General features: G+C 54.9%; 13 protein-coding genes and 1 long non-coding RNA gene across 38 annotated transcripts; 7 read left to right on the top strand and 7 right to left on the bottom strand.

Moving 5' to 3' along the window:
- Positions 1-5,272: 5,272 nt before the first annotated feature.
- On the bottom strand, positions 5,273-17,632 carry ZNF473 (zinc finger protein 473). The gene is made up of 5 exons (XM_047790148.1): positions 17,488-17,632; positions 13,608-13,769; positions 10,319-10,445; positions 10,045-10,134; positions 5,273-8,956 (listed from the first exon to the last, which is right to left on the bottom strand). Exons 2-5 carry the CDS (start codon positions 13,647-13,649, stop codon positions 6,477-6,479), a joined length of 2,739 nt encoding a protein of 912 aa, XP_047646104.1. The 5' UTR covers positions 13,650-13,769; positions 17,488-17,632; the 3' UTR covers positions 5,273-6,476.
- Positions 17,633-17,742: 110 nt separating this feature from the next.
- VRK3 (VRK serine/threonine kinase 3) lies at positions 17,743-54,818 on the top strand. Of its 5 annotated transcripts, none has more exons than XM_047790150.1 (15): positions 18,122-18,221; positions 19,150-19,210; positions 21,497-21,633; positions 27,263-27,412; positions 29,415-29,651; positions 35,764-35,828; positions 37,336-37,402; positions 38,531-38,615; positions 38,890-38,995; positions 40,041-40,133; positions 42,475-42,607; positions 43,623-43,743; positions 50,985-51,043; positions 53,218-53,366; positions 54,456-54,818. In XM_047790150.1, exons 3-15 carry the CDS (start codon positions 21,498-21,500, stop codon positions 54,474-54,476), a joined length of 1,422 nt encoding a protein of 473 aa, XP_047646106.1. In that variant the 5' UTR covers positions 18,122-18,221; positions 19,150-19,210; position 21,497; the 3' UTR covers positions 54,477-54,818. The 5 variants fall into 5 exon arrangements, with proteins under 5 accessions (XP_047646108.1, XP_047646106.1, XP_047646107.1 ...); XM_047790149.1 differs by having other exon boundaries at positions 18,149-18,303; XM_047790152.1 differs by lacking the exons at positions 18,122-18,221; positions 19,150-19,210 and adding an exon at positions 17,743-17,877.
- Positions 54,819-59,215: 4,397 nt separating this feature from the next.
- SIGLEC11 (sialic acid binding Ig like lectin 11) lies at positions 59,216-64,680 on the bottom strand. Of its 3 annotated transcripts, XM_047792666.1 has the most exons (9): positions 64,538-64,680; positions 64,072-64,455; positions 63,649-63,921; positions 63,408-63,455; positions 62,168-62,425; positions 61,788-62,072; positions 61,289-61,385; positions 60,918-60,981; positions 59,216-59,626 (listed from the first exon to the last, which is right to left on the bottom strand). In XM_047792666.1, exons 1-9 carry the CDS (start codon positions 64,590-64,592, stop codon positions 59,435-59,437), a joined length of 1,656 nt encoding a protein of 551 aa, XP_047648622.1. In that variant the 5' UTR covers positions 64,593-64,680; the 3' UTR covers positions 59,216-59,434. The 3 variants fall into 3 exon arrangements, with proteins under 3 accessions (XP_047648622.1, XP_047648621.1, XP_047648623.1); XM_047792665.1 differs by lacking the exon at positions 60,918-60,981; XM_047792667.1 differs by lacking the exons at positions 60,918-60,981; positions 61,289-61,385.
- A 13,166-nt stretch (positions 64,681-77,846) lies between these two features.
- On the bottom strand, positions 77,847-82,189 carry ATF5 (activating transcription factor 5). The gene is made up of 3 exons (XM_047790145.1): positions 81,936-82,189; positions 80,287-80,583; positions 77,847-79,044 (listed from the first exon to the last, which is right to left on the bottom strand). The coding sequence occupies exons 2-3, from the start codon at positions 80,462-80,464 to the stop codon at positions 78,383-78,385; spliced, it is 840 nt and encodes a 279-aa protein (XP_047646101.1). The 5' UTR covers positions 80,465-80,583; positions 81,936-82,189; the 3' UTR covers positions 77,847-78,382.
- NUP62 (nucleoporin 62) lies at positions 81,887-106,891 on the top strand. The gene is made up of 3 exons (XM_047790147.1): positions 81,887-82,010; positions 104,189-104,889; positions 104,933-106,891. The coding sequence occupies exons 2-3, from the start codon at positions 104,253-104,255 to the stop codon at positions 105,844-105,846; spliced, it is 1,551 nt and encodes a 516-aa protein (XP_047646103.1). The 5' UTR covers positions 81,887-82,010; positions 104,189-104,252; the 3' UTR covers positions 105,847-106,891.
- On the top strand, positions 81,960-121,143 carry IL4I1 (interleukin 4 induced 1). Of its 4 annotated transcripts, none has more exons than XM_047790144.1 (8): positions 81,960-82,010; positions 111,474-111,620; positions 115,660-115,898; positions 116,807-116,919; positions 117,509-117,710; positions 119,387-119,455; positions 119,792-119,928; positions 120,206-121,143. In XM_047790144.1, exons 2-8 carry the CDS (start codon positions 111,584-111,586, stop codon positions 121,125-121,127), a joined length of 1,719 nt encoding a protein of 572 aa, XP_047646100.1. In that variant the 5' UTR covers positions 81,960-82,010; positions 111,474-111,583; the 3' UTR covers positions 121,128-121,143. The 4 variants fall into 4 exon arrangements, with proteins under 4 accessions (XP_047646100.1, XP_047646097.1, XP_047646098.1 ...); XM_047790141.1 differs by lacking the exon at positions 81,960-82,010 and adding an exon at positions 107,815-108,086; XM_047790142.1 differs by lacking the exons at positions 81,960-82,010; positions 111,474-111,620 and adding exons at positions 115,154-115,235; positions 115,542-115,572.
- A 256-nt stretch (positions 121,144-121,399) lies between these two features.
- On the bottom strand, positions 121,400-136,054 carry TBC1D17 (TBC1 domain family member 17). The gene is made up of 17 exons (XM_047790128.1): positions 135,875-136,054; positions 135,332-135,430; positions 135,031-135,105; positions 129,485-129,608; positions 128,677-128,884; positions 127,627-127,738; positions 127,372-127,530; positions 126,937-127,065; positions 126,744-126,847; positions 125,772-125,866; positions 125,213-125,329; positions 125,023-125,123; positions 124,842-124,941; positions 123,101-123,198; positions 122,820-122,936; positions 122,204-122,290; positions 121,400-122,118 (listed from the first exon to the last, which is right to left on the bottom strand). Exons 1-17 carry the CDS (start codon positions 135,893-135,895, stop codon positions 121,915-121,917), a joined length of 1,950 nt encoding a protein of 649 aa, XP_047646084.1. The 5' UTR covers positions 135,896-136,054; the 3' UTR covers positions 121,400-121,914.
- Positions 128,811-132,599, top strand: LOC125132625 (uncharacterized). Its single transcript, XR_007136285.1, has 3 exons — positions 128,811-129,433; positions 131,835-131,962; positions 132,162-132,599. It is a non-coding gene; the product is annotated as an uncharacterized LOC125132625 (long non-coding RNA).
- A 494-nt stretch (positions 136,055-136,548) lies between the features above and the next one.
- Positions 136,549-145,285, top strand: AKT1S1 (AKT1 substrate 1). 3 transcript variants are annotated; one of them, XM_047790137.1, is made up of 5 exons: positions 136,549-137,002; positions 140,680-141,065; positions 142,308-142,385; positions 142,468-142,637; positions 144,223-145,285. In XM_047790137.1, the coding sequence occupies exons 1-5, from the start codon at positions 136,950-136,952 to the stop codon at positions 144,364-144,366; spliced, it is 831 nt and encodes a 276-aa protein (XP_047646093.1). In that variant the 5' UTR covers positions 136,549-136,949; the 3' UTR covers positions 144,367-145,285. The 3 variants fall into 3 exon arrangements, with proteins under 3 accessions (XP_047646093.1, XP_047646094.1, XP_047646095.1); XM_047790138.1 differs by lacking the exon at positions 136,549-137,002 and adding an exon at positions 137,025-137,859; XM_047790139.1 differs by lacking the exon at positions 136,549-137,002 and adding an exon at positions 140,266-140,294.
- A 792-nt stretch (positions 145,286-146,077) lies between these two features.
- On the top strand, positions 146,078-156,840 carry PNKP (polynucleotide kinase 3'-phosphatase). 6 transcript variants are annotated; one of them, XR_007136282.1, is made up of 17 exons: positions 146,080-146,185; positions 146,465-146,628; positions 147,235-147,281; positions 147,869-148,174; positions 149,271-149,350; positions 149,430-149,487; positions 149,572-149,679; positions 150,016-150,087; positions 151,016-151,064; positions 151,155-151,225; positions 151,297-151,389; positions 151,474-151,570; positions 151,657-151,718; positions 151,883-151,992; positions 152,085-152,172; positions 152,393-153,024; positions 153,712-156,840. XR_007136282.1 is itself a non-coding variant. In XM_047790130.1 (17 exons), the coding sequence occupies exons 2-17, from the start codon at positions 146,478-146,480 to the stop codon at positions 152,508-152,510; spliced, it is 1,572 nt and encodes a 523-aa protein (XP_047646086.1). In that variant the 5' UTR covers positions 146,080-146,185; positions 146,465-146,477; the 3' UTR covers positions 152,511-152,556. The 6 variants fall into 6 exon arrangements, 5 of the variants coding, with proteins under 5 accessions (XP_047646087.1, XP_047646086.1, XP_047646085.1 ...); XM_047790130.1 differs by lacking the exon at positions 153,712-156,840 and adding an exon at positions 152,260-152,321 and having other exon boundaries at positions 152,393-152,556; XM_047790134.1 differs by lacking the exon at positions 153,712-156,840 and adding an exon at positions 152,260-152,321 and having other exon boundaries at positions 146,120-146,211; positions 152,393-152,556.
- Positions 153,131-161,352, bottom strand: PTOV1 (PTOV1 extended AT-hook containing adaptor protein). Of its 4 annotated transcripts, none has more exons than XR_007136284.1 (13): positions 161,004-161,352; positions 158,304-158,441; positions 158,085-158,167; positions 157,956-158,013; positions 157,766-157,873; positions 156,306-156,461; positions 155,865-155,951; positions 155,707-155,780; positions 155,573-155,630; positions 155,211-155,315; positions 153,685-153,882; positions 153,534-153,605; positions 153,131-153,262 (listed from the first exon to the last, which is right to left on the bottom strand). XR_007136284.1 is itself a non-coding variant. In XM_047790135.1 (12 exons), exons 1-12 carry the CDS (start codon positions 161,172-161,174, stop codon positions 153,594-153,596), a joined length of 1,248 nt encoding a protein of 415 aa, XP_047646091.1. In that variant the 5' UTR covers positions 161,175-161,350; the 3' UTR covers positions 153,164-153,593. The 4 variants fall into 4 exon arrangements, 2 of the variants coding, with proteins under 2 accessions (XP_047646091.1, XP_047646092.1); XR_007136283.1 differs by lacking the exon at positions 161,004-161,352 and adding an exon at positions 158,607-159,274; XM_047790135.1 differs by having other exon boundaries at positions 153,164-153,605; positions 161,004-161,350.
- Positions 161,353-173,839: 12,487 nt separating this feature from the next.
- Positions 173,840-192,983, bottom strand: MED25 (mediator complex subunit 25). Of its 3 annotated transcripts, none has more exons than XM_047790123.1 (18): positions 192,778-192,983; positions 192,639-192,684; positions 192,154-192,278; positions 185,040-185,138; positions 184,514-184,634; positions 184,125-184,287; positions 183,906-184,036; positions 183,623-183,710; positions 183,355-183,542; positions 182,582-182,710; positions 181,842-181,927; positions 181,713-181,770; positions 181,519-181,626; positions 179,230-179,418; positions 178,461-178,532; positions 178,130-178,348; positions 177,709-177,889; positions 173,840-175,552 (listed from the first exon to the last, which is right to left on the bottom strand). In XM_047790123.1, exons 1-18 carry the CDS (start codon positions 192,909-192,911, stop codon positions 175,308-175,310), a joined length of 2,382 nt encoding a protein of 793 aa, XP_047646079.1. In that variant the 5' UTR covers positions 192,912-192,983; the 3' UTR covers positions 173,840-175,307. The 3 variants fall into 3 exon arrangements, with proteins under 3 accessions (XP_047646079.1, XP_047646080.1, XP_047646081.1); XM_047790124.1 differs by lacking the exon at positions 173,840-175,552 and adding an exon at positions 177,131-177,262; XM_047790125.1 differs by lacking the exons at positions 173,840-175,552; positions 177,709-177,889; positions 178,130-178,348; positions 178,461-178,532 and having other exon boundaries at positions 179,293-179,418; positions 180,948-181,626.
- Positions 192,984-197,354: 4,371 nt separating this feature from the next.
- Positions 197,355-203,218, top strand: FUZ (fuzzy planar cell polarity protein). Of its 3 annotated transcripts, none has more exons than XM_047790122.1 (11): positions 197,355-197,454; positions 198,063-198,184; positions 198,714-198,798; positions 199,057-199,125; positions 199,354-199,458; positions 200,730-200,927; positions 201,075-201,170; positions 201,491-201,597; positions 201,678-201,742; positions 201,820-201,894; positions 202,746-202,997. In XM_047790122.1, exons 2-11 carry the CDS (start codon positions 198,102-198,104, stop codon positions 202,967-202,969), a joined length of 1,107 nt encoding a protein of 368 aa, XP_047646078.1. In that variant the 5' UTR covers positions 197,355-197,454; positions 198,063-198,101; the 3' UTR covers positions 202,970-202,997. The 3 variants fall into 3 exon arrangements, with proteins under 3 accessions (XP_047646078.1, XP_047646076.1, XP_047646077.1); XM_047790120.1 differs by lacking the exon at positions 197,355-197,454 and adding an exon at positions 197,463-197,804 and having other exon boundaries at positions 202,746-203,218; XM_047790121.1 differs by lacking the exons at positions 197,355-197,454; positions 201,820-201,894 and adding an exon at positions 197,463-197,804.
- Positions 203,000-240,693, bottom strand: AP2A1 (adaptor related protein complex 2 subunit alpha 1). Of its 2 annotated transcripts, XM_047790117.1 has the most exons (24): positions 240,491-240,693; positions 225,142-225,210; positions 224,876-225,018; positions 224,521-224,714; positions 215,813-215,942; positions 215,281-215,382; positions 213,633-213,741; positions 210,363-210,513; positions 209,895-210,063; positions 209,603-209,740; positions 209,331-209,513; positions 208,041-208,138; positions 207,643-207,874; positions 207,348-207,515; positions 207,094-207,257; positions 206,696-206,761; positions 206,290-206,346; positions 206,102-206,184; positions 205,910-205,999; positions 204,496-204,619; positions 204,283-204,399; positions 204,111-204,180; positions 203,767-203,901; positions 203,000-203,432 (listed from the first exon to the last, which is right to left on the bottom strand). In XM_047790117.1, exons 1-24 carry the CDS (start codon positions 240,555-240,557, stop codon positions 203,355-203,357), a joined length of 2,937 nt encoding a protein of 978 aa, XP_047646073.1. In that variant the 5' UTR covers positions 240,558-240,693; the 3' UTR covers positions 203,000-203,354. The 2 variants fall into 2 exon arrangements, with proteins under 2 accessions (XP_047646073.1, XP_047646074.1); XM_047790118.1 differs by lacking the exon at positions 206,696-206,761.
- Between the last annotated feature and the right edge of the window lie 3,100 nt (positions 240,694-243,793).

Genomic DNA, 243,793 nt, shown 5'->3' with positions numbered 1-243,793 from the left:
ACTGAGCGAGCCCAGGGATCGAACCCACAACCTCATGGTTCCTAGTCGATTTTCATTTCCACTGCGCCATGACAGGAACTCCCCGTTAGAACATTTTCATCACCCTGAAAAGAAACCCCTTAGCCAGCACCCTTCAATCCTCCCCTCCCCCATCCCCTGGCAACCACCAGTCTTCCTGATGGTTGTAGGAAGCCACCTACATTTAAATGGAACCATACAATAGGTAGCCTTTTATGTCTGATCTTTTTGCTTAGCATAATGTTTTCAAGGTTCTTTCATCTATCAGTACTGGATTCTTTTTTTATTGCAAAGTAGTACTCCATTGTATGGGTTCTATATTTTGTTTATCTATTTATTGTTGATAGACATTCGATGTTTACCCTTGGGGGCTATTATAAATGATAGTGATATGAACAGTCACGGACACGTTTTGATGTGGACATGGGCCTTCATTTCTCTTGGGAAATACCTGGGGGTGTAATCTCTGGCTCATAGGGTGACTCTAGGTTTAACTTTTTGGGGAACTGCCAAACTTTTCCAAAGTAGCTGCACCATGTTACAAATCCACCAGCAGGGCATGAATTCCAGTTTCTCTACATTTTAACCAACATTTGTCTTGGTGATTATAACCATCCCAGTGGGTAGCATCTCACTGGTTCGAATTGACATTTCCCTCATGACTCATGATGTTGAACATCTTTTCATGGGCTTGTTGGCCATTTGTATGTCTTCTTCAAAGAAGTTGTAGTCAGATCCTTTGCATGTTGTTAAGTGGGTCATCTGCCTTGTTTTTTATTGAGCTGTAAGCGTTTTTGGCATAGGCCAGCTACAGGGGTTCTATCAGGTATATGATTTGCAGCATTTTTTTTCTCATTCTTTGTGTTGTCTTTTCACTTTCTCCATGGTGTCCTTTGAAGCACAGAGGTTTTTAATTTCAATGAATAACAATTTATTTTTTTCTAGTGCTTTGGTATTATATCTAAGAATACTTAAGTTTAAGGTTATAAAAATGTAGGTATCTCTGTGGCACAGCTGGTTAGCACATTTGGTTGTTAAGTGAAAGGTTAGTGGTTCAGGCCCACCCAGGGACATGTCTTTCCTGGAGTTCCCACTATGGAACAACGGGGTCAGCTGTATCTCTGCAGCACTGGGACCCAGGGTCATTCCCTGGCCCAACACAGTGGGATCAGGATCCAGCAATGCTGCAGCTGTAGCCTAGGTTGCAACTGCAGCTCATATCTGATTCCTGGCCCAGGAACTCTGTATGCCACTGGGGGGACAAAAAAGGTATATCTACACTTCCTTCTAAGAGTTTTATAGTTTTAACTCTTATATTTAGATATATATTCGATCCATTTTTTCAGCTTTTCTATTATGATAAAATACACAGAATGTAAAATTTACCATCCTGTTTTTAAGTGTACAGTTCAGTGATTCAAAAGAAGTTTCCATTGTGGCCCATCAGATTACAAACCCAACTACTATCTATGAGGACGTAGGTTTGATCCCTGGCTTTGCTCAATGGGTTAAGGATCCAGCATTGCAGTGAGCTGTGGTGCAGGTCGCAGATGCAGCTCAGATTGGGCAATGCTGTGGCTATGGTGTAGGCCAGCTACAGCTCTGATTTGATCCCTATCCCGGGAACTTCCATATACCTTGGGGGTGGCCCTATTAATAAAAAAAAAAAATTCATAGTGTTGTGTGGCCATCACCACCAAACATCCACATGTAGCTCTTTTCATTTTATAAAACTGAAACTCTATACTAATAAACTAATTCCTCATGCCCCTTTTCCCCAGCTTCTGGCAACCACTGTTCTGCTTTCTGTCTCTATGAATTTGACTACTCTAGGGACCTCATATAAGTGAAATCATACTGCATTTGTCCTTTTCTAATTGACTTCTTTCTTTTTAAAATTTTTTTTGTCTTTATAGGGCCCAACCCATGGCATACGGAGGTTCCCAGGCTAGGGGTTGAATTGGAGCTGTAGCCAGTGGCCTCTGCCACAGCCACAGCAATACCAGATCCAAGCCATATCTGCAACCTACACCACAGCTCGTGGCAACGTCGGATCCTTAACCCACTGAGCAAGACCAGGGGTTGAACCTGTGTTCTCATGGATATTAGTTAGATTGTTTCTGCTGAGCCATGATAGGAACTCCACTAACTGGGTTATTTCAATTAGTATTAATGTTTTTAAGGTTCATCCATGTTGTAGTATGTGTCAGAACTTCCTTTTCAAGGCTGAATAATATTCCATTGGATGGATAGACTACATTTTACTTATCTGTTCATCTGTTGATGGACACTTGGAGTATTTTCCCTTTTTGATTATTAATAATCATGCTGTAGTGAACATTTGTATATGCTTTTTTTTTTTTTGTCTTTTTAGGGCCACACCCACAGCATATGGAGGTTCATCAGGCTAGGGGTCTAATCGGAGCTATTGCTGCCAGGCTATGCCACAGCCATAGCAATGCCAGATCCAAGCCTTGTCTGCAACCTACACCACAGCTCACGGCAACACCAGATCCTTAACCCACTGAGCAAGGCCAAGGATCAAACCTGCAACCTCATGGTTCCTAGTCGGATTCATTTCCCGTGCCAAGACGGGAACTCCCATATATGCCTTTTTGTGTGGACATGTGTGTAGTCGTTTCTCTTGGGTAGACACCTAGGAGTGGAATTGCTGATTCAGATGGTAATTCTTTAACTTTTTGAGGAATTGCAAGACTGTTCAGTACTTCATTCCTTTTATATTTTTTTCTTCTACCTTTAGATGGAAGTGGCAGATTAGAAGGGTAGATGAAGGGATGGCTGAGCGTGATCCTTGCTCTGAGGCTTCAATTCAGGTTCCCAACCCTTGATCCCCTAGGAAGGGCTGATAATATTGCTGTATTGAACCATTAGGGAGAGAAATTCAGAAAACCTACATGTGAATATAAATTTCTGTCCATCCCAGTTGCCCCAGTGACATCATAAGTGACTTCTTAATGATTTATCTGCCTGAGGTGAAACTTGTGGCTTTTGCCCTCCACAAAGCTTCGACATCACCTTGCTCACCAAGCCACCCATGGCAGAGCCAGAAATGGTAGCATGGTGGGAAGTGTGGGACTGGAATTTTGAATCTCAGCCTTTTGTTTGGTGTTTGGAAGTTAAGACCCTGTGCCTCTCTGAGCCTTAGAATTCCTCAGCCCTCCACTTGGGATCACAGTATCTCCTCTGGACGTGAGGATGCTCCAAGAAAGTGCTCCATCTCTCCCATGAGCTTTCAGAGTGTGACTGTCACAATGTTCGGATAGTTTTCACTTAGGGGGGCTCCACCTGTGGGGGGGCACTCTGTTAACCACTTGGGTCTAGAGTGAGATCAGTGACCTCAACTGTAATGCCTTCCAGCCACTAGCCATGAGGTCTCAATTGTGTAGTTCTGATAATGACACCAAAGCTTATAAGGAATTGGTCTGAAAACCTCAATGTCTCCCTCACTTGGTTTATAACATGCTTTTCCGACTGAGGGATGAAGCAATGAATTAAAGCAGTTTATCAGCCAGGAATTCTTTGGCTGTGATGAATAGGAAGCCTGCCTCCACTTGGCTTAAACAACACAAGAGAGTTACTGGCTTGGGAAACCACAAAGTCCAAAGTCAAAAAGGTGTTCAGGTAAGGTTTGACCTAGGAGCTCAACAGCGTCACCAGCGACCTAGTTTTGTCCTATCTGCTCACTTTGCCTCCTAAAATGTTGATTCATCTAAGGCTGACTCCCTATATTAGCTGCTTAGAGCTGCTGTAATAGAGTACCACAAACTTGGTGGCTTAAAACAACAGAAATTGACTCTCACAGTTCTGGGAAGACAGTAGTTCAAAATCAAGGTGTCAGCAGGGCCATGCTCCCTCCAGAGGCTCTAGGGGTATCTGTCCTTGCATATTCCAGCTTCTGGTGGCTCCTGATGTTTTTTGTCAGCTTGTGGCTGCATTAGTCAAATCTCTGCCTCCATCTTCACATTCCCTCCAGAGGCTCTAGGGGTATCTGTCCTTGCATATTCCAGCTTCTGGTGGCTCCTGATGTTTTTGTCAGCTTGTGGCTGCATTAGTCAAATCTCTGCCTCCATCTTCACATGGCCTTTTTCTCTGTGTCTCTCTAGGTCCTTTCCTCTTCTTGTAAGAACATCAGTAGTTAGATTCAGAGCCCACCCTACTCCCAATATGACCTCACCTCAATCCTTAACTGATTATTTCCACAGCTGCAGCAACACCAGATACTTTAATCCATTGTGGGGCTGGGGATTGAGCCCACACTTTTGCAGCAACCCAAGTTACTACAGTTGGATTCTTAACCCACTGTACCAGAGCAGGAACTCTGGTACAATTTTATCAGAATTGTATCTGTCTTAGATATCCTCATGCCACTTCCTTGGTTTTTGCAGAGGGGCCACCTTCCATCTTCCTAAGATGCCACTTCCTGTACCAACATTCTCCTAACCTATTTCTTTCCATCCACACCCTTTAAAACTTTCAGTGACTGTGACTGAATTACCAAAATCACTTGCCTTGAATGGAAGTTTGCTCTAAGAGTAGATGCACTGAAAACTACCCTTTGCACATTTTTAACAGATAGCATTGCCCACCCAAAGTGCAGGGGTTTGGAGTCCTTGGGAGACGGAAAGTGTTAAAGCCATTTTCCATTGGGCTGACCAGAAAGGTCATGAGACCTGAAGAGTCCACTGGCAGGATGCAAGGCCTTAGCTGAGTGTTCCTCAACCTCAACCTCAAATTGATATACCACCATCAATTTTTTTTTTTTTTTTTTGCTATAGATGTGTGCCACTCATTTTCCTTTCAATCGGTTTTTAATTTATTTTTAAAGAGGACTTGCTACAACTATCATGGGTAAGAAACTGTTATCTCTCGTCAGTAAAAGGAAAAAGGGGGAGAGGGGAAGTAAAATACCAGGAGAACAAAACAATATTAAATTCTGGCTACAACTCTTGCCTGGGCCTGAAGCCTACTGTGGCTTTGTAACTGAAGAGGGATAAACACAGTGTCCATGCTTCCTCCCTAATTAAGTAGGATTGCACAAGAATGGAAGAGTGCTGTTTGATAATGTACTGAGAGCTAGCTGAAACTGAGTCACCACTGGTGGTCCACATGAGATGGTTTTCACCATTAACAGCCCTCACCTCCCTCCCAGACTTTGAGCACTTGGCAGGTAGTGACTGCACATGCCCAGCCTCTGGCCAGATGCATAGCACTGAGCTAAGAAAAGCAACCCACAAAAGACTCAAGTGCACTTTAATCAGAGAACCAATGCACAGACATGAAAGGCATTTCTACACTGGTCCACAGAACAAGGTCATTAGTTTTAAAAAAAATACAAAATGACAAGGTCATTAGTTACACAGATTGTGCGTGCGCACGTGTACACACACACACACAGAGTGGCTGCCAACCTTCCACAGGGCCTCTGACCTCTATGGTATCAAAACTCTTGGACACACTTATCAATTTGAGTTCCCACCCCTTCAATACCTATCAGTGCTGTTGCCTAGATGGAGATCCTAAGGGGGAAGCCACTTGAAAGTCAATACATTCCTCATTGTGGTGTGAATGGTCAGCCACTAAGTTCCCACTTTCAACAACAGAACCAAAACGCACAACTCCAGGTGCAAGGTTTGAAGATCCTAAGAGCACAAAACATATACACCTAAACTTTAGCACCAAAAATATGAAAGATATTGTCAGAGTCTAATCTCTTTGTACAATTTTACCTCAACAAACACGTGACTGGGTTACGTAGTGGGTAGGACACAAAAGGAACCAAGGTTATTTGGAAGGGAACCTTTAAAAGTTAAAGCCACACATAATACTAGTAATAACATTAACTGCAATTATATAGAGGGAGATGCTTAATTGTCTCTTCATTTTAATGTAAAAGTGTATTTGTTATATCTGATGTATATTAGTAGCTCACACATGGTGAGTACTTAGTATGTGCTGTGCATATAGTTCTAAGTGCTTTGCATCTCCTTATCCTCACAACAGCCTTTTGAGGTAGGTAACTCTTAAGGTGCCCATCTTACAGATGAGGACACTGAGACCCTGACAGGGTCCATGACTCTCCCAGGTCACTTAAGGGGCAAATAACAGAGCTGGGATTTAACTCAGCAGACTGGCTCCAGTCTACCTTTGAATTCTGATGCTCCACAGCTTCTCAATGTTTGTGTTTTCCTTGTTTTAATCAAAATCATCAAATGTTCCAATATTTATTAATAAAGATTTTGACTACTTATGGAGGGGTATGCTTACACTGGGATGGTTTCAACTTAAGGCTTCAGAGTAACATTCTCAGTTATCTGGGATGCTGCTGCCACCCAGAAGCCATGGGAGGCTTGCTACTTGCTACTTTTGAGTGTGTGAACTCACTGATGTTGGTTGAGGCATGAGCAGCAGCAGAAGGCTTTCTGACAGTGTGGACAATGTTAGGCTTTCTCCTGCATGTGAATTCTCTGGTGCTGACTGAGATTGCCACTAAGGCCAAAGGCTTTCCCACACACATCACAAACATAAGGCTTCTCCCCCGTGTGAGTTCTCTCGTGCTGTGTCAGATTTGCTTTCTGGGCAAAAGCTTTCCCACATTCGGTACACACATAGGGCTTCTCCCCAGTGTGGATCCTCTGATGTTTAGAAAGGCATGAGCTCTGGCGGAAGGCTTTCCCACATTCCTGACAAACATAAGGCTTTTCTCCGGTATGAATTCTTTGGTGTCGGATGAGTGGTGCACCCCGGCTGAAGGTTTGCCCACAGTAGCCACATTCATAGGGCTTCTCACCTGTGTGAACTCTTTGATGCTTAGAAAGGCATGAGCTCTGGCTGAAGGCTTTCCCGCATTCCTGACAAATGTAAGGCTTTTCTCCTGTGTGCACTCTCTGGTGTTGGACAAGCTGAGCACCCAGGCTGAAGGTTTTCCCACAATCACCACATTTGTAGGGTTTCTCAATTGTGCGAACTCTCTGATGCTGGGAAAGGCACGAGCTCTGCTGGAACATTTCCCCACATTCGTGATGCTCAAAGGACTTCTTTCCAGCCTGAGTTCCCTGATGCTGAATAAGGTAGTTACTGTGGGCAGAGACTTCATCACACATGTAATGTTTAAAGGGCTTCTCTGCAGGGTGGGTTAACTGATGTTCTAAGAGGTATGCACTTTGGTATAAGGTCTTACTACATTCGTTAAATTTAAAGAGTTGCTCACTCTTGTGGGTGGACTGATGTTTGGTGAGGGAGGTGCTGTGAATGAAGGCCTTCCTGCAGTCTCCACACTCATATGGCTTCACCCCAGTGTGGATCTTCTGGTGGTGAATGAGCTGGTTACTTTGGCCAAAGGCTTTCCCACACTGGTCACACTCAAAGGGCTTCACCCTGGTGTGAATCCTCTTGTGCTGAGTCAGGTATTTGCTGCAGCTGAAGGTTTTCTCACATTCGTCACACTTAAAGCACTTCTTGCTGACATTTGGATGCTCTGTCTGCTCTGGGTTCTCATCCAAGATCTTCCTACTTTTATCAAGTCCTTGTTTTTCTCTGATGTGTACACTCTGGTGGCAAGTTAGGGTTGAGTGGCAAATGAAGCGCTCACCACACTGCTGACATTCATAGGGGGCTTCCACCATGTGGATTTTCTGGTGCTGATTAAGGTATTCATTATGGCTGAAGGTCTCCTTGCAGTCGGCGCAGGTGTAGGGCTTTTCTGTGGTGTGAATGGACAGGTGTCGAATCAGGTGGGAGAGCCGGCTGAAACTCTTGACACATTTGTGACATTTGTGGGGCTTGTAGCCTGTGTGAATCCTCCGGTGTTCATTAAGGTGAGTGTTTCGGTAAAAGGCTTTCCCACACTCATTGCACTTATAAGGCTTCTCTCCACTGTGAACACTTCGGTGGATCTTTAGGGTCAGGATATGGCTGAAGGGTTTCCCACACTCATCACACTTATAAGGCTTTTCTCTGGTGTGAACAGACTGGTGTTTGAGGAGCAAAGAGTTTTGCCTGAAGGCCTTCCCGCACTCCTGACATTCAAATATCCTTTTTGGAGCATGGATTTTCTGATGTTGGAGGAGATATTTATTAAAGTTGAAGGTCGCCTTGCATTTGGCACATTCATAGCGTTTCCGAGTGTGGGTCTTCTGATGCCGGGTGAGGTGAAATGTTTGACTGAAACCCTTGCCACATTCTTTACATTTGTAGGATTTGCCACCTGGGTGGGTTTTCTGATGCTCAACAGGCTGTGAGTTGTGACCTGATGGATGGTCACTGTCTTGACTCTTACATGGTTTTTCTTTGGTGTGAATTTTCTGATGCCACAGGAGTTGTGTATTCTGACTGAAAGTTTCCCCGCACTTGTTACACACAACACAGGATTTGTAGTCTGTGTGAGTCACTGGTTGCACAAAAAGACAAGTGCTCTGGCTGAAATCATTCTCATACTCTTGGTGCACAGTGGGTTCCTCCCTAGTGTGAATAACCCAGTGCTGGATCAGATGGTAACTCTGGCTGAAGCTCTTCCCACACTCACTACATTTATATGGTTTCTCCCCTCCCTGGATGGTATCCTGTTGGCTCTGTTCTGAGAAGCAGCCAAAGTCATTCCCACATTCCTGAGAGTTTGCTGGTGTTAGGCTCTTTTCAGGAAGATCACAAGTCACAGAATCTGCCCCTAGAAAAAGGAGGGACTCAGGACCAAGTTTGGGGCTTATATATTCTTTGGGGCTTTCCTTGCTGGTAACAATATCAGAACTCAGAAGACTTTCTGGATCTCCTAGCAAACTGTCTAACCAGCTCTGGCCTATGCAGGCTTCTCCCAAATGGGAGTTCCAGAGGCCATCCTTGGAAAATGTCTCCAAAATCTCCTGGGAGAGTCCTTCTGCCAAGAGGTCCTGGGGCAGAGGAGAGGTCTTGGTCTCAGCTGTGTCTGAAAGAGAGGGAAAGTGCAAATGTCTCCTGTGCCCCCACCCCTGGTGGGGGGAGGAGGGAGAGAGGAGAGGCAGGCTGAGAACAGGCAAGAGGGAGAACAGATGATGGGTCCTGAGTCAGGCCTGTCTGGCAAGGAGATGGAGGAGACAGGGCCAGGGTGGTTACGTGCTCAGCGGGAGGCTACAGAAGGCCCAGGTTTAGGAGCTCATGAGACGTGAGCCGAGAACAGAGCTGCATGCTGTCAGGGGGTGGCAGGTGGCAGGAGTGTAACAGGCTGAGACTGAACCAGGCAGCTACCACTCCATGGCCCCTGGTTTGGGGGCCCTTTTTCTTCACATTAATGGTCTATCAATGAGAAAAGGCTGTCTCGGGAGTTCCCACTGTGGCACGGCAGAAACAAATCCGACCAGTATCCATGAAGATTCGGGTTTGATGCCTGACCCTGCTCAGTGGGCATTGCTGTGAGCTGTGGTGTAGGCTGGCAGCTGTAGCTCCAATTTGACCCCTAACTTGGGAACTTCCATATGCCACGAAAAGAAAAGGCCTTCTCTGATCCCTTGGGCCAGGGCCCTGCCCCTGCTTTCTCCTCCTGCAGTTGTCTCGACCAGCATTAACACCTTGGGAATCCTCACTGCCTAACCTTATGTCCTAGAAGAAACTGTGGCCTGGGAGAGAGCAGTCTGGATGCTCTTGGAAGCTTTGAAGCCTGGGCTTGAGTTACTAATGGGTGGGGCATCTGCTGGGCCCTGTGGACCAGGAAGGAGGGCTGGGCCTGCAGGAAGTGGGGTGAAACAGACCAAGGGGTCCATGGTGCTGAGGGCAGACAGGAAGGTGGCAAGACCAATGCAGGAAATGGAAGGCCAACCTCTGCTAAGCCTGGAAGAACACAGAGGAGACAGAGAAAGGGCACCAGGACTGCTAACACAGAGGGAGATGCAGGATGAGGGTTCCGGACTTGAAGCCAGCACATGGCAAGTGAAGCCCAGAAGCAGGGGGCCAAGATGACTGGAGGGCCCACAAAAGGACCACACCCCATGACCTTCCACCCTCCCACTGGGTGCTGGTGGGTCCTCGCTACCCACTCACCAGGGGCTGTTGACTCTGGGCTCCCTTTTGCCAGGGCCTCCAGCTCTTTCCCACCATTTGGACGGGAAGTCACGTTGGGTCTGGGGGGGTCTGCAGGGAAAGAAGAGCACTGTCACCAACTAGATAACGTCAGTGAGGCAGGGCATCCAGCTGCTTAGCAGGGAACTTCTGGCTTCCCTGACTAGTCAGCACTTCATCCAGCACACAGCTCCCAAGGGCCGGCTGCTGGGCTTGGTGACTCCAGGGACCCTGCAGGGCCCAGGTGGACACTCACTGAGCAGAAAGAGGCTCTGGTAGTTGTCCAGCGCTGTGTCCCAGAACAGGTTGCTCTGGTCCAGCCTCAGCTGCTCCCAGTCCCCCAAGGTGAAGTCCATGGCTACGTCCTGGAGGGTCGCAAACTCCTAGAATGCAACATACTGTCAGTGACTGTGGGGCTGGGGTCAGGGAGGGGCTCGCTCGGCACCCTTACCCACCACATGCCAGACTTTGGCAAAAAAAGTGCCTTGTGAGAAACTTCAGATGTGAGAAGCTGGGTCTCCCCTATTTTCCAGGCAAGGACAAGGAGTCTTGAAGGTGAGACATGATGTCCCTTCAAGGTCACGCAGGCAGGTCTGCCTGATCTGAACACCCATTTACTTGGCTTTTGCTTTTTCAGTGTTTGTTGATGATTTTGTTTGTACTACGGAATCTTCCAATACAAGTGAATACACTTGTCTCCTTTGTTCATTAAGCCTCTTTTTTTTTTTTTTTTTTTTTGCTGAGACATTTCAAAGTTATTCCCAGGAAGCATCTGATTTTACTGTGAACACTTTAGCATTCGCAGTATAAGTTCTAGGAGTTCCCCGGTGGTTTGGTAGTTGGGACTCGGCACTTGTACCACTGTGGCCTGGGTTCAGTCTCTAGTCTGGAATTTAAGATCCTACTTCAAGCCACTGCATGCCTTGGCAAAAAAAAAAACCCTCAAAAACAAAAAACAAAAACCAGCATAGGAGTTCCCGTCATAGCACAGCAGAAACGAATCTGACTAGGAGCCATGAGGTTGCGGGTTGGATCCATGGCCTCACTCAGTGGGTTAAGAATCTGGTGTTGCCATGAGCTGTGGTGTAGGTCACCGATGCAGCTCGGATCCTGCATCACTGTGGCTGTGGTGTAGGCTGGCAGCTACAGCTCCGGTTAGACCCCTAGCCTGAGAATCTCCATATGCCACGGGTGTGGCCCTAAAAAGGCAAAAGACAAAAAAAAAAAAAAAAAAAGGAACCAGTATAACTCCTTCCTATCACCGACTACATGGACCATATTCAAAGTCTGGATTCAGATTTGTCTGACACCTCAGTGGTGGACTTTTTTTCTCCACCACCCCTTTTTTGGCCTGCCCATGGCATGCAGAAGTCCCTGGGCCAGGGATCAATCCCAGGCCAAAGCAGTGATGCCAGATCCTTAACCTGCTGAGCCACCAGGGAACTCCATCTTTTTTTTTTTTTAATTGTAGGAAAATATGCATAACATAAAATTTCCCGTGGTAACTGTTTTGAAGTGTACGGCTCAGTGGTGTAGCCATCAGCACTGGCCATCTCTTGTCATCTTGCACAACTGAAACTCTGTCCCCACTAAAGGCTAATCCCATACTTCCCCTCCCCAGCCCCTGGCATCCACCCTCTGCTTTCTGGCCCTATGATTCTGACTCTTCCAGGTTCACTGATACATTTTCACAGTTGATCTATGTGAATCCGCATCCAAAGAGGCCCACACCCTGCACTGGGCTGCCATGGCTCTGAAGGTTTTGAATCCAGAGCTGCCGCACCCCTCTGCCCTCTTTATTCTTCTGCACTCCAGATTTAAGGGCCCATGTTCCACTTGTGGCAAACCGTTTCCTCCCCATGCCACTTGGTTGCTCCTCTGCCTCCTGCATTTCTGGGGAACTGGTCAGTGAACAGTGGTCTTATTAGATTCAGCACAAACTTGGAGGGGGGCAAAAGCCCTCAAGAGGGTGTCAAAAAAAAAAAAGAGAGAGAATGGGAGCCAATATGAAGTGGGGCTGATAAGCTGGGTCCTGACCATACGGGTTGACCCAGAAGATCCAGCCAGCCCCACCTCTGGCCTCTTTGGTTCTGCGCTCTATATGGTCTCTTGACCTTAAACCAGTTTTCTGTCATTTGTTTTTTTTTGTCTTTTTGTCTTTTTTTTGTTGTTGTTGTTGTTGCTGCTATTTCTTGGGCCGCTCCTGCGGCATATGGAGGTTCCCAGGCTAGGGGTTGAATCCGAGCTGTAGCCACCGGCCTATGCCAGAGCAACAGCAACGCGGGATCCGAGCCAAGTCTGCAACCTACACCACAGCTCACGGCAACGCCGGATCGTTAACCCACTGAGCAAGGGCAGGGACCGAACCCGCAACCTCATGGTTCCTAGTCGGATTCGTTAACCACTGCGCCACGACGGGAACTCCAGTTTTCTGTCATTTGTGGTTGAAACAGTTGCTGTCTATATCCTGCTGAAAGGGATGAGCCAAAGAGGTTTTTTTTAGCAGGAGCCAGATCAGAGGACACCAGGGAGCTTCCTTTCCTTGACTCCTCAACTCTGCTGGACAGGACCCCTGGAAATAGTGGTGGAGGGTATGGCCTTGATCTGTGGGGCACTGGGGAGCCCCAGAGAGTTTTATAAAGGAGAGCGAGAAGGTCAGAGCATTCATTTATTCAACAACCACTTCTCCTGTGTGCCAGACCCCTTTAAGGATGCTGGAGGCTTGGCATCTGGTCCTTCGCCTGGGGGGAAGCTCATGGTCTGATGGACAGACACCAGGGAGGCCCACAGTGAGTATGAGGAGACAGGGCTGTGACCAGGGAGGTATCCAGAGCTGTGTGGCCAGGGGAGGGAGTGAGGATGTTGCAGTGGAGTCCAGGAAAGCTTCCTGGAGTGGAGGATATTCAAGTTGGATTAGTATGAATAAGCAAATATCTGGCACACAGAGGAAAGTTTTCATTCATTCATTTAACAAACACCTTGAGGCTTCCTGTGTGCCAGGCCTATGCTGGTCCCTGGGGACCCAGAGATGAATCCCAATCAGTACCCATCCCCAAGGAGTACCTAGTCTGGAGGGGTGCACAGATATGGGCGGGGTGGGTCTGTGCTACAGGGGAGGTGGCAGAGGTGATGGGCAAGACCAGAACGGGGAAGAGCTGACACTGCCAGGAAGAGTCAGGGGGTGAGCTGGGTCTGGAAGGCTGTGTAAGACAGAGGGGTCAGAGATGATGGGCAGAGCCTTCTAGCAGAGGGAGGAGCCTGAGCAAAGGCAGGAAGCGGGAAAGCACAGGTCACAGGCCTAGAAAGGAGTGTTGGTTGTGTAGGGAGGATACAGTGGAGGGAGGCAGGACCCAGATCATGCAGGAGGGCGCTGAGAAACCTGGATTGCATCCTGTAAGCAGTGAGGATTCCTGGAAGGGTACCGAGCAGGAGAGCTTTAGGAAGATGGATGGGAGTTATCATAAGACAGTGAGCCGGAATGAAGGCAGGCCAGCTGTGCAGCCTCTGGGAATGACCCATTAGGACAGGAAGGACCCTCGACTCACCTCAGTCATAGCTGGCTGAGGCCTTGCAGCCAGAGTCCTCATTTAAGCTCCTCCTCTTTCCCCATCGCAATCCTGGTTGGCAGGGCTGCGGAAAGAACGCAGGAGCTGGGAGAAAGGGCCCCTTCCTCCTAGGGCTGACTCTCTGGCCATGCTGGATGAGCCCTAAAATGTCCAGAAGTGGGAGGATGAGTTAGAACACGAATCTCCCTGTAGAAATCACAACAACAAATTTATTGAAACTCCGCCAGCCCAGCTCATTGCTACTGTGCTTCAGAGCTTAGAAAGCAACTTCACACCTGTTCTTAGCACTTATCACAGTCAGGAAGTACATGCCTGGGAGATGTGGAGATTAAGATCGATCATTTGGAGTTCCTGTCGTGGCTCAGTGGTTAACGAATCCCACTGGGAATCATGAGGTTGCTCAGTGGGTTAAGGATCCAGCATTGCCGTGAGCTGTGGTGTAGGTCACAGATGCAGCTCAGATCCCGAGTTGTCGTGGCTCTGGTGTAGGCCGGCAGCTACAGCTCTGATTAGACCCCTAGCCTGGGAACCTCCATATGCCGTGGGAGCAGCCCCAGAAAAGGCAAAAGGCAAAAAAAGGGGGGGGGGGAATCGATCACCTTGATGGAACCTTCTGTTTTGCTCACTGCCATGTCTCAGCACAGCACAGTGTCTGGCACACAGTAGGTTCTTTTAAAGTATGTGTTGACAACACAAGTCTCTCTAACTGAACCATTGGGACGTTGCTTCTGGGATTTCTGGTGATCATCTCTAAGACCTGAGTCCAGGGGAGCCTCCAAAACTCTTGCTATTTCTGCAACAGCATGATTTCATCAGCCTTTTTTAAATTAAAAAAAAAAAAATTTAATGAGTTTTTGTGTGGGTGTGTGTGTCTTTTTAGGGCCGCACCTGCGGCATAGGGAAGTTCCCAGGCTAGGGGTCTAATCAGAGCTGTGCTGCCTATGCCATAGCTAATTCCAGATCCATAACCCACTGAGTGAGGCCAGGGATCAAACCTACATCCTCAATGGAGACTAGCTGGGTTCTTAACCTACTGGGCCATAACAGGAGCTCCTATTTTACTTCATTAAAAAAAAATTATGGTCACTGACCACTGAATTATTTTCATGACCCATAATATATAAAATACCATACCAATGGTGTGGCTTCTGTGTATTTCCTAAGTGGCATATATCCACGGAGTGTGGGAACATTCTAAATCACCAAGCAGCAATGACACAGGTCCGTAATTCTTCAGTCTCTGGGGTCAGATATGCTTTGAATTCACAAATCTTCAGATTTTAAAAAGGTGATCCAGAGTTCCAATCGCAGGTCGGTGGGTTAAGTGGCATTGAGGATGCGGGCTGGATCCCTGGCCTCGCTCAGTAGGTTGAGGATCCGGTGTTGCTGTGGCTGTGGCATAGGCCAGCAGCTGCAGCTCCGATTTGACCCCCTAGCTTGGGAACTTCCATATGCTGCAGGTGTGGCTATAAAAAGATAAATAAATTAATTAAAAGGTGATCCATTATATTACATATAAGGTGTATTTCCATTAAAATGCCAGTGCAGTAGAGCAGGGAAAGCATTTCAAAATTGAACACTTCAGTATTTCTAGAGTGAAGGTATAAATATTCACTCTACCCAGAATAATTAAAAGTAATAAATCATAGCACTTCTCGTCAGGGTGGGGCACCAAAGTTATGGGAAAAAAATGTTTGTGAGTTCTTGCTGTGACAGCATATCTGGAGCATTGGGACATAGGTTCGATCCGGGGCCCAGCACAGTGGCTTAAGGATCCAGTGTTGCCGCAGCTGCAGCTTAGGTTGAAACTGCAACTCGGATCTGATCCCTGGCCGGGGAATTCCACATGCCTCTGGGTGGCCAAAACAACAACAACAACAAAGATTTTCTTCACAACAGAGGTTAAGCCTTCACTTGAGAGTATAATTCTTTTTTTTTTTTTTTTGTCCTACACCACAGCTCACGGCAATGCTGGATCCTTAACCCACTGAGCCACAACGGGAACTCCAATGATTCTTAAAAAAGTTTTTCTTAAAAAAATTATTTTATTAAAGTATAGTTGATTTACAATATTGTGTTAATTTCTCCTGTACAGCAGTGATTCAGTTATACATATTCTTTTTTTTTTGTCTTTTGTCTTTTTTTTGTTGTTGTTGTTGTTGCTATTTCTTGGGCCGTTCCCGCGGCATATGGAGGTTCCCAGGCTAGGGGTTGAATCGGAGCTGTAGCCACCTGCCTACGCCAGAGCCACAGCAACGCGGGATCCGAGCCGCGTCTGCAACCTACACCACAGCTCACGGCAACGCCGGATCGTTAACCCACTGAGCAAGGGCAGGGACCGAACCCGCAACCTCATGGTTCCTAGTCGGATTCGTTAACCACTGCGCCACGACGGGAACTCCCACATTCTTTTTCATATTCTTATTATGGTTTATCTTAAGATATTAAATATAATATCTTAATATAATGTAGTTCTCTGGGCTATAGAGTAGGACCTTGTTTATCCATTTTATATTTAGTAAAATGCTAACCCTAAGCTCTCAATCTACCCCTCCCCCCCCCACCTCCAGCCCCCTTGGCAACCACAAGCCTGTTCTCTATCTGATCCACAGATGTTTTTTCTGACCCTGAGCTGGCAGAGAATGTTTTGACAGAAAATCCTTTTCATCCCAAACTTGAAAGCTGGGAAATTTCACCTAAAAATTCCATTTCCGTCTTCTGAAAAGTCCTAAGACTTGGCCACACTGGGTCTGCATTCCCACCAAGCTAGTTTGTTGGAGGCCATTTAGAGCTGCCCCCCTTGTCTGGGGTGAGCCCCGCAGGCTCCCCACTGCCCTCACCCAGTCCTCTTCTCGCCTTTATCTTATCTGCCTGACCCTCAGAGACATCTGAGTTTGAGCACTGTACATAGTTTCCAAAGCACGTTCTGTCCACACTCTCAGCCCTGGGAGGGAAGAAACTGGAGCTGTTGTGAAGCTCAAGGTCAACCAGCCTGTGGTAGTAACTTGAGCCAAATAAGTGGGGAACTGGAAAGCCTTAAGCCCTGGAGTCAAGGAATCTTGCCTCTTCTTTATGTGGGACTATGGCCAGATCATTGGGCTTCAGTTTCTACAGGTACAAAATAAGGCAGATAACAACAAATCCACAATCGCTTTATCTGCAATTCTAAAAACAAAAGGCTCAGAAAACCGGAATTTTATTCATAAATTGACAGCAAAACCGAGCTCAAACTGCTACAGGCTATGTGTAGTCTTTAATCCCCTTCACTGTGAATCTTCACGCCTTTTCTGGCAGAAATGTACGATTTTTAAGAACTGCCCCAGATCTCGCTGCGGTGTAATTATGTAGCTGAATTATGAAATATGCATCCTATTGACTTTATAAAGTCTAAAAAATTCTGATTCCCCAGATGATCCTAACGCCAAGAGAATCCAATAAGACCGGGGAGCCCCTGCGGAGGTTACAGAATAAAATGCGAGAACGGCGGGGTGCCTGGCGTACAGAAAGCGCTCAAATAAATGGTAAACACCCTGACACCCTAAAGAACTCCCATTCATTCATTCCTCAAGATCCTGCCCAGCTCTGCCAAGGACTTCAGGCAACTCAGTTCCTCCTTCAGCCTCAACCAAAATATAAAATAGCATCGCTCCTCTCAAGGCTGCGGGTGAGGACCAGAAATTACTTTAGCAAGAGTCTGGCCCATTACAAGCTCTGAACAAGACTCCACCTAGATACCCACCCCGGAAGGCGACGCGCCCAGTGCCGATCACGCCCCAAGATCATTCCGTTACCCCTTAGGAAGGACCGAGCCCACAAGCCTCCAGAGTCCTCAGCGATCCCAGCCCCGGCGTCTCCTCACCTCGAGACTGGTCTGCCGAGTTGGCACACGCGCCTTCTTGCAGCCACTTCCGTTGCGGAGAGAATATCAGAACTCCAGCCGGGAGCCTCCGCGAGCCAACGCCAAGACTCCGTTTCCCAGAGGGCTGTGCGAACGTCTCTTATCTTCTCATCTGCCCTAGCGTCTTCGTCGTTGGAGGGCCCGCTGAGCACGCTGGGAAATAAATAGAAAGAATTGGCACCAAGTGTTATCTGGGCATTGTAGTCCAGCTTTTGAAGGACATTCTAATCAAGTTATCCTGCCTTTTGGAGAAGACTGGGAGGTTTTTCCATTTCTGAAGGCGACAACTAGAGGGTTGCCATGGAAACACGTTGAGGAAGAACCTGAATTCCTGAGGGAACACGCGAGAAGGTAAGGGTGGTGTTGAGGCGGAAGAAATGAGACTTTGACCTCTGATTGGTGGAGATATGCCTCGTATTCCATCCCTCCTTACGATTGGCTCCACAGGGCACATGCGCTGTAGAATCACGACGCATTCCACGGAAGGTGGGACGGGGTTGGGCGATGAGGGAATAATCCCTCCCCCACTTTTGAGTCAGAGGGCTGACCTGCCGCGAAGGTGCCTGGGAAATGGAGTAACCGCGGGCAGTCCGGCGGCCAGGTTGGACTGCGCGGGCGCAGTCCTCCCTCGGGCGAGAGGATGCGCGCGCAGCACCTTCCGCCTGGGCGGAAGTTTCTCCGGGGCAACTGAGAAGGTCGGTCCTGGTTCCTCTGGAAGATTCGAGGGTCAGGCTGCAAATATCTGGCCCCCCCCCACTAGGCTCACCAAATTCAGAGGTGAGGGGAAACGAGGCGAACCAGGGCAGGTCTCCAGACTCCCTAGCCACAATTCGGTCGTCAGCACGACCCTTTATGGGAGGCGGGTTCCGCAGGAGCCGGGGGTCGGGGTTTGGGGTGAAAGAGACTTCTGGGCGTCGGGATCACGGCTGGTTTCTGCTGTCTCAATCTTAGTTGGGCTCTTGGTGGTGGGCGTGGCTAGTGGAGAGTTTGTCAGAGGCCCCGCCTTAGTACTACGTCATCCCTAGGTTCTGTAGGGGGCGGGTCGAGACGTATTAGCTCTCCTGACAGAAGGTGGAGTCTTGCCTTAAGCTCCTCTACTGTTTTTGGTCTCAGAACTTTCCAGGAGAGACAAAGTACTTGACACATAGCAGATGTTCAGTAAATATTTGCAGAATAAATAAAGTAAATGGATGAATAAATGCTAAAGGTTGACTTGAATGTTGGAGCCTTGGTTTTAAGTCCTGAACTAACAACATGATCTTGGTCTGCTGATTTCAAGACTCTGAGATTCCCTTCTTTCTTCCATCTATATTTTTTGAGAGTTTATCTCCATCCGATTTACTTTTTTTTTTTCCATCTGACTTATTAAACACTTACTTATTTGTTTAGTAAACTTGTCTTCCCCCACTGGAATGTGAATGTGGGTCAGGAGCCTTGTTTCCTTTGCTACTGTATCCGCAGCAAGTTGGCACATCTTAGGAGTCCAGTGAGTACTTATTGAATGAATGAATGACCTTAGCACAGGCTGGCTACATAGCCAAAGCTCAGTGAATGTTAACTAGTATCTTTTATCTACATGTGCAGTGACCCTGAGTCAGCCTCTGTACCTTTTTTCACTTACAGGACACTGTTTAAATGGAGTTTCCAGCCCAGTGAATCTGAGGGCCATCTGTGACCCATAAAGGTACCATCCCCTCAGGCACATGCCCCTTAAAGCCAGTTCCCCTCCAATAGCCTGCTCCTCCTCCATCTCCTGTATGTTGCTGCTCTCAGACTTCACTCCCAAGAGGAAGGTTATGGACATGGCAGTGGTCCAGGCACTTGCTCATCCCTGGAGGCCATCTTTATCCAGCGGCACTCGGTAGCTGGGGAAATTCCACTGAAAGTAATACCACCACTGGGAGTTCCTGTCATGGCTCAGCAGAAACAAATCTGACTAGCATTCATGAGGATGCAGGTTCGATCCCTGGCCTCGCTCAGTGGGTTAAGGATCTGGCATTGCCCTGAGCTGTGGTGTAGGCCAGGGGCTACAGCTCCAATTCAGTCCCTAACCTGGAACCCTCCATATGCCGTGGGTGAACCCTAAAGAGATTTAAAACAAAAAAACAAAAACCACCACAGAAGTTCCCACTGTGACACAATGGGTTAAGGATCTGGCATTGCTACAGCTGGGGCGTAGGTTGCAGCTCAGATTTGATCCCTAGCCCAGGAGCTTCCATAGACTGCAGGTGTGGCCAAAACAAGCAAACAAAAAAGCCACAAATTTTCAGATTTTATTTACACAAGTACCATGCTGCTGTAACAAAGACCCCCAAATCTCAGTAACTTAACCCAAACACGAGGGTTAATACAAAGTTTGGAACAACTCTCCAGGGTAGCTATCCTCTAAACAATTTTGATCTCGTGGCTCCAGCATCAACACGGGCTTCAGGATTATTGTGGCAGTGGTGACTCTTCTAGCTTAAAAATGTTCACCAGGATTTCCCGTCATGGCTCAGTGGAAATGAATCTGACTAGTATCCATGAGGACATGGGTTTAATCCCTCCACTGATGGAGATCAGTGGGTTAAGGATCCGGTATTGCTGTGAGCTATGGTGTAGGTTGCAGACTCAGCTCGGATCTGGTATTGCTGTGGCTGTGGTGTAGGCTGGCACCTTTAACTCTGACGTGACCCCTAACCTGGGAACTCACATATGCCACAAGTGCGGCCCTTTGAAAAGCTGAAGGTGGGCATTTAAGTGTTATTAGCAGGAGAAAAAATTGTTAAGTTACATGACCAATCAGAATCTCAGCCTCTTAGAGGCTAAAGGATACTTGGCATAGTTTTGTAATTAGATGTCTTACCCAACTTGTGTAGCATGACAGAGGTGCAGTTTTATGCCTCAGTGTGGTTTCTGCTCTTCTGTAGGCCAAGGGGAAGAGGAAGCTTTTTCTCCTCTGGTTGAGATTTCTTTCACAAGCTATTTGGACGGCCTTTGTGTTTCAAGGGCAAGCAGTGGAATTCCACTAGTCAGCACCAAGAGGAAATAGAGAGCCCTAAGAAGCTCAGAATTTAGGATTTTGGAAAGAGAGAGAAGATGAATAGAAATATTAACAAATGGAAGATGATAGGTGGAATACAGGGTATCGTAGAGAAATAACAACCACTAACAGAAAAGATTTTCTGGAGTTCTCTGGTGACTGAGCGGTTAAGGACCCAACGTTGTCACTGCTGTGGGGCAGGTTCAGTCCCTGGCCCGGGAACTTCCATATACTGTGGGCACAGCCCAAGAGGGAAGAAGAAAAAAAGAAAAGGCTTCCTATGGACCAGGCCCTGTTCTTAGCAGCTGATAGAAATGTATTCCATTTCAGAGTTCCCATCATGGCTCGATGGAAAGAACCTGACCGATACCCATGAGGACGCAGGTTCGATTCCTGGCCTCGCTCATTGGGTTAAGGATCCAGCATTGCCATGAGCTGTGGTGTAGGTGGCAGACGCGGCTCAATCTGGTGTTGCTATGGCTGTGGTATAGGCCGGCAGGTACAGCTCCAATTTGACCCCTAGCCGGGGAACTTCCTTATGCTGCGGATGTGGCCCTAAAAAGATTTAAAAAAAAAGAAGAAACGAGCATCACATTTCTGGTCACAGACCCTCGATGCTTCTGTCATGGGAGCAGTTCTCCTGCGGACGTTCTGTCCGCCTCACAGCATTCCTGTATCTTGTGTGAGGTCTGCAGTTTCCCTCCACGTTTGCTCGGCCTCGACCTGCCCTGGGCCTTTAGGGAGAGACCGGTGGCTCGAAGCTGGCTACAGCGGGTGGCAACTCGGAAGCGGCCCCTTTCTGCGAGTGTGCACATTCCAGAATGAGAACTGTTTTTCCTTTTGCAGTCTTGTCACCACGGGAAGCTCAGATGATGACTCATCGGCAGTGGGTTGAGATTTGCTCTCAGCTTCCCGTTCCCTCCCCCCTCCCCTGCTTCTGTTTTCCAGCATGATCTTCTGTCCAGACTGTGGCAAAGGCATTGAGGCGGCATTCAAATTCTGCCCCTACTGCGGCAAGCCTTTGCCTACACTGGAGCATGAGGACGCCCAGACCTTTGTCAGACCGTTCCTGTCATCCTTCCGAGGTAAAACCCATGGCTTTGAGCGTCTCCCCACAGGAGGGGTGATGTGTGTGTGTTGGGGTGGGGGTCAGGGGGACAGACACCCTGGTGGCCTGCTTGACCTTGTGTAGACATTGAGAAGCTCAGCGCTCAGGCTCACTCTGTACTGTTTCTTGGCATCTTCTCGGACACGTGGCCCCAGCGGTGACATCTCATACATTTGTTATTATTTTTTTCTTTTGTCTTTTTGTCTTTTCCAGGGCCGCACCCGTGGCATCTGGAGGTTCCCAGGCTAGAGGTCGAATCGGAGCTGTAGCTGCCAGTCTACACCACAGCCACAGCAACAAGGGATCCAAGCTGCATCTGTGACCTACACCACTCCTCCCCTGAGGTCTCCGTCCCTACGTGTCAGACCGCCTGCTTGACGTCTGTTGGATGGATGTCTTGTGTGTGTCTCCCCGTGCCCAGGACCAACCTCCTGGTGATGACTGCTCCCGGCCCTCCCACCACCTGCCCCTTCCGGGGACCTCTCTGTCGTGCTAAACGGCAACTCACTGTCTGGTTTCTCAGACCAGACCGTGCAGTCATCCTCAAGGCCTCTTCTCTCCCACCCCGCATCTTCACCCTCCAGCAGATCTTGTCAGCTCTCCCTTTAAAAGTCAATGCCGGAGTTCCCATCGTGGCTCAGTGGTTAAGGAATCCGACTAGGAACCATGAGGTTGCAGGTTTGGTCCCTGGCCTCGCTCAGTGGGTTAAGGATCCGGCGTTGCCATGAGCTGGGGTGTAGGTTGCAGACACAGCTTGGATCCTGTGTTGCTGTGGTTCTGGTGTAGGCTAGCGTCTACAGCTCTAATTAGACCCCTAGCCTGGGAACCTCCATATGCCGCAGATGGGGCCCCAGAAAAGACAAAAAAATTAAAAAGTCAATGCCAAGGTGTTTCCTGGTGGCCTAGTGGATAAGAATCCAGCGGTTGTCAGTGCTATAGCTCGGGTCACCGTGGCGGCCTGGGTTTGACCCCTCGCCCGGGAACCTCGCACACCACGGACGTGACCAAAAAAAAACAATCAGTGCCGAATCAGACCACTTCCTGCCACCACCCTGATCCATCCCACCCTCACCTCTCAGCAATATTGTGGTAGAAGCCATCGTGCCCTGGTCTCCCCATGTTTTCTCTCTCCCCTAGGGTTCTCTTCAAGTAGCAGCCCTTCAGACCCCGATAAAACAAAGTCAGATCCTTTAGGAGTTTGCCTGTGGCATAGCACGTTAAGGATCTGGCATTGTCACTGCAGCAGCTTGGGTCACTGCTATGGCTCGGGTTAGATCCCTGGCCTAGGAACGTCTGCAAGCCGAGGACATGGCCAAAAAAAAAAAAAAAAAAAAAACAGTCAGACCCTGTCATGCACCTGCTCACCACCCCCCCAAGTGAGGCCTGATGTGATCAGGTCCCTGTTTCCTGTCAGCTCATCTCCTAACCTGGAGCCAAGGGTTGCACTCGGGCTGGGTGGTTCCTGCCTCATCGGGGGCATGACCCGCTCGCTCACTTCCGTCGGGTCTTTATTCAGTTGCTGCCTGCCCAGAGAGGCTTCCCTGCCACCTCTAATTAAATTACATCCTCTGTGTGACACTCCCTGTCCCCTGCCCCTCTGTCCTACCTTTTGTATTTGTATTAACTGTATTAAGCATGGTGTTTTACTCGTGTATGTTGCCGCTCCTCTTTAAGCTCCCTAAGGATGGGATTTATCATAAATTCATCGTAAGCTGTGTCGATTGTGGTTTGTAACCTGCTGTTGGCACAGCACCCAGAACTGAATTGGGTGCTGAGAAGCCTCACTGATCCATTGACTGAATGAATGAAATGGCAGCAGTAGGTCCTCACCAGTGGCAAGCGTGAGCATGGGTTTTACACTGCTGAATCCTAGTGGATTTACTTGTCTGAAAGCCACAGAAGGAAATTGGCTTACATGGTAGGAAGTCCGGAAATACTGATTTTATCATTGGGGTTGTGTTTGGCTACAGGAAAGAGAAAATACTACTTCAAGAGTTTAAACAAATGAATGAGTTTATTTTTATCAACAGAAAGTCTGGAGGGAACAGTCTGCTGTAGGGATGGTGTCCCCATGATGCCACAAAGGACCCAATTTCCTCCTGTCTTTCTCCTCATCCTTAGTATATAGGGTATTTTTATTTTTTTTATTTTTTTTTACTTTTTGTCTTTTTGCCATTTCTTGGGCCGTTCCCGCAGTTAGTATATGGTTTTTGTTCCCATGTTTGTTGCCTCAAGATGGCTTCTCCATCGCCAGCATTGCATCTGCATTCCAGGCAGTACCTACAGTGTTTGCCTTAGTGTGATTTCAGAACCTGAGTTTTTTCTTTTTTTTTTTCTCTTTCTTTCTAGGGCTACACCTGCAGCATATGGAAGTACCCAGGCTAGGGGTCCAATCAGCTGCCGCTGCTGCCTATACCGACAGCTCACAGCCACCCCGGCTCCTTAACCCACTGAGCAAGGCCAAGGATCCAGCCCGCATCCTCATGGGTACTGGTTGGATTCACAACCACTGAGCCACAATGGGAACCCCTCAGAGCCTGAGTGCTTAACCCCAGCTTTCCCTGATGCCAGTCCAGGGCCTTCAGTATTCATTCACCTAGTTATCAGGCAATAGAGACTGCCTGTTGTGTACTTAGGTGCTGTATTTATCCCCAGGGATGTAGTAGCAGGTGAGATGAGCCTGGTTTCTGGTCCCTCAGATTTGGAGGCTGATGGGCCAAACAGACATTGAATAAGGAATGATTAGTCAAGACCACAGCACACACATAAGGGAGTTGTGTTTCTGGGAGGACCAGGGAAGGCCTTCCTAGGAGGCTAACATTTGAGCCAAGACCTAGGGATGCTCAGAATTAGATAAGAGTGGGAGCAAGGTGAGAGGCTCAGAACGGGAATTCCAGGCATCAGCGTGTGGTTTGGAGGAAGGCCGAGAGGCGGGAGGAGCCGTACACATTGGAGAAATAAAGGACAGCTGTCCTGGGGCCAGACAGGTGGGGCCTTGTAGACTGTGGTGAGGACCTTAGTAATGGAAACATGGAGGCATGGAAACCAGTTAGGCCATTCTAGGAATCAGGGGCCAAACATGCTGGCTGTGGTACTCTCAACTATAAGAAGACTTCGGTCCCCCCCCCCTTTTTTTTTTAGGGCCATACCCACAGCATGTAGAGGTTCCCAGGCTAGGGGTCACATTGGAGCTACAGCTGCCAGCCTACATCACAGCCACAGCCACGCAAGATCCAAGCCTCGCCTGCAACCGACACCACAGCTCACAGCAATGCCGGATCCTTAACCCACTGAGCGAAGCCAGGGATTGAACCCGCGACCTCATGGTTCCTAGTCAGATTCATTTCCTCTGCGCCACAACAGGAACTCCTGTTTTCCTTTTCTAATATTTCATTGTCAGTATACCGAAATGCAGCCGATTTCTGAATGTTAATCTCGTGTCCTGCTACTTTGTTGAAAGAAGACGTCTGTTTTTAGTAATGTGGAAGACTAGATGTTGGGGGGGGAAGCCCCTGTGGTTCAGCACACCACAAATGCTGGATAAAACATAAAGAATATTGTTTTTAAAATCATAGGGCCGAGTGTAGGAAGGTAAGGCAATTCCATGGATGTGAGAAACAATAAGAAAACACAGACCCACCAGACTGAGCAAACGCTGTATGTGGTGTTTGTCCTGGACTGTGTGCTGGTCATTGGTGGCCTTGAACCTCGGTTTTAACGGGGTATAGGAGACAAAGCTTAGGGCCTGAGCAGTGCAGGAGGTCAGATTGGAAACCTTCTCTAAAATCTGAAGTTCCAGAGTTCCCATTGTGGCTCAGTGGATAATGAATCTGACTAGGAACCATGAAGTTTCGGGTTCCATCCCAGGCCTCACTCAGTGGGTTAGGGACCAAGCGTTGCTGTGAGCTGTGGTGTAGGTCATCAATGCGGTTCAGATCCTGAGTTGCCATGGCTGTGGCATAGACTGGCAGCTACAGCTCCGATTAGACCCCTAATCTGGGAACCTCCATGTGCCACAGGTGCAGCCCTAGAAAGACAAAAGACAAAAAAATAAAATCTAGAGTTCCCTGGTGGCTGAGCGAGGTAAGAATCTGGCATTGTCACAGCTGTAGCTGGGGTTGCTGCTGTGGCACATGTTTGATATCTAGCCCAGGAACTTCTGTGTGGCACAGCCAAAAAAAGTAAATTAATTAAATACAAGCTGTAATTCTTCAGTGGATAAACTAAAACAAAAATTGCTGCACAGAGAAAATGGGTAGAGACATTTGTCTGTCTCAACCTTGATTGTGGGTGAAAAAAGGAATAGCTTATGTGAGAATTCCTAACCATGAATTCACATCCTCACCAGTCTGGGGCTAGGATTCATACTGATCTGTGTGGCCCTGAAAAAAAACCCAAACATAAAAGTTAGTGTAAAGTGATGAGGTGCTGGTGCCCCTGCCCAAGAGAGAGATCTCTTCATGGGGGGCATCCCTTAAAGACAGATCTAAGAAGGAGTTCCCATTGTGGCTCAGTGGTAACAAACCTAAGTAGTATCCATGAGGATTCAGGTTCAATCCCTGGCCCCATTCAGTGTTTTAAGGACCTGGAGTTACAGCGAGCTGCAGTGTAGGTCACAGGTGCAGCTCAGATTCTGTGTTGCTATGGCTGTGGCATAGGCCAGCAGCTGCAGCTCTGATTCGACCCCTAGCCTAGGAACTTCCGTGTACCATGGGTACGGCCCTAAAAAGATCTAAGAATTCCAACAGACACATGAGCTCCCAGCCAATTAACAAAGACACCAAGAAACAGGCCACTGTCAAGAGAAACAACAAACTGTAGGATCAGACCTATAATGACAGGAGATTTTGGAATTAACACTTGACTGTGTACATAGAGATAAATTTAAATATATTGAAGGAACAAAAGTTAGAATTGATGAGGCAGATTTTAAAAGCAAGCAAATAAATATATGATGATTAAAAAAAATGTGTCATGGCAGTCAGAAACTCAGATGGTTTAAACTGCAGACTAGACATAGCTGAAGGGAGAATAGTGAACTGGAAGATAGATACGAAGAAATTACCTAGAGGAGAGCACACAAAGTGCTAGAGGATACAAAAGAAAGGCTAAGACACATGAAGGAAAGACTAACAAAAAAAATAGTTTGCCTAGATATTTAGGCAATAGAAGAAGCGCGACTTGGCTGTGAGGCTCAAAGGGTAGAGAGTGGTTGAATATGACCTCAGGGCTTTGGGTTGAATGGTTCCTGGAAAGGATGTTTTTGCATTCTCTATTTTGCATAACTCCATTTTGTCTTCTTTTTTTTTTTTTTCTTTTTTTTCTTTGGTCTTTCTAGGGCCACACCCATGGCATATGGAGGTTCCCAGATTAGGGGTCAAATTGGAGCTGTAGCCTCCAGCCTACACCACAGCCACAGCAACGCAGGATCTGCACTGCATCTGCAACCTGCACCACAGCTCACGGCAGCACCAGATCCTCAACCCACTGAGTGAGGCCAGGGATTGAACCCGCATTCTCATGGATGCTAGTCGGGTTTGTTACCCTCCGATCCACAAATGAGAATTCCCATGACTCCGTTTTGCATTCACTCTTCCTTTCTCTAGGCTCAAGGAGAAAGAGGAGCAGCAGTTCTGAAATCTCTTCCAAGAAAGTGAAATGGTCCAGCTGTGGTCCCTCTCCCACATCCTCCCTCCCCTCGGATGGTGACAGTTCTGGATCTGAAGATACCTTGAGTACCTGTGGGAAACCCAGAGGTGAGAGTTATGCACAGTCTGGCCTGACTCTAGACCGGGGGAAGGAGGGTCATCTGACAGTGTGGAGACACCATTCCGCTGCTCATGCATCACCTACCCCTGCCTGGTCCCTCCTCCCAGCATCCTCTGCCACCTCTCCATCTCTACATGGCCAGAGCTGACCGCACCCCTCCCTGCCCAGAGCTTCCTACTGTCCTACTAGCCACGTCACCCCACTGTCCAGGCTCTTCAGCCTGACCTCTGAGACTCCGCACGGTCCAGTTCCTCCTTTGGCTCTCACCATAGCCCTGCACACAGAAAATTCACTTTTGGGAGTTCCCATTGTGGGACAGCAGAAACGAATCTGACCAGGCACCACGAGGTTGCAGGTTTGATCTCTGGCCTCGCTCAGCGGATCAAGGATCTAGCGTTGCTGTGAGCTGTGGTCTAGGTCGCAGATGCGGCTCTGATCTGGCATTGCTGTGGCTGTGGTGGAGGCCGACAGCTGTAGCTCCGATTTGACCCCTATCCTGGGAACCTCCGTATGCCACGGTGCAGCCCTAAAAAGCAAAAGCAAAAAAAAAAAAAATATATTCACTTTTGGGAGTTTCTATTGTGGTTCATCGAACTAAGAACCCAGCTAGTATTTGTGAGGACGTGGGTTCGATCCCAGGCCTTGTTCAGTGGGTTAAGGATCCAGTGTTGCCATGCACTGTGGTGTAGGTCATAGGCCTGGCTCAGATCTGGCATTACTGTGGCTGTGGTGTAGGCCGGCTGCTGCAGCTCCGATTCGACCCCTAGCCTGGGAACTTGTGTATCCGGCAGGTGCGGCCCTGAAAAAGAAAAGAAAAAAAATTCACTTTCTTATTTTTGGCCACACCCACAGCATGCAGAAGTTCCTGGGCCAGGGATTGAATCCGTGCCACAGCAGCGATCCAGGCTGCTGCAATGACAATGCCAGATGCTCAACTCGTTGCACCACAAGGGACTCCCAGAAGTACTTTGGAAATACTTTTCAGGGTTTGCAGTTTCTGGTCTTGGCTGTCTGTTCCCTCAGCCCAGAGACTGACCTCCCGTCTTCCCAACACTCAGGGTCAGGTCTCAGGGAAGCCTTTCCTGAGCACCATGGCTGAGGTCAAGGCCACCTCTTCTCCCTCCAGAGCCTCTCTTTGTCCGCTTCAGGTGCCCGCAGGGCCAGTGCTGCCCTGGTTCGAGCACCTGTCTCCTCTAGGCTCCGTGTCCCTTTCTGTCTCACCTCCTGGACCGAGAGTCCCTCGTGGACTAGGACCAGGTGGACTTAGCTGTGTATGCCCCATGCCAGCCAGTGAGCAGGGCAGGCGTGAGGATCATGTGCCCGTCTCTTTCCCATTGGGGGACCCCAGCCCTCGGGGTCCCCTCTTTGTCCCTTGTTATCCTCTGAGCCCCACTACCTCTTGCCATTCTGTGCCTGGGGTGGCAGACAGTGGGTGCGAGCAATGGAGCCGGTGGTGTTTTTTCCCTATTTCCTCATCCCAATTCTCTTGCTCGTTAAGGAGCCCCTCGAGGACAGGACCTCAGTCTAACAATTGTCCAGTCCTTCTTCATACTCAGCACAAGGCCCTGTCCTCTTTTAGGACGTTTTGGATTGAATGTCGGGAATGTCTTCTTTTTCCTCCCTGGCAAACTTCTACACGTCCAACAAGACCCAGCTCAAATGTCCCCTCCTTCACAAAGCCTCCCCTGTCTTCTGCAGGCACAGTCAGTCTATTTCTCATATCCCTCCGTGCCTCCCTGTCTCAGACTCAGTTCTGACCGGCTGTGTCCACATCAGACTCCCCCACCAAATGAGAGGGAAGGGTCCAGGTCCGACTTGTGTCTGGGTCCCCAGCTGTGACAACGGGACCTGATCCATGAACGGTCCCGGGGAGCATTTGCTGAATGAACAGATGAGTGGTTGAACAGCATGATGAGTGGTCCCCGGGTACCTGTCCAAGTTCCGTCTCCCGGATGCCGCCTTTTCTTTATTCTGACCACCCTGCTGCAGGTTCCTGGAGCAAACCCCCAACCCCCCATGGCAGCCCTCAGACGACCAGGCAGAGCCCTCAAGCGACCAGGCAGAGCCCCCAGGCGACCAGGCAGAGCCCTCAGTCCCTGAAGCGGAGCCAGGTGACCACCTCACTCAAGGCGTTGCCCGTGGGGACGGTGCTGACAGACAAGAACGGGCAGAACTGGCAGCTGCGGTGCCTGCAGACCAGGAGCAGCCAGGGCATCCTCTATGAAGGTACGCTCTGTCCATAGCAGGGTGGTGCTGGGCTGGGCCAGGCTGTCTTAGAACCAGGGCAGCGGGAGGGACCCCCCCCTTTCTGATTTTGGTTTTTTCATGTGTTTTTTGGCTTATTTTAATTTTTGAATGAAGTAGCATTGATTTGCAAGGTTGGGTTAATTTCTGCTATGCAGCAAGGTGTTTCAGTTATGCGCGTGCATATCTTCTTTTAATATTCTTGTTCAAGACAAAAAAAAAAATAGAATTTCCATCGTGGCTCAGTGGTTAACGAATTCAACTAGGAACCATGAGGTTGGGGGTTCGATCCCTGGCCATGCTCAGTGGGTTAAGGATCCGGCTTTGCTGTGAGCTGTGGTGTAGGTCAGGTCGCAGACGTGGCTCGGATCCCACATTGCTGTGGCTCTGGTGTAGGCCGGTGGCTACAGCTCCGATTCGACCCCTAGCCTGGGAACCTCCGTATGCCAAGGGAGCGGCCCTAGAAAAGGCAAAAAGACAAAACAAAAAACAAGAAAATTCTTGTCCGTTGTGGTTTGCCGTAGGATATTGAATCTAGTGCCCTGTCTCTGCGGGGGGACCTTGCTGTTTATCCGTTCTCTCTCTCTGATGGCTCACATCTGCTACCTGCCCCCACTCCACCTCTCCCCCAACCCCCTCCCCGCCTTGGCACCCACAAGTCTGTTCTCTGTGTCCATGAATCTGTTTCCACAAGCGAGGGAGGGAGGCGGGGAAGGAGAAGGAAGGGGAGAAGGAACAAGGAGAGAAGGGGAGCTTGAGGATGCAGGTTCCGTCCCTGGCCCGGCACAGAGGGTTAAGCATCTGGCATTGCCACAGCTCTGGTGTGTGTCGTAGCTGCAGCTTCGATTCAGTTCCAGGCCTGGGAACTTCCATGTGCCGTGGGTGTGGCCCTAAGAAAGAAAGACAGTACACGTTCGTTCTCTCTGAGTTGTGGAGGTCACAAGTCGGACGTTAGTCTCATGGGGCTGACGCTAAGGTGCCAGCAGAGCTGGTCCTTCCGGCGGCTCCGCAGGAGAATCTTTCTCCTTGCTGTTCAGCTCCTGGAGGCCGCCTGCTTTCCTTGGCTCAGGGCCCCCGTCTCCATCCTCAACCCACATGACCCCGGGCTGCTTTCGTCATCACATCGCCTCTCCTCTTCTGTGGCCAGATGTCCCCCTGCCTCTCTTTATAAGCCCTTGCGATTACACCAGGGCCCCCTGACTCATCCAGGACAGTCCCCACATCTCAGGACCCTTTATTTAGTCGAACCTGCAGGGAGACCTGCCATTGGTTCTCTCCACCTGCAGCCTTAGCATCACCCGGCGTGCCTCTCCCATCGGCAGCCCTGGGCCTCCCCCTGGTCCTCTGTTTCAGCTCCTCTGGGAGAATGGTCACCTCTCTTTTTGAGGGGCCTCCCAAGGGACCCTAGAGCTCTTCTTTTTTTTTGTTTTTACCACACACACAACATGAAGAAGTTCCTATGCCAGAGACTGAACCTGCACCACAGTTGTGACCTGTGCCACAGCTGTGGCAATGCCAGATCCTTAACCTGCTGCACCACAAAGGCACTTCCTAGAGCTCGTTTTTAAGCATGCCGTTTACCCTCTTAGACACCAGGCCCGGGTTTCTCAGCCTCGGCACCACTGGCCTTCATCGCGGCGGCCGCCTGGGCGCCATAGGGTTGTTTAGCCACATCCCTGGCATTTACCCACTAGATGCCAGGAGCACCCTTCTCCTCTCCCGATCAGAACTGTCTCCAGGAGTAACCGTCATGGCTCAGTAGGTCGAGAACCCGACTAGTATCCATGAGGACACGGGTTCGATCCCTGGCCTTGCTCAGTGGGTTTTAAGGATTCGGCATTGCCGTGAGCCATGGTATCAGTCGCAGATGCAGCCCTAAAAAGGGAAGGAAAAAAAACTGTTTCCAGACATTGCCAGATGTCCAGGTTTGAGCCACTGGTTTCGGCCCTCCCATAAAACGCCCCCCAGGGATGGACTGACCCTGTTGGCTGGTAACTGTCAGGTGGAATCACTGGTCTTTTATTAAGCACCATTCAGCTGTGCCTGCAATAAGAGGTTGGGCTAGAGACGCCGGAGGCCGGAAACCCGCGCAGGAAGCGGCAGGATCCAGGCGTTGCTGGTGGTAAGCCGAGCATGGGGTGCCTGGAGTCCCTAGCCAGGCTTGGGGAGGTGGGAACCCACAGCTAGACCGAGTGGGCTGGTCCCCTGCCTCTGCCGGCAAGAGAGGTCGTGCCTTTGAGCCGCAGTTTCCTGCAAAGGGGAGTGTAATGATAGCGACCTCGCAGGGCCGTGGTGAGAGAGTGAGTGATACAGCACACAGGAAGCCAGCAGGCGCTGTGTAGATGCTTCTGTTGTTAATCTGGTTATGATGGACCCCCAAGCCGCATTCTCGCTGTTCGGTGTCACCTGACTTGCTGATCGGAGGCTGCCACCCGCCTGCCCACTACTCCCTTGTCTGCATGTGGCGCGTGTAGGGACTTCCTACGTACAAGCAGGGATCTCCCAGGCAGCAGGGTCTGGAGCCCTAGCTAGGATTGCAGCCTAGCTCTGCAAGGGACTCTGGGAGTGGCCAAGCCCACTGCCTTCGTGGGCCTGCATTGGCCTCTCTCTGTAATGGGAACTGCCCAGCCAGCTCCCCGGCTGGCTGGTGGCAGGAGGGCCAGTTAGAGGCATGGAGAGGAGCTCTCTCATGGCGCAGCCGGTGAAGGATCTGGTGTTGTCAGCGTTCCCTTTGTGGCTCAGCGGGAGCAAACCCCACTAGTATCCCCCAGGACTTGGGTTCGATCCGTGGCATTGTTCAGTGGGTTAAGGATACGGTGTTGCCATGAGCTGTGGTGTAGGTCACAGACTCGGCTCGGATCTGACATTGCTGTGGCTGTGCTATAGGCCATTAGCTACAGCTCGATTCGACCTCTAGCCTGGGAACCTCCATATGTTCCAAGTGTTGCCCTGAAAACCAAAGGGCAGTTCCCGTCGTGGCACAGTGGAAACAAATCCAACTGGGAACCACGAGGTTGCAGGTTTGATCCCTGGTCTCACTCACTGTGTTGAGGATCCCGTGTTGCTGTGAGCTGTGGTGTGGCTCGTGGACACGGATCAGATCTGGTGTGGCTGTGGCTGTGGCTTAGGCTAGTGGCAGCAGATCCGATTAGACCCCTGGGAACCTCCATGTGCTGTGGGTGCTGTCTGAGAAAAGACCAAAAAAAAAAAAGGATCTGGTGTTGTCACTGCGGCAGCTCAGGCCACTTCTCTGGTACAGGTTCAATGCTTGGCCTGGGATCTAGGAGAAAAAGCCCTTCATACTCTGCTGAGCAGGGCAGGAAAAGCATGTTTAAACTGCCAGCTGAGTGTCGAACGTGCAGGCGTTACCCTCCGATGATGTGACCACTGAGTGACCCGTTGAGGGGCTGCTTGTCCTCAGACCTCCAGGTGACTCTGAGACAGGTCCTTTTGGGCCCGAGGCGGGCCACGGCCATTTCCTGGGTGCCTCTCAAGGGTCACCACCCCCCCTGGCCCCCTCCCCACAGATGGGAAGGAGCCCTCTTTCTCCTGAGACCCTGGCCTCAAGTTTCCCTCCTCCAGGCTGGGCTCAGGTCACTCCCGGCCTTCAATCCGTCAGCCTTGGTTCCCGCCCTGCCCCAGCTGGAGTTTTCGAAGGCAAGGGTGGCTCTAGGGGAGTTCCCATTGTGGCCCAATGGTTAACGAATCCATGAGGTTGCGGGTTCGATCCCTGGCCTTGCTCAGTGGGTTAAGGATCCGGTGTTGCCGTGAGCTGTGGTGTAGGTCACAGATGAGGCTCGGATCCCGAGTTGCTGTGGCTGTGGCGTAGGCTGCCGGCTACAGCTCCGATTAGACCCGTAGCCTAGGAACCTCCACATGCCGAGGGAGCGGTCCAAGAAATGGCAAAAAGACAAAAAAAAAAAAAAGGATGGCTCTAGGTAACTTTGTCACCCCCCTGCCCCTTACCTCGTGTCTTGGACAGCATAGCCTGGAGAATAAGGGAGGAGGGTGGGAAAGGAGAGGAGGGGGAGGCCGCAGAGCACCCGCTGGGACGGATGACGGTGCTTGAGCTCCCGAGCTCTGGAATGGGATGGACCTGGCCAGGGCCTCTTTGCCACCTACCAGCCGTGGGCCTTCAGCTAGTCGTGGTGTTTGACAAGCTGCCACACTTTGGGGGCTCCCGAGCGCCCGGTGCGGTGCTCCTGTGAAAGATGAAGCTGGTTATAATCTGGGCTCGGCGGGTACCATTGTTATTCCTCCCAGGCCCCTGAATCCCTGCATGCACTCGGGGGAGCTTCTGCTCCCACTCGACTGACATGGAGCAGAGGAGGCCCAGAGAGGGTTAGCACCTCCTACCACGTCACACAGACTTGACAAATGGCCTGGGCTTGAACCCGGATCTCCCTGGCACAAAGTCTCCCATGTCACCTGGAGCTAACACCAGCCACAGCAATAACAGGCCGGAAGGAAAGGAAGTGGCTGCGGCAGAGAAAGAAAGAGAGTGGGGGTGCTGCCCAGGAAGAGCCCCGGCTGGCTCCATGCGGCTCAGGGGGCAGAAGTGGTCCACGCGTATTGCTTAGGTTAGGCCTCCCTGCCCGGCCTTTGTAAACCCCTCCATCAGCCTTTGGATGTGGGCCACTCTGGGACGTAAAGCTGAGCGGCTCCCTGCGGGGCTGAGGGCTGCTGCGGGGGCCCCTCCGCAGGCGGGGTGGGGCTGGGGCAACAGGTCCTCCTGGGGCGGGGGGGATTTGCAGCCCTCGCATGGGGCATGCACGTTCATTGTTCAGAGACACGGGTGCTGAGTAATATCAAAGGAACCAAGAAGGAACTTCGAGGCCAGAAAACCAAGCAGGCAGCTCCGCCAATGGCAGCGTTTATTGTGGGTAACTTGGATTTGGGCAGGACGAGTGGGCAGCGATTGGAAGCACTTGCAGCCGCGGTCTGAGCTGCCAGAGCGGGTGCAGTGGAGTGAAAAGGGGCCAGAGCTAGAGCGAGACGCCCCTGGGAGAGAAGCTCGGCCGCGCCAGCAGGAACCAAGGCGTTTTCCTCCCCCCGGGGAGGCCAGTGACCATTATTCTTCCTGCGCCGTTAGCCACTTGGCATCAGCAAAAGGTCGTCTTCCAGTTTTCACACCAGATCGAGGCAGGGGGGAAAGTTGAGAGGGAACTTAGCTGGCTTGGGCGCATTCCTCACGAGTAGGCTAAAGCTCAGAAAGGGGAGAGCAGTGCCTCTGAGACAGGGCTCCCAAGATGGAGCCAGTGTGGTTGAGCCACCACCCAGATATGCAGACGAACACGCACAGCTGCTGTGTCAGGGACCCCTGGACACCCCCAGGCCCCAGCATATAGTCTTCCTCATGCCCTGATTCATTAACAGCAGAAGGACTCAGCACAGTTGGTCCAGGGGTGGGGGGCCCAGCACCAGCTTCCAAGAGTCCTCTCCCCATGGAGTCGCATAGCACACGTAAGGAGGTGTGACAGCACATGTGAAATGTCTACCAGGGACGTTCATAAGAGACTCAGAACCCAGGGTTTTTACTGGGGGCTGGTCACATGGGCACTTTCTGCCTGGGACCCACCAAAATTCTGGAATCCTGGGAGTTGCCTTGTGGCCCAGCAGGCTAAGGATCCAGCTTCGTCACCGCCTGCTGTGGCTGGAGTTCCATCCCTGGCCAGGGAACTTTGACATGCTGCGGGTGCAGCCAAAAAAAAAAAATCTAGTCTCAGAAGGAAAGCAGGTGTTCAGCATGATAGTTTGGGCACAGGGGAGCCCCTTTTCTTGATGAGGGGATGCTAGACCCTTCCCAGCTGATCTGCAGGCACGAGGCAAGGTTCAGCCTGGCAAGCAGGCCTTTCCAAGGAGAGCAGTCTCAGGCCTGCCACATTGGTAATTACCCTCTGCATAGCTGGATAGTAAGAGCGGGAGAAAGAGGAAACAAGCAGCTGTCGGAAAATCGAAAGGAGCGGGTCTTGAAAGCCGAGCATGTACCTGACCCTGCGGAAATCAGCTAAACCACACGTGCTGTTCGTTACCCTGAGGACAAGGACGCTCCCCTTGCCCAGGTTATAACCTCACTCGTTTTGTCCATCCACAGCCGAGCCCGACTCCACCGTTGCCTGCGTGTCAAGTTCCCAGAAACAAAGATTCTCGATTAAACTAGTGAGTGGCCCCCGGGGCAGCGCTAAGGGGAGGACCTGGGACTTAAAGCAAACGTGCCGTTGACCTCCAGGCCCCTGGCCTGCAAGAAGCGGTGAGACCTTGGGCAGGACATGTCTCCCCCTGGGCCTCGGGTTCTTCTGCATGGGCCCCTCGAGCTGCAGTCAGGTCCACCCCTGAGCCCTGTGATCTGGGCAGGTGCCCAAACACCAGGACAGCTGAGTTGAGCACCCGCCCACTCGGCCCTAGATGGAGGCTGTGAAGGGATCAGAACCAGTGCTCTGGAGCCAGCCTCGCAGTTGAGCCACAGCACCTGCTTGCTGAGCGCCTGGTCCGTGCCCAGCCCTGGGCTAAGAAACTCTGACCTGCGGGGGGCGGGTTACTGTGCTCCGCATTTAACAGATGAAGATATGAGGAGTCACTTGCCCAGGGGCACCCGGCGTGCAAGCTGCTTTGTTCACTGCTCTGTGTCCAATGCCCAGAGCAATACTAGGCGCATCATCGGTGCCTCTTAGAAAGAATGAGTGAATGAATGGCAGAGCTGGGATTTGAACCCAGCTGTCTTTGACTCTATGCCCTTAAGAATCCAGTTGTACTAGTTGTGTTTAATTAAAATATTTTGTCTGTCTGCTAGGAAAGAATGGCCCAACATTAACAGTGGTTTAGGAGTTCCCATCGTGGCTCAGCGGAAACAAATCTGACTAGTATCCATGAGGACGCAGGTTCACTCCCTGGCTTCGCTCAGTGGGTTAAGGATCTGGTATTGCTGTGACCTGTGGTGTAGGTCGCAGATGCAGCTCAGGTGTGGGGATGCTGTGACTGTGGTGTAGGCCAATTCAACCCCTAGCCTGGGAATCTCCATATACCACACAGGTGCGGCCCTAAATAGACCCCCCCCAAAAAAAAGTTTTAAGCAAAATAGTATTTTATTGCTCTTTTACTTAAAAACCTGGGGCAGTGATCCAGGGTGGATGTGGTGGTTCCATAAATAGGGCTCACTTTCTTCTTGATGCTCCCGGGTCTTCAACCTATAACCTCCATTTCATGGGCTGAGATGGCTGCTCCAGCTCCTACTATCTCATCTGCATTCCATCCAGCTGGAACAGAAGAGGGAGGGAAGAGCTGCCCCAGCCCTTCAAGAGCATAAGCTGGAGATTGCCCATATCTCTTCTGTTCACATCTCCATTGGCCAGAACTTGGTCATGTGGTCATTCCTCACTGCACAGGAGACTGGGAAATGTAGTTTTTAGCCGAAGGCCACATATCTAGGGAAAACTTGTGGATCCTACCCTAAGAGGAAGAGAAGGGACCTGGGAGTAACTCAAAAGGCTCTGACTGATATGTGTTCATGTGCAGAACGCTAGGGAGTTTGGCTCTGATGTGGGACTTGCTGAGGAACCTGGGTTGTCGCTGGCATCACCCTGGGGTGATCCATGGCCAGTGATGACTAGGAGGCCTTGCCTAAGAGGTTCCCGTGTGACAGCCTTTTCCTCCCCTCTCCCCCATTTAGGATGCCAAGGATGGGCGCTTGTTCAACGAGCAGCACTTCTTCCAGCGGGCTGCCAAGCCTTTGCAAGGTACCCTTCAGGGAAGCCACAAGTGAGGGAGAGTTGGGGCCACCCGCTTAGTCGAAACAACTGGTCTCTCCCTGAAGAGGAAGAAAGAGTGGGGATCCAGTTAAAGACTCAGATTTGCTCCCCTCACCCCTCAGGCCGCAGAGAACAGACAGTGATGTTGGGCTGAGGCTGGCATGTACCAGCTCTTCAGAACTGAGTGTTATATTAAGTTTTCAGAAATAACCACAAGCCAGTTGGTAAACATAGCCATTATTAAGTATGAATTGCAGTTCCCGTTGTGGCTCAGGGGGTTAAGAACCCAGCATAGTAACTGTGAGGATGCAGGTTCGATCCCTGGACCCACTCAGTGGGTTAAGGATCTGGTGTTGCCAAATGCTGCGGTGTAGGTCGGATCCGACCGTGGCTGTGGCTGTGGCCGGCAGCTGCAGCTCGGATTCAACCCTAGCCTGGGAACTTCCATATGCCATAGGCGTGGCCCTAAAAAGAAGGGGGGGGGGGAATTATATCAACTTAGCAATCAAATAAGTTATATTAAGGAAAGAGTAATAAATACTCAAAGCTCGTCACTTCTAATTATCTGTCTGCATTTTCTGTGCTCTTGAGATTATTTTCATTGTATTTGTGTGGTGAAAATACCATCTGCCAGCATGCTCTCGCATCTCTTCCCAACACGACACCATGCTGGCAGCTTGAAGTTGGCCACGGGAAGGATTTACACCACAGAAACTGGCAAACACTACAGATCAGGGCTATTTTTCCGCAGACAGCCAGTTGTTCCGCTTTTATCAGTACACTGCTGGGTGGGTACCATCCAGCTGAGACCCCGGAGGGTGGGCGGATGAAGGCTGGTGACACCGCGACCAGTGCAGACACTTCCTGAGCCCGTTAGCTATGTGCGGGAATTCAGAAGTCCCGAGTCTTTCTTACCCCTTGCGTTTACTCCAGTTTTTCTTCCTTGTTCGCACCCCAGTCATCACCTTCGCCCACAGAGGTGATGTTTCTGATCACAAGACTCAGGGTCTGGTCTGGGCTTGGGTACCCTCTGCTTGCCGTCTGAGAACGGGCTGCTGTCCATTGTGGGTGTGGGGCCAGGTGGGCTCTAACCTCTCAGGCCTTCGCCTCCCGCAGTGAACAAGTGGAAGAAGCTGCGCTCGACCCCCCAGCTGGCCATCCCCTCCTGCGTCGGTTTTGGTGTTCACCAGAACAGGTACAGGTGAGTCGCCTCGCTCGCTGCCCCCCTCACTGGCCCCTTCCTTTCTCTCCTTGTCATGGGACCAGGCGTGGCGGGGCCCCTGGAGCCAGTGGCCAGTGAGTGGCATCCTTCCTTCCCCAGCTTTGAGCCAGGCTGATCCCCCGCCCGTCGGAACCCTTCATCTCATCGGGCCCTGCAACCGTGTAGCCCCCAGCCGCTGTCCCTCCTTGGTGGCCTGTGTTCTGTGCCCTCCCTGGTCACCTCTCCCACCTCCTGGGACGCTCCTGTCTTCCAGGTTCTTGGTGTTCCCCATCCTGGGGAGGAGCCTGCAGTCGATCCTGGATGACTACCCGAAGCCCGTCATGCCCGTGAGGGCTGTGTTCCAGATGGCCTGCCGCCTGGTAGGTACCTGAGCCGTGCGCGCTCCCATCCCTGGGGGGTGGGGGGCTCCGGGTCCTCGATTCCCAGTCTGTTTCTTGATGGACACGTTCCGCCTGCACCTCCCTCCGCGGGGTCTTGGGCCCAGGCACCTGACTGACGCAGCTCACCTTGGGGCCATTGGAGCCAGAGCGATGAGATTGCCAAGAGGGAGCGTGTTCAGGACACTGTGGCAGCTGGGGGAAGGGGCCCGGCCTAACCTGAGGGGTTCAGTTGCATCCTGGGGGAGGGGGGTCATTTCTACGCTGAGTGGGAAGGAGCAAGGTATTGGGTAGAATGAGAGTGGAGGTGCATGAGGAGCACGTTCCAGGCCTGGAATGCAGCTTGAGCAAAGCCCTGTGTGGGAGCGAGCACGAGGCTTTCCTCCCCTCCTTCCTTCAGCCTTTCATTAAACATTTTCCAGGTCCCTGCTGTGTGTCTCACTGTCCCTGGGAGTACAGTAAGGGGCAGCACAGACATGGTTTCTCTGTCTAGGGGAAAAGGATGATATAAAATCACAGTTGCCGAGTTCCTGTTGTGGCTCAGTGGTAATGAGCCCGACCAGAATCCCTACAGATGCGGGTTTGATCCCTGGCCTCTCTCAGTGGGTTAAAGATCTGGCACTGCCGTGAGCTGTGATGTAGGTCGCAGTTGCGGCTCAGATCCCGTGTTGCTGTTGCTGTGGTGTAGACCAGCAGCTATAGCTCTGATTCGACCCCTAGCCTGGGCACGTGCCACACATGTGGCCCTAAAATAGCAAAAAAAAAAAAAAAAAAAAAAAAAGCAATGAAAAACCAAATACCAGCTTTAATGCTGAAGTTAAGTGGAATTAGGAGACATGCTTAGGTGCGCTTCCAGTGAGCTTCCAAATGCTTCACTCAGAATTAGGGTTGAACCCTCACCCGCCTCCATCACAAGCAGCACCACATGATCCCAGGGCCAACACTGGGCTTCCTTCGCCGGGCTCTACATCAGAGCCTCTTTGTGTTGGACATGCTGCTCATGGAGATGCTTTCTTGCCTCCCCCAGCTGGATGCCCTGGAGTTCCTCCACGAAAATGAGTATACGCATGGAAATGTGACAGCTGAGAATATCTTTGTGAACCCAGAGGACCTGCGCCAGGTAACAGCCAGGCCCTCCCCCACCTGGGGGCTCTGGGAGCTCGGAGCGCCCCTGTCTCAAAGCCACCGTTTATTTTACAGTGCTTATTGCCCACAAAGAATCGCTGTCCATCATGCATAAAGAGCTCCTTTGAGGAAATAAGAAGAGATAAGCAACGTAGTCGAAAAATGGGCAAAGGATAGAAAAAGCAATGCTTAGAAAGGGAAATCCGCCGGTTAGTTAAATACATGAAGGAGTTCCCACTGTGGCTCAGCTGTAACGAACCCAACTAGGATCCATGAGGATGCAGGGTCAATCCTTGGCCTCACTCAGTAGGTTAAGGATCTGGCGTTGCCGTGAGCTATGTGTGGTGTAGGTTGCAGATGCGCCTCTGATCCCAAGTTGCTGTGGCTATGATGTAGGCCAGCGGCTACAGCTCCAATCAGACCCCTAGCCTGGGAACCTCCATATGCTGCAGGTGCGGCCCTAAAAAGAAAAAAAAAAAAAAATTGTATGAAAAGATGCTCAACCTCCCTAATGATCATAGAAAAATTTTAAATGTGCTATTCGGGACTTCCTGTGTGGCTCACAACAAAATGCACCATTTTTATCCCTTGGGTAAACAAAATTAGAAAAATAATTTCTATTGCTGATAAGGATATAAGGAAATAGGAGCTCTGTATATACTTTTGGCAACCTCTTTGGAGGGTAATTTGAAGGTATGAGCCAAAATGTTAACTGTGTGTAGTTTTTGATGTACTAGTTCCTCTTTTAGGTATGTGTATAAAGTATGTATTATACATTAAATATATGCTCCCAGGAGAGTGCTGATTGAACCCTGTTTTGTAGTAAACCTAGTTAGTCTTTCAGTTGCAAATGACAGAAACCCAATTTAAGGTGCCTTAAGAAAAAAAGGTTCAGGGGAATTCCCCCATCATGACGCAGCGGAAACGAATCCAACTAGGAACCATTAGGGGGAAGGTTCAAATCCCTGCCCTTGCTCAGTGGGTTAAGGATCCAGCGTTGCCATGAGCTGTGTGGTAGGTCACAGATGTGGCTCAGATCCTGCGTTGCTGTGGCTGTGGCATAGGCCGGCGGCTGTAGCTCCAACGATTGGACCCCTAGCCTGGGAACCTCCATATGCTGCAAGGGTGGCCCTAAAAAGCAAACAATAAATAAATAAATAAATAAAGTAGGAGTTCCTGTCGTGGTACAGTGGTTAATGAATCCGACTAGGAACCATGAGGTTGCGGGTTCCATCCCTGGCCTTGCTCAGTGGGTTAAGGATCCAGTGTTGCCATGAGCTGTGGTGTAGGTTGCAGATGTGGCTCGGATCCTGCGTTGCTGTGGCTTTGGTGTAGGCCTGTGGCTACAGCTCTGATTAGACCCCTAGCCTGGGAACCTCCATATGCCGCGGGAGTGGCCCTGGAAAAGGCAAAAAGACCTAAATAAATAAATAAAATAAAATAAAACGCCAACATGCCCTGGCCTGGAAACTTCTACATGCCATGGATGCGGCCCAAAAAGCCAACAAAAAGTCTGTGTGGGCTAACCTTGTGTATCTGGCAGATGAGCACTTTGCTTTTTGTTTTAAACTCAGTTAAGCCTTCTAACAACCCTAAAATGTGGGGACTGTCCTTATCTTCGTTTTACAAATGGAGAAATCAAAGCCCGGACAAGTTTCATAATTTGCCCAAGGTTATACCGCCACTGAAGGGCCAAACTGACATTGGAACCCGGTCTCTCTGACCCAGAATTAATGCCTTGAAACACTGTAAAAGTGCAGAAAGCTGTGTGCCCAGAAGGAGGTATGGTATGATGCCTCTGTGGAAAACTAGAGCCTCCTCCTGGTCCACAAATATTTGCTGATTATTTGAAGAAAATGATTTGACAGAGTTCTCGTCCTGGCTCAGTGGTTAAAGAATCTGACTAGGAACCATGAGGTTGTGGGTTCAATACCTGGCCTCACTCAGTGGGTTAAGGATCCGGTGTTGCCGTGAGTTGTGGTGTAGGCTGCAGACCTTGCTCGGATGGCGTTGCTGTGGCTGTGGTGTAGGCCAGCGGCTACAGCTCTGATTCAACCCCTAGCCTGGGAACCTCCATATGCCGCAGGTACGGCCCTAAAAAGAAGGAAAAAAAAAAAAAAGACAAGCAAAATAGAAACTACTGATAGTGGTTACTTCTGGGCAGTAGGTTTACGGGTCTGAGCGATGATGGGGACAGTTGGTTTGGGTTGTTTTCACACCCCCCTGTACCGTTTGGCATTTGGGTGTTTCAGACTGCACCCAGGATTGAAATCTCTGGTTCCAAAATCTGAGTTGCTAACCTTCAAACTCTGTGGCTTCTCCCCACATCCACGCAGGTGACCTTGGCAGGCTACGGCTTCACCTTCCGCTATTCTCCAGGCGGCAAGCACGTGGCCTACACCGAAGGCAGCAGGAGCCCACATGAGGGGGACCTTGAGTTCATTAGCATGGACCTGCACAAGGGATGCGGTAAGAGGCCAGAGAACAGGGTTCAGGACCATGGAAGCATTCTTCTCTACAAGGGCAGCTCTAGGTTTTCATAGCCACAGTCTGCAGAGGGCCAGACCCAGCAGTCACCCTAAGCGGGGAGCCGTGGTACGGATTCAGAACCGTGGGTATCGTCCAAACACATCGGCTATTTAGCGTCAAGGACGGTGAGCGGTTGGCTACAGAGAACCCCTGCAGGTCCAGAGGTTTGTGTTCCGCATCCGTATAGACTTGGAGCATGAGAGTTGCCCAAGAGTCACCCAGGAGTTGCTGTCTGCAGCACACAAGTGAGGTTTGGACAGAGACTCAGATGTCAGCAGTATATCAGGCGTTGTCATCTGAAGCCCAGGGACAGTGATGAGACTATCTAAGGAACGTGTGTGGGGAGAAAGAGCACTTAGAGGAAAAGATTCCTTGAGGCATTCTCTACCTCTCTTTCCCAAACCACCCCCTCTTTTTTGGCCACACCCTCAGCATATGGACGTTCCCAGGCCAGGGATCGAGTCCAAGCTTCAGTTGCAACCTACACCACTGCTGCAGCAATGCCAGATCCTTAGTCCACTGTGCCATAGCAGAACTCCCCAACCCCCTTGGTTTCATGGCCGTCTGTGTGCCTGCCTGTGTCCTCCCCACTCCACACTCTCCCAGGAAAGGGATAGTGCCTCCAGCAGCTGGTGGCCAGAAGGTCCGACACAGAAAACTCTGTGTTGAATGCCTATATGAAGTGTTGTCTGAATCACGTGACTTAGAAAGTGTAAGGAGAGAAGCGCTGTCTCCTTTGCCCTTTGCTGCTGAACCAGGCTGAGTTCAGTGTCCTTCCCAGCTCCCCACCCCTTCCTCCCTCTTCCCCTTCCTTCCCGTCTCTCTCCCCTCTCCTTCCTCTCTCAGGAAAGTGGGGGGGAAGGAAGGGGGCAGAGAGAGGAGGGAAGGAAGGGGTGGGTGTGTCAGCAAGCAGAGCATCTGGACTGAGCCACCACCACCTTCTTTCCCTCCCCAGGCCCCTCCCGCCGCAGTGACCTCCAGACCCTGGGCTACTGTTTGCTGAAGTGGCTTTATGGGACCCTGCCATGGACACACTGTCTTCCCAACACCGAGGATATCATGAAGCTGAAGCAGAAGTGAGTCTGGGGGTCAGCAGAGCCCAGCACTGGCCTGGCACCCCTGCAGGTGGGGCAGAAGCTCAGAATCCAACGAGAACAGAAAGGAGTGGGGGGGGCGGGCAGCATCTGGCAAAGCCAAGGCCTCTGTAGTTCTCAGATGTGTGCTCTACTGTCCATTCTGGAATGCAGCAGGCAAGAGTATGGGCCCTGGATCCACACTGCCTGGGGTCAGACTCTGGCCCCATCACGGCAGGGTGTTGGGTGGGCAGCTTAACCTCCACAGGCCTCAGTGTCCTCCATGAGAATGGAATCCTATTAGCACCCAAAGAATTCAAGGAAGTCAGATGCACAGCACTCAGCACAGAGCCTGGCCTGTAGAAAATGCTCACTGTGTGCAAGACACCATTATTCATTCATTCCTATATGGACACACAGGCAATCTAAGCAGTTGGGCCTGGCCCTGCCTCAGCATCTGGCAACACTGGCTTCCAGTGTCCACATGTCCTCTCCCTCTGCATGTTAAACCACCAGATCCTGCTGGTTCTGGTTTGCACTTTCAGCACCAGGACAGCAGAGTGTGGACAAAAATGGAGCTGCTGGGGGCGAGATTCAGCACCAAAGACAGAGCTAGGATGGGCTGCAAAGGGGGGCGCTGTTCTGGTTGGGGTTCAGCACCAAGGACAGAGCAGGGGTTGCTCTTCCGGGTGAGTTTCAGCACCAAGGACAGAGCTAGGGTTGTTGCGGCTGACTGTGCTGTTCCGGGTGATATTCAACACCAAGGACAGGGCCGGGCTGGGCTGCGGAGAGCGTGCTGCTCAGCGTGGGATTCAGCACCAAGGACAAAGGGCAGCTGGGCCCAGAGGGAGGTAAGCAGAGGCACCAAGGACAGCGGACGGATGGGCACAGGGAAGCCCTGAAGGTCCAAGAGGTTGGGATTCAAGATCTGGTCTAGGCTTGGGGCATGAGAGAAGCTCCGAGAGGAGTCATCCAGGAGATGGTTGGCTCTCCATGACTGAAGGGCAGGAATGAAGTCTTCACGGAGCCTCAGATCTCAGTAGTGTTTTAGGAGTTGTCAGCAGAAGTCCTGGGAGAGAATGAGGTTATCCAGGGAGAGTAGGCACAGCGGGAAAAGGGAAAACCCTCCGCTGATCAACATTGAGTCCATTGTGCTTCTCAATTCTGAACATGCTGTGTCCCTGGTTTTCTTATCTTATTTTGCCCCTTTTACCTCCCCGATCTTTCTTCTCTCCACTGTGGATACCTACTTTAACATCCTGAATGTATGTTCTACTGTTGTGCTTGCTTGAATGTATTTGTATCCTTCAATTTGCATGATGGTGGTGGCATTGTTTGTGTCTAACTTGCATAAATAGTATTTTGCTAAAATCTCGCCTGTTTCTGGCTTTTTTCACTCAACACTTCAAGTTTAACCCCATGATTATATGTGCATCGAGTTTACTGCTGCCTTTTTTTTCCTTTTATGTTTTTAGGGCCGCACCCATGGCATATGGAAGTTCCCAGGCTAGGAGTCCAGTTAGAGCTGTAGCTGCCAGCCTATGCCACAGCAATGCAGGTTCTGAGCCACACCTGCAACCCACACCACAGCTCATAGCAACACCGGATCCTTAACCCACTGAGTGAGGCCAGGGATCAAACCTGCATCCTCATGGACGCTAGTCAGATTCATTACTACTGAGCCACAGTGGGAACTCCTGAGTTTACTGGTGCTGATTCTTGCATTTAAATAAGTTTGTATAGACCCGTCTCTGTCCTTAAATAATATACATGATGGGTGTATTTGATTGGCATAAATAGTGTTGTGTTCTAAATCTCATTTTCTTTCATTCAATGCCATTTTTGACCCCATATGTCCGTGTGTGATTGTCATAAACGGTGCCATGCCCCAAATCTCATCCTCCTCCAGCTGAAGGCTCCCCAGGTAGCCCACCCTCACCCCCACTACATCGGGTTTCCTGCTTGTTCACGCTCAGAGGAAGGGACTCCTGTTACAGTGGCCTGCCTGTAGTGACCTGTTCAAGGCTAATATTTACCGTATGCTTTTATGCACCGGGCAGAACACCCAGTGCTCCCCTCTTTCATCCTCAGAACAACTCTGAGCTAAGTGCTCTCCTGACCTGAGGCACAGAGAGCTTAAGTCATCAGCCCAGGTCACACAGCTGGTCAGAGGTGCTCCAAGGCCATTCGACTCCAGGGGAGGCCCTTTCAGCGTAAAGTTACTGTCTCCCAAGTATGGGAGGCTTATCGCAGGTGGGTTGGTGGCTTTGGGATGCAGCCGTCCTCCACTCAACAGATGCCTGTCAAGCACCTCCCGTACACCAGGCTCTGTCCTAGACCTGGAGATACAGGAATAATAACTAAGACAAACATCCCCGCCACCCAGGGAACTCACACTCTGACGGGATAGATAGACAGTAAAGAGACAGACACACAGCATGTCAGAGGTCAGACAGTGGGCACCACCAGGTCAGAGCCCCGGGTACCCATCAAGGTATGGGCATGCTCACTCTTTTAAAGGCCACGGCAGGTCTGATGGCAATAGGGGCAGATGAATCGCCCCCAGAAGGGTGGTGAGGCAAGAAAGAGGTCCCACTTTGGCCCTAATATCTGAATATTTCTGTAGGAGAGAGAGACAGAGAGGCAAGCCCTTGGCTCCCTGGCTTCCACAGGCAACCTCTGCGTCAGAAGTGAGCCTTTTTTTTTTTTTTTTTTTTTAAGGGCCATGTCTATGGCATATAGAATTTCCCAGACTAGGGATTGAATCGGAGCTGCAGCTTCTAGTCTATGCCACAGCCAGAGTAACGCCAGATCCTTAACCCACTGAGCAGGGCGAGGGAGCAAATCCACATCCTCATAGGTACTGGTTGGGTTCCTAACCCGCTGAGCCACAATGGGAACTCCTGGAATTTCTTTTTGAACTTATTTTCTAGTTTTCTGGTGGTTTTCCATTTTTGCAACGAAACCAGGTGAAAATGAGTCACAGAATTAGTAACACAGGTGGTCAGAGCATACAGCCCAATCCCTGAAGCATAGAGTGTGATTGAAGTTTGTGAACTGCTCCTTGATGCGCTCTGCTGAGCTTTTGTGACGAGACCCCCAAAACGCTGTGGCTCAAACGAGGTAGATGTTTGCTTCCTTCTCATTCACAATCCCAAGGTAGGGGACCCAGGATAAGGGGGCCCTTTGACAAGCTCTATTGTCCCTGATCTAAGGGACAAAACTAGAAATGACATGTCTCCAGTCACATGGCTACCCCAAGCTGCAGTGAGGGCCGGGAAATGTCTCCAGTCTGTGGCTGCTGACTGTTGGGCCTCTGCCATTAAAAGGGAGAAGTGACACTCGGTGGCAGGTAACAGACTCCTTCGGAGTGCCACCTTTAGTCGAGTCTCTGTGTGAGCAGGGACCACATCCACTCTCTTCATCACTGCGTTTGCAGTACGGCATGTGGTGGGTGCATCGTGCGTGCTCCTGAGCTAGTTGGGGGACAAGCAACTAAGGAAAGAGGCGTGAACCTTCATCCACAGGCCTGGGCTTCTGGGTGGGCTCACAAGTCGGCAGATGCAGCCCCAGCCTGGAGACCCACCCACGGGCAGGCAGCAGGTTCTGCCTGTGAGGTGGAGGCAGCCCCCCAGGAGCATTGTCGGGGCAGAAGGAAGGCAGCTGACCTGGCCTCGGCCGCGGGAAGCCCTTACCCAAGAGATGCCTGACCTGCTCTACAGAGAGTGGAGGAGTTTCCGAGGCAGGCAAGGGGGAGACAGGATTTCTAGGCAGATAGAGCAGCACATAGATGAACCCCCCTTTTGTTCATTTGTTCATTCATTCATTTAGGACCTGTTTCCTGAAGCTCTGCTGGGTTGAATTCTCCCTCCTCCTACTTCCTTTAACTCCTAAGAACAGTTATATCGGAGTTCCTGTTGTGGCACAGCAGAAATGAACCCAACTAGTATTCATGATGATGTGGGTTCAATCCCTGGCTCTGCTTAGTGGGTTAAGGATCTGGCATTGCCTCGAGCTGTGGTGAAAGTTGCAGACATGGCTTGAATCTGGCATTGCTGTGGCTGTGTTGTAGGCCAGCAACTGTAGCTCTCATTCGACCCCCTAGCCTGGGAACCTCCATATGCTGTGGGTGCAGCCCTAAAAAGCAAAAAAGAAAAAAAAAAAAGAAAAGTTCTATCTTCCTTTTCACCTGTCTCCCACCTTCCCCTTCATAGGAGTTAATCTAATTTGACCTTGACGTGCATCCAAAGAGGCTCTGCCCTTGCCAAGCGGGTACGGAGTAAATGAAATCAGTCCTAGTAATCACTTGCATATCGATAATTTCAGAATGAATAACAGTTCGTTCCAGAGCCCCAGGTCCCAACCTCAATCACAGGGGGAGGGCTGGGCACCTGAAGACGTTCTCCAGGGAGATGGTGGTGGTGGTCCCTTCCTTTGAGATCCCCCAGCCCAGCCTCCGTCGGTCGATTTGAGGCGGTAACCAAAGGGTCCACAAGGGGGCAGTGTTGCCACGTGCACGTTTCCTGGCGCTCTACCCTGTCCTGTCTTCCCTTGCTTGTGACACTTTGCATTGATTCAGCAAAAGTGTGTTCATTGTTTTTACACGATGGAATGAGTGAATAAGAGAAAGAGGTGAGGCAGTTTGATTTCCGAAGGTTTTCTGGCACGCCAGGCCCCCAGCTGGGAAAACACAAACTCCAGTGGGAGCTGGTCCCCGCACTTGAGGCTGCGGCAGGGCAGGGAGGTCCCATGGGCTCTGACAGCGACAGCCTGTGACAGAATTGTTCACGCAGTTTACAGCGTCCTGAGACTAGCCCAGCCCTTTGGGAATCTGCCAGGGGAGACGAGGGTCAGACCCAGCCCTTCCTGTACGGGTACGACAGTTGCTGTGGGGCACCCGTGGATCTGGGCGCAGGTGCTCAGACACTCGGATCCATTTCCTCTGCCCGGAGGGCTCAGGGGGTCGCCAGGGAGACCAGATCCTGAGCCAAGTCCAGAAGGGAAAGGAGCCACTTACTGGGGGGTCAGGGTGGGAAAACGCCATGAAGGGCAGAGGGAAGAGTAGGTGCAAAGGCCAGGAGGTGAGAGGGGGGAGTCAGGGAGACAAGGCCGTAAGGGTCTGTGGCTTTGGTGCCAGAGGTTTCCCCCAGGGCACTCGGGAGGGCCATATGTGTCCCACTCTGGACTCAAAAAGATTCTGGGGCCATATGGGGGATGCACGGGAAGCTGGGGGCAGGGGAGCCTGGGGTCCAGAGAGAAAGGGTGAGGCCTGAGCTGGGCTCAGAGTCCTGGACAGAGCAGGGAGATGGGGCAGAAAAGATTGGGGAGCAGGAGGGTGGAGCTTGGGGACCTCTGGCACGTGTGACCCAGTGGACAGTGAGAAGCCAGCCCAGTGGTCCAGTCCAGGGAAAGATACCGGTGTCTGCGACTCTGAGGATGGAGCAAAGGAAGTGGATGAGCTTTCTTTTTTCTTTTTTTTTTCCTTTTTTTTTTAATTGAAGTATAGTTGACTTAACAGCATCATGTTAGTTTCACGTGTACAGCAGTGATTCATATATATGTATGTGTGTGTGTGTGTATATTGCTTTTCAGATTCTTCTCCATTGTAGATTATTACAAGATATTGAGTAGACTTCCCCATGCTGTACAGTAGGTCCTTGTTGATTATCTATTTTATTTTATGTATTTATTTTGCTTTTCTAGGGCCATACCCATGGCATATGGAAGTTCCCAGGCTAGGGGTCTGAATCAGAGCTACAGCTGCCGGCCTACACTAAGCCATGGCTACAACCTACACCACAGCTCATGGCAGTGCTGGATCCTCAACCCACTGATCGAAGCCAGGGATCAAACCCACATCCTCACGAATACTAATCAGATTCGTTTCCGCTGCATCAAGACAGGAACTGCAGTTATCTATTTCATATGTGCAAGTATGTGTATGTTAAGCCCAACTTCCTAATTGATCCCTCCCCCACCCACTTTCATTTTTCTTGCGTGGTCCACGGGGGGCGGGTTATCCATGTATATGTACCAGATATGCTGGCATGGGGTCCACAGATAGATAGCTGATCCACATTATTCAGAGTCATTTTTTTGTGAACTGGCCTTTTCACTAAAATGTATATGTAACCCTAGATCATTACTCGCAGTGCTCTCAAGGTCAGTCTCAAGTTATGCAGAGTGGAGAAAAAAAATTTTCTTTTTGTCTTTTTAGGGCTGCACCCATGGCATATGGAGGTTCCCACGCTAGGGGTCGAATCGGAGCTACAGCTGACGGCCTACACCACAGTCACAGCCACGCAAGATTCAAGACCCGTCTGTGACCTACACCTCAGCTCAAAGCAACATTGGATCCTTAACCCACCGAGCGAGGCCAGGAATCGAACCCGCAACCTCATGGTTCCTAGTCGGATTCGTTAACCACTGAACCACGACGGGAACTCCGGGTGGAGAAAATTTTGAGTCGCCCAATGCATGTGATTCCAGACGAGTTCAAACAAAGCAACCTTCTGCCTTCTTGTTTCAGCTCACACTGTGAACAAGTGCCCTTTATGCGTTCTGTTTAGCGCCACGTTTTCCACACTTTTGCGCTTTTTGTTGAGTATATGCCGCTTAAAATGCCCCCAAGCAGAGTTCCCGTTGTGGCTCAGTGGATTAAAAACCTGACATGGTGTCTGTGAGGATGCAGGTTCCATCCCCAGCCTCGCTCAGTGGGTTAAGGATCCCCTGTGGCCGTGGCTGTGGCGGAGGCCGGCAGCTGCAGCTCCAATTCGACCCCTAGCCTGGGAACCTCCACATGCTGTGAGTGCGGCCCTAAAAAGACCAAAAAAATGGCCCCTGGCGTAGAGCTGTCTAACATGCCTGAGCACAAGAAGGCTGGAATGCATCTTATAGAGAAAATTCGTGTGTGAGATGAGCGTCCTTTGGGCGTGAGTTACATCCCTGTTGACCCCGAGATCCACATGAATGAATCAATACTATATTAAGTAGGTTGCCTTACGTACGTATAAAACCAGGTGATCGATCGATCGATCAGCTGGGGGAAAGGTTGCCACTGGAAGCTTGCAGGTGCCGAAGGCTGTGTTTCTGCTAAACTCGTGGTTCAGAATTTGCTCATTCCGTGCTCGAGGCCACACTAGAGAACGTGAAGTACCACGAGTAGTGAAAACTAGGACACCTCCACCCGACGTCCTGTTTCCAAAGACCTGAAAGACCTTTCGCGTGTACCTCTGTCCTGCCAGGTTTCTTGACAACCCGGAGAGCCTCGTGGGACAATGCTCTCGCTGGATCAGCCCCTCAGGTATGTCGCCGGGGGTGGGAGCAGGCAGGGACCGTCTTCAGGACGCCTCTCTTTGCACCCCTCTGTTTTCTTTTGCATTTTCCAAATTTCACATGTATATGAGCCCCTTGGAGAAAACAGAAACCTTCCCCCCAAATTCAGGAGTGTCTCTGGGCAGTAACAACACACACACGCAACCACAGACACACAACATAGGAGGCTGGTTTGGAGGGTTTGGGGTTATTTTTTTGGCTTCGGGGGGGTTTGTCCACACCATCAGCATTCGGAAGTTCCCGGTCCACGGACTGCACCCAAGCCACAACAGAGAAAACACTAAATCCTTAGCCACTCGGCCACCAGGAAACTCCCAAGGCTCCATTTTTAATTGCCTGAAACCCCTGGATTCAGATTATGTCTCTGCTGCTCAAGTCGCTCTCTCTTCCAGCCATTGGCTCTGGCTCTGTAAGAATGGGCCCCATCATTAGCTTATTGCAGATCTGCGATTCTAAGCCCGTCAGCGGGAGGTGGCATGGGTGGGGCTGGTGGAAAGGAAGCTCGGCCTCAGGTTTACAAGACTCTGGTCCTTCACTTCCCCAGTAACAGCCCCCACCCTCAAGGTTGCCTGGAGAATTCAATGTAGAACCCTCTGCACAGAGCTGGGCCCAGGGGCACGCCCTCAGCTTCCCCTGCAACCCTAATTAAATGTGCTCTTTAGCTCAAAGTCAGGCCTGAGATCAACATTCCTCAGTGGGACTTATTATGATTATTGGTTTCATAATGGGCACTTTAAAAAATGTAAGGAGTCCCCTTATGGCTTAGGTTAAAGACCTGGCGTTGTCACCTCTATGGCTTGGGTCACTGCTGTGGCACGGGTTTGATTCCTGGCCCAGGAACTCACACGTGTCATAGGTGAGGCCAAAAAAACCAAAATGCTTTATCTTTTAAAGTGGCCACTATCTGGAGTTCCCACCGTGGCTCAGTGGTAATGACTTCGACCCAACGAGTATCCATGAGGACTTGGGTTCAATCCCTGGCCTTGCTCAGTGGGTTAAGGCTGTTAAAAAAAAGGCTAGCCTGTTTTTGTAAGCTCATGAACTACGAATTGCGTTACATTCTGAAATGGCCAGGGGTACGAGTGGAAATCAGAAGAGCATTTGACACATGAAGCTTAATCTGAAATTCAGGCGAGCAGCAGTCCAGGCAGTCCATACGTAACGCTGCCTTGGCCATAGCCGCGCCCCGCTCTCTTCCTGCACCCCCCTGCGGGGCTTCGGTGGGAAAACAGCTGAGCTGAGGCCTCACCAGCCACACAGCTTCCCCATGGACAAAGCCCCAGATCTCTGGCACTTTACAGTAAAAGCCTGCTGGCCCCCATCTTCAAGATGCACAGCAAATGGTTGTAGGTAAGACGATATAATCAGCTGGGATTTGTGTTTAAAAAAAAGAAATACAGGAGGAGTTCCCACCGTGGCTCAGTGGCAACGAATCTGACTAGTGTCCATGAGGACGCAGGTTCGATCCCTGGCCTTGCTCAGTGGGTTAAGGGTCTGGCATTGCTGTGGCTGTGGTATAGGTCAGCAGCTACAGCTCTGGCCTGGGAACCTCCATGTGCTATGAGTGCGGCCCTAAAAAGACAAAAAAAAAAATACAGGAGTGGGGAGTGAAGGGGTTTTGATGAAGCAAGATTGGCGTGACTTGACAGCTCTGAGACTGGGGGCTGGATAGACTCTGGTTCCGCTCACTTGTGGCATATGTTTGATGTTTTTTTGGGGAAAAAAGACTTTTTTTTTTTTTTAATTTTTATTTTTTTGTCTTTTTAGGGCCGCACCTGCGGCATATGGAGGTTTCCAGGCTAGGGGTCGAATTGGAGCTGTAGCTGCCAAGCCTACACCAGAGCCACAGCAACTTGGGATCCGAGCCATGTCTGCAACCTACACCACAGCTCACGGCGTTAACCCACTGAGCAAGGCCAGGGATCAAACCCACAACCTCATGGTTCCTAGTGGGATTTGTTAACCACTGAGCCACGATGGGAACTCCCAAAAAAGACTTTTTAAGATCTAAATGGCTATGGCAGTGCCAGGCACAGAGGACTCCCTGAGCAAACAGGCACCAGGGTTAAGGCCTTCTGGGCACAGCCCCCCGGGCTCTGGGTTGGGGGCCCCTCTCAGGCACCTCCTGTGTCTCGACCGCAGAGACCCTGCAGGGGTACCTGAAGGTGGTGATGACCCTCAAGTATGAGGAGAAGCCGCCCTACACAGCACTGAGGAACAGTCTGGAAGCCCTGCTGCAGGATCTGCGGGTGGCAGCCTATGACCCCCTGGACCTCCAGCTGGCCCCCCAGGTGGGTTCCCATGGGAGGAGTTTGTGAGTCTTCACCCACTCCCTGGCTCCCAGCACAGCTTCCACGATGCCTTTGGATGTTTATACCCCAGGGCCAACTTCTCAGGGAGGCTCTGGCTGTTTCCACAGGGTTCTTGAACCTTCCAGCCCCCAGGCGTCGCAAGTAGCCGGAACTCAAATTGGCTTTAAGGCAAAGGGCGCTTAATGGGCTCCAGTTGCTAGAAAATTCCAAGGGAGGAAGCTGTAGGCTCAATTGGATTCAGGGCCTGGCAGTTGTCAGTCTTTCTCCATTTTTTTCTGTCCCTTTCTTCATCCCTCCATCCCTCTACCCATCCAGGAAAGTCTCTGCTTTCCTTTGGGCTGGCACCGCCCCCCCCGCCATGCCTCCCCCACAAAAACCCGCTTGGCCCGTGCCCTGCTTCACCTCACTGTGTGTGTGTGTGTGTGAGCGGTTTTTCCACCATCGCTGGCTGGCCTGTCCTACCTCCCCATCCACCCACGGCCATGGAAACTGAAAACCTCGAAACCCCGCAGCCCCTATCAGGAAGACGATAGTGTGCAGTCTGTGCCCGCTGGGGACACGTACCAAGGAGGGGCTACTTAAGGAACCCGGGGATGTTGGAGTACCTGGAGGATCCCCTCGCCTCTGCCTGTGGCAGCGCCTTGCCTCAGCCTGATGGCCCAACCCCCCTCAGGTTCTCAGCCGGGCCCACCTCCATCCCACCTCAGGGCCATTCCTGCGGCCTGGGACGATTTTCCCCTTTGTTTTTGCACGACCAGCTCCTTCTCATCACCGCCTTCTCAGATCCCAAGGCCTCCCCTCATCGCCCCAGCGAGACCCCACCCCAGCCCTCTCTTAGCACGTCTGTTTGCTGCACAGCCTTGACCCCTCGTGGAGGGAAGCTTGTGTCGCATCTGTCATGTCTCCATTCCTCTCCTCCAGGTCATGAGCCCAGCAAAGCTTTCCTGTCCCTCTCATCCAGGCGGCGTCTCTGGTTCCTAGAAAGTAGAAAGCCCCCATCCCACAGTGGGGCCTAAAGGGTGGCCCTGGAGTGAATGACACTTAACAACCATTTTTGTTTTCTTCCAGAAGCTGCAGCCTGCACTTTGAAATAGAGGGAAGGACAAAAAAAAGGAAACGTTTCTCAAGGCCTGCTATTGTAGAATCACAGATGAGCTTCTAGAAAGATCCCTGGAATGTGCATTCCTGCCTCTGCTTTAGGTGATACGACTCATCCATCTCAATCATCCTCAGGGAACCTGGTAGTTGGGCTCCACATAATGTGAAATCTCCCCTCTCCTCAACGCTCCCTTCCTACAGCCGTCGGCCCCTGCCAGCCACGGCGTTTGGATGGAGAAGACCCCTGTTCACAGCCAGGGGGTGGGCTGGCCTCCTGCGCGGGGATGCTGCCACTGACACCACTACACTCTGACCATAAATTGTTTTGTTGAAGCTTGGAGAGTCGGGTGTCTGCAAATGAAGTTCCTTTTGGAAAAATTTAGCTCAGTCTTTTCCCCATCCATCCATCCATCCCTCCCTCCCTCCCTCCCTCCCTCCAACCTTTCATCCAGTTGTCCCCTCTTTCATTCATCTGGCCACACTTCCAGGCAGACCCCCATCCATTCTTTCACTTGTCCATCCATCCCTCCCTCCATCTGGCCATGTACTTGTCCATCCATCTGCCCTCTCATCCATCCCCCTACCCACCCATCCATTCTTCCATCCATCCATCCATCCATCCACCCATCCACCCATTCATTCTTCCATCCATCCATCCATCCATCCACCCATCCATTCTTCCATCCATCCATCCATCCATTCTTCCATCCATCCATCCATTCTTCCATCCATCCATCCATCCACCCATCCACCCATCCATCCATCCATCCACCCATCCATTCTTCCATCCATCCATCCACCCATCCACCCATCCATCCATCCACCCATCCATCCATCCATCCACCCATCCATTCTTCCATCCATCCATCCATCCATTCTTCCATCCATCCATCCATCCATCTGTGCATCCCTTCTTCCCTCCCTCTGTATACTTGTCCCTCTGCCCTCTCATCCATCCCTCCACTCATCCATCCATCCTTCTACCCATCTCTTGTCCATCCATCCCTGCATCCATTCACCTTTTCAGCCTTCCATTCACTTAACCATTCTCCCATCCACCTACGCTTCCTCTCTTCCAAGGACCCATTCTTCCTTTTATTCCACAAATACCCACCAAGCATTTCTTGAGCGTGTGCCCTATGACACCCATCATGCTGCACAGAGGATCCTGACGAACCAGACAGACATACCAACGTCCTTGGTCAGACGGAGCCCACGGTCAAGTGGAAGGAGACGGTATTAAAGGAGACGACTTCGGGCTGTGACCAGCACTCTGAAGACGAAGCTCAGGCTGTCATGGAGAGGGAGGGTGCCGGGGGAGAGCCTGGGGAGGGGAGGAGGTCGTAGGATGGTAGGGGAGCAAGGGAGGCTTGTAAAGGCAGACCGGCCAGCACCCACCGCCAGTAATTCCACGGGGAAGGATTAAGGAGAAGAGAAACACACCTCGGAATGTGACTTTGGATATCTTTTTTTGATTTTATTTTTCTTTTTTGGCCATCTTGTCTCATATGATGTTCCCTGGCTAGGGGTGAGGTCTGAGCCACAGTTGCAGCAAGGCCAGGCCCTTACCCACTGTGCCAGACCAGGGATCGAACCTGCGTCCTGATGCTGCAGAGATGCCGCTGATCCCATTGACCACAGCTGGAACTCCTGGCCTTGGAGAACTTTTTTTTTTTTGCTTTTTAAGGCCACACCCGCAGCATGTGGAGGTTCCCAGGCCAGGGATCCTATCCCGAAACAGATGCTGGACATTATAAGCAAGCAATAAAATAGGCTTCACCCTATGGATTATTATAACATTATTTGGGGGAGGAATTCCCGTTGTGGCTCAGCAGTAATGAACCCAACTAGGAACCATGAGGATGCAGTTTTGATCCCTGGCCTAGCTCAGTGGGTTAAGGATCTGGGGTTGCTGTGGCTGTGGTGTAGGCTGGTGCTGCCAGCCTACACCACAGCCACAGCAACGCAGGATCCGAGCCGCCTCTGTGACCTACACCACAGCTCACAGAGGCCAAGGATCGGACCTGCAACCCATGGTTTCTAGTCGGATTCGTTTCCCCTGCGCCATCTGGCTCCGGACGTCTTAAATCATCCACCCTGCTTTGGGACGGGGAGAGTCAGAGGCCAAGTGGGGGAAGAAACTGCTCTGAGACACCCTGATTCTTTCCCCACTCAGGAGAGGGAAGGAGATTAGCTGATGACTAATGACCATTTCCTGGCTGAAAGGAAGTGAGTCTAGCTTTTCCCAGAAGGATTTTTTTTTTTTTTTTTTGTCTTTTGAGGGCCACACCCTCGGCATATGGAGGTTCCTAGGCTAGGGTTCTAGTCAAAGCAGTAGCCACCAGCCTACACCACAGCCACAGCAACCCCAGATCCTTAACCCACTGAGCTAGGCCAGGGATCAAACCTGCATCCTCATGGTTCCTAGTTGGGTTCGTTACCGCTGAGCCACAAATGGGAATTCCTCCCCCAAATAATGTTATAATAATCCATAGGGTGAAGCCTATTTTATTGCTTGTTTATAATGTCCAGCATCTGTTTCGGGATATGATTATGCAAGTTGAAAGAACAGAAAAATGTTAAGTGCTCTGTTGTTTATGAGAACTTCTTGAATGTGCTAAAGCATTGATGGAAATTTTCTCGAAGTGTCAACCCTATTCTTAAAAGAGATATGACTTAGAACAGGAAAAGAAATTCTTGGAGTTCCCATCCTGGCTCAGTGGTTAACGAATCCAACTAGGAACCATGAGGTTGCGGATTCGATCCCTGCCCTTGCTCAGTGGGTTAAGGATCCGGTGTTGCCGTGAGCTGTGGTGTAAGTTGCAGATGCAGCTCGGATCCCACATTGCTGTGGCTGTGGTATAGGCTGGTGGCTACTGCTTTGATTAGACCCTTAGCCTGGGAACCTCCGTATGCTACGGGAGTGGCCCTAGAAAAGGCAAAAAGACAAAAAAAAAAAGGAAAAGGAATTATTTTCTTTTTTTTCTGGCTTCACCCGAGGCATATGAAAGTTCCCCAGGCCAGGGATTGGACCTGAGCCACAGCGGCGACCAAAGCCTGAAGTGAAAACACCAGATTCTTAACCCTCTGCACCATAAGAGAACTTTTTTTTTTTTTTTAACTTTAGTTTAGTTGATTTACAATGTTGTGTTAGTGTCAGGTGTAGAGCAAAGTGACTCCGATATATATATTCTTTTTCAGATTTTTTTCCATTATAGGTTATTGCAAGATATTGAGTATAGGAGTTCCCGTCGTGGCCCAGTGGTTGACAAATCCCACTAGGAACCATGAGGTTGTGGGTTCGATTCCTGGCCTCACTCGGTGGGTTAAGGATCCGGTGTTGCCGTGAGCTGTGGTGTAGTTCGCAGACGTGGCTCGGATCCCGCGTTGCTGTGGCTCTGGTGTAGGCTGGCAGCTACAGCTCCGATTAGACCCCTAGCCTGGGAAACTCCATATGCCGGGGGAGCGGCCCAAGAAATGGCAAAAAGACAAAAAAAGATATCGAGTATAGTTCCCTGTGCTATGCAGTAGGGCCTTGTTGTTCACCTCTTTTACAAATAGTAGCGTGTCTGTCTTACTCCCCTGACTCCTCACTTATCCCTGCCCACCCGCTTCCCCTTTGGTAAGTTTGTTTCCAGTGTCTCTGAGAAGAAACCCTGACTTGAATCGGGTCACTGTTGCCGCATTTCCATGATGCTCTTTTCACAAAGGCTTCATCCTTTGAAGAAGGTATGTCTGTTACACAGATGTCACCAAATATTCTGCCAGCATGGGAGCACCGTGAACCATCTTGTGTCACTTTGAGGGCGGGGGTAAAAAGGGACACCAGGGAGTTCCTGCCGTGGCGCAGCGGAAGCGAATCTGACTAGGAACCATGAGGTTGCGGGTTCAATCCCTGGCCTCGCTCAGCGGGTTAAGGATCTGGCATTACTGTGAGCTGTGGTGTAGATTGCAGAAGTGGCTCAGATCTGGCATGGCTGTGGCTGTGGCATAGGCCCACAGCTGTAGCTCCAATTGGACCCCTAGCCTGGGATCCTCCATATGCCATGGGTGCGGCCCTAAAAAGCAAAAAAAAAAAAAGTGACAACAAAACTCTTGTTTTGTCAGTGAACCCGTTTTTATTTTTTTGTTTTGGCCACACCTGAAGCATGCTGAAGATCCCGACCAGGGATGGAAGCTGCTCCACAGCAGTGACAATATCTAGTCCTTAATGGCTAGGCTACCAGGGAACTCCCAGTGGACGTAATTTTTAAAAGTCATTGATCAAGAGATGCCACATAACCCTGAAAAATGGCAAAGCAAAATGTGATACAAAAGATGGAATCACATGCATCAGCCCTTAGGATGGCCCAGCCCTTATCCCACGTGGGCTGCCCCAGAAAGAGGTTTGACCTTGGGCGCAATGCACCTTTGACCCTACAGGACACCTTGTGTTCACTGCCGCCTCAACACCTGGGAGTTCCCGTCGTAGCGCAGTGGTTAACAAATCCCACTAGGAACCATGAGGTTGCGGGTTCGATCCCTGCCCTTGCTCAGTGGGTTAACGATCCGGCGTTGCTGTGAGCTGTGGTGTAGGTTGCAGACGCGGCTCGGATCCCGCGTTGCCGTGGCTCTGGCGTAGGCCGGTGGCTACAGCTCCGATTGGACCCCTAGTCTGGGAACCTCCATATGCCGTGGGCGAGGCCCAAGAAATAGCAAAAAAAAAAAGACAAAAAAAACACCCCACAACAGCCCTCTGCACTAGGTTTATTGTGTCCATTTTACAGAGGGGGAGACTGAGAGAGTGCCGTGCTCAAACCCGTGTTGGTGACAGGGCTGAAATTCGAGCCAGTTCTGCCTATCGCCCCGCCACCGGGCCTCCCACACACTTCGTTGTGGTATCCCATTTACATGGAAGATGAGTCTCCCTTCCCACAGAGGCCCTGGGCCCTGGGCGGGAGCCAGGGTCATCACTGCTGGATCTTGATCTCAGCGTATTCCGTAGTCCTGGTGGCCTCCGGGTCCTGAGGCTCCCAGGGCCTTGGCACGTGGAAAATGAGGGAGGCGTAGTGGAGTTCCCGCTCCTCCCCTGCGGTGGGGCTGGCTGCTGTAGGGGGCGGCTGATCCAGGGGGCTTCCTGGCCACCCCCCATGCTGGTAACCCTGAGCAGAGGGGAAAGGAGAGAGTCTTATTAGGATAACGGGGACTGCAAGGGGGCCAGGAGGTCCTTAAATCTGGAAACTGAACGTCTAGTCTTTCATTCTAGACATTGGCTGGACCCCCACTCATTCATTCAACAAATAATTGAGAGTCGTAATTCCTGGCCCTTGGTAGTCAGTTGCCAATCTCCTAGTTTCCTCACAGGAATCTATTCAGGAGACACTGTCGGCCCCATTTATCAGGGGGAGAAACTGAAGCTAAGGAGATACCTTCCAAATTGCATATCTAGTCATTGGTGGGGCCAAGATTTATGCTAGATCTTTTTCTTTTTCTTTTGTTGTTGTTGTTGTTGTTGTTGTTGTTGCTATTTCTTGGGCCGCTCCCGCAGCATATGGAGGTTCCCAGGCCAGGGGTTGAATCCGAGCTGTAGCCACCGGCCTACGCCAGAGCCACAGCAATGCGGGATCCGAGCCGAGTCTGCAACCTACACCACAGCTCACGGCAACGCCGGATCGTCAACCCACTGAGCAAGGGCAGGGATCGAATCCGCAACCTCATGGTTCCTAGTTGGATTCGTTAACCACTGCGCCACGACGGGAACTCCCTTCTTTTTTTTTTTTTTTTAAGGGCTACAGCCATGGCATATGGAGGTTCCCAGGCTAGGGGTCCAATTGTCAGAGTTACAGCTGCCAGCCTATGCCACAGCCACAGCAATGCCAGATCCAAGCCATGTCCATGACCTATCCCCCAGCTCAGAGCAACACCAGATCCTTAACCCACTGGAGACTGAACCCACATCCTCATGGATAAGTGTTGGGTTCTTAACCCACTGAGCCACAATGGGGATTCCCTCCCATAGCTGATTTTAATCTCTATCCTGTCCTGTAGTAAAGTGTAACCATGAGTATGAAAGCTTTCAGTGAGTTCTGTGAGTTCTTATAGTGAGTTACTGAACCTGAGGGTGTCTTGGGGACCCCTGAACTTGCAAGTAGGCAATAATTATTTGAGGGAGATGTGGCATCCTGCCTTGTGGAGGTGAGATTGGAAGTGGCGAGGGAGCAGGTCAGGGGTCCAGAGAGAAATGAGGAGGCAGGGGTAGGGAGGGCTTAGTTGGAACTGAATGCAGTCAGGTGGGTGTGGTCCTTGGCTCTGGGCTGGTGAGTGTTGATGCGACCCAATAGGAAAAGCCTGTTTGGGGCTTGCTGATCATCTAAGTCAGGGAGAGGACAGGGTCATGGGAGTCCTGGGAGGAAGCCAGCTGAGATTTCGAGGGGTGGGGGTCTCATTGCTCACCAGGGAAGTGGTCGCCAGTGAGGCAGGGGCATCCTCCCCAGCTGCCTTCCTGAAGGTCTTCACTCTTGAGGGGGGAGGCCAGGACCTTTCATCAGCCTGACTGGCTCAGAGCTTGGAATGTCCCCCCACTTGAGGCTAGAAGGGCTGACCAAGGCCAGGAGGTAGGGGACACGCCTCACCTCGTGACTCACGATGAAAAGGGGTGCCCTTCAAGGATGGCTGGGATCGAGGGCTGGGGACAGATTCTCTGACCCAAGGCCCAGTTCTCAAAAGCTCTGCACCATCCATATCCTCCTGGGGCTGCCTGGGGTTCCACAACTGGGACCACCCCATGCTCCCCACATTTGCCCCCCACCAGGGACGATGCTCACATGAAGAAGATGAGGCAGGAACAGAGACTGAGCAGGCCAGCAATGCCAGCTCCCCCGACGGCCCCCAGAACCAATCCTCCTCCAACCCTGGGCCTCCCTGCAGATGAGTGGGGTTTAGGGTGACTCCCCTCCAGGACCCAGAACCCTTTTTTTTTTTTTTTTTTGGCCAGGCCTGCATCACACAGAACTTCCCAGGCTAGGGATTGAACACCTGCTGCAGCACTGGCCCTCACCACAGCAGTAGCAGTGAGAATGCCAGATCCTTAACCCACCATGCCACCAGGGAACTCTAAACCCCAGAACCTTCAAACCCCCTCCTCCCACAGAATTTGAGCTCTCCTGTCCTCCAGCCCTCAACCAGCCAACTTGCAGGGCTTTTTCTGCACCCTTGCCTTTTACCCCCTCCCATCCAGGCCCTCCCCCACCCCCCAGCTTCTCCAGGATGGAAAGAGAAGCTTGGGCTTTCCCCTAAGCCTCTGCCCCCAATAAGTGCCCTGACCTGGCAGCAGCAGGACAGTGGTGCTCTGGGCCCCGTGGACGTTCTGGGCCTCACAGCTGAGTCTGAGGCTGGAGCTGAGCCCCTCGCGGAAGCTCAGGGAGCTGTTGGCCCAGGGCCCGGTGGAGCTGGAGGTGACCTTGATGGAGGCATTGCTGAGGTTCTGGTCCAGCAGCCCCTCCCCCAGCCGCCAGCGCAGGGAGGGGATGGGCTGAGCTTGGGAGGAGCAGCTGCAGTGCAGACCCTCATCCTCCCAGGAGCAGAAGGGACCCAGCAGCTTTGGGGGGTCTGCGTGGAGGAAGGAGATGGGTCAGGGGGCCCCTCCCCTCCCCTGGACCCGAGCATCCTCTCCCCCGGGGGTGTTTTCCCTCCTCCCAGCTCACTCTGCACAGAGAGATGCAGGGAGACGTGCACAGATCCCCAAAGATGCTGAGCTCCACATGTGAATTCGCCTTCGTGGCCCGATTCCACCCGGGGCAGCTGCAGGACCCCGGGGTTCCAGGGCTGCGAGGGGCTCAGGATCCGGCCCCGTCGGGCCCAGCTCAGTGTGGCCGGGGGGTTGCTGTCAACGACGCAGACCAGGCACAGAGATTCCCCTTCCAGGACAGGAAGAGATGAGCCATTCCCCAGGTATTTCAGCTCTGGAGGAAAGAGACAGAGACAGAGGAACTTCTGCATGCTGCAGGCGTGGCCAAAAAGGAGTATGAAAAAGAATGTGTGTATATGTGTAACTGAGCCCCTGTACTGCACAGCAGAAATTAACACAACATTGTAAAACAGCTATACTTCAATTTAAAGTTTTATAAGTAAGAAGTTCTTTTGTGGCGCTGTGGGTTAAGGATCTAGCATTGTCACTGCAGCGGCAGCTTGGGTTCCTGCTATGGCACAGGTTCGATCCCTGGCCAGGGAACTTCCACATGCAGGGGCGGGGGTCCTCAGCCAAAAAAAAAAAAAAAAGGTATCTCTACACCTTGTATCCATGAGGACTCAGATTCCATCCCTGACCCTGCTCAGTGGGTTAAGGATCAGGCATTGCGGTGAGCTGTGGTGTAGGCCAGCAGCTACAGCTCTGATTGGACCCCTAGCCTGGGAACCTCCATATGCCGTGGGTGTGGCCCTCAAAAGACAAATAAATAAATAAAACAAAATCAGTAAAAAGAATCACACAAACTTCTGTGTTGCGTGTAGTGGCTTCGTCTGAAGTCAGAAGGAAGGGGCTAAAATAAGTTGCTTCAAAGTTGGGGTCGTTGATCTAGTTCTTATTTGGGGTGGTGATTCCCCAGCTGTTCATTCTTTTTAGGGGTCATGTCGGAGCTACAGCTGCCGGCCTATACCACAGCCACAGCAACATCAGATCTGAGCCGCGTCTGCAACCTACACCACAGATAGTTAACCCACTGAGCGAGGCAGGGATGGAACCCGCAACCTCATGGTTCCTAGTCAGATTCGTTTCTGCTGTGCCACGACGGGAACTCCCCAGCTGCGCATTCTGTGGTGTCTCCACATAACTTGCCTATGTGTGACAAATCGTCTTTGCACATAGTGAATCAGGTAAAAATAATCTTGCCTAAGAGTGAATGGGGGCTCTCCTCTCCCTGTGTCCCCAGGGCCCTTGCGTCCTACCTGTGCAATTTCCTCGAGAGATGCCAATGGCCAGGTTCCGGGGAGCATCTAGAGCAGTGAGGAAGGGAGTCAGAGCTGGCCTTCCTCCCCCAACCCCATCCCCAGGGAAGTGCAGAAATAGGAAGCAAAGCAGAACAGGGCCTGCCTCCTCTCCGCCACCTCTCCCAGGCCCCTGGCCTCTGGGCCGCCAGCGCCCATCCCGCCCCCGCAGGTGCCCCGCCATCCCTGGTCCTGCGCTCACATGACACGTTGAGCTGGAGGGTCCGCTCCGTGCTCACACCAGCCCTGGGTAAGGTCACCCGGCAAGTGAGGTTGGTGCCGTGGTCCTGGGGGCGGGGGGTGAGCAGGATCTCTGAGGAGTTAGAGGCAGCTGAGGCGTCCAGGGCAGCCCCCATCCAGGAGATGGTGGGGGGCGTGGCCCAGTCACAAGCGCCTGGCAGGGAGCACGTCAGGTGGCTGCCGGAGCCAGATGCCAGGGGCTCCTTGATGTAGATATCAGGGGTCCATGTCAGCGCTGGAGAGGAAAGAGGGAGAGGCCAGATCCCAGAGGGGACCCCCGCGGGGGCCCAACCCTGATCTGTCACTATCTCCCTTAGAGATGAGAGGCAGGGACCGCCTCTCGCCCACCCCCTGCTGTGGTCAGTTCCTGGGGACCACTCTGTACCTGTCACGTTCACAGTGAGCAGACTATGTCTGAAACTGTATTTCACCTCAGCTCCTCTCACCAGCCGAAAATAATAGTTTCCACTGTCCCTCTTCCTGGCGTCTCTGATGCTCAGGGAGCAGTTGTTGGCCCCGGGGTCCCCGGAGAGGTCGAATGGGAATTTCCTCCTCTTTTGTGAGGCCCTGACGGGGTGGTTTGTGGCCACAAGGACATCATTTTGGGGTTTCTCCTCTTTCCGCATCCAGTAGCCGTAGGTGGGAGTAGCGTCGTTCCAGCCTGTCCAGGGGTAGGAGACGGTGCAGGGCACAAGGACGCATAGACCCTCCGGCACTGTCACAGATTCCTGCACTTGGAGCTGGTACCATGGGTCCCTCTGCAGGGACGCTGGGGGCAGGGACACAGAGGCTCAGCTGCAGCCCCAGCCCCCGCCCTAGCCCGGGACCCCTTCTCCCCACCTACCGCTCACCCACGTGCAGCAGGAGCAGCAGCAGCAGTGGCGGCGGCAGCATCTTCACGTCCATGGGGTCAGGACTTCTCAGGACAGTCCACCTTCTGGACCTGCCTGTCTGTCCTAGAAGGAAGCTCCAACAGGAAGCTTCTGGGGGAGAAGGGGCACTGCCCATCTGCAAAAGAGCAAAAGAGGAAGCTCAGAATCGCAGAGGTCTGGAATACATCTCTTCTGACTTCTCCTTTCATGGATGGAGGCATCAGGGCAGGGGGCAGGGGGAGCCTGCAGGGCTCAGCCTAGGGGGAGGGCAGTGCCGGGAACGGGGCTCTCAGGGCAAACAGGTGAGGAAGGGCTCCAGGTGAGGTGCTGGAGGCAGGGATTCCCTCGCTCACTCATTCATTCACTCACTCATTCGTGCGCCAGCAAACATCTCTCTACTCTATGCAGGTGCTGGGGACAGAGGAGGGCCTCCCAACTCCTGCCTTTCCCTGTATGACCCCAAACCCAATGTCCTCCTCAGGCTCCCCAAGGACCCTCAACCCCTTGACCCCGCACCTGTCTTGGGGCCGAGTGTGTGTCCACACAAGGCCCCAGGCTCCACATTAAGAAATTACGGCACAAGGCCCCAGGCTCAGAAGGGCCTGGGGTTTGATGAACTGAGGTTGCCATCTTGAAATTCCCAATAATTTTATCTTTGAATTTGCACTTTGTGAATAAAGTCTAATGGGATAAAGAGGAGGCACCGGGGGAATCAGAACCTTGGATCACATGCAGGTGATCTGGGGATGTCTTGCATCCAGGGACAGGCTCTCTGCCCCACTCCCCCCGGCCCCCCCCCGGTCCCTGCATGCCTCCAGCTGGGTACAGGGAGGGGAGGGGTGTGGTGAGCTGAGAGGTGAGCACCTGTGAGGGTCTCTACTGCCCACCCCTACCCCCATCAAGCCCTATGGATTGGATATTAACTAGCAAATAAAAAATACTATGAACAAAATGTGGTCCAGCCACACAATGGAATATTACTCAGCCGTCAACAGGAATGAAGCCCTGACACACACTACAATGTGAGGGCCCTCAAAAGATTACGCCAAGCCAAAGACGCCAGACACAAAAGACCACATAATCCAGGATTCGTCTTTGGGAAGGAAGCAATTCAACCTGCAAGAGGCTCCAATAAAAACGGTGGTCAGGAGTTCCTGTCGTGGCTCAGCAGAAACGAATCTGACTGGCATCCATGAGGACACAGGTTCAATCCCCAGCCTTGCTCAGTAGGTTAAGGATCCAGTGTTGTGGTGTAGGTCGCAGACAAGGCTCAGATCCTGCATTGCTATGGCTGTAGCATAGGCCAGCGGCTACAGCTCCGATTTGACCCCTAGCCTGGGAACCTCCATATGCCACAGTTTCGGCCCTTAAAAAAAAGGGGGGGCACACACAGGCACAAAAACTCCATCCAGGTTTGTGCTCTGTACATGCTGTCACACACATTCTTGCTGAATGTATTAGCTTTGGGTTGCCATAAGATAGCACACACCGGACAGTTTATTCTTTTTCTTTTTAGGGCCACACCTGTGGCATATGGAAGTTCCCAGGCTAGGGGTCCAATCAGAGCTACATGTGCAAACTATGCCACAGCTTATGGCAACGCCAGAGATCAAACCTGCATCCTCAGGGATACTAGTCAGGTTCTTAACCCACTGAGCCACAATGGGAACTTCTGGACCGATTAAACAAGACATTTACACTCTCATGGTCCTGGAGGCCAGAAGTCCAAGATCAAGGTGTCAGTCTGGTGAGGGCTTGCTTCCTGGCTTACAGAGGGCTGCCTTCTTGCTGTGTCCTCATGTGGCAGAGACAGAGAGACAGGAAGAGTGGTGTCCCTGTGTCTCTTCCTATTAAGGACACCAATCCCATCATATCAGGGCCCCACCTCTACTCGGTTCCCAGGCTAGGGGTCAAATTGGAGCTGTAGCCACTGGCCTACACCACAGCCACAGCAATGCACCACAATGCCAGACACTCAACCCACTGAGCGAGGCCAGGGAACCCAAATCCTCATGGATACTAGTGGCATTCCTTACCACTGAGCCACGAGGGGAACTCCCTCCTTCGTAGATTTTAATCCATTTCCTTTTCACTCTAAGTACCTCATGAAGAGTTTCTGAGTCCTTCTAGCAAATCATCAAACCTCAGGGTGGTCTTGGAAGCGCCCCCCCCCCCGCCGGAACAGTCTGTTCCCATCCTCAGGCTGTTTTGCCGAAGCCACGATTTCCCTAAGAGGGGGCGACGGAGCCCAGCTGCGGGGGTCGCCCATCCTGGGAACCCGCGCTCGCGTTCTCGGGCGCCCCCTGGTGGACCTGCAGCCGTCCGCTCTCAAAGAGCTCAGAGCTTCTCTTCGGCGGGAAGTTGCTGCGGAGGAAAACTGCTGAGTGCGTCACAAAGGGAAATGCGGTAAACGCAGCTTGCAAATGCACGGGGAAACCATCAGTTCCTTTTCGTCTGTAACAAGTTCCTAACTTTACTTCTCAATCGCTTGTCTCTCAAACAGCACTTTGGACTAAATGGTCCCAGCTGGTACCAAGCTGCCCTTCCCACCTCTGGCCCTGGCTGCTCTGTCGTCTGCAGCCCGGCCTGGACCCCATGGAGAGCAGCCCTCAGGGGCAGACTCTGTGGAGAAGGGCCATCAGGACCTCTGTCTCTGACTCAGTCACTCTACCTTTTTTTTTTTTGCCTTTTCTTGGGCCACTCCCAAGGCGTATGGAGGTTCCCAGGCTAGGGGTCGAACTGGAGCTGTAGCCTCCAGCCTACGCCAGAGCCACAGCAACGCGGGATCCGAGCCAAGTCTGCAACCTACACCACAGCTCATGGCAACGCCGGATCGTCAACCCACTGAGCAAGGGCAGGGACCGAACCCGCAACCTCATGGTTCCTAGTCAGATTCGTCAACCACTGCGCCACGATGGGAACTCCAAACGTCCCTACTTTTAAAGCAAGCGAACGATTCATTGCTTTTACGACAGATGGCCAGGAAGAATGGGGGTGGGGATTTGGCCACTGGCAGGATTCCAGGGACCCAGGACCACATAGTATGGATGCTTAGAAGGTGTGAAGGACCAAGAAGCCACCCCAAACCCTCTTCTTTTCTTTCCTGTGGGAGAGGTCATGGGCTCCAGGTCTCCTTGGCCTGAGAACTAGGTCCATTTGCCTGAATGCAGGTCCACCCTTCCCCTGCACAGCGAAATAGTAGGATGGGGATTCTACCCCAGAAGTCACAATGTGTGTGTGTGTGTGTGTGTGTGTGTGTGTGTGTGTGAGTGTACAGTGGGGCCCAGGGCAGACCACCCCAAAATGTGCCTTAAAGGATTATTTTGCATTGTAGTTACTTAGGAAACAAACAGCCAGGAGATCCCGTCATGGCTCAGTGGTTAACAAATCTGACTAGGAACCATGAGGTTGCGGGTTCCATCCCTCATGGTTCCTAGTCAGATTCGTCAACCTCTGTCTCTGACTCAGTCACTCTACCTTTTTAACCCAGAGGCCTCGCCTGGTGGGTTAAGGATCTGGCGTTGCCATGAGTTGTGGTGTGGGTCGCAGACGTGGCTCAGATCCTGCGTTGCTGTGGCTCTGGCGTAGGCCAGCGGCTACAGCTCCGATTCCACCCCTAGCCTGGGAACCTCCATATGCCGCAGGTGCAGCCCTAGAAAACACAAAAAAAAAAAAAAGAAAAAAGGAAAGAAACAAACAGCCAATGCAAGAATGACACCTGACCCTCCTTTCTGTCTCCCTGACCTGAAAGCTGGAGTAAATCTCTCTCGTGTGGGGAGTTCCCATTGTGGCGCAGTGGAAACGAACCCCACTAGGAACTATGAGGTTGCAGATTGGATCCCTGGGCTCGATCAGTGGGTTAAGGATCTGGCATTGCCGTGACCTGTGGTGTAGAGCGCAGACGCAGCTCCAATCTGCTGTAGCTCTGGCTGTGGCTGTGGCCAGCAGCGGAAGCTCTGATTCGACCCTTAGCCTGGGAACTTCCATATGCTGCAATGCAGCCCTAAAAAGCAAAAAAAAAAAAAAAGTCTCATGTGAAAGGGACTCTCCCTGCATCTGGAGGGAAGACACCCTTGTCACCAGGTACAGGGCACTCAGGCCAGAAGCCGGTATAAACAATCCTTGTTCCCCCATCATTTACTACTCCAAGCCCAAATTCTGTTTTGTTTGTTTGGTTGGTTTTGTTTTGTGGCAGCACCTGCAGCACATGCAAGTTCCCAGTCCAGGGATTGAATCTGAATCTGAGCCACAGCTGCAACCTGCACCTGTAGCTTCTGGATCCTTTAACCCACTGCACCCAGCCGGGGAGCAAACCTGCAGCTCCACAGTGACCCGAGCCACTGCAGTCAGATTCCTAATCCACCGTGCCACAGCGGGAACTCCTGTGAGTCTATTTCTGTTTTGTAAATAAGTTCACTGATATCACTTTTTTTTTTTTTAGATTCCACATAGAAGTGATACCTTGTGATATTTGTCTTTCTCTGCCAGACCTACTTCACTTAATACGATAACCTCCAGGTCCATCCCTGTCGCTGCCAATGGCATTATTTCACTTTTTGTATGTTTGGTTTGGGTTTGGTCTTGGTTTGGTTTTTGGCCATGCCCACAGCATGCAGAAGTTCCCTGGGTCAGGGATCAAACCCTTGCTACAGCAATGACCCCAGCTGCTTCAGTGACAATGCCAGACACTTCACCTGCTGTACCACAAGAGAATTTTTGTTCGTTTTGCTTTGTCTTTCATTCTTTTTTATACCTGAGTAATTGTCCATTGTATATATGAACCATGTCTTCTTTATCCATTCATCTGTCCATGGACATTTAGGTTGCTTCCATGTTTGATTGGTTGGTTGTTTTTTTTTTTGTTTTTTTGTTTTTGTCTCTTTGTCTTTTTAGGGCCACGCCTGCAGCATATGGAGGTTCCCAGGCTAGGGGTTTAATCCAAGCTACAGCTGCCGCCCTGCACCACAGCCACAGCAATGCCAGATCTGAGCCACATCTGCGACCTACACCACAGTTCACGGCAGCTCTGGATCCTTAACCCAGTGAGCAATGCCAAGGATCGACCCCCCCAACCTCATGGTTCCTATTCGGATTTGTTAACCACTGAGCCACAACGGGAGCTCCTGCTTCCATGTTTTGGCTATTATAAATAGTGCTACTATGAGCATTGGGTGCATGTATTTTTTCGAATTACACTTTTCTCTGGATTTATGTCTTAGGTCCCGTTTTTATGAGATTTCTAGTTGTACAAATTAATATTTATTTCTTGGAGTTCTCTGGTGGCCTAGGGGTTAAAGACTCAGTCAGCATTGTCATTGCTGTGTCGGGTCGCTGCTATAGCTTGGGTTCCATCCCCGGCCTGGGAATTTCCTAATACCATGGGTATGGCTAAAAAAATTATTTTTTTCTTTTTTAGGGCCGCACCTACAGCATATGGAAGTCACCAGCCTAGAGTCTGAATCTGAGCCACAGCCGCCAGCCTTCACCAGAGCCACAGCAATGTGGGATCTGAGCCACGTCTGCGACCTACACCACAGCTCACAGCAACGCCAGATCCTTAACCCACTGAGCAAGACCAGGAATCGAACCCGCAACCTCGTGGTTTCTAGTTGGATTGTTAACCACTGAGCCACAAGGGGAACTCCAGGAATGCAAATATTAAGTGATGCCGCCCAACTTGTTTCCTCTGCTGTAGGATTCCCAGAAGTGGCTGCGCACCCCTTCCCCCCCACCACCCCCCATTCATTCTGCACAATGAAGCTCATTCCAGGCCTAAAACAGGTTTCTCTGGGAGTTCTCTTGCAGGGCAGCAGGTTAAGAATGGCCGGTATCACTGCAGCAGTTTGGGTGGCTGCTGTGGTGCAGGTTCGATCCCTGGCCCTGGCACTTCCGAGTTGGGGGCGGGGAGTATTGGTGCACAGCCAAAAAAAAAAAAAAGCAGGTTTCTCTAGGCCTGGTGTCACCTGTCAGGCTGAGCCGGACCCAGGAAAGCCGCATCCTCAGCTGCCCCGCCCCCAACTCCCCCCCCCCACCTCTGGAACCCCAGCGTCCCAGAGCTGCTTCGGGCAGGGCCAGGCCTCACCAGACTTGAAGTCAGTAGACGGCTTCCGGCTTCCCCAGGCTCATCCCAACATCTGGGCTGTGCTCCAGTGGGGAGGGGGGCTGAGGATGGGGAGGGGCTCACACCAGAGCAGGGGCGGGATCTCCGGGGCTGCAGGGATGTGACCTCACATGGGGAGAGACAGAAGGGGCCTTTCTCTCTCTCCTCCCACAGGATCCGAGAAAATGCCACAGTCCGGACGGAGGATTCAGGAAGACGGAGTAGGTGATGGGCTGAATAATGGCCCACAGCGCGGTCCTGCCTTTTTTTTTTTTTTTTTTTTAAGGGCCGCACCCTCGGCATATGGAGGTTCCCAGGCTAGGGGGTCGAATCGGAGCTGCGTCTGCGACCTACACCACAGCTCACGGCCATGCCAGATCCTTAACCCACTGAGGGAAGCCAGGGATCGAACCTGTGTTCTCATGGATGCTAGTCAGATTCGTTTCCGCTGGGTAGGACAGGAACTCCCGTCCTGCGTCTTAATCCCTGGAACCTGTGCCCACGTTCCCTTGCAGGGCAAAAGGACTTTGCAGGAGAAATCACTGAAGGTCTTGGGAGGGAGAGGTTTTCCAGGTGGACCGGCGGTGTCATCCCAAGTCTATTAAGAGCGGCAGGGGGCGCTCGGGCCCGGGCAGCAGGAAAGGATTAACGATATAGAAGAGGTGGTAGCAATGCCGCCACGCGGACTCGCAAGAAACAAGACGGACCTTCGCCTCTGGATCCCCCAGAAGGAAGCAATCGCGCGGAAACCCTGGTTTTTATCGCCTTGAGACTCCGGGTGGACTTCTGGACTCCAGAACTGTAAGAGGACCCCGCTGTGTTAAGCCCCGAAGCTGCCCTTGATGCCCTGGAGAGGCTTTAAGGGAAAATCCATCCCCTGGCTTCTGGCCGCTGCGCCCACTGCAACGCCAGTGGAGCAGCGTCTTCTCCGTCTGACTCTGCTCTTTTATCACATGGCCTTTTCCTCTGTGTTCAAATCTCCCACTACCTCCCTCTTGTAGGAATGCTTTTAAGTTTCCTGGTTGTACAGCGGGATAAGGATCCTATTCAGCGTTGCAACAGCTCTGGCTTGGGTCACTGCTGTGGAGCAGGTTCGATCCCTGTCCCGGGAACTTCCACATGCCTCTGGCGTGGCAAAAAGAAAAAAGAAGAAAAAAAAAGATGGAGTTGCTCTCATGGCTCGGCGGTAATGAACCCGACTGGCATCCTTGAGGAAGTAGGTTCAATCTCTGTCCTCACTCAGTGGGTTATGGATCCAGTGCTCCAGGAGCTGTGGTGTAGATCGCAGGCTCGCAGGCGCAGCTCGGATCCCGAGGTGTTGTGGCTGTGGTGTAAGCCAGTAGCTGCAGCTCTGATTTGACCCTTAGCCTGGGAACCTCCATATGCCTGGGTGCAGCCCCAAAAACAACAACAAAGAAAATAGAAGGCTTGTGGTTACATTGAGGGCCCCCACCTGTAATGCAAGATCTCTGCCCCATCTCAAAATACTTAATTTTCTCACATGGCCAAAGTCCTTTTTGCCGTGGACATGAACTTTTGCAGGATCCAGAGATGAGCCCGTGCTGTCTGTGAGAGCTCTGTTCTTGCACATGCGTATTCCATGACTCTGTTTATGGGAATTATTCAGATTTGGCTAATTCATAGGGATGGAAATGTTTTCCGGGACCTGGGGGCAGAAGGGTTTGGGGAGTGACTGCTTAATGGGTCCAGGGTTCCTGTTTGGGGCTGGGGGGAGGGATGAACAAGTTCTGGAACTAGAAGTGTTTTTGTTTTTGTCTTTTTGCCTTTTCTAGGGCCGCTCCCGGGGCATATGGAGGTTCCCAGGCTAGGGATCGAATAGGAGCTGTAGCCACCTGCCTACGCCAGAGCCACAGCAATGCGGGATCCGAGCCGCATCTGCAACCCACACCACAGCTCACGGCAACGCCAGATCCTTAACCCACTGAGCGAGGCCAGGGATTGAACCGCAACCTCGTGGTTCCTAGTGGGATTTGTTAACCACTACGCCACGACGGAAACTCCTAGAACTAGATGGTGTTGATGCTTGTGCAACAATGCAAATGCGCCAAAGGCCATTGAATTATACACTTTAGGACCATTCAAATCCTTTCATGTATTTTTTTATTGCAGTATAGTTTATGACATTGTGTTAGTTTTAGGTATACAGCAACGTGATTCAGATTTTTTTTTGGTTTTTTTGGCATATGGAAGTTCCTGGGCTACCGGTCTAATCAGAGCTGGAGCCACCGGCCTACACCACAGATATGGCAACACAGGATCCGAGTCGCGTCTGCGACCTACACCACAGCTCACGGTAACACCAGATCCTTAACCCATTGAGCAAGGCCAGGGATCAAACCGAACCCACAACCTCATGGTTCCTAGTCAGATTCGTTAACCACTGAGCTACGACGGGAACTCCTGGGTGTATTTCAATGTAAGAAAATGCTTTATTTCCTCGTCTGGCTATTCCACTGATCCCAGAGACAGGGCCTCATGCTGGTCTCAGCTGTGGCTTCCATACTGACTGTTGTCAACTTGGGCCCTGGGCTCTGATGGATATTTGGCTGGTTTTGGCGTCCTCATAGATACCAGTCGGGTTCTCAAGCCCCTGGGCTGGGAATCAGGATCACTGGCCTCAACTCAGAGATCTTTCTAGGGGGAGAAAAATAGGGCTTTGGTCATTCACTCCCCTACCCTGCTCCTCAGTGTTCTCCTCTGTCAAACAGGAATTTTTGGTAATTAGCTTAACAAACATACCAGGCCCCTCAATGTGCTTTTCAAATATTAACTCATTTAGGGCTCACGATAACCCTCTGAAGTAGGTGCTATGAGTCCCATTTTAGGGCAGAGGAAACTGAGGCACACCTGCCCAAGGTCTACAGCTGCAGGATACCCGCCCCCTCATCCCCCCGCACCCGGTTGTGCAACAGACTAGGTAGGGAGGCCTCCCTATACTGGCGGGGGCTCATGAGTTCGGGATCTTGTCGGTTTTCCCCCACTGGGATGTGAGTTCTGGGAGCAGGGACTCCGTCTGGCGCACAGAGGCATGTCACGAACATTGTGGAATGAGTTTAGGACAGAGTAGAACCAACTCACGACGGGGCACGGGCGCCACCTGGTGGCGATATCTTGCTAAGACAGCCGCCAGGAGGCCGGAAGTGTTTGCTTTGGACGAGTTGGAACCCTCATCTGAAGGGGAGTTGGTATTGGGTGTATTAGTGGACAGGTACAAAGATGAGTGCCCTCGGCCAGTGGCTTCCAAACTTTTCTGATCATTATGCAAAGTAAGAAATCATTTCGCGGAGTTCCCGTTGTGACTCAGTGGTTAACGAATCCGACTAGGAACCCTGAGGTTGCGGGTTTGATCACCGGCCTGGCTCAGTGGGTTAAGGATCCAGCGCTGCTGTGAGTTGTGGTGTAGGTTGCAGACACGGATCGTATCCCGAGTTGCTGTGGCTGTGGCATAGGCCGGAGGCTACGGCTCCAATTAGACCCCTAGCCTGGGAACCTCCATATAATGCGGCCCTAGAAAAGGCAAAAAGACAAAAAAAAAATCATTTCACATCAACATAGTTTCATGAAATACTATTCTGTAATACATGGTATTTTGTATGCTGTTCTATCCTATTCATATCTTTAACCACTGGTCAAAAATCCTCTAAATTGATTCCTGACTCTATGGATGCCCAGCTGCCTCACTTTTCTTCAGCTCATAAAGAAAGATTATGATGGACAAAACACCCAGGTCCAACTCCCTCCAAAATAATTTTTCTCCATATGTGTGCTGCCTCTGGTCCAGCCTTGCCATCCTGACTTCAAGATAAGGAACATGGGGAGTTCCCGCTGTGGCACAGTGGGTTAAGGACCTGGCACTGCTGTGGCTGTGATAGCTGTGGTGTAGATCGCAGCTGCAGCTGGGATTCAGTCCCTGGCCCAGAAACTTCCATATGCTGTGGGTGCAGCAAAACAAACAAAAAGAGAAAGAAAAAGATAAGGAACCTGGGCTCAGAGAAGCAAAGACACCTGTTCGAGGGCACACAGCTCAGATGTGTGGTGCCAGATTCTGCTTTATTTCTTGAAGAGAAAAAGCACTAAATTCTCCTAATTTTGTTATTTTTTTTTTCCTTCTGGTTGCACCTGCAGCATGTGGAAGTTCCTGAGCCAGGGGTTGAAGCACCAACCTGAGCCACAGCAGTGACAATGCCAGATCCTTAACTGGCTGTGCCACCAGGGAACTCCTAATTTCACTATTATTGAAGCAAGTTTAATTTAGTCCCCTTTCCCTGTCTGCTGATAAGATTGAGCTGCCTGGCCTGTGGTTTTCTTGTCATGTACAATGTAAATTACCGACATTCCAGAGCTTGGGCTTACAACTCCAAGGCTTCATAGGAAACACAAAGAATCAGAGCTGGCGCTAGAGTCTGTGTCTCTTCTAGACTGTTCAAACAAGCCATCCCACTTAAATACATGGAAAGGTGACAGCTGAAATATAGAAATCACTTTCTGAGCAACAGGACTGAAGGCGTCGGCTACTCCAGGAGAACTTGAACTTGGGCTTTGACATTTGCAGGTACTTCCGCCAAGCAGCAATACCAGTCAGGGATGCTTCAAACCAAGTTCAACCTCTGAGGGTCCCTGTTCCCCCAACTATGAGCGTCCAGGGTGAATATTCACAGTAAGCCTGGGCCGTGGCCATGGCTTCTCAAAGATGTATTTTTCTGTTTTTTTTTTTTTTCTTCTTTGCTTTTTAGGGCCACACACGCAGCATATGGAGGTTCCCAGGCTAGGGGTCGAATCAGAGCTGCAGCTGCCGGCCTACACCACAGCCACAGCAATGTGGGATTTGAGCCGTGTCTGCGACCGACACCACAGCTCACGGCAACGCTGTATACTTAACCCACTGAGCAAGGCCAGGGGTTGAACCTCTCAACTCATGGATGTAGTCAGATTAGTTAACCGCTGAGCCATGATGGGAACTCTCTCTTTTTTAAAATCTTGCTCTGTTCAGCATCAAGAGATGAAGGCTAATAAAGTAAAAGTCTCCCCAAGTGGAGCATCTAAAAGATGACCCTGGGGTTTCTGCTGTGGTTCAGTGCATTAATGATCTGCCTTGTCTCTATGGGGGTGCAGGTTCGATCCCTGGCCTCTGCCCAGTGGGTTAAGGATCTGGTGTTGCCGAGGCCGTGGCATAGGTCACAGCTCTGGCTGGGATTTTTTCCCTGCTCAGGAACTTCCACATGCTGCCACCGGGGCTAAAAAAGAAAAGTGGGCTGGATTTTGAAGGCTTTATGGGGGTATCCTTCCTTGCCTCTTCCGGCTTCTGGAGGCCACGGGCACCCCCTGGCTTGTGGCTGCTCCAATCTCTGCATCTACCTTCCTTTATTTCTTTGGCCACACCCACTGTATGTGGAAGTTCCCGGGCCAGGGACTGAACCCGCCCCACGGCAGTGATGCCAGGTCCTTAACCTGCTAAGCCACCAGGCAACTCCCTCTGCCTCCATCTTCCCTTGGCCAACACCTCCCTCTCTGTGTCTCATTGTGTCTCTTTTCCCTCTGTCTCTGATTAGGACATTTTTCACTGCCTTTAGAACCCAAATCTGCATTTTTTTTTCCCCCAAATAAGGTCGTGTTCATAGGTTCTGGGGAGTAAGACATGGATTTATGGGGGGGGGAATGTCACTATTCAACCTACTACAGACCCCGGAGGCTAAACCATCAAGCGTGAAAAAGAATTAAACTCATTCCCCCGGTTCAGGGAAGTGAGGGAGACGTTTTGGAACTAGACAGAGGTGGTGGTTTGGGCAACACTGTTTGTACTAGAAGGATTTGTTCTAACATGGTTAATTACATGTTATATGAATTTCACACCAATGGAAAAAAACTCAGATTCAGCATAGAGACTTTCTTCTAAAAGATTACTGCACGAGTTCCCGTTGTGGCTCAGGGGTTAACGAACCCAACTAGCATCCATGAGGATGCAGGTTCGATCCCTGACCTCCCTCAGTGGGTTAGGGATCTGGCGTTAATAGTGTGAGCTGTGGTGTAGGTTGCAGACGAGACTGAGACCCCGCGTTGCTGGGATTCTGACAGCTCCAGCTCCAGTTCGACCCCTAGCCTGGAAACCTCCTTGTGCTATGGGTACGGCCCTAAAAAGACAAAACAAACAAACAAACAAAAAAAACAGAGAAAAAAAAAGACTACTGCAAAGCAGAGGAGGGCTGATTACAACGGGGGAGGCACTGTAGCCAGATAAAGATGATAAATTTTGGAGTTCCCGTCGTGGCGTGGTGGAAACAAATCCGACTGGGAACCACGAGGTTTCGGGTTTGATCCCTGGCCTCGCTAAGTGGGTTAAGGATCCAGTGCTGCAGTGAGCTGGGGTGTAGGTGGCAGATGTCGCTCAGATCTGCCATTGCTGTGGCTGTGGTGCAGGCTGGCAGGTGTAGCTTGGATTAGACCCCTAGCCTGGGAACCTCCATATGCTGCAGTTGTGGCCCTAAAAAAAAAAAAAAAAAAAAGATTATAAAACTTACCAACTGTGCAACGTTGGGGCAAAGATTTTTTCTCTTCCTTTTTTTGGTCACAGCGTAATGTGGGATCTCAGTTCCCAGACCATCAAACCCAAGCCACAATGATGAAAGTGCCAACTCCTAACCTCTAGAGCACCAGGGAACTCCCAAAGGAGTTTTTTCTTCTAGAGTGTCACTGTAGTGGCTTGGGTCGCAGCGGTGGCGTGGGTTTGATCCCTGACCAGGTGTTGACAGGGCCAAAGAAAAAAAAAAAAGAGAGAGCGAGCAAGCAATATGGGGAAGTAGGATGACAAGGTAGCTTGATAGGACAGGAGGTCAGAGAAAATGAGGCCACCTTATCCAGACCCTTTTGTTTTACTGTCACCCTTTTTGATGACAAGGACAATGGGGAGCCTGTACCTTTGGCTATTCTTTCTCTCAGTATGTAACAAACCCAAACCGAAGTTTACCAGTTCAGCCAGTCTCGCCTGGGCCATGTGCCAAGTGCCTGAGCTTGACCACAAGTATTGTATTTCCTATTATTATCTTTGTCTGTGGTCTAGAACTGTCCCCCCAAGCTCTCCTCTCAAAGACAAGAAACGCAACCCGAGGAAATTCATTTTATTTCCACTCATAATCCACCCCCCCGAAAAGGATCAGTCCCCACCCTGCCCTCCTGCCCCTAGATGCAGCCCCTTCCCCAACACCGCACAAAACACTGCTGTCCTCCCAGAGCTAAAATGAACACCCCATCACCAATCACGGCCGTTCCCCGCCCTGTCCGCCGCCCCAAAGGCCCGCGCCTCCACCTGCCCTGCCGGCTTGGCCGCCGTTTGGCTCCACTCCCCCCAGTGTAGTTCCCCAAGGTCACTCGGCTTGTTTTACTCATATTCTATGGGCACGTTTCTGAAAACCCTCCCTGACTTTGTCTCCAGAGCCCCCTCTGCAGAGCTTCCTGGCTTCAGACCGGATTTGCAAGCTCTGCCCTGCTCCCTGCATTCCCCTGGGGCCTCAGGTCCTCCAGCTGGTACTTGAAGGGGGTAGGTACTGACTAAGGCCAAACAGTGTGCGATCCTGGAGAGGGAGGAGGGGTCGGCCAGGGTACCGGGGGAGAGGGGGAAACCGCGGATGACGGAGAGGCCCTCCCAGCCCAGCCCCCGAAAGAGGAGGGAGCCGAAGGTGACGAGCAGCGCCCCCTACCGCCCGGAGGCCCTAGCTGTGCCGGGTCCTCTGGCTTCGCGCCTTGTACACTTCGATGAGCAGATCCTTGACATACTGGATCTCCCGCTCCACCGACTCCGCCCTCTCCCTCAGCTCCCGGTTCCGCGCCTCCAGCCCCTGGCACTCGCCCTCCAGGGCCTCGCCCTCTGCACGCTTCCGCTGGCGGTACCTCAGAGCTGCGGACTTGTTCTGGTCTCTCTTCTTTTGCTTGCGGTCCCCTCGGGGGGTGGCAGGATTCGGGTAGGGGGCCGGGCGAGAGGCTGGAGGCGGAGGCGGAGGAGGAGGAGGGGGCTGCTGGGGGGCGGGCAGGGGCGCCAAGCCCGAGTCCCCCGGGCCGGCCTCACTGCGGCAATAGATGGCCAGCAAGTCGAGGGTGTCCAGGGCAGGGGGCTGGGGGAGGTCAAAGGTGGGGAGAGGGAGAGGGAGGGAGGGTGCTGGCGGTGGCGGCGCTGGGGAGGTTGGTGGGAGCAGTGGGGCATCGAGGAAGAAGTCTTCCATCTGCTCCAGCTCCTTCTTGAGGAGGGAGGCCATAGCTTCCAGGTCGGGGGCAGGCGGGGAAGTTGTGGGGAGGGCACCCGAGGGCAAGGGGGGCTCCAGAGGGAGAAGGGCTGTAAAGTCCACCCGCTCGGTCATCCAGTCAGAGAAGCCGTCACCTGGAGGATTGGAGAGAGACAGAAAGTTCCTTGAGTTCCCAGTCCTTCAGCCAGCCAGGTATCACTCCTGTCCACCTCATTCACCCCATTCATTCGGTAAAACCGGCAACCAGTCAATCAGTCAACCAACCAATGAATAAACCAAGAGACCAGCCAACTACCCAACCCATCAACCAAACAGCTAACCAGCCAATCAACTAACGAGTCAACCAACTGCTAATCCACAGACCAATCAATCTATTAACTAAGCAATCAATGAATAAGCCAACCAACCACGACCCACTCAACGAAACAGTCAACCATTCCAAGCCTTTTGTTTGTTTGGTTTGCTTTTTAGGACCCTACTTGCAGCATGTGGAGGTTCCCAGGGTAGGGATCGAATTGGAGCTGTAGCCACCAGCCTACACCACAGCCACAGCAATGCAGGATCCAAGTCATGTCTGCAACCTACACCATAGCTCACAGCAATGCCGGATCCTTAATCCACTGAGTGAGGCCAGGGATGGAACCCGCATCCTCATGGATACTAGACAGGCAGGTTAACTGCTGAGCCACAAAGGGAACTCCTCCAACACTTTCACTCTGCACCTGCGGTTTCTTGATTTACCCTCTAGTTCATTCTCAAATGGCAAACTAGATCACACATAAACACCCGATTTCATCTTTAATTATTATCGTCTTTTTAGGACCGCACCTGCAGCATATGGAGGTTCCCAGGCTGGGGGTCGGATCAGAGCTGTAGCCACTGGCCTACACCACAGCCACAGCAACTCCAGATCCTTGACCCACTTTGCGAGGCCAGTGATCAAACCCGAAACCTCATGGTTCCTAGTCGGATTCGTTTCTACTGCGCCACAATGGGCACTCCTCCCCCGGTCTTTTCATGGCTCATTCCGTACCATTTTTTAAGCCTCAGCCAAAATGTTACTGCCTTGGAGAGGGTGTCCCAGCTCCCCACTGTAAACTAGTCCTCACTGTCACTTTTGAGCTCAGCTACTGTTTCCTGCTTATCCCCACACATCGTCATTTGTCTCTTGTCTGTCCCCAGTAGAGTGTGAGCGCCAAAAGGGTAGGCACCACGTCGGTCTTGTTCCCAGCACCTAACAGTGCCTGACATATTATAGGTGCTCAGGAAATATTTATTGAAGGAATAAATACACGAATGAATGAATTCGTTTTCTCCCCTGCCCCCTGACCCCAGCTCACTCCATGACTTCACCTCCATTCTTTGCCTACCCTTACCTGCCAGGGGCTCTCCCCCCCCTGGAAGCCCGCCCTCCAGGGCTCCCCCAAGGACCTCATAGGGGCCCAGGGGGGCAGGGGCCAGGGGGAGTTTCCCATAGTCTACGAGCCAGCCCAGCCCGCTAGCTGGGAGCAGGGTCCTGTCCAGCTCCAGCCCCAGGGTCGCCAGGAGTGACATGGCTGCAGCTTGGGTGCCGGGCACAGATGGCAATGAAGGAGGCTGCACCAACAGCTGGCAGGAGGCTCTGGAGATTACTCAGCTGGGCGAAGACGGGCACCAAGGCGAGAGTGGAGGACCTACGAGTGGGAGACAAAAGTGAGTGGGTCAGGGGCCAGCCTCGCCAATGTCCAAGGCCATGGGGAAACCAAGCGACACCCCCTTAGGTCCCCAGGATTCCTTACCTTTTGGGAATTCTACATCTGCTCTTTCTTTCCTCAAATGGGGACCCCACCTATTCCCAAGGGAATTCTCTTTAGGCCCCGACTTACTTTTCCTCAGAATTCCCTAGACCCAATCCTTCCAATACAGAAATAATGGTGTCCCAGGGGAATTACTTTAAGACCCTCCCACCCACCCCATAATACTATCTCTCATGGAAAAAAAAAAAACAAACCACAAAAACCTCAATCCCAGGGGAATTTTCTTCCAGCCACACCTCTTGCCCTAAAACATATCCTTTAGGCCCCACCCTGTCCCTAGATTCCTGTTGTGAATCTGTTCCCAGGGGACTCCCCCTGCCCCGCCCCTTCACCAAAATCCTCCGTTCAAATCCCATTCTTCCCTTCGAATTTTGCAGTGATCTCCCGTCCCCCCCAAGCCCTGCCCCCTGGTTTATTAGCTCCACCCTCCCCGACGATTCCCAGAGGCCCCGCCTCTTTCTCAATATAAACCCCACCCCCTCAGCTCACGGTGCGCTTAGCCACGCCCCTTCTCCCAAAGGGTACCCCGCCCCCGCCCCACCCTCCGCGACGCCTCTTATCCTAGCTCCAGTCCCTTAACTGGTCGTTTCTAAGCCCCGCCTTCTCCCGCCCGCCCCCGCCCCCGTAGTTGCTTGAAAGAAAGGGAGGGAAGACGTGCTTTTACGCCTGGGCAAACTGGAGGGAGGCGGAGGGTGGAGGGGGGCGGGATGAGAACAGCTCCCGACTCCCCCTCCCCCCACGCCCGTACGCGGCTGTCTCGGCGAGGGCCAAGGCGCAGGCTCCAGCCCCAGAGCTGTCCCATTGCCCCCGCAAGGCTCCGCCCTCCTCGGGATCAGTGCTGCGCACGTGCGGCTGCTGCTCGTCAGCCCTTTGCTCCGAGATACCAGCGCCGGTGGATCTGAGCAATCGCTGATTGACAGACTCAATCAGAGCGGGGAGGAGGGGGGAAACCCACCCTCTCTGCGAGGTAGTGCGCAGGCGCAAACGCACGTGGGCGTCTTTAAACGCCAACATTGTCTGGAAGAGCGCACCCTCCCCCCATCAGCTGAGTGCGCATGCTCCGCAGCGCGCAAACGGAGCGTCTTGCCTCTTCTGCGCCTGCGCGACCGTGATTCCTCACTCTTGTCTCCCCACCCCCCCACCCCCCCGGGCCCGGTGGTGAGGGCCGCGAGCTTGGAAAGGGCGGGAAAGACGGTTGGAGAGGGAGGGGCGAGCGAGCGGTTACTCACTCCATGGCTGCGGAAAGAAGAGGCGGCGGTGGCCTCAGCTGAAGAAAGACTGCAGGAGCGGAGAGCGCAGGCGCGGTGAGCACGGCGACTGGCCGGGGGCACAGAGGGGTCGCGGCTACAGAGCCATGGCTGGGGCTACGCGGGCGGAGGAGGTGTCGCGGTACCGTGAAGAGAGATTGTGATCTGAGGATGGGGAATGAGGCGGCCCGGGGGACTGGGGACAGATATACCGGGGGCGGCGCAGCACGGCGTGCCCGGATCCTTCCGCGCCCCGCCCCGCGCGGCCCCAACCGGGAGGCGGGCTTGGCCTCCAGCCCTCGGGGATCCCGGGCACTGTCCCCCACTTCCGACCAGGGCGTTCAGCCCTCCCCTTCCTCTGACCTGAGGATCTGGCCCTGCTTTGCTCCCGACCCCCTGGACCCTCCTTGCTTTCTGACTCGGGTGGGGCCCCTTTCTCCTTCTGATCCGGGGTCCGGCTTTCTGTTCCCTCTCATTCTGGTGGTTCAGCCTCACCTCTTCCCCGATCCCTGCACGAGTTCATTTCTCCTTTCCTTTCCCTTGCTTCACGAATTTCCGGCCAGCCACGTGCTGATCTCTTCAACTGCCACGGCACTCTGAGAACCCTTGTTGTGGCTTAGGATCTGGTTTGAGTCACAGACCGCGCTCCATTCAAATCGCAGACGGGCGCGGGTGGCCTTGGGCAAATAATTTAAATTCTCTAACCTCGTAGATAGGGAACTCCCTGTAAAATGAGAATAATCATCTCTACCTAGTGGGGTCGTTTGTGAAAATCCGTGCAGTCGGTGTCTGCGAAACCAGCCCTCCATGCCTGGTCCAACCGCTTTTATTATCCATAACAAGGACCTCTGGGGACCAGTCTCACCCCTTCCAACTCCCCTGGCCAGAGCCCCAGACTCGACCATCCAACACCTGCTAATAGGTCATTCTTGTGTCTCCTTCGCTCCAGCATCCCTGCCCTCCCCCATTTCAAACAATGGACGCTCAGCCCCATCCTGCTGCCGGGAGCAAGGCATCATTGCCCAGACTCTCGTGTCCATCCCCTGCTGGCTTCCCCTTAGCCCTTATCCTTAGCACGCCTTTCAGGCCCGTTGGTTCATTCTTCTGTCCCTGCCCCTCACCTAGACGTCCTTTCAAATGGTTTTCTACCTCCGTGCACCCCACCCTCACCCCCAGATCAGTTTTCCACCTTTGCCAGACGTAGGGAGATCTGTAGTTCCATTTGCTGAAAGAGATGGGGCTTCCTGGCCAGTCCCTCCCATTGCACAGGGCCTTCCACCAGACCCCTTAGACGAGGGTCTTTGCTGCAAGCCCCTCCCCTCCCCCACTCATCCACATCAAGACGTTACACCTGGAATACAACTTTTCAGGACTTTGGTGGTGGTTATGAGACTGAGTCAAGATCCAAAGGTGGGAGACCCAGATCTTGAGTTACCTGGAATGATACATGGGCCGCTTTTGTTTTGTTCCACGTGCATGTGCTTTTTTTTTTTTTCCCCAGTTTTACTCAAGATATAATTAAACTTTATAAATTTAAGGTGTACAGTATAACAATTTGATTACCCATAAGTTTAGTGAACATTTATCATTTCCTGTAGATGTGAAATTAAAGATATAGAAATAGGGAGTTCCCATTGTGGTGCAGCGGAAACGAATCTGACTAGCATCCATGAGGATGCAGGTTCAATCCCTGGTCTTGCTCACTGGGTTAAGGATCCGGCGTTGCCATGAGCGGTAGTGTAGGTCGCAGATGTGGCTTGGATCTGGTGCTGCTGTGGCGTAAGCCGGCACCTGTAGCTCTGATTCAACCCCTAGCCTGGAACCTCCATATGCCTTGGGTGCAGCCCCGAAAAAGACCCAAAAAAGTAAATAGATACTTAGAAAAAATACATACTTTCTTTTTTTCTTTGGCCACTCCATGGCATATGAGTTCATAGGCCAGGAATCAGATCCGAGCCAAAGGTGTGACATATGGAAGGGTTTATTCTCTCTCTCTCTCTCTTTTTTTTTTTTTTTTTTGCTTTTTAGGGCCGCATCTGAGGCATATGGAAGTTCCCAGGCTAGGGGTTGAAATGGGAGCTACAGCTGCCAGCCTACGCCACAGCCACAGCCACATCTGCAACCTGCATCACAGCTCACAGCAACACCAGATCCTTAATTCACTGAGCAGGGCCATGGATCGAACCTGCATCTTCATGGATCCTAGTCTGGTTCGTTGACCACTGAGTCGCAAAGGGAACTCTGGGTTTATTCGCTTAATAACTTTGATATGTAACATAACAGCAGTGTTAATTATACTGATCATTTGATATATTACATACCCAGTACAGGCTGCTCTTCCTACAGGAAGTCCTTTTTGGGATCTGACCCCGTTCCCTTAGAGTACTTCCTGTCCACTGTGCCAGTATTTGAGCACTTGTCCTTTGGGGCCACATTATTACCTAGGCGGCACGGAGTAGTAGTTAAGAGCACAGACTCTGGAGGCAAGTTGTTGGATTCACACCCTGGCTATACCCCACTTACTAGCTTCCTGGCAGTTTTGCTGTGCCTCAGTTTCCATTAATAGTGCCAGAACAGAAGTCCTCTGGTGGCCTAGGAGGTTGGGGATCTGGTGTTACCTCTGTGGCTCTGGTTATTACTTGGTGAGGGTTTGGTCCCTGGTCGGAAAGTTTTGTGTGCTGTGGGCGCAGCCAAAAAAAAAAAAAATAGTGCCAGAATAAAATGTGGAGTTTAGTGACTAGAAACATACAGATGTAAGTGGCTGTCCGTAGTGCCTCCTTCTTAGTGTTGTCTGATATTTAAATGAGTAAATCCAGGCCACCTGCTCATAGCCTAGTGCCTGGCACACATCAGGTGCTACATAAGCGGTTTCTGTTGTTATGGAGGTGGATATGTTTTCTCCATTGCTAAGCGGTAGTGCTTTCAAAGGCCTTTTAAGTGAGAAGTAAGGACCGCCTTCTCCTTGCCCTCCTCAGTGTAGATACTTGAGCCATAGCAGGTAGGATTAGGGTCGACTCTTGGGCAGGCTGTTGGCAACGAGGGGGCACAGTCCCCCCACTCTTCTTTTGAAAAGACCTTCTAGGTCATGACGGGTGGACTAGGCAGAGTATTTTTCTTTGAATAAACTTTTTATTTTGGAATAATTGTAGATTTATAGAAAAGCTGTGAAGGCCTTGCAGAGGAGTAGAAGTCGGTGCCTTTACATTGCCGTGGCACACTTGTCACAACTGGAGTCAACATCAGCCCCTTTCTATCGCCTCAACTCCACCTGGTCCTCGGATTTGGCCACTTGTTCCCCAACGCCCCTCCTCTGTTCCAGGATTCCCCCAGGATGCCACGTTACACTTAGTGGTCGTGTCTCCTTGGCTGCCTCTGGTCTGCCTGCGGAGGCTTTTTCAGACTTGCCTTGTCTCAGGATCTCGATGGTTTTGAAGAGTACGGGTTGGGTGCTCTACGGACTGTCTCTCCATTTGGTTTTGCTCGTAGATGGAGATTATGGGGTTTTGAGGACGGCCAGGTAGAATGTTTTTTAACAACTGCAGACGAACTTAACTGGGTATGGGAGTCATGTTGCCAGTTGTGGTGTATGCTGACTGAGAAGCCCCTGGTCCCTGCTCCCGGCCCCTTGTGCCTTTCTCTCGCTCCAGCTACTGGCTCCCACAGAGTTAAGTCCTGATGCCAACTGCCCTACCCAAGCAGCCTAACTCCCTTCTGCTGAGCGGGTGCCAGCGGGCACTTAGTTCCCCAGCATATTCGAGTTTATGGGCAGTGGGTCGTCAGTGGTGCCGGTAAGCCCGGGTCTTGGCGCCCTGAGCCCTCTCCCCGTGCCTGGCCCTGATCTGGATCCATGGCCCCTCCAGGACTCAGATGCCTCCCTCACCCCTACTTCCCAGACACCTCCAAGGGTCCAGTACCCCAGGCCCTCCAACTCCTGAGCTGGGGCTGGGAACATGGGTGGAGCTGCTGGGGACTCTTTTTCAGTGCGGAGGAACTAGGTTGGGGAGTGAGGCGGCTATTGCAGGCAGGTTGCATCACCCTGGCTCTTTGATGGGGAGGGGGAGTGGGGGGATTCTCTGGGGGCCCCCCTGCACACCTGGCAACTGGAGCCCTGGAGCTGGGGATCTGGCAGAGGCCCCAGCAGAGCAGAGGAGGGGGCCAGGGAGGGGGGAAGGAGAGCCGCCTGTGCAGGACCCTGAGAATCAGGCCCGATGCCAAGAATGGGCTCAGCTCACAGAGGCTGACCTACTTGTCTGGCAGCAGGCAAGACTGAGGCCTCGAGAGGTGAGAGGACCAGTCACACTGCTGCTTACAGCTCGGGCCTCCACGGTACAGCTGCCACCGCCCTGCAGGCCCCAGGGGGAGCCTCTCTCCTCTCAGATGTGTGGGGTCCCAGACCCCCAGCTCAGGACATAGCCTGCCTGGAGGCCACCACGCCTGGACCTTCACTCCAGGTTTGCTGTGGTTCACAATTGCCAAATTCTATTGATTGTGACCTGCCCCTGCCCAGAGGAGGATCTCCTCACCTGCACTACTGCAGAACCCTTCCCTGGCTTCCCTGCCAAGGTGACAGCCTGGCATGATGAGAGGGACACCAGGATTCCATCAGATGGACTCAGGTTCCAGCCCTGAGCTCACACCACCTGGTCTTGGCCCTTACTCTGCCTGGACCACTGCCTTCTGAAAAGTGGCTCAGAGCGGGGACTCCGGAGCCAGCCTGCTAGCTTCACATCCCAACAGCACCACTTCTGTGACCTTTGGCAAGTGGCTTCTGTGACTCTGTTTGCTGTTTGAAGATAAGATGACTCACTTCATTGGGGTTATTGTGCAGATGAAATAGGTAAATGTATGTAAAGTTCCTAGGTTAATTATGAGCAATAATGATTTCTCTCTAAGGCTTAGGTATTAGGAGAATTACGTGAGGTGATGTAGGGAAAGCCCAGCACTACTCCGAGCTCATGGTCAGCATGTTTGTTTCTCTTCCTATTCCCTCTCTACCGTGTTCTGCTTTCACAGCTGTAGGCAGATGTCTGCATACGTCAGTTTCCCTGAGCACTTAACGGATAAGTCACTTATTCCCAAGAATTGGTCCCCCCAGCCCTGTGGGCATCAATTCACTTTTATTTTTTCTTTCTTCTTTTTTTTGGGGGGGGGCACACCCACGTCATATGAAGGGTCCTAGGGCTAGGAGTCCAATCAGAGCTGTAGCCCCCAGCCTATGCCAGAGCCACAGCAACTCGGGATCCAAGCCACATCTGCGACCCACACCACAGCTTACAGCAACGCCAGATCCTCAACCCACTGAGTGAGGCCAAGGATCAAACTGCTGTCCTCATGAATGCTAGTTAGGTTCGTTAGCCACTGAGGCATGATGGGAACTCAGGTTCCTTTTTTTTTTTTTTTTTGCTAGAGGTCGAATCAGAGCTGTAGCCGCCGGCCTATGCCACAGCCACAGCAACGCCAGATCTGAGCCACATCTGCAACCTACACCACAGCTCACAGCAACACCAGATCCTTAACCTACTGAGCAGGGACCGAACCCGCAACCTCATGGTTCCTAGTTGGCTTCGTTTCCTCTGTGCCACAACAGGAACGCCCCACTTCCCTTTTAAATGAATTGTTCCAGCACCGAAACTGGGGAATTCAATACTGTGGGCCCTGAAGAGGCACTAGGGCAAGTTTCTAGGTCATGCAGGCCTGGAGGGCAGGGGTTGGGAGTGGGTGTCTTGGCAAACAAGGGCGGGAAGGCCAAGGCCAGTTCCTTTGGGGAAAGGGCAGTGCAGGGGCCAGGCACGCAGAGCACAGGTCAGCCACGTGGCCTGTGGCTCAGAGTACTCCAGAGCCCTTTTCCTGCCCTCGCTCCTGCTGCGTGTCCCTCAGCAGAAGCAGCCCCCGCTCTCAGAGGCTGCTCAGGCCCCACCCACTCCAGCGCCCTCCATGTTCAGCTTTTCTACTCGTTTCCTGTGGCCGCTGTAACAACTTGCCACAAACTTAGTGGCTTGAAACAACACACATTTACTCCCTCTTCTGGAGACAGAAATCTCAAAGGGGTCCTTCTAGAGGCTCTAGTGGAGAATCTGTGTCTTCACCTTTTCCAGTTTCTGGAGGCTGCCTGCATTCCTTGGCTGGGGGCCCCTTCCTCGAATCATTTCTGCCTCTGCTTCCATCCTCACATGTCCTGTTTCCTCCCTTGACCTTTGCCTCCCTCTTAGAAAGACCCTTGTGATCGCTGTAGGGCACACCCAGATAGCCCAGCGGAGCTCTCCGTCTGAAGATCCTTGATTTCATCACATCCGCAGAGCCCCTTCTGCCTCGTGGGGTAGCGTGATCATGGCTTCTGAGGGCGAGGGTGGGGGTGTCTTTGGGAGCCATTATCCATCCTAGCACCCCACCCTTCTTGGAGCCACGTCTCCTTGTCTGGGAGGTGAAGGCTGGCGCCACCCTGGGATTCCCCTCTCTCCCATGCCCTCAGCGCTGGCTACACAAGGACTGGGCAGGCTGAAGGTGGTTGGCAACATAGTGTCCGGGAGCTCGGGACACCATCGTTTACCATTGTGTGGCCTTCGGCAGGACATCATGCCCCCGTGGGCTGCATCAGTAGAGCACAGGAAATAGCAGAAGAGAGGCAGTGGCGAGGTCACCTGTGGAAAGGCCTAGAACGACACCTGTCTCCACAGGCACAGGCGTTGCCTGGGGTTGCCCTGTGTGCTGGGCAGCAGTGCCGGCCTGGCGGTGCAGAGCTTCAGATTTTACAGGAGAGGTTAGTAACCAGCCTTTCTGCATGATCCCCGTCTTAAAAGGCTGGTGAGTCATTCAGAGATCGTGGTGAGGCTGGGGCCGAGGGCCCTCCCTGACTACATGCAGTGATCCCCCCGCCCGGATCCGCTGTCCTCTGCCTGAAGTCACTGAGGATTCAGGCCTCACCCAGACTACCTGGTCCTCTGTAGAGCTGGAGAGGGCGGTGTCTGTGGGCAGCTGGGCAGCAGGGAAGGGGAAGTCTAGGGATTGTCTGGGGGCTGGGGGCTTTTTACCCCTTCTGTCCTTGGTCAGCCCCCAGCTGGAAGCCACCCCCAATACACGTGGTTAAACAGTGTGGGTTTCTTGCTTATTGCAGCCAGGGGGCCGCCTTAGTACAGGGGTTGTCAGAGGACTTCTAGGGGCTGGGCTGGGTTGGGGAAGCGAGGTTTTGCTCTGGATCGGAGGCTGGCAGGAAACAGGGCCAAGCCTACAACCAGCATCCTTATCAGTGGGGACGATGCCGTGCTTAGTTAAGCAGCAGCTGTCAGCTCTGAGCCAGGAGGGTGATGTTTGGTCATTTTTGTGCCTTGGACAATGTTTGTGTTTTTGTCTGTGTTGAGACATGTCGTAATCTGTTGCAGCCAGGGTGGCCTTGCCTGGTGTCTGTTCTGCGACATTGTGCCAAGCAGGAGAGCACCAGGGCCTGGCTGTCAGGGGTGCCCTGCCCTTTCTCACAGCAGACCCGCTCCTCCTGCCCGGTGGGAGAGGGACGTGGAGAGCCAAGGCAGGGCCCACAGGGGCACCTGCAGCGCGGCTTGTACCCCTGCCCTGAGGTGGGCCTTGGATGCTCTGTACCGCTGGGGAAAGTCGCAGGGCCTGAACGAACCCAGCCACACCCACTGGGGTGGCCAGTCGGGGGACTGAGTGGAGCCAGAGAGAGGCTTGAGGCAGAGGCAGGGGAACCTCACACGCCCAGGGGTCCCTTGGGGAGCGTTGGGGGTCAGCGGCCAACAGGGCCCCTGGACCTCAGACCTCTTAGGTTTGTTCTAGAGCCCTTTGCCTTCCTCCTGCCCCCTCCCAGAGCAGGAACGGGTTCCCATGGGGGTGGAGAGGCAGGAAAGAGCAGCTGGGGCCCCCTCTTCACTCCAAGCCACTGCCCGAAGTCTCCCCTTGGGGGTGGGGGAGCAGACAGCACCGAAGTGGATGTGAGTGAAACTAGTCTGGAAGGTGATGGCGACGGGATGTCATTCGAGAACAGGAAGGGGGCGCTGGACGTGGCAGGCGCCCGGGGGGTGGTCGAACAGGTCACATTGGAGAGCTCGGCTCTGGGGTCAGACAGCCTCGTCAGTCCTGACTGCCTGTGTGACTTTGGGCAAGTTGTCTAAGTTCTTGTGGCTTCAGTTTGCTCATCTGTAAAATGGGAGGCCTAGAGTTCCCACCCCTTTGGGTTGCAGTGAGTACAGGAAAAGCCCTCCGAACAGGGCCCCCCACTTCGTGTCCAGAAAGGAGTGTTCGTGTGGTGCGTGCTTCCCAGGAGCAGGTTGGGGCTGTGGTTGGTTTTGATCTCAGACTCAGAGCCACCCTGCCCCCCACCCCTGGTGGTTTTCATCTGGTTCCCAGAGAAGCCGTCTCCATAGCAGCTGCCTCTGCCCCACACCCCCCTCCCCGACACCCACCCCGACTGACATCACTGCCTCTCCCCTAGGGCGCTAGTGTCGCTTACAGGAGAGAGGCTGGGAGGGGGCACAGATGTTCTGTCTACACACACACACACACACACACACACACACACACACACCCGCATCCACCTGCTGATCTCGTAAAGTCCCTTGGCCCGGGTGTTTCAGCCCCTCGCCGAGCCTTGTGTTGGGGGTGTGTCCATGCCAAAGCACCTTTCCCTCGGAGCCCCCGATGGCCCCATCTTCTCCCCCAGCCCGTTCTCAACCAGCTTGCTTGTCCCTAGAAGAGAGCGTGATCCTGACTAGAAAGCAGCTCTGCGCGGCCCCCACCTGTCTCTGCCCTCTCACCTCTCCCCGGTAGCTCATGCTTGCTGGGTTTGTCTGATGGCTTTATTGAAATACCACATAGTTCACATCCATTTATTAAAGTGTGCAATCCAGTGGTTTTTAGTTCAGAGTTGTGTACCCAGCAGCAGAATCTAATTTTTGAACATCTTCATCCTCTTAAAAAGAAACCCATGCCTATTAGTCACTTCCCATTCCCTCGTCCCCAGGCAGCCACTAACCTACTTTCTGTCTCTATAGCTTTGCTTAGAGCAGTCATACGATAGGTGGTCCTTTGTGTGTATTTTTTTAGATTCATCCATTTCGTAGCACATTTCAATACTATATTCCTTATTAAAGCTGACCAACAGTCCATTGTATGGCTGGACTGCATTTTGTCCATTCATCGATTGATGGACTTCTGGGCTGTTTCTCCTCTTTGCCCGTTTTAGAATACATGTGTACTAGTTTTCGTATGGACATATGTTTTCATTGCTCTTAGAAGCCAGAAATTCAATTGCTTGGAATTGCTGGATCGTAGGAGCAATTGCTAGGCTTAACCTCTCTAGGAACTGCCAGACTGTTTTCCAAAGCAGCTGCCCCATCTTACATTCCCACTAGCGATGGATGAGGGTTCCAGTTCCTCCATATCCTCACTGACACTTGACATTGTCCATCTTTTTTCTCGTTGTCCTAGTGGCACCAGTGAACTGGTATCTCATGGCATATGGAAGTTCCCAGGCTCGGGATCGAATCAGAGCTGTATCCACTGGCCTACGCCACAACCACAACAACATGGGGTCCTTAACCCACTAAGCCAGGCCAGGGATTGAACCCACCTCCTCATGGATCCTGGTTGGGTTCCTTAACTGCTGAGCCACGAAGGGAACTTCCTCCCTCGTAGTTTTGATTTGCATTTCCCAATGGCTAAGAATGCTTTTCTCATACTTACCAGCCGCTTGTGTGTCTTTGGCATCCCATGGTTTTAGCACAGGGTGTTATACTGTTCCTCAAGGCAGGCCCCTGCTTGCCTGAGCTTTTTGTCTGCCGTGAGCTATTGCTCCAATGCATCCTGTCCCAGCTCCTCCATATCCCTCAAAACAGGCTCAAACATCCCTTCCTCCTGTAGGACGTTGTCCTCGACCCTTCTGTGGGCTTTCAGTTGGTCCTAAGCAAAATGGTGTCTACGATGGCATCCAATAGTCTGCGTCTTTGTTAGCCTCAGTAAACTCGGAGTCATTTAAGGGCAGAGACTTGTCTTATCCTGGCTCTGACACTTACATTGACATTGGGCACGTTACCCCAACTCCAAAAGGGAGATGCGAATGGTAGCTACCCCGCAGTAGGAGGAGGGAGAACCTAACTAGTTAGTACATGCGAAGCACTCAAATAGTACCTGGCAAACACCAACCTGGATCTGTTCATTCGGTTAACAGGCATTTGCTGAGCGCTCCCAGTGGCCAGCAAGTATTTCCGACCTTGAGATACAGCAGTGGCGATCTTGGGCAGAAACCCTGCCTCTCATGGAGCTGCCGTCCTCACGGGGAGAGAGGCAGCCAGTGAGCTCTGTAAATGGAGTGTAATGTGTTTCAGGTGGTGCTGGGGCCTAAGGATAGCTGGGGCAGACCTTCCTGCGTAGGTGACATTTTAGCAAAGACCTGCAGGAGGTATAAGGGAGTGAAGCATGGGCCCTCTGAGGGGAGAGTGTTCCCAGGAGAGGAAACGAAAGCCCTGAGGCAGGAGGAGGGCTTTAGGCCTGTGTGAAAAACAGCGACAAGGCTGGTGGGGTGGGAGCAGTGATGATGGAGGCAAAGCGGTGGGATGTGGGGGCACCTTTTGGCTGTTGGGAATAATGCTTCTGTGAACAGCATGTACACGTTTTTGTTTGAATACCTGTTTCAATTCTAGTGGCTTTTCCTTCGTCACATCTCTAACACTCTGGGTTTTTAAGGCTGGGTGGCCATGCCATATTGTCTTTGTCTGCCCAGCACAAGGCTTGTCCTGTCCGAGGTCTCAGTAGATGTTTGTCAGCTGACTGAATGAGGTATATTTGTGAGTTATCCGACACATTCTGGCACACAGTGGCCCTGTAGGGTTAGTGCTTTTATCAGTTTTCTTTCTTTGGCCACGTCTGTAGCATGTAAAAGTTCTTGGGCCAGGGATTGAACCCAAGGAACAGCAGTGACAATGCTAGATCCTGAACCTGCTAGACCACAGGCAACACCTATCTTTTTTTTTTTTTTTTTGTCTTTTTAGGACTGTACCCGAGGCATATGGAGGTTCCCAGGCTAGGGGTCAAATCGGAGCTGCAGCTGCTGGCCTACACCACAGCCACAGCAATGCCGGATCCTTAACCCACTGAGCAGGAGCCAGGGGTCTAACCCACGTCCTCATGGATACTAGTTGGGTTTGTTACCACTGAGCCACAACGGGAACTCCCCATTATTTTTTAATAAATGTAGTTGGGGGGGTTCCCATTGTGGCTCAGGGGAAACAAATCTGACTAGCATCCATGAGGACACAGGTTCGATCCCTGGCCTTGCTCGTTGGGTTAAGGATCCGGCGTTGCTGTGAAGTGTGGTGTAGGCCGGCAGCTGCAGCTCTGATTTGACCCCTACCCTGGGAACCTCCATATGCCTCAGGTGCAGCCCTTAAAAAAAAAAGACAAAAAAAAAAAAAAGAAAAAAGGCAGTTGGTACATCAGATTGGTAGAACTTTCCTAATTTCAGGTGCTGGCAGCTTGTAGGGAAATCGTTGTCTCAGGCACTGCCAGTTAGAATAAAAGCAAGTATAGGCAAATTGGAGAGCACTCTGGTTGTCCCTCGTAAAACCAAAACGCAAGTATCTGTGGGCAGCAGTTGTTCTTCTGAAGATCAGCCTTGGAAAGTGTCTGCACTTGTGCCCGAGAAAGCATGAGCGAGCGTGCTTGTTGCCATATTGTGTATAATAAAGAAAACTCGGGAAGCATCCTAAATGTCCATTGGTAGAGGGATAAATGAAATGTGGTGTAGTCACACCGTGGACTGATTTCAGCAGATTGATGGGACAAAAAAAGCCTGTTGAAAACTACAGATTGCGGATGATGCATGCAGTATGGCACACAGTGAAGGAGAGGAGACAGGAGTAAAACATGTCCCCTGGCTATGAGCATGCATATGAGATAGAAGGTTCACAGCACTTAATGGGTACCTCACGGTCTGGGGAATCAGCTTTGTCAGTGCTGGCCAAAATGATATTTGAAAGAGAGGCCTGGTATGTTGATTGAGTAGTTAAAATTTAAATATTAAAGATGCACTGAGGGAATTCCCATCGTGGTGCACCAGAAACGAACCTGACTAGTAACCATGAGGTTGCGGGTTCCATCTCTGGTCTCGCTCAGTAGGGTAAGGATCTGGTGTTGCCGGGAGCTGGGGTGCAGGTCACAGACATGGCTCAGATCTGGCGTTGCTGTGGCTGTGGTGCAGGCCGGCAGCTGTAGCTCCTATTAGACCCCTAGCCTGGGAACCTCCATGTGCCAAGGGTGTGGCTATAAAAAGCAAAAAAAAAAAAGTTCTAGATAGAATCTTGCTAAAAAATCTGCTCTTCTGGTTGTTGTTTCCTGACTCCTTTTGCGTGTATATCTCACCTGACTTCTTTTTTCCGTGGGGAAAGTTGCTGTTTGTCCCACCACCTGAGCTCCTCCGAGTGCAAGTTTGGGCCCCTAGGGAGAAGGAGAAAGTAATTGCTCATTAGCCGTGAGGTGACTTCTTGGGGGAGAGAGAGTATTTTTCAAGGGAGGGAAGGAAGACGAGGATGGCTGAGAACCTAGGAGTCCAAGAAGCATTTAGCTACCAGCTGAGGCGACGCCGCGGCAAGGCGAGGCTCTCCTCCTCCGTCCGGTGAGGGTGAGGGTGGTACCTGCTGCCAGGCAAAGGCAGCGGGAGGGGGCGTGCGCAGCCAGGCAGAGTGCAGACGGCACTCCCCGAAGTGCGTTGACAGTCTCTGGAAAGAGGCACAAGGCACCCAAAACCTTGTCCCCAGGGAAGGCAGGTGCCTGCGTGGGGGTGGGGGGACCACAGAGACCATGCGTTCCCTTTGCACCTTCTGAGCAGAGAACTGGGTGAACAAACTACTCACGAAAAGAACTTAATTTGGGAAGTGGCACACGTGAGACAGTGCCTCCTGGGCCGTTGGTATGCAGGGACATTTAGGGATCCGTTCATGTGACCAGGGCCTGGCAGCAGGACAGGCAGGGAGGCTTTCCACGGCCCTCCCCTTGAGGGACAAAAGGACAGACAGACGTGCCTCTTTGAACAGGTCTCAAGTGCATCATGCAGGTTCTCTACACCTGCGAGGGTGAGAGGCCTCGTCTTTAGACGAGAATCACAGGCGGCTTAAGGGGGGAGGGGGCCGTTGAAAACTGGCTTGTCTGGTCTCCTGCCCACCCTTGCTGTTGGGGACCTTGTGCTGTGGAGAGAGGCAGCCTCTGGACAGAGGGGAGTGCCGAGTTTTCCCGGCCGCAGACTGGCTTAGAAAGGCACCCCTGCTCCTCCCTGAGGCTCCATTTCCCACACCCGGGATTGACCGGGCCCACCAGCCAAGAGATCCGGGCAAAGTGGCCCTGGTCACTTGGCTCCTGCCAGGCCACTGCAGGCGTCTTGCCCGACCCCACCCCCAGCAACTCGAGTGAGTCCATCAAAACTGTACCTCCCCTGGTGGCCCATCAGCACCCCCGTGGCTTCACACCACACACTGGTCCAGCCATTCGGGCTTCTCACTGCTCTGGGCCTGGAACGGTCGAGACTCGGCTACAGTCTGGTGAGCATACGGCTGACTGGTTGAGTTTCATTTTTTTTTTCTTGTGGCTGCATCCGTGGCATATGGAAGTTCCCAGGCCAGGGATTGAACCCGAGCAGCTGTGGCAACGCCAGATTCTTTAACCCACTGCGCCATGGCGGGAACTCCTGATTTTCATTCTTGAAGGGCAGTCTCTCTTGACTCATTTGTTCCCTGGGGCTTTAGAGGGATTTTCTTTGACTCAAGGGAGAGGGGAGATTCAATTCAAGAGAGATTTAAGAAGCAAGAGTTTGTGGGCTTGGGCTTGACCTTTGGTGAGACATCCCCGAGGAAGTGACTCGGGGCCGGGGCAGGGAGGCAGGGGGGTGTCCCTGTCCTAACACAGCAGAGGTAGCAGCTGGGCTGGGCTGATGACCAGAAATAGCGGTCCCCCAGTCTCTGATGTCCCCCCTCGCTCTCGGCTCTCTCCTCCGCTCCTGTGGTCTCTCTGAGCCCACAGTCTCACTTCCTCCAAGTCTTATTATGTAGAAAGCTAATGCCGGGGCAAAGGGTGGTTGGCACAGAGCTGCCTTGGCGCTGTCTGGGCTGGGTGTTGTCGGCAGCGCCATCAGGTGGCTGTGGGCAGAATGCCAGGAGCTTTGGCTCCCTTCACTTCCCAGAACTGGCATTAAGTTCACAATTTCTGGGCCCCAAGGATACCCCAGGCACTTAGCTAAGTGCTTGACAGGGATCAGACCATTTCACTTCACAGAGACCATATGATTCTGGGGCCATCATCCACTTTTTTCAGATAGGAAACTGGGGCTCCGTGGGATCAGCCTGGAACGAAGATCCCACAGCCAGGAGTAGTGGAGCAGCGCTGGGCCATGTCCTGCCAGGTGATTGACACAAGGTCAGCCGAAAGCCGCCGACCCCAGAGCTCCCGTGGTGCATGTGCAAGTGCCTGGTGGGCTTGGGATGACAGCTGTGGGTCTGCCACCATTCTCCCGGCCCCTCCGTGGACTAGACAGCCGAGTTTGTACTCCTGAGCTTCATCAAGGAGCCCTGGGAGATGCAGTCCTTTGGACTCGCTGCTGCTGCTGCGCCAAATGAAAGAGAGTTTCTGTTTTGAAGGAAGGGGGTGAATATAGGGGACAGCAGCCATCTCAGCCCCAGTGGATGAGGCTTATTGTGAGCGGGTTGCTCGAGCTTCTGCGGTGGAAAGCTGCAGGGCCACGGCGGGGTCAGGAGGGAATCAGGGTCATGGCTTTGTCTCCGTCCAGGGGGTGGACCAGCTGGCAGTCAGTCTGCGACCTGGCCTTCAACCCCACTCCCCGTAGCCTGCTGCTCCAGCCGCGGCTGTACGGGAGCTGGTCTCTGTCACTCCTCCTGGAAGGCTCGATTCTGACCTCTCCCCCTCCCCTGCCCCAGAAAGAGCCAGACCCCCTTCCTGGGACTAGTGTTCATTGCTCTGTGACCTTGGAGAAGTCATATTGCTTCCCTGAGTCTGTTTCCCATCCAGCAAGGGTGCAGTGTGCTGCTACCCAGTGCTCCTGGCCTGGGTGCCGCTTGCATAGGCGGACTCAGTAAAGGGTGGTTATTGTTACTTCTCAGTGCATCCGCCACTCACCATTACTGGGCACCTGCTGCATGCTGGGCACTGCTCTCAGTGCACGAAATGGGGCAATCCTGCCTTGTGGGCTCATCACCACCGAGAGCCCTCCTTGACGCTCCCAGGCCATCTTGTCCCTCCCTTGGTCGTAGGTGGCCTGCCCTTGCTGGGTGTCACACGCGTTCACGCCCATGAGATGGCCCCCGTGGCAGGGAGTGAACAGGTTTTCAGAATCACAGCTCACTGTTCTTTTCCCCTCTAGCCCCTCAGCTGCCAGAGCCCAGCGGTTGCCACAGCCCCGTGCCCTCGGCCCTTGCACAGAGGCAGGCCTGCTCCGTCGCCCCTCAGTCCAGCTCTGGGATATGTTGCCCATCCCTTTATCTGCGCTTAGTTCCATCCTGTTCTTTCTTTGTCCCTTCCCCTGGTATTAGGTTCTTATTGCTGTTGGAACAAGTTACCGCAAACCTAGTGGCTTAAAACAGCACAGACGTTTCCTCTCACAGCTCTGGAGGGCAGACGTCTGAGCGGAGCGCGTGGCACTGTGCTCCTCTGGAGAGCCAGGGAGAGGCTGCTTTTGGCCTTTCCGGCTCCTCCCAGCCGCCTGCTTTCCTTGGCTCGTGGCCCCTCCCTCCGTCTTCAGAGCAGCCTTTCCTGCAACGGTCCCAGTCCCGCTGGCTCTGCCGTCTGCCTCCTTGAGGACGTTTAAAACCCACACACAGATCATCCGAGACCATCTCCCCGTCACCTCTGTCAAGTCCCTTTTTGCCGAGTGAGGTCACATGTTCACAGGTTACAGGATTGGGGGTATGGACATGTCTAGGGCTGTTCTTCTGTCCACACACCACACCCCTCCCTCCATATCCCCCTTAATCTTTCCATTCCTCTGTTCCAAGGGTGAGGTCCCCCCGTATTCATCCCCAGCAAACGCCCCTGCTCTTGATATCTGGAGGTGGGGGTGGGCGTGAGTCCTGGGACTTTGCTCTGGCTGCTCCCTCTGGTCTCAGATGCTCTTCCCCTGGGCTGTCTTGTTTAATGCCCACACCCTGCACCAGCGCCCCCACTGCCCCTGCCCCACTCCGTCTTTTCTCCTTGACGCTGAGCCTCTTCTAACACGTAATTTCTCTGTGATGTCTTTTCCTGCCTCTCTGCTCTGTGGGGATGTGAGAGCTGGGGCTCGTTGGTCCCATCGGTGATAAAAAAGATGCACAAAAATACCTGTTGTGGGAGTTCCCTGGTAGCTCAGTGGCTTAAGGATCAAGTGCTATCATTGTTGTGGTGTGAGTTTGATCCCTGGCCTGAGAACTTGCTCTTGCTTGGGCATGGACTAAAAAGACCCACAAAACCTTTTGTATGACTGACCATTGTACTGCAGAGAATCGGGCCTATGTGACCACCCCGCCTTGCGGGGACAGGCGTTTTTTCCTCTCTGTTGTCATCCCTACGCACCGGGCAGGGCTGAGTAATTGCTGGATTGAATAAAGTAGATAAAGTTGGGTTTGGAGCGGCACAAGAACTGCAGACAGGGCTGAGGTTGGTGGACTCGTGAGGCTCGAGGTGACAGCAGAGAACCTGGGTCCTCAAAGCCAGGGACAGGAGTTCCCGTCGTGGCTCAGTGGTTAGCAAACCGAACTAGTATCTATGAGGCCGTGGGTTCGATCCCTGGCCTTGCTTAGTGGAGTGGGTTAAGGATCCGGTGTTGCCGTGAACCGTGGTGTAGGTTTCAGACACGACTCGGATCTGGCGTGGCTGTGGCTGTGGCTGGCAGGTGCAACTTCAATTCAACCCCTAGCCTGGGAACTTCCATATGCTGCAGGTGTGGCCCTAAAAAGACCAAAAAAAAAGGCCAGGGACACGATGTGTCTATAGGTGGGAATCCCAGACTCCCCCCTGGGCTGCGAAGGCAAGCTGGAGGTGGTTTGAAAAACAAGGGCAAGTGCATGGCTGGCCGCTCTGCCAGTGACTCCCTCAGCGCCCTCAGGCAGCCACTTCTCCCTCCGGGCCTCATCCCCTGTGGCCGATGGAGCACACCCTCAGCTTTTTCCAGGAAGAGCACCGCCTGCCCCACCCCCGCCCCCAGCACCACCAGCTCCTCTGTGGGGAAGCTCACCCCTTTGGTAAAAGTGGACGAGCCCTCACGGAGGGCTTCCTCCTCTCCCCCAAGTTCACAATGGTGTGCCTGTGTTTAGCCACCTTTGTGAGAAACTCTGGAAGTTCTGGTTGGTTAACCAGGACAGGCCCTGCAGAACCATCAGTTTGTCTCATTTCAGTGCAGATGTAGACATTTCCTGACCTGGGGCTGTCTTCGCTGTCCCTCGAGTCCTGGCTCAGGTCTTGGGCTCGGGGCCTGGACCGTGTCCCAGCCTCCACCCCTCCAGCCTATCCCCCACACACGGATCTGGCCATGTTACGCCTTCCCAGAAGCTTCCTTAAAGTTTCTCCACGGCGCCCTCAGGATAAAGTCTGACCGTGATTGTGGCATCTCTGGCTCTGCCAGCTTCTCTCATCATGTCACGTGGCAGCATACAGGCATGAGGTCAGGCGTCCCTGAGACCACCCTCAGGTTCCATGATTTGCTAGGACTCACAGCTCAGCAGAGTTGTGGTTTATTACAGCAGAAAACAAAAAGATTGAAATCAGCAAAGGGAAAAGGGACACAGGGCAGAGTCCAGGAGACACGAGATCACAGCTTCCGGTCGTCCTCTCCCAGTGGGGTCACACAGCACCTGCACAGAATGTTGCCCACCAAGGAAGCCTTGCCATCCAGGCTCCGAGCACCTGTCACTGACCTTTGTTACTCAGTCCCCAGCCCCCCACAGGGCATGCTGATACCCCGAAACAACCCCCCCCCTTAAAGACGTGCCATTAGGCGGGATGCTCCGAGGACTTAAGGTTCCCTCCCAGGAGCTGGCAGGGGCCAGTCCATTCTTTGGGATGTGCGGGGTTCGGACCACCTGGGCCTGCCTGTCAGCCCTTCCCTGCTCCCCCTCCAGCCGGGCCTCCTCCCCATTTCCAGGCGGAGGCCAGGACTTCGGTAACCTCCCTGGGCCTCACTCCCCTCGTTTGTCAGATGGACCTGTTTTCGGGGGCAAGTGAGCAGGGGCCCGCAGCGTTCCGGGCTGGGCCAGGGCGCCCTCACCATCGTTCGTGGGTCCCTGGCATCCGAGCCGTTGGAAATGGATGACCGAACCGTTAAACCAGGCAGGCCCCCACAGAAGATTGTTTTCCTTGTGGTTTCTTAATGGTATAAAAAGCAAAGAACTTTCTATAAATGCTCTTCTGAAAACTTGTAGCTGCAGCTTATTAATAATAGCGAAAGTTCTCTCGGGTGAGGTCTTGAGAACTGAGACGCGGAGTTGTAGCCATTCTGGCTGCTTCTGCTAACAGCGGACCCGGCTTGAGGGGCAGGGGTGGGGTGGGGCATTTCCAGCCAGGAGGGGTCTGGCGCAGGGCCAGGTGCCTGTGGTCCTCAGAGTGGTGGCCACGACCTTTCTCCGAGGCCCGCAGAAGGGCTTTGCAGAGAGGCCAAGGCTGGGTTCCCGCCCCCGGAGAGACGGAAGTCCGTGATCTGAGTGCCCGTGCGCGTCTGGAGTGTGGGTCCCGGAGGTGCCGGCCTGGAGGGCGCCAGTGGAGATCTGGCCGAGACCAGCAGGCTGGGGTGGTCCGGGCTCCTCTCCCCAGAAGCACGGGCACAAGGCCAGGGCTCTGCCAGGAAGGCAGAGGGCAGGGCAGCTACGCAGGCAGGTTTCCTCTGCCTCCAGCTGGGAGAGGGTTCCCTGTGGACCCCGAGAGAAAGGAAGAACCAGGCTGGGAGAGGGAGCAGGACCTGCGGGCACCTTCTCTGGGCCAGGCCCGCGGCCCCTCAGTCGAAACCTCGGGTGATTCTCCCGGGTGCGAGGGGCTGTCCTCCTCATCACAGGCAGGGAAGCAGAGATGGAGCAGGGGCGGCCACCTGCCCCGGGACCCACATCTAGTGAGCGGCAGGAGCAGAGTTCAAGCCCGGGTCTTTCCTTTATATCTGGAGACCAATTTCGTGCCTGCAAACGGAGCTGCAGTGCCGCTGCCTTAAGATGAAGGGAGAATAAGCACACAAGGGGGCAAAGTGGGCTGCCGCTGGCTGTGCCCCTGGAGCAGCACTGTTGGCCCTGTGACCTGCTTGATGGAGCAGAAGTAGAGTGGGTTTGCAGGGTAAAGGCAGGGGTCCAGGGACCCACTGTGGGTGGTATCGCAGGTGACTTGGTCAGAGCCCCTCCCCTTGCACCTGTGTGCCGGGGCCATCACCCCGACCTCGGGGCCATCACCCCGACCTCGTCACAGGGCGATTGTGAGGAGGGGTCCATAGCTCAGTGCTGGGCACACAGCTATCGGGCCAAGGTGGGCGACCTAAAAACCACCTTGGTCTTGACACTGGGGTGGGCACTTCTCATGCAGCCCAAGGCACCCTGAGCAGTGACAGCGACCATGAGTTCGTGTTTAATTTGAGGTCAGCCACGACCCCTGGGTCTTTTCATGAGAACTTCATAGTTGGGTTCCCAGCCCCTCCTGGGCTCCCTTCTTGGCTCACCACTTCCAGAGGCTGCCCAGAGGGACTGTGCTGCGCGTCCCAGCGTGAGGTGCCAGTGGTCAGAGCACTGGCACTCCCCTGACCTTGGCCAAGCTGCAGCTGAATCTCAGAGCCCTAGGGTGTCGGGAGGCCTCCTCTCTCATCCCCAGGCACTTTCTACTCCCCTGCTATATTTGCTTGGCTGCTCTCCTGGGTGACCACAGACTTGGCAGCAGAAACATTACAGATCATTCTCTTTCAGATGAGATAAGATCAGTCTAACAGTCTCACTGGGCTGAAATCAGGTGTCAAAGGGATGGTTCCTTCTGGAGACTCCAGGGGAGATTCCGGTACCTTGCCTTTTCCAGGTTTTAGAGGCTGCCTGCTCTCACCGTCTCTTCTCTCATCGAATCTCTCTCTGCCTCCATTTTATAAGGACACCCATGGTGACATTTAGGGCCCACCATTTAATCCAGGATAATTGCCTCATTTCAAGATCCTTAATTTAATCACACCTGAACATTCCTTCTGCCACACACTGTGGTGTAGTACAGGTTCCAGGGAGTGGGACACGGGCATCCTTGGAGGCCCACGTCTTTGGCACAGTCTTATATCCATGTGCCAGCTTCCCCCGCTGCCTTTGGCCCAACCCGTGGTGTCTGGCCCCTCCCCATGCCCGAGTCACCTTTGGGGCAAGATGAGGTCTGATTGAGAGCCAGCCTTGGGGAGGCTTGTTTAATTCAGTAACTCCATCTGTCCCACTTGAACTGTGATTTTTAGAACCTGACTGCATGGAGGTGCAGCAGAAATGAATCCAGCTAACATTACCACGGGGATGCGGGTTCTGATCCCTGGCCTCGCTCAGTGGGTCAGGGATCTGGTGTGACCGTGAGCTGTGGTGTAGGCTGGCAGCTTTAGCTCTGATTTGGCCCCTAGCCTGGGAACTTCCATATGCTGCGGTGTGCCCCCCCCAAAAAAAGAAGGAACCTGGCTGCACAAGTTTCCTGGCTCTGCAGAGTAAATTTACACCACGTGATTTAGTTATTTTTGAAAACCTTGCATATCGTTACGTTTCTTTATTGTACAGACAGAACAAGCGTTTGGGAATGACTGCCAGTTACCAAGCAGCTGAGCCACGTGTAGTCCCACACCCCAGAGACAGCCCCTGACCACATCTCGATATATTTCCTTCTGACCTGCTTTGCTCCGAGTTGTTCTCTTTTTCCACAGCCGAGATTGCGCTGCACTGCTAAATTTGCCTGCTGCGTCCCTTTGTTGTCATTTCTCGCATTTCTTGTGCATAGGTGAGGCCACATCAGTGGGTGTGATGCAGATCTTCCCTTGTGGCTGATACCTCACTGGTCCCCTCAGTGGGTGCAGAGAAATGCCCTGGCTGTCGTCTGGTGCCTGCGCTGGGCAAGGAGATGCGTGGGTGGGGCCAGCAGGGTCCCGAGGAGACCCTCAGCCTGGGTCCACTCCTGGCAGGTCACCGCAGCCCTCTGAGCCCGTTTCCTCATCTTGGACACAGGGACCTGACCTTCGCCTCCAGACCGCGGTGGGAGGGCGCATCCACGAGCTGCCCGCCTGACGTCAGTGCTAGCGTGGGGCCCTTTGCCTAAAAACGTCTCTGTCTAGCTCACCCTCTGACCCTTTTCTCTCCAAATCACCTTGGACATTCCAGCTAACACAAGGCTCTGCTCAGGGCTTTTCAGTTAGAGATTATGGAAATCCCGTCAGCTTAAACCCAACGGGGGCTGGGCTGTCCCGCAGAGAGCTTCTGCTAAGATGGGTGAGGCTGGTGAGCAGGACTGGATTCTTCCGGGGTCGCTCTCCCCCCATCTCCTCTCTGTGCTCTCTCGGGTTTTGGCCTCTTTCTCCCACTGCCAGCGGCTGAGAAGATGGGGGTGCCCTGCAGGTGCAGGAGGCTGCCTCTCCCGCACCTGGAGAGAAACCTCTCAACTGCCTGGCATCTCAATGTCCTCTTGACCTGGGGTGCCAAGCGCTCTGATTGAGCGCCCAGGTTTCCTGCCCGCCCCTGAATTAGAAGGAGGGTGGGGGTACACACCTACCCTCCTAAACAGTGTGGGTGCACAAGGGGGGGCTTTGGGCACCTGAGGCCCTGCTACACGGCTTTGCTTCCCAGGGCCATCTCTCTGTGAGATCCAGAATCAGTCTACATCCCGCCCGCTTGCAGTCAGCAGAGGGCTCTGCAGCGTGGGTCCCAAAGGCATTTGTGTACCTCTGGTCCCGCTTGCCAGAGCGCCTCCAGTCTGACTGCCTCCTCGGGCTGCAGTCGGTTGGGCTTTCCCCGCCTCGACAGCGGGACTCCAGCTGACCAGGTTGTGCTGGGCCCAAGTCCATCCTGCTCCTTGCGCCTAATCCACCGGGGCAGCGGCTGTATGTCCCGGTCCTTCCTTCCTAGCTGAGCAGGGCCTGCTTAGGTTTGGTGGCGGGAAGAGGAAGGGTGGCCACTTATCGTAATTATCGAGCCCTGCCACCCTGCAGATGGGCTCCATCGAGCCACTGAGGCTGCCTTTCCAAAACTGCCATCTGATCGTGTCACTTCCTCTGCTTTAACCATCTTTCCAAGGTTGCAGACGCCGGTGGAATTGCTTTGGGAGCCGGAGTAGCTGCTGCCACCAGAGTCTGGAGCCATGAGCAGGTTTAATTTTGGAGGCACGGGGGCCCCCACAGGCGGGTTTACGTTCGGCGCTGCAAAGACAGCAACGACCACACCTGCTGCGTTTTCTTTCTCTACATCTGGCACCGGTGGGTTTAATTTTGGGACCCCTTCCCAGCCGGCCTCGAGCACCCCTTCTACCAGCCTGTTCTCACTCACCACCCAGGCTTCAGCGACAACGCAGGCCCCGGGATTCAGTTTTGGAACCACAACTCCTGCCGCAGGAGGAACTGGGTTTTCCTTAGGCCTGAGCACCCCAAAGCTAAACCTGAGCAGCAGCGCAGCTGCCACCCCAGCCCCAGCACAGCCCAGCGGCTTCGGGCTGGGCGGCAGCACGCTCTCCAATGCCATCTCGAGCGCCGTCACGTCCGCCCAGGGCTCCACGCCCAGCGGCTTTGTGTTTGGCTCCACCACCACCTCTGCTGCTCCGTCTACCACGCCCGGGGGCTTCTCATTCACAAGTGGAAGCACGTCCCAGACCGGGACCTCCAGCTTCAACATCGGCTCCGTGGGGAGTTCGGCCCAACCCACAGCCCTTCCCGGGCTGCCCTTCACTCCGGCCACTCCAGTAGCCACTGGGGCGGGGGCCACACAGCCGGCTGCCCCCACACCCACCACTGCCGCCGCCGCCGCCGCCGCCCACCACCACCACCACCACCACCACCACCACCACTACTGGGCCCACGCTCTTTGCCTCACTGGCAACCACTCCAGCCTCATCTACCACCTCGGGGCTCTCCCTTTGTGCCCCAGCAACCACAGCCGGAACACCCGGAACAGGGATGCTGGGCTTTAGCCTGAAGCCCCCCGGAGCAGCTTCCACTACCTCCGCAGCCACGACCACCGCCGCCGCCACCACCACAGGCTTGGCCTTGAATCTCAAACCACTGGCACCGGCTGCCATCCCCAGCAACACAGCGGCCTCTGGGACCGCCGCGGCCGGCCCCAGTGCGGCCACTGGCGTATCCGCCAGCCCCGTGATGACCTACGCCCAACTGGAGAGTCTGATCAACAAGTGGAGCCTGGAGCTGGAGGACCAGGAGCGGCACTTCCTGCAGCAGGCCACGCAGGTCAACGCCTGGGACCGCACGCTGATCGAGAACGGGGAGAAGATCACCACCCTCCACCGCGAGGTCGAGAAGGTAAAGCTGGACCAGAAGAGGCTGGACCAGGAGCTCGACTTCATCCTGTCTCAGCAGAAGGAGCTGGAGGACCTGCTGAGCCCGCTGGAGGAGTCGGTCAAGGAGCAGAGCGGGACAGTGTACCTGCAGCACGCGGATGAGGAGCGAGAGAAGACCTACAAGCTGGCCGAGAACATCGACGCGCAGCTCAAGCGCATGGCCCAGGACCTTAAGGACATCATCGAGCACCTGAACACGTCGGGGGGCCCCGCCGACACCAGCGACCCACTGCAGCAGATCTGCAAGATCCTCAATGCGCACATGGACTCCCTGCAGTGGATCGACCAGAACTCGGCCCTGCTGCAGAGGAAGGTGGAGGAGGTGACCAAGGTGTGCGAGGGCCGGCGCAAGGAGCAGGAGCGCAGCCTCCGCATCACCTTCGACTAAGCCCAGGGCGTCACCCGGCAGCGCGCATGTGTCGTGTGGAACGTGCAGTCACTGTCTTGGTTCTGGTTGCAACGAAATACTTGGTTGGTTGCTTGCTTGCTTCTTTCTTTCCTTCAGATAGTTGTGCTGTTGAGAGCACTGTCCCATGGTTTGACTTTTCGTCTTAGGGGGTAGCAAGTATTCTTAGCTTAGTAGGTGTGGCATGTGTACCGTCTGCGTGTTCTGGACCTCTCCGCCTGCCGCCCCCCCCCGCCCCACCTCCAAGTGGTAGAGAAGCGCTGAGCCACCTCAGAAGCCCAGCTCGCAGCCAGGGGGCCCAGCACACAGTCGTGGGTGCAGGGAGAAAAGACTGAGGTGCAGGAGTCTCCGTCCTGGAGGAGCCAGCAGTCGAGGGTAAATGTAGTCAGTACAAAGAAGTGACTTAGGAATGGAACGGACAGTGGGAGGTAGAATTTCAAAGGCGGAAAGACAGGTCTGCTGAGGGGCTGGAATGAAGATGTCTCATCTTGCCTGGCTGACCCCTCCTCCAGGAAGCCCTCTCTGCCACCCCGAGCCTGAGTCAGGTGGCCGGCCTGTGAGCCCCACAGCGCAGAGCTAGTGAGTATCCAGTTCACGACCCCTTTGGTAACGCTCTCCATGCTGCCATGTGCCCCTGGTTTGCTTCTCCGCCTCACCCTTAGCTTGCGCGTCCCTGTGGGCAGGGACTATTTCTTGTTGCCTTTGTGTCCTCAGCGCAATCCTTGTCACACTTGTCAAATGTATTAACAGCGGACATGAAACCTGGCATAAAACATTAGTCCACAGAGTGCCCGTTGAAAGGGCCAGGGTGCCAGAGGTGGCCCCTGACTTGGCTCTGAACCTCTCAACGCCAGAGCAGACCCGGTCAGTTCGTGAGATGCACGGTGTCCGGAAGGCAGGAGCCAGACCACCTGCATCCCAGGTGGCTTTTGTATTTGTCTCTACACTCTTTTGCATCCTCTGAAATACCCATGGCTGTATGTTGCTTTTCTTCTAAAGAAAATAAAAGTTACCGTGGAACCCGAAATGCTGCTGTTAATGTTGGCACCTTAGAAGGAGAGGGTTGAAAACAGAGCAGGTTCAAGTTCAAGTCAGATGCCATTTGTCTGAAACTTAGAAGCAAGCAGAACCAGAGCATTGGTGAGGCATGCCCACGCCTAGGCAGAGACGTTCACACGTCTGGTGCTGATGCAAGAGAGGAGCACACGGGGGCACCAGTTGTAGCTGGGTTGTATCTTCCGGCACACAGGCGTCAAGTCGCCATCCCCAAGGCGTGTCATTGGCAGCATTCCTGCCTTTGTTACCTCAGGCTGCCTGGGGGGTTCTGGCCATGCCTCAACTGTGGGAAACAGGTAAAGCTAGGGGGCAGCCGCCTTGTCTCGAGTGATTTCCAGACACCAGCCTGACGCGCTGCCTCGGCCCCCGCAGCTGCGAGTGACGCCAAACACCTGGATCTGGTTCCTGGTGCGGGGCAGAAAATGTGCCCAATTTTTCCCCCCTAAAGGCTCCGCCTCCTGCCACAGTGGCCCCTTGTGCAGTCTGTGAGCCATGACCTCATCCAGGACACATATCTGACCCCTCGCCTGAGGGGAGGAGAAATGGGGATGCCTTGAAAATCAAAAGTAGTATTTTTACCTACATGTATTCACTCTACACCCATCTTTGGAGCACCTGCTACATACCAAGTCCTGATCTGGTATTGGGGTTTTGAAGATGAAACCCGATTTACCTATGAGGTCCTTGGCGGGGGCAACACAATCATGGTAAGAAAAAAAAAATGATTGAACTTGCATTTGCCATGTATATAATGTACCTATTATTTGGCATATTAAAATTAATGAAGCTTAATGGCTTTCTGATAGTTGTATTTTTTTGGTAAAAACAAAATGAAGTTGGAGTTCCCTTGTAGCACGTTGAGTTTAAGGATCCGGCATTGTCGCTGCTGCAGCTCAGGTTGCCGCTGTGCCTTGGGTGGTTAGGTCCCTGGCCCAGGAACTTCTGCATTCCTGGGAGGTCGGGGAGGGGGGTCCCCAAGATTGCAACAGGCTCAGCAGCTGGCTGGATGCTGACTTCATTGTAATTGCAGTTTCCCTTTCCAGGAATAAAACAGCTAATGTTTCTTTGCCAGTCCAGACACATAGCCTCTCCTTAAGTTCCTCTTCATTAATTAACATGAAGACAACAAACGTGGTGACTAAAGTTGGAGTCAAAGACTTTTAAAGGTGAATCTCTCTCCTCAGTAAACTGTTTCCTACATTTCTTCTCCCTCTTCAGGGAAGAGAGTGGCCGTTGGATTTACGATGATGGCCTTGCTTTCATCTCAAAGACACCCTCAAACTCCCTCCCTCATGGCCCAGCCCCTTTCCCCAGGTCGCTGCCCCGGCCTCCTAGGCACTACAGGGCATCAAGGGTCAGATGTTTGAAATAGCCAGCATTTCCGGAGCGAGTGCAACCTTGATCTCCAAAGGGAAGTGGTTGAAACAGATGATTCCCAAGCGGGAGCACTGAGGCACTGGTAAATGTCAGCCCCCCGGGGGGAGGGGAGCCCTCATGGGCCACGTGTGCCGATTCCCATGGTGTAAATTCTCCCACCAGGACTGATTTCAAGCCACCCAGTGACTAAACACGAACTTGGGAAATTGCCATCCCACGTAGATAAAATTAATTCACCAACGTGTGTGTGTGTGTGCATGTGTGCATATATTTAATAGTAACAATGTAATCAAATAATTGATGAGATTTGAGTTTGTTTTTTTTTTTTCCCACTGTACAGCAAGGGGGTCAGGTTATCCTTACATGTATACATTACAATTACATTTTTCCCCCAGCCTTTCTTCTGTTGCAACATGAGTATCTAGACAAAGTTCTCAATGCTATTCATGAGTATTTGTTTTTAATAAAAGTAATCATAGGAGTTCCTGTCATGGCTCAGTGGAAACAAATCTGACTAGTATCCATGAGGACACAGGTTCAATCCCTGGCCTCACTCAGTGGGTTAAGGATCCAGTGTTGCCGTGAGCTGTGGTGTAGGTGGCAGACCTAGCTTGGATCCTGTGTTACTATGGCTGTGGTATAGGCTGGCAGCTGCCGCTGATTCAACCCCTAGCCTAGGAACCTCCATATGCCACAGGTGCGGCCCTGAAAAAACAAATTAAAAAATAAGTAAAATAAAATTAATTACAAATATTGCAATTTTTAAGTAACGGCTGGCAAAGCAAAACCAAAAAGAGGTCTGAAAATTAAAGTCAGCTCTTGTGAACTAGTATGAGCCACCTCCGGCACACCACTGCTCCCAAGGTTTGCAGTCAACCTCAAAATTGCCTGGGTGCTTTAACCTCTGTCCCCAGGAGTTCCTATTGTAGTTCAGCAGGTTAAGGACCCCATGTTGTTTCTGTGAGGATCCAAGTTTGATCCTCACAGTGCTGCCATGGCTATAGCATAGGCCAGCAGCTGTAGTTCCAATTCAACCCCTGCCCAAGGAACTTGCTGCAGGATGGCCCTTAAAAAGGGGGGAGGGGGGAGTCCCTGTCTTAGCTCAGTGGTTAATAAACCTGATGAGTATCCAGGAGGATGAGGGTTCAATTTCTGGCCTTGCTCAGTGGGTTAAGGATCCGCCGTTGCCGTGAACTGTAGAGGTCACAAATGCAGCTTGGATCTGGCATGGCTGTGGCTGTGGCACAGGCCAGCAGCTGCAGCTCCAATTCCACCCCTAGCCTGGGAACCTCTATATGCCGCAGGTCCGGCCCTAAAGAGACAAAAAAGGCGGGGGGGACCTTCTCAGGAACAAAGTCCTTCACTCTCAGAAGTCAGGTCTGCCCATGGATACTAGCCAGCCCCCAGCCAGACTTAACTGTCCAGAGCTGCCCCTGGGCCTGTCCCATAACCCTCACACACCTTGGCACTGATGACTTGCCATACCAGTGACTCCTGGGCACCTGCCCACGCCTCAACTCCAAACACCATCCTGCCTCAGCTCCATGACTTCCAGAGATTTCCTCAAGGCCTGCTGTGCTGCTCTGCTCGGCTCAGGCCTAGCCTGGGGCAGTGCAGTCCCATCAGACCCCTCCTGGTCCTAAGGACATAGACTCCCAGATCCGCTGAACTGAAAATGGCACTTCTTGATAGTGTTACTTAGATGCAATGCAGACTCTTTGTTGATTCAGACTGTTTTAAAAAAGGTTTTGAGGAGTTCCCATCGTGGCGCAGTGGTTAATGGATCCGACTAGGAACGGTGAATTTGCAGGTTCAATCCTTGGCCTTGCTCAGTGGGTTAAGGATCCGGTGTTGCCGTGAGCTGTGGTGTAGGTCACAGACACGGCTTGGATCCTGCGTTGCTGTGGCTCTGGCGTAGGCTGGCAGCTGTAGCTCCGATTAGACCCCTAGCCTGGGAACCTCCATATGCCGTAGGAGCAGCCCTAGAAAAGGCAAAAAAAAAGATTTTGAGGAGTTCCCATCGTAGCGCAGCGGAAACAGATCCAACTAGGAACCATGAGGTCGCAGGTTTGATCCCTGGCCTCGCTCAGTGGGTTAAGGATCCGGCACTGCCATGAGCTGTGGTGTGGGTCACAGACACGGCTCAGATCCCAAGTTACTGTGGCTCTGGCGTGGGCCGGCAGCTGCAGCTCTAATTAGAGCCCTAGCCTGGGAACCTCCATATGTCTTGGGTGCAGCCCTAAAAAGCACACGCCCGCACACAAAAAAAGTTTTGAGACAGTGAAGTGCAAGCATTGACTTACCGCCAAGTTTAAATGTGATAACGGTATAGAGTTTTTGAAACAGCAAAATAAGTTCTTTTAGAGCAGAGGTTGGCAAATTATGGCCCCACTTCCTATTTTGTTAAGTAAAGTTTTGTTGGAACACAGCCGGTTCATTTACATGCTGTGACTTCTTCGAGGGCAGGGTTGAGTAGGCAAGGTGGAGACCATGTGGCCCACAAAGCCTCATATTTATAGAGAAAGTTTGCCAACCTCTTCTTACAGAAATATCCTTGCGTATTTTACCTACAAAATAATAGTCTAGGGTTTGCTTTGAAATAACCCAATGGGGAGTTCCCGTTGTGGCTTGGCAGGTTAAGAACCCCACATAGTGTCTGTGAGGATGCGGGTAGGTTGAGGAGCTGGCATTGCTGCAAACTGCAGTATAGGTCGGAGATAACCACTCAGATCCAGTGTCGCCATGGCTGTGGTGCAGGCCGGCAGCTGTAGCTCGGATTTGATCCCTACCTAGCCTGGGACCTTCCATGTGCCAAGGGTGCAGCCCTAAAACAAACACTGGGAGGAGTTCTCTTGCAGTGCATCAGATTAAGGCTCTGGCGTTGTCCCTATAGCAGCTCCAGTCACTGCTGTAGTGCAGGTTCAGTCCCTGGCCTGGGAACTTCCATATGTCACAGGTGCAGCAAAAAAAATAAATAAATAAAATTAAATTAAAACCCAGTGGGGAAGGGAGAAAATGTAAATGAAACGAGATGGGCTATGAGGCGATGAACGCACCTGGGTTCATCATCCTAGTTGCTCTGTTTTTATATGTGTTTGAAATTTCCATAATAAAAAGCTCCTGAGAAGGGAGGGCCTGCCCTCCACAGCCTCTCCACTTCTCTGACCCCACACCAGGACCCTGGCATCTCTGGTCTAACAAGGGAATCAGGACAGAGCCACCACCACTCAGCCCGGTTTCGCACACGCCCAACGATGACTTCGGTCCCAGGCTAACCAGCAAGGCCATGGGCGCTGAGAGAGCCTGCCAGAGCCAGCCATGCAGTGAGTGTCCCTGTCGGGGCCCTGGGGTTCTAGGAGCTGGGGCGGGGGCCCTGTCTAGGGGTCAGGCCAGAGATCTGGGGCCTCAAGGAGGCCTGCCCTCTGCTCTCTACACCCCTCCCCATCCAGGTCTGCACCCCTGACTTCTGTCTGGGGCCCTGGGTGTCCCAAGGTAGGCCCTGCCCTCCTCTGAGACTCGGTCAACATTTTAATTCTGACCATTCAGGGTTTCTGGGTGACAGAAAAGAACCTATGGGAGGCACTAGCCCCATCTCTCGCCCATCTATCTCGGCGGCCACCATCACTCTCAGCTGCCCAGTGGGCCACAGCCCCATGGGAGCCAGGCTGGGTCTCCGGCTGCTCTGGGAGTGACCGAACCCCATTAGACCTGTCGTTGTGGTTCTAGAAGCAAGCCAAATAAGGTGGGGTCTTCTCCCTGAAGACAGTTTTTTATCTGAAAGGACTGACACTGTTTTTGAGAAACTCCATCATAAAAAAAGACAATCCCGGAGTTCCAAGAGGAAGTGAATCCGACTAGGAACCATGAGGTTGTGGGTTTGATCCCCGGCCTCGCTCAGTGAGTTAAGGATCGGGCGTTGCCATGAGCTGTGATGTTGGTCGCAGACGCAGCTTGGATCCCACGTTGCTGTGGCTCTGGCATAGGCCAGCAGCTGTAGCCCCAATTCGACCCATAGCCTGGGAACCTCCATATGTCTCGGGTGTGGCCTTAAAAAGCAAAAAAAAAAGTAAACCTAACCCCAAATCAGCTGAGGCAGACAGTTGATTCGGTGGGAAGGCCCAGGTCTTCCCCATCATCTGCCCCTACCCTCGATTTCCTCCCCCAGGCTTAGGAAACCTGGCCTAATCCACTGCTCTTTCTCCTGACCCCGATCCGCACCCTAAATTCAACCCCTAACATCACTCTCCTCGATGCCGTCAGGAATGACTGGAAGTTCCAGTTATTTGCTCCAAAGCCATCCCAAATGACCACCTCCTAAGCCCAAAACAACCTCTGCCATCCAGCCTCCCCACATTTCTCTTCCTGCCAATTTTACCTGGACCATATCCGGCCATTCTTGGGCATCCCGCCCAGCAAGAACCTAACCCTGGCCCAGTGCTTGTCAGCCCAGGCAATTCCCCCGCCGCCCCGGGAGCCGTTGGCAATATCCGGAGACATTAGTCGGGCCTAGAGGGGCGAGCACTGCTGGCACGTGATGGGTCAAGGCTGGTGATGCCCCTTGACATCCTGCCCGCACAGGACGGTCTCCACAGAAGTGGTCCCGCCTGCCCGGCACTGAAACGGGGCGCCCCCACCCCTGGTCCTCCAGCCAGAGCACCTGGCTGATCACCACGTGCTCATTAGAAACACAGGCCTGGGAGTTCTCTTGTGGTGAAGCTGGTTAAGGATCCGGTGGTGTCACTGCAGCAGCTTGGGTCACTGCTGTGGCGCAGGTTCAATCCCTGGCGTGGGAGCTTTCACATGCCACGGGTGCAGCCAAAACAAAAACAAAACAGCCCTGGAACCAAGCTGTGCCACTTCTTAGCGGGTGCCTGATCTGGGCCTCAGTTTTCTCCACTATAAAATGAGGACTGCTCAGCCCCCCTGTCACTTGTCACTGGAGTAAATGAAGCAGAACCCAGGAAGTATCCAGGCCACGGTGGTAGTGGTACCCACAGTCATTAGAGCAGCAGCCAGGGGACCGGCTTCTTGAATGGGCTCTCTTGGGTGAGGCCTGCATTCCTTCCACTGACCCCAGAGCCAGCGGGACTGGGAGCAATGACCCTGTGTGGGAGGTCAACCCAGGGACCCTGGGAGGGTCCTCCCAGCTGCTCTGGGGACTCCCTGCCCAGACACACCCCAAGAGCCTCCTGGCTCTGCTGCCTCCACCCCTTTCTGCCTCCATGTTATTCCTGCTTCCCTCCGCTGTGTGGGACTTTGCCGTGAGGCTGTAGAACAGAGGGGCCTCTGGGCAGGGGATGGGGGGCATTGGGCTCAGCTGGACCCCCAGCTCCGCCGTTTCCCCCAACCAGAAGATACGTAAAGGTTGTGACAAGGTGGCACACCTGTCCTCGCCGTCATCATGAATGAAGCAGGTGGGATGTGGGGCAAGTCCTGGGGTCCTTCCCTGCAAGCAACCCCTCGCCCCCCGCCACCACCTCTGAGCGCCAGATTCCTCCTCTGTCCCCTGCAGCATTGCGAGGTCCACAGTGAGTGTAGAGCTTCTAGCACAGGCCACCCCAGGGAGGGGCAGTCCCTCACACTGCCGCTTTTTGCTGACTCTGTCCCTTGCCTTTTTCTAGTCCTCCAGGCTCTGTCCAGCTCACTGATTTTGCTTCCGTCTTAGTCACTGCCTCCCACTCCCTCACATCAGATGTTTTCTGACTCTTGTGTGCACCCCTCCATCAAACCACATCCCTGTTTGATTTACTGTTGGGGTTTTTCCACTGGTCGCTGCAGAGGACCTGCTGCCCTCTGACTTTCCTTCCCCCCCCACCCCAAGAACAATCCCCAAAATAGCCTCTCTGCACCCACCCACTTCAGGGGACCTTGCATGTGTCCCCTTGGCTAAAGCCCCAAAGCTGTGAGACCCCCCGCTTGAAGCCGGGTCATCTTGTTCTCACTGCCCACCGCCCGCCCCTCAGGAGAAAAGCACCCACAGACAGCAGCAGGGGGCATCAGCCAAAGGCCGGGAGAGAGGCAGAGGTTTCTCCGAGGTCCCCCTACCCCTGCCATCCTGGCCAGAGCTGAGGGTCACGGTGGGTGGTTTTCAGTGCAGGGGTGAGAAGGGCTCCTTGTGAGGGCTGGGGTCGGGGGCACTCACAGAACCCCTCTGGGCTCCCCCACGGCAGCGGCAGCTGGCATTTCCAAAGAAGCGGGTTCCAGTCCCACCCCAGGTGCCGTGGTGGGGGGCCCAACCTGGATTCACCCCCCATCCCCACAGCACAGTAGCGGCCCCCACTCGGCGGAGGCAGACAGCAGCCACCAAGAGAGGGGAAGGCCCCAAGTCCCCCGCTGGCAGGTGCCAGGCTCTGGACCCAGGCAGGCTGGCCCAGAGCTCGTGCCGCTGCCCTGCGGGCCACTGCCTGCGAGTCCCCCCACGGTGCCCACTGCACCCAGGGAGACAGGCTCAGAGCAGCCATGTGTGAGGGGAGGGGAGCTAGCGAGGGCCCCTAGTGCACAGAGAACGCTGACCCACAGAGGGACCCAGAGGCTTTCGAAGGAAACACGCGGCCCCAAGGCCAGAGACCCTGTCTCCTCCTACCTTGAGCATTAAGGAGGCAGAGGGGGCACAGGAGAGGCCAGACATAGCAGCCCTGCCACCAGAGGACAGCTCCTGCCCTTAGCACGGCTACCTGAGCATTTACTTCCAGCCTTCTGACCACCCCTGAACTATTTGGGGCAAGAGGAAGAAAGCAGCCTGGTTCGCTTCCTGTACACCCCTTCCCCACCTGCCCCTCCAGCCTCTGCTAGACCCTCAGCATCTGCCCCTCCTGCCTCCCAGGAAAGCAGTTTCATTTCCCTGCAGCCCGATTTACCAAAAGGGTGGGGAGGGCGGGGCTCAGCCCGTTTTAAGGCCAGAGAAGGGGGGACTCAGCAGACACGCGGAGGGGGCAGAGGTGAGAGCTCTTGCTGCTGGCTGAGGTCGAGGTAGCAAGGAGGCTGCGGAGAGCCTGGGCCCCACAGAAATAGGTGGGGAGAGGGAGGCAGGGGAGAGGAGAGACAGGGAGGAGGGGAGAGAGATGGGGACAGACAGAGAAAGAGACCAACGGGGGAGCAGAGCAGGGCGGACAGGGGAGCCCAGGGCCACAGACAGGGGTGGGGCGAGGGCTGAGGTGGGAGTGGGGCAGCCCACAGTGTGGCGGTGAGGCGAGGGTGGGACCCAGGCTCCTGTCACAGCAGCCCTTGCTTCCCCTCCAACCCAGACATCATCCCCCAGAGTCATGGCCACCTTGGGTAAGTAAGCAGGGGAGGGGACAGAACCCACTTTTCTCCCCCGACACCCACTGACCTGCCACTGACCCTGTCCTCCCCCCTCCCCAGCCTGGCACCTCCTCGCCCTAGTCCCCGTCTTCCTCAGCCTGGCGGCCTCCCTGGACTGGCAGGCCGCCCACAGCCATGACCCCTTCGAGAAATGCATGCACGATCCTGACTACGAGCAGCTGCTCCGAGTCGTGACCTTGGGCCTCAATCGGACCTCGAAGCCCCAGAGGGTGATTGTGGTTGGTGCAGGTGCAGCTGGACTGGTGGCCGCCAAGGTGCTCAGCGATGCCGGACACAAGGTGAGAAGTGCTGCTTTCGGTCTGCCTTAAGTCCTTCCTGCTGCAGCCAGAAGTCCAGTGTGGAGGGATCTGGCCACATCCCTGTTGAGGGGTGGGGGTGTCAGGAGGCGGGAGAGGGAGCTATGCTTTCCTCCCGGTCTGGAGAGTGGGTCTGGGACCCCCTGCTCTAAAGAGAAACCCCGAGGGAGAGCCTGCCTGCGCTGCAGGGCCTTTGGCACGCCCTGCCCCTCTTGCATCCTGAGAGAAGTCCCTTGAAGCATCCTGCAGCCGTCTTGCCTGGGTGGGGTTGGAAACGCCACCCAAGGGGAAGTACCTCTGAAGTCCAACCGCCACCGTCCCCCTCACTGAAATTCCAGAATGTGTGTGGGCCAGGCCAGTGGCTTCGGTGCGTGTGAGAAATCTCCCCACCCCCTGAGCTGGGAAGTCCCTCTGAAACCTGGCCAGCAGCCTTCCTGTTAATGTTCTGTTTTCCCACTAGCCCCCTTCCACCTCCCCACCAAAAAGAAAAAGCTCCTGGAGGTCCCGTTGTGGCTTAGTGGAAACAAGCTGGACTAGTATCCATGAGGATGCGGGTTCAATCCTTGGCCTCACTCAGTGGGTTAAGAGTCCTAAGTTGCTGTGGCTGTGCTGTAGGCTGGCAGCTGAGCTCCAATTCAACCTCTAGCCTGGGAACCTCCACATGCTGCAGGTGTGGCCTTAAAAGGAAAAAACAAACAAACAAAAAAAAAACCAAAAACACACACACACAAAACAAAGAACAAAAGAAAGAAAGAAAAAAAGAAAAGCTCTCCATCTATGCTGCTATGGGGGTGGAAGGCCAGGGGTGGTGCCACCCGGGTGGAGGTGGGGGGTTTAAGGGGAGGAGCTGAAGGACCCTGCCTGTGGGCGGGCGGCCCATCGTCCCTCAGGTCACTGTCCTGGAGGCAGCCAACAGGATTGGGGGCCGCATCTTCACCTACCGGGACCGGAGAACAGGCTGGATTGGGGAGCTGGGAGCCATGCGCATGCCCAGCTCACACAGGTGAGGCCTGGCCTGGCCACCAGGCAGGCGCAGGCTGCCCCAGCCCCACCTCCCTGCCCAGGCTCAACCAGACCCCCAGGTCCGTCCCTGCTTCAGTGCCAGCACGAGATTCAATGCTGACCCCAATCGGAGTGCCCCAGCAAGTCGGTCTAGACCCAGCCTCCACCTCTGTCCTTTTCCTAACCCCATGTGAGGGCCTCTCGGCTCCGGCCCCACTGCTGTACCTCCTGAAGTTCTCAGGCTGCTGCGCTCAGCCCCTCCAGAGCCCCGGCTCTGTCTTCCCCAACCCTGGTCCTTTCCCCATCCAGGCTCCCACCCCGTCCACCCCCGCCCTATCCCCATTTTCTCCCCCCACCCCCCCCATCCCAGTGAAGGCAAACTCCCACTCAAACCCCAGCCCAGAGCCGTAGCGCCCTCAGCCTTCCCACACTCTCCCCACTGTTCCTATCGCTAGTGCGGCCCAGCCCAGATCTAGCCCAGCTCTGGCCGCATCCCCAGCTGCCTGCCCGCCCCCTTCCCTCTCCAGCCCCCTGGGGAGAGGGCCACCCACCCTGCCGCCCAGCCTCACCAGCGTCTCCCGCCCCCTCAGGATCCTCCACCAGCTCTGCAAGAGCCTGGGCCTCAACCTGACCAAATTCACCCAGTACGACGAGAACACGTGGACCGAGGTGAACGAGGTGAAGCTGCGGAACTACGTGGTGGAGAAGATGCCCGAGAAGCTGGGCTACAAGCTGCAGCCCACGGAGAAGGGCCGCTCGCCCGAAGAAATCTTCCAGATGGCTCTCAACAGGGTAGGAGCGGCCAGGAGCCCGCGGCCCTGTCCCCCGCCCCCTCGCCTCCTCCTCGGCCCGGCTTCCTTTCCCCTTCCTTCCGGTCGTCCGCCCGTCGCTGGTCGCTGGTTCTTCCATCTTTCGTTTCCCCACAGACCCTACCCATTCCGATCCCCAGTCCCCTTCTCACCCACACGCCGGCCTGGACAGACCCACCTTTCTACGCCTTTGGCTTCAACTACGTACAGCCTGAGGCTTATGTCTTTCAAGCCCATCTCCTGAGACCCTGCCTTACATCTGCCACCCCCCAGGACCCGCCAGCTCCCATGGAGCTCGGCCTCTTCCTGGAACCTACTCACACCCCCGGGTTCCCCCCTGCTCACATCACCCTCACCCCCGGCGCCACCCTCCCTTGCTGCCCCTGCCTTCCTCTCACTCCCTGCTCCCCCCTCCTCTCCTAACTCTCCCGCACTGGTCCCACCTCTGTGTCCCCGCAGCCTTGGCCCCAGCCCAGGCCAGGGCCTCTCCCCGCATCCTCACCCTGCCCCTTCTCTGCCCACAGCCCTGTGCTCCCCAGGGCTTCAGCTTCAGGTCCAAGCCCTGAGTGGTCTGGTCTCTATCACCCTTTTAGCCCCACCCTCTCTCCTCCATGACATTTTTGCTACCCTTCCCCAAACCAGGTGGCCCCAACACCCCCGGCTCTGGACTCCTTCATACCCACTGTGTTTGTCCGCCAGCTCACACCCATGCCACCTGCCCTGCCCAGAGACCTTTTCTCACTCCCACCCAGAGAACCCTACTCATCCCTCAGGCAACAGCTCCAAGTTTCCCTCCTCCAGGCAGCTGCCCCTGATGCCCCTCAGGGAAGGGCCAGCCTCATCCTCCTCTGGTAGCTCTGAATTGTCCGTCCCCCCTCCTGGCCAAGGGTGGGCACTGAGGCCAGGCCATTGCTGTGCCCTGGCACTGCCCGGTGCAGAGGGCCCCGGGAGGGTGAGCTGAAGGCCGTGAACAGCGAGCGAGGGGACATATCCTTCAGGGAATTCCATGGCCACCAGGGCCAGGCCAGGTGGACAAAGGCGAGGGCTGAAATCGGAGGGGCAGTGACACTTCCGAGAGGAGAGGAGGCTTGAACAGAGCAAGCATGGCTCCTCGGGTGCCTGGCAAAGAGGAGGCAGGGAGAGCGAGTGCAGGGGCATGGAGGTGGGGGAGACCCGAGGGTGTTCTGAGACTGGACACTAGGCTGTAGACCCAGAACTGCCCTAAGAGCTGGTGACTGGACCAAGCGGCTGGAAGGGGCAGGCTGAGGGCTGCAAGTCTGGTTCCAGGCGCTGGGGAGCCCCGCGAAGGCTGGCACTGCCAGGGCTGTTGGACAGGTGGCAGAAGGGACTCCACTTCTGTCTGTGCCCATGACGATCCAGGTGACAAATAATTACTGGGCACCAGAAAGACACAGCACTGAGACGGACGCCGTCCCTGCCTGTACAGAGTGCTGGGGCCGGAGGGGGAGGGCAGACCGGGGAAGCCTGCCCCGGGTGGTGACGCGGCGCTGCAGTGGAGGCCAAGGCTGAGGGTACCGCGTGGGCAACGTCTGGCTCTGGGCAGCAGGAGCAGGAAGAGACGCCGGACTGCACGCCTGGCAGGGCGCCCCCCTCAGGTCCCCACAGCTCAGCACAAACTGTCTGCTTGCTCCACCGCAGGCCCTTAAAGATCTCAAGACACTGGGCTGCAGAAAGGCAATGAAGAAGTTTGACAGGCACACGCTCCTGGTGAGTGGGGGCCGCGGCGTCCCTGAGAAATGCAGACAAGGAAGGCGCCGGGGGTCTTGGGCCGGGAGTCAGAGGGCAGGAGCCCGGGACCTCAGGCCTGCCACTGCCTCCCTGCCTGACGAGGGCCAGACGTGCCCCTCCCTCTCTGGGCTTCGGTTTCCCTCATCTGTCCCAAGGGGGGGGGGGGTCAGGCCGCTTAGGCCCAGGGAACCACGGTAAACCGAGTCACGTCCCTGAACAGAGGGGATCCGCGGGGAGCGGCCCCCTTGGGAGGCGGGACGGAGCTGGTGGGTGCAGCCAGCCTGGGCCCTGACCTGGGCTGCGCCTGTCCCCCAGGAATATCTCCTCAGCGAGGGGAACCTGAGCCAGCCAGCTGTGCGGCTCCTGGGAGACGTGATGTCCAAGGACGGCCTCTTCTACCTCAGCTTCGCCGAGGCCCTGCGGGCCCACAGCTGCCTCAACGACAAGCTCCGGTGAGGCCACGCGCTGGGCCGGGCGCCGGGGCATGGCTGGCGGGAGGGCACGGCCTGGGGTGCGAGAGCAGGGCCCCAGGGGGCGGAGAGGTGCCCTCGGCCGGCCTGGCCACACTCACCCTCCCAGCCCAGGGCCTGGGGAGGAAGAAAGGTCCCAGAGAGGGAGGCGAGGGAGGGAGGGAGTGGCTGAAGGGGCAGCTGGGCCAGGGCAGGTAGAGGCAGCACCGCGGGAGGCGCGGGGCCCAAGAGCCCAGGTCACGCTCCCGCCCACCCTCAGGTACAGCCGCATCGTGGGCGGCTGGGACCTGCTGCCGCGCGCGCTGCTGAGCTCGCTGTCGGGGCCTGTGCTGTTGCGCGCGCCTGTCGTGGCGATTAAGCAGGGGACGCGCGAGGTGAGCGTGCACATCGAGTCCTGGAGCCGGGTCCGGACCCTGAAGGCCCTGACGGCCGACGCGGTGCTGCTGACGGTGAGCGGGCCGGCGCTGCAGCGCATAACCTTCACGCCGCCGCTGACGCGCAGGCGGCAGGAGGCGGTGCGCGCGCTGCACTACCTGCCGGCCACCAAGGTGTTCCTGAGTTTCCGCCGGCCCTTCTGGCAAGACGAGCACATCGAGGGCGGCCACTCCAACACCGACCGCCCGTCGCGCGCCATGTTTTACCCGCCGCCCGGCGAGGGCGCGCTGCTGCTGGCCTCGTACACGTGGTCCGACGAGGCGGCCACGTTCGCCGGCCTGAGTACCCGGGACGCGCTGCGCCTGGCGCTCAACGACGTGGCGGCGCTTCACGGGCCCATCGTGTACCGGCTCTGGGACGGCAGCGGCGTCATCAAGCGCTGGGGGGAGGACCCGCACAGCCAGGGCGGCTTCGTGCTGCAGCCGCCCACGCTCTGGCAAAAGGACGAGGACGACGAGCGGGAGCACGACTGGGCCATCCCCTACGGCCGCATCTACTTCGCCGGCGAGCACACGGCCTTCCCACACGGCTGGGTGGAGACGGCCGTCAAGTCGGCGCTGCGTGCCGCCGTGGGCATCAACCGTCGGAACAGCCCGCCGACCAGCAGCTCGGTCAACCCCAGGACCAACGTGCACTTGGCACCGAGCCACCAGGCGTGCAACCTCGGAAGCAGGCGGGATAGCCACTTTCCAGACTTACACGCTGTAACCCTTCGGCGCACTAGCCCAAAGAGAACCCGGTATTAAAGTACTTTTGGAAACAGTTGTGTGGTCCCGCCCCTCCCTGGCTTAGTCGCTCCCCCAGTTCGCAGAGAGCAAAGCCATTCGCCCTGGCGGTAGAAGGGGCTGCGCCCATCCTGAAGCCCCAGAAGCTGACCTACTTCTTCCTGGGCCCTGGGGGTAGGAAGAGGTACAGGGTGGATACCGCTTTGCACGCGGTGGTAAGTGGTATCACAGTTCCCAGCACCCTGCCACGGCACAGGTGGATCCTGACGCAAGTAACAAAAGCCCAGCCAACACAGGGTTAAACACGAGTTTACTTTTGTCATAACAAGAAGCTGGTAGGCAGAGTCCCAGAGGGAGCAGCTCTGCAGGCCCTTCCTTCTCGGCTCTGGCCGGGATGTGGCCCTGCTCATCTACTAAGTGGCAGCCGCACCCCAGCACCCCATCCTCACTCCTCCGAAAACCCCAAATTGAGGCAGGTAACGGAGCCTGGCCTCCACAAACCCCCACCACTCACCCAGAGGGGCCTCCTCTTATGCCTCACTGGCCCGGCCATGGTCACAGCGGTCAGACAACGACTCTGCAGGGTGGTCAGCGGAGACCCCGAGCCAACCCCTCCCAATCCAGGGCCAAGCCAACGTGGTGGCTGCCTTCCTCCACCTACTCGAGGCCGACTGGACAGGAAAAGTGTCAGTTTCAAGAACCCAACCCCCTCCCCTCCCCTCCCCAGCCTCCAGGAGGGACTGGGTCGTGGGGGGAGAGCTGAAGAGTGTCTGCCGCTGAGCCGACGGCTGGCCGGTGCGCGGCTGGGTTAGGAGTCCGCGCTCTCCTCCTCCTCCTCTTCCGGCAGGATCTCCAAGCTGCTGTCCGGCTGCTGGACTGTGTCCGCGGGGGGCGGCGGAGCCGGCGGGGCCCGGGTGGGCGACAGCGGCAGTGGAGAGGCAGGGGGCGACGGGCTCTGGGACTCTGCGGGCGGCGCCAGACCCAGGACCTCCTGCACGTTGTGGGGCAGCTCCTGGAGGGGTCCCCGGTAGGGAGCGAAAAGTCAGCGGTCTGAAGGGGGTTGGGGGGCTCTCGGGAGAGGTCAGGGACTCACTCACCCGGCAGGCAGTCAGCTGCCGGTAAAGGGCCTCCGCCCGCGTCAGCACGTCCTCCACACTCAGCTTCATGGTCAGCTCGTTGATGTGCTGCGGGAGGGGACGGGTCAGGCCTGCCTGCCTGCAAGCCCTCAGCCACCACCGCCCCGGCGCCTACTCTTTGCCTCCTCATGCTGGGGACACACTGGAGGGAAGACCGGCTGGCCCTCTCCGGGTTCATAACGGAGCTCTGGGGGATCAGGGGAGGTCACGCTTTCTCAAGCTCCTTGCCAGGCACCCGCTACGGGGAAGGAAAAGGGGGCCAGGCCCCGCCCCCCGCGGCTCCGCCCCACCTTAATGCACTGGGGCAGGGGCAGGCTCCTCCCAACAAGCGGGGGCCAAGGCCTCAGTGAGGGCACTGCTGGCAGCCAGGGATGTGACCGGGCAGGAGAAAAAAGACCCCATCTCACAGCCAACCATACTTTCAATACTTCTGTTTCGAGTACCTACCACGGAAAGGGACTGTAACACGCGGGCAGTGCCAGCATCCACCCAGTTCACACCCAGCTGCTGTGTCTCCCCCACGCAGGTCAGGATGGGCAGGGGGAGGGTGCGGACTGGGAGGGAGCCAGGGTCTCACCTTGAGGATCTCATTGGAGCCGAAGCCCGAAAGCATGAGGGTGTCCCGCTCCATGTCCAAGATGGCACAGGCCACCAGCAGGTGCAGATTGGGGCCCGGGAGCCCTGTCCACAGCACCTAGTGGTGCAGGAGGGAGGGGGTCACGGCCAAGGCCCTGCCTGAGGTCCCATTCAGGCCTGCCCCAAGCTCTGCCCACCTCCCACCAACCTCTGGGGCCCGCCCATCGGCAAGAGCGCCCATCGCTTTCTCCTCAGCTCTCCCATCCGAACCGCCTGGCTCACCTCCCACAGCCTCAGGACATCCGGGAAGGGGAACTCCCTCTTGAACCAAATGAGCAGCCACCGGAAGCAGAAGCAGAGAGAGCCAGAGTCCTGGGCATCTAAGGGAGGACGGGGATGGAGGCAGAGCTCAGCCAGGAGCAAACTCCAGCCCAGCTCTAATTCACAGTGCAGGGTGGTTGGACTGGACTCCAAGAAATTACACTGGGAGTTCCCACCGTGGCTCAGCGGAAACGAATCTGACTAGCATCCATGAGGACGAAGCTTCGATCCCTGGCCTTGCTCAGAGGGATCCGGTATTGCTGTGGCTGTGGTGCAGGCCGGCGGCTACAGCTCGGATTAGACCCCTAGCCTGGGAACCTCCATGTGCAGTGGGAGTGGCCCTAGAAAAAAGGGCAAAAAAAAAAAAAAAAATCCGACGGCAACAGCTCAGGTCACTGTGAAAACACGGGTTCAATCCCTGGCCTGGCACAGTGGTTTTTGGGTTTTGGTTTATTTTTTTGTCTTTTTAGGGCTGTACTCGCGGCCTAAGGAGGTTCCCAGGCTAAGGGTCCAATCGGAGCTGTAGCCACCAGCCTACAGCAATGCCAGATCCAAGCCATGTCTGTGACCTATACCACAGGTCACAGCAATGCAAGATCTACTGTGCAAGGGCAGGGATCAAACCCGAAACCTCATGGTTCCTAGTCGGATTCGCTTCTGCTGCGCCACAACGGGAACTCCAAAGAGAGTTTTTTGTTTGTTTGTTTGGTTTTTGTCTTCATGGTATGTTAAAAGATCAGACACTGCCTTGGCTGCAGCTCAGATTCAATTCCTGGCCTGGGAACTTCCATATGCTGCAGGTGTGGCCATTAAGAAAAAAAAAAAAAAAGAAATGCCCCAAAGTAAGTGAGGTTACCATCATCTACATTCAGAAGGACAGTATTATTCAATGACAATTTTTACTTTCTTTTCTCATAAGTGAATTTTCTGCCTTTTTTTTTTTTTTTTTTTGCTTTTCAGGGCCGCACCTGCAGCATATGAAAGTTCCCAGGCTAGGGGTCTAATTGGAACTGCAGCGGCAGGTGTACACCACAGCCATAACAACGTGGGGTCTGAGCTGCATCTTCGACCTTCACCATAGCTTCACTCATCTTTGATCCCTGGAGTGAGGCCAGGGATCAAACCTGACTGAACCTTCATGGATACTAGGTGGATTCTTAAACCCGCTGAGCCACAACGGGAACTCCTCCATTTTTTACATTGTACAAGTAATACAGACCAATTTTTTTTTCCCCCAGCTATTCCTGCAACCACGTGGAAATTCTGGGGCCAGGGAATGAACCTGCATCACAGCAGCAAACCGAGCCACTACAATGATGACACCAGATCCTTAACCCACTGTGCCACAAGAGAACTCCAATGCAGACCAGTTTGAAAGCCCAGATGTGGCAGTTCCAGCCCCAGGACCCCAGAGAACCACTGTCCAATTCCGGCTCAGGGTGGGGAAAGGTAAGAGCTGGGTGGAGGTGAGGAGCTGGACACCGTGTCCCGGTCATCTGAAGTCTGCAGGACACGAAGGAGCCAGCTCACAGGGCAGTGGGGCCCAGGGCGGGCACCCACCTCTGCATTTGCAGAGGTTTTGCTCCAGATGGCAATCCTGCTGCAATGTGTCAGCTCTGGGTTCTGCGGGGACGTTTCTCCTGTTTGCCCTGGGCCACCCTCCCACCTCCCCACCCCCCGTGCCCCGCCCAGAGACAAGTACCCAGGAAATCGCAGAGCGGCGGGTCCAGCACCCTCAGGAGCAGCAGGAGTTGCCCGAGTTGCCGCTTCATGGTCTCCTGACTCTCCTCGAAGTTCCCGTGCTGCGGGAGCGAGGGCCACGTGAGGTGCCAGCCCCCGAGCCTTCGAGGGGGCCCGACTCCCGCCCCTGCCCTGAGCCTCACCACCAACTCCATGAAGCCGCAGAAACACCAGAAGGCATCCACCTCGTTCTGAGTGACGTAGAGGATTGGGGAGAGAAGGTCACTCATGCCCTGGACGTAACCTGGGGGGACACGCGGTCAGGGGCCGGCCCAGGCCTGTGGCGCCCCGCCCCCAGGGAAGGCCCCGCCCCCGGCTGCGCGCGCACCGCACCGAGGTCAAAGTGGTACATGCAGTAGGTGAGGAGGATGTCGTTCAGCAGGCCCAGCCCCGGGTTCTCGGGGCCCTCGTAAAATTTGTTGGTCCTGTCGGTGCGGCTCACGTCTCTCTCTGCGGGCACAGGGCGCAGCGCGCAAAGGTGGGAAAGGGGCCCTGTCCGTGCCGGCCGCCTGCATCCCAGGCAGAGATGGCTCGACCAGAAACCATCCCCAAACCAGAAACCATCCCAAACGCTCTCACGTGAGCGGGGCTCCAGGCTCACCCGCTGGCCGCACCCTCCCAGCAGCGCACAGCTACCGCGTCGTCAACAGATGAGGACACCGAGGCCCAGGGAGGTAAAACCACTCGCCAAGACCTCATAGTGAGGAGATGGCAGATTTGAACCCAAGGAGCCTAGCTCCTCTCCCCTGATCCCCCCTCCCCTGCCCGTCCATCCCTGCTCACCCCCATCTCACCCCCCACCCAACCCCGCAGGCGACCTCGCCCTGGGTCTTGGAGGGGAGGGGGCTCCCTCCAGCCTCTCCCCCCTGGGTTCTGGTCTCCCCCGACCCACCTATGAGGCTGCGGTATCCGTGCAGTAATGAGTTCCTCCGCTCCTGCTCGGGGCTCACAGATTTCCACTGCAGCTTCATGCGGAAATACTCGTCCCTGGGGGTGGGGGTGGGAAGAGGTGAGACCTAAGAACACCCCTGTCCCCCGCCTCCTCATCCTCCAGGGCTCGGCACATGCCACCACCCTGGAGCTGCCCTCTGACCACGCAGACCCACACAGGCCACCAGGTTATCACCATCTCGCCACCACCCCCATGCTTCCCCTTCCTGACTTCTCTCTTGACACTGAACACTCTTAGGGATTTTGTTCTAAGTCTGTCATCCCCACTGGACAGGGCATAGGAAGTGGGGGAGCAGGGACTAGGACACACAGCAGAAGAACAAGATAGACCTGGAACAGTGAGAGGTGGCCACATGGGGTTAGGAAGCCTGGTGCCAAGTGGTCGTCACGGAAAGACGTGCATGGTGCCAGGGGGAAAATGGCATCGGAGATGGGCTATGGGCCGGGCAGGTGCAGGGCCACCGCCTCCATCTCCTGTGTGTGCAGGTGGATGTTTGGGGAGCAAGCCCATCTGTGCGCCTGCAGCATGCTGGTGCCCGGCTGCCCACTGGGATACGTTGATCAAAAACCTCCAGTCGGAGTTCCCATCGTGGCTCAGCAGTTAATGAATCTGACTAGGAACTACGAGGACGCAGGTTCGATCCCTGGCCTCATTCAGTGGGTTAAAGACCCGGTGTTGTCATGAGCTGTGGTGTAGGTCTCAGACATGGCTTGGATCTGGTGTTGCTGTGGCTGTGGTGTAGGCCAGCAGCTACAGCTCCGATTCAACCCCTAGCCTGGGAACCTCCATATGCCGCGGATGTGGCCCTAAAAAGACAAAAAGGCAAAAACAAAAATCTCCAGTCAACCCAGGAGATGGGGGAGACCAGAGGCTGGCGCCCAGCCGGGCCTGGGGCCACGGCTTCTCACTCACGTTTTCTTGCGCACATGGGCCTTGTGTTCCTCGGCAGAGCCCTCCCAGCTCAGGTACCCCAGGAGGAACTTCCAGGCCTCCCGCCGAAGGCTGGGGCTCAGACCCTGGAGGGGAAGGGAGGGCAGCTCAGAGGGGCCTCCCCTTGGCCGCCCACCGGCCCTGCCCAGCCCTGCCCACTCATTCGGCTCCTCACCCCTGAGAAGATGCGGGCCTTCAGCTCAGGGACCTGCTGCAGACGGCCCTCGGGACCCACGTGGTGGGCCCACTCCTCCTCTGTGACCGGAGGTGCCCGCTCCACGGCCGGCCGCGGCCCCAGCTCCACCTTTGGGACACAGGGCTTGTGAGCACATGGCTCCGCTTGGCCCCATGGTGCTCCCCAGCCCCGTCAGAGCCCTTCTTAGCCGGATGGACAGACAAAACAGTCAGGATAGGACACATCTCCTTCCCTGGGTCAGAGAAAAAGTCACCCCCAGAAACAGGCCCCAGGGGCACAGGCTACAGGCCCAATGCGCAGAGTCACCAGGCAACCCGATGAGGAAGGCTTGGCCATTACCCCTCTCCCTGAGGACATGCAGTCACGTGCCCGAGGTGACAGCCAGAGAGCAGCAGCCTCCACCCCCAGACTCACACAGGAAATGACCTCGAACCCAGGCTCGGGCTCATCATCGGGGGCCGGAGGCAGGTCGGGGGAGGTGCCCTCCGGGTGCGGCTGCAGGGCCCCCCGGAAGAAGTTGGTCACGCGGGAGAAGCTGCTGAAGGTGGTGGAGTAGGGGTCCTGGAGGAAGCGCTGGGGACAGGGCGGGAGCGGTCACGGCCCGCCTCCCGGCCCCCCTTCCCTGCCCACTCCCGCAGCCGGCTGCCCCGCAGCCCAGCCGGGACTCACAGACACCACGTTGGAGCTGTCCTGGTCGAAAAGCTGCAGGTGGTGGAAGGAGTTGGAGAGGGCCGAGGAGTCGTGTGGGAAGACAAGGTAGAGGCGGGAGTCCTGCGGGGAACTGGGGGCGGCCGTTCGGTGACTCCCAGGGACACCCCCGGCCCCGGCGCTCAGGTCAGCGCCCCCCTGCCCTTGGGGAATGTCCCCTCTCAGGCCTGAGACCAGAGCTGGACCCACACCGGGGCCGGGCAGAGCTAGGTGGCCGAGGGCCTTCCACCTCCCTGTCCGGGGTGGCGGGTTCATGGACGGCGCCGACGGGAGGCGGCCCCAGGATGCTGCTCGTGGGGAGAGAGGTGCTCTCTATCCACCAGGGCCCCGAGAGGATGAGACAAACTTAGAGGGAAAAGAGCAACTGCATCCTGGGTCCGGGTCCTGCCTCATGTCAAACTGCCCATTATACGCGCCAGGCAGTTCTCTTTTTCTTTTCTTTTTTGTCTTTTTTTTTTTGGTCTTTTTCTGGGGCTGCTCCCGCAGCATGTGGAGGTTCCCAGGCTAGGGGCCTAATTGGAGCTGTAGCCGCTGGCCTACACCACAGCCACAGCAACTCAGGATCCGGGCCACGTCTGCGACCTAAACCACAGCTCACTGCCAATGCCGGATCCTTAACCCACTGAGCGAGGCCAGGGATCGAACCCTCAACTCATAGTTCCTAGTCGGATTTGTTAACCAGTGCGCCACAACAGGAACTCCTCTTTTCTTTTTTTTTTAAATGAGAGTTGCAACATCTACTTCAGGTTCACTCTAGTTTGGGGGGGGGTTGTATTTTTTTCTTTGTTGCCACATAGGCAGCATGTGGGAATTCCTGGGCCAGGGACCAAACCTACGCCACATAGCAGCAACCAGGGCCACAGCGGTAAGGACGCAGGAGCCTCACCCCGCTAGGCCCTCAGGGGACCCCCAGTTCTCGTTTTCGGCCTTTGACTGGCTTGTGTCTCCTTCTAGCCCTGAGGGGTCAGGCAGCAGCCGTGGAGGGATGGCCCGCGCTGGGAGAAGGCTCACCTGGCCAGGAGCAGGTAACGGCTGAGGACACGGAGCAGGGCGCGGGTGCCCCCGCGGTGGAAGTGCAGAGCGGGCAGGGAGCCTCCGGCCTGCGTGACCAGGACCAGGTATGCCCAGCTGAGGCCCGGCTTGGAACGGCGGATGGACTTGAGCTCCCCCAGACTCACCGAGAAGGCCCAGGAGCCCCGGGGGGAGCTGGGCTCTGCACCTTGGGGACAGCGCAGCGTTGGGAGCAGGCGGGGGAGCCAGGGGCGGCTCGGTTGTTCCTGAGAGCCCACCTCGAGCCAGCCCCAGGCCTCCCACCCTGTCCGTCTCACCTCCGACCCTCGACCCTCTCTTCACTCGGGATCCCAACCCTTGAGCCTCAACAACAGGCTGAGTTTCCTACACACGCCCCAGGCCGCTGGCTTTGCTCCTGTTGGGAGAGCAAACTCCCAAGCGCCCCTCAGAGCAGAGCCAGCCTCTGGCACCACCTTTGCCTGGGGGTGAGATACCTCCTCTAGGTCTCCAGCACCCTTGTGTGATGCACCCAAATTACCCTGTCACCCTGCACTTGGCACTTTGACAGCCCAAAGACTTCAGAGGCAGGACTTAACGTGGGGGAGCCTGGCAGGATGTGCAAAGACGGGAACCCCTGGAGACCTGGCCATGCTGGGAACCCCCCGAGACCCACCCACTCTCCTAGGATCGGAAGGCCAGTGCTGGGCGGCCGTCTTGACTGTGGGTAGCAAAGCCCGGGGAGCCATGACCGCTGAGGGTAAGTTGCATCTCCACCCGCCTGCCCCCCAGCAGCACCCGCTCAGCCTACCTCTCATGGGCTCTGAGTGGCGAGGCCGTGGCCGCACGGTGCTGATGACGGCCCAGTCGGGTTCATAGCCAGGGTCGAAGGTTGGTTCCTCTTCAGAGGGGCAGGAGTCACCCCCACTGGGATCCTTAGGGGAGGAAAGGAAAAGGGATTGAGGGCTCGTGGATTGAGAGTTTCCAGAGCTGAGACTCAAGGCCACCCTGGAAGGTACTCCCGCAAACAAAGAGGGGGACTGGGATGCAAAGAGGCCATAGCACTTGCTCTGGGTCACCCACTGCAGCCAGGGCCTAGGATTGGGCCGGGTGACTGGGTCTCACAGTGGCTCTCACCAAAGCACCCCCACGTGGGAAGCAGGGAGTTAAGCAGGGGCTGGGGTGCTTTGCAGACAGAGGGCTAGAGGTCACTGTGCTTAAAATAGGTAGTTAGTAGTTACTAGGGCAACTCGAATCAAAACCACGATCAGACACCACTGGGATGGCAAGAATAAAAAAAGACAGGTAGTGAGAAAAAGAATATATATATGTATATATATATGTATGTATGTATATATGTACGACTAGGTCACTTTGCTGTACTAAACCAATGGAAAAAAAGAAAAATCATTAAAAAAAAGACAGGTAATAACAAGTGTCGGTGAGGATGTGGAGAAACGGCCACCTCTTACACTGCTGGGACTGTAACATGGTACAGCCATTGTAGAAACAGGCTGGCAGGTCCTCGGAAGGTGAAATACAGAATTACCATATGACCCAGCAATTCCACTCCTGGGTGTACAGCCAAGAGAAGCCAACATGGATGGCCACACAAAAACTGAAACTCGAGTGTTCACAGCAGCACTATACATTATTAAACAACTCGACTGTCCTTCAAACTGATGCGTTAACAGCATGTGTACAGACCCATACAATAGAATTTTATTCAGCAGTAAAAAGGAAAGACTCTGCTGATAGATGCTGTGGTATGAATTTTCCTCTTTGCCACAAAGAACCACATACTGTATGATTCCATTTATTTTTTGAGAATTGCAATGATTTTTAAAAAATATGTATTTATTTATTTATTTTTCTTTTTAGGGCTGCACCCCCAGCATATGGAGGTTACCAGTCTAGGGGTCGAATTGGAACTGTAGCCACTGGCCTACACCCCAGCCACAGCAACGCAGGATCTGAGCCCTGTCTGTGACCTACAGCACCATTCACAGCAACGCCAGATCCTTAACCCACTGAACAAGGCCAGAGATCGTACCTGCACCCTCATGGATGCTAGTCAAATTTGTTTCTGCTGAGCCACAATGGGAACTCCTGGAAATATTGTATTTAATTAAATTTATTTATTTATGTTAGGGCCACACCTTCAGCATATGGAAGTTCCCAGGCTAGGGACCAAATTGGAGCTACAGCTGCTGGCCTAGGCCACAGTCACAGCAACGTAGGGTTGAGCCACATCCATGACCTACGTCGCACCCTGTGGCAACATCAGATCCTTAATCCACTGAGGGAGGCCAGGGATCAATCCCGCATCCTCATGGATACTAATCGGGTTCTTAACCTGCTAAGCCCCAACATGAACTCCATGCTTTGAAAATTCTAAATTTTCAGAAAGCTTGAACTTTACTGAGTTTTATGATAAGTGAATTCTATCTGAATAAAAGAAAAAAGTAGCTGGCTCACAGTTTGTTATGAAAATAATGTGAAGTACCCAACATGGGGCTGGTGGCGGTGTGTTAAGAGCTCAGGGGCCTGCTGGGCAGATTCAGGGCCATGCTGAGGGTTAGAGTGCAGTAAAAGTTGGAGTTCCCATCGTGGCACAGTGGTTAACGAATCCGACTGGGAACCATGAGGTTGCGGGTTCAATCCCTGGCCTTGCTTAGCGGGTTAAGGATCTGGTGTTGCCGTGAGCTGTGGTGTAGGTTGCAGACGCGTCTCGGATCTCACATTGCTGTGGCTCTGGTGTAGGCCGGCGGCTACAGCCCCGATTGGACCCCTAGCCTGGGAACCTCCATATGCTGCGGGAGCAGCCCCAGAAAAGCCAAAAAGACAAAAAAAAAAAGTTGATGGTGCTGGCCATGGGCCAGAGAGGAGGACAGGGAGGGGACAGAGTGTGTGAAGACTGCAGTGACTGAATTCATTCAAAACTAGAGTGCCTTCCTCTATGGCAAAGACTAAAAAGTTAAAGACTACATTTCCCAGGATCCCTTGCAGCTAGGGTTCCAGGCACAAGATAAGAGCCTACCAATCAGATGCACTCAGATCTACAAAGCAGAAATCAGATAAAGGCAACTTCCTGCCTCTCTGGCTGGTGTTTGGCTGATGAGGTAAGAGGAGGGGGGTCATCTTTATCTTCCCGCACACAGAGAGGCAGCTCAGTCCCTGGAAGTGAGGGGCTGAAGAGCACCTTGGACAGTAGTGGTCTTGACAGCTCCAGTGACAGTCCCATCCCCCACAGCCCTCATTCCGGCAATGGTGGCAGCTCCCTTGGCAGGTCAGTTCTGCAGTGTCCATCCTATTTTCTCATAGTCCTCCAGCCTTTGTAAGAATTCTATAAGCCTCTACTTCTTTGCATGTAGCCCCCTGCTGCCTTAAATAACTGAAACATTTTGATTCCTGCAGTGAAACCCTGCGTGATTAGAAGGACCCAGACTGTGGGTTTAGCTAACAGCCATTTCTGCTGCTTCTTCCAGGCTGACAGAGCCCTCCCCCAGCACAAGCTGAAATCTCCCAGCAGCTGCTTTCCTCGCCCTCCCTATGGTTCTGAGTGGCCTAGGGACTCAACTGTGGCCAGTGGGAAGTAAGAGCACATCTGTTTGAAGTTTGGAGGAGACTGAAGAAGGGAAGTTGGAATTTGAAGAAGGGAAATTCCCGAGAAAAAGGCCCTTAGAGGAGTAAGCACCTGTTCAGGCTAGCCTCTGGATGCTGTCAAGAGATGATATAGTATTTGGAGCTATGGCAACCCTAGGGCCATGAGGAGAAGGCCAAGGAATGACAGGGACACCTGTCCACATCCTGCCAAACCAGCCCCGTCAAAGCCATCTCTGCCCTTCGTGTTTTGTGACATGAAAAATTCGATGATTTCGCCAATTTTTGTTCTGTTTTGTTTGCTTTTTAGGGCCACACCTGTAGCATATGGAAGTTCCCAGGGTAGGGAATTGAATGGGAACTACAGCTGCCATCCTACACCACAGCCACAGCCATGCGGGATCCCAGTGGCATCTGTGGTCTACACCACAGCTCCTGGCAACGCTGGGTCCCCGATCCACTAAGCAAGGCCAAGGATCAAAACCGCATCTTCATGGATACCAGTTGGATTCATTTCCACCGCGCCACAACAGGAACTCCTGGCCAATGTTAATACAATTATAATGATAGCTAGTAGAGTTGTTTGCCAAATATTTGCAGCTCTGCCTCTTGGGCACACAGCAGGACTACAGCTCGTTGACCTGTCCTGGCTGAGTAGAGGTGTGCAACTAGTTCTGGCCAAAGGGCTAGCTAGGATGTTTATCACTTCCAGGCTGGACTGTTTAACTGTGAGCACAAGATTTCCAGAGCTTTCTTCCTCTCCACCACCAGGAATGGAGATCTTTAAGATGGTGGCTGCTCTATTAGCATGCTTCCTTGAGTAACCATGATGAGCAGAGCTCCTTGGCCAACCTGTGATACACATGTAGAGTAGGCAAAAACAGTTAAAAAAGCTGGTGCTCCAGCAGCCCTTTTGGACCAAGAGGCAGCCACGTGTTGAGGATGGATGCCACAAGCTGAGGATGACACAGCAAAGAATGAAAGAAGCTGGGTCACTGATAACATATATAAACCTGTACTGCTGACTTCTCGGCTTTGTCAAGTAGAGAAATGAGCTGCTGTCTTGCTTAGGCCCCCAGTACTCCTGTTTCTCTTACATATACAGCCAAATGCAACTCCTAACCAATGCAGGGGGCTTCTGGGAAATCTCTTGCTTCTCCTGATGAGAAGGAAAGGTGTGATTGGCACCCTGTTGGCCCCATTTTCCCTGCCTTCAAAGGCAGATGCAATGGCCTTTTAAGCTGGAACAGTCATTTAAAGCCTTCTTGGGCAGGCACGGTAGGGTCTCAGCACTTCCAGGCCCCAATGTCACCAACTAAGGACAGCAGCCCCATACCTCCTGGAATCTTATGAGATGAAAGAAACAAACTTGTTTGCTTAACTTGTTGTCAGTCCAGTTCTGTATTCCTTGGAGCTGACTGTGTCCGGAATTTATACCCTTCCCCTTGATGCCACCTCAACAGGTCTCTGTAATTTGAAAATGAGAGCGCCAAGGAAGATAGCAATATTCTCAAGAAAGGCACTCAGACCGCCTGTGAGATTAATGAAAAACACAAAATCCTGGTCGCTGTTTCTTCAGCTTCTATACAGGAGGCTGCAGACTCTCCATTTGAAACCGCGCAGCCCCAGCTAAAGCTTCGCCCCTTCTTTCTGGCCCCTCACACTGGCCTCCCTCCTGACCGCCCTGCCTCCAATCTCCCTCCATTCAGTCCTTCTCAGCCCCCAGGAGGACAGGGGCCAAGCTTCTCAGCCTGGTGTTTCCAGCAAACTTCTCTACAGATACATCCCACTTCCCCCTGCACCGTGAAACACACTTTCTCCTGCCATCACAGAAATATTTTATACATATTTTAAGACAGATATATATATAAAATATATATCTATTTTAAAATAGATATATATATGCTTTTTTTTTCCCCCCACTCCTGAGGCACGTGGAAGTTTGGAAGTTCCTGGGCCAGGGATTGGACCACACCACAGCAGCGACCCAAGCCACTGCAGTGACAACGCTAGATCTTTAACCCACTGTGCCACAGGGGAACTCCCTTGAAATATATTCTTGTCTCCTTCTCATTTTTGGAGTCCCAGCCCAGATGTCTGCTCCCCAGGAAAAGGTGGGCTCAGTGTATCTGGGTTCACATCCAAATTCCAACACCTCCCAGCCTTCCTGACCTCAGGAAAGGGGTTTCCTCTCATTATGTCTTGGTTTGTCAAAAACAGAGGGAAGACTTAGGCAGTGTCTGGGGTGGATTTATCTCTAGGTCCCAGCACCATCCAGCACAAGGCCTGGCAACAAGATATCTGGAAATGGAAAGGTGAGGTCTCGTACGCGGAGAAGGAAGGAATCCTGGCAAAGGGGGTGATTATACTCTGTCAGATCCTGTTCCCTCTTAGACACGCCCAAGAGACAGTGCCACACTCTGTCAAGTTCTGATGGGCTAGAACCGGAATCCACAGGCTACGCTGGCCTCCTGCACCCTGGCACGGCTCTCCCAAGAAGACAACACAGGGGGCTGAGGAGGGAGGCAGCTGTCCCCATGGACACAGATCTCAGAGTCTGCTTTCTTTCTGCGAATGGGCAGCTTCAGCCCCGTTTCACAGCGAAGAGGAAACCCAGGGGCAAAGAGCACTCAGATCCCAACCAGGGTCACACATGCTCCAAGGGTGGGTCTGGGATTGTACCCAGGTCCTTCAAATGCTTTCCACTCCCCAAGAGAAAAGCAAGTGGAGAAGGAGGAAGAAAGGGAGGCCTACCTTCTTGGAGAAGAGGATTTGGGTAGAATCTCCAGCCTCCTCTACAGGAGCCCAGTGCAGGAGGACATCATTGTCCTGAGGGAAGGAAACGGGTTGGAGAGGCTCCCCTCCAGAGTCCCCAATCCGTCTGTCCAAACTTCTTCCCGGTTCCGGACCCTCAGCCTTAGAAAGTCCCATCTCCTTCCAGCCTCCACCGCAGCCTTCATGAGGTCCCACTGCTGACCTCTGCACTATTCTACAGATGCCGCCTCCATCCCGCTCTGGACCTGCCCGTGCCCTTCCCTGCTCCCTCCTGGCCCACCTTCTCCACGACACGGATAACGCCGGCGATGAGGGAGTCTGGGTCTTGGTGTTTCTTGGCACTGGTGTGCAGGTACACGCCTCCCTTCTCAAACACCACCTGGAGATGGGGACTAGTGAAGGGCGGGGCCCAAAAGGGAGCCAATTGGAGCAGGCCAAGGAAGGAGCTATTCGCCAAGGGGCGGGCCCGAGGTACTATTACCTAGGTGATGGGATCAGGAGTGGAGAAGACTGAATACAGCCAGCCAGGCGTCAGGGACGCTGGAAATGGGGGTGGGGGGCGGGGTAGTAGAGGAAGAAGGAGTACATCCAAAGTGGGCGGGGCTGGAAGAGGGTCTTGGCAGCTCAGTGGGCGGGGCTAAATGATATGTGTCTCCTTAGGGCCTTGGAAAGAAGGGTGACAGTGCGTTTATTAAGGGAATGGTGTGTTTTGTTAAGGATGTGCCGGGCTCCCAGACCCCAGCAAAGCGTGAGAAGGAAGCGGACCACCGAAGGGGGGCGTTTCTCATAGACAGAAGCAAAAGAATGCGTCTTCAGTGCTTACCCTGTAACCGGCTCCCTCCATAGTCGCGGCCGAGGCCCTACTGCCCCGGCTCCCTCCTTTTCCGGGTCATCGTATTGTCACATCCGGATAGGAGACTCCCCTCAAGCCCAGAGAGTGGTAGCGGCTCTATCTGGTCTAGAACAGGAGTGGGTGTAACCATTTTTCAGAACAGGGTGGTTAGACTTGAACCACGAGGTTTCAAGTCACATGGCACAGACGCGAAAGGTGGAGCGGCCAGCGAGAGTGCGCAGGCGCAGTGTTACAGTCCTTACCGCGAAGTAAACAAGGAGGCGGGCCCAAGAACTCCACCCCCTCACTCAAGCCGGCTCGGAAAAACCTACTCCTTTTTCCATATTGTATACTGGCATCGAAGCCAAAATGATGCCATTTTGCTCGAGGGCACAGTCAGAGCCAGTTAGCTGCGGCCATGTTAATATGGGGCAGTCCCGTCTCTCTGCGGGGCGCTACAGCAAGGTACTGGAAGAGAGAAACGGTAAAGAAAAAGGTGAGAGAAGCCTGAAGGACTCGAGTAATTGGGATGAAACCGTCAGTAGCCCCGAGAATGAAGCGTTTCCAGACAAATTCCAGAATCACCATCGAGATAAAGTGGCCTTAAGCTGGGCAAACTGAAGCAGAAAAAAGAAACCACCGTGGGGGGGCTTTGCACGTTTTGGTGCGGAAGGGGTTTAAGCTAGAGAGGGTTTGTGTGCTAGGTACACTGCAGGCAAGTGAAGCCACGTTAGCGGCCACGTTCATTAACAGGCATTGTTTTTCACCAGTACTTGTGGTCACTATGCACAAAGAACGTGAAGTTACTTGTATTAGGGTACCGTGGTGCTGTGTGAGCGTGTGCATTTGCCTCATCCTTTTGGAGCAAATAGAAATGGTCTAGGTTTGTTTCTGAGCAAACGGCGGCCTTTCTTTCACCATCTTTCACCTTGTAGTCGCCTTTGTCCCACTGTGATCCGGAGAAGCCCCGGTGGCCACCACCTTGATCTCGGGCGGGTGGGATTTGGGAGGTGGAGTGTGCAGAGAGGAGGCGGGCCAACACGCGGAAGTGACGCAAGACGCCGCCATGTCTTTTGAGGGCGGCGACGGCGCCAGGCCGGCCATGCTGGCTACGGGCACGTGAGTGGAGGCGGCGTTGTGAACTGCGGTGTGGGGAGGTTTTGGCCTTCCGGAGGAGAGGGGCGTTGGGAGGGCGAGCAGGTCGCGGGAGGGGTACAGCCTGCGTAGATCAGAGGGCAGAGATCGCCCAGTGACCCTACGCTGAGCGTTGGAAAGGTGCCGCCCGTGGGAACCGTCGTGCTTGACCTGAGGCGAGGCTTAGACAGCCTTACTCCCCGGTCTCCAGAACCACTAGGATCCTCCCCTTGGCCGTGGACCACGTCCACAGGGTCGGGGGGTTACTCGGTGGGGCCTCGGGGCGCCCCTCACCCGTCTGAGGGCGGGACTTCCGGTCATGGCCCCTACCTGGGCGGGATTTCCTGTTTTCTTCCTAGAGGAATGGGTCTTCCCTGGACCCCCGGGCGAAGAGGGGAGGTTTTCCAGCGGTAGGGAAAGACCCGAGGCATTCACCTGTTCCTGGCCACAGGTGCATCTTCGAGTTCCTCCCACCTTGGGGTGGGGGAAGTGTTACTTCCAGGTTGACAGGTGGTTGGAAGGGACTTCACTAGCGTCCCTCATTCCTTGCAGGACTTTTCCTCTTTCCTCACTCCTGGTGTCAGCTTCCCCACCTCCTCACCTAACCCTAAAAGACCAAATACTTTACCTCTCTTTTGCCCTTTTTATGGGGGGCAGGTCTCACTTCCCTCTCACGCTGATCTTAAACGCCTCCGTTTGGAGGGAGGAGGGTCTTCCACGTCGGAGCTCGGTGAAAGATACAGTACTTCCTGCAGAAGCTGGAGTGTTAAGTGACTCTCCCATTGGAGCCACTCTCCTTTTGAGTAACCCGCTCCACAGAGCCCCCAGGCCTTGGCAGAGAGGTTGGTGGGATTCACCTTCCTCCTTGTATGGGCGCCTCCTCTTTGAGGTGTGTGTGGGACCCTTACGACCCCCCTCGCTACCACTATTCTAAGATCTAGGAGTTTGTTCTAAGAGATCTTGCCTAAGAGAGAAGTTTAATATTGGTGTCTCAAGGAAGTGAGAGCCTCAGATGCAGCACTCCCAGGCTGTGTGACCTTGGACCAGTCATTTCCCTGCCTCAGTTCCCACCATCAGGTGGGGATGTCCCAAGGAGCCGCTGTGGGATCCTGAGCACCTCCCAGTTTGGGGTTTTGGAGTTGGGCAGACAGCAATTTCAGCCCTACTTTTGCCCTTTCTAGCTGTGTGCCTTCTGGCCAGTACCTTAATCTCTCTGAATCTCACTTTCCCATCTGGACTAGGAGATCATAAATCTTTCCTCATAAGGTTGGCAGGATGGCATTGGGAGTTCCCGTTGTGGCACAGTGAAAACGAATCCAACTAGGAACCATGAGGTTGCAGGTTCGATCCCTGGCCTCGCTCAGCGGGTTAAGGATCCGGCGTTGCTATGAGTTGTGGTGTAGGTTGCAGATGAGTCTCTGATCCCGAGTTGCTGTGGCTGTGGTGTAGGCCGGCAGCTATAGCTCCAGTTCAACCCCTAGCCTGAGAACCTCCATATGCTGCGGGTGCAGCCTTAAAAAAAGCAAAAAAACAAAAAAACAAGAACAGGCTTTGGCTCCCAACTGACAGATCCAGGTCCCAGCTCTCCTTCTCTCTTGCCAAATGCCCTGTCAAGATATTGAATCTCCCTGGGCCTCAGTTTGCATCTGTAAAGTGGGGTGAGCAGAGCTCCTCCCTCATAGGGTCATGGGGTGGGGGAGGCGGGGATGACCCCCTTGGGTCCCTGCCGGGCCTGTGGAAGGTGCAGTAGAAACTTGCTCCAGGGCTGTCAGGGCTGGTGCTGGTCGCGCTCTCCCTGTGTGTCGCTTCTGGCAAGGGCTTTGTGAGCTTCGGTTGTCTTGTTTGTGAGGTTAACACCTCCCACCTTAGTGGGTCAGGTCGGAGGTAAGCCAGCGGGCGCAGGGTACTCGCACAGAATACACGCTCAGCAAACACTGGTTTCTGTGCTCATGGGTCACAAAGGGCCTGCAAGCTGCAATGAAACCACTACCACCCCAGCGGGCTGGATCACAACCCTGCTTGGATCCCTCCAATGATGGGGAGCCCACTCCCTCTGTGGAGGCTCCACAGCTGCCCAGCAGCCCTAGCTCAACCGCTGATTTACAGGGAGAAGACAGTGAGGCCCGGAGCAGGCCATTCAGGGGTCCAAGGTTACACAGCAGTCAGGGCAGGAAGCCAGGCCCCTTGTCCCTTCTTCTCACCTGATAAGGAGATACTTCCAGCAGGTGGTCTGTTGAGAGCAGACCTGTCCTGAGGACGCAGATCTCTGACCTCAGGTTGCCCGTAGTCTGATGGAGGAGGCAGAAGGAGGTACAGCTGTCACAGGCTTGTGCGCCCCTGAGCTATGGTGCAGGTAGCCTAGGGCACTGTGGGTCTAGGGAAGGCATCCCATCTGTCCTGGGGAATCACTGAAGACTTCCAGAGGCCCCGCCGAAACGGGAACGAGAGCTCTGCGGGTGGAGTCCGGGCACAGAGAGCGGCTGGCACACCATTTTCTGCTCAAGCCCGGCTCTCTGTGGCCAGGCTGGTGTCTCAGAGATAATCCGACAGGCCTGCACTCTGGCCCGGGAGATGCATGTGGATCCAGGGGGTATTCCCCAGAGGGACATGTGCTAGAACAAGGGTCCCTCGGACTTTGTGGGAACCCATAGATGGGGCGGGCTGACCTGATCTGGGGGTGAGCGAAGGAGTGACAAGTTCGAGAAGGACAAGTGGTCCAGGAAGCGGGGTCCACCTTGGCGGAAGGCCTCAGGAGTCTAGCAGTATGTGAGGCCAGGAGCAGGCCCCCCAGTGCCGGCCTGAGGGGCTGTGACCTTGTCAGGTAGAAGGGCTCCTTCGGGGCTGTGTGCCGGCCGGGCTGGAGGCTAGGACAGTGGTCCAGGGTGGCACCGTCCCGCAGACATGATCCAACCATATGTATAATTTCAGATTTTGTCTAAGCCCCATTAAATAAGTAAAAAGGAAAGAGATGAAATTCATTTGACCATATATTTTATTTAGCCAGCATAAATAAATGTCATCCTTTCAACATTTAGTCAACTGCAGATGGCTCATGAGGTATTTTCCATCCTACCTTTCTGTACTAAGTCTTTGTTTTTTATTTTATTTTATTTTTTCAGGGCCACACCCGCAGCATATGGATGTTCCCAGGCCAGGGGTTGAATTGGATGCCCGTTGCCAGCCTACACCACAGCCACAGTCACAGCCACGCAGGATCCCAGCCACATCTGCGACCTACACCGCAGCTCTCAGCAACGCTGGATCCTTAACCCACGGTGTGAGGCCAGGGATCAAACCCATAATCTCCTGGATACTAGTTGGGTTCCTTACCACTGAACTACGGGGGAACTCCTGCACTGCATCTTGGAAACCCCGTGTGGATTTCACTCTGGTGGCCCCGGCTAGCTGTGGATCAGTTACCTCTCCAGGGCTCCCTAGTCACACGTGGCTGATGGCTTCCGTGTAGGATGGGGCTGGGCCGAGAGGAGGACAGGGCCTGGCGATCTGGATGGGCGGGGATCGTGGGGGGTGGCGGGTCGGGGGGCAGATGCTGAGCTCCGCGGGGATAAGGCCGCTAGCCGGGGGTGGCTGGAGTCGGGGACCCGGGGCGCCGGGGACCGCGGCCTCGGCCTCAGCCCCCGCTGTCCTGCTCTGGCCCGCAGGGCGCGGATGGCGTCAGGGCGCCCCGAGGAGCTGTGGGAGGCTGTGGTGGGGGCTGCCGAGCGCTTCCGGGCCCGGACCGGCACGGAGCTGGTGCTGCTGACGGCGGCGCCGCCCCCGCCGCCCCGCCCGGGGCCCTGCGCCTACGCGGCCCACGGTCGAGGGGCCCTAGCCGAGGCCGCCCGCCGCTGCCTCCACGACATCGCCCTGGCCCACCGGGCAGCCGCCGCCGCCCGGCCCCCCGCGCCCCCACCAGCACCGCAGCCGCCCAGCCCCGCACGGAGCCCATCCCGGCCTGCCCTGGCCCGGGAGGAGGATGAGGAGGACGAGGACGAGCCAACAGAGACAGAGACCTCGGGGGAGCCACTGGGCATCAGCGATAACGGAGGTGAGAGGAGCAGGGGCTGGGGTGGCTCTTGGCAAGTTGCCTCCCGGGTGGGTTTTCCCGAAGGGGTCGACTTGCCTCTGAGCCCTGGTGTTCAGGGAGGCTGCAGGCTTACCTGTGAGTCACTCTGACCCCGAACGAGTCATTGCCCCTTTCTGAGCCTCGGTTTCCTTAGATCAAGCTGGGCACAGAGAAGGCCACCTGGGAGACTTCTCTAGGGCCTCCAGGTTGGCCAAAGAATTGGGGTCCTGACATGAGACGGTGCCCCACGGAGGCCATGGGGTGGGGAGGGAGTCTCCTGAATCAGGAGCATGAATAGAACAGAACTGGGGTGTCTAATGCCTGGGAGCTAGAGGAGTCAGGGCTGCCTCAGCAGCCGAGGAGGCCGGGGGGAGGAAGCAACTGGCTCTTTGGGGGGAAATGTGGCAGTTGGTTGCTTCCCAGAGACTGGACTATATATAACATTAGGGCTTTGAAGACTGATTAGGAGTTTTCAGTGGGCAGCTCAATAAGTAGTGGTTACTCATTTGTTACTGTCAGTGGCTGGCTTTCTCACTGTTGCTAGAGAAATCCACATAGGGTTCAGGGCTCAGACTCTGGAACTGCCTGGCCAGGGTTCAAATCCTGGTGACCCTACTTATTAGATGTGGACTTTCGGCAAGTGAATTAATCTGTCAGCCTCCAGGTCCCCGTTTGTCAAACAGGGCTCATAATTATCTCGTCATTCTCTCAGCTGTATTTTGAGTCCATGCATTGCAGATTTCATGTTCATCGAACCAGTTGCTTTCACCTGGGGATGTGATAGAAACTGAATTTTTTTTTTTTTTTGTCTTTTTGCCATTTCTTGGGCAGCTCCCACGGCATATGGAAGTTCCCAGGCTAGGGGTCTAATCAGAGCTGTAGCTGCCAGCCTATGCCAGAGCCACAGCAATGTGGGATCCGAGCCGCATCTGCGACCTACACCACAGCTCACAGCCATGCCAGATCCTTAACCCACTGAGCAAGGCCAGGGATCGAACCCACAACCTCATGGTTCCTAGTCGGATTCGCTAACCACTGTGCCACGATGGGAACTCCTGGATTTATTTCTGCTGCCAGCCAGGCACATAACCAAGGGGAGGGAGTGATAATTCCAGAAGCTTCGAGGCTTGCAAGGGCCTGACCAGCGCAGGGCACTGGGAGGTGGTGGCAGTGTCTGGAGTCTGGCAGGACCCAACTGGCCCCGGCCCCTAACGCCATCCACAGGACTCTTTGTGATGGACGAGGACGCCACGCTCCAGGACCTGCCCCCCTTCTGTGAGTCGGACCCTGAGAGCACAGACGGTGAGTGTCGCAGGCTGTCCCCATCCCCAGAGGAGGGGAGGACGAAGGCAGGAACAGAGGCTGAAGTCCACCTTCTCTACAGATGGCAGCCTGAGCGAGGAGACCCCTGCCGGCCCCGCAGCCTACTCAGTGCCCCCCGCCTCAGCCCTGCCCGCACAGCAGTATGCCAAGTCCCTGCCTGTCTCCGTGCCCGTGTGGGCCTTCAAGGAGAAGAGGACAGAAGCGCGGTCATCTGATGAGGAGAACGGGCCGGTGAGGGGCAAATGGGAGGCGGGAAGGAGGGGCTTGGGAAGGGCGCAGAGCCACCTCCTCCAGGAAGCCCTGGGATGAGGATGCCACGCGTCACAGGACCCATCCTCCCCTCCACCTCTTAAGGCTGGTTCTTGGGCCGGAGCCCTGCAGTGTTAACCACCCACAGCCTTGTAATGCATCCCGGCCCGTGCAGAGAAACAGCCTCTCCCTTCCAGGAATAGTTCCATTTATAGAACATCTGCTCTGGGCAAGGCACCAGTATTTTGGTACTGGCTCTGGGTGGGGGAAGCTGGAGCACAGAGGGCTCAGATAACCTTCCACCCCCACCCGTCTCCTCCCGGACTCTGTGCCGTCTCCCTTGTCCTCAGTTGCTCCCGTATCATCCTGGGTGGGTCCTCACCTCCCATCACTAAAGCTACTCGCAGCAGAGGGGAAACCGAGGCACAGCATCCACAGGACTTCCCTGAGGCTCAGTCTGGATGGGGCAGAGCTGGGATTGGAACACAGCTTCCTTTTGGCGAAAAGCTATGGACTTCGAGGCAGGAGGTCTTGTGTCCATCCCATCCCATGGTTCCCTTCCCTGTGACACCTCTCAGTGTCCTCATTTACAGACTGGCAGGGCCCATCACCAGCTGCTGTCTTTTTTTTTTTTTTTTTGTCTTTTCAGGGCTACACCTGTGGCATATGCGGCTATTGGACCCAGGCTAGGGGTTGAATCGGAGCTACAGCTGCCAGCCACAGCAGCGCCAGATCCGAGCCGCATCTACAACCTCCACCACAGCTCACAGCAACGCTGGATCCTTAACCCACTGAGCAAGGTCAGGGATCGAACCTGTGTCCTTGTGAATACTAGTCAGATTGATTTCCACTGAGCCTCAATGGGAACTCCCCGCTGCTGCCCTTCTTTGTCACTGGTGGAAACAGTTATTTAACTGAACATGAGTCCTGAGTATTGGGCCCCGGGCTGGCCTCTGAGAGGGCGCAGGTCTTGCTTCTGTCATGGCCTCTCCCATTCTGCTAGGGGTCAAGCCCAGCTCAGGGTGACAGCGGCCCTGAGGTGGTGCTAGGTGCCTGGGCTGCAGGCAGAATGACAGGACCTCTCTGCTCTGAAGACTGACATGGAGAGGGCTCCTTTCTGTACGCACTGGTGACGGGTCTTCACCCTTCTTGAGCAGCCGCTGTGCTGGTTATGTCAGGCTGTCATCAGCCCCGTTTATCGGAAGGGAGACCAAAAGCTAGGGAGGTAAAACCCCTGTTGACAGTTAGTGGGTGACTGAACCCAGATCCTTAGACATGAGACCCTCTGGGTGCACATGGCCTTGACGGTCAGCAGACCCGCAGCACCTCCTCTGCGTGGAAGAACCGTGGGGAGACAGGCAGTAGTGCTTGCTCATGTCCAGGCCGAGGGGAGAGAGAGGAGAGGGGCGGGAAGGCTTCTTGGAGGAGGTAGAGTTTTGAGTTGGGCAGCAGAGCCCTAAATGGCGGAGGACAGGGGGAAGGGCCTTTCTGGCTGTGGGCATCGCTAGGAGAGGGTCTGGAGCCCAGGGAACCGGCCCTGACCCCATCCGTGCCGTCATTCCCACAGCCCTCCTCGCCGGACCTGGACCGTATCGCGGCGAGCATGCGCGCGCTGGTGCTGCGGGAGGCGGAGGACACTCAGGTCTTCGGGGACCTGCCGCGGCCACGGCTCAACACCAGTGACTTCCAGAAGCTGAAGCGGAAATACTGAGGCCCAGGGAGGGAGCTTCCCGCCCGGCGCCCGCCCCACCCAACACTACACCCCCGCCCCGCCTCCGGGGTCTGCCAATCCGAGTCAGAGCTGGGACCGGCCTCCCACGGTCCCTGGCCCCAGGATTGACCCGTCCCTGGTCCCTGCGGATCCCCACCGCCCTTCCGGCCCCCAGCGGCTCCAGCGCCTGTCCAGTTTCCCGATTGGGTCTGTCTTCTCTCCGCCCAGCGACAGATTCTTTCTATTAAGGGATTGGCGTGGTCCCGCATCAGGGCGCGGCCAGTTGACTTAATAGGTCAACTCTGTCGTTTTCTGCCTAGCAACAAGGGCTTTGCTTTCACGGCATTGGCTCCGTTCCCGAAAGAGCACAGTCAAGCTGCAGGATTGGGTAGTAGCCCCCCACTTCAGCATAGTGAATGGGCAGTTCCTTCGTTTGATTGGCTCGAACACTGTAAAGGGCTTGACCAATATCCCAAGAGTCCTGTCCACCTCGAGTTACCCCACCTGATTGGCTCCAGCCTCCTGGGGGCGTGGCCAACCCCCTTTGCCCAGGATTGGCCTGTGGCCTTACATTTACAGTCTTTACACTACTGGGGCTGGGGTCGTTTTTTGGCTCAGTCCTGACAATTGTCCCTCTGGCCCCCTCAAGGACGGCCTAATCCTGTTCCTGCGTCTGACACGCTCTCATTGGTTTTATCACAACTGCCTGCCAATCAAAACCCGTCCTTGTGTCCAGGACGTTACCAGCTCCCGCCCCTCTCCCCCCACCCCCACAGGTGCCTTAAAGGCCCTCGTCCACCCAAGGTGGAGGGCAGGGGGCCTCACTCTCCGGCCCTGGTGTGGGGGAGAGAATGGGGGGTCGGGATCAGGAGTTGAGAGGGGCGCTCTGAGATTAAAGAGTTTTACCTCTGACAAATGACTATGAGGTGTGTTGTGTTATTCAACATTTTCTGAAGCCAAATGAGCAGTGTCTCATTGCTTCTCAGTGCAAAGCTGCGAGTTAAACTAATTGTGCCTATTTTACAGACAAGATAATGGAGATTAGCAGGGTAGGAGGAAGGATTCCAGTCCTGTGTAGTCATGGATTCCCACTCTTCAGGAGTGTGAGTGTTGGGAATAGTTTAAGGAACTACAGTTCCTGAGTGCCCAGGAAAGCCAGGAACCTCCAGCTGACGCCAGGAGTTTTCTGACTATTCTAAGTTAGCTGGTGGTTACAAAGCAATGGCGCCGGACCTGAAGATGGGGCCAGGTCCAGTAAACGTGGAATACCCATCTCCCATCAGACCACCATGGGTGGAATGTTAACAGACGAAACTTAAACCGAGCCAACTACCACCTAGAAACTTTTCTGAAGTATTTATATGTACTAACTCCTTTCATCTTTCTAGTAACCCTGCAACGTGGAAAGGATTATCCCCACTTTGCAGATGAGGAAACTGCAGCATGAGGGTAGGTGTGTGTTGGGGCAGGGTTTCTTCGACTGCCAATAGTCATCAAAGAGGAAGGATAACTTCCCGCTGTTACTGTCCAGCAAGGGGAATGAAAACGAGAGTTTAGCGTGGAAAGAGGAAAATCTGTGGAGAACCCGCTTCCCCCTACTGGCCTGAGCCTCACCCTGCAGCAGGAGAGATGAAGGTCAGAGCCGCAGAGGGACTAGAGAGGCCCCGGGACCGCTAAGAGGCGGGGCTTACGTCATGGGCGGGGCCAACGCCCCGCCCACTTTAGTAGGCGAGTCATTTCCGTCCGTGGAGAAACGGAGAAAGCTGCAAGGCGAATTGCGGGCCAGGCGCCTCGGGCGGGATTTCCTTGGTTGGAAGTGGTGAGTGAGCCAAGCAGCGGGCAAGGGTGAGCAAAGGGTTGAGGCGGGAGCTCATGAGTTTCTCGGCCTTTGCTCTGGGAAGTAGGGGTCGGGGCTCTGGGAGGGACGGAGCGGGGCGTCGTCGCCTGGGAAACGGCGCGAGCCCCAAGCCGGAGAGCGGGTGGAATTTCCTGAGCCATTCGCGGAAGAGAATTCCTGGTGGAGCGGCCGAGAGGAGGCGGGACTTCCTGTAGCAATCTGCGGGCTGCCACTCAAACCTATTTACCTACTTCCCTTTAGGCCGGCTTCCAGGATGGCCAAGGTGGAGGCCCGGGGCCGCCTGTGGCTGGAGAGCCCCCCTGGGGGAGCACCTCCCATCTTCCTGCCCTCCGATGGGCAAGCCCTGGTCCTGGGCCGGGGACCCTTGACACTGGTTACCGACCGGAAATGCTCCCGAAACCAAGGTGGGCGAGGGCGGGGCCTGAGCCGGAGGGGGTGTGGCCTGCTTCAGAAGCGGGAACACTATCAATGGGAAAGACCGAGAGTTAGTCCGGGGAGGGATGTGCTTGACCCCCAGGCCGAATCGCATGGTGCAGCTAGTCCTGAAGTTGGCAAGTGCCCTCTGGGGAGCACAGAAGGGAAAGGTGGTGCCTGACCCGACCTGGAACTAACCAGATAACTCGGGCTTGAATCCGGCCACCACCTTGTCAAGGAGAGAGCCGATCCTATGAAGAAAAATGCATATTGCTGAGCAGAGATGGGTGGTAGCAGGCCAAGCCCAGGACTTGCATCTCGTCAGGGTCCTGCGTTGTCAAGGAGAAACCAATGCTATACAGAAAAACACCTGCCTTGCCCCTAGGCGAGGACCAGTGTCACAGGCTATCCTAAGGCCATTATCTGGCTACTGCATATCGAGGAGTGAGCCAAACCTACTTAGAAATAAACCACCTCCTCCTGCTGAATGGGTGTTGTAGCCCCATCCTGTGGCCGGAAGCAGGCCACACTCCCCAGTAGGGAAGGAAACAATCACCGAAAGATTCAGATCCCAACTCCACCCCCTCAATCCTCAGTGGAGCTGGTTGCAGACCCTGAGACTCGGACCGTGGCAGTGAAACAGGTACCAGTTCGTTGGCAAGGGGCAGCAGGCCTGGGGGTGGGGCGGGGTGGGGGGTCGAAGGGTAGGAACAGCTGGGGAAACTGGCCCATCGAGAAAATCTAACTGCCTGGGAGGGGAGGAGGTCTGGCCTCTTTCAGTGGGGTAAACTTTCATCCCCATTTAAATTGGGTAAGACTAGGAATTCCCCTTGTGGCTCAGGAGGGTAAGGACATGACGTCGTCTCTGTGGGGATGTGGGTTCCATCCCCGGCTGGAAAGGATCCAGCGTTGTTGTAAGCTGCGGCCCCGTAACTCCGCAGATGAGACTGGGATCCGGCGTTGCAATGGCGCTGTGGCCTAGGCCTCAGCTACGGCTTGGATTCCACCCCTTCCATGTGCCGCAGGTGTAGCAGTCAAAGAAAAAAAAAATTGGTTAAGACTGGATGCGTATTACCTTCCCAATGCCCTGATTGGCGGTACACAGTGAAGAGGTGGGGCTTAAGGGTCTGATTGGCTGGTGGAGAAAGGCAAGCCTTTTTGAGGTTATTTGATTGGATGAGGTTACTGGTGGGGTGGAGCCTGTACCAGCACCTCCCTCTTTCTTTGCAGCTAGGAGTTAACCCCTCAACTGCTGGAACCCAAGAGCTGAGGCCGGGGTTGGAGGGCTCTCTAGGGGTGGGGGACACGTTGTATTTGGTCAACGGCCTCCACCCGTTGACCCTGCGCTGGGAAGAGGCTCGCACTCCAGAATTGCAGCCAGACACTCCACCTGGCACGCCTCCTGTGGCCCCACACGAGGAGGAGGAGGAAGATGCTGAGCCGCCGAAAAAGCAGATGCGGAAGTCATCTCCTGGCTGGGAAAGCTTTGAGAAGCTACTAGTATTCACAGCACCTGGTGTGAAGCCGCGGGGCAAGGTGAGGCCCGAGCTGAGGATTGAGGGGTTCATTGTCAGCATTGGGAAAATCGATGCATGTCAGCTCCTGCCCCACCCACAGTAACCACCCAGTAACCATAGCCATTGGTCATGATCATGTTGGTGGGAGTTATGATAAGTATTTCTTAGGTCAGAGAGACGAGTTCAAATGCTGTTACACTGGAGTTCCCGTTGTGGCTCGGCGGGTTAAGGACCCATCCGTTGTCTCTGTGAGGATGAGTGTCCAATCCCTGGTCTTCCTTGGTGGGTTAAAGATCTAGCATTGCCACAAGCAGTGGCATAGGTCCCAGATGTGGCTCCATTCCTGAGTTGCTGTGCCTGTGGCGTAGGCCGGCAGCTGTAGCTCCAGTTCAATCCCTAGCCTGGGAATTTCCATATGCTGCAGGTGTGGCCCTAACAACAACAACAACAAAGGCTGTTACACCATGTTCTTTGAGCCCCACTTCTCTCATCGTAAGAGGAATCCACAAAAAGCAGTCCCTGATGTGCACTAACCGCCAAAACAAAACTTAGCTCCTGGTTTTATTTCATGGTTATTAGCCCATTAGCCCTCCGCGGTGGAAAAGGCCAGGGGTGAGGCTGGGTCAGATTTAAAGCCCCCCCCACCCTTTTTGGCTTTTTAGAACCGCACCCAAGGCATATGGAGGTTCCCAGGCCAGGGGTCGAATCAGAGCTGTAGCCGCTGGCCTACGCCACAGCTACTCGGGATCTGAGCTGCATCTGCGACCTACAGCACAGCTCACGGCTCCTTAATCCACTGAGCGAGGCCAGGGATCGAACCTGTGTCCTCATGGATGCTAGTCAGATTTGCGCTGAGCCACGATGGGGACTCCTGAAGCCCATTTTAAAGATGGAAACAATGAGAGGCTGAGAGGAATAGGAGGTGGTGGGGTGAAGCCTTCACTCTCTGACCTCTGGTTTCCCGGATGCATCTTACCGTGACTTATCCTTGCAAAAGCTGTGTCGTCTCCCTGTGACTCAGTTCCCCACCCTACAGGTCGATGGAAACCAGCCTGTGAGCAAGGGGGGTCAGAGGTGTAACCGAGCTGCGCTTTCTCTTTTCCGGGTGACGCCAGGTGGCCAGTTTTGATCTCGATGGGACCCTCATCACCACACGGTCTGGGAAGGTCTTTCCCACAGGCCCCAGCGACTGGAGGTGATCGGCGGCAGGAGGAGGGGGTGAGTGCGGCGCGCTCCGGCCCCCGGGTCACCTTGCGCTTCCTCGCCCGCCCTAGGATCTTGTACCTGGAGATTCCGCGGAAGCTCCGGGAACTGGACGCGGAGGGTTACAAGGTGTGTGTGCGTGTGTGTGGTGGCGGGGACGTCAGACAGGCCTGGGCCTGATGAGGGCACCGGGTGACGCCCATCTGTCCCCAGCTGGTGGTCTTCACCAACCAGATGGGCATTGGACGCGGGAAGCTGCCAGCGGAGGAGTTCAAGGCCAAGGTGGAGGCTGTGGTGGAGAAGCTGGGGGTTCCCTTTCAGGTATGGCTGCAAGGGAAGCCGAAGGGGTATGGCGGGGCGGGGGCGGGGCGGGGGGGAACCACACACAGACGCCGAGATGGGACAGAGAGGAGGGAACAGAGACCCAGGGAGAAGGCATGACACGGAGAGCCAGCTGGGGAGGGCAGAGACCCTGGGTGAATTGGGGGGGTGGGGGTGCGGGTTTATGCTGATGGCAACCCATCATGATCCGGGGCACTGGGCCTTCTCCTTGGATTGGTAAGGGTCGGGGGGTAGCATCCTTAGGACCCACGTGTCCTTGGGTGTCCTTGGGTGCTAGATGAGGAGCCAGGGATGGTGTCTCCGCCCCGCCCACAGGTGCTGGTGGCCACGCATGCGGGCCTGTACCGGAAGCCGGTGATCGGCATGTGGGACCACCTGCGGGAGCAGGTGAGTTTCAGGCTCCCAGTGACTCTCCTTTCCCTCCGCTTCCCCACTCTGGGTTTCTGGTCCATGACCTTTCTCTCATCTCCTGCCGGGGGATGGCCTTGTCAGTTTCTTTGCTATCATGTCCTAGTGTTGGTACCTGAGGCCGGTGCTCTTAAACCCTGGAAGCCAGAGTGGTCGAGAGGGAAATCGCTCGTGCATTCATTCATTCGTGTGCGTGTGAGTGTGTGTGTGTGTGTGTGTTCCGAAGCTCAACAGCTTCTTGACTGAAGGTACTAGGGAAGAAGACAGATCTGCCAGCTCCCAGATCAGGGAGGGTACAGATTATAGAGGCCTTGAGAGATGCGCAGGACAGCAGAGCGAGGATAAGGCGGGGTGTCGTTGCGGCTGTGGAGGCCGTGAAACCTCTCCACGTGCCACTGAGTAAAGAGCTAAAGCTGCCCAAGGCGGGAGCCAGGTAGGGGAAGGAGGGGCCAGGCAAGAGTAGAAAGCGCAAGGGGCCTGAGGTGGGACCGAGCCCGCTTCACTCATGGGCAGTAAGGAGGCCCTGTGGCTGCACCTGAGCGGGTGAGGGGTTGAGCAGGGGGTCCCATGAGCCCACCAGGTGGCCACCCCACTGGAGGGATGGGACTAGGTAGGAGCCGGCGCCCTCTGGCGGCCATGCGGGGAACAGACGGGCCAAAATGGAAGCTGGGAAACCAGGAAGGAGGGAGGGAATAGTTCAGAGAGGTGCTGGTGAAGGGGGTGAGGAGTGGCAGCAAGGCTGTGCCAAGAGCACTTGCTGATGGATTAGACGCAGGGCACCAGAGCTTAGAGACCAGGCCTAGCGAGGGGCCCTGGGCAAGCTGAGCATCACTTTGGGAGCCGTTAGCGTTCTTGGGGGTGGAGACGGGAGTGGGTTCCTTACCACCTGTCCTCTGTCCCTCCCCAGGGCAATGAGGGTGTTCCCATCTCCATAGGAGACAGCGTCTTTGTGGGCGGTAAGGACCTAGGGGCTGAGGGGGGCGGCCTTGGACCCCGTCCCGCAAGGCTGCTGGTGGAGGTGGGGGTGTGTTCTCTGTGTGCTCCAGATGCAGCCGGACGCCCAGCCAACTGGGCCCCGGGGCGGAAGAAGAAGGACTTCTCATGTGCAGACCGCCTGGTGAGGCCGCCCCGCCCCGCCCCCGGCCCGCCCCCGGCCTGCCCCCGTCTGACCTGCCCTCTTGCCCCCAGTTTGCCCTCAACCTGGGGCTGCCTTTCGCCACCCCGGAGGAGTTCTTTCTGAAGTGGCCGGTGGCCCGCTTTGAGCTGCCAGCCTTTGACCCGGTGAGGCTTCGGGCTGGGCGCTGGAGTGGGGGCAGAGGGGAGGGGCAGGGGTCCCGTCTCACCCATCGTGTCCACCCCTCCCAGAGAACCGTCTCCCGCTCTGGGCCTCTCTGCCTCCCCGAGTTCAGCGCCCTCTTAAGCCCGGACCCTGAGGTGGTCGTCGCCGTGGGATTTCCTGGGGGTGAGACTCCCCGACCCCGGACCCAGAAGCCCCTGCCCCGCGCCCCCCGCCCCGGGCAGGCTCCACTAACGCTGCGCCCTTCACAGCCGGCAAGTCCACCTTCCTCCGGGAGCATCTCGTGTCTGCCGGCTACGTCCACGTGAACAGGGTAGGGCCCTGCCGGGAGCCCCATCCCGTCCCTGGTCTCTGCCCCCCCCCCCCCCACCTCTCGCCTTCTCTTTCAGGTCCCCCCCAGCCCAAGTCCCTAACCCTGTATCTGTGGCTCTCTTTCTCTCTGGGTCCCTGTCCCCTGGTCTCTTCCTGGGTCCCCAGGACACCCTGGGCTCCTGGCAGCGCTGCGTGACCACCTGCGAGGCAGCTCTGAAGCAACGGAAACGGGTCGTGATCGATAACACGAACCCGGACCTCCAGAGCCGGGCCAGGTACCGGGTCTCCGGAGCCCAGGGGCAGGGGGCGGGGGGCTCTGCAGGGTGGGCCGGGGCCCCTAACCAGCCCGCCTGCCCGGCCCCAACAGGTACATCAAGTGTGCCCGAGACGCAGGCGTCCCCTGCCGCTGCTTCCTCTTTAGCGCCAGCCTGGAGCAGGCGCGTCACAACAACCGGGTGAGCCGGCGGCGGTCCCACGGCCTGACCCGCCCCCACCCCGGCCCCGCCGCGGCCTGACCCCCCCCCCCCCCCCCGTCCCCGCAGTTCCGGGAGATGACGGACCCCTCCCACGTCCCCGTATCCGACATCGTCATCTACGGCTACAGGCAGGTGCCGCGGGCGGCGGGGACCCGGGGACCGGGTAGGGCCCACCTCCACCGTCACTCTCTGCCGCCAGGAAGCAGTTCGAAGCACCCACGCTGGCCGAAGGCTTCGCGGCTGTCCTGGAGATCCCGTTCCGGCTGCACGTGGCGCCGCAGCTCGAGCGCCTGTACCGCCAGTTCTCAGAGGGCTGAACCGCCCCTGCCCGCTCCCAACGCCCAATAAACGCTCTTTTCTTCATGCATGACCAGCACTTTGCTGGGAAGAAGGGGGGGCCCCCCAGGAGTGCTGAGGCCTGCCGGCGGGGCTTCAGAAACGTACCCTCGCGGGCTCTGCGGGTGCTCTAGCTGGGCGGCCCAGCGGACAGGCCCCAGGGGGGGTTCTCCTGGAGCTGCAGAGCCCTCCCTGGCGGGCGAGGCCAAACGCGGGACCCCAAGAGGAGAGCTGGAGAAGCCAGACGCTCTGCACCTTGGACCTGAGCCCCGGGGCTGTGGCCTGAGCCTGCAGTGGCGAGGGGGCCCCTGCGGGCAGGACCAGCAGCAAGAGGCAGGAAGCTGCGGGTCGCCGCCTTGCGTCTGTGCCCAGCTATGTGACACCGGGAGGAAGAGCAGGGTTCCGGGAGCCGGCCCTGCTGCCGCGAAGTCAGCCCTGGAAGACCCGGCCCAACAAGCAGCACCCAGACCCAAAGCCCGTCCCCACCTGGCTCAGGTGACATGATCTCAGAGGGGACCTCCTCTGCGAAGCTGTTAGGTTCTGGGCGTGGCCGCCCACGGACAGCAGGGTGTCTGTCTGGTCAGTGAGCTGGTGGCCACAAGACTTTTAAAAGACTTTAATAGGGAAACGTACGGGGGGGGGGGGGAACCGTCCTTGGAGACATCTCAGGATGCTGTCCTCCATCTCGCTGGGCAGTTGTGGTCCCCAGGGGCCCCTGCTCAGAAGCACTGACCTGGGGGCGGGGTATAGTGGGAGGGGCTAGAGGGGGGCTCCCAGCCCCTCTGGACCCCTGCCCCAGCACAGGAAGAGGGCTCTCTGGCCCCAGGGTGCGATGCCTCCCGGGAGGGTGAGGGGCTGCGGTTTCCAGGAGGCCTGGGACCGCCGGGGACTGGCGTGCCTCTCGCTCACTCTGCTCTGGTCTTTGCAAGACGAGGGTCACACAACGTCCCAAACCCCAGGCACATCCAAGGGTCCATCCTGCATTCAGCCCGGGTGCCACTCACCGGTCTTGGCGGGGGCCTCATCTGTGACTCCTGGAGAGGCCCAGCCCGGGGGGGTGGCCGCTACCCCCCCATCTGTGGGGAAGGAAGCCAGGAAGGGTTAGCCGCAGGGCGCGGGTGGACGGGGGGCACGAAGGAGCAGGGGCGGGCTCACCCCTCGCTGCTGCTGCTCCTGCTCCAGGTTCCGCTGCAGGACCTGCTGCTGATTGGCGATGACGCGCCGGATGCCGTTGACGAAGTTGCCCTGGTCGTGGGGGATGAGGCCGATGAAGATCTTCTTCTCCGAGGAGTACAGGAGCATGAGCACGCGCACCTCACACGAGGCCTTGTAGGAGAAGTGCACACAGCCCGCCTGGTGGCGCAGAGCAGGGTCACGGGCGGCCCTGGGCCCAGAGGCTCCTCACCGCCCTCGTGATGCGCACAAACCACACGGCTCCGCTGGCCCTGCAGAGCACGCCACACGCCTGCCCCCCTCCGCCCTGTCGCTGCTCCCAGCTGGGGACACCAGGAACCAGAGAGGCCTGCCCACCGGCTCTGCAGCCCAGCCCCGAGTCTCCTCCACGAGCTCTGGGGAGATGGGTGGATGGGAGCCACCAGGCTGGCGCCCCGGACACCCCCAGGACCAGCGGTGCCCATGAAGGCCTCGCGGGGGAAGAAATACCGGGTCCAATCCAGTGTTCAGGCTCCCTCCATGTGGCAACCCCCAGAGGCAGCTGAGGCACCAGGAGGCCACGCCACTGTCACCTCCACTCAGCTCGGGGATGTGGCTCCAGGTCACACTGGCCGGAACGTCAAGGAGCCCAGTGGACCGACCACTCCCTGAGCCCCTTTGCCAGATCCCCTCTCTGCAGGCTGGAGATCACTGTGCGCACCTCACAGGTGGGCAAACCGAGGCTAAGCTTCAGGATTTGCAGGCTCCCAGAGCCAGATGGGATCGTGTCTACCCTCGGCCCTGTGTGCCACCTTAGGGGACAGTGGTGACATGTCCAGGAGGAAGCCCTTCACAGTGCCCACCTGAGGCGACAGCCTGACGGGAGGCCCAGAGGGCCGAAAGGAGGGCTGGCCGCCAGGCTCACGGCCTTTAAAAGCATGAGTTCCCTCAGGGAACTGACGACACGCGAGAGGTACAGGACTGGCCCCTCAAATGCCTGATGGCACAACTGTGACAGGGGACAGCTGCGGATTCAGGAGCACAGAAGTCTCTCACCCTCCTCACTTCGCGGAAACTGAGGCCCAGAGAGGGAAATGGACCTGGCCCACACCCACCAGCAGGTAACCCCTGGGGGCTTCAAGGAGCGGCCTGCCTGGTGAGGGCCCTGGGGGAGCCTGGGGGTTTCCACTGGAAAACCCGGAGTGACATGACGGCACCCTGTCCCTGGGCAGCGAGCAGGAGGAAGGCCACAGGGGAGGACCTGGGAGCCTGGTGTGGGCATCCTGCTCCACTGAGTAAACCGACACACAGCAGCCCGGAGGCCAGGCTGGCTGGCTCAGCCTCTGGGCCTCTGGCCTCCATCTCCCCATCGGTGCAGCGGGGTCAGGGGAGCCCTTGTCGGGGCGCACAGCAATCCCACCCCACCTTCACCATGGCTGCCCTCACGCCCCCCTGCTGTTTACGGGGGGACCCGTCCCCCTTCCAGTTTCTGGCCCTGCGGTCCACCGCTGCCCCTGCCGCCCACTCACGAAGCCGTTGTCCATGATGCGGCACAGGCTCTTCAGTGTCTCCAGGTCCTTGGTGAAGTGGAACTGCACCAAGCGGGAGTTCCGGAAGAGGGGCACCAGCGTGGTCTGCGGGGAGGCCCGGGGGCCCGGCCTGTGAGGCGCTGCAGCCGCGCCCCCGCCTCTGCCCCCACCCGGGGGCCGGCCCCACGTGGCCCCTCAGACCTGTGGCCCCTCCAAGCTGGCCCTGCGGGACCCGCCACCCCCGCCCGCCTCCAGCCACAGGGCCTGTGCACACAGGGCTCCCCTCCTGCCGGCGCCCCAGGGCGCCGGCTCAGGAAAGCGCCCCTGCCAGCCCCGTGGCTGCGGCGCCCCTTGCCACTCACCAGCAGCTGCTGCGGGATGAGCTGCATGTACAGCTTCCGGGGCCACTGCTCGGTCCGCCTGCAGTGGGAGGGGACGAGGGTCAGGAGGCCAGGTCTCCCCGGAAGGCTGCCTCCCTCCCCTGCCCGACACTCACAGGATCTCCCCTTGGTTCACGTAGACGTGCGACGGCAGCCACCTCTTAGACCGGCTGTTGGGCTCAGGCCTGGGCTTTTGGGGAGAAGAAGGGAACCATCAGGATGGGAGGCGCCCGAGCCCGGGAGGACCCGTGTCCCCGGGCTGCTCAGGGCTCACCTCTTGCCACTCCATGACTCCACTCCAGGCCAGGAACTTGTTGTTGACGATCTGGACGGGCCCCGCCACGCCCCCGGGTCCCACTGCCTGGGAGGAAACCCAGCCCATCAGCCCCCAGGCTCAGGGACTGCCCCAGAGCTCCCAGGGGCCCCTGGTGCCCTGGGACAGGTCCCACCCTGCGAGCCTGGGACACAGACCCGAGGCTCCCTGGTTCTGCCACTAGGAATGGTGCAGCCCTGTGACTTGCTGCACAAACTGGGACACTTTTGGGGGAGGGGGACCGTGGACAATTGCTAAGGCGTGAGCCAGGACACACAGCACCGTCCCCCCACCTCCCCGGGGATACCCCTGCTGCGGAGACCCACCAGGGAGCCCCTCTGCCCCCCTGTTCTTCAAAGCTTCCCCAGCACATCTGGTGGCCAGGGCCCGAGGAGGACACACCTGTTTGCGGGTGGTAATGACCTGCCGGATGGCGTTGACGAAGCCGCTCTGGTCGTAGGGGATGAGGCCCATGAAGATCTTCTTCTTGGACGAGTACAGGAGCATGAGCACGCGCACCTCGCAGGGCGAGATGTGGGGGAAGAGCATGCAGCCCGCCTGCGGGGAGGGCGGGGGTCAGGGACCCCACCTCCATGAAGCCGGGGGAGGGAGGCCGTCCTCCAGTCGACACTGGCGCCCAAAATGAAGTGGTGTGTGGCCAAGACACGTTCTGGGAATTTGTGATGTGAGCCTCGGTGTCCCCCAACTGTGAATCTGGGGCCGGGGGGTGGGGGGGGTGTGGATGGGTGTGTGGGGGGGGTCATGAGAGGGCTCCATCACCCCGTGCCCCGCCAGGCCAGCCCTCTCCTGCGGGTTAAAAGCACGGACACAGACCAGACTGCTTGGGAGTAAACCCAGCTCTGCTACCTCCTAGCCAACCATCTAAGGCCTCGGTTTTCCTGTCCCTAAAACGGCATAAAAACAGTGTACCCAGTAAGTGCCACTTAAGAGATGCTGGTGCCTCTGTGGGACTGTGGGAGACCTCAAGCCACATCTGGACAGAGGGGGACACACTTCCCAAAAACACCTCTCAAGCGCTGTGCTCTGGAGACCTTGTCCCCGGCCTTCCCGGGTCCATGGGCCATCCCAGAACTGCTAGCAGGACCAGGAGTAGAACCAGGCCTGCCAAGGAGGGCGTGTGCTGACACCCACCTGCAGGCCTCAGTGCTGCACAAAGGGGCGACCAGGCAGCCAAGAGATCCCATGTCAGTCAACCCAGCATTGGGGGTGGCAGCCCACGAGGTGCCCCCTCAAGCTGGTGTCCCTAAGGGAACCAGGGACTGGAGGCGACCCCAGAGCAGAGTCCTCGGGGCAGAGGGCCTACTCCCAGCCCAGGTCCAACCCCTCCCCAGCACCCATCTGTCCTGCTGCCAAACCCCTGCGTGCCCAGACATCAGGGGGTGGGGCCCACAGTCCAGACCGCAGGGGCGGCAGGGGCCACACCAACCACCATGGCCCCGCATCTGAAGCGCGGGCTCTAATAATGCTCCCCCTGAGCGCCCACCTCCCTCCCGGGCTTTGCACGCGCTCCTCCCTGTGGCCCTGGGACCCACTGTCCGCCAGTCCACAGGTGAGCAACCTGAGTTCCAGCACAGACCACTCCTCCTGGCCACCCCTGCATGCAGGTCCCCCAACAGGTGAGGCTGCCTATGACCCCGACGGGCTTCTAGGTCCCAGGAGACCCTCTGTGGTCCCAGGCTGGGTGGCAGCCCTGCTCCGCCAGGATCAGCCAGGCTCCTCTGCTCTCTGCTCCTGAGGGCAGCTCCCAGGGCCTGGCTCACAGACAGGGACAGGACACTGCCCCCTGCCTGGGCGGTCCCAGCAGAGCTCCCAAGGAGTCTCCTACCCCCTGCCCCACTCACGAAGCCGTTGCCCATGACGCGGCAGAGCCCCTTCAGAGAGTCGCAGTCTCTGTTGGTGAAGTGGAACTGCGCCAGCTGGGAGTTGCGGAACAGGGGGCCCAGGGTGGTCTGGGGGCGACAGGGGCACAGCTGGGTCAGGGCCGGGCGGGTGCGCGGGGGGGCCGCGTGGGGGGCGTGGAGGTGGCCTCACCAGCAGCTGCTGTGGGATCAGCTGCATGATCAGCTTCTGCGGCCACTGGTCGGTCTCCCTGCGGGTAGCAGAGGTTCAGGGGAGTGCCCTGCCAGGCCAGCCCACCCGGCACCCCTGCCCACCACTCACAGGTTCTCGCCCTGGTTGACGTAGGCCTGGCAGGGGAGTGCCCGCTTCAGCTTCGCGGTGGAATCCGAGTAGGGTCTGCGCTTCTGTGGCAGGAGCAGGAGGGGTCACTGGACACAACCCTGGTGCCCAGGCCTCCCCCCACCTGCAGGGGCAGAAGGAACCCTAGGGTCCAGCCCGCAGCCCCCAGGGGTCAATGGGGACCCGCTGAGGACCACTCACCTCCTGCCACTCGAGGACGCCACTCCAGGCCAGCAGCTTGTTGCTGAGCCGGTGCTCGCCGACGGCCAGGCCCCCAAGGGCGAGCCCCGGCGAGGAGGGCCCGATGGGCCCCAGGGCCCCGAAGACACGAGCACCTTGCTGTGGCAGAGAGTGTGGGGAAACTGAGGTTGGGGGGCCGCTGAGGAGCTGTCCCCCACGTTCCCGGGAAGGGACGTCCCACTGTACAGACCCAAACCCCTGCTCTGAAGCCCAGGGCCATCGCCAAACCCTCTGTCCCAGTGGTCACGACCCCATGTGGCTGACCTCATGCCCTTTTCCAGCTGCCACTTCAGGAGTCTTCACCCTGCCAGCCTGCTCGTCAACAGGCAGGGTGGCCCACGAAGGGGCCCTGAAAGCCTCCCACCACGTCCTCGCCCAGCCTCTGCTCCACTGTGCATGCCCCTGGCTCATCCTCCCAGGCTGACCAATTTCTGATCCGTCCGTGGAGACCCAGCTCAAAAGCAGCTCTCTGGGGATCCAGAGCCTCCTCGAAGCCCCCGTAGCACCCAAGCCAGCCTGGGTTGTGTCTGTCTGGCACACCGGTTGGCTCCATCCTGGCCATGCCCTGCCAAGGCTCCCCAGGCCCTCAAGACAAAGTCCACACTCTTCCCTCTGGCTCCCGTCAACCTCTCCCAGGCTGTCGCCGGCCCTCTCTTGCACAGCCCAGGTTGTAGCCACCTCAGCCTGATACCGGGGGAGCGCGGGGCAGGAAGGAAGCGCCCAGAAGCACACAGAACCATCCAGGGAAGTGGGGAGACGTTTGGAACAAAGAGCATAACAACACCTGGAGGGATCTTTCAAACACAATGTTTTGAGAACACCCGCAGGACACCTGACGAACGTTCTAGCGATGAAGCCACAGAAAGCGACACATTCTATCACAGGGCACTCTCCAGTTAGTCCTTCTTAAACCAAAACCATCTCTCTGAAAGCAAAAGCAGACCAGCAGGGCAGCAAGAAACCCAGAAAAACCTCAACACTAAATAAACCTCCAGACAAAAAAAAAAAAAAAAAGTAGTGGTTGTTACTTTGTATCTTATCACTAATGGATATTTTCCAAATTTTCTGTGAAGTACATGTTTTCTGTGCAAGAGTAAAGACAGGCATGAAAAAAATGTATCTTTTAAGACCTTAAAGAATAAAAACAAAACAAAAAACCTAAGCAAGCATGCTCTCCCCCCTGGGCAGGTGGTGCTGGGTGGGATTCCAGCAAGGTCTGAGATCAAGAAGAAAAGCAGAACGTATTGGGGGAAAAACGGGGGGGAGGGGGGGGAGGTTCCCTGCTGAAGTGTCTGAGATGGAGGATGGCTGCTGCCGCGCTGGCTGTGAAAACCACTGCCAGGGCGCACAGCATCCGAGAAAATGCACTCAAGGCACACGACTGCAGGAGCCTTTGGGGTCCAGGTGGACGCACTTAAGGACCCAGTCAGTGTGAGCTCCAGAGACACGCGTATGGGAAACCCCGCTGACCACGTTTGAATCTGGGGTGTGAAGACCAGGGGTGCTTAAGCTCAGGTCTCCCCTGGAAGAGCAGAAAGCGCATCAAAATGCAGGACCACGTTTAAGGATGAGACCTAAGTGCGATCCCACAGGAGAACTCACACCTGGGCAGGGGAGGGCACGATTTGGCTGTTTCTCCGACCTGGGATGTGTTGTTTACTGCACAGGAAGCCCATTTAGTACTTGGAGGGAGGATAGAAGCCTCAGGGTGCATGTTTAAGGACTCAGGAGGCGCTTCTGAACCAGTAGACACGAATGCTAAGAAAGGGGGAAGGCGGCGGAGGGAAGGATTACTTTTAAATTTAGACAGACGTTCAGAGTCCGGATGGCTACGTATAAAAGTCCACGACACATGTTTAAGGCTCATGCAGACCTGCCACAGCTCCCCGCCAAGCACAACGCCGGGGCAGAATGTTTTAAGACAGCTTGAGCGCCAGGATAGAACGCGCATCCCCGCGAGCGTGTCACGGTTCGGCAGCGCGTGAAGCATTGAGATGTGGCTTTACAGCTCCAGAAAACCTTATAGAGCTTTCTAGGAAGTGTATGCATGTTTCATGGCTGGCGAAGCGTCTAACTTAGGGTACCTGCGAAGCTGGATGTCGAAGCCTGCAAAGCTAGACTTGCAGCGATCGGTAGGGGCATCCCACATCTGCGCGAGCGTGCAAATAAATCCTGGGCGCACACGCCACGGGCGCCGTGGAGGGGCGCGCGGGCCCGGGGAGAACGCCCCCGAGGGCAACACCTGGGCGCGCGCGAGTGCGAGACGCGAGGCCCCCACTCGCCGCCGTCCCCCAACCCCCTCCCCCATTTCCAGATTTCCTGCGGGGAGAGCGAACAACTTTCCCATTGGAAAAACAAGCGCGCACGCTGCCCGCCCCCCACCCCGCGTTTAAATCAGGCCGCGGAGTCAGCAGTAATTTGAGCGCTCCCCGCCCCCGTACCCCACCCCCGCCACCCCGGCCCGAAGGCGAAACAAAGGGGAGAGCCCGGCGCGTACCACCTGGGGGGTTTCACGGGGGAAGCTGGCCCAGGCGGGACCAGCCTTCGGGCCACCCGAAAGACCCCTAAGAGAAGTGGGTCGCGGACAAAGACGCCTGCCAGGGAGAGGGGCCGGCGGGGGCGGGGCCGTGGAAAGCTCTGGAAAAAGGGCGGGGGGCTCACCATGGGAGGGGCCGAGCGAGCCCGGATCCGCGGCAGCTGCGGACCCCGGGGACTGGCGGGCCAGGAGCGCGAGCGGGCGGCGCGCACCGTGAGGGGCCGCAGGGGTCGGCCGCGACCCCCGAGGGGGCCCCCAGCGCCGGAGCGGTGCGGGGCGCGGCGCGGACGGACCATGGCGGGCGTGGGCCGAGCGGGCTGGGGGCTGCCACGGGCCGCACGGGGGGCTGCGGGTTCCACCGACTGAGGGGCGAGGGCGCGCGGCTTAGGGGGAGACGGGCTGGGCTGTACCAAACGCGGAGGACGCGCCGCTGGAGAGGGGTCGCTGCGGCCAAACCACTGTGGTGAGCGGGGGAGCGCGGCGCCTACCAAGAGCGTCTGCGAGGGGGCGTGGCCGGCGTGTACCAAAATAGAGCCAGGGGAGCCCCGGGAAAAGGAGAGGGTGTGGGGGGCGGGGAATTCGACAATTGGAAGATACTGTGGGCCGGAAGGGAGGGACCCAGAGGACGTGAAAGAAACAACTTCGGCGGGGGCGTAGCAGGAAAGACCATGCCGAAGCGTCACGGGGGGGGGGGGGCGAGAGGAACGTAGAGGACGATACCAAGTTCGGGATGGGGGGTGACATACCGGGAGACCGTACCCTGAGTCCCAGACCCTCGGAGCCGGGAGACTATATCAAGACCCATCAGGAAAAGGGGGAGGAAAGAGTAACAGACCTGGGGGCAACGGAACCTACGTAGAAGTTTGGGGATACGGATCGTACCGGGCCTAAGGCGAGGACTTGAAGGCTGTGACGTAGCTAGGTGGGCCAGGGACCACAACTCCCAGCGGTCCCCGCGCGGTATGGGCGGAGCCAGAGGTCCCCGGGAGACACTGCCAGTGATATCTGCGTGCCCACTGGCCCCCCACTCCTTAGGCTCCGCACACCTCCCTCCGCACCTCCTCCGGCTTCTTGCCACCCGCCTTTCAGGGCCATTCATTGATTCGCTCATTCACTCAAGAATTAAACGACTGCGTATTCACTTACTAGAAGTTGTGTAAGATTTCTTGTTTCAATTTCCCTGTTTCTTAAACGTGGGTAATAGCTAACCCCAAACGGTTATGAGGAACAAATGAATTAAGAAAATATTAGGGGAGTTCCCCTTATGGCTCAGCGGTCAGCGAACCCGACTAGCATCCATGAGGAATGGGGGTTTGATCCCTGGCCTCGCTCCGGCGATGCCGTGAGCTGTGATTAAGGATCCGGCGATGCCGTGAGCTGTGATTGCAGACGCGGCTCGGATACCGAGTTGCTGTGGCTACAGCTTCGATTAGACCCCTAGCCTATAAACTTACATATTCCGCGGGTGCGGCCCTAAAAAGAGAAAAAAAAAAAAGACCAAAATAAAATCAAATATTAGGAAAGGTATTTGGTACAGTAATGACCTAAAATGGTAATTTTTCTTTTTCTCCTTTTAAAACCATTAGTAGTACCATTTCCACTTCTATGCTGGGCAACGAGTATACTGTGATGACCAAAACAAACCAGGTCCATTGTAAAAAAGTAATCGCAGTTTGTGGTTAAGTGGTATAAAGAGAACAAACACACAGAGTGGGGTGGTGACCATGAGAAGTCAGGAAAGTGACCATTAGGCAGCCTGCAATTCCATTTGGGCTGGAAGAGTGTGCTAAAATGAGGGGCACAAATCTTGAGAGTGGCAGAAGAGGGAGGCCAGCATGGCTGGAGCAGAGTAAGGGTGGAGCAGCGCTGTGGAAGTGTGGAGAGCGGCCAGGTGCCTTGGGGTGGTATTTGGACTTTAGTCTCACCTTGCTTGGGAACCACCAAAAGGTTTTTGGCAAAGAAGTGGCACAGTCCCATTTACATTTTAAACAAATCATTCACAGAAGGCATAGAATCACGCAGACAATGTCTCTACAACTCTACAGAAGAAGCTGCACCCAGAGTCACCTCTGAGGACAGAAGGCAGCAGCAGAAGTGGGGGAAAGGGGTCCCACGGTGGAAAGCAGAGTCAGTTTATTCCTTTAGACGGTTTGGGATTCTTCCCACATGCAAAGTTCACCTACCGGAAAATAATTTTTTAAATATTTAAATCTCCTTCTCAGATCCACCTCTTAGAGTATTGACAATAAAAACAAAAATAAACAAATGGGACCTAATCAAACTTCAAAGTTTCTGCACAGCAAAGGAAACCCTAAACAACACAAAAAGACAACCTACAGAATGGGAGAAAATCTTCGCAAGTGAATCGACGGACAAGGGATTCATCTCCAAAATTTATAATCACCTTCTGCAGCTCCATACCAAAAAAACAAACAACCCCATCCAAAAATGGGCAGAAGATCTAAACAGACAGTTCTCCAAAGAAGACACACAGATGGCCGAGAAACACATGAAAAGATGTTCAACATCACTCATTATTAGAGAAATGCAAATCAAAACCACTCTGAGGTACCACCTTACACCAGCCAGAATGGCCATCATCCAGAAGTCTACAAACAATAAGTGCTGGAGAGGGTATGGAGAAAAAGGAACCCTCGTACACTGTTGGCGGGATTGTAAATTGGTGCAACCACTGTGGAAAGCAGTATGGAGCTTCCTCAGAAAACTAAACATAGAACTACCATGGGATCCAGCAATCCCACTCCTGGGCATCTACCCAGAGAAAAACACAACTCGCAAAGACATGTGTACTCCAATGTTCATTGCAGCACTATTTACAATAGCCAAGACATGGACACAACCTAAATGTCCCTCGACAGAGGAGTGGATCAAGAAGATGTGGTACATGGAGTTCCGTCGTGGCGCAGTGGTTAACGAATCCAACTAGGAACCATGAGGTTGCGGGTTCGGTCCCTGCCCTTGCTCAGTGGGTTAACGATCCGGCGTTGCCGTGAGCTGTGGTGTAGGTTGCAGATGCGGCTCGGATCCCACGTTGCTGTGGCTCTGGCGTAGGCCGGTGGCTACAGCTCCGATTGGACCCCTAGCCTGGGAACCTCCATATGCCGCAGGAGCAGCCCAAAGAAATAGCAAAAAGACAAAACAAACAAAAAAAAAGATGTGGTACATATACACAATGGAATATTACTCAGCCATTAAAAAGCATGAAATACCAGCATTTTTTGCAGCATGGATGGATCTAGAAACTATCATGCTAAGTGAAGTCAGCCATACAATAAGACACCATCATCAAATGCTTTCACTGACATGTGGAATCTGAAAAAAGGACAGACGGAACTTCTTTGCAGAATAGATGCTGACTCACAGACACTGAAAAACTTATGGTCTCCGGAGGAGAAAGTTTGGGGGATGGAGGAATGTGCCTGAGCTGTGGGATGGAAATCCTGTGAAATCAGATTGTTATGATCATTACACAACTACAGATGTGATAAATTCATTTGAGTAATAAAAAAAATGGAAAAAATTTTTAAAATTTTTAAAAATATTTAAATCTTTCTGTAAGGATCCCTCTGGCTGCTACACTAAAAATACGATCATAGGGGATAGTGGGAGCAGGAGGGCAGCGAGGAGACTCTGGCAGGAGTCCAGGTGAGAGGCAGAGATGGGCTGGATCGCAGGCAGGTGGCCACAGTGGAAGGGGTCACTTGCGTAATTTATTTTCAAGCTGGAGCCTAAAGGACTTGGGTAGAAAGTGAAAGAAGGTGAAGTGGTGCCAAGGTTTTTGCTTGTACAGAAGTGTCACCTCATGAAAGGGACCTGACATGGGAGGAGCAGCTTGGGAGTGGGGAGAGATGGAAATCCCTACTTCTGTTTTCATGGGGTACTTTTTGGGTTTTTTTTTTTTTTTTTTTTTTGCTTTTTAGGGCCACACTCGTGGCATATGGAGGTTCCCAGGCTAGGGGTCAAATCAGAGCTGAAGCTGCTGGCCTCCACCACGGCCACAGCAACACAGGATCCAAGCTGAGTCTGTGACCTACACCACAGCTCACGGTAATGCTGGATCCTTAACCCAATGAACAAGGCCAGGGATCGCCCCTGTGTCCTCATGGATACTAGTCAGATTCGTTTCTGCTGAGCCACGACGGGAACTCCTCCAGGTGGTAGTACTGACTAAACAATGCAGATAGGGGAGTGTGGAGATGGAGATACAACTGCAGGCGTCTTTGGCATCTGAACTGATGAGAATGAACGAGATCATGAAGAGCGTGGGTGCAGACAGAGAGTGGGACACTCCATCCCTTTAAAGAGAAGTCAGATCTATGAGGGGCAACCAGCAGTGAGACAGAAGAGAGGCCAGTGAAATCGGACAAGTCCCACGCCAGGTCATACTTCTCATCCTTGCTTGCCTGACCCACCAAACCACCTGCCCAGAGCTTCGCAGGGCTGACGGGAGTCCTGTCCTGAGCCCCAAATCTGGCCTGGATTGCGGCCAAATAGGAAGTCAGCACTCACTGGACCCAGCCTGCCTGTTAGATAGCAGCAGTCACCTCCAGAGGCCTGACGGTGTCAGGTCACCCCACTCCTGGCAGCAGGAAGGAGAAAGGGACAGCAGCCTCCTCCTGCTTCAGCTCCCTAAATCCTCATTTCTCACCCATCTTGATGGTCCAAGCCATCATCATCCCTTGACTGGATAACAGCCACTTTGATGCTCATCCCACCCATCACAACACTTCAGTGACTTCCCAATACCCTTAGAATTAAATTCGGACTCTTCCTCCAAGGCCCCACATGATGGGACCCCTGCTGCTGTCTCCAGACCGATCTCTATGTCCTTTCTGTTCCCCACCTAGTGGAGGCTGTCCCATTCTTCAGATCCCATCAGAACACAGGACTGGATAAGCATGGAGAAAGGTGTGCCAGGACACACTCCAGCATGAGCAAAATGGCAACATGTCAGAAAGTGGAATGAAAACACAGGGAGAAATTGCATTAGTAAGACTGCCGTGCAGCTCTCTGAAACCATCTTGCCTATCCAATTTGCCAGTTTGAAAGGCACTCTTCATTTTGTATGTAAACCCTGCCCAGCCTAGCAGGCTACTATTATAACAAAGCAATTCTGCTCCCATCGGTTAGGCTGTAGCTTCCTGAGGGGTAGCTGTGTGTTAGCAAACCTGAACCTGTTTATGCCAGTTATGCTTAAATTAATGACTTAACCCCATCAAAATAATGAAATTTAGTCATGTAAGAGCTGTCTGTATGCAAACCAGGTTGCCTGCATCGGAAAGAATAAAAGTGAGCTGTTTTAAAAAAAAAAAAAAATGGTGCCAAATCAGTCACAGGCAAAGCGACTGTGAATGATGAAATGGAAAATCTCATAAAAACCTAGAGAAGGTCCAGCTCTCAGTTTGTTTCATAAGTGTCTTTAGGTTCTCAAGTCACGTTTTAGTAGTAGTTTTTTTTTTTTTGTTTTTTTTTTTTTTGTCTTTTTGCCATTTCTTGGGCCACTCCCGTAGCATAGGGAGGTTCCCAGGCTAGGGGTGTAATCAGAGCTGTAGCTGCCAGCCTACGCCGGAGCCACAGCAATGCGGGATCCGAGCTGCGTCTGCGACCTACACCACAGCTCACGGCAACGACGGATCCTTAACCCACTGAGCAAGGGCAGGGATCGAACCCGCAACCTCATGGTTCCTAGTCGGATTTGTTAACCACTCCGTGTAGTATTTTTTTTTTTTTTTACAAGTCACGTTTTAAAAAGAATTGAAAATGACAAATGATACCCTGTGGTTTGCGGCTGCAGTTAGGTCAAGCATACGATGCTGTAGGGTAACTGGGAGACTGGTACTTAAGGAAAAGGTCTTGGTTCTCTCTAGACAGAAGAGATGAGTATCTTTCTAAAGTGTTCAAGACCATTGGTGCTATCTGCCGTATTTTTCTACCTCCCCATTGGCCCAGCGGTCCAAAGCATCGGGCTTCCTGACCAGTTACTGTGGAGTGGGGGTCACGTGATTAATTCTGACCAATGAGATATGGGCAGAGTGACATAAGTGAATTCAGTCTGAAGTATTTAATTACTGTGCGAGACCAGCGCTCTCTATCCCTTCCCATGCTGTCTGGCCATATTCGAGATTTCCTGGCATGGGCTGCAAGTTGACCCTCCGTGTAGTATGAGTGAGAATCTCCATCTTTGCTATTTCAAGCCACTGGCAATTTGAGGGTTGTTTGTGACTGTAGCACAAGCCAGCCTATCCTGACAATAGAAGTGTCCTTTTCAAATAATCCTGTTTAACCACGTGTTTAACCAATTTGATTCCATTGACTAAAAGGGCAATCTGGGAGTACATATAGATGTGTATGTGACATGGACAAGGACACAAAGACAACATGGACAGATAACGCTTTATGTACTAGGAAGTGGGGGGAGTGCGGAGATCTGTCTTGAAGGTGTTTTTGTTTGTTTGTAATTACAAAATACTGTTCTTTAAAAAAAGTCTTCCTCGGGGTTCCCGCCGTGGCTCAGTGGTTAACAAACCCGACTAGGAACCATGAGGTTGTGGGTTCGATCCCTGGCCTCGCTCAGTGGGTTAAGGATTCCGCGTTGCCATAAGCTGTGCTGCAGGTTGCAGATGCGGCTCGGATCTCGCGTTGCTGCAGCTCTGGCATAGGCCGGCGGCTACAGCTCTGATTCGACCCCTAGCCTGGGAACCTCCACGTGCTGCGGGAGCGGCCCAAGAAATGGCAAAAAGGCAAGGAGACCAAAAAAAAAAAGGTCTACCTAACACACACTCTTCAAGCTCTATATATGCTTCCTTCGACTTTCTTGCGATTTGTAATTACTTGCGGCTCCACATTAGACTGGGAGCTTCATAAGGTCTAAAACCACGTCTAGCGTATCCGCTGCTCTATAGCAAGAACACAGCTCTCTAAGTCTGCAAGCCCCTAGAACACCCTCCACACCTCGAGAGAGGTGATGTGATGGGCTCACCAACCATCCCGTTTCCCCTTCGGGGACGCACCAGGAAACCACCCGCCCCAGCTTCTCCTGCAGCACGTTGGCAGTTCTCACGGGCGGGAGTGTAAGCTTGCGCGTCATGACGTCACTAGCGTCACTGCCATCCCAGGCAGCTGAGAGCCGGTGTGCGAGCGTGCTCCATTTGCCCGAATTTCCAGGGCTGGAGACTAAGGATCCAGAAATGGAGGCAGCAGGACCTCTGAGTCGCTGTTGGAGAAGAGCCACCGGGGGAATAGCCTGACCTACGCCAGACTGCCGTGGAGGGGCAGGGCGGGAAACCTTTGCTAAGCCTTACTAAGCTTTGTTACCGTAGCCTGAGCTGACGCCACACACATGCACGGGGACAAGGCTCTTTAATCCTATTTGTCTACGCACACGTGCTCTGCAGCCTGTAGTCTCCAGGCCTTTGTTTACAGGGTCCCCTCTACCTGGTGTGCCCTTGTCTCTAGCTCTATCTATGGAAGGATGACCCATAACAGCATGTACTATTCACTAAGCAGGAAACTGAATTCTCATTTAATTCTCACAAGGGTCCTTCAACGTGGGCTCACGAGAGCCTCAACTTACAGAAATGAGAACAGGTCTGCAAGATGAGCTCCCTGGCTTCTTCCTGTCACTCCTAGAGGGCAGAGACCACAACCTCCACATTTTCACTGCCGCAACCCCAACCCTTATCAGGAAAGCAATAAATATTTTCCAAACAAATGAGCTGCAGATTTATGACCTCCAACGTCAACTGAGTTCCTGCTTCTGCTTCCTGCTTGGTATTGGATAAAGTTCTTTGACTATCAGGAGTTCCCATTGTGGCTCAGTGGTAATGGGCACAACTAGTATCCATGAGGATGCCGGTTCGATCCCTGGTCAGTTAAGGATCTGGTGTTGCCGTGAGCTGTGGTGTAGGTCACAGACACAGCTTGGACCCTTTGTTGCTGTGGCTGTGGGGTAGGCTGGCACCTGCAGCTCCAATTCAACCCCTAGCCTGGGAGCCTCCATATACCGCAGGTGCAGCCCTTAAAAAAAAAAAAAAATTCTTGGAAAAGCAATAGTAGTATTTCTTAGATACTGCTAAGTACTTCCTGTCTGAGCTCACTGAATCCTTACACACTAGGCCATGAGACTGACAATCTTATCACTTCATTCTACAGATAGGAAAACCAAGAGCCATGAGGCAAGAACCTGAGGTCAAAGGCCAAGGAGAGGCTGAGAAAGGTTGCAAGACCAGGTTTGTTCTTAATCTCAGCAGAAGCCCTTGGCCCCAAGGTGGTGGAGAAAATGAGGGGCATTTGGAGTGGACACTCAATTTTCTCCCTCCTGCCTGAGACCCATCAACTGGGGGCTAGGACTCTCCCATTCAAGTCACTGCAGCACCTACCACTTCTGCTTTTCAGCCACCTACCCCCAAACATGCATATTCCAGGTATTTTTTGGACAGGGCACCTCGGTAATTCTGTCACAGTTTACAATGGGCACCCCCAAATATCAGAAACATCCTACACGGCCAACAATAGGGGGACTGATTGAGCATATCATGGCAATTGGTGGGGAATACTATGCAGCCATGAAAAAGGACAGGGGCTTTTTTTTTTTTTTTTTGCCCTGACATAACCTCTAAGATACATTGTCAGATGAAAAAAATTAATCTAGGGAGTTCCTGTTGCGGTGTAGCAGAGACGAATCTGACTAGGAACCATGAGGTTGCAGGTTTGATCCCTGGCCTCGCTCAGTGGGTTAAGGATTCGGTGTTGCCATGAGCTGTGGTGTAGGTCACAGGCGCAGCTCAGATCTGGTGTTGCAGTGGTGTAGGCCGGCAGCTGTAGCTCCAATCTGACCCCTAGCCTGGGAACCTCCATATGCTGTGGGTGCAGCCCTAAAAAGGTGGGAAAAAAAAAGTAGTCTAAAGAATAAAGTGGCTAAGTTCCAAAGATTTTCAGTACAAAATAGTGCTATAATTCCTATAATTATGAAGACCTTACTGTGGACTTAAATTTAAGAGAATAAATCTCATGTTAGGTGTTCTTACCACACACATACACACAAAAACACATAAAACCAAAGGCATACAAGGAAACTCTTGGAGGTGATGGATGCTTACTATCTTGATTGTAGTGATGCTTTCATGAGTGTATACACATATCCAAACTCAATCATACCTCAATAAAGCTGTTTATAAAAATAGAAAGCCAGCTGCCACTGGAGAGAAAAGCCAGAAGATGAATATATCTATCTGTTTGCTCCTACCTGCTCGTCCAGGTCTCTGAAAGGACACACAAGAAATTAGTCAGCAATCTCTGGAAGGGGCTGGGAGAGACTGTGCATCGGGTTGATTTTGGAGCCTCTTAAAGGTGACCCATAGGAAGGTTTTATTATGCAAAACAGAAGTTCAATTTTTAAAAGTCAAGAAAATAAAAACAAAACTGGCATACTCCTCAGTTTTGAGATTTGGTAGCTGAGAATGTATCACAGAGCTGTGCCTACACAAGAGAGGAGAAAAAGATATATATAGACACATACATAGAGGCTCATCCTCTGTGGCATTTTTGATGCTAGTGGAAAACCACAGGTACCCAACTGTCAGGCCAAGTGTGGCAGGCAGCCTCAAAGATAGCCAACATGACTGCCAACGCCTTCTATTACAATCCTTGGATTATCCTCTCAGCCTCAGTGTGGGCTGGACCTCACAAATGTTATAATGAACAGAATACGGCAAAAGCAATAGGCTATCATTTCCACCACTGGGTTACAAAGACTGTGGGTTCCATTTTGCATGCCCTACAAAGAGGCCGAGAGGTGAGAGACCAAGGGAGACCTCTAGCCAAGAGCAAGCAAGGAACTGAGGCTCTGTGTCCAGGCTGATCCCACCTACGGGCATGTGAGTGAGCTTGGAAGTGGCCCTCCCCTGGCTGAGCCTTCAGATGAGACCACAGCCCCAGCCCACTTGTCTGCAACTTCCAGAGACCTTGAGCCAGAGGCATGAGCTAAGCTGGGCCTGGATTCCTGATCCAACGCAACTGCAACACAATAAAATGCTTGTTTTAAGCCACTGAGTGGTAGGGTTTGTTACACATCCACACATGGCTTATGCAGACTGGATGGTCTGTGGGATTGAAATACGTCCAGGTAATGGACTAGGGAAAGCAACCATCTGCTAACAGGACATAGAGCTACATGTAATGAAGGATGTAGACAAGTGGCCATGACACAAAAGAAAAAAAAAAAAAAAGCAAGATAAAGAACATATGGGAATTGCCCCATTTACATAAAATATTTAAGAAACTATAAATGCATCTACAACTCTAGGCCTGCAAACCTGGACACCAAACTGGTGTACCTGTCCCTGGGGAGGATGGTGGCTTGTTTGGGGTGAGAGGGGAGAATGAGAAGGAAAGGATACTTCACTTTATATTCTACACACTTGAGTGGTTTTCCAGCTTGATGAAACTAGTATCATGTGTGCACCTTAATTTTTTTTTTTTTTTTGCCTTTTAGGGCCACACCCTCGGCATATGGAGGTTCCCAGGCTAGGGGTCAAATAGAAGCTACAGCTGCCAGCCTACACCACAGTCACAGCAACATCAGATCCAAGCTGCATCTGCAACCTACACCACAGCTCACGGCAACACTGGATCCTTAACCCTCTGAGGCCAGGGATCGAAGCTTTATCCGATCGTAGTCAGATTCGTTTCTGCTAAGCCACAATGGGACTCTGTATCTTGATATAGTCTTAATTTTTTTTTTTTTTTGGGTCTTCTTGCCTTCTTGCTCCCGCGGCATATAGAGGTTCCCAGGCTAGGGGTCTAATCCGAGCTGTAGCTGCCAGCCTACACCACAGCCACGGCAATGCCAGATCCGAGCTGAGTCTGCCACCTACACCCCAGCTCATGGCAACTCCGGATCCTTAACCCACTGAGCGAGGCCAGGGATCGACCCCGCAACCTCATGGTTCCTAGTCAGATTCGTTAACCATTGAGTCACGATGGGAACTTCTCTTAAGGTTAATTTTTTAAAAACCCAAGATGGTGGGGAAAATACATATTCATGTCCCTTGCAAAGAATACTTTTTTTTTTTTTTTGTCTTTTTGCGTTTTCTAGGGCTGCCTCCCACGGCATGTGGAGGTTCCCAGGCTAGGGGTCGAATCGGAGCTGCAGCTGCCGGCCTACGCCAGAGCCACAGCAATGCGGGATCCGAGCCGCGTCTGCAACCTACACCACAGCTCACGGCAACGCCGGATCGTTAACCCACTGAGCAAGGGCAGGGACCGAACCCGCAACCTCATGGTTCCTAGTCGGATTTGTTAACCACTGCGCCACGACGGGAACTCCCCAAATACACTTTTAAGTGTCATTTTTCTCATAAATTCTCCTTATAGAGGTAGTAGGCGGGCACTTTTTCTCAGCCAAGGTTTCCAACTATTAGTGTGTCAGTGTTCTGGCATTTTTTTTAAAATTATGTTCTCCCACTTTTGCGAGACCTGCTCCTTTGGAAGAATTCTCACCAGTTGGCCAGTCTGGCTTCCAGCTCTAGATGCACAGCCCCAAAAGCAACCTGGGCAAAAGTGAAATGTTCCTAACCTGTCACTCACCCGATTACAATCTTCCCGGATGCTCTGGTGAATCTGACAAGCTGGCCTGCATTGTTAGCAGCAGTTCCGCCTTCTAAGAGCGCGCTGTGGTCAGTGATAACAGCCATGGCTCGTAGTAATTCTCCAGCGGGCAGGGCTGTGCCGAGCCCGCCAGGTACTGAAAGCTACAGGGAAGTTGCTGACACGTGGGGACACTGAGGCTCAGAGAGGCACACAGACCCGCCCAAGGCCCCAGAGCTCAGTGGTTGGCGTTGGAGTCTAGATCCTGATGTTCTAAGGTGTTGGCTGTTTCTCCTACACTTTGGCAGCTCAAACAGCACCTTGAGCTCAGAGAAAAGCTTTCCCAAAGCATCTGCTCTATTGGTGCTGGCTGGTTCTCAGGGGCACTAAGGGCTCATGGCCGCTGTCTACACAGGGGCAGGCAAGTTCTGCGTCTAGACCTCGTCTGTCTCTGGGCACGGCTGTAACCTCGGGCTTTCTTCTGCCTCCCCCTGTGGATAACGTGCACCCGTGATGAGACCGTGACAGTCCCCCTGGTTCATCGCATAGGGTGCCCAGGGCCAGAGGGCCTCACTGGCCTGCAACAGCCAAACCAGCGACGGGAAATATTTCTTTCGTATCAGTCTGTTCTGGGTGCCCCCGCAGGGCGATGTCCGCCCTGGCAGGAATGGCACAGGCTGCTCCCCATTCATCTTCTTCCCTCTGAGCGGCTTTGGACACGGTTGCTCGGGCTCCTCATCAACACTCGGCTTCCAGAACACACTGGGTGCTCCTCCTGTCTTCTGGCCCCCACCCAACCCTCACGCGTGGCTCCTTCTCCGGCCTCTGGCCGTGGCCTCCGGTGGTCTTCTTCCAGAGGTCGCAAAACGGTGGCCCGGCAGCCTCCGGAGACCCACAAGTGGATTGTGTTTGGTCCTTAGTGGTTTGGGGGTTTTAATTTGAATGCCGTTCGGCGGGGCGAGCGCTGCCCAAGTTCGCCACAGTCCCCATGGATCCCCGTCGTCTTACACCCGTCCTGGTCACACATTTCCATCACCTGCCTGGTCCCTGGAGCCACCTGAGCTTTCAAAGACCCCTGCTCCGCGCGCTGCCTGGGCACCGGCCCCCGGTTCCCCCCTTCGACCGCCACCGGTGTTTCCCGCTCCATCTCTCATCTGCATCAGAGCCGCCGAGGGAGCTCGTTCGAAATGCCGACGCCCGGCCTCCCTCCCTCCCCTGGATGGATCCACTTGGACGGCTGGACAGTTCCAGACAGTTCTGGGGCAGGGGTCGTAAACTCAAATGCCTGCAGGGGCCAGGTGGGCCACATAAATGAGTGAACTCGCCAGGTATAAGAAAAGGCGACGGCCAGAAATATAATCAAATGGAATTTTTACTCAACTCTGGTGAATGCACGGAACATAATACAAACATGTGTGATACTGGCGTTTATACTTCAAATCCAAAATTGAAAAAATACATTGAAAAATAGATTTGCTTATTAAAATTTTTTTCTCTTTCATCATTCTTCTGCTCCTTGGACGTGAGGCCGGGAGGCGGACCTCATTGCTGCTGCATCCAGAGGTCGAGGTTCGGGCCTTGGAGCGCACGCTGGGATGGGCGGCTGAGAATTCCTCCTTGGCTCCTGAAGCCGGGAGTGGGATTTAATCTGCTTGGGTTTGGTAACGGAAAACGGCGGTTCACAAGCGTGGCTGCGTCCCACCTTGGAGAGTCAGGACAGCTCCCGGAGAGCAGGGGCGCCTGCTCAGGAGCTGCTGTTCACGGTCAGCGGTCACACGATCAACGTCCACCGAGGGAGGCCAGTGGGACAGTGTCAGTGCGTTTCTATCACGTCTGAGTGCAGAGCGCCTCGAGGGACGTTTGGTCTTGAACCCCACGAGCTGGGTGCATGTGGTCCCGACCAGGACTTCGTTTCCGGAAACCAACTGCGGCGAAGGGAAGGGGGTCTGGAGACTCCTCGCCCAAGGCCTCCCCGTTTCTGCCGGGATGGGGCACACACGGCCACACATTCGAGCAGCTGTTTGTGAACAGCCCCGCGGAGCAGAGCGTGTCCAGGAGGGTCTCTGACCGACCTTCCCGGGGGGACGGAGGGGTGGCTTCGGCGTCATCTGCAGCGAACCGAGTAGACTGCCTGCCAGCAGTTCAGACAGGGGCTCCGCGTCCTGGGACGACTAGGTCACTGGGCTGCTATGGACACGCGGGGTCAAGTTCGTCACCAGCCTGCCTGTGGTGAAGGTCCAGAGGCGAGTCTCGCCCGTCGCATTGTGTGTCCACTGGCTCTCTTGAGCGCAGGTCGAGGCCTGGTGATGGAGGCAACCTGGCTTGAGCTCTGGCCAGTGATGCCACCTGGGACCCAGGCACCTGCCGGGGGTCTCCCGGGACGCCGACTGACGGATTGCCCCCCACGGCCAGGAGCTGTGCTCAGGGGGTCCGACCAGCCTACACGAAGCTGCGTGTTTCTCTCCACACACAGAAAGCCGGTCACCTGCCAGCATCGGGCCTGCCCTGGGCACCGCGTCACAGGCTTCTTCGGTCACGTCGAGAGTCTCCACATCACAAATAAATAAAGCTGACTGGGCGGTCAGAGTTCGTGGGCAGCGACAGAAAAGGTCACGACAGATGTGGCTCCTCAAGCCACGGCGCCTGTTGATCTCTGGGCTTCTCTTCACCTCCCGGCGCGACACGAACACCTGCTGGACGCAAGCGAAGGTCCAGGCAGACGTGGTTCGTGGGCGGGCGGGATGCAGCGCCTCCGCTCCTCGCAGGCTCGCCGTTGGGAGGTGGGACTCCTCTGGGGCGCCACTGGCTGCGCCAGCGCCACCCTACTGGCACTTGAGGCCCTTCTTCAGCTCACTGAGGATGGCGTCCCGCGTCTGCTCCGTGTACTGGTCGAAGCTCTTACTGTGTTTGGATTCATAGTGGCGCCGCAGGTTGTACTCTTTCAACACAGACACGATTTTTTTGCATATTAAGCACGTGGGCAGGCTCTTCACCTCCACAAAGAAATAGGCTCGCTCCCATTTCTCTCGAAACACGTGGCCCTCTCGTTCTCGCTTTCGTTTTGCCACTTTTGGTAGAGACATGGGTACAAGAAAGATTTCACTGTCTCCGAAAGCCACCCCGGGACCAACAACAGTGCAAGCCCCGTGCCGAAGGCAACAACAGCCTTCTGCCTGGGCTGGGGGAATCGTGAGGGAGCGGTGGGGGCTGCGGCGAACCAGAGAGCACACGCCCCAGGGAGGGGGCGGCTCCAGCCTGGCGTCTGCGAGGCAGAAGGCCGGGCCCAGGGCTGCCGGATCTTCTGATGTGTCAGGAGAAGCCAAGACTGCAGATATGTGTGTGTGTGAGTGTGTGTAAACCATCCTGATTTTTACAACTAGCTCATCAGGAAAATAAAATGCCACAACACTAACACAGAAAAGGCCAAACAAAACTCATCTATAGAGTGGCCCTCGGGCCCCAGACTGCAACCTCTCCTGGGACGGGGACTGGGAAGCTGCTGTTAGCCGGCGTCTCAAATAACGCAGACGCGGGTGGTCCAGCGCTGGACCCCGCTCTGAGCACCACTGGTCTGGGGTCTGACAACAGCCAACTAATCCTCTGCCCCCAGGCCAGGACGCCCCTGTGCTCCAGCCCCGTGTCCTGGGTGTCTCCGTCAGGACACCCTTCAGGCCCTGGCCTCGTACGTCCCAAAGTTCCCTGCCAGGTCCCCATCTCCAGGTCGGCCCCCGGCGCCTCTGTCCCAAGCCCTAGAAGGGTGGTCTTGGCCCGGGACCTGAGCCTGCCCTCTCTGCGTGAGACCTCATCCGCTCCTGTGGCTTCAACCACCAAACACACGCTGTCCCCTCAGGACACGTCCTGAGCTTCCAACACGGCCTGTCCCTTGGATGTCCCCGGACCATTAGCTCCCACTATTGGCTTCTGCCCCAGGAACACCCGCCAACTACTAGCACCGAGGCCAGGGCCTGGGGACACCCCCAACCCACCTCTACCCCCCCTAACTTCCCTCACAGGGCAAACCCATCTCTAGCCTCGCCCCTCCTGCCCCCAACTCCCGGAATGCCACCCAGAGTCGCTCCTGCCTTCCCGCCCTCCCCCCGCCCCCGTCTTGCCCCCACAGCCCGCAGCCCAGAGGGATCTATCCAACACCCTGCTCGCAGCCTCCCGCAGTTCCGGTGTGCCCCCCGGACAAGCCTCCAGCTGCCCAGTGGGGGCCCCTGCGCAGCACCTGCCCACCTCGCTCGGCCCTCCCTCCTGGGTGCTCGCGCCCCCAAAGCACTGACTGACGGGTCTTCTCAACACCCCAAGCTTCCTCCTGCCCCTGCACGTTCGCTGCCGTCGGCTCTGCGCCTAGGCCGCCACTGCCTTCCTCCCGGCCTCTCTCGACCCCTGTTCTCACGAGACCCTGCCGGGCCGGCTGGCACCGTCTCTACCTCCGTGAGTGCACGTCCCAGGAGCTCTGCCTGCTGCCTCCACATCTGCCCAGGGCCGGGCCGCACCAGCCTGCCTCTCTCACTGCCAAGACCCCGGCCTCACCAGCCCGGGACCTCGGGGACGTCTGGTGAAGCGACAACAAGGACAGAGACGTCTCCCCCCGTCTCCTGCTGCCCAGTCCTGGGGGATGTCAGTGACGGGAGCCGGGGCGTGTGTTAAAAGGAACTTTATTGGGTGTCGGGGATTCAGATGAGGTCCATGAGGATGTCGTCCTCCATGACGCTGGGCTGCAGGCCCGGCTGGGGGACCGGGCCCCGGGGACCCCCGCTCAGCAGCATCTGACCTGGGGGGCAGTGGGGAAGGGACTGCATCTCCCAGTAGTCCCTGGGGCCCTGGAGGGCCCTGGGCCTGCTTCCTCCCTCCACCTCTGGAGCCCAAGGCACTGAGTTCTCTCGGAAGCCTGGGTGGGGACCCACAGAGACCCCTTCTGACCCCGTGGGCACAGACGTTCTGTTTCCCAGGAGCCTTTGGGAGCATGTCCCCCAACACACCTGTCTGGCTCTAAGACTACATTTCCCAGCAACCCCAGGAAGACTCACGGGAGGGAATCACAGGGAGAGCTCTCGCCTCCCTGCTCCTTGTTCCCTGGCTGTATTTCCCAGGGGCCCTTAGAGCCCCAAGAGGTGTGGGGGCACCCACTACTCTTGAACCCTAGGACTTCACTCCCCAGAAGTCAGGGGCTGCTGGGACACTCAGTCCGGACCCCTGGCCTCCCCCGAACCCCCTTACCTGGCAGTGGAGCCCTTGGGGGAAGCTGTGCCGGCCAAGACTGAGCGGGTGGTGGGTGCAGGAGCGGGGGCCCCAGCTGGGGCTGCCCCAGGCCCTGGTGCGGTGGGGGCAGCAGTGCAGGGGCCCCTGGTGGCTGGAGGTGGTGCAGGGAGGCCTGGGGTGGGGGAACCCCAGTCTGGGGCTGGGAAAACAAAGACAGTGTCTCAGCAGCTCCTTGCGGAGAGCGGCCAGGCCCTCCTGCATCCGCCCGTCTTTTCTGCAATGGGATCTTAGCAGAAACCACATGAGACACGTGGGGAGGAACCAGCCAGGCCTCTAGTCACACGCTCCGCTCAAGCCAACCGCCTGCCTCCTGGACAAGCGGAAACCGTCAGGGCCAGAGACCCACAGCTCCCATCCTCCCCCGACCCCCAAATCTCACCGGTGGCGGGTTGAGGAGAAGGCTCCGCAGCTGGGGGTTGGCCCCAGGGTTCTGGGGCCGAAGGATGGGTCCGGGCGGGGGTGGGCCAGGGGCCGCTCCAGGGGGGCCTTGTGGGGCACCTGGGGGGGCCTGGGCAGTACCTTGGGGCTGGGGCTGCCCCGTGGCTGCAGAGGCCCCCACGGCACCCTGAGGCTGGGGCTGCGGCGGGCGGAGTTGGAGCTGATGGGAAGAGACAGGGGTGAGGGATGGAGCCCCCAGACACCTCGACCTCTGCGGCTGGGGCAGGGCCACAGCATTCTCTGGGGCCCCCCCGCCCTGGCCCTGTCCTCACCAGATTCTGCGAGGGCCTGGCCTGGTCTTCCAGAATGGGGCCCAGCCCTGGGGGCGCCTGCTGTGCCCCCATCTGTGTGGGGAGAGAGGGAGCAGATCAGCAGCTGGGCGGGGAGCCCCCACGTCTGGGAGGATCTGTGCCCTGAAAGGGAACCTGGGAGGAGCTGGGAACATCTTCTTTGGGGGTTGGGGGTCTGGGAAGCAAATCCTACGTTCCCAGGTCCCCAAGAGGGAATTATGTCCTGGAGAGCAAGACTGAAAAAAGGAGACAGGAGTTCCCGCTGTGGTGCAGCGGAAACAAATCCGACTGGGAACCATGTGGTTGTGGGTTTGATCCCTGGTCTCGCTCAGCAGGTTAAGGATCCAGTATTGCCATGAGCTGTGGTGCAGGTCACAGACGTGGCTCGGATCTGGAGTTGCTGTGGCTGTGGTGTAGGCCAGCAGCTGAAGCTCCGACTGGACCCCTAGCCTGGGAACCTCCATGTGCTATGAGTGCAGCCCTAGAAACCAAAAAAAAAAAAAAAAAAAAGAAGTCAAAGTGAGCCTGATGGCCTAGCAGATTAAGGATCTAGTGTCACTGATGTGGCCTGGGAACTTCCACATACTGTGGGTGTGGGCAAAAGAAAAAGAGAGCGAGAGAGAGAAAGGTTCCAAGGCAACAAAGAGATAGGACTGAACTTGGCAGAGCAGTAAGTGCCCAGCACCAGAGCCCCAGGAGGGCCCTGCGGGGTCCGGCTCTGGGCCCTGGGCCTGGGCGCCACATTGCTCACCCCACGCTGCTGCTCCAGCTTCTGCTGCTGGACTTGCTTGTGGTTGGTGATGACCTGCCGGATGCCATTGACGAAGCCGCTCTGGTCGTAGGGGATGAGGCCCATGAAGATCTTCTTCTTGGACGAGTACAGGAGCATGAGCACGCGCACCTCGCAGGGGGCCGTGTGGGGAAAGTGCACGCAGCCCGCCTGCAGGGAGAACCAGACCGGTCACAACCCAGAGGAGGAGGCATCCCACCCCTCTGGGTTTTAGAAGGTTCTAGAAGCTCCAGAAGCCAGGAGCAGTGAGGTTTCTGCTCTAAAAGGCTGATGAGATTCAAAGTTTGGCTTGAGGCTGCTCCAGGGACCTGGGGCCCCAAAGGAACAGGGTGAGGCTGGATTCTTGCTGAGCGCCGGGCGGAGAACGGAGAGGAGGACGGAGTGGAAGCTCCCCGACCTTGCCCCACGGCCCCCACCTTGGGGGGCTGCTCTCCTCAAAGTGCCACCAGGAGTGTTGGTGGCCGAGAGGGCCTTCAGCGGAGCTGACGCCCAAAGCACATGATCGGGTGCTGGCAGCGTCATGACTGACCAGGGGATCTGGGGGGTGCCGCCCCCTCTCGGCCTCAGCATGTGCAGTGGGTACAGCGGGCAGCAGCAATGAGGCTGCTGGGACTCTGGGATGCGCTGCTGCTCATCGGGCGACCTGCCTGCGGCTGGACCAGGAAGTGCCCAGGAAACGCGGGTCGGCATGAAGTTAGACTGTCACACACGGGCGCTCAGGAGAGGGGCTCTCGGGGGAGGAGGGGCTAACGAGATTCGGCCTCCCTTTGGGACCTTGGCCAAGTGAGGGCACGTCCCTGAGGCGGGCCCTGCTGGCTGCCCACCCAATGTCCACCTGCCCTTCTCCCCGCACAGAGAATCCCAACTGGGGAGCAACGTGTCCAGGTCCCAGTGCAACCAGGGGCCTAGGGGCCCGGAGATGAAGGGACACCTGCTTGAGGGAACCACGTGGCTGACGGCACGCCTCCTTCTTGTCTTCCTCCATCCAGTCCTTGGGCCTACAGAGCCATCTTAGGACCACGAGAGAGAAGCCGCGAGAACCACAGAGATCCTGGCTCTGACTGACGTCACAGGGCCCCGACAGCTGCCCACTTCTGGGCATCCCGTTAGAAGTGACAGAGCTCGTGCCATGCTCGCTTTGGGGACACGCCTCTCAGAGCCCCGCTGCCAGGCTGTGAGGAAGCCCACGCCCCGTGGGGAGGCCACATGCAGGCACCCGAAGGCAAGGCCCGGCTGGACCCCAGCTGGTGGATGCACCGCGTTGAGTGGGGGACTGGAGACTCATCTAGTCTGGGCGAGCTTTCTGAAGACCAGTCTTGGTCGCCATCCGATGGCGACCCCACAGGAGTCCCCAAGCAAGGCTAGCCCGCTGCGCCCAGCTGACACAGAGAAGTAACTGTGGGTTTTAGGCCTGTTATCTAATGGCTCTAAAAACGCTGCCGGGTGGGGGTACTGTGACTCGCAGCGATAGCATTCCTGACTCTGGGGATTGCCTGCTTTGCAGCATTTTCCTGAGGAGTCTGCGAGGCAATCCACCCCAAGTCCCCTCTGCTAGAAAAGTGCCAGCTCCGCGGGACATCCTCAACAGCTCGTTCTGCTCCTATTTAGAGAGACCCCCGCCCCCGCTCAGTGTCATGAGTCAAACTGTGTCCTGAAAAAGAAATGCTGAGGTTGCAAACCTGGCAGCTAGGGATGTGGCCTTGTTTGGAAACAGGGTGTCTGCCGATGTAACAGGTTAAGATGATTCAAGTGGCCCCCATGTAATGGCTGGCGTCCTCGTGAGAAGACACACACAGGGAGGAGATGCCACGTGAAGACAGAAGAAAGACGGCCATGTGACAGTGGAAACAGACTGGAGTTTTGCTGCCTGGAGCCAACCCCGCCCGGGCTACCAGCAGCAGGCGGCCAAGGTCTCCCTCTAGAGCCTTCAGAGAGCCCGGCCCTGCGGACACCCAGGTGTCGTTCAGGTTTCTCATTTCCAGAAGTGTGAGAGCGACACTCGGGTCGCCCTCGGTCCCGGGAAGCCAACACGCCAGCAAAGCCCTGCTGGAGCCCAGAGCTTCCTCCTAACCGCTCCTGTCCTGACTTGCCACGGTTTGCGCGCAGACTAGACCTCAGTCTGGCGCATGTTCTAAGTATAACACACGTGCAGGCTCTAGAGGAAGGCTGAGGAGCCAGGGGTCGCAAAGGCAGCCCCGCCACCAAAAACAGCTCCCTCGGGCCCAGAGGGAGGGGCGCCCGCACACTCACGAAGCCGTTGCCCATGATGCGGTAGAGGCCTTTGAGCGAGTCCAGGTCCTTGTTGGTGAAGTGGAACTGCACCATCCTCGAGTTGCGGAACAGGGGGCCCAGCGTGGTCTGCGGGCGACACCGAGGTGAGCCGGCATCGCGCGGGCCCCGAGGCAGGGAGGACAGAGGCGGGGGCGGCCGCGGTGGCCACTCACCAGCAGCTGCTGGGGGATGAGCTGCATGATCAGCTTCTGGGGCCACTGCTCCGTCTTCCTGGGGGCGACACCGGGAGAGGGGTCAGGGAGCTGCCACGCCAGCCCGCCCCGCCCCCCAGCGCCACTTACAGGTTCTCGCCGTGATTCACGTAGACCTGACAAGGCAGCGAGCGAGTCAGCTTGGTGTTAGCGTCCACAGAGGCAGGCTTGGGCTTCTGAGGGGGAAAGAAGGGCAGGTCACGGTGAGGAGGGCCCCAAAGCTCAGGCTTCCCCCCAAGTTTAAGTCCCACGAGCCCTGGGGCCCTCCACCAGACCGGCCTCTAGCCTCAAATTCCACAAATGCAGGGGGGCTCTTCGTCTCACCCTCAAATGCCACAACCCTCTGTCCCCGACATGCCACCATCCCCTGGGCCCCTCCCTGGACCCAGAATCCAAGACCTATTCTTTTTTTTTTTTTTTTTTTTTGTCTGTCTTTTTAGGGCTGCGCTCTTGGCATATGGAGGTTCCCAGGCTAGGGGTCCATTTGGAGCTGTAGCTGCCGGCCTATACCACAGCCACAGGATCTGAGCTGCATCTGCGACCTACACCACAGCTCATGGCAATGCCGGATCCTTAACCCACTGAGCGAGGCCAGGGATCGAACCTGCAACATTAGGGATGCTAGTCAGGTTCGTTAACCACTGAGCCACAATGGGAGCTCCCCAAGACTTCTTTGAGTCCTGAACTCTGAGCCACACATCCGATGCTTCCGCGGGACTCTCCTCAGGACCCCAAGTCCCATGACCCCCTGAGGGCCCTGGCCTAGCCCTGCTCCCCACCAGACCCGGCGGACAGGTCCCCGAGCCTGAGGGCTGCTCAAGCCCACTCACCTCTTGCCACTCAAGGACCCCGCTCCAGGCCAGAAGTTTGTTGGAGACTGACTGCTGCCCACCGAGGGCTGGGGCCCCTAGCTGGGCAGCAGAAGGGCCACTCACCCCGCCTGGGGCCACAGTGCCCGCCTGACAGAGGGGAGGAAGGAGGGCAATGGGGAGGAGTCAGATCATCCCCTAGGAGGAGCTGTCCTGAGAGGGACAGACCAGCAAGCAGAACGGGCCAAGGGTCCCTTCCTCTGCACCCCCGGGCCCAGAACACCACTCGGCTACAGCTGGGGCCGTACATGCTCTGGTCCTGCAGGAGTCAAAGGCTCTCAGCAGACCTGTGGTTGCCAAGGGATGGAGGAGGAGGCGGAGAGGGATGGATTGGGAGTTGGGATGAGCAGGTGGCAACGATTATACAGAGAATGGGGAGAGCGCGGGGAACCACATTTTCTCTAACACACCATGATGGAAGAAAAAATGAAAATCACTGTGCTATGTACAATAGGAACTCAAACAACATTGTATAAAATAAACTAAAACACAAGCAACAACAAAGAGCAAACTCTCAAGCCCCAAGATGCCCTGCACTCCCAGGAGCCCTTGGGCTCCTCAGAAGCTCCTGACCCACCCAGGAACACAAGCCACAGATTCTGCCCCCAGACCCACTAGTCTCAGCATTGCCTATGGCGCAAGCCCCACGAGCTCGTGGACCCCAAACAAGAGCCAGGCGCCCCAGACCCTCCTCAGAAAGGCCAGCTGCTCCTCCCAGCAGTGTCAGCACCTACCATGGATGGTGCTCCCGGCTGCGCAGAGGGGGCCAGGCCAGGGGCCACAGTGGAGACCAGGCTGGGCTGGGAAGCCGGAGGTGGCTTGGAGGCGCCGGGGGCCCCTGGGGGCATTGGGGGGGCCTGGGCCTGGCTGTAGGGGGAACCCACTCCTGGAGCAGCTTGCTGAAGAGGGTTGATAGGCGAGACTGTGGGAGAAAGCAAGGGAAGCGGTGGGGCAGGTGTGCGGGGAGAGGCATGCCCACCCCCACCCTCACCGGGAACTCACAGCGAGGGCCCAGCCCGGCCTTCTGGTTCTTGGCGGCCTCCACTGCGTTCTGGGCAGCCACCTGGGCGGCACTCAGGTTCCCAGGGACCTGGGGTAGAAGGGAGGGGCTGGTGAGCACCACACGCCCAGCGCAGATACCCTAAGAGCTCACGCTAACTCCAGCCCTAGTAGATCCTCCTGTGGACGTCACCCCGCGCGGCCTAACATTCAATCAGGTCTCTTTCAAGGGGCCAGGGCTTCCGCGAGACCCCAAGAACTCGCCCCCTACTAGTGACATCCATACCTGGTACTGCTGGGGGACAGGGGGAAGAGGCTGCTGGGGGGCTGCCGAGAGCGTGGCACCCGAGGGTGGAGCGGGAGGCAGGGGCACAGGCTGCTTTGGCTGGAGGGGGCCTGGGGCTGAGCCACCGCCGACTGAGGGGAAGCAAGCCCAAGTCAGAGGGGGCGGGGAGGAGGCCCCTGGCCCCCGCCCCCTCCGCCCGCCGCCTGCCCCGGGCCTCACCTGGCAGCACAAGGCCCCGAACCAGCACCATGTGCCGCGGGTCCTGGCTCACATCTGCCGGTGGCTGCAGCGGCTCCAGCATGGCTGGAGGAGCCGCCTTCTCGAACAGGAGCCGCAGGGCGGGCAGCTTCCGGGGCGACACGATGGAGAAGTAGATCCCTCGCTGCAGGGAAGGGGACAAGCAGTCGGGCAAAGCCACGGGCTCCCTCAGGCCCTACAACCACATTCCCTCGGGCTTCGGAACAGGAGGCCCAAAGACCTGTTTAGCTGCCCCAGGGGATTCTGCAGTGTGGTTCTTCCCACAGCCGCCAGGCCGGGGAGTCTGTGGCTGATCTGGGCCCCCGGACAGCAGGCCCCGGCCCTGCCCCCTCAGACCCAGACGCCCTCACCTCCCCAATCTTCTGCACGAGACTCTCGGTCGTGCACCCCGAGTAGGTGGTGCTCTCCACCGCAGGCAGCAGGTACGGGGGCGAGTTACAGATGAGGAGGCAGACGCGGTGTGTCTGGCCGCTGCCGGGAACGAGGGAAGATGTGAAATAGGTGGCGATGGGAGCCCTGAGAAAAGACCCCGAGCCAGCACCAGCAGAGGTGCAAGTCCCCCACCCCGCAGGGAGTCAGGAGGAAGGACCCCATTCCACAGCCGAGACACGGAGGCTCAGAGAGGCTCCCGACTTGCTCTAAGTCACCCACCAAAAGAGAAGGCAGGAAGCAGACCCAGAGCTGGCCCCTCTTTAGGATGGAGACACTGAGACTGGGAACTGGGCACGGGATACCTCCTGCCTTCTGGCCTCAAATACCAGGCACCCAGGGCCCACCCAACTCCCCACTGTGAGGCTGGGGGTAGAGCCCCATGACAGGCAAAGCAGGTCATGAGCCGGGTGGACAGGGCACGACGTGGGCCCCAGACACACTCACATCTGCTCCCGCATCTTCTTGAAGTCATCAAACAGCTGCAGGGCTGTGCTGAGACCTTCTGCGATGAGGCTGCAGCTCTCACCACCCCCGCCCATGAACCTGCGGGGGGGCCAGGCAGTCAGCCCTGCAGGCCTCCGGGCCCCCTGGAAGGGCCTGCACTTGGGCCAGGCCTCTCCCCACACCAGACTGTGCACCTCGGGGTGGGGACACTGCAGAATTCTCTGCTTTATCCCCAGTGCTGGTGCAAGGACAGGGGACATTTGTCACCTCCTGTGAGGGAGTCCCTCTGGCAAGAGGCCGCCTCAGAGGATGGAAGAGAGAAGGGGCCCAGGACACTAAGCCCAGGGTCCTGTGCTGCGTCCCAGTCCCCACGCACCGTCTCCTCTCTGGGCCACCTGCCCGGGCCTCACCCACCTCCCAGTCTGGTGTGGGGCCTTCTGTGTCATCTCGCAGTATTATGGGTTGAATTATGTCCCCACAAAAGACATGCTGAAGTCTGACACCCACCCCCCCGCCCCCGAGAACCTTAGGATGTGACTTTGTCTGGAAAGAGGGTCTGTTCAGAGATTAACCAGCCCCAAGGAGGTCACCAGGGCGGCCTCGTAAAAGGGAGCACTAGGACGCAGAGGCAGACCTGCTCAGACGCAGGGAGAACGCTACGCAGGGGTCACTGTGACACTGCCACAGGCCAAAAAACGTTTGGGGTGAGCAGAGCTGGAAGAGGCGAGGAAGGACCCTCCCCTGCAAGTGCCAGAGGGAGCACAGCCTCGCCCACACTTGACCTCAGACACGTGGTCCAGAACCACGAGACAGGAGAGTTCTGTTCCAGGCCACCCAGCGGGCAGCCCCCTGCTATGGCAGCCCCAGCAAACAGCTGCACGTGGAGCCTCGGGTTTCTCCTGCACCAGGTCTAGAGAGAGGCCACCAGCGCCTGTCCCTGTGTGGCACGTGGCAGGCCTCTGCCAGACTGCAGCTGCTACCACCATGCTTCTTCAAGTCACGTGGTCGCAAGGCTAACCCCTCGCCACAGGGATGTTGGAGCACACTGGGCCCTAATGCTCTGAATTTCAGCCTGTGTCTGTGTCCACGCCTGTCTCCCCCTGAGGCAGGGATGGGGTCTGAGACCCCTGGGCCCCAGCCTCATCCCCCATGACCTGGCAGGGGAAGCCTTGGGAACTGGATGGGACATAAACGAATGACCACCAATCCAACTCTGTCCAGCAAGACCAGAAAAGAGCCAAGCGCTTGGTTGGGCATCTGGGGCCCTGCCTGCCTTCCTGCTCCATCCCTCTCCGGGGGGGAGGGGATGAGTCCTCCGGAACGCTTCAAGTGTCCCTGGACGCCGTGATCTGCCACACGCGCAGGCCTCTGCCTGTGCCACGTGCCACAGGACCACACGCCACCGCCCCTTCCAGCCCCGTGTCATCCTTTCCCCGGGAGACATCCCCACCTGCCGACATCACCCTCGATCACATGTCCCCCAGTACTGTGCGTGTCGCGCTTCCTTCCACAGCCCCCCTTCCCCTGGACAGGGCGGCCCGGGGCTAGGCAAAGCCAGTGGTCCCAGCCAGCTCTGGGATGCGCCTGACGACACACAGGGCCTTGAGAAATGCAGGCTGAGCCAGGGAGCCACCGAGGCAGGAGCCCTCCGTTCCCCACCCAAATTCTCCCCAGGAGCCTCCCGCCCTCTGGTCCCCTCTGCCCACCCTCTCGGCGCTGCCCCTCACAAGCACCCACTTCCGAGCCCTCCTCCTCCTGCCATAGGGACACTGGTATGCACGGGAAATTTAATGCCACAGAGCTGGGGCAGATGCCGATGAACGAACCAGCCCTGGATCTACCCTGCTGCCAGTCTCCTGCGCTGGAAGCAATCAAGCCCCTTCTCTGGCTGGGGCTGAGGAGACAGGCACGGAGGCTGAGGGCGTCTCGGGAGGAATGGAAAACAGCCGCTTCAGGCACTCAGGGTCTCCTTTCCGAGTGACGAAAATGTTCCCAAACTAAACAGAGATGGTGGCTGCTCAATATTCTGAACGTACTAAATGCCACTGAATTGTTCCTCTCATTTATTTATTTAGCCTTTTCTAGGCCTGCTCCCATGGCATATGGAGGTTCCCAGGCTAGGGGTCCAATCAGCTGTAGCTGCTGACCGACACCACAGCTCACGGCAACACCAGATCCTTAACCCACTGAGCAAGACCAGGGATCGAACACGCAACCACGTGGTTCCCAGTCAGATTCGTTTTTGCTGAGCCACGACGGGAACTCCCTGGATTTCACTTCAATTTTTAAAAAGTAATTTACGGAGTTCCCGTCGTGGTGCTGTGGTGTAGGCCGCAGGTGTGGCTCAGATCCCGTGTTACTGTGGCTGTGGTGTAGGCTGGCAGCTGCAGCTCCGATTCAGCTCCTAGCTGGGAACCTCCATATGCCGCAGGGTGGCCCCCAAAAAACAAAAAGACCAAAAAAAAAAATTTTTTTTCTTGAGGGAAAACATGATTGACCACTTTGAGACCCTGAAGGTTGCATTTTTTCCTCTACTGAACAGTAAGCATAAGTCATCTGTTACCAGCTCAGAGAGACTCACAACAAATATTTTATCCAAAAGGAAAACTTAAAAATGAAGAACAGGAGAAAGACACGTTCAGTTGCAAAACACGTTCTGCATAGCACAAGGTTTCAAACAAACCCCTCAAATTACAAACAAAGTCAGATGACTTAGTGGAAATGTACCCGACTGGAATCCAAGAAGACGTGGGTTCGATCCCTGGTCCCTCTCAGGGGGATTCAGGATCTGGCGTTGCTGTGGCTGTGGTGTAGGCCGGCGGCTACAGCTGATTGGACCCCTAGCCTGGGAACCTCCATATGCCGCAGGTGCGGCCCTAAAAAGACAAAGAGAAAGAAAGGAAGGCAGGCAAGCAGGCAGGCAGGCACCCTGGGGACAGAGGTGGGCTCTGCCTCTCACTGCTTCCTCATGCTCATGCCCCCTGTTTGCCCCACCAGATGTCACAGCTGAGTCCTCACCACCCACTTTCAGAGGCCCTCCCAGAGAGACTAGTCAAAATGAACAAACTTGTTCCTGTTGTGGCTCAGCGGTTAACAAACCAGACTAGGATCCATGAGGACGTGGGCTCAATCCCCGGCCTCGCTCAGCGGGTTAAGGATCTGGCGTTGCCGTGAGCTGTGGCGGTGGCTGGTGGCTACAGCTCCAATTTGACGCCAGCCTGGGAACCTCCATATGCCTCAGGTTTGGCTTTAAAAAGCAAGGAAAGGAGTTCCCGTCGTGGCTCAGTAGTTAACGAATCCGACTAAGAACCACGAGGTTGTGGGTTCGATCCCCGGCCTTGCGCAGTGGGTTAAGAATCCGGCGTTGCCGTGAGCTGTGGTGTAGGTTGCAGACGAGGCTCGGATCCCGTGTTGCTGTGGTGTAGGCTGGCGGCCACAGCTCCGATTCCACCCCTAGCCTGGGAACCTCCATATGCCACAGAAGCGGCCCTAGAAACGGCAAAAAGACAATAAATAAATAAATGAGGGGGGGGGATGAATCTTCGCAAAGCAAGGACGTTTCAAGAGTCACACTACCTGCTTTGTTCCTTAAGTGATGGAAATTCCGGTAGAAGATACAATTTCTCCAAGTGTGAATGAAACTCGGTGACTTTGTGATCTTTGTTACAGACTCACCCAGAAAATCACAAAAACTGAACTCAGATGGTTACATAGGACCTGACAAAACAATGACAACTTTGAATCTTAAATGATGGCTTAAAATGCTTATCAGCTGACTGGAAGGATTCCCATGAGGATACAGCATACAAAGCTTTTTGTTATTTGGTTAAAGGTACAACGTCTTCTCAGTTGTCTAAGGAGGAGGATGCATATGAAAAGAAGGTATTCAAAGGCATTTCCCCCTTACTTCCCAGTGCCCTTGAATTTTATTATTATTTTTTTTTGTCTTTTGTCTTTTTTGTTGTTGTTGTTGTTGTTGCTGCTGTTTCTTGGGCAGCTCCCGCGGCATTTGGAGGTTCCCAGGCTAGGGGTCAAATTGGAGCTGTAGCCACCGGCCTACGCCAGAGCCACAGCAACGCGGGATCCGAGCCGCGTCTGCAACCTACACCACAGCTCACGGCAACGCCGGATCGTTAACCCACTGAGCAAGCGCAGGGACCGAACCCGCAACCTCATGGTTCCTAGTCGGATTCGTTAACCACTGCGCCACGACAGGAACTCCTGAATTTTATTTTTATTTTTTGCTTTTTAGGGCCGCACCTGTGGCATATGGACGTTCCCAGGCTAGGGGCTGAACGGAGCTAGCTGTAGCTACTGGCCTACACCACAGCCACAGCAACACAGGATCCCATCTGTGTCTGCAACCTACACCACAGCTCACGGCAACGTGGGATCTTTAACCCACTGATTGAGGCCAAGAATTGAACCTGTGTCCTCAGGGATACTAGTTAGGTTCCTTACTGCTGAGCCATGATGGGAACTAATTTTTATTTTTTATTTTATTTTTTTGGTCTTTTTAGGGCTGCACCTGCGGCATATGGAGGTTCCCAGGCTAGGGGTGGAATCGGAGCTGTAGCTGCCAGCCTACAGCACAGCCACAGCAACGCAGGATCAGAGCCACGTCTGCAACCTACACCACAGCTCACAGCCACGCCGGATCCTCAACCCACTGAGTGAGGCCAGGGATCGAACCCGCAACCTCATGGTTCCTAGACAGATTTGTCTCTGCTGCACCATGATGGGAACTCCTGATTTTTATTTTTAAATAAGGGGGTCTGTCTGCCTTTCCTGATACCCGCCAGAAGGTTTCGTTTCCTGGAGATTATCTTTGCCATTGCTTTTACTCTTTCGTTTATTCAGCAAAGGTCTCCTGAGGCCTCGTGGGTGCTAGGCTCCAGCTAGAAGCGAATGGCAGGACCAAGAGCCAGTCCTAGACATTCACAGTCCAGAGGTGTGGGCTGTGGCAGGGCAACACCCAGGAGCAACGGGGGCAGAGAAGGGCGCAAATGGCTGCTTGCCAAAATCACGGAAAGGACATGTGAGTTGGGGCATGATGTTTATATAGCAGTCTGCCGGGGAGAAGCAGAGGATGAAGTGCATGCTGGGCCTTCATTCCTTTACTCGCTTGTTCAGCGAAGCTTTCCTTTGGCCTCCCCTGTGCCAGGCCTTGCACTGGGTGCTAGAGACTTGAGGGATGTCAGACTTGGACGTGGGCCTCAAGGAGCCCCCATTTACCATTCACATCTTCCCACCACCTCTCCTGGTGGGGCTCGACTGGCGTGGATTTTGCCCCAAGGGGACCTTGACAATGTCTGGAGACATTTCTGTTTGTCACGCTTGGAAAGGAAGCAGCCACCGGCATCTGGTGGGTAGAGGCCAGTTACTGAACACCTCAAGAGGCATGAGATGGCCCCCCCACCACAAAGAATCATTCGGTTCAAAGGGTCAACAGAGCCGAGGTTGAGAAATCCTGTTCTCCCTGACCACACGGGGAAACCTGTCAAGTTTCCATCGAAGGCGCAGCCCCCAGTCCTGCAGCAAAGCAGGCCTTCAACCACATTCACTGCGGGGATGTATGAAGATTAACAGCAGGCTGTGAACTGACACTGTTTTTTTCTTTTCCTTTTTTTAGGGCCGCACCTGTGGTGTATGGAAGTTCCCAGGCCAGGGGTCGAGTATAAGCTGCAGCTGCCGGCCTACGCCACGAACCAGCACGGGTTAATGAACTCTGACCAGACCCTGAGCTGAACACAGTAAGAAGATGAGCTCCTGGAACCCCCCCGCCCCAAGAGTGCTGAAACACAGACTACTTGTTATCCAACTGCAAACCAAGAAACGGAACGACGAAACCCGAGCTAACAGCAAAAGCTTAGGCAGCACTTCATACATCAGGCACTGTTTTAAATCGTCAGCAACTCATTTGTTTAATTCGCAAGGTAACCCTACAAAGTTCTCACGAGGTCCTCAACGATCCTCAGCTCGTGGGAGTCCCACCCCCTCACATGCGGAACAGGACGGAGCTGAATGAGAGCTGCTGCTGTGGAACTTGCAAGGGATGCTTGGGCTGAGGAAAGCCAGCTGCCACATTGGGAGGACACTCAGGCAGCCCCATGGAGATGCCCTGTGGCTACCAGCCGGCAAGGAGTGGAGGCCTCCAGCCAACAGCCTTTGGGTGAGCCACTTAGGAAACAGATACATCAGTCCCAATCAAACTGCCAAATGACTGGTGACTGCAATCTCACGAAAGACCCTGAGCCAGAGGCATCCATCAAAGCCCCTCCTGAATCCCTTACTTACAGAGACCACATGAGATAATAACTATTTGTGTTGCCTTTTTTTCTTTCTCTTTTTTGGCTGCACCCATGTTCCTAGACCAGGGAACAAATCTGAGCCACGGCTGCGACCTACACCACCGTGGTCAGAGCCAATGCCAGATCCTTAACCCACGGCACCGGGCCGGGGATCAAACCCTCGCCACCACAGAGACAAGCTGGATCCTTAACCTGCCTGAGCCACAGCAGGAACTCTTTTTTGGTTTGTTTTGCTTTTCAGGGCCTTGTTTTTAAGCAGCTAAGTTTCAATCTGTCGCCCAACAGGAGAGAAGGAATACAATAGCTGTAAGAACTATCAACATTCCCCTTTTAGAGATAAATTATGTTAGACACAGAGAAAACCGGGACTCCTGGGTCTGGGAGTTCTGTTGGGGTAAAGTCATGCAGTGGCCCCAGGCTGTTTGCACCTGCAAGAGTTTGCAATGCAAACTTATCAAAACCTGCTCCAAAGCACAAGATGCCTAGCCCCACCCCACCCCCTTTCAATCAGGCTTCACTGCGCTCAGCTGAAAAAGGAAGCCACGGGAGAAATGAAACACAAACAAAAAGGGGGGAAATTGCACGGAGAGTAGGGCCTGGGTGCTAGAGTTCCTTCCGCTTCCAAAGCAGATGGCATCATCGCTGAGCACGCAGAACCGGGCACACAAGTCACTTAGGACAAAACCACAATCCCAATCACAGTCCCTGTTAGCTTCCCAATGTGAGGGAATGGATCCTACAGCTCAAACCCAGGTCCCTCCCAGGGTCCCCCAACCCACCCCAAAGCCCGGAAAAGAGCTCACTTAATGCCATCCAGCCAGGTGACAAACTCATAGGCGCTGCTGGTAGGAGCGTGACATTGTACGTAGGACTCTGGAGCGCAGTCCACCGTGTTGAACACCACGAGGCTGTACTGGGTCCCCCCATACTGGCAGAGGAGGACAGAGGAACTTTTCATCTGGGACCTCAGCTGTCTTTTCTCTCAGAGAAGTGGGGGCTCCCACCTCCCTCCTCCCTCGAACCCAGGAGTCCGCACCCGAGCCTCTCCTCCCTCGGACCCAGGAGTCCAAGCCCCCAGGCCCTTCTCCCTGGGACCCAGGAGTCCGGACCCCAACCCTCCCGCATCAGACTCAGGAGTCTGGAACCACCCCCCGCCCCGCTCCTTCTTCCTCAGCTCCAGCCCCCTCCTCCCGGACTCAGAGCCCGGACCCCAGCCCCTCCCCCGAGACCCAGGAGTAGGGACTCCCATCTTCCCTCTCCCTCAACCTTCAAGAGTCCCAAGACTCACGTCTCCCCCGAAGTCGGTCTCCGCAGGAGGACCACCATTAAAATACCTGTGAGGGTCGGGGGTGAAAAGTCGGGGTGAGGCAAGAGACTGGAAAACTAAAGTCGGAGGGCGGGGTTGGAGTCGCGGAAATCTCACTCACTCGATGGCGGGGAGCAGGTAGTGCTTTCGAAGCCCCTCGAAGTAGGGCCCCAGGTTAGCTGTGCCCTCAATCACAAACACCACGTCAGCTACGAGGCCCCCGGCGCGCGCCGGGCCCTCCGACCCGAGTACCATGCCCCGCGCCCCAGCCGCCGCTGCCGTTGCCGTTGCCGCCGTCGCCGTCTCCGCCACCGCGGGATGAGCGCAAGTGCGCCTGCGCCGCGCCCGCGCCTGCGCCGGACGGCCTCGCAACCCTGACGCCGCGCCCGCGGCCATGTTTGTGCGGGGCACTCAGGGCGCGTCGGTTGATCTCCATCCTCCTTCGTACCAACCGTGTGCAAGCCTCCAAAAGGACCTAGAGAACCCCTTCGGGGGCCTGGTGTAAAGACTAAATTATTGGCAGGACGTAGAGAGCGAAATATATTGAGAGCGGCGCTTCGGCCGCCATCTTTGAGCGGGGCGGCTCTTCCGACACTAGTTTCCCTGGGAGGGTCGCAAGATCTAGTTGCCATGCAACGCGCACGCTGCCCTTGTTTTCTGACAGAGATTAGGTTTCCAGTTAAATTCTTTCTGGCTCCCAGGGAACCGGGAGGGGGGTGGGTCGTGTGCAGGGTCCAATCACCTAGTCTGAAACAGGGTTACTAGGCAACGCTTTAAAGGGGCAATCGACTCTGGAGAGAGTGCAGCTGTTTTTTTTCCCTGAAGAGACGGCTCACTCCAACCCCAGTGGTGGTTGCTAAGTAACACCTGATAGTTGTTTTCTGGGCGAGAGGCCAGAAACCGGCCTAGATCTGAAATACGTTCCAGGTGGATTAAAAATGCAAATGAAACCATAGCACTGTATAATCCTGAAGACTGGAAAAAAGGAGTTTATCATTGCAGCAAAGCCAGAAAACGTAAAATATAGATCTGTTTCTCCGCAAAAGACTCCATAAACCAAGTTGAAAACGATCTATAAACCGGGAAAGTCGTTGGAACTTAAGTGTTGACAGAAATTTACTACACAGATACTTTTTACTAATTAATAGAAACTTAGGAAAATAATACTTTTTTCTTTTTAAGTGGGAAAGGAAAATATTGCAGGCTTTTCCCACCCGCAAAACCTATTTTAAAATATCGAGTAATGGACTTCTCCTCGTGGCTCAGTGGTTAACAAACCCCACTAGTAGCCATGAGGATGTGGGTTCGATCCCTGGTCTCCCTCAGTGGGCTAACAGTCGACTTTGCCATGAGCTTGTAGGTCAAAGATGCAGCGCAGATCCTGAGTTGCTGTGGAGTAGGCTGGTGACTACAGCTCAGGTAGGACCCCTAGCCTGGAAACTTCCATATGGGGGGGGGTGCTAAAAAGAAAAGAAAAAGAAAAAGGGAGTAAATCTCTGAAAGCCACTCATCTTCGATTAAATAATACTGGAGTTCCCCTGTGGTGCAGCAGCTTAAGGACCCCCTATTGTCATTGCAGCAGCTGGGGTCGCTGCTGTGGTAGGGGTTCAATCCCTGGCCTGGAAACTTCCATATGTCTCTGCTGCAGCCAAAGAAAAAAAAGTGCTGTCAGCATTTTACTCTTGTCAAGGTAATTATGTTGGAAGGTTGGAAAACACACGTCCATGAGGATGAGGGGGGTTTGGGTGAAGTAAGCTGGTTAAGACGTGGGATAGTGGGGGTGGAAACGAGAACAACGTCCTCCAATGCAGTTTGTCGATATATTTCAAGGAAAAAGGGTGCGTTGCTTTGCACACACAGCAGTATCACTATATTGTCACATTTATCTTACCGATCTCTTTTTTCTTTTTGATTTGCTGAATGTTTTATGGTGTTGTTTCTTTTGGCTGCACCTCCAGCATATGGAAATTGCCAGGCCAGGGATCAAACCCCCACCATAGCAATGCCAAAGGCACGACAGTGACAACAGTAATCTGCTGCACCACCAGGGAACTCCTTTGCTGAACCATTTTATTTATTGAGGTATTTTTTTACTTTTTAGGGCCACACTTGTGGTATATGGAAATTCCCAGGTTAGGGGTTGAATCTGAGCTGCAGCTGCTAGCTTACCGCACAACCATAGCCACAGCAACTCAGGATCTGAGCCCGGTCTGCAAACTGCACCAAAGCTCACACGGCAATGCCAGATCCTTAACCCACCGAGCAAGGCCAGGGATTGAACCTGAATCCTCATGGATACTAGTTGAGTTTATTACCACCAGCATATGCCACAACAGGAATTCCTGCTGAACCCTTTGAAAACAAATCCCCCAGGAGTTCCTGATGTGGTGCGACAGGTTAAGGATCCAGCATTGGCTCTGCAGTGGCTGGGGACTTTGCTGAGGCGTGGGTTGTATCCCTGCCTGGGAACTTCTATAAGCCTTGGGTGTGGCTAAACAACACCACCACCACCCTGCCATCTAGAGTTCCCATCGTGGCTCAGTGGTTAACAAACCTGACTAGTAACCAAGACGATTTGGGTTCAATCCCTGGCCTCGATCAGTGGGTTAAGGATCTGGCGTTGTCGTGAGCTGTAGCAAACGAGGCTGGGATCCTGTGTTGCTGTGACTGTGGCTACAGCTACGGCGGCTACAGCTCCGATTGGACCCCTAGCCTGGGAACCTCCATATGCCACAGGTGAGGCCCTGGAAAAGACCAAAAAAATATATATATATATATTTCTTAGTCTGGTCAAACACTTAAATCCATGATCAAATTTATCTTGGAGTTTCTGTCATGGCTCAGTGGTTAAGGAATCTGACTAGGAACCACGAGGTTGCGGGTTCCATCCCTGGCTTCTCTCAGTGGGTTAAGGATCCAGTGTTGGCCGTGAGCTGTGGTGTAGGTCGCAGACGCAGCTCGGATCTGACGTGGCTGTGGCTGTGGTGTGGGCTGACGGCTACAGCTCAGATTGGACCCCTAGCCTGGAAACCTCCATATGCCACAGGTGCAACCCTAGAAAAAGACCAAAAAAAAAATTTATCTCAAAATGTCTTTTGTGGACTTCTCTTGTAGTGAAGCATGTTAAGGATCTGGCACTGTCACTGCAGTGGCTTTGATTGCTGTTGTGGTGTGGGTTTGGTCCCTGGCTTGGAAATTTCCACCTGCCACTGGCAGGGCCAAAAAAAAGGAGGAAAAAAATCTTTAAAAGGCAGAACAACAAGCCCAAGAAATAGCAAAAAGACAAAAAAAAAAAAATAAGTGGACTAAAGAGATGCTTGGAACTATGGGGAGAATTTGACATTTATCTTCATTTGTTATTTTATGCATCTGTTTATTCCTTTAGAGGTTTAATGTAATTTAATATGCAGGGTGAATGTCTTCACATTTCTTATCAGACATTATTATCTTAAAATGTCTTAATATTTCACAGCTATTAGAAATCAAATCCAGAATCCTGGCAAAACGTTTAAAAGAAAAAAATTTTAAAATATCACTATATATATCTATATATATATATATATTTTTTTTGTCTTTTTGCCTTTTTCTTGAGCCGCTCCTGCTGCATATGGAGGTTCCCAGGCTAGGGGTCCAATCAGATCGGTAGCCACCGGCCTATGCCAGAGCCACAGCAACGTGGGATCCGAGCCGCGTCTGCGTGCGACCTACACCGCAGTTTACGGCAACGCCAGATCCTTAACCCACTGAGCAAGGGCAGGGACCGAACCCGCAACCTCATGGTTCCTAGTCAGATTCGTTAACCACTGCACCACAACAGGAACTCCTATCACAATATATTTTAATATATGTTTGGATAAATGAAGGTAAATTCTCACAAAAGAGAAAAGATCAATCAAGTTGATAACTCAGTGATGATTTAATTTATCACTTTAAACAGGGAGGTAAGAGCCTAATATATGTCACTATAGGATCAGCTAAATTTTTTTGTTACATCCATAATATAGGTTATAATAGGACATCTTAAAAAGACGAAAATACATAAATACATAAAATTTTAAAAGACAATGTATACTTATATGATTTGATGAGAAAAAAGTTTGAAAGCAACGTTAGTATAGTAGTCGTATTTGTGAAAATGAATATTATGTGGTAAACTCAACATATTTTAGGGAAAGGATTTTAGAAGAAATATTTTTACATTCCGCACGATACACTTTCATGTACAAACTCATTAAAAACAATATTTTTATGATTCTGGAAAATAAAACACTTCATCTTTCTTTTTCTAATAACAGAAACAACCCTCTCGTCTGGTGGTTACTAGGCAACGCTCGCCGGACCAAACCATCCCCAAGGTTTGGGGGGGGGCAGAATGTCGTTTTGATTTTGCTCTAAGGAAGGTTGCTAGGGATTCGTCCTGCGGCCGTCTTTGAGCAGGGCACAGCTGCTCAGCCTTAGAAGGAAACTTGGACTGAGTCGTGGGCGCTGCGAAACGCCAGGCACTGGCGCTATCTTTGAGCGGGGTTAGTGTTTACAGCTACAAAATGGACCTCTGAACCAGGGTGGTTGCTAGGCAACGCCCTGTCACCGTCGCCATCTTTGAGTGTGTCCACGCTGTTTATCAATTACGAATGTGAAACGTACTAACCTATATGATGGTTACTAGGCAACGGCCTTGATGCGGTCACTACCTCCAAGCCCAGCACTTCGTTGTGTTTATTAACGAAATAGAGGGAAACCCGTTCAAAAAGCGCCTACGAAACTTCGGAAATAGAATTAGCCGCCATCTTTGTTCGGGGTATTGTGACTTCCGGCTGGGGCGGAAGAGCCTAGCGGGATTCGGGGGAAGTGCTGGAATAGGGCTTAAGCGATGGATTTGAGTTGGATGAAGAAAGCGGGAGCCTAGTCCCCTTCCAATCAGCTGCCCATCTCGCCCTTTGGCGGCTTTGGACTGCAGCCCGATTTAGTGTGACTACGGGCATGCTACAAGGCGGGCACTGACTGTCCCCACGAGGGGACTGGAAGGCGGGTTTCCAGATGGGGGAGGAGGGGACCGAGGGCATGGTACATCTGCTATGCCTTGCGACATCCAGCGGGGTACCCTTGTTTTGCAGGAGCAGCCGTGGCGGCGCCCCCGCCCGCCAACAGGTGGGGCCCGGGCGCCTGGCTCTGTGAAATAGATATAGAAGGGGTTAGAAACTTGGACTCTGGGTCTTCAAACCCGTAGGGGCTGGGGAAGATTCAGAGTTGCGTTTAGAGGGTCCAGAGTGCAACTGACCAGGGATCCTGGTTCCCTGAAGAGGAGTGGCCAGGGCTTCTAGAGAGAGGAGGGGGATGAGGGCCTCAGTAACTTGTTCTCGAGGAGGGGATTGGAGTCTCCTATCTAATGTTCCCTTCTTTCCCCAGCTCCCATTCTCTGTCATCGGTTCCCTCAATGGAGTTCACATGTTTGGGCAGAACCTCGAGGTGCAGCTGAGCTCTGCGAGGACAGAGGACACAACCGTGGTGTGGAAAAGTTTCCATGACAGGTCTCCAAGCCATATCCTGGGGACAGGGCCAGGGTGAAAACCCCTTTTAAAGATGACCCGAGACCATCCAGCTCTTTACCTGGCTGTGGACTCTTTGTTAGTTACCGTCCCAATCCCTGTTTCTCTCTCTCTCTCTTTTTATTTTGTTTTTTTCAGGGCTGCACCCGTGGCATATGAAGGTTCCCAGGGTAGGGATCCAATCGGAGCTGTAGCTGTCAGCCCACACCACAGCCACAACCACGTCAGATCCGAGCTGTGTCTGCGACCTACACCACAGCTCACAGCAACGCCGGATCCTTAACCCACTGAGCGAGGCCAGGGATAGAACCCACAACCTCATGGTTCCTAGTCGAATTCATTTCTGATGCGCCACGCTGGGAACTCCGAACCCTGTTTCTCAGCATGAGAAGCACGTTTTGCTGGGATGTGATGTGGCTGACATCCAGGATCAAAGGCAGACCCTACTCTGCTCCCTGCCTGTTTCCTGGGCTTGGACTCATGTCTTCCTTCTCATCTTACTTGCTCACAGCATCACGCTCATTGTTCTGTCATCTGAAGAGGGCACCTCGGAGCTGAGGCTGGAGAGACTACTCCAGATGGTGTTTGGGGCCATGGTGAGACTCCCCAACCCTCTTTCCCAAACCCAGGAATCTCAGGGCTCAGCATCCATCTCCCTTAAACACAGGAGTCCAGACCCCCAGCACCCTCCTCTGGCAGCCAGGAACCCTGACCCTCAGTCCATCCTGCCTCGGACTAAGGAGTGGTCTAGATACCCATTCTCCTCCTCCCTCAGACACAAGAATCTGAGTCCCAGCCCCTTCTCTCTTATTCCCGTTGTCCAGGGCCCCTATTCTCCTGTGTGGTTCTTCTAGGTTCTTCTTGTGGGACTTGAAGAACTAACCAATATCCGCAACGTAGAGAGACTGAAGAAGGAGCTGAGGGTAAGCCTGCAGGATGACCATGAGGATGGAAAGTTAGGATACCTGGTCACTGATATTTGGGAACTACACTTCCCAGAATCCCCTGGGGCAGACTTACCCTGTGGGTTCCTGGGCTGCTTGGTTGTCTGACACCTCCTAGCTTGGCCCTTCAGGGCCAGTTTTCTGAGGGCGAGGCAGCAGATCTGGGTGGCACCTGGGTCCTAGGCTCCTCCATTTTCCCTCTGCTAGGCCAGTTACCACCTCATCGACAGCTTCCTGGGGGACTCAGAGCTCATCGGGGACCTGACCCAGTGTGTGGACTGTGTGGTTCCTCCAGAGGGGTCCCTGCTGCAGGTACTGGGAATGCCTTGTAAACTGTTAAAGCTGTCCTTCTGGTAGTTCCTGTCGTGGCTCAGCGGTTAATGAGCCCGGCTAGGATCCATGAGGATGCGGGTTGGATCCCTGGCCTCACTCAGTGGGGTTAAGGAGCCGGCATTGCCATGAGCTGTGGTGTCAGTTGCACATGCAGCTTGAATCCCGTGTTGCTGTGGCTGTGGTGTAGGCCGGCAGCTACAGCTCCGATTCAACCCCTAGCCTGGGAACCTCCATATGCCACAGGTGTGGCCCTACAAAGCAAAAAAAAAAAAAGAACCCCCCCCCCCAACTGTCCCTCTGGCCCTGGCTCAGTTTCCTCATCCTCTGACCCCTGGGCCCTTGCTCAATCTCTTTCTATCCTTCTGGCTTCCAGTCTGACTCCCACCTGATCCAGAAGGATCTTTCTACACTCAGAGCTGACCATGCCCCTGCCCTGGTCACAGCCCTTCCGTGGCTTCCATCAGCCCCGGGACAGGGTCCCAGCCCTTTGGCTTGATATTTGAGGACTTGAGGAATCTGACGCTCATCAACCAGCTGGCCCTAGTGCCTACTACCTCCACAGGCACGCTCTCTCTGCTGCCCCATGGCTCTCTCAAATCCCAACAACTTCCCAGCTTCCCTGCCCTGGCACATGCTGTTCCTTCTGCCTGGCGAATCTCTAGCTACCATTCCTTAAATATTGCTCTTGGTTCAGCTGGCACGGCTGCCTCCCAGCAGCGTGACTCTTGGCAGGTGACTTGACCTCTCTGAGCTTCAGTAGGTCATAGATTGCACCTACTTGACACGTAATAGAACTCTGTAAACCATGGCTGGAGGTCCCTGCTATGGCGCAGTGGGTTAAGGATCCAGGAGTTGCCGCAGCTGTGGCATAGGTCACTGCGGTGGCTCGGATTCGTTCCCTGGCCCAGGAACTTCCGTAGGCCGTGGGTGCGGCCAAAAAAGAAAAAAAAAGAAAAAAGAAAGTAATAAACCAAGCTGCTGTTGTTACAATTATTAGCCTCAGCAGGACGTGTCAGGCTAGGTAGCAGTCACGCTACCTGTTTAAAATTTCATAATTTGACTTGGGGATTTCACCTGTATGTGAAGGTGAAGGAACTCAGGCTTAGGGTGACATGAGCATGGTCACTAGGCAAGCTTTGAGTTGTATGCTGGTCTCTTCCCACTCCTCACCCACCTGGGAAGTCACTGTCGCCCCTGCTCGCCATTACTCATGTCTCCTGACCCGCAGTCAGCCTACCTCTCTTACCCAGGAAGCCCTCTCTGGGTTTGCCGAGGCCGTAGGCACGGCCTTCGTCAGCCTGGTCGTGTCCGGCCGAGTGGTGGCAGCAACAGAGAGCTGGTGGCGGCTGGGGATGCCGGAGGCTGTGCTGCTCCCCTGGCTGGTGGGGTCCCTGCCGCCGCAGGCCGCTCGCGACTACCCGGTGTACCTGCCGCACGGGAGCCCGACGGTGAGTTGAGTGGGTGGGGCGAGCAGGCCAAAGGTGAGGCCCGGGAGGAGCGCGCCGGCAGCGGCGGGACCTGGGGGCCGCCCGAGGGGGCGGGGCTCGCGGCGGGAAGGGGCGGGGCTTCGGCTAGCCCATCTGTGCCCGGCTCAGGTTCCTCACCGGCTTCTGACCCTGACGCTCCTTCCGGGCTTGGAGCTGTGTCTGCTCTGCGGGCCGCGCCCTCCCCTCAACCAGCTGGATGCACAGGTGAATCCGGGCCACGTCCCGCTTTCCCCCTATTTCACCCTCTGCCCGCGAGCCCCGGCGGGTCTCGGCACCCTGGCCCGGCGAGCGCGCTCTTGATGCGGGACCCGCCTTTGGCCACGCCCCTGGACCCGCCCCTCGTGTGGACCCCGCCCCCTTGGGCTGCGTTCCAATCACCTTCACCCCGGCTGGGCTCTCCTTTCCCTCTTCGCCCGCCCTTCCAGGCCTCGCCTCTTCCAAGGTCCCCTCCCCTGCTCCCCGCGGCCGAGCCGCCTTCCCGACCTCACCCACCCCGCCTTTCTCGCTGACCACGCCCCCTGCAGCTTCTGGAGCGCTCGTGGCAGCCGCTGCTGGACCCGCTGCGGGCCTGCCTGCCGCTGGGACCCCGAGCGCTGCCCGGGGGCTTCCCCCTGCACGTGGACATCCTCGGGTAGGGCTGGGACCGGGTAGTGGGCTGGGGGCGTCCTCATCCCTTCTCCCCTGGCCATGACACACCCCTTTTCCCCACAGGCTGCTGCTCCTCCACCTGGAACTGAAACGTTGCCTCTTCACTGTGGAGCTGTCGGGGGATAAAGGTGACAGAAGGCGGGGCCGGGAGGGGTGTGGGCTGGGGAGGGGCTCTCGGTTACCCCCGTCCCTCTTACTCCTTCAGAACCATCTCCTGGGCAGCGGCGGCGCCTCCTCCGCTCCTTCTACACCCTGGTCACGGCCACGTACTTCCCACCAGGTCAGCGGCGGGCACAGCACCCGCTTTGCATGCGCAGGCTGGGACCCCGAGTCCCAGGCCTCACGAGGTGGGGGTAGGCTGTGGGGGTGCGGAACGTGGTAGGAGAAGCCGGTAGGAATTGGGCAGGGGAGGAGCCAGGAGGTCCCAGCCTGCAGGTTGGGTTATCCTGATTTAACGCTGAGACCTCATCTCCTGCCAAGTGCTTTTCTGTGTATTGCCTCGCTTCATCCTCATTAATCAATAATCAGTCTCCTTTTAATCATCATTCCCGTATTGCAGACAAGGAAGCAGGCTCAGCTAATTAGCATTAAATCCACGATTCAAACCCAGGCGGCCTGGCTCCCACATCCACACAGTCTACTCTGAAAGTACAGGCTCTGCTGAGAGTCTTGGGTGGAGGAGGGGTGGGAGAGTCCACAGAGCCCAGGTCCTGATGGAAAAGTGGTTGCCTAGAACCTGTGAGGCCCAGTGAGACGCAGGAAGGGAACTAGAGCAGAAACTCAGCCCCAGAGGGGACTCTGATGAATGTAACAAAATGGTGAAAAGCACTGGGCTGTGCGACTCCACCTACCCCACCACTTCCCACGTGTAGTTGGGCCGGGTCCTCTGGAGGGTCACCAGGGAAGCATCTCCTGCGCATCCGTGATCTGTACTGCCAAGGGGATCGCCAGGAAAGTGGGGGACGGAGGCTGGGTAGGAAGAGGGCAGAAAGTCCGTGACCTCTTAGGTCCTGACAGCCGGCTGGAGCTGTGGGGCTCCCCTCTGTCAGGAGTCAAACTTGGGCCCAAGATGGGGGAGACTCCCATGCAGGTTAGCACTGGTCACCCCAGCCCTCCCTGTCTTTCCTTCAGAGCCCGGGCAGCCAGAGAAGGTGGAGGAGGCGGTCCACCAGGCCCAGGTGCCGAGAGCCTGCTACCTGGTGTCGGGGCCTGAAGAGCCGGGCATCGGATGGCGGCTGGTGGCCCTGCAGTTGGGGCCACGGCGCCTGCTGCTGCTGCTGTCTGCTCAGAGTCCCACGCACGGGCTTCGGGGCCTGGCCACCCACACCCTGCATGCCCTCACCCCGCTCCTCTGAGCGCCAGACACAGACATGCACACGGGGCTATTAGCGTCTCTCTGTTTATTCGCTCACAATAATACACAGCCCCTGGACAGGGAGGGGGCAGGAGGGGCTACCGGGGGGGGGGGGGGGAGGAGGAGGTGCCCACTTCCCTGGCCCCTCTCCCCTCTGTGCTTAGGGGGGGAAAAGGGAGGAAGGGGGCTCCCCCTTACCCCCCAGAATGTAAACAGCAGATGAACAAAAATAAAAATACAAAAGGCTGGAGGAAGGTCCTAGGCATCCCCCCACCCCAGGGTCTTCCCTGTCACCAGCGGAGGTCCCCTTGCTGCCCCATCCACCACAGCTGCCTCAATCCTGGGGGCTGCCCGGCGCCGGCATCCCCGGGGGCAGAGTCCAGGGCTCAGAACTGCTGGGCCAGCAGCTCACATAGGTGACGGGAGACGGGCTCCTTGCTGGTGCGCAGGGTCAGCCGGTACATCTGGTGGGGACAGGGGGACTCAGGGAGGTGGCAGAGGGATGGTGCAGGTAGCTCCTCCCCCAAGAGAAGGAGGAAGAGGGGGATACAGGGCAGATAAATGATGAGAGAAAAAGGATAAAGGGATCAGAAAGGTGACATAAAGGACCGAGGTGACAGGAGGTACAGGATGAAAAATAAGAGAGGTCAAGAAGAGTGGAGAGGCTGTGGGGAGATGCAAATCAGGGAGGATGGAGAGACAGGAGGGGCACGGGGACACATGACTTAAAGGACAGAGTGAGGCAGGAGGGGGGGGTGCAAAGAACACAAAGCAGGGGCCTCCCAGACCACCACGCACCTGAGCCTGGGCGTTGGGCTCCAGCCGCAGCAGACAGCCCACCTGCAGGGCTTTAGTCTGGATGATCCCAGCCCCCACGAAGTTCTCAGGGTTGGGATCCACGTTGTCCAGGAGCGCAGAGCCAAACCCCAGGAGCTGGGGAGGATGCGGGTGGCCGTCAGAGGATGCCCGGGCTTTGTTAGCTCCCAGACAGTGACACACCAAGTCCCCCCAGACCCTCCTTCACGCCTGGGGAAACAAGCTCAGAGAAGCTGAGCGGCCGCCGCTCCCCAAATCCCAGAACTTGAGAGAGGTGGGGCTGGGGTGTGAGCCCGGTAGGGCCTCTCCTGTCTTGCCTGGCTCACCTTGGCCTTAGTGACCTCCGCGTCCATGGGGTGGTTGGCTTTGAAGATTTTCTGCGCCTCCTGTTGGGGTCTGGGGGCCGGGAAAGGTTCAGGTGGGGGATCGGAAGCCCCCGCCCCGCCCCGCTCCGCCCCGAGGGCGGCCCCGGCCCCGGCCCAGCCGCCCGCGGCTCACAGGCTTAGCTGCTTCCAACGCTGGAAGAAGTCCTGGGCCGCCATCTCCGTCGGCTGGAAGAACTTGTTGATGGTCACCGGGAGCTTCAGGGTGAGGGACTGGGGGGCGCCCCCATACCTGCGGGGGGAGACGCGCGGAGAGCGGCCTCGGGTTAGGCCACGCCCTCGCCCGGAAAGCCCCGCCCACCAGCCAGCGCCCCGCCTCCCGACTCACCGGAAGCGCACGGACAAGAGCGGGGGCGTCAGGAAGTCCCGCAGACACTCGATGTTGAGCACCTGCTGCACCTGCGCCCCGCCGTCCACCTGCGAGGCCACCCGCTTGGTCTGCACGGCCAGCTGTGCCGGTGGTCAAGGAAGCCAGAAGCGGCACGGGACGGGGTCTTCGCCATAATCGTTCAGAACACTCAGCCCCAGCCTGCAGGCCTCTGAGAGTCCCTACCCTGCCGTCCCGGTCTCATCCTCCAAGGCCCGGCTCCACACCAAACCAGGGACCCACCCCGCTAGGTGCCTCCTCTGACTTTCCATATTGGGCTCAGATGCCTCCATTTCTGCAGAGGTCACGCCCGTAGTGCAACTGGAGATCCTCTGTGGCTCTAAAGGCTGACCCGGGTTTGAAGCCCAGCTCTTACCACCTTGGTGACAGTGGGCAAGTCAGTTAACCTATCTTAGCCTCATCTGCAAAATGAATGCAGTGTCCTCAGCATTCAATGAAATAATCCAGCATGAGTGCTTGTCAGTCTGTTTGGCACGTGGTAAGTCCACAGAAATAGTGGTAGTTATCACCCTCTGCCTTTATGTCAACAACCCAAAGGCAAAGGTGTCCCTGACTCCCCATCCAGCACAGATCTGAGCCTACAGGGGCCATATGGAAATTTTTTTTTTTTTTGTCTTTTTAGGGCCACCCGGGGCATATGGAGGTTCCCAGGCTGGGGGGTGAATTGGAGCCATAGCTGCTGGCCTACGCCACAGCCACAGCAATGCCAGATCCTTAACCCACTGAGCGAGGCCAGGGATTGAACCTGTGTCCTCAAAAATACCAGTCAGATTCGTTTCCGCTGAGCCACGACGGGAACTCCCTGGAAATGTTGATGAATTAAACAAGAAACGGAAAATGTCCTCGGATTGGGGGCACTATCCACTAGTTTTCCAGCTGTGGGAACTGAGCACCAGAGGATGGGAGAGAGGGGACTGACTGCTCAAGCACTTCCTTTACGACAGCCACCCTGCCAGGGCTTTCCAACCACACCGATCTTCAAAACAAGCCTGGGAGAAAGAAGAGGAGAATCCACACTTCACAGAAGGGATAGCAAGGCTCAGAGAGGCCAAGGGACTGGCCCAGGGCACACAGGAGAAGGCCCCGGTCAGCATCAAGACCCCTAGGCCTGGCTAGCCAGGGCAGGAAGGGCTGGGATCATGGGTGTGGAGCCATGGGACGGGGTCAGGGGGTTCCGGAAGCAACACCTCCCGCATCCCTATCACATCACGGTCGCCTCCTGTGCCGGGAGAGAGGCCCGCCCCACCTGACAGATAACACCAGATCTCAGAGAAGTACCATGTACTCAGGCTCTGGAGGAAGAGGGCCCAACAGGGGTCTGGAACCAGGGAACCAGGCCAGACCAAGAGGATATGAGTCTGGAGGTCTCCGGGGTGGACGACAGTGGGCGAGAAGTTCTGGAACTGCACCGAAGTCTTGTTGCCGTAGAAGAGATACATGCGGCCTGTGAGGGGTGGGGCGGGGCAGGGCTCCATCTGAGTTCTTTCCACCCCATCCCCAGGCCAAGGTCTCCCCGAAACCCTACCCCATCCCTCCCTGGACGTACCCAAGTTCTGCCGGAACTCTGACTTGACGCCAATCTGCAGCAGCTGGTTCTCAAACAGGACCCCGTTGTTCCTGCACACGAACCTGGGTGGGGGCGGTGAGGGCTTGGGATGACGAGTGCCCCCCTGAACCCTGCTTTGTGCTCCCCTCTTGTCCCCACTGCCCTCTCCAACCTTGTCCACGACTCACTTATTCAGCAGTTCATCGGCTTCCGGGATGGGCGGGCCAATATCCTCAGGACCTGGGCTGCAGGTGGGAGAGGAGGGAGATGGGAGGGGGCCGGGGGGCGGGGGGGGGCTAGAGGTAAAGGCCCAGAGCTAGTGGTGGGATAATAGCAGGTCCTGAAAGGACAGAATCCCAGAATCCATATGCCCAGATTCTCCCAAGAGCCCCAGAGTCAGACTGGCAATGGGAACAGGACCCTGGCAGGTGCCATCACCCCCGACCCCCTGTACCAGAGGGCCCTGATTATCACTCCTCTCCAAGTCCTTGCCTCCACAAGGCATCAGGAACCCTGTGACCAGCGCTCCCGGTCCCCTAACCCTCCCTGGGGACACAAGAGTCTGCCCCCCAACCCCCTGAGGCCACCCCTTACTCAGCAGCTGGAGCTGGGTCAGCCAGCAAAGCCATGGGGCTCTCAGGGGCAGGCGGCTCCAGCTCGCTGGGCCATCCAATCCCAGAGCAGACAAGAGAAGACAGGCGTGGTGGGCAGCCAATCCCAGAGAGGCAGCAAGAGGGCAAAGGGAGAGAGAGAGAGACAGAGAGGGAGGGAGGAGGGGAGGAGAAAAGAGCAGGCTGAGCCGTGATGACGAGAAAGGATGACACAGGGTGGCCAGGGTCAGCCAAGAGGCCAGAGTGGCCCAAAGGGAGGGAGGAGGCCGGGGGAGGCGGCAGCCAGGGCGGACAGGACAGAGGCTCAGGGCCAGGAGTGATGGAGAAGTAGGGAGGGGGCAGATGGAAAGGGGACAGCCCTGGGCCCGAGGCGGCTGGTACCTGAGGAAGGCCTCCTCGGGGGTGGGCCCCAGGCTGGGCTGCGCGGCAGGGCCGTCGGAGAAGACGTCTACCAGGAGCTGGCCGGCCCCGGAGGGAGCCGGGGGTGCCGCCGGGGGAGGGGCTGCCCGCAGCCCCAGGAGGTCAGCAGAGGGCGAGGGCGTCGACTGCGAGGAAGGCAGGGGCAGCTGAGAAGACAGGACGGCCTGGAGGCCCGGCTGGGCCCCGCCCTGGTGGCCCAGCCCCATGGGACTCACCACGGTGCTGGGGGTGGGCTCCACGCCCCCGTTGATGTCATGGCTGCTGGGGTCCCTCCGGCCGTCATCCAGGGCGCTGCCGGCCCCGGGCCCCTTCTTGCGTTTCAGCTTGGCCAGGATGGAGGACTCGCGCTCGGGGAAGGGCGGCATCTCCTCCAGCACAGTGGCCTGCGGGGCCGGGGGACGGGAGCAGGTCAGGGACAGGCATCCCCGGCTGCAGGTTTAGGGAGGAGCCGGGGGGGCGGGGGCGGGGACGAGGAGCAGAGGAGGGACGCGTGGGGACTGGGGCGCTGACCAGGACGTCCGTGCTGGCCACCGAGCTGAGGGTGAGGTACTCGACGGCGCGCTGCTGCAGCTCCACGTCAGCGTTGCGCAGCTGAGAGCCGGCCCGCAGCACGCCCTGGATGGTGGCCTTGGTCTCCGGGAAGAGGTTAATGAACTTGATGTAGGTGGACAGCAGCAGGGCGCGCGTGGCCACGCTGCACAGGTGGAACTTGGAATGCAGCAGGGAGAACTGCACTGGGGGGCTGCAGGCGGCAGGGGCCGGGCGGGGGTCAGTGGGCGGCCGGCTCCATCGCCCTCTCCAGGAAGCCCCCTCGGGAGGTGCCGCCTCCCGCACGGGGACCCTTCCCGGGACCCCACGTGGGCTGAGGGCCCCAGACCTCTCGGGAGCACGTGTCTTCCCCGCCTCACCTGGAGCGGGGATCCCCGGCAATCAGGTTCCCAAACTCCCCGAGGATGTAGCCGCCGACCTTGACCATGTTCTCGTGGCAGGCTGGAGCCTGGAGTGCCTGGGGGCAGGGACAACAGTAAGGGGTGCCATCCTGGCTCAGGACCACTCAGCATGAGCCGGGCCCGGGGCTCAGCCAGTGACTCCTGTTAACTGAATGACTCATGACTCTGCTGTGGGTGGGTGTATAGATGGGGAAACTGAGGCACAGAGCAGGTAAGTGACGGGCCCGAGCTCACACAGAGTAAGAAGGAGCAGGATGGGGCTGCCTTCCTTTTTTTGGGGGGCGGGGGCACAGGTGCAGCATATGGAGGTTCCCAGGCTAGGGGTCAAATCCGATCCTTAATCCACTAAGCACAGCCAGGGATTAAACCTGCATCCTCAGAGTTCCCGTCGTGGCACAGTAGAAACAAATCCAGAGTTCCCATCATGGTGCAGTGGTTAACGAATCCGACTAGGAACTATAAGGTTGCAGGTTCAATCCTTTGCCTCCCTCAGTGGGTTAACGATCCGGCGTTGCTGTGAGCTGTGGTGTAGGTCGCAGACGCGGCTTGGATCCCGCATTGCTGTGGCTCTGGCGTAGGCTGGCAGCTACAGCTCCAATTGGACTCCTAGTCTGGGAACTTTTATATGCCGCGGCAGCAGCCCAAGAAATGGCAAAAAGACCAAAAAAAAAAAAAAAAAGAAAAGAAAGAAAGAAAGAAACGAATCCGACTAGGAACTATGAGGTTGCAGGTTCAATCCTTTGCCTCCCTCAGTGGGTTAAGGATCTGGCGTTGCCGTGAGCTGTGGTGTGGGTTGCAGACGTGACTCGGATCTGGCATTGCTGTGGCTGTGGTATAGACTGGCAGCTACAGCTCCAATTAGACCCCTAGGCTGGGAACCTCCAGATGCCTTGGATGCAGCCCTAAAAAAGACAAAAGCAAAACAAAACAAAACACAAAAACCTGCATCCTCATGGATACTAGTCTGGTTCATTACCACTGAGCCACAACAGGAACTCCTGGGCCCCCTTTTCTGGGGCAGAGGGAGTGGGAACCTGCTGGCACCCGGGACCAGTGGCTACACCCTGGGCACCCCGCACCCTGCTGACCCTCCCATTGGCCCAGCCCTCGTCCCTGGGGTGGCCCAAGGAGGTCAGGGCTCCTCCTCCTTTGAAGAAGCAGGATGCAGGCCCGGGGATGGCCCCACAGCCCCAGCCGTCCCCACTCTGCCTTGAGGCCCCATTGCGGGGCAGAGCTGGGGGTGCTAACCTCGAAGACGGTCTTGGCAGCGTAACCCTGCACGTCATCTCGGTTGGTGACGATCTGCAGCACGCGGTACCACACCTCCTCGCTCACATAGTCGCCTGCGATGCGGATGAGGTTGAGGATGGTGTCCACGTACCAGCTGTAGTCCACGGCGTACTTCTCAGCCAGGATGGCCACCTTCAGGACCTGCCGGCCGGGCCAGGGGATCAAGGTGTGGGAGTGTGCCCACGGAGGAGACCCAGGAGCCTGGGCGTCCGGCCCCTCCCAGGACTCACGATCTCTTCTCGGATGGCGTAGTCGGCCGTCTCCAGGTAGCGCAGCATCTCCGACACGATCTGCTTGGCGTTGCTCCGGTCACACATGGCATAGAGGAGGTCGGCTGCCCGCTGTCGCACGCTGACATCCCGCTCCGTCTGAGGGAGGAGAGCAGGTAGGGTGTGTTCAAGGTACCCTTCCGGCACAGGGCTGGCCACCCCCAGAGCCTCCGAGTGCCCCCAGCATCTCTGAGGCAGCAGAGGAGACACAGGCCGGGTCCGAGGGGCCGGGGCAGGCTCCTAGAGGGGGCACCTTGAGGGCGTTGATGACGGTGTCGATGTGGGTCTTGACCGCCTCGTGGGAGAACTCGGAGCTGGCCAGCGTGCACATGCTCTCCAGGGCCAGGTAACGCAGGTTGGTCTCCCGGTGCTGCAGGAACTGGCCCAGCTGGTTACAGGCCCGCACCAGGAGGTTGGGCTCACTGCCGCCGCCGCCGGGAGAGGGAGGGACACGCAGGGGACATGAGGAGGTGGAGGCCCCAGGTCTCAACTCCCGCCCTCCGTGCCGGTCCTGCCCACTCCCGGGGACGCAGGCAAATAGACATCAGCAAGCACCCGGCAGGAGGGCCGGGCCTCAGCCCTGCAGGGCGGCTCCTCCCGCCTTCACCCTCCACCTCCCAGAAGCTGCACTCCCCCAGCTCCCCTGTCCCTCGGACCCCGGAGTCCTGGCCCCCAGCGCCCCCTCTGCTCGGGCCAGGCTGCCCACACCCCAGGCAGGCACCTGTCGTAGTGGATGATGAGACTGATGGTCTCGAAAAGGATGGCGTTCTTGGCGTTGGAGTGCTGGACCTTCTTGGACTTGGGTGGCTCCTGGGCCTTGTTGAGCACCGTCTCCAGACACTCCACCAGCCGCCCCTTCACGGCCGCGTCCTCTGGGGAGAGGGAGGGCAGGCCCTGGGCTGAGCTCTCTGCCGGCCCGGTCCGCCTGCCCACCCGCCAGGGGCAGAGGCCACACCCCGTTCCAGAGGGGCAGGGCAGGCCCCATGGCTGCAGGCTGGGGCCACTCCCACAAGCCCTTCCTGGGTCCCCAGGGGACCGGCAGGAGGAGGCCGGAGGCGGTCAACAGAGCAACTGTCCTGATGTGTCCTGACTCCATGGCACAAGAGGCTCCACCACTTTCTGCAGCATCGATGCTCTTCGGGAGCCTCACGGAGAAAGAAAGCTCCAGAGACCTCGCCCGGAGCCACCCCCAAGCCAGGCTCTCCCCAGCAGGGGTGGAGGGCCTGAGACAGACCGTCACCAACCAGGGGCCCACACAAACCCCAAGAACTGCCACCCCTTCGTATGTGAGGCAACCCCGAGGGGACAGAACAGCTGTCAAGGGTTCTAGCAAACAGTGTGGCGCCAAAATCCCTCAGTAAACTCATGAGACAGAAGAACGGGCTAAGGGACACAAGCAGCCATCGGCCAGATCCACAACACGGGACACGTGGCAACCCCGAGCTCTCCTGTTTCTTCAAACACAGGCGGGGGGAGGCGGGGGCTGGTCCAGACAGGGGGACAAAAAAATGACAAAGACAGGATGATATTTAATTTGGGGTCCTAAATCGTGTTTTCAAAGCCGCAAAAATAACTCCAGGGGCCATAAGCACAGTTTGCTGCCTGGACAGACGATGACCCTGGGGTTATTCTGCATCTCCTTAGGTGTGGCAGGGACACTGCGGTTTTTGTAGTGTGTTTTGTTTTTTGTTTTTTTTTGTCTTTTTGCCTTTTTCTAGGGCCGCTCCCGTGGCATATGGAGGTTCCCAGGCTAGGGGTCTAATCAGAGCTGTAGCCGCCGGCCTACACCACGGCCACAGCAACACAGGATCCAAGCTGCATCTACGACCTACACCACAGCTCACGGCAACGCCAGATCCTCAACCCACCGAGCAAGGCCAGGGATCGAACCTGCAACCTCATGGTTCCTAGTGGGATTCGTTAACCACTGAGCCACAACGCGAACTCCTGTACAGTGTTCTTTTTTGTTCTTGGCTGAGCCCATGGCACTCAGGAGTTCCCGTGCCGGGGATCAAAGGTGCGCCACAGCAGTGGCGACGCCTGCTCCTTAACCTGTTGGGTCACCAGGGAACTCCTGCACGGCGTTTGTGATTGTAGGCAACGGTGGAAATCTCCTGGGGTAAGGGGGAGTGTTGTGATGCCTGCAGCGTGCTTTCAAGTAATTCAGCAACCGGTGTCCGAGAGAGCGAGGGACAGGGGCAGATACAGCCAAGGGGTAAAGCGCCACGGAGGCTATGCTGCCAGGGGCGGGGAACCAGGAGGGCGGCTTACTCTTCTCCCAAGTTATTTAGATGTTTAAAATTTTTCTTTCTTTTTAGCTTTTCTTCTTCTTCTTTTTTTTTTTTTTAACAGCCAAACCAGCAGCATAGGGAGGCTCCCAGGCTATGGGTCGAATCAGAGCTGCAGCTACCGGCCTACACCACAGCTTATAGCAACACCGGATCCTTAACCCACTGAGCGAGGCTAGGGATTGAACCCTCATGCTCATGGATCCTAGTGGGGATCATTAACCGCTGAGCCAAGAAGGGAACTCCCGGATACTAGTCAAATTGGCTTCCATTGAGCCACTACGGGAATTCCCTCTACTAAAATTTTTGCAATACATTGTAAAAAAAAAAAAAAATTCTTTGGAAATAAATTGGAGCCCCACCCTGCCCAGCACTGGGCAGGGTTACCGTGGCCACAATTCCCTTTTTTGGTCTTTGTGTCTTTTTAGGGCCACACCCTCGACACATAGAGGTTCCCAGGCTAGGGGTCCATCGGAGCTACAGCTGCCGGCCTACACCACACCCACAGCAACTCAGCCGCGTGTGCCACCTACACCATATCTCCTGGCAACGCTGGGTCCATAACTGAGCAAATGAGCAAGGTCAGGGATATCGAACCCGAGTCCTCACGGATATTAGTCGTGTTCATTAACCACCAAGCCACAACGGGAACTCCGATGCTGCAATTCCTACAGCACAGGGCATACAGAGGCGCCTGTCCCGGGCACACCCGAGCAATGTGAAGCAGGGCTGCAGAGATGCCAGTGAGCTTAGACTCTAGCGACGCCCTTCCGTATGGGATGAGAAAGACCCACAATGGGGAAGATGCTTCCCCTGGGCCTCCTGACGAAATTCACCCTTGGCCTTCAGAGGCTGGGAGGGGCCTCGAGTGTCACCTACATCATACACTCCATTACCGTGTGTGCACACCTGTGCTCACACACGCTTGCAGCCAGCTGGCTGAGTGGAAGAGCACTAACCAGTCAAGCACCTACTGGGAGCTGAGCACCGCGGCACAGGATCCCTTAAAACTGCTCCATGAGGTCAGACATCCGAGGATCTGGAAGTTGAGAGGCAGCCCACGTGGCATATGGCACAGATTAGGGCACAGATCCTGGAGTCACTGCCCGGGCCTGGCAAGGCCACATCTCATCGCCAAGCCTGTTTCCCGATGTGCACAGTGTGGGGACGGTGCCCCTTGCCAGCTCAACTGGGGGCACCTGGACACCCCCAGTGCAGGCTGCTCACTGCAGACCCTTTGTCCATGTCAGTGGCTGTGACCATGAGCAACGAGGGCATGAAAACCCCTAAAAGAGCTATGCTAATTCTAACCGCTGGCCTGGGATCACCCCTTGACCTGCTGGGTGACCTGGAGCAAAGCCCTGCCTCTCCCAGCCTCGGGTTCCTCCCACAGCTGGGAGGTCAGCCCCTACCTCCCAGGGCTGGAGTGCAGCCCAGCTTTGCAGGAACTCTGGGCCATGGCAGGGAATCAACAACCATGGGCGATTCTCTGTGCGGGGCAGGGCGGTGTCCCCTCTGCTGCCGCCCCCCCCCCCCCCCCCCGCCCCCCCCCGTCTCACCCCCGCCACCTGCCTGCAGCCTCCGTGGGCTCAGTGCTGCTCCCACTGCAGCCCAGGATTAGGGTCTAGAGGCACCAGCCCAGCCTTAGACTCCCGGCACCTGGACCCTTGCCCACCCTCCAGACCAGATGGGCCCCGCCAGACCTGGTGGCGGATAGCACTGCAGCAGCCGCAGAAGCTTCACTGAGAGCCAGGGCGCTGGGACGAAGTAGTAGGTGTAGTCCTGGAGGTCGGTGGAGGCCGAGGAGACAATCTGGGGACACAGGAAGAGGTAGCTGTCACAGTGCAACGGTTTTTTGGGTTCTTTTTGGGGCCACACCCAAGGCGTATGGAGATTCCCAGGCTAGGGGTCCAACAGGGGCTGCAGCTGCCGGCCTACACCACAGCCACAGCAACGCAGGATCCAAGCCAGGTCTGCGACCTACACCCCAGCTCATGGCAACGCGGGATCCTTAACCCACGGAGCAAGGCCAGGGATCGAACCTGAGTCCCTTGTGGATGCTAGTGGAGTTCTTAACCCGCTGAGCACAATGGGAACTCCCAGTGTGATCGTTTTATGGAGCAGAAGCCTGAGGTGTAGGGGAGGCGGCTGAGGAAGCCTCAGGCACACAGTGAGCGACCAGGTGGATCTGAGACTGCGCTGGGGCTCGCTGATTTCCCTGCCTCGGTGGGCAGCAAATCTCGGCCAACCTGACTCCCTTCTGTAAACTCCTGACTCCAGCTCTGTGCCTCACGATGCCTCACGAGGACACGGACCACACCGGCTCCCTGGAGAGTGCCTCCTTGTGTCCCCCCCAAATACTTAGGGGCTGGAATCAGCTCTGACCCTTTCCTGGATCCCGGGGCCTGCCACAAAGTGAAATGCCAGAAGGGCTCCGGGAATCAGTCAAAGAGCACGTGACTTTCTTTTTTCCTTATGGCAAACTCCTATTCAACCTTGAAAACCCCTTCTCCAGGAAGCAATGCCCCCTTCTGCTCTGAGCCACCTCCATGAAAGTAGGTGCCCAGCCCCCACTGTTTTACTGTCCCCCACCAGCCTGGCCCACAGGAGTATCCGGATGTGCAGTGAATGAATGGAAAAACGACTGAATGTGCGCTGGTAGCTGTGCTCTTTGGCTGAGAATCCAGTCCTTTCATTACCTGCTCAAGAAACATTTGTATTTACTCCAAGTCTCCCTCAGCCGTCACCTCCACCAGGAAGCCTTCCTGGATTTCCAGGCTGATTGAAATGCCTCCTGTGCGAGCTGCCCTGCTCCCTCCCCAACAGCACAGATCACCTCTTTCACGACAATCTGCGACCGAGGTGGCTTGTCCAGCCACGCACCCCTCCCCCGAGCAGGACAGGGAGCTCCTTGAGCGCAGGGCTCAGTTCCGACGCATCCGTTTCCCCAGTGTCAGCCTGCAGAGCTGGGCCCACAGGAGGCCTCGGGCTATGTTCCCAGGCCAGAGGCGAAGGTGGCAGAGGAGGAGAAAGGAAGGAAGGGGGGAAGCCTGGGAAAGAAAATCAGGAGAAACAGCAGGAAGAGAGAAGGGGCGAGAGGGAGAAAGGAGAGCAGCCCCGCTTCCTGGCTGCTTGCCAGGCGCTGGGACCGTCCGCTTTGAACTGACGGTGCAAAGGAGGCCCAGAGAGGTGAAGCCACTTGCCTAGGGCCACACAGGCAGGAAGTGACTGAGCTGGGATGATCCCAACTCTGAGCCCGAGTTCTCAGGGAGACCAAGGGGGACCAGAGGTGCCCAGGGGACAGGGATGCCGGGGCCACCTCCTCGCAGCTGGCACCGACACCACACCCACCCGGCTTAGGCGAGACACGGCCAGGGAGATGCACGTCTTGAAGTCATCCGGGTTCTTCTTGCAGAGACAGGTGATGAGGCTGACAGCAGCTGTGACCACGCCCTGTGGGGACAGACAAGCGGCAGGTCAGGGCCCTCAGGGGAGGGTCGGACTGGCAATGAAAGTCCAGGCTGTGGATCTGTGAGTAGAGGCTCGGGAGCATTTGGGGCTGGGGTGGTGTGAGGGCTGTGCGGGGCGGTGTACAGGTGCCCCGGTGGGTATTTCAGGGCTCAGAGGCCTTGAGGGACAGGCATGTCGGGGGTGGGAAGAGAGGGCAGTGTCTCTGTGCCGGTTGGGTGGGCACTGGGTGCTGGGGGAACCCCTGGGGGTCAGAAACAGAGGCAGGGAATCTTTGGAGCGTCTGGCTGAGTGATGGGTGTCGGGACACCGAGGAGGATCTGGGCACCCAGGTGGGAATCGGGGCAGAGGTGGGGGCCCTGGGCATCCAGGTGGGTGCCGAGGGCGGGGTGGGTCTTGCGGGCAGAAGCCTCACCATGTGCTGGTCGTTGAGCAGGTGCACCACGCGGGCCGTCCACTCGCCCATGGGCACCAGGTCGGGCGAGGCCTTGTAGAGCCGCAGCAGGCACAGGGCCGCGCTCTGCTTCACGCTGTCCATGCTGTCCCTGCGGGGACACGGTGCAGGGCGGGAGCGGGGGTCAGTGCCAGCTCAGCCCCGCACACCTCCGCCTCCTCCCTCGCTCCTTCCAGGAAGGGTGTCCAGCGAGAGGCAGAAAGAGCCCGGAGGACCAGGGAACCAGCATCGGGCACTGCCCTCACTGCCCTCCGGGCCTCAGTTTCTTCATCTGCAAAATGGGCTGCAGCTCAGAAACCACATGGAGTGATGAGCAGAGCTAAGTCAAGACAAGTGTGGCTCTGGACCTTCACTCTGTGACCGTCCACTTGCTGAGCGCCTGCTGGGCACCAGGCACTGCTATTGGCACCGTGGACAGGGCGGTGGACACACGGGTCCAAATGTCTGTGCTCACAGAGCTGACGTCCTCATTGGGGCAGTTTGTGTCCTAGAGGAACAGTGCTGTCCAGGCTGCTACACAGCAAACAAGGGCAGAAGCTCCCAGCATGCCCTTTATTTTTTTGTTTTTGTTTTTAGGGCCGCACACGCGGCATATGGAGGTTCCCAGGCTAGGGGTCCAATCGGAGCTGCAGCTGCCGGCCTACGCCACAGCCGCAGCAACATGAGATCCGAGCCCTGTCTGCGACCTACACCACAGCTCACAGCAACGCCGGATCCTTAACCCACTGAACGAGGCCAGGGATCGAACCTGCATCCTCATGGATACTAATCAGGTTTGTTTCTGCTGAGCCATGACGGGAACGCCCCCAGGATGCAATTTTGGAGGTCGGTCTCTCTGATAAGGCACCAGGTAAAGAGAAAATTGAGAGGAAAGACTATGACACGAAGGCGACAGCAGTAAAAGCTACCACTCGGGAGTTCCCACTGTAGTTCAGCAAGTTAAGAACCTGACTAGAACCCAAGAAGATGTGGGTCCCTCTGCTGCTGTGTGAGAAGAGACTGCAGGGGGGAGGACACAAGCAGGAGGCCAGAGGCGGGTGAGAGCAATCGTCCAGGCAGGAAAGGACAGTGCCTCAGACCTGGCTGTAGCTGTGCAGATGAGAAGGGGTTCCATCCAGAACCATTTTTGGCTTTTTTTTTTTTTTTGGCGGCGCCCAAGGCACATGGAGGTTCCAAGGCCAGGAGCTGAAGCTGAATCACAGCAGCAACCCAAGCCACAGCAGTGACAACGCCAGATCCTTATCCCACCAAGCCACCAGGGAACTCCTACCCTAATACATTTTTTCCCATGAGGTGGTGGGGATGAAAGAGGGAACAAAGTGACCCTCAAGGTTCTGATCCGAGGGACCTGGCAGGTGGTGAAACCATTTGCTGTGTGGGGACCTGGGCAAAAAGAGGGGTTGCTAAAGTTCAATAGCGAACAGAGAGGAAGGCGACCTGTTAATCAGACCCCCAGGGAAGACGGTCGGGGGGGCCCTGGACCCATAGGGCTGTGTGGCCTCTGCAAGTCCTTTTCCTTCTCTGAGCCTCCATGTTATCCTCTGTAAAATGGGAACCTGAGTCCCCTCTTCAGAGCAGAGGAAGCTTGTCAAACACTGGGGTGGGCTGAATAAGGCCCCCCCAAGACAACCACATCCTGATGTCCAGAACCTCTGCGTGCATTCCCCTTCGATCAGAGGGGACTTGGCAGATGTGGTTACATCAGGGCTATTGAGATGACCCCAGGTGACCCAGGTGGCCCTAGAGGTAATCGCAAGGGTCCTTAGCCGAGCGGAGGAGGAGGAGGAGGATCAGAGTCAGAGAGACGGAAGGACAGATACAGAGATCGGACAGAAGATGCTTTGCTGCCAATCCAAGGTGGAAGAGGCCGTGAGCTGAGGGATGCAGGCGGCCCCTAGAAGCTGGCAGAGGCCAGAGACAGATTCTCCCCGAGGGCACCGGTCCTGCTGACACCTCAATTGTAACCCAGTGAGACTCACTGTGGACCTCTGACCTCCAGGACTGTGAGAGAACCAATGTGCGCCTTGAGCCCTGAAGCTGGTGGCCGTTTACGGAGGCCCCAGGAAACTGAATAGGTAGGTACTTGGTTAGCACAGAGCCCGGTGGCCAGCGGTGTGCCCTCCCAGAGGGCTCAGTCCCTGCCCGGTCAGTCCCCAGTTCCCGGCTTCATGGAGAGCATTACTTTCTTTTCTTTTTTTCTTTTCTTTGGGTCTTTTTAGGTCCGCACACGCAGCGTATGGGAGTTCCCAGGCTGGGGGTCCAATCGGAGCTGCAGCTGCCGGCCTATGCCACAGCCACAGCAATGCCAGATCCCTAACCCACTGAGTGGGGCCAGGGATTGAACCCGTGTCCTCATGGATACTAGTTGGTTTCTTAACCCGCTGAGCCACAACGGGAACTCCAAGAGCTTTTACGTATCAACACGTTTAATCCTCACCGTGGCCCTCTGAGGAGGTGGATTCTATTATCAACTTCAACAACAGGTCAGAAGACCTCCGGGCGAATCCCAAATTAAGGAATAAGAACTATTGATCAGTTTGGTTAAGTTACAGAGTCCGTGATACTATGCAGGTAACGCTGAAAAAGTACATCATATGGGTGTGGGGGGGTGCCAAGGATGGAACATACAGGAAAATTAGCACGACCAAACTCAGGGCACCTGGCAGAAGGCCTGATCAACTGTGGTTGTTTTCTTTTTCTTTTTTTTTGTCTTTCTGCCATTTCTTGGGCCACCCCTGTGGCATATGGAGGTTCCCAGGCTAGGGGTCTAATCAGAGCTGTAGCCACCGGCCTATGCCAGAGACACAGCAATGCGGGATCCGAGCTGAGTCTGTGACCTACACCACAGCTCACGGCAACACCAGATTCTTAACCCACTGAGCAAGGCCAGGGATCGAACCTGCAACTTCATGGCTCCTAGTCAGCTTCGTTAACCACTGAGCCACGGTGGGGAACTCCCTTCTTTTTCTTTTTGAATCAGGACCCCACCATTCCCCGCTCAGGCAGCTGCGCCAGAGAACCAAAGTTACACAAATGTGTGCATTATGCATCACGGCCACAAGGGGGCACCTTAGTGAGGACATCATAAACAAAAAGTGGTCCATGCTACAGCGGAATATTATTGGCTCATAAAAAAAGAATGAAGCCCTGACACATACTGTGCCGCGGATGACTCCAAAAGGTTACGCAAGAGAAGGGAAGCTGGACACAAAGGCCGCATATCATGCAAGTCCTTTTACCTGAAATGTTCGGAATCTGCAAATCTTTAGAGACACAAAGCAGATGAGAGGTTGCCGGGGGCTGGGGAGAGAGGGGATGGGGCGAGACTCCTGAGGGGTTGGGGGCTTCATTGGGGGGCGGGGGGGGGGGGGCTGATGGAAATTAGGGGTGGTGGTTGTCCAACACTGACTGTACTAAAGACCACTAAATTGTACACTTTGCAATGGTTAAACGCAACACAAACAGACATACCTGTGAAACAGAAACAGACCCAGAGACATGGAGAAGAGACGTGTGGTTGCCGAAGGGGAGGGAGAGGAGGGAGCGTGGGATTGGGAGTTTGGGGTTAGCAGATGACAACCAGTAGCTACAGGATGGCTCAGCAACAAGCTCCAAGTGTGTAGCACAGGGAACTATATTTCCATCCTCTTCTAAACCCTCATGGAAAAGAATACGGCAAAGAACCCCTGTGGATAACTGAGTCACTCTGCTGTACAGCAGAAACGAACACGACACTGTAAAGCAACTGTGCTTCAATTAAAAAATAAAATCATGGGAGCTCCTGTCGTGGCTCAGTGGTTAACGAATCCGACTAGGAACCATGGGGTTGAGGGTTCGATCTCTGGCCCTGCTTAGTGGGCTGAGGATCCGGTGTTGCCGTGAGCTGTGGTGTAGGTTGCAGATGCGGCTTGGATCCCAAGTTTGCTGTGGCTCTGGCGTAGGCTGGTGGCTACAGCTCCAATTCGACCCCTAGCCTGGGAACCTCCACATGCTGCGGGAGCAGCCCAAAGAAATAGCAAAAAGACAAAGAAATCTTGGGGAGTTCCCGTCATGGCTCAGTGGTTAACGAATCCGACTAGGAACCATGAGGTTGCGGGTTTGATCCCTGGCCTTGCTCAGTGGGTTGAGGATCCAGCATCGCCGTGAGCTGTGGTGTTGGTTGCAGATGCAGCTACAGCTCCACTTAGACCCCTAGCCTGTGTGGTGGGTGCAGCCCTAAAAAGGACAAAAGACAAAAGACAAAACAACAACAACAACAACAAAATAACACCTCAAACCAGCTATAATGGAAAAAATAAAAATGACTAGAAAAAAGAAAACGAAATCTACCTAAAAGAACAGTTCCTCTGTGCCGCAGTCACTGTCAAGGCCAAGTTTTCAGGATTGAGAGCCCGGCCTCTAGTCAGACAAGCCCAGCCTGGCCTGCGGCGTTGGCAGAGCACGGCCCCTCAGCAGCCGCTCCCTCCTGTGAAAAGGACATCACAGGGACAGTCCCTGGGCTCAGGTGTGTCTGTCACACTGGCCTCTTTCTCAGCCCTCAGAGGTGCCCAGTTCTCCCCACCCAGGTGACGGAACACCTGACTCACCCCCGCCAAAGGCAATGGCTGTCCTCATCTTTTTCTTTCTCTTTTTGTCTTTCTAGGGCCGCCCCTGCAGCATATGGAGGTTCTCAGGCTAGGGGTTCACTTGGAGCTGCATCACAGCCTCAGCCACGCCGGATCCTTAACCCACTCCCCCTCCGTGAAAGTGTCTTCTCCGAGCCCCAGCCCATCCTGCACCTTCGCCCATCTCCCCGGCCAGACCTCGCCACGCGGGGCTGCCCCAGCCCCCCGCCTTCAGTCTCATCTCCTCTGGCCGGATCGTTGCCCAGGGACCTCATCTGGTCACGGCTTTTGTTACCACCCAGCCTGTGCTGTCCCGTCCAGGGACCCCTGGCTACACGGAGTGACTGAGCACTTGAACAGAGGGAGTCCGAACAGATGCGACGTAAATGACCACCAGTTTCAAAGACTGAGGGCAAAAAACACTAGATAATCTGTATGTTGATCCAATGTCAAAACAAAAATATTTTGGATGGGTCCAGTTAGATTAAAAAAAAAAAGAATATAGGGAGTTCCCATTGTGGCTCAGTGATAACAAACCCGACCAGTATCCGTGAAGACACAGGTTTGATCCCTGGCCTCGTTCAGTGGGTTAAGGATCTGGCATTGCCATGAGCTGCGGTGTAGGCTGCAGACGCAGCTTGGATCTGGCATTGCTGTGGCTGTGGGGTAGGCCAGCAGCTGCAGCTCTAATTCAACCCCTGGCCTGGAAACTTCGTATGCCACGGGTGCGGCCTTAAAGAGACAAAAACATTTTGGCCACACCTGAGGCATGTAAAAATTCCCAGGCCAGGGGTCAAACCCACACCACAGTAGCAACCTGAGCTGCTGCAGTGACAATGCCAGGTCTTTAACCCACTGTACCACAAGGGAACTCCTCTTATTTTTGCTTTGTCTACTAGGCACCTCAAATTCAACCCAGTCAAACACAGCTCAGGATCCTCCACTCCCTCATCCAGCTCTCCCTCCATTTCCCCAATCATTCCCTTCTCTTTTCCTCTTACACCAAATACAATCTGTACAGTCATCTCTCCTTCCAAAACATACCGCTTTGGAAATTATTTTCACTGGCTACAGCCACCACCAGCTCTGACCAGATGGCAGCTGACGTCCCAATGGTCTCCCTGCCCCCATGCCTGGCACCCCCTCAGTCTCTACTTCTGCTTGCGATTTCCGGGCCACTTGAGTCTGAAGATCAGGCTCTTTCATTGGTTCTGGAATATTCTTAGCCATCATCTGTTCAAACACTGCCTCTGTCACATACGCTCCCTTCTCTCTTTCTAGAACTCTACACAGTGTTGTTAGGCTGTCTCTCTTTTCCACGATTCTTTTTTTTTTTTTTTTAAAGGCCCGCAGCAGCAGCCTGTGCAAGTTCCTAGGGTCGAATCGGAGCTGCAGCTGCCACCCTACACCACAGCCACAGCCACTTGATCCAAGCCACATCTGAGACCTATGCCACAGCTCGCAGCAATGCCAGATCCTTAACCTACCGAGAGAGGCCAGGGATGGAACCCATGTCCTTACAGATACCATGCTGGGTTCTTAACCCACTGAGCCACAGTGGGAACTCCCAGCTTGCAGCACTTTAAATTAACACTTGGCTTAAGAATCTGTGAAAATCGGGCTGAAAACCTGTGTGTGGGCTGTTCCATGCCAAGGTTTGAAATGGGTAATTTTGCTCACGATCCCTGAAGGGATTTATTTCTAGGTCACCCTCACTTTGAAGTGGAGTCTCTGGAGCCTCTGCTTGCACAAGCTTTGTCTTCTGTTCCCAGAGGCTGCGGGGCCCCCAAACCAATACCCCGGTTCTCACAGTGCCGCCAAGGCCCTAAACAAATCCAGCTCGAGCACGTGGCTTGTCTCCCAGTACCAGGCTCCTCTGAGCTTGTGGCCTGTGTGGCTCCTTATTTTCTTGCTGGCTCATGAATACTCGGAAGAATATCCTTTTCTTTTTTTCTTTTTTCTTTTTAAGGCCGCACCTGCGGCATATGGAGGCTCCCAGGCTAGGGGTCCAATCGGAGCTGCAGCTGCCGGCCGACACCACAGCCACAGCACCATGGGATCCGGGCCGCGTCTGCAACTACACCACAGCTCACGGCAACACCAGATCCTTAACCCACTGAGGCCAGGGATCGAACCCACATCCTCATGCATGCTGGTCGGGTTCATTACCCACTGAGCCGTGAAGGGAATTCCCGAAGAATTTGTCCTTTCCTCTTTTACCCACATTGATAAGCTGGGTTCTGAGAGGAAGAGCATCAGGCAAGACACAAGCTGCTAGAAATATAAATCCTTCCTTCTCCCACATCAGGCCGAGTTTTTTTTTTTTTTTTGCCTTTTCCAGGGCTGCACCCACGGCATATGGAGGTTCCCAGGCTAGGGGTCTAATCAGAGCTACAGCTGCCAGCCTACACCACAGCTGCAACCACAGCAACGCGGGATCTGAGCCGCGTCTGCAACCTACACCACAGCTCACGGCAACGCTGGATCCTTAACCCACTGAGCAAGGCCGGGGATCGAACCCACAACCTCATGGTTCCTAGTCGGATTCGTTAACCCCTGCGCCATGATGGGAACTCTAGGCCAAGTGATCTTTTAAAAATACAAAGTCATCCATGTCATCTACCTGCTCAAAACACACCCATTGCTTCCATTTCAAGTAGAATAAAATCCAAACTCCCCCTGCTCTCTCTTGTTCACCACATTCAAGCCAGAGACACTCTCTCTTGGTTCCTTGAGTGTCCAAAGCTCATGCCGACCTCAGGGCCTTTGCATGTGCTGCTCCTTTTGCTTGGACCGCTCTTTCTCCAACATATCTGACTATCTTCTCCTCACTCCCATCTCAAACTGCATGTCTCCTCCTTGCAGAGACCCTCCCCGACGAGTCTGAGGTAAGTAGCCTCCCCCTCCCCCGTCGCCTTTGCTGCCCCCTCTACCCTGTTTGTTTTCTTCAGAGCACTGTCACTGTTTGAACTCATTTCTTGGCCTATGCGTCTGGCCCTCAGATCCCCCTTCCAGATGGACGCTCCCTGAGGGTGGGCACAACTGCCCTCTGCTCCCTCTGGTCTCCCCATGCCCAGAAGAGTGCCTGGCACACTGCAGGTGCCCAGGAAATATTTATTGAGTGACCTTCTGCCCCAGAACAATCGCACAGGCTGACCCGCAGGCATTCATGCCTTTCCCTTCCCCACGGCTGACCGCGAGTCCTCACCCAGGTCCCAGCTTGATGCCACTTCCTCTGAGAAGCCCCCCATGCCCCCGGGCTGGGTCAGGCAACCCTACCCAATGCCCTGTGTGCTCCTGTGCCCCTCAGCATGCGTCTGTGAGGAGATACATGCTTCATCCTGCAATTATTCAATCAATTCTTTTGTTTGTTTGCTTTTTTTCTTTTTGCCATTTCTAGGGCTGCTGACACAGCATATGGAGGTTCCCAGGCTAGGGGTCTAATCCGAGCTGTAGCCGCCGGCCTACGTCAGAGCCACAGCAACGTGGGATCCAAGCCACACCTGTGACCTACACCACAGCTCATGGCAACGCCAGATCCCTAACCCACTGAGCAAGGCCAGAGACCAAACCCGCCACCTCATAGTTCCCAGTCAGATTCGTTAACCACTGAGCCATGACGGAAACTCCTTCAATCAATGTTTATCCCCCGCTCTGGACCGTGAACGTCAGGAGGATGCGGTCACAGCTACCTCCCGAGCCATCGGCATGGCGCCCTGCACACAGGTGCCCAATAGACTCTTGCTGAATGAATGGAGAAGATGCAGAAGGTCTGTCCCCAACATAACATAAGGCTGTCCCCTCTTTACAAGACATCAGAGGTCCGTGAACCAGATGGACCTCCCGCTGGCTTTGTCCAGAAGCTGCCTCACGCTGTCCCGTTGGTTTGGTGAGATCAGAGGAGGCAACTGTGGGGCTGCCACCAGAATCGCGGGGGTCCCAAGCCCAGTGTCATTCCCACGTCCTGGCTGGGAGGCCCTGGGCAGGTGACACAACCTCTCCGACCCTCATACGTGGCTGGGCCTTCTCTGGCCCAGCCCCCCGCCCGGGTCCCCAGCGCCTTACCCAGCCACCAAGATGCGAGGGATGTCGGCGGCGAAGGCCTCGCCCATCTCGCGGCTGCCCACGTTGGCGATGCAGTGCAGGGCCAGGCACATGAAGGTGGGGTTGCGGCTGGCCAGGTCATTCTTGATGGCGTTGTTGATGAGCCGGATCAGCTCGGAGTTGGAGTTCACCAGCACCGAGATGAAGAGGTAACCCTGAGGCAGGGGACAGGGCGGCTGGGCGCCTCAGGGCCAACGGACCCCAGATCCTGACCCTCAGCCGGATCCCGACCCTCAGCCGCAGAGCCTGCTCCTCCGGCCCTCCCCGTGGAGCCCTAGGAGGCCTGGCCCCACCCCCGGCCCCTCCTCCGACTCACTATCTGCTTCTCCGTGTACTTGTTGGAGCTCAGCAGGTTCACGGCCTCCATGTGCCCAAAGTCAATGTCATGGCCAAGCAGGAAGATGAAGAGCAGTTTACACACATACTTCTTCTTGCTGTAGCCATCCAAGGCTTTGTCCCCTGGGGCCAGAGGAAGGAGGAAAGGGGAGGCCAAAGGAGAAGGATCACACCTCCAAGTCCCAGCCATCCCAGCCCCCGGGCCCGCTCCTCCCGCAGACCCAGGAGTGGGGGCCCCCAGCCTACCCTTGAACTTGGAGCGGATGTTGGCCAGTTCCTTGTTGATTCTCTTAATCTCCGCCTCCTTGCTCTTACCTGGAGGGGAAAAGGGCAGGTGAGGAGGGTCCCAGAGGGGGTGCCACCTGCCCTCACTTTTCTTGGCAAGGCCCCTCCCAGCTGCAAGGATGGACTCTCCCCACTCTGGGGCCCCGGGCTGGGGGCTGAGCCCAGGCCTGGGGCCCAACTCTAGCTGGGCGCTTCGGGGAGGTGAGAACCTCGGCCCATCGGTCCCTACCACGCAGAGGAGAAGGCTGGCGCTCAGTCTGGGGCGATGGATCCCTGACTCTTTCCCTCCTTCCTCCCCCTGCTGGGGCGCCTGAACAGTGCCCCCTTCCCTGGGGAGCTCACATCCCCACCCACAGCTCGTCACCCCTGTGCCAGCCCCCAGCTGAAATATGCCCTTGCAGGAAATACACAATGACCAAATGAATGATGAGCTCGGCTGCCTGGCTGCCTTTGAGCCAGCCCCCAGGAACCTCACCCCTGCCACGGGGACCCTGCTGAGCTCTGAGCCTCCTGAAAACCCGCTCTGCTCTCAGCTCCCCACTCCAGCCACTCACCGGGCCAGTCCCTGGGGTCCTGAGCTCCCCGTTCCTCCCCATCCCTGCCCACAACCTATTAGTTCTCTCCTTCCCCAGTAGGCCCAACCTGTCCCCAACTTGTCTATGACATCCCAGCACTTCTGACATGATCCACACGGGGGTGGTGGTGGGGTGACTCTAGAGGGCCGCCCCGGGCCCCTCAGCCAGGTCCCATGCTTCCTCTGTGCTCCCTGACGCCCAGGCATCCCCGTCGGAGCATGATCTGACCAGATGGTGACCGGGGCTCGGCCGCCCTCAGGGTCCCTCCTCACGTCCCCCAGTTCCGCTCCAGCCAAACTGTGTCGTCTCACCCTTGACAGGCTCCACTGTCCCCTCAGCTCCTCTGATCAGAAACCCGGGCATCCTCACCCCCTCGCGCAAGCCGCTCCCAGCTCCTCTTGGCTTGAGCTTCAGAGCAGGCCCCCACGAACCTCTGCCGTGACCACCGCGTCCAGACCCCCTGCCCACTGCAGCAGCCTCCTCTCTGGCCTCCCTGCCTCCCAGTGGGGGGGACTCCACCCCGTGACTACAAAGCCATCTGGCCCCGCCCTGGCCACACTGCCAGTTCAAAGGACACCACACACTCCTTCCCACTCCAGGGCCTTTGCACATGCTGCGCCCTCCACCTGCTCATCTGGCCAGTCATCGTCTCATCATCTGGGTCTCAGCTCTTGTCACCTCCTCCAAGAGGCCTTTCCTGGCCAGTTCCTTCAAATCAATGCCTTATTTGTCTGTCACCAGTGCGCACAAAAATGTCCTCCCTGGTACAGCTCACACCACGTAACTATTTTCTCTTTACTGTCAAACCTCAGCTCCTACTTCACATTCATAAATTGCAAGGCATTCCCGCTGTGGTTCAGCAGTAATGAACCCAACTAGAATCCATGGGGATGCGGTTTGATCCCTGGCCTTGCTCAGTGGGTTAAGGATCCGGCGTTGCCGTGAGCTGTGGTGAAGTTCACAGCTGTGGCTGGGATCTCGCGCTGCTGTGGCTGTGGCAGAGGCCGGCGGCTGTAGCTCCAATTCAACCCCTAGCCTGGGAACCTCCAAATTCCACGGGGGTGCGGCCCTCAAAAATAAATAAATAAAATAAATAAATAAATTGCATCATGAGGGAGCTTCTCAAAGAGCGCCCAGCACACAGCAGGCGCTTAATAAATGTCTGGTCATCTGAAAGATGGGGCCTGCTCAGACCCATGCCATCCACATCCTTCTGCATGTTGCTAGGCAACCGGGAGGTTCGAAAGAGCCTGAAGGAAGGAAGGAAGGAAGGAGCAAGCGAGGGTATGTGCTCTCCTTCTCAGAAATCCTGCCTTAACACCTATTCCCACCCTCCAAGGAAGCTCCCTTGGATTGGCATCTCCTGATCAGCTGTTCCCACAACTGAGATGGGCGGTGAGTAGCAAAGACACACGGGATTCAGAAGACTGAGTGTGGGAGTTCCCGCTGTGGCACAATGGGATTGACACAGGTTCAATCCCCAGCCTGGCACAGTGGGTTAAAGGATCCAGCACTGCCACATCTGTGGCAAAGGTCGCAACTATGGCTCCAATCTGATCCCTGGCCCAGGAACGCCATATGCCGAAGGGCAGCCAAAAAAGAAAAAAGAAAAGAAGACTGAATGTGGGGAAAGAAAAAGGAATGTAAACTATTTCATTAAAAACTTAAAACATTAGGAATTTCCCTCATGGTGCAGTGGGTTATGGATCCCGTGTTACGACAGTGGTGGTGCAGGTGGCGGCTTCGGCTGGGATCAGTCCTTAGCCTGGGAACGTCCACGGGTTGTGGGTACAGCCAAAAAAAATTTTTTTGTACAAAATTTTCATAATTTTGTATTCTATTTTAATACAAAATAATTTTAAGGAATTTTAAATATTGGTTACACGTTGAAATGAGAATTATCTGGAGTATGAGTTTACATAAATCCATTATTTTTTATTTATTTATTTATTATTTTTTATTTATTTATTTTTTTTGTCGTTGTTGTTGTTGTTGTTGCTATTCCTTGGGCCGCTCCCGCGGCATATGGAGGTTCCCAGGCTAGGGGTTGAATCAGAGCTGTAGCCACCGGCCTACGCCAGAGCCACAGCAACGCGGGATCTGCAACCTACACAGCCCACTGAGCAAGGGCAGGGACCGAACCCGCAACCTCATGGTTCCTAGTCGGATTCATTAACCACTGCGCCACAACGGGAACTCCTTTTATTTATTTATTTTTTTTGTCTTTTTGCTATTTCTTGGGCCGCTTCCGCAGCATATGGAAGTTTCCAGACTAGGGGTCTAATTGGAGCTGTAGCCACAGGCCTACGCCAGAACCACAGCAACGCGGGATCCGAGCCGCGTCTGCAACCTACACCACAGCTCACAGCAACGCTGGATCGGTAACCCACTGAGCAAGGGCAGGGACCGAACCTGCAACCTCATGGTTCCTAGTCAGATTCGTTAACCACTGCGCCACGACGGGAACTCCCCATAAATCCATTATTAAAATTAATCTGGCCCATTCCTTTTTACTTTTTAACAAAAACATGGTTTCTGAAGAAGTTAAAAACCACATGTGCAGCTCACGCCCTACATCGACTGGGTAGCCCTGCTCTCGGGCCTTCGCTGGGCTCCCACACTGTCCACGTCACCAGATCAGCGCTGCTGTGGGTGTCTGGGTCTGCTCTGTCCCAGGACCACACCCGGAGCCCCCTGAGGGCAGAGCCAGCGTCTGTCACTTTTCTGGGCAATGACTCCACGTAGCCTGAGCTCAGAAAAGCCATGAAGATATAAAAAGGGTCTGAGGAAGTACAGAGTCACTCACCCCCAGTCCTCAGGAGGGGGGCAGAGGGCCTGGGGACCCAGGTGATGAAGGCCAGCACCCCAGTGACAGGCTGAATTGGCCTGTGCGGCCCCAGAGGCCATCGGATGCTGTACTCATTAGTTACATGTTTCCTGAGTGTGGGCCAGGCCCGAGTGGGACGATGCTGGGTACCCAGGACCCAGGCGGGGCACCCGGGACTCAAGCGGATCCAGGACTTTTGATCCATCCCCAGGGACTCCTGGACTGGCGGGGTGCAGGCAGTGGGCCCAGTCCACACGCCTAGGCGAGATGGGCAGGGAGGGAGGTCACCTGGGCACCCTCCTCGTGCCTTGGTGGTGGCTGCCAACAGAAGGGGACATTTCAGGAGGGCTGTGAAAGCTGAGCAGGGTTCAGGAGCAGTTCACCGGCGAGGGCGGCCAGAACCAAGCCTCTGCCTAGAAGCTCCCAGCGGCGCGGGACCAGGGGGGCAGGATGGCACCTCCCTCTGGGGGCGGGGCGGAGGCGGGGCCCCATCAAGACTGGCGCGCATGCTCCGTTCTGCTCCCAAACTGAGAGGCCCCCAAGACTGCCCTAGCGCCTAAAACCAATGCTGTAAGGACCAGAAGAAACAAAACCAACAGCTTTCACAAATGGACCGTGTAACACACAGTGGCCACCGAGCCTGAGCACAGAGAGATGGATATTTGAGTGGCAATTGAATTTCCGAGGCTAAAGCCCTCTCTGGGCTTCCTTCACCCCGGGATTAAAAGCTTCAGGAAGCAGGCGGAACTAACCTATGGTGTTGGATGACTGCGCAGTGGTTATCCTTGGGGAAGGTGGGGGGGGCAGGGAGCTGGGGATATTTCCGCATCTGGGGACCAGTTATGCAGCTGTGCCCAGATGAAAATTCATCAAGCTGGACACATGATCTGTGAGCTTTTTATAGACACACTCTATGTATGTGTGAATACACAAATAGATATATTTATAGATGACTATATTACTATATTTTTACAGTGACGTAATCAGTGATGCAGAAGAGAGTATCCAGCAGACATGGACAATTTAAAGAATGTTCAAAGATAACCTAAGCACATGACAGAATATGGCAAAGTAAAATAATGGCCATAGTTCCATTAATTCTGGCTAATTTGAATTTTTTTTTTTTTTGGCTTTTTAGGGCTGCACCCACAGCATACGGAGGTTCCCAGGCTAGGGGTCAAAGCGGAGCTGTAGCTGCTGGCCTGCACCACAGCCACAGCAACTCAGGATCCAAGCCACGTCTGCAACCTACACCGCAGCTCACGGCAACACCAGATCCTTAACCCACTGAGCAAGGCCAGGTATCCAACCTGCGTCCTCATGCACACTAGTCTGATTCGTTTCCACTGGGCCACAACGTTAACTCCTGAATAATTCTTCAAAACACTTCTTTAAGGCAGCTAGTATGCCCACTTTTCTTTTTCAGCCACCCCCGTGGCATATGGAAGTTCCTGGGCCAAGGATTGAATCTGAGCCAAGGCTGTGACCTAAACCATATGTTGGATGCTTAACCCACTGTGCCATGGCGGGAACTCCAAAAAGGCCCATTTGTAAAGTTTTTTTGATACATGAAGACAGATGCCTTTGCCTATAAAGAATGAATCAGGAGTTCCCGTTGTGGCGCAATGGTTAACGAATCCGACTAGGAACCATGAGGTTGCGGGTTCGATCCCTGCCCTTGCTCAGTGGGTTAACGATCCGGCGTTGCCGTGAGCTGTGGTGTAGGTTGCAGACGCGACTCAGATCCCGCGTTGCTGTGGCTCTGGCGTAGGCCGGTGGCTACAGCTCCGATTGGACCCCTAGCCTGGGAACCTCCATATGCCGCGGGTGCAGCCCAAGAAATAGCAACAACAACAACAACAACAACAAAGACAAAAAAAAAAGAATGAATCAGTTTCTATCCCACCATTATGGTATAAGAATCTGTCTCCTAATAATTTATGATAATCAGCTGAGTGAATTATTCAGTAATTTATTTAACTACTAGGCTGCAGTTGGACATTTCACTAAATAAGCAAACACCAGTGCTGGCTATGTGTAAAAAATAAAAATAAAATTTTCATAAGGAATACATGTATGTTCGTGTCTATATGCTTTTTCTTTAAACAGTCTTTAGGAGTTCCTGCTGTGTTGCAGAGGGTTAAGGACCCAGCATTGTCTCTGCAGTGGCTTGGATCACTGTTGAGGCAGAGGTTCAATCCCCTCCTGGTGCAGTGAGTGGGTTAAGGATCTGACGCTGCTGCAGCTGAGATTCAGATTCAGTCCTTGGCCCTGGGAACTTCCATAAGCCAAGTAGGTGCCCCCGCCCCCAAAAAAAAGCAGTCTTTAAACTGCCCAGATCTTTAAGGATCTGGTGTTACAGTGAGCTGTGGTGTAGGTCGCAGGCGAGGTTCAGATCTTGCGTTGCTGTGGCTGTGGCTGTGGCGTAGGCCGGCAGCTGTAGCTCCAACTCAACCCCTAGCATGGGAACCTCCATATGCCACGGGTGCGGCTCTAAAAAGCAAAATAAATAAATAAATTGCCCACATCTATTTGAAATTGTCTTCTGTATTGGTGATAGACTTTGCCATAAAAAAGAATTTTTCCAGAGAGCATGAAGCATCAAGTTTTCAAAAGCGAAAGTGCCGTGGCCCTGGAGGGAGGGCACCTGGGCAGAGGGCAAACCTCTGCAAATACCTAGAGCCCAGGTGCCCAGAGATAGTGCATGGGTGCTGCTGAGGGTAGCACATGGGAAGAAGGGGCTGAAGGCAGCTGTGACAGAGCTGGGCTCCATTGCTCAGGGCCAGCCTGCAACAGGGGGATGAGCTCCCCATCACAGGAGGCATGCAAGAACACCAGGGTGTCTTAAAAGGACTCTCTTATCCTCAAACATTCCCTGGGTCAGGCTCAGGGATGGTCACAGCTGCCCCGCCCCGGGGATGCTCCTGGAGTGGAGAGGAAGCTGACAGGGTCAATGGGGAAAACTGACAGAGGCGAACACACTGGGGGCTGGGAGGCTGGAATCAGGTGGGGGGAGGAAGGCATCCTGGTGCCCAGCTTCTGGAATCTGAGGCTCAAAAGATGAGGATGAAACGAATCAGGCAGAAATAAGGGGAGGTGTGCTCTGTGCAAGGGCCGGGGGGCTAGCACGGCAGTAGGGCAAGACCGTGCAGCCCCCTGGGTTTTTGGAGGGAGCTGGGGAGCCGTGGAGGGCACGAGGCCCTCTTCTGCCTGCAGCTGTTGCTGCAAGGGCCTTGCAGGTGGAAAAGAGGCCACCCCCTTGCCACAGGCCGAGAACTGCTGACGGCTCCAGGTGTACCTTGGGGCTCCTGGCTGGGGGAGATAAGCCTTCTGGAAGCATTTAACCTGGGCCAACTTTCGTGGGTCTGTCCCTGCCACAGAAGGCCTCCTAACAAACCCTGACTACCATGAAGGGACTGACTCGCTTTCACGGCGGCAACAGAGGCAGTGTCCAGGATCCCGCTGCAAGACTGTTCCGGCAAGTTCCTGCCATGGCTCAGTGGTTAACGAATCCGACTGGACATCCATGAGGACACAGGTTCAATCCCAGGCCTTGCTCAGTGGGTTAAGGATCCGGCGTTGCTGTGAGCGGTCGTGTAGGTCACAGATGCGGCTTGGATCCCGTGTGGCTGTGGCTGTGGCGTAGACAGGCAACTGCAGCTCTGATTTGACCCCTAGCCTGGGCACCTGCATATGCCGCAGGTGGGGCCCTAAAAAGCAGGAAAAAAAAAAAAGACAAAAAAACCCCAACAGCATGGAGTTCTCAAAAAGGGTTCTGGGAGAGGAGGCTGTTGACGCTGTACCCCTATGAAGCTCAGAACATGTGGCCCCTGCACTGTCCACTGAACCTGTGGCCACTGAGCCCTTGAAATATGGCTGGTGCTCCTGAGGGATTGAATTCCTAATTTTATTTAATCATAATAAAACTAAAAACCAATCCTCCCCCTGGTTACTGGAAAAGTGTGTCTGGAATGACTTGCACCCCTTGTGAATCTTCTTTTTTAGCCGTAAGTTTTATGAACTCTTATTACAGAGCAAGTATTTCCAATGAAAATGTAGCCTTCAGGTTGAGGAAGGAACACAAACTGTCTCATTAATCACTGAAAAAACATCAACTACCCATTTAGATAATATGTGGGACATATTGGGCTAAAGGAAATAAAATATATTTAAGTTAATTTCCCTGGTTTTACTGGGTTTTTTTTTAAGGCTGCACCCGCGGCATACGGAAGGTCCCAGGTCAGGGGGTGGAATCCGAGCTGCAGCTGCAGCAACACCAGATGCTTTAACCCACTGTGCAGGGCCGGGGATCGAACCTGTGCCTCTACAGCAACCTGAGCTACTGCAGTTGGATTGATTCTTTTTTTTTTTTTTTTCTTGATCTTTTTAGGGCCACACCTTCGGCATATGGAAGTTCCCAAGCTAGGGGTTGAATCAGAGCTGCAGCCGCCGGCCTATGCCACAGCCACAGCCACAGCCACGCAGATCCAAGCCTCATCTGCGACCTACACCACAGCTCACGGCAACGCCGCGTCATTAACCCACTGAGCAGGGCCAGGGATTGAACTCGTGTCCTCATGGACTCTAGCTGGGTTTGTTTCCACTGAGCCACAATAGGAACTCCTGCAGTCGGATTCTTAACCAACTGCGCCACAGTGAGAACGCCTGGTTTTACTTTTTTTGAAAAGTTGACTATACATATGTGGACGGACCTAGAGGTGATCATATTAATCAGATAAAGACAAAGATCATATAATATCATTTATATGTGGAATCTAAAAAGAAGACATAAATGAATCTACAAAGGAAACAGATTCACAGACATAGCAAACAAACGTACGCTTACCAAAGGGGAAGGGGCTCGGTAAACCTAGGACTTTGGGATTAACAGACAGACACACACTATCAGACAGAAAAGAGAAATACAAGGACCTGCTATAGAGCACAGGGAACCAGATGCAATAGCTTGTAATAATCTAGAGTGGAAACGAATCTGAAAAGGAAATGATGTATCACTGAATCACTCGCTGTACACTTGCAATGAACACAGTCAATTATCTACGCCTCGATTTTAAAACATTCTTTAAAAAAAAAAAAGTACGTATGTTGGTACAACCACTACGGAAAACAGTATGGCGGCCCCTCAGAAAACTAAACACAGACCCACCATATGCCCCAGCAATCCCACACTTGGGCACATCTGCGGCCAAAACTTTCCTTGAAAAAAACACACGCACCCGCATGTTCCCTGCAGCGCTCTTCACAATTGCCAAGACACGGAAACGACCCAAATGTCCATCGACAGATGAATGCATGAAGCAGATGTGGTCCATATACACAATGGAATACTACTCAGCCATAAAAAAGAACGAACTAATGCCATTTGCAGCAACACAGATGGAACCAGAGATTCTCATACTCAGTGAAGTAAATCAGAAGGAGAAAGACAAATACCATATGATATCCCTTATACCTGGAATCTAACATACGGCACAAAAGAACCACTCCACAGAAAAGAAACGCATGGACTTGGAGGAGAGACTTGTGGTTGCCAAGGGGGAGGGGAGGCAGTGGGAGGGCCTGGGAATCTGGGGTTCATAGATGCAAACTCTTGCCTGTGGAGTGGATGAGCAGTGAGATCCTGCTGGATGGCACTGGGAGCTCTATCTAGTCACTTGTGATGATGGTGGATAATGTGAAAAAATGAGTGTGTGTGTGTGTGTGTGTGTGTGTGTGTGTGTGTGTGTGTGTGACTGGTCGCTTTGCTGTACAGTAGAACCTGACAGAACACTGTAAACCAGCAATAAGGGAAAAAATCTACATCATTTCAAAAAACGTACATATGTGACTCGCCACAGGACAGGCCTGGGTTAGATGTTATCAAAGTCGGCAACATCCCTGAGAGAAAATATTCTCCCCGAGCAGCCAAGCCACTCCCTGTCACTACCTTGCTTGAACGCAGCTGCAAAGACCTCCCACGCCAGCTCCCCAGGGGCAGGGGGCGTGTCTGCACTCCCAGTGGCATCCCAAGGTCCCAGCAGTCCTGGCCCAGGGGAAGTGCTGAGGTGACTGTGGACCACCGAGGGACAGACACACACAGGTGAAAAGAGGCGGGGCTCGGGCCTGGATCTGTCTGGTGCCCCCGAAGTCAGGAACTAAGGCCAGGTCCTTAAATTGGAGGCCCTGGGCAGGGGAGGGGTGTCCCCAAGGACCCGCCGATGTTGGAGCACCACCTGAATGGGACTCATTCCTCTGCTCCCTCTGCAGCAGCCAGAGAGATCCTGTGAAGACCTGAGTCAAATCCTGTCCCCCGTCTGCTCTGACTCTCCCCCTGGCTCCCATTCGGCACAGAGTGAAAGCGAAGTCCTCTAGGGGGTGTGGGGGGTGCCCTCCAGGCCCTCCACCATCCACTAGCTCCCTCTCTGCCACCACTCCCACCCCACACCAGAGGCCTCCTTCTCCGGCTCCTCCCCTTCCCACTGCACCTGCGCCTCAGGCACAGTCCTGCCCCAGGGCCTTTGCACAGGCTCTTCACCCTGCCATAAATGTCCTCAGCCAGATCTCTGCAGGCCTCATTCACCCACCAAATTTCTTTCTGCTCCAATGTCACCTTCTCAGTGAGAGACTTTCCGACCAGCTTACACGAGATCGCCATCCTCAGCCTTGTCCCCACACCCCTTCCCTGCTGTATGTCCTCCCGAGAGCCACTGCTACCTGTCTGAACACCTGGACATAGTATATTTACGTGTGTGTTGGTCCATCTTCCCTCTATAATGTGAGCACCACAGGGAGAGGCCCTTGGCTGGCTGCTGCAGTCTCATGGCCTAGGACAATGTCTGGCATGCAATCAGTGCTCACTACAGATTTTTTTTTTTTTATCTTTTTGCCTTTTCTAGGGCCTCTCTCCGGGCATATGGAGGTTCCCAGGCTAGGGGTCTAATTGGAGCTGTAGCCACCAGCCTACGCCAGAGCCACAGCAACCCGGGATCCGAGCCGCGTCTGCGACCTACACCACAGCTCATAGCAACGCCAGATCCTTAACCCACTGAGCGAGGCCAGGGACTGAACCCGCAACCTCATGGTTCCCAGTTGGATTCGATAACACTGCGCCACGACGAGAACTCCAGTGCTCACTAAAGATTCATTCATTCATTCCTTCATTCCTTCAAACAGCAAGTACCCTCCTGAGAATCCCCGTGGGCCACGTCCTGCAGGGGGCAGAACTGGGGACCCAGGGAGGGATCAGACCAGGCCTGTGCTCCAGGGGTTATGACCATTTGGAGTGGAATGTGCCCTGATGGAGAGCTGGGGGCACAGTGGCAGCCCGGCACCCCCCTTCCCACTCGCTCAGGCTCTCCTGGGGCTGGGTGTGGGGGGTGGGGAGCTGAGGCCCGAGAGGAGGCAGCACCTGGCCGGGCCCCAGGGAGGGCACAGGCAGATAAGTGTCTGGGAGGCTGATTCCCCCTCCAGACAGGACGGGGCGCGCCCTCAGGCTGGGCCCGGCCTCTCCTCTCCCTCCCTTATCTGCAGAATTTGCCCTTCCTGGCTCTCCTTCTCAAAGCCTGCCTTTCATCTCCTTCTAGATCCTTCCCTCTGGACTCCACTTGGCCCTTCAGAGCCTCCAGCAGGATGGCTCCACACTCCTCCCCCCTCCTCCCGCTGCTGTCTCTGAGCGGGGGGCCTTCTCCGCATCCTCCACCCCTCCTTTCCCCTCCCTCGGGCTTGAAACCCTCTCTGATGCCCTCAGGACACACACCCATGTGGCCTCTGCCCCCCTCCGCAACATCAGAGCCCACCCCTTTGGCATCAGTCACGAGGGCCTCAGCGCAGAGGCCTCAGGCCCTTTGCACTTGCCGTCCCTCTGCCTTCACAGCTCCTCTGCCCTCCCTTGGCTGCTTAACCCCTCCACGCAGCCGCGGACAGGGTCCCTGTTCTCTCGGCATCGTGACCCTCTCCCTTGCTGGACTTAGGACAGCGAGTTTTTTCCCACTTGAAAAAAAAAATGCTGCACATGCCACACACAATAAACATGCACAACAAGGGTTTGCTGTAAAGCCCAGGGAACTATATTCAATAACTTGAAATGGGAGTTCCCGTCGTGGCTCAGTGGTTAATGAATCTGACTGGGAACCATGAGGTTGCGGGTTCAGTCCCTGGCCTCACTAAGTGGGTTAAAGATCCCGTGTTGCTGTGGCTGTGGTGTAGGCCGGCGGCTACAGCTTTGATTAGACCCCTAGCCTGGGAACCTCCATATGTCACAGGGGCGGCCCTAGAAAAGCCAAAAAAAAAAAAGCATAACTTGAAATAAACTGTAATGGAAAAGAATTCCTTTTAAAGAATGTATATATGATTGTTTTTTGTTTTTAGGAGGTACCCAGGCTAGGGACTGAATCAGAGCTGTAGCCACCGGCCTACACCACAGCCACAGCCACAGCCACACAGGATCCAAGTCGCGTCTGCAGCCTACACCACAGCTCGCGGCAACGCCGGATCCTTAACCCACCAAGCGAGGCCAGGGATCGAACCTGCGTCCTCATGGATACTAGTTGGATCTGTTTCGGCTGCGCCACGACGGGGACTCCTGCACACACATATATATAAATGGCTGAATCACTCTGCTATACACCTGAAACTAACACGATATTGTAAACCAATTACACTTCAATCAAAAGAAAAATCTGATCTCGGGAGAGACCACGAGGGAAGAGAATAAGAGAAAGGGACGCTATGCACATGTACGGCTGGGTCGCTCTGCTCTACAGCAGAAACGGACACAAGGCCATCAATCAATGATAAGCTAAAAGACATTGTTTTAAATTTGATATAGAACCCACACACCACACAGCTCCCCACTCACTAGGCCATTCGGTGGTCTGTAGTAGAGCCACAACGCTGCTCAGCTATCACCAATCTAATTCCAGAACATTCTCACTCCCCCCACTCCAAAGAAACCCTGTTCTCATTAGCAGTTACTCCACATTCCAGCACCCCCTGCCCCAGGCACCGACACGTCTACTTTCAGTTTCCATGGGTTTGGCGATTCTGAACATTTCATACAAATGGGATCCTACCACTGGAGTCTTTTGAGTCTGGCTTCTTTTGTTTGAAAGATGGGTTTGAGGAGGTTTGTCCACATTGTAGCCTCTGCAGCACTTTCATCCATTTGAATGGCTGAATACTATTCCACCGTGTGTGTGTGTGGGTGTGGACATGCTGTGTTTCTCCATCCGTCCACGGATGGACACATGGGGTTGCTTCTGTCTTTGGCTTTTACAAACAGCGCTGACTGAACCTCTGTACACAAGTGCTCAGGAGCTGGACAGCTGTGATTTTTACACACTACCTGTCTCCCTGAGGGCCTGAGAGTTTCACGGGGGTACAGACGAGTCTGTCCTATTTACCACTGTGTTTCCAGCACCCATGATAAGACTTGAAACCTACCAGCCATTCAACGTACGCTTGATGAGACAACCAGAGACAAGGGAGCGTTCTGATTCTCCAGCCCTGATTCATTTGGCTAAACTATATCCACCGTCCCCAAGTGGGAGCCTGGATTCCGACTGTCCCCTCTGTCCTAGGGCTTCCCTCTGGGGTCCTGCAGGGACACCCCTTTGTCTTCTCTTTCCTTCCCCACCCCCATCATCCAGTCCCTTTGCAGATCCTTCAAAACGGATCCCCACCCCAACCACCTCTCACCATGTCCTTCTTGCCCCAGTCAAACCAACATCATCGCTGCGGTGCAGGCCCCTAAAAACTTCCCTGCTTCCGCTCCTGCCTCTGGGGTCTCTTCTCGTCGCAGCAGCCAGAGGAACTATTTTCAAACACCAAGCAGCATCTGCGCCTCCTGTGCTCCAAAGCACTCACCATGGCACACAAAGCACCTGCTCCCTGTCCCCCCTCTGCCCTTACCTTCTGCCCAACCTCCCTCCCTCTCGGCTCCAGCTACGCTGGCCCCCTGCTCTAATTTGAACACAAGCCAAGTGTGCCACAACTTCAGGACCTTTGAATGCACCGGTTCCCTGCTGGGACCCCTCTTTCCTCCAGAATTTGCAGGGCTCACTCCCTTGAGGTCCTGGCCCCCTTCCCCCACTCCCCTTCCCTATTTTTCGTCACAGTTCTAGTCATCAGCTGACACTGTGGTTCTCTATTTTTTACCTCCCTCATGGCATGGGTGCTCCCAGGGGCAGGAAGCTTTGTGCACTCTTGAAGCCCCCCCCACCCCCACCCCGGAACACTGTCTGGCACCCCGGAGTGATCAAAAAGCATCTGTCAAATGAATGAATGAACCTTCAGAGGCAGGATGCTTTTATCAATGGAGTCAGCCCGACAAGAAAACTGAGCTTCCCAGAGGCTGAATAATTTGCAAAGGGTCACAGGGTAGCTCTCAGAGGCAATATACTGGGCTCCTAACAACTGCCCCCCCAACCCACAACCCCTCAAAGCTCCGCCCCTTTCATAACACCCCTGTCTGTCTCTCTGCCACCTGATACCAGTTTCCACACCTCCTGTTTACTAAGCACCTACTATGTGCCAGATCCTTCCATACCTACTAAACTCTCAAATCGTCACTGGACACCCAGCAGAGGCCACTCCTCAGATCCAGCCAAATAACCAGAACAAAAGCCAAGATCTGTCTAGAGCCTGGGATATGTGAAAAGGCCTCACTCACATACGGTGTCACAACAACCTCATCAGGAAGGTGCCATCAGCGGTCCCTCCTGACAGAGGAGGAAACAGAGTCCCTCAATTCAAGGTCACAGGGCTAGGAAGCGTCAGCGTTCAGACACCAACTCAAGCCTGGCTGACCCCAGAGCCCGTGCGGATACAGCCTCTGAAGCTCTTGGCAGCTCTAAACACCAACACCCGCTCCCAGGAGCTGGGCGCTGACTTGGCACCAGGCCTCCCATAGTCACGACCATCCTTCCTGCTGGTGATCACTGCCCCCGTATTGATGTGGTCAGATGGGAGAGGGCTCCAGATTCAGGCCCGTCCTGCTCCCTGACCCATGACCCTGCTCTGGGACCAGGCTTCCTCCATCCCCACTTTCCAGATCTCTTTCTCACAAATTCCTAAGGCCCCTGACCCCTTCTTTGAAATCGGGGTTCTCCTGCTTCTGGCACATCCTCTAAGCCCCCACATTGTAATATCATCTCCTTTCCAAGCCCCCCCGGCCCCTGTCTCAGGCTCTCCAAAGACTCCACCTGCAGCAAGCACCTCGCAGTAACCCCTCTTGTTCCTTCTCCATTGACCTCCGTGTTTCCTAAGCAATCTTCCATCCTGGAGCCCCTCTATCCCTCACCAGGGTCCCGCTAGAGTCCCGCACCTTCCCATCCCTCCTCCCCAAACCCCTGGGACTTTCTATCACTCTAAAGTCCTCTCTATAAACTATAAACGAGCTGGGCGCCTCGGTAACCTATCTAGCCCCTTCCCCTCTACGACACCCCCTCACCCAAGCTCTCAAGCCTGGCTTCCTGTGTTTCAGGTCTCCCCGTTCCCACTGGCCCCCTCCCACTCTATCTCTCCACAGGGTACCCCCACCCACCCAGCCATGCACCTCCTTCCTTTTCTGTCTACATCAGGGATTTCTCCAACCCCATGGCTAATGCGATCCCCTAGCTTTCTTTCATCCCCAGGGGACGCCTCTATGCCCCATCTCCGGGACTTTACTAGCGTCCTTTTCATTAAGACCCTCCCGGACGCCTCTAGCCACTCCGTGTCGTCACCTGAAGAGGCACAGTAAGACACTCTAAGACCCTCCATTCCCCCCACCCTAAAGTTCCCCCCCGCGGCCTCTCTATCCTCTCACTCTACGACCTCAATGGACTTCTATCCCCTGGGCCCTTCTGTAACCCCCGAGCCCCTCAATTCCACGCTTCCCCCGCCCAGGGTCCCCCGGCCGCGCTCTCACAGTTCCGGATGTCGGAGATGAACACCGCGAGCCCCCGCATCCCATCGCCCTTGGACACTGCCGGCATGATGGCGGTGGTGTCGGCTCCAGGCCTGGCCGGGCAGGGCACAGCGCAGCGGGGGCCGGCAGGCGGGGACCGGGAGGAAAGGACCCCAAGCAGCGCGGAGGAGCCGAGCCGGCCAAGGGGGGAGGGCGGGCTGGCGGGCGGGCGGGCAGGCAGGCCGCGTCTCCGCCCCCGGTCCCTCCCCTCCCAGCCGCCATCCTGAGCTCTCAGCTGCCCATTGGCTCGAATTACTGCCGTTCAGGTGCGGGTTCATCCCTACTCCCTCTCTCATTGGTGGCAGGACAAAGGTACGCCGTTACGATTGGCCCAGCACCGTATTTCCGTTCGGGAGAGCGGGGTCGGGGCGTTGCTCGAGAGACGGGCGGAGTTAGGTTACGTACAGTTGGACCGCCCCCTCCGCGCGGCCGGGGCCAATATTGATTGGATCCGGTCGCTCTCCTAGAAGGGAGGGATTGACGTGAAGGAGGGCGGGGGGAGCGGGCTTGAGGAGGCGGAACTTGTGGTGACTGAGGCCAACAGATGGGCAGATCGCCCCCTCAGGCGTTGGGGATTTGCCCGACCTGTCCTACTCCCGCCCCGATTGGGCTGTTATGGGGGCGGTAGGAGAGCCACGATCCGTAGAGAACCAAGGAGAACGGGGGTTGTCACTCAGCTGGGCTGGGATAGGTGGAGCAGCGCCTGCAATTCCCTGCTGCAGAGAAGGGGTTGGGAGGGGCAGGAGAGCGTGAGGTATTTACTGCGCAAGCGTCGTTCTGATCCTCTTTCTCCCTACTCTTCACCACGCATTACTCCTTAAATCTTCCCGGAAGACGTTCCTTACCCCTTGTCTAGCGGCCAAGATGTTGGGACCTAATTTGTCCAGAGACCGAGTGTCTCAGAGCGGAGGAAACAGTAATTCAAATCTAGTCGCATTAAGCAGAGGTTAAAACTGAGGTCCAGAGAGGTTGAATGACTTGCCCAAGGTCACACAGCTCAGAAACGGCAGAGCCTGGGTTTAAAGTATATTTTGGCATTTAACCACTTGTTTTGCTTTTTAGGGCCGCACTTGTGGCATAGGGAAGTTCCTAGGCTAGGGGTGGATTCAGAGCTGAAGCTGCCAGCCTACACCACAGTGATGCAGGATCCAGGGGCCCTCTGTGACCTACACCACAGTTCCCAGCAATGCCAGACCCTTAACCCACTGAGCGAGGCCAGGGATGGAACCTGCATCCTGACGGATACTAGTTGTGTTGTGTGTGCGTGTTTAGAGCCGCCCTGGCAGCATGTGGAGGTTCCCAGGCTAGGGGTCGAATCAGAGCTACAGCTGCCAGCCTACACCACAGCCGCAGCAATGTCAGAGCTGAACCGCATCTGCAGCCTACACCACAGCTCACGGCAACACCGAATCCTTAACCCACTGAGCAAAACCAGGAATCGAACCTGCAACCTCATGGTTCCTAGTCGGATTCGTTTCCGCTGCGCCACGATGGGAACTCCACTAGTTGTGTTCGTAACCTGCTGAGCCACAGTGGGAACTCTCTGACATTTAACTGTTTTCCAATTATGCAATGCCTTTTATCTTTTCTTTGCAACCACACCACCAGTAAACACATCAAATCAAAACTGTGAGTCTCTCCACCAAACTTGGAGCTCCTCAACCAAAAGGGGACTGACGAACGCTGATAAAAGGAATGGGGGGATCTGCTATGTTTGGCCCAACCACCACCCCTTGGCGCCCCAGAGACCTTCTTTGGTTGACAGGCTTTTGGGAAGGCAAAGCTTCCCAGAACTCTAACACCCTGGGCTATTGAGAAATTTGGGGCAAAGGGAACTGGAAGAGTCCATTCTGTCACCTAGAGGAACTCAGCCCTGCCAGCCTCTTCCAACCTCAGAACTCGAGTATTCTTGGAACGAGCCTTGGGAGAGAGTCCTGCATGCTGGGAACATCCACTCTGAATCCTGGGGGGATGGGGGGAGCGAGAAGAGCCCACCTTCCAGGTTCGGTGGATCTGGCCATTCAGGTTTCCAGGAATGGGGCTTGGAAAAGTCCATTCTGGATTCTAGGAGGACAAATATTGCTCAGATGTTTCAGTGAGCAAGGACAGTCCATTCCTAATATGGGCGTGTGTGGATGCGTGTGGTGGGGGTGCTGTCTGCCTTTAAAGAACATTAAAAACAGCAACAAGGAGTTCCCATTGCGGCTCAGCGGTAATGAAACTGGTTAGTATCCATGAGGATGCGGGTTCCATCCCTGGTCCCATTCAGTGGGTTAAGGATCCAGTGTTGCCATGAGCTGTGATGTAGGTCACAGACATGGCTCAGATCTGGTGTGGCAGTGGCTGTGGCACAGGCCGGCAGCTACAGCTCTGATTTGACGCCTAACCTGGGAACTTCCATAAGCCGAGGGTGTGGCCCTAAAAAGACCAAGAGAGAAAAAAAAGCAACAACAAATTATTAGGACAAGGAGTTGGGAAAATTCCTTTTTAGGGAAGATGCATCACAAGGGACTGGAGGAGTCCTTTCATTATGAGGGAGGAAGAAGTTTCTACCTGAGGATAACGCCTTTAAATAATGGGGTTGGAACTGGTCTGCTTTTTGAGGGATGGTAAGAGAGACATCCAGAGTCTGATGAAGAGGAACCATGAGGTTGCAGCTTCGATCCCTGGCCTTGCGCAGTGGGTTAAGGATCCGGCGTTGCCGTGAGCTGTGGTGTAGGTGGCAGACGCAGCTCGGATCTGCATGGCTGTGGCTGTGGCGTAGGCGTGGCTACAGCTCGGATTAGACCCCTAGCCTGGGAACCTCCATATGCCATGGGAAGCGGCCCTAGAAAAGACAAAAAGACAAAAAAAAAAAAAGAGGAACTAGAGTCCAAAGAACAGGAAGATTCTGTCCCTAAGGAAAAAGACAAAGCCACCCTCTTCCCATCCTTAATTCTCCACCAACCTCTCACCACTACCTCCAGCCCTTCACTCAGACCCTCCAGGAGCCAGAGAGCATTAATTCTAGGTTTTTGTTGTGGGAGAAGGAAGTCCTCATTCTTCCAATCATGGGTAGGGGGGGAACTCAGTCTCTCCCAACCCCCTCCAGGGCTCCAGAGTTAGCTAAAGCTTTTATTTTATTTTATTTTATTTTATTTTGTTTTTTTTAGGCCGCACCCCCGGCATATGGAGGTTCCCAGGCTAGGGATCGAATTGGAGCTACAGCTGCCAGCCTACACCACAGTCACAGCAACTTGGGATCTGAATCGCGTCTGTGACCTA

This window comes from Phacochoerus africanus, chromosome 8 (genome assembly GCF_016906955.1).
Source record: "Phacochoerus africanus isolate WHEZ1 chromosome 8, ROS_Pafr_v1, whole genome shotgun sequence".
Taxonomy (NCBI): Eukaryota; Metazoa; Chordata; class Mammalia; order Artiodactyla; family Suidae; genus Phacochoerus; species Phacochoerus africanus.
Note: the sequence above shows the minus strand (reverse complement) of the source record. Positions and strands in the feature narration are given on the sequence as shown.

Excerpts from the sequence above, each read along its gene's own strand:
- ZNF473 (XM_047790148.1), bottom strand. The coding sequence starts at position 13,649 with ATGAGGACTCTGGCTGCAAGGCCTCAGCCAGCTATGACTGAG. Across the intron at positions 10,135-10,318 it reads CCAGAGCCTCTTTCTGCTCA|ACCCCCCCAGACCCAACGTG; the intron begins GTGAGTGTCCAC and ends CTTTCCCTGCAG. Across the intron at positions 8,957-10,044 it reads CCCAGAGTCAACAGCCCCTG|ACACAGCTGAGACCAAGACC; the intron begins GTGAGTGGGTAG and ends CCTCTCTTTCAG.
- VRK3 (XM_047790152.1), top strand. The coding sequence starts at position 21,498 with ATGATCTTCTGTCCAGACTGTGGCAAAGGCATTGAGGCGGCATTCAAA. Across the intron at positions 37,403-38,530 it reads GGCTGCCAAGCCTTTGCAAG|TGAACAAGTGGAAGAAGCTG; the intron begins GTACCCTTCAGG and ends CGCCTCCCGCAG. Across the intron at positions 42,608-43,622 it reads GGACCTGCACAAGGGATGCG|GCCCCTCCCGCCGCAGTGAC; the intron begins GTAAGAGGCCAG and ends TTCCCTCCCCAG.
- SIGLEC11 (XM_047792665.1), bottom strand. The coding sequence starts at position 64,592 with ATGGACGTGAAGATGCTGCCGCCGCCACTGCTGCTGCTGCTCCTGCTG. Across the intron at positions 64,456-64,537 it reads GCTGCTCCTGCTGCACGTGG|CGTCCCTGCAGAGGGACCCA; the intron begins GTGAGCGGTAGG and ends CCCTGCCCCCAG. Across the intron at positions 62,073-62,167 it reads CCTGCATCTCTCTGTGCAGA|ACCCCCCAAAGCTGCTGGGT; the intron begins GTGAGCTGGGAG and ends TCCTCCACGCAG.
- ATF5 (XM_047790145.1), bottom strand. The coding sequence starts at position 80,464 with ATGTCACTCCTGGCGACCCTGGGGCTGGAGCTGGACAGGACCCTGCTC. Across the intron at positions 79,045-80,286 it reads GGGGGGAGAGCCCCTGGCAG|GTGACGGCTTCTCTGACTGG; the intron begins GTAAGGGTAGGC and ends CCAATCCTCCAG.
- NUP62 (XM_047790147.1), top strand. The coding sequence starts at position 104,253 with ATGAGCAGGTTTAATTTTGGAGGCACGGGGGCCCCCACAGGCGGGTTT. Across the intron at positions 104,890-104,932 it reads ACAGCCGGCTGCCCCCACAC|CCACCACCACCACCACCACT; the intron begins CCACCACTGCCG and ends CCACCACCACCA.
- IL4I1 (XM_047790144.1), top strand. The coding sequence starts at position 111,584 with ATGGGCGCTGAGAGAGCCTGCCAGAGCCAGCCATGCA. Across the intron at positions 111,621-115,659 it reads CTGCCAGAGCCAGCCATGCA|CCTGGCACCTCCTCGCCCTA; the intron begins GTGAGTGTCCCT and ends CCCCCTCCCCAG. Across the intron at positions 116,920-117,508 it reads CGCATGCCCAGCTCACACAG|GATCCTCCACCAGCTCTGCA; the intron begins GTGAGGCCTGGC and ends CCGCCCCCTCAG.
- TBC1D17 (XM_047790128.1), bottom strand. The coding sequence starts at position 135,895 with ATGGAGGGAGCCGGTTACAGG. Across the intron at positions 135,106-135,331 it reads TTATCCGTGTCGTGGAGAAG|GACAATGATGTCCTCCTGCA; the intron begins GTGGGCCAGGAG and ends TCCTTCCCTCAG. Across the intron at positions 124,942-125,022 it reads GCGGCTTCATGGAGTTGGTG|CACGGGAACTTCGAGGAGAG; the intron begins GTGAGGCTCAGG and ends TCGCTCCCGCAG.
- AKT1S1 (XM_047790137.1), top strand. The coding sequence starts at position 136,950 with ATGTCTTTTGAGGGCGGCGACGGCGCCAGGCCGGCCATGCTGGCTACG. Across the intron at positions 137,003-140,679 it reads GCCATGCTGGCTACGGGCAC|GGCGCGGATGGCGTCAGGGC; the intron begins GTGAGTGGAGGC and ends TCTGGCCCGCAG. Across the intron at positions 141,066-142,307 it reads GGGCATCAGCGATAACGGAG|GACTCTTTGTGATGGACGAG; the intron begins GTGAGAGGAGCA and ends CGCCATCCACAG.
- PNKP (XM_047790129.1), top strand. The coding sequence starts at position 146,478 with ATGGCCAAGGTGGAGGCCCGGGGCCGCCTGTGGCTGGAGAGCCCCCCT. Across the intron at positions 149,680-150,015 it reads AGCTGGGGGTTCCCTTTCAG|GTGCTGGTGGCCACGCATGC; the intron begins GTATGGCTGCAA and ends CCCCGCCCACAG. Across the intron at positions 151,719-151,882 it reads GCTACGTCCACGTGAACAGG|GACACCCTGGGCTCCTGGCA; the intron begins GTAGGGCCCTGC and ends CTGGGTCCCCAG.
- PTOV1 (XM_047790135.1), bottom strand. The coding sequence starts at position 161,174 with ATGGTCCGTCCGCGCCGCGCCCCGCACCGCTCCGGCGCTGGGGGCCCC. Across the intron at positions 157,874-157,955 it reads TGATCCCACAGCAGCTGCTG|ACCACCCTGGGCCCCCTGTT; the intron begins GTGAGGCCACCT and ends TGTCGCCCCCAG. Across the intron at positions 155,781-155,864 it reads GAGTCATGGAGTGGCAAGAG|CCCAGGCCTGAGCCCAACAG; the intron begins GTGAGCCCTGAG and ends TCTCCCCAAAAG.
- MED25 (XM_047790123.1), bottom strand. The coding sequence starts at position 192,911 with ATGGTACTCGGGTCGGAGGGCCCGGCGCGCGCCGGGGGCCTCGTAGCT. Across the intron at positions 184,635-185,039 it reads AAGAAGATGCGGGAGCAGAT|CGGCCAGACACACCGCGTCT; the intron begins GTGAGTGTGTCT and ends CGTTCCCGGCAG. Across the intron at positions 178,533-179,229 it reads AGCTGGAGCAGCAGCGTGGG|ATGGGGGCACAGCAGGCGCC; the intron begins GTGAGCAATGTG and ends CTCCCCACACAG.
- FUZ (XM_047790120.1), top strand. The coding sequence starts at position 197,694 with ATGGGGGAGGAGGGGACCGAGGGCATGGTACATCTGCTATGCCTTGCG. Across the intron at positions 198,185-198,713 it reads TGGAAAAGTTTCCATGACAG|CATCACGCTCATTGTTCTGT; the intron begins GTCTCCAAGCCA and ends ACTTGCTCACAG. Across the intron at positions 200,928-201,074 it reads TGCCGCACGGGAGCCCGACG|GTTCCTCACCGGCTTCTGAC; the intron begins GTGAGTTGAGTG and ends TGCCCGGCTCAG.
- AP2A1 (XM_047790117.1), bottom strand. The coding sequence starts at position 240,557 with ATGCCGGCAGTGTCCAAGGGCGATGGGATGCGGGGGCTCGCGGTGTTC. Across the intron at positions 207,516-207,642 it reads TGGCCAGCACGGACGTCCTG|GCCACTGTGCTGGAGGAGAT; the intron begins GTCAGCGCCCCA and ends CCGGCCCCGCAG. Across the intron at positions 203,433-203,766 it reads AGCCCAACGCCCAGGCTCAG|ATGTACCGGCTGACCCTGCG; the intron begins GTGCGTGGTGGT and ends TGTCCCCACCAG.